At 40.2% G+C, this 288,358-nt stretch overlaps 1 protein-coding gene across 6 annotated transcripts; it reads right to left on the reverse strand.

Moving 5' to 3' along the window:
* Nucleotides 1-4,671: 4,671 nt before the first annotated feature.
* NTNG1 (netrin G1) lies at nucleotides 4,672-156,273 on the reverse strand (the record flags this gene model as incomplete). Of its 6 annotated transcripts, none has more annotated exons than XM_082002779.1 (7): nucleotides 4,672-4,900; nucleotides 31,929-32,066; nucleotides 37,634-37,801; nucleotides 54,852-54,878; nucleotides 65,222-65,394; nucleotides 95,650-96,290; nucleotides 156,028-156,273. In XM_082002779.1, 7 exons carry the CDS (start codon nucleotides 156,271-156,273, stop codon nucleotides 4,674-4,676), a joined length of 1,620 nt encoding a protein of 539 aa, XP_081858905.1. In that variant the 3' UTR covers nucleotides 4,672-4,673. The 6 variants fall into 6 exon arrangements, with proteins under 6 accessions (XP_081858905.1, XP_081858906.1, XP_081858908.1 ...); XM_082002780.1 differs by lacking the exon at nucleotides 37,634-37,801 and adding an exon at nucleotides 44,938-45,003; XM_082002782.1 differs by lacking the exons at nucleotides 31,929-32,066; nucleotides 37,634-37,801 and adding exons at nucleotides 42,947-43,006; nucleotides 44,938-45,003.
* Between the last annotated feature and the right edge of the window lie 132,085 nt (nucleotides 156,274-288,358).

Genomic DNA, 288,358 nt, shown 5'->3' on the forward strand with positions numbered 1-288,358 from the left:
ATGGGGGAGTGATGCCTGGGTACGTCCCAGGGTGAGATGTGGTTGCCCCCGCTGACAGATGCAGAACTAACACAGTCCTGTTGTGCTGTCTGTAACCAGGCTGTCGCTTTGGTTCTACTGACTGCCGTGAAACTCTGATTCAGCGTACTTCCGTGGTGTGGTCTCTATCCTGGTCCTTCTCAGAAATGAGTGTGAGCTAGCAATGTATGCAGGAATGCCTTTACAATCTCTTTAGTCCTCCAGATTGCATAACATTAGTCTTCCCCGTAAAATTTCTTGAGCTGTATTTCATCATATATTTGTTTGGGTCTGTATAGGTGATGGCCAGAAAAACAATGCAGGGAAACGTATGCTTTGTACTGGAATTTTATCTGTTGCATATTGTGGCAAAAATGGTGTCTTGGTGAACATACTGTACTGGTGATGAACTTTTCATTTCGTTAAATAGAATGCACTATATAGTGCAAAATGCTGCTGATCTGCTTGTTTGTGTCACATACACTTCTTACAGCCTCTGCTTTCTGATTCTGTATGATGATGGGAAAGGTATTACATTGGTTAATATAAAATTTCTGATTTATAATGCCAGATCTGCATCTTGGTGGATAAACATTTGCATCAATAAATAATTAAACTTACAGTTTTTCTTAGGAATGAATTGATTGACTGTGTCTTAATATTTACTTCAGTAACTTTGCATTTACAAGGGCAAACATGAAGGCTGGGCTGGAGGTTGGCTGAAAATTTGGTCTTGCATATTCTATGAAAAGTATTACTCAAATTTCTCACAGGTGAATAAACTGCATGCATGGATGAATCTAGTTAATTCAATGGTTTAATAAACCTAGAATCCCAATGAGGCTGTAACAAATCCCCCTGGCATCTTGGAGTTATGAGAAAGATGTATAAAATTATATGCAAGCAGAAGAGCTCTTTCTAAATTGGAGGAGTCTTTTGCACATTATTTTATCTTCTGTTCACTACATGAAATAGCTTCTTATCTGTGGCTCAGCCATGATAAAGTATTAGATCAATTATTGTTTGAGGGCAATATCTGGGGTCAATTTCTGTCTGACTACCTTTTTTTCCTTTGGATAATTTGTTTTTGAAACTGTTATGCAGCAGTAAGACAAATACCTCTCTCTTAATGTCCCTTTGAGAAATATGGCTAGCTTGAAGTGGAAATTTCTGCAGCTCCCTTGTCAGGGAGCAGCACTTTGTCATAAGCTGCCCCATTTCCAGATGTTAAACACATGCGGATCCTGGATCAGAACCAATTCTCCAGTTAGAAACACAGGAATTGCCAGCTGACTGGGACTGACTGATTTAGCAAAAAACCTGGAGCTAATATAACTGCATAAATTTAATTATGAATGCTAGGTTTAAGGTCACTGTACTCTGAACTATAATCTGGATGACTAAGCAATGTGAAGCATGGTCAGTTCTTGGATGCTAAACCTTCCAGGAAAGAAATAGCATATAGGAAATAATAATTTCACAGTAGGTTCCTTTTGCTGTGTTTTGATACAGAACCAAAACCATAGGTTATTGATTGTGGTGTTCTTGTTATTTTTTCAGTATCGTGTATGTGTTTGCTATTTTACAGGCGTTCACAGGGACAGGATACTCGCTTCAAGAAACCTAGAATAGGAAGGAGTATATGTTTTCAGGTGAAAAATAAAGCAGATACTGCAACTACATGTTATCATGGAAAGTTCCTACCATATCTTCAGGAAAAGGACTCTGTAGTTCTTTACAGCTTCTGAAATGGGGAATAGGTTCTGCCTTCATTTTCCACTGAATTAGAAAAAAAAAGCAGGTAAAGCAATGCTGAGTGATGTAAATCTCCTCCCCTCTCAAATATGCACACATAATTTTACAAATATACTTGGAATACAGTAGCAGAAACTTACATTCAGAATTTTCAATTAGTGAAGTTCTGTGGAGTTCAGAGGGAAAAATAATGAACCTGAAGAAAAGGATGATTGATAAGAAAACTTTCCACTGGATGTACTTCTGTATAAAATTGTTATTTTATTAATAGGTGAGGGAGGGTAAAATGCATGAAATGGTAGCTAAATACGTGGAAAGCCATATACTCTGCACTGGTTTAGAAGATCATAAGTATATGAAATTGGAATGCAGCTGCATTGATTGCAATCTGATATTCATTATATTTCATCACTGCTGGCAAAATCCCTTCTAACCAAACATGCGTAACATGCTTTCTTAGCACTTTCACAAAGCCTTGAGTTTATAATGACAATTAAAGTACATCTTTTCCAATAATTACACAATCTAAATTTGGTCTATGCTAATAAGCTTTAAGAAAAGTTAAATTCCACATTTTAATATCAGAAGTCCACTTACTTATAGGTATTCTTCGCCTCTGCATGTCACCTGTATTAGCATTTATATTCCTCATTGAGTCTGCAACACACTTTTCTGTTTGTTGTTGTGAACATCCTTCTAATATACACCTGCAATCTCATGTAGGCCATGGCTGGCAACCGGCCAAGCTCTTAATTTGTCTTTGCCTTACCTGATTTAGCCCACTGACAGAGTGGCAGTGTGAATAGCAAATGTTCTACATGAAGGGCCAAGGTGACAGCTTGAACAAGCACCAACTTGTTGTCTTCATCATCATCATCTTCATAGGATTCTTTTAGAAATGAAGACCTGATTTGCCAACCCGTTTCTGGAGGCTGGATACTGGCCTGTTAAACTTGCTTCCTCAGCAGAAACAGCTTATCCAAGAAGGCAGTGCCCTAAATTCTGCTCTGTTCACCGTTTGGAAGAGGCAGCCAGGTAGAATTTACTTCTCTCAGGAATTTTTCTTTTTCTGATTAATTGTTTTCGATACTAGGCTATTATGTTGGTAAAGTATTTACAGCCATTATGATGAAAATTGCCAGGAAATGAATTCACAGTCTTGCTACCTTTTGATTTCATGTTTTTTTTTTCCCCAGGTCTTTGAAACACTACTGTGGTTTTGGCTTGCCTCTCTATTCTTGCTATCCTTTTCTGTCACACTCAGTAATTGGCCTAATAAAAGGCAGAAACAAGAATTTATTACACCTTGGGCAGTACTTGAAACAAACTTTATTTGCTGGAGCAGCACTTTTTATCTACTTGCTGCTTTATATTTTGACATTCCTTCTAAATATTAAATTTGACTTTATTAAAAGTTAAATCTTGGCTTTTTTTGTGATTGCTGCTGTTTTTGCAGTTTCTTAGGCAGACTAGTACATATATAAACATATCATTTTAATGAAGCTTTTGGAGAAACAATATAAGCTGTGGCTGTATCTACTTCATTACTGACAGAATCCACAAAAATGGTATGAATTAAAGACTAGCTTCTGTAATACCTTGTAAATTAGTCTTGAAATAATTTTTGTGATGAATTGAGAGAACGAAATGAGAACTATTCAACTTTTCACACCTTTTCCAAGCTTGGGATTTGGGGAAATTTTCCTCAAACAAATGATACCCTTTATGTTTAAAATTGTTTGCAAAAAATAATGACAGTAGTAAAAATAAAACCAGGTTAGATTGTTGTGATGTAATTTCCACTGTTGAATCTGTTGTTCTTCCACATATTAGGTGGTAAAACAATCAAAATTTTTGTTTTCTAAAAAGGCCTTAAGAAATAGCAGTACATCATCCTGGAACTGTTTATGCAGGAATTTTTATTCTTTGAAATCTTCCAGTGTTAAAGCAACAAGAAAACATTTAGAATGTCCTTTGGTGGAATCTTATTACACTCGTTATATATGTAAACTGATATTCTTTGATGCCAGCACGTTGCCCATATGGAGAAATCTCTGCACAATTAAATGAAAGGAAAAAGAAAAGGATTAAATAAAAAGTAATATTTTTCTCTTATCTGATTAGAATTAAATACATTAACAAACTGTCTGGTAACACAAATAGGCAATAATACAAAAAATCTACATTGTACATTATTTCAAGAAAAATAACTTCATTTGAATACAAAAGGATAAATACACTTTTTGTCCTATAGCCACTCTTGTACAGTAGGTGAACACAGCATCTTACCGATGCAGTGCTGCTAAGGTATACAAGGATATGACTGGCTTGAGTTTATTGAGGGGGCTGTTACACATGTGCATCACTAACATCAGACAAAGAAATCTTTCAACCAACAAGGGTTACAGAGCAACGTTCACTAAAGCACAGGTCGGAAAGGATTCGGGGACCGAAGCAAGCCAATATGGCAGCTTTTACAGATTTCCTTATACCCACAATGCACTGACAGCAAAGAATGCCTTTATTTGGTCGGTCCACACACCGGGCGGAGGTCAGCAGCGCACCGTATAGGAGTAGCAAGTGTTTTTGAAATTCTCTTCCCATTCTGGGGGCTGTCAAGCCATTTCAGTCCCGTGTAAGCTTTGCAGCTAGCACTGATTTGGCAGAATAGGCAGCTGCCAACTTGTCTGGAGTCGGAGATGAACGGTCTTGGCTCGGAGCCCTGTCCGTAACTGATTAATATGGCTTAGTTCAGTTAGGCCTTCCTAGTTTGTATGTGGTTGTCTTTCTCTCTTTTTTTCCTTTTTAAATTTCGGTAGCAAATACTTGGATTCTGGTTTTTTTCGTGTGGCACGTTCATTTGCAGCAGTCTGAATGCGATGCCATCAACCACAGGGAGCCTAGCATGTGCCAAGCCCGGTTGCTCCTAGCAGAGCAGTCAGCAGTAATAGAGGCCCCTGTGATATTGGCCCCTGGCCGGAGTTTTGGCTGCAGCCTCCTGGATCCCTTTCACACTTCAGCTTCTCGCATAAAATGCCAGCGTAAGCCGGAGGGCACTGGCATCGCACGTTGTTGATGCATGTTCCTCCGTTCTGGCAATGCAGTAGTTCATTGTCACACACGTTCGCTGCAAGATAGCAGGGGAGGGAGGGAAAGAAAAGCAGAATAAATCTAAGTTCAGCTACAGGAGAAATTCTGCACTAAAACCAGAATGAAAATGCTACCTCCTCCCTCTTCCTGAGACACGTAAACAGAGGATGTGGGGTTTTTATACACTTCAAGTTTGGATTTTTTTATTTGATATTTTCTCATGCTTTTTTTTTGATTTTTTTTTTTTTTTTTTTTTAGGCTGTAGTCTTGGAGAACCGTATCATTCGCTTCAGACCACTGATTATGATAACATTAATTGGCAAATTAATATGAATAATGATTGATAATGAAATAATATGAATATTAATACTTGCCTTGGGCTAGTGTCTACATTCTTATAGTTACTACTGATCTGGAACTGTAGGTGGGTGTGTTATTTGAAAGGGGCAGCGTATCTAGAGCTTTTGGAAAGCATGAACAGCAGTTAAAAATGCAACACGGCTTTGCTGAAGTAAAAAGATCTGTATGAGAGAAGGCAGGGTTTTATAATCAAGAACTGTATGTACTAATGGTCGGTAAAAAATTATGCAAAAAAAAAATAAGGCAAGTACAGGCAGGAAATTCATCGTGCTATTTGATGGGGAATTATATGGTTATATACATACGGAAATAAAGGATAACGTGGTTACTTCCATTATAGATCAAATATTTCTTCTTAATTAGATTTGCTGCTTTGGTACAAGGGTAACTGGCATCTTGAAACTATTTTAGTTAGATATTGTAGCCCAATATCATAACTTCAGAAGTCAGATTTGACAAAAGAGTTAAGAGAAAATACAGGCAAAACTTTCAGAGCTGCATAATACTATTTGTATTTGAAACATCTATTTGAAAAATGACAGCTTTACTTAATATCAATTGACATATTTCACTGGGTAAACATGTAGAGATATGAGGAACATACTACTTAAATGTGTCAATCTGTTTTATTCCAGATGATATCACTAGTACAATATGTGCTAGATTACAGCTCTCTCTTCCACAGCAGTGGCGATTTCAGTGAAGACCTTGCACCTACTGTCTAGGCAGAATGTAAGAATTAGGGAAAAGATTATTTGGCTTAGAAGCAGACTCAACGTTATATGCTGCTTATGCATACCTTAGCCTGGAAATACCCTAAATAATTCAGAATAGGGAAAATATTATTAATTTTACTTTAAACATTGCTATTTATTGCTACTAAAAAGTATAGTTTTATAAATGTTAATTTACTTATTTTTAAAAGCAACTCAAGTATTATGAGAACTAAAATTGAAACAGTCCAAGTTCTTAGATGATGCAATTCTACATAAATCTCTACAATTTTGTGCAACAACAACCTTACCCGTAATCCTATCTGTCCTGGCTTGCTTTCAGAAAAATCATTTTCTCACTCTAGGAGGACTCTCTGACAACTGCTTTCTAATATTCTCCGTCCAAGTGGGTCTAATAATAATGCGGTGTGTTAGGAATTCATAGATGCAATGAGAGAGAAGGGTTAAATATTTTTTTTAGCAATTCCTCTAGCAATCAAAGTTTTTTATTAAGAGCTATGGATTTAATGTTGTTGTCCAGTTTCTGAATTGTAATGTCAAAATTTTAATATTAAGGTACAACAAACAACACATATTATTGATGACAGCCATATGTCTGAATTTTAATGTTCTGTATATACGTTACAAAAATAGTGTTTCTGTTCTGTAGAAGGAACAGTAAATCACCACCAAATAAATGTGATGAGATCAACACCACAGAAAAACATAATAACAGGCTGAAAAAATGAACTGTATTTTTAAAGTCAGTATTTGAGTTACATCTCTTATAGCTGAGGCTATGTATCTTTAAAGCTGACTTTATTATTCGTATTGTATATATTTAGCCATGTCGAGATGCAAAATCAAAATAGTTTATCTGATGGTAGAGCTACTGAATCTGCTTGTCCTAGACTACTCATTGCTGGGATGCTTCCTACAGTTCAGGCAATGAAAAATAGTGAAATATTTGTCCTATCGATACTGACCATTGTTTGCCTTGAATAACTGAGTGGAAATCAATAGGTAATTAAATAGCACTTCTTAAACAGCAGATGAGCTATTTCACTTTGTGTTTGGCTCTGAATATATTATCCAAATCTTTCCAAGTATTCAGTAAACCAAATTTATTTTCCAATAACTTTCCTATTTTTAAACTTCTTCTGACACCTATAACCTGTGTGTTTAAGAGGCCATCAGGTGAGCTTCTGATCTGTAGTTAGATTGCTGGATTTGTGCCACCAACCTTGCGTTTTGCTACATACTGGCTGTTCTGCCTGACACACTCATGCAGGCTGCTATCAAATGCCTCTAATCATTGCTGTCTACAAAATTCTCAATACAATGTTATAGATGCTGATTTTTAAATCAGACCATTTATTTCTCCTTAGAAAGCTTTTTAAATGTACTTAAAGAAGGGATGGATCAAAAGCTTCTCCTTCATTACTCTTGCATGCTTTTAAAATCTTGCCCACAGAAATGCATTAAAGTAAACCCAGGTAGATTTTAATGGTCTCAGCAAGCTATGATGTACATGAAAATTCTTTAATTGTTAAGCTTGTATTGTCACAGCTTTCTTTTCCTTAGTTTCATCCTTGTATCTGTTTCTCTTGCACACACATATATACACATATATGTATCATGTAGATAGCAATTGTGATTTGGAAGTTAAATGAAACAGTTGTGAAAATGTTACAAAATACCATTATTTATTTTTTGCCAGTTTTCTTTTATCTTTGTTCTGACCAACTCTAGTGCCATTTCCACCTTCCCAAAAGCATGGCCAGGATTCCTTTTAAAACGTTAATATTAACTAATTATATTTATTCAGTTTAGGAATTGGATTAGCTATAGATAATGAGTGTAGCACATCAGCAGCATAAAGAAAAGTACTTTCATTGGAATTTAAAACAAAATTTATGCCTTGAACAAAAGTAGTTGACATGCTGCCAAGAGCAAAGCAAGGCAAATACATTAATTGTTGTTATGAAAATTAACAAAGTTTCTAATGTTAACACAGTATTTTGCTAGGATACCTGTTCTAAAACATTTTATTTCAGAAGTGGCTCTAGGCCTTACTCGGAGAAGACAGTGACCTGGGAGCTGCTGAGCAGGACAGGAAAGGCCAGGACCGTGCAGACCTCTTGCTCTGTGTTGAAGCCCAAGGAGAGCTGCTGCAGCTGGTGCTGGTGGGTGCAGGTAGGGCTGGTGGAGCCCCAGCGTGTGCCTGGCCCTTGGCCCTTTCTCTTCGCCAAGCAGCAGGAGCCGTGAGCCTGGCAATACAGGGCTTTCCTGCCTGTTGTACCCCTCCCACCTTCTCCTGCCTACCATGGCCTTGCCCCTTCTGATAGCCCTAGCAGTGAAATGTTCCCTTCTTTGCTGAGAGGTGTTGAACCAGCTCTGCCTTATCTTCGTCGTTAAAAGGAACAATAATGAAAAATTAGTTGGAATTAATCTGAAAGGCATCAGATATCAAGTTCTGGTCAAAGAATGAAACATGGAGAAGTGATGCCAGTAAAAGAACTAGTTCTGAAGTAAACACACATGACTATTAGGACGTGTGTGGCTGAACGAGCTGTGGGTTTGCTGGCAGATCTTCATTAATTAGAAGGCAGGACATCAAACTGATCATTTAAGAAACAAACCAGAGGTATCTGATTTGCTCTGGAGAGCTTTGCAGGCCTTTTTGGGAGATATTTCTGAGCACAGTTTCCAGATCTGTGCTACTGTAGGAAGTGAAATGTTTTAAAATAAAATAAAGGAAAATTTTTAACGTTATTTTCATAATTCATCAATTTACAATCTAAGCTATGGTCCAATTATGGGATCCTTAAAACACTATACAAAGGAGACAAAAAAGCCACATGTAAATATGGATAGCTGTTTGAAGCTTTTCTGTTGTTGGAGCAATCCCCCTCCAAACTAACAAACCCCTGAAGTAAATGACATGTTTACATTTTGAATCAAAATGTAAACATCTTCTCAAAATTAATCATTAATAAAATATTAAAGCCTCTTTTTAAGGATAAGACCTCTATGAATGATGATCATAGAATCACAGAACAGTTTGGGCTGAAAGGGGCCTTTAAAGGCCACCTAGTCCAACCCCCCTGCAGTGAGCAGGGACATCTTCAACTAGACCAGGTTGCTCAGAGCCCCGTCCAACCTGACCATGTTTGCAGGGATGGGGCATCTACCACCTCTCTGGGCAACCCGGGCCAGCGTTTTACCACCCTCAGTGTGAAAATATTTCTTCCTTATATCTAGTTGAAATCTGCCCTCTCTTAGTTTAAAACCTTCACCCCTTGTCCTGTCGCTACAGGCCCTGCTAAAAAGTCTGTGCCCATCTTTCTTCTAGGCCCCCTTTAAGTACTGGCAGGCTGCAATAAGATCTCCCTGGAGCCTTCTCTTCTCCAGGCTGAACAACCCCAACTCTCTCAGCCTGTCCTCATAGGAGAGGTGTTCCACCCCTCTGATCATTTTTGTGGCCCTCTCCAACAGGTCTATGCCTTTCCTGTGCTGATGAAAGATGCCTTGCCGCAAGTCACAAAATATTATTGATTTGTAATTCCAATGTTATTACATTTGGAAGTTGAATAAAAAAGGAAAACAAAGGGAAAATATCCAGTCTTTCAACCAGCTCAAGCAGTTCAAGGGGTAAGTGATGTGCTAGTGTTTCATAGAATTTATACTGGGTATTTAATGAAATTTATTGAGAGTAGTAGCATAGTTGTTTGACAAATGTCGTCTTTCCTCTTAAACGTTCAAATCTGAATAATACATGAAAATTTCTGAATCTGTCCAAAACTCAACTTTAATACCTTTGCAGCTTCTTGAAAGAAGAGAGATAGACAACTGTGTCTGATTTTAGTTCTGAAGCGGCAATACAGACACAGTAACACAAATGCAAGTTTTGTTCTCTTAGATCTGGAGGGCCACCTCAGGCACAGCATTGTGCTGTTGGCTTATATTCTTTCTGGTTACTATTTCTGGGCAGCTTCAGAACAGGGCTTCTGGTCTGCCTGCTGCTCAGACAGAAAAACAATACACTATTGGACTTAAACACAATTTCTTTTAGTGTTCTGTCTTTCCTGAAGGCCATCCAAGAGGGGAGAAAAATATATTTTGTACCTTTCTTTGTGCTACTTCAATTTTTGCACAGCTTGCCCACAGCAGCACCTTATTCAGGTGGGTCAGCCACATGAATATAAGAAAGGAAAGACTATCGACTTAAAATAAAAGAAATCAATGTATTCAAAAGGTCACCTTTTTTTGATCTGGGATAGGTGATGTTCACTTTCTACATAAAAATTTGGGTTATTACAAAATTTCCATTGTTCGTGGGAACAGCATAAAGACCATTGACGATAAAGTTGCAGAAAGAAAACTTTTTATTAGCGGTCCTTGCTTCCTTTCTTGAATTCTGAAGTCTTTCATTTCAAGTAATGGTTTGTACAATCTCTCCCATCACTATTTTTCTACAGTGTGCTCTTTCTGTGGTATCATTTGTTACAGCCTTTTCTCCTTCTCCCTCTCTTTTTTAAAACCATCTCTTCACTTTTCTCTTTTTTGTCTCCCAGATCATGAGTATTATAGTCCCTGGACAGGTTGGTGGGTTGACAGCCCTGAATATATTACACAACATTTTGGTCTATTCTAAAGCACTGATGCAAGCTTTGACCCTACTTCTGCTGCAGGGAATTTTTCCATACTGTTTGTCAGTAGTTTGTGTGAATGGCACTGCTGAAATCATGAGAATTTTTTGACCTTGGATTCCACCCATTGTTCATAACTTTGAAAGCATGAAAGTCTAGTGGCTGAAGAAATTATTCTTGGCTGGTTTTTCTCTAATGCCTCTGTTTCCTAGGTACTTCTTATCCAGTAAAGAATGTCACCTGAATTCACTTATGAGGAAGTTTTCGGCATACATGCTGACAGAATATTCTGTCTCGGCGTAGTAACTGAGTAAAAAACCAAGCACAGTGAAACCCACATTTTCAATAATGATGTTCATAGGTAGCTTCAATATGTGCAGTGGTTGTCTATATATAGAGAGCTGTGAACAGCACATTGAAATGCCATGAAAAAATTAGGAGGTTTCATCTAACTACATAAATAAGTTCAATAAATTGAGGCCAAGCACCAGCAATTTCTTGTCAAATACAGAATTGGTTCCTATGAATACCATAAAGATTCTGTAACTAACAGGCATTATTCTCTAAAAATGTGATCATTTAATCAATAAATAGTAAAAACAATCACAGAATATAAAAGAAATTGCAACAAATGGAAGCTTGTGTGTATGCTTAATAAGAATACGGACATTTACGCATACATATAGCAAACATGGACAAGAAAACCTCTGCAGTCGTTAAGGTATTAGTAATATTTTTCCTACAATTTGTCAAATAGACATTAATGGAATTGGGGAATGCAAACCACTTAGTCTCATTCAAATGCAAAGGTTTAAAATTATTTCCAGTTGTATCAGAACATAAGTGACCACAATCAAAGTATTATCAAATTGCCAGAGTTAGCAACAACAAACTATTTCCATTATTTGGAAACAATCTTAAAAATACAGTATGTACCCATTATGTGTTAAAGATCTCTATGTGGAGCTCCACTGACTCATGAGATTTCACCCATATAAAGTAAATATTGGGAATGAGGATGTGAGGGTGGGAGGAAAACTTGTAACTAGTCAGGCTTCTTCTGAAACGTTACAACTATTGCTGTTACAATTAGTGTTCCACAGCACACGACAAAACCTTAAATTTTTATAACTTATGTATCTCATTCATTTGAATAACGAGTGGCTAATAACTGACTGGGAGGTTTCGTCACTGAGACTTCTGTCCTGCCTGTGTCCCAATTAGACCTACTGTTACATTATTATTAGAATTTAATGTATTGCTACCAGTTAGTTACTGCCAAATGCTTTTTAAATGTTTTGCTACCATGAATACACGTGTCAGTATTGATCAGACTTCCTCAGTGGTTTTAAACCACAGACATACCTAATATGAAAACTAGCTATTGCTCTTTTAAACAAGAGATTCATAACGATTTGTTTTTTTGAAGTGACACTAATTTGACATTTGCTGTAGTGGGATCAGTAAAACTATCTTAGGATCCTGTCAAATCAAGACAAGGTAGAAGCTTTGATAGCATGAAAAGAAAACTGGTTTGTGCTTATCTACCAAGGCACAGTCTGAAGTTAAGACAAAATAAATCAGTGCAGACAAGTACAAGCCTAAAGCATATCTTACCGTGTCAAAATTATGGTCATAAATTGACAAACCTTAATACAAAGATCTCCAGTGCAAAGTTGAACCAATGTTGTGATTAATTATATTGCCAACAATACAAGGAAATAAACATTGACCAAGTAAGGGAAGCTTCTGAAGGCAGACATCTCCATCTTGACTTGTCTTAGAAATGCCCGTTAGAGGCACAACTGAAATGACACTTGATTTTTTTATCAAACCAGTTTTATTAAGTTAGCAGAGAGTAAATGAATAGGTGGGTAATGCAGGTACTGTGTGTGCTGAAAATTTCTGGTAGAATTTTTAGATTGTTTCCCTACATGTAATTTCTGTTCTTTGGGCACAATTCTCACTTCAAAGCTAAGCCAGTTCTAATCAAATTGCAGGAAGAGTCTTCAGAGTTTCTGCAAGAAGATGCAGCTACTATTCAGAGCTCTCCCCAGTGCACAGCCACAGAATGGATGGTGATTCCTCTCTCCTGTGAGTAGGTACGAATTTATCCTGGCATCCACATGGATAAGCTTAGTTGATTATGTTTCACTACTGAAAGTGCAAAATCCTCTACAGAACAAATTTTACTTTAACCATCGTACAAGGACTGCAGAGGTAGAAAGTTACCCTGTTTCACAAGCTGTGTCTGTGCTTTCTCACTTTCCATCTCTATTCTTCATCTAAAATCCTTGGATTTAATTAATAAAAGATAATGAGAGGAAATAAATCAGATCTGTCAAAAGGACAAGGGGGAGAACTGAATGTTGGAATTGATACTCTTGCATGATAGAGAAGCTATAGTAGCTTTGGCAGAAATAACACAAGATTGCTGGTTAAAATGGCTGAAAGCAAATCCAGATTTAGTTATCTAAGAATTATGGTTGAGATAACACCTTCCAATCCTCATTTCAGGAAATGATTGATTAATCTTTCAGTTTTCTGATTTTGATGGTTCCAATTTTATACTTCTCCAGAAGAGGATGATTCCCAAAGTGGGGAAAAAAAAAATCGCCATTCTTTTTATTGCTTTGCTTATGGAGGATCACCACTGAATTGGTATGACCCTCATTGTATTTTAAGATAATCTCAGGAGAGCAATAAGCTACCTCATAGCTTTAGTTGCTCAAAAGGGAGCAACTACCCCTATCATTCATATTCCACTTACAAAGCTGTAAGCTGCGGTGCTATTATTTCTATCTTCCTGGAGATAAATGAACATTCTTACACGATCTGTCTTCTCTTTCCTTAACTAGGAAGAAAAGCAATTGAAACTACAGGGGCTTTTGTGTCTAGTGCCAACAGCAAGGTCAGGGTTTGGATGTACCCCTATCAATTAAAAACTGGCTAAGTGCAAAAACTCCTCAGATACAGAAGATGAACTGGTCATCAAAAGGCCCTGTGAATAGCTGGAGGGTGGGATTTGGTTCCCTAAATACAAGCAGCTACTGCACTTCGAGGTGTCAGAGGGCATTTCAGACATTTACACGGAGCTGGCATGTCATAAGACCTGTGAGAGGTTTGGGCTTGTGGGAGTGGTGGCAGGAGGCCTGCCAGGGACGTCTGCATGTCTCAGGTGGCTGTCGTGGCCCTGGGTGTGCTGGCAGGCTCTGGCTGACGCGACATCCTGCAGCCCTCCTGCCTGCAGCCTCTACTCCATGTGCTGCTTCCCTGCCTGCGCTCGATGTCTGCTCTGATCCAGCGGAGCTGTGCAGCCGACACCGGACACAGCTCTTGTGGAAACCCCCAAGTTGTGCGCAAGAGCTGTGAAAAGCCTCATTTGAGGCCTCCGCTCAAGCACCCTCTGCCCACCAGCCTGGGCGTGCATTTGAACTCAGGCCCTTGCCCGAGTGACCTGGTGGACTTGGCCCATCCTGGCCTTGCACGTTTGACCTCCTGGTGTGAGCCCCGAGCTGCTGTGCCACTAGAGGCTCCTCTGGCAGCCCGCAGGCTGTGACTGACCCCGCACCGCCCCCGGAGCTGCTCGGCTCGCCTGGCTTGGGTGCTCCGGAGGGACCCTGTGCTGGGGAGCTCCCTGCCCTGCCACCCCCTGGTCCTGGCGTGCTGTTTCCTTGTGGAACCGCCAACTGCCATTGCTCCTCAGGAGTGGCACTAGGCACCTATGGTCGGGCAGTCCAGTCCTATCCAAAAAGCTAGCAGGGTGGCTTTGCCTGAACGGCAGCATTTTCAGCTTCATGCATGAGAACAGTATTTTCTTAAAAGTTCCCATGAACTACCAAACAGAGCTGCAACAAGCATCGCTTTTATAGAGCACAAAAAGGCAGAAGAAAGCCTGGAGAGCAAACCAAAGCAGGAGCATGCAAAGGTCAGCAATTCAAACACGTGATTATGAATTATATAAAAGGCTGAATGTTCCTGCATCCTTAGCTGCTAGGGTGTTTGACTTGCAATAATGTTTTGGACACGAATGCAAGTAAGTTCTCTTTGTTTACAAAGACAAAAGTTTCTCTTCCTGCCATTCTTCCCAATGAATACTTCATTGAAGACTTTCAAAACCCATGAAATGCTCCCCCATGCTTATTACTTTAGTTGGCAGCAAAACAAGAGAAGCTAAACACAACTGAAGATACTTCCTAATGATTTAGGGGATTAGAATTATTCTAATAATTATTTTCCTAAATTTTTTTAGAGAAGGGGAGAGAGAGAATGTGTTGGTGGCCTCTACTAATAATGACATTACTCCCACAATAGTACTAACCTGAAGACAAATACTGGATGTATTGGTATTCCTCAAAACAACTGCATGGCCCTGGATCCTGAAATTCCTTGTAGACAAAGTTACTTCAGAAAGCTGCTGAGTGAGAACTTTAAGATTAAATTGTAATCTTATTTTATATAATGACAGTATTTTAAAAAATCATTCTCTCCTAATTTTTTGCTCCCAAATATATGATCCATTTGTGTGTACTCTCTGGCAATTTGAGCAAAAGTGTTCACAATGTGTTTGATAAAGAAGAGGAAACTAATAAGTTATTTAAAGTTTTTATTGCCCAAAGCAGCATAATTGTTGTAGCTTAATAACATAAGTCCTGTTTTTGGTGTTAAAAGTGAGCTAAATTTTTAATAATCAGTTTAGTATCACTCGGATGGAATAAGGTTGATTCTGCAAATTTTATTTTACAATACTTGTTGTGTATAGCAAACATTGTGTAGAAAAAGTCTTTGAATTCAAAGTAATAATTTTGCGTTGTAATGGCTAGTTTTTTAAAGCAGACTTTCTTTTAGGTTTTTTTTTTTAGACAGAAGATGTTATATTCATGTCAAGTTAAATTTTGGACAGTGCTATTCTAAAGTTATTTGTGATCTGAAATGGTTTGAATGTTGCAAACTTTCTTCTTGCTACTTTAAATTAAAGCCAATTGCATGGGGTGTTTTGAAAAGTTAGTAACAAAATCTACTGGAAATACATGTTATGATCAACTTCTAAACTCCATAAAATAGCGTTTGTAATCAAAACGTCAGGAATGTTTTATCAGAAATATCAAAGATATTAAAATGGAATTGGTATGTAACTAAAAAAAGGGAGTCACACTTACTTATGTGTGACATAATCACACTTACTTATAAGTGTGACATAATCAGCTATGTTACAGTGACCACAAGCAAAGGAAAAGTAAGGACATAAAAATATGAACTTGGCATATTCCTCTTGTGTGCATTTTCAACCCAGAGAACGATTTAAGGTAGCAAAACCTGCTATAGGAGACCAAAACACCAATGTGCAAAGTAAATGGCCTAGAATCTCTCACGAGATGAACATTCAGAGTTCATGTGAATATCAGTTACAAACCAAAGGTAAAGATAAAACATTTATATAGTTCCTACAAAACCTCTGAAATGTGAGGGATATTTTTTTGTTAAAGCAACAATGCTGGGAATCTGGAGATCTTCCTTCTGAATCTACATTGACTTATGGTTTTGAATGTGGATGAAATGCTTCAGAGTGCTTTTGTTGAGCTAGCTCTAGAATGGGGATAACAACGCTGCCCTGTAGGTCTCAAAGGTCCTCAGAGTAAGAGTTGTTATTGCCAGTGAATAATGGAGAAGCTGATGCCAAGGAAAGTCAAATGATCTGCCTATGCTAACAAAAGCAGGGAACGAACGCAGGTCCTGTGAATTCCAGTTCTATTTACTAGATTGCACTGTTTATTAGATAAATGCAACCACAGAGCTGATTACTGTTTCCAAGGGGGTTTGGAGACACTCAGCTATAAAAAGGCTTATAAAATATGAAGTTTAAATAAGGAATATGCAATCTTGTCCACTCAAGTGTCATATGCAATTGCATAAGACGGTTAAATATTCTGACAATTAGAAATACTGATGTCATGTATGTACCTCCTTCTAACCTCCCCAGTCAGAACTTTAGCAGCTTCTTATTCATATATCAGGAACACGGTAAAGATTTGCAAACTTTTTTTTTTTATCCTCCTCCTTTATCTTGGCCTTTAAAAATATTGTCTATTATTGTTTACTTTTTAATTATTGTAATAAATTAAAAAATGACACTCAACAGGCAGATTCTTATATCATAATTCCTTTCTGAGATATACTAGATGATAATATACTCTCCTGTAAGTGGGGTTTTACTTGGTGCAATGCTTTATTTTCCTACTCTTTTCATCAGAATATCAATAAGATGGCTCAAACAGCTGGCATGTAGCACTCAGCAAAAATGAGAACTAATAAATTAATGTATCAAATAATTAAAGCTATTAGCTGCTTCATGATAGTTTTCATCAACAATATTTATTGCTACACACAGACTTACTCTAGGTATCATTGTGCATTTATCTTCATGACAGAGCAGCCATTAGATAGGAAAACATAGATAACAGATGCTCATGTTCCAACACAAGCCTCTTCAGGCACACTAGTTTTTCTGCAGTGTGCTACGCAGGTGTAACCAACGTAATAAACCTGCCCAGTGTTTTAGCCAAAAACACTTTTTAATCTGACTTAAAATATCACACCATTCAGCAAAAATGTCCAAAAGATGCTCACACCAAAACACAAAATAACTGTCTTTTATCAACTTATATTGCCTTTTAATAAAATTTCAAAGGCTCTGATTATTTATTTGTCTTTTGAAAAGCAATGTTTTGGTAAGTACGCAGTTAGAATTCATAATTCATTATTACACATTGACCAATACAGATAAAGACTGCATACAGGCAACCTAAATATTTTTCACAGTATTATTACGCAGGTTACTACTAATAAGTTATTCCAATAGTAACAGGATTGCACTAACCTAATCTTATCAACTCTACAGTTTTGCTACAATGGAGAGAACATCTGAATAACAATAGAACTGGCTTAGACTTAGAAAGAGAGCACTAACGTGTTTGGGTTAACGTCTGAAAAGTTCTTTCTACACGCATATGAACTAAAGATAATGCCTCTAAACATGGATGTTGATATTGCTTACTATGACATTTCAGGATATTAAAAAGTCCAGAGTTAAAAGACACTCATGAGTAAGAACTGTTTCGCTCTGTGCTTTATGTGGTTCTTGCATTACTTTTGACATGCTGATTAACATATTTCTTTTTATCAATCCTGATGCACAAAGGTGTTAAAATTTAATTATTAGTGAAGACTGAAATAACCTGAGATCCTCAAGGAATAGATAACTGCAAAATATGATTTCACTTCAAAGTACTTGCTTTATTTTATTTAAAATAATTTTATCCAATTTTTAGTCATGCCAGAGTTGAAAAATAACAAAGACATCTCCATTAATCTAGCCAAAATAAATTCCTCTATAATCAGTGTGTTATATACTTCTAAAGCTATATTGTATCAACATCCTTAAACTTAGTGATGAAAAGAAATAACGGTGTTACTCAAAAAGTCTTCCGTTCGCTGAGACTGAAAAAGACTGAAAAGCCAAGACCTTGGTCATTTTCATATAACAATGTTACAAACTCATATACTCACCTTTGGTTTAGAGAAGGAAGTGTCACACAAGAAAGGCTCAAATTTTATGAAAATGTACTTCTAGAATGTTGTCTATTCTTTTAAAACATAATGTCTCAGTATATTTCTTTTGTAGAACTCTCAGAGAAAATGGAAACAGATTTCTGCTAAACAGAATTTGGATGGTGAAGCTGTATTTTCTAACAAGTTTATCTCTTTGGGTCCAATCCTGTCCACTGCTCCCAGCAATCCCCCCTTGCATACCCCCTTACTACCTTAAATAACCTGAACCCCCCCAGAGCCTGTCACACGCTTGTCCTTCTCTTTCAGCAGCCTTGGCAGTGATGGCAATGGAAAACCTGACTTCTCCGATCACAACCCCTCCAGAACTGCGTGTATTCCTTTACATTGCCTCCTATGGTGGGCGCAGTGTTTGCTGCATGCCTGTGCAGAGTGCCGGCTGATGGGTGCACGTGATATTGGAGGACGAGGAAAGGCTGTCACTCCAGGTAAGATGCCTTTTGGTAGGACTGGTCTATGCCTGGACCTGTGTGAGGGGTCAAGCATTGAGGCTAAACACCAAGCCTCCTCCTGCTCCATGAAGCCACATGGCAAGCATGGCTAGCCAGCATGTGAAGCCAACCTCTGCACAGATGTGCCATCTTGGGCAGCCAATATTCAAGCATCATTCCTGCTCAAGTTTGAAACGCAGGCCCAGTGAAGTGAGAGCATGAGAGGAGTGTGACATGCAAAGGTTTTATGCTGCCTGTGTGAGACAGCATTTCTTAAATGGTAACATGGCAGATCTGAGTGGGATGATGGTTTTCTGAAGACTGCAAGAAAGCTACCGAATGAGTAGCTGTTAAGCTAAAAGAAAGATGAGTGCTAAAGGGAAGTGGTTGGAACTGGAACGGAGGGCTTTGGGCCAAAACTAAGGCGGGTGGGAGGAGGTGAGGGAGGTGCTCAACACATCTTAGCTCGCTCAATGTTTTGTGTTTGCAAAACAGGCAAGGTCTTCTAACGGTGCAGAGCAGCGTGGGCTGCATCATCATTGCTAAGTTGTCATGTTGCCACTGAATAAAAGAGAATATATAACCAGAGTACACTTCTCTAAGCATCTTTTCAGTTGTGTTTTAAATTGGTGATGGTTTTGCATGAATTAGCAAGGCCCTCAGGTCACTGCAGAAAAATTATAGCAGTATATGGCTTTAGTTTGATAGGTGGTGTAAATCTTGACCCAAATTTTCAAACCTTTGCAGAAGTTATGCCGTGTATGTGCAGCCTTTCATGTTTCTCCCCAGTTGTGTACCGAATGGCAGGTGTGCGTATGTAATTTGAGGCATTTCAAAACACCTGGCTCAATTTTTGAGACATTTGTGTTGTAACACACTATTGTAATCTGTAAAGATATGCGGAATAGGATGCTTTTTCCGAGAACTGAAACCTCCTTGCAGAGAGCTGCACTTTGCTGCATGATGCCAACATAATGGGGCTGACTTAACGATGCTATGTTTGCCCTCACTAAGAATTTCCTGGCACTAACGGCACCAGTTTAAATCTAATTGTGGGATTCTCCTGTTCTTGAAATCAGTAGGAAGTAAGCCAGGTTTTTGAACCCTGTGAGAGTAACTTGTTCTCCTTGGATGCTAGTCAGTGCTTATTGCCTCACTATCAAAATGCCACTTCAGCTCTTTAAAGAGTGAGCTACATGTGGTGAAACCCTCTTTACTCTCCTTGGAAATGAAACTGTAAACTCTTCAAAGTAAGAGTCCTAGTTCAAGGATCTTCTGGCATAAAAGGGAAGTTCATTTCCCACAAAGTATGTGCAACATTCAGAGCTCAGTGATACAGCATCTCATTAGCAGAACACCCTGCTGAATTGTCTCCTATGGACAGCTATTTCTGTACTGAGGATACTGGAGGCATTTGTTCCTCCTGCACCTGTCAGCGTGTATGGGGACTGGTTAGTGTATGTGGGTAACAAAGCTGGTAGCTCTTTTGATTGTAGCCCATGTGTATCCCTGACCTATAGCTGCTTGGTGCTATTTCTTAAGGCTAACCTAAATAACCATTTAGGGGAGAAATCCTCCTCCAAAGAGATTATGGCTGAGCTCCTTATAATGTAGCAGTTTTGAAGTGTGAGAATAGATTCTTGGGTCCATTGGGGAAGCCTTCAAATTTAAGGAGGAAATAGAGTAAGAACAGGGGCTAGCACACAGGTGTCGTAGAAAGATAAAGGTGTCTGTCTTTGGCTGTTGAGAGATGCCCAATATACAGCTGGGCCACTGGCTCCCTAAGCTGGAGCAATATTTTGTTTTAGTTTAGTTTAGAAGGAGATGGATTTTGTTATGCTTTATTCTTTGTATATCTGGAAGATAGACAGGGTTTCATAAATGTCTGAAAAGTGTGAAAGATTTGGAAAGTTACTCCACTCAGTCTCTAGAAAGGGAATGAAGAGGGTAAACTGATCTGCAAACAGATCAGTCTAGAGACAAAATATTGTCTCTAGGTTCAGCCAGTGGCATCAGTGCAATTGTTATTACATGGTTTTCCATTTCCAGCTGAACAAAAAGACAGTCATTGGAAAAAAAAAATAGCATATAAAGAAGTACTTGTCTAAGCTGTAGTTATAAAAATACAAAATAGTTTGGGGCATAATCATTGTGGACCCCAGCTGTATATTGAAATCGGTGATGTTAATGAACACAGTTTATTTAATTATTTCAAGTCGATTTCAGTTATAAGTAATCTTCTATAGATATTAATTACCAACAACTGAATTACGATCAAACTCTTTCCCCTTCTCTGCAGAAATCTTCAAACTACCAGTACTGTCACATCTCTCTCTTCTCACCTGATGATTATACGTAGAAGTTTTATTAACCATTTAATTATTCTCTTTAGAAGCCAAGATAATTATAATGGACTTGACTTGGCTTCCATTAAAATCTTTTTTAATGATTTTGCCATTGACTGTAGTCCAATGTGAGAGAAAAACAGTTCATAATCAACAAAATCATATCTCAAAATTGTGCAGGGATGGAAGAAATTGAAAGAACAATACCATTAATATTTTACAGAACATCATGGTGCTTTTGTACAGGCTATCAGTCCTCTCTAAATATATATTGGCTGAATGCTGGAAAGCTGTATTCACTTTTATAGTTGTTATGAATAGCTTGACTGAAATTTGTGCTGTAAAGGGTAGTAGTCAAAGAACTGACAAAAAGACGGAGTGGCATTTGTAAGATCAAGCTTTTGTTGCTGATTTTACCATACCCATGTTCCTTGTCAAAATATTTACTGGCATGCTTAAGATGAATTTGAAGTTACTGGAAGGGCTGGTACATGTCTCAGGGATATGGATCTAGGGGAAGAGGAGATAGATGATCATGTAGGCACTTACTAGAAAGGAATGCAAGGAGAAGCTAAAGGGGCAGAATGCTTGCAGATGATTTGGTGAGCTGGTCATATTAGAGATGCAGAGTAGAGTGAGTATCAAAAAAAGACCACTATTTAAAAGAATTTTTATAAAAATTGCATTGTTAGCAGCAGAGTAAAAGAAAACTTTATAAAGAAATGAATTTACAAACAGTGAAGAAAAATGTTGAAGTTATGATGAAATGAAGGAAGAGTATAGACTCTCAGAATTTAGCTATAAGAAAATGCTAAAGTACCAAGGAAGCCCAGAAATGATTAAGCAATGTTCTAAAGTCATAAAAATTATTAATTATTTTTTTTTAAACACATCAGAAGCAGAAACTTTCTAGGAAGTCTCTAGGGCAAACGAATGGTGTGTAAGGTTATGAAGGGAAAAATCTACAAAGTATTAACTGTGGAACAAATTTAGGAGGTTAGCAGGCTACTGCCTATGTTGATGGGGGCCACGCTCTGGAGGTGTATCTCAAAGTTTATACAAACCATTCGTAAAAAATGGACGATAGTCTGTTGCACGAGATCACCAGAAACAAATAATATTGATTCAAGAATTTTGAAAAAAATGCAGAAACTAATTTCTGACTCTTACTTTTACTAATTTAATTGCTAAGTTGAGCTTGATTAACTGTAAGAAGGGACTATGGCAGAGGTGATTTTTATAAAGAGCTCCAAGTACATTGAGAGGAACTAAAGACTAGCAAATAAAACTTGTGCAGCAAGCAAGTCAATGGAAATTGTAATGAAGAGTAGAGTGAGCATGATGAGCACAGAAAGTGAAATAATGGGTGTACAAACCTCGCAGATTTTTTTTTTTAAAGGAATCAATAAACACATGGACAGAAACGATCAAGTTGATAATGTATCTGAAGCTCCAAAAGGTATTTCATGAGATCCCTCAGCAGTGTTTTTCAAAGAAACCAATGAAAGAGGGTTTTTGGTTGTTTTGGGTTTGTTTGTTTGTTTGTTTGTTTTGTGGTGTGTGTCCCCTGCCCGCCCCCCCCCCCCCCCCCCCCGAATAATCATGGACTGAATAGTAGGAAACAGGGTAAGAATAAATGTCAGAGACTACTACTAAGTCCTTTAAAAACTGTGTCAGGTCTTGCACATGCAGAATTGTGCTAGAAAAGTGTGTAAAGAGTAATGTAATAAAGTTTGCTCATATTAAAAACGTATTGTGGCTGTAAAGACCTTCAGAAGAATTTCTAAGATGCTGTGTGACAGCAGAAATTCAGTGTTCAAAAGTAATGTGCCCCTATCAGTACTTGGCTTTTACCATTTAGAAAAGGGACCTTAAGAGTAGTTCATGGTGGTTTACTGAAAATGTTGTCTTAATGCTCTTTATCAGTCAAAAAAGCAAATAGATTCTTGAATTTTTTTCTGACAGGAAAAAATGAAGCGCAAAACACCACAATGTCACCATATAACTTCATGATGCGTCCATCGTTTGAACGCTGCATGAAGTCCTACATACTGAAAAGGTATATAGTACTAGCAAATAAGGTAGAATGAAGAACAATCATAGATACAAGCAGTTCCTGTAAAAGGTGAGATTAAATAGATTAGGTTTCTTCAGCATAAGAAAGGGGAGATAGAGTGAAGGAAAATAAGACATCTACAAAATAACAAATGTTATGGAAAAGGTGAGTTGGAATTTATTATTAATTTCTTATTATTACCTCTTCCTCCCAAGAACTTGGAAGTACCAAATGACAGTGTCAGTCAGCCAGTTAAAACAAACACACAAACAAACAAACAATGATGATAATAATAATAATAATAGTGAACTTGTGCCCAGGACATTTGGATAACAAAAGTATGAATGTCTCAAGAAGTGATTAGGCAAATTAGTGGACGAAAGGCTCATTGGGACCCATCTAAATATGAAGACACTGATGAACTCCTTGGCAAAGAAAATAGGAAGCTGCCTATGCTGAATGAAATACCACTCAAGCCCACTACTGTCAAATAGAGGACACTAGGGATAGATCGATCAGTCTGAGTCTAATTTCTCTAACTCAGTGCAGGCTTTCTAATTTTCTGGTGTAAGATGTTTTACTGTCTATAAGCATGCAAGCACGAAGATAGTCACATGACTCACAGGATTGAAAGGTTTTGAAGACCAGGTCTGAAACGGGCTAGGTAAGATGATCAGAAAACAATAGGGTGAAGTGGGAACTGGGAAATGTAAAAAGGTGCTTTTGTTAAGTATTTTAGATAAGAGCTCAGATCTGGAAAGATCTTGATTATATTCAGAAATTCATTGCTGAAGTACTCAATCTGTTGATACTAAATAGTAACTCCTTTAGTTCAACTAAATGTCTTTACAACCCTCAGTCTCAGATTTTTTTTTTCACCTCTATAGATTACTCATAACAAATACTGTCAAAGAGTTAAGACATCTAAAATCTTTTGGAAAGTACCTCAAATAGTAGTAGTATTTAATTAAAAAGCCTGGAGTTCATTAGCTGTTAGATAGTACAATACTCAGCTCTGTAGAAATACAAACCTAAAGTTAGAAATGCTGATTACTTTAGGATTGCATCTTTTCAGCATGTTCAAATTCAGGGCAGCAACATACCTTGACATCAGGTGTGCCCTTGTACCTAGAATAACTCTGAAATGCATTAAAGATGGAAACTAGTCCTTTAAAATTTAAATTTACAGGTAGACTGAATCTTGGTATACTGACTTTCACGTTATCCATTTATTAATGCATAATATTAAAGGGCATTTTTAAACTTTTAATAACACTGGGGGAACTTCGCTTCTGTTAGGGGAGGCAGTCAGCACCCTGGCAAGTTAAAACCTATCAGCTCCTTCTAAACTAAACTTCGGTTTTCATATTGCCATCAATAAAGAACAAAAGGATCTCTTGGGAGAGCTGTATCTGCACACGTGTAAAGGAAGCTAAAACAATAACTACTGAAGTCTTAATAATCAGCATGTGCTGGTGTCAGCAATGCCATCCATTGCATCAACGTCAAGATATGAAGTGTCGACTATCTTTAATTGCCTCAAGTCAATAGTTTTTATCTGCAGTTAGGCAGGATGGAGATTACTTTACTTACTCCTAAATGATCCTTTTAAGGCCCTTCGATAAAACGTCCCATCGGGGCATGTCTGTGGTGCTACTGATCTCTTTATTTCTGATCCCATAAAAAGGCAGCGAGCAGGCAAATTACACAGAAGTTACGGCCACTGAGTAGGCTTAAAAGGAAAGCATGACAGATTTTTCAGAGGACAAGCAGTCCTTCGCATCACTGTTCAAAATAACATTTAATAATTCATAACAACTGAGTTATAACTTTCCCCTTCAATACATTTCCAAATGTGAACAGATTAAATGGTAATTGCTATCAACCTTTATGTTCTATTTCATGTACCTAATAAAAGTTTATCTAGTGGAGCTTACTTTGTATCTTTTTGATCTATTCCTAACAGACTGCAATATACTATATTAAAATATTTATCATTGTGCTATCAAATATTAACCGTTTTAAAATCATCTGACTAAAGAAAACAAATAATGTTATTTAACTTTTCATGAATTTCTTAATATTTAGTTGTTCAGAACTCTCCCATGATACAGCACCAAAAATACTGAAGACCCTAGAAATTATATTCACTCTTTTTAAATTGGGCTGTTTTGAAATAGGCTCTGCTCACATCTGTCACCATTGTTCATTTTGGGTCTGCAAGCAGAATCCTAGTTTTGCCATCGTTAAAAAGTTACGATTCTGCTTCAGTACAGAAGAATCTTAGAGAGTTGTTTGTTTTTCTGTAGGTTAGTGGGTTTTGTAACTCTTTTTGGGAGCTTACAGACACCCTCCCCCCCCCCTTTTTTTTAAGGAAAAAGTTTTTAGGAAGTTTCCCTAATTATCCATCTGCTCATCCATCTGAAATTATGTGGCTTTGTCTGGTATCTAAAAATACCAGCAATTGCTAGGCTATAACGTGCATGATCTAACTATGGAAAGAGGAGACAACTGATCCCAGGGATGTGCTACAGTTCACGGCAGCCTAGTCCAGCCTAACTGCCGGCTGCCAGGGACACACCACTCCCCCGCCGGGTGGGTTATGCTTGCCCAGGGTGCTCCTGCTTGCTCAACCCGTTGCTGATTCATATCACAGAGCTAACACAACAGAAAACTGTTCTTTTTTGGTTAGTGTCCTGCTGAGTTAGATCCGAAATGGTTCAATGCAAGGTCAAACAAGTGCCTGAGAGATTGCTAGGGGTGTGGGACCAAATAGCTGGGAATTGGGAGAAGAGGGATTGCAGCACTTGCAATTAGAACAGTTTAGACAGCCACGAAATAGCAGCTTTGAAGCTGACACCTGGGCAAGATCAAGATGAGAACAACCTCTTTGTGCCAATCCAATCCTTCACCTTGCTGGGGAAAAATTGTTATATTAAAGGTCAGGTGTATAAATGTTGCTACTGAACCATTTCTTTTCACTTTGGCGAAAGCAAGTCTGATCACGAGGTTATCAGAGTGCATCGCCTGAAGTGAAGAGCTGCAGTCTATTAAGAGCCTGGTGCCTCTCAATAAGATGTTAACTATGCTAACTAGCCCCCTTTTCTATGCCTCATTCTGTGGCTGATCTATGACCTGTTTATTTTTTTTGGCGGCTTCACACACAGGTGTTACCTAATTCACATCCCCATCCTGTTCATAGAAGCCCTCCTTCCAGCACAGAGGTGCCAAGATAATGTCCTTGAGCTCTCAGCAATGCCCCTCTAGCCTATTCCTTCTGCAGGTTATTCCATTTCCACGTGCTTTGTAGGCAGCAGTACTAAAACCAGCTTGAGACTTGATCCCCAACCTAGGCATGCTGCAGTAACTTGTATAGTAATTATATAGAGAAAGCATTCTATGTTTTCACCTTCTCCTCTGGGCTCTTCACAGAGGAAAGATGCTTCACTTCATCAGTTTTGTTAAATACTGTTTGTGTTCTGACATGTTTATTCTAGCTAAAATATCCTCTCCTCAGAGAGATATCAACCTTCGTTTTCTCCTTCTCATTAAAAAATAATTTTCTATGTATCCCTGTAACTGTATGGTTACATACAGTAATGAATGCCTTAATACGCACATTCACTTTGTCTTTTCTCAGGTTTAAAAGACCCAGGATATCAGTATGGCATCACACATGTAAGTGGTCAGCATGCCTCCCCCGAGGTGAGTGCAATCAGTGTTTTGCATCGTCTGAGAATCAGGCCTGGTAACGCTGCTGTTGTGTTTGTAATCTTGCCTTGCTTGTCTTACATCTGTAAGCCATACTTTGCCTTGAGTTGCAGCAGTGGGATTCTGGATTGATTTAAGGAGAATTATTCTGGATTTAAACTTGGAGCCATTTGAAGCAGAGTCTATTCCTCTTGCATCCAAACACCTGCATACACAATTTCCTTAGTCTGCATAACAATCATGTAAGATAGGTATTGTGAAATCAGTATTTAATGTATAAAGACCAGGGGCACGGTTGTTCCTGGGGGATAGCAATGTTCAGCCCCATCAGAACTTTATCCTTTTCAATAAATTCTTTCTACATTTTACTTCCCTCCAGCTCCAAGCGCGGCAGTGCACTTGCTAGCACCAGTCCTGGCACCAAAACACACCAGCACAGAAAATACATAGAGCACCTGTGCAGAGGGGAAATCCCACTGCAACCTGACCAGCTAAAAGCATTAAAATTACTGCTGGTATAAAGATGTAAAAAGATATAGATGGATTGTCTATGGCTCCCCACACAGGCAGTTGCAAATGTGAGCTGAAAGGCTGGGCATTCCGGTTCTAAATTTCTATTTCTTTTTACAGAGTATAGTTCCCCAGGCACAAGTTCAATGTGTAGGTATTGAAGGGCTCACAGGATACATCTGTGTACAAACAGGTATAAAAGATCACTAACCTTCAATGGGGAGACAATTACATTTATGTATTTAACCTGTCTAGAAAGAAATGCATGATATGTTTTTTCAAGAAAGAGTTTGGTTTTTTTTTCCTTTAAGAAATTGATGGTAATATATCTTTTCGTGCTGAATTGTAAACACAAACTTCCAAAAGCAAATGTTAATTTAAGTTTCAGGGCTACAATTTCAGGTTTGATATTCTTTGGCAATTCAATCTGCACAATGATTTTGATCAAATGCCTTGGCTTCTAACATTTGTAACACGTGACAAAATGCACACAAAAAAAGCTTGTATTTAAATAATCACATAATAAGTTGAATGCACACTGTGACAGAGTATGAATTATCTAACAGGCTGCAGAGTAATACAAGTTCAGTCTGGAATACAGATATAAGCACTTGAGCATTGAAGAAAAGTGTAAAGCTTTGCCTCCTTTAATAAAAACTATTTAAAATGAATGAAAAAGTGTAAAATAAAATAAACCAGAGTTTGACATAAGGCATTTGGCTGAAAACTCATTTGCTAATTGTTTAAGATTTACACCACTGAACCAGAATGATTTAAAACAGTGATTCACAATAATTAACGCACTGAATTTAACTCTGGTACAAGCTACCACTGGTAACTCTTGTACCGGGTCTAGTACTCCACTCTTTGTGGTTCAACCTCTTTATTTGTTCATTGACTATATGAAGGAGGATAGTGAATAACATTAATCATTGGACCTTCCTTCACCTTTTCTCTTGTGGGGTGATCACACCTAATCAAAATTTGAGCCATGCTGGTAAACTGAGATTGGCAAGAAAGTCACTTTTTCTCTGCCTGATTGGATAAATATGCAGCTGGTTTTGGAATCAATTCTTGTGTGCGTGAAATTAAAAGGTGTTATTTTTAAATGCTCTTGTGTGTATGCAACAGAATTTAGTCACCTGAAATGTCGTGGCCAAGAAATACAAAAGATGCAAGACTATAAGCAGTCAAATGAATGCTCCTGCTTAATATTTTGCCTTCATCCATTTTTATATAACTCGGGCAGTTCTGTGTGTGTTTACTTTTTGTTACAGGTTCCTCTTACCACAAAGCACCATGTTCAGTTTAAGACTGGCCCAAAACAGCTGTAATTGCTGGTTAAATTTCTTGCCAGGCTTGGAGCTTGTTGTTCTTTTTCTTTTTTTAATGTTTGTTTTTAAAGGAAATAATTTAATTTCTATAAAACAGAAAAATGAAATATAGCTATGTATTTGCTCATATTTCTGGAATTCTAAAAGGGTTTCAGGACCAGACCATTCTGTTCTTAATTAACTCCTTGCGCCTTGATCTACATGTGCATGCTGGTGAGAAAACCATTGTTGGTGTCTGGGAGGGAGGCGGAGAGCGAAACCCCAGCAGCTTCCCCGCACGCACGACGCCTGCGGCGGGGGTTCTGGGGGAGGGCTTAGAAGTAGCGGCAGGTACAGCCGCATCTATATTGTGCCTCTTCTTCTGAGGGCAGCAAACCTTCCTGTACCAACCAGACCCTGCTGACCGCTATGTCTATGCAGCATAAACCCTGAATTCAGTAAGGTAACGGCTGTTATCACGGTGCTTTTTATCTGTGAGGCCAAGTCTGAAATCACATCTGACCTCTGTGTTCACAGACCGGCAAGTGAGGAGCGCTCTGCCCAGATCCTCAAAGGTTTTAGCTGAAATCAGTAAAGGTGAGGTACCTACGTGAATACTTCTGAGGATAATAGCTTCTGTGTCTTTTGCCCATGTGTGGTATAAGGTAGACTACAAACAGTAATTTATCAAACGATACATTGGGAGCCTTAGAAAACACCACAAGACCTCAGCGTTGTTTTTGCCCAAAGAGGATTACTAATATATAAAAGTAAGCCACTCCGTTTACTAATACAATCATACAAGTAATTAAACTAGCCATGTTATAGATTTATATATTTAACGTATTTATAGGTCAAGCTTCTTGGGTCGCCCTGGGTCAATGGTTTTTAGCAACAAAGCTCTAAGAAAATATTTTCTTAATAATGCCAATAGGCTATGTATAACAAAGCAAACAAACGCATATTGGTCTGTTTGAGTGTGTGTGTGTATCCATCTTTGCATATAAACATTTCTGTACAGCACAAGCTCAGGGAAACAGATCACAATCACATGCTACATGTCCAGACAAATAATCTTTTTGAGCTTTGCTCAAATTGCCACACTGCAAAATTAAATGAATTGGAATTCTGTTCCTCCATGAGAAGACTTGAAATGAGATTTAAATCGGCGTGTGCTTGGTACAACATGGCAATTTGATGTCTGTTCCATAAAACTGACAACCGCATCTAGTTGTTTTTCTTCTGAATGATTAGGTAATTTGGTCAAACTTGGAGAATACCTAACAGTTACACAATCAGACAGATTTGTTCAGAAAATTACAACACAGTGAGGGAAACTTAATTAGGTTTGTCAGCAAATATAAAGGCACTAGCTTGCATTTCCAGAAACTGTCTAAAGCTTTTAAAAATACTCTGATTCAGCTAAAATCAGGCTAATTATATGTCGGGCTCAAAAAATCCTCATTAAAAGAACATTATTGGGGTTATGATGTCCAAAGCTGAAAAGATAGGAAATACTGCATTTAATAAGCAATTGGTTTGACAAGCTGGTATATATATTGTAATATTAATTACATGACTGTAAAATTTGCTCCACAGACCTCGAGAGCTGTTCAGTATCTCAGCTACTTAGTATCTTTTTTAGACCTACTGTGAGGACCTGGTGTTTAGTGTACTTTTATTCAAATTCTGCTGCAGAGAATCATACTGATTTTTCTCCCCCCCCGCCCTGTCATTCCTGTCACTGCAATATCTCCATGCTTCACAAATTCTAATGCTTATTTTGCCAGTACCGAGGGTAAGGTACGGGGGGGGGTGACCACCTCCTCCTACATAAGGAGTGCAAGGCAAAGGGAGATCCTATGATTTCTGAGTGCTTTTTTTGAGATACCTAAGATCTCATTTTTTCAAAATATTAATAATGGAGAACTCTGAGATTTGAAAAACTACTTCGCCTGCTTTCTGCTGCAGCTGTAAGTGCTCAATAATTTTGTGAATCAAAACTCCAGTGCAAGCATCCCGAAAATGAGAACACGGTTAACAACCACATGTGAAAAGTATGGTTTAAATAACCTGCTAAATATAAACAGGAGCTTTCTGTTGGAGCTGAGGAAGTTCAATTTTCTTGGGTAACATTTAACTGCATTGCCCATGCAAAATTTCTTTCTCTGCGTGTACTAGCTTTAATGCTAATTGGTTAATTATCACAATCTTTCCTGAAATTCTTTATTTATCGCTTTTCTTTCCAGATGTATTTGCTGAATTGTCACAAGCCCAGATTTTCTACTTCAGAGGTACTCATCACTTGGAGAGGCAGTGGTAATCTCTAGCCTTATTGTGTTGTGGTGTTTTTTTTTTAATTTATGATGCAAGATGTGCATTTATTTTAGAGCATCTGTAGCATTTGTATGGCTATATGGCCAATTTTATAATGTTTGGCTAATCAGTGTCAGTAATTACATTCTCTCTTGTTTTTCTCACTCTTAAAAATCAAAAGCAAGCTCTTGTAGAAATTTCTTTAATATGTGTGTGTAAGAATGCAGAGAGGCAGGGAGAAAAGGTGAAAGAAAAACATGAGAGGACTCTGCAGAATTTCTGGAAGTAGATGATCGAAACAGTTATAAAGAATAAGTCTCAAGAATTTACTACAAAAGAAATTTGCAATGTAAGTCTAATCCTGTATATACCGATGTGGTATTTCCACTCACTTGTTTACAAGACCTGTTAACCAGAAAAGAAGCTAAACATTCAACTAAGCATTAAAACAACATCTGCTCTAGCAATGTTTATGCAATTTCAGCTCTTATTTTTAAGGATGTTGAGTATACTCCCATTTTTTTTTTTTTAACCTTTAGCTTTTCTCTAGTTTTCACTAATTATATCAGGTAATGAGCCAGTGTTTTGCAGTTTTATTGTCCAGGGACATAGCTTTAAGGTATAAAAGCATAGTTAAGTTACTCAAGAAGCTGAAGGTTAGTACAGATAAAAGTGAACATGCAGAGAAATCACCTTTTGTCTTTTAGTAAGAATTTTAAATTTGGAGTTAATATGCTGATGCTTTAGTATACAAAACTTATTTCCCAATTGGCAAGACACGCACATTTACATTTTTCAGTGGGAGCTCCTCCAGACGTTAGCAAGAGGAAGAGGGAGGACGCTGAAAACATACTGAAATAAATGGACGGCACAGTCAATTTACTGTCCTCATCTGGCAGTCTCCGAAAAGGTTCAGGCAGTATGACATTCTTACAGCTTGTAGTGTTGTGCTCATTTTCTGCTCTTAAGCAGCTGCACGTGATAGCATGCAGACGCAGAGGCAGGAGAGGGGCGACTCTCAGAGTTACTTACGTTGACAGCCCAAGCTGTGCCAGATATATCCCGGCAGACATTTATCACATTTAGGCCCTGATGTTCCCTCCTTACACTCACAAAATCCTCTGTCATTACAGCGATCATGGACTGAACCAAAAGGGTTACAATAACAGTCTGCAGAAACAAGACAACACATATACACTGGATTCAGGTCTACATATGGTGATAATTCATTCAATACCAATAAAGGGTGCATTTCCAGTGCTAAAGGTAAAGGAAGACTGTCTATTAAGGGTATCTAGAGCAGTGAATATAACTACTATAGGCCCATTTATTTGTTTGCATATGTCATTTCAAGAAGAAACATTTTATGATGTGAAGAGAAAAAGTAAACAGAAAAGATATAAAGGCAGAAGATACAATGTTCTTTGAGGACAAGTGATTGTAACAGATTCTCTTTTGGTAAAGAAGTTTTTGACAATTTTTAATGTTCATTAGAAAAGTTTTGTATAGCGTGGATATATCGATGTGCTTTCAGGGTGAAATGTTTTGCATTATTAAAGTAAGCTTATCTCTATTACTCAGTATTTTCAGAAGTGCTGAATGTCTTTACAGGGCTATATAAATGCACTTTACCTATTTCCAAGATAGTCTTCCTTTATAGTTTTGAGCAGTATAGTAATTTATTTGGATACTTCCCATTACATTGATGAGATTGTATTTATCAGTGACGTTAATCAACCTTTTACATATTCCACAATGAAAAGCTTGAGGTGAGCAGTAATGTAATGCAAAACTTATCAGAACTGGCTTTACGCTGCCATTTTCATTTCTCTCACCTCCCAGTGGGCAGATGGAAAATGCAATGAGGCTCATTCCTCACTGTATATTTTCTACGTGTGTTCACTTAACTAAAGAATGACTAGGGTAACCCACTTCTTCCCACAACACTTACAGCGCTGTTCGTTCACAGCCCTTTTCTTTAACATGATTACAGTATCCGTGTTCAGCTTTCAGCTAGCTGAACAAAGACAACAAGACAGTAGCCAGCAGAGGTCATTTTTGGCACTCCTGTTCTTCAGTTTGTTTATTTTTTAAAATGAAGGGCTGTATCTTATTTGTATGTAGACCCATGTAGACCCAGAGTAACTCCACTGTCAACTGAGACCCCAGACGCATTTTGGCAGCATCTGATCTCTGCTGTTGTTGAAGGCAAAAGATACGCAAATCAATTCCTGAATCTGGGCAAACTGCTGGGACTCCGGCTTTATATGTCTGTGAATCAGTGCTACTTTGATGACTACCTTTGGCAATTGTTCCTTAGCATTAGGTTAAACCTCAGCAATACTGTAAATGACAAAATGGAGTTGAACTGGGAAGTAAAAAAAAAAAAAAATTCCAAAGGGAAAACTGCAACAGGAAAAAAAAAAAAAAGGAAAACATTTGTCATCTGTTGTCTCAGTGTTTATTAACTATAAATTACAGATGGCACTTTGAACATTTGGCATGCTGAAGAAGAATAGTTACCTTTGGCAAACGGAGTTCCACAATAATAATAGAGTCAATTAGCTAGCAACGTTCATTAATGAAGTTGAAAACTGCCATACCAAAAATACTGTGCAAGACTGAGCAGAATTACAGCACAGTGAGTGCCATTTGAAAAGCTGGCAATTCTGATGTTAATCAGATGTATGAATTGTTTATGGAAACAGGCACAGAACTGAGATATATATTGAATGCAGGAAGTAAAATTTGCTTGAATAGTGTTTACAGAAAACCTTGACAGACAAAAAGCTTGGAATTACACTGGAAACAGCGGGCTTGATTCTTGTACATTAGAAACAGGCTAATTGGACACAATGGAGTTACAGCAATTTAAACAAGTGTTTGTGAAAGAAATCTATGGCCTGTGATATTGAATGTTTAAAGACACATAATGTTGTATTTTCCAGAGAACAAGAACCTGACTCTGAATCAGTGAAAGCTTTCCTACTGAATTATATCATATAAATATGTAAGAAGTACCAGGCCCATATTGTGCAGTTTAAGGGAAAGTAGATAGTGGAAACAAAACTTTAAGCCAGGCCCTTTTACAAAAATAGTAGATCAAATCAGAACACCACACAGACCCAGTAACCTTTAGTAACAGAATCTAGCCTCCATCTTTCCCAATACACAATTGATACCATAGATACATAACCTACAGAGGTCCAACAAACATCCAAGCTCATTGTCCAACACAGTATCACAGGCTGTGGAACGCATCCCAAGACCTGCTAAATACTTAAGACATTAAGAAGCTCAAAAGCCACAATTCTGGGGAGACAGTCAGTATCTCCAATGCCCTTGCAACAGGGAATTAAGTAACATTAAATTAACATTCCTAGATCACCCTAATAAGCAGACTACACATCAGGTTCCAGGGTGGGGAAAAAACCCCTGCAGATCTGAACTGGGAAGGAATTTTCCTCCTAACCTCCAACTGGCGACTTTGAAGGATGGCAAGATGACAGTAGTAGTCATCTGTTCACTGAGATTCACTATATAAATGTGATGCTGCCAACAAAACACAATGAAAATAAGTAAAAAAGAAGGTCGAGAAAAAGGGCTGAAGCTTGCAGGCTTGCTGCTTGTCACTCCGGGTTGACAGTGGCTACAGGACAGCCCTCAGGGATCACTTAACCATATATCATTACAGTTTCTAATGGTCTCACAGGTGTTAACCGAAGCTTAAGCCTAAGTGACTGCAAGGTTGGCTTTCTTATAGGTGTGACAATAACTACCATTTTGATATTCGTGTTGTTAGGCAATGGAAGTGTTTTATTACTCTGGGTCTACTTGGTGGTTTCCATGCTATCCATGCTTGCCAGCGTGTGTATTCACTGAAATAAAGAGTTATCAGGACTTTATCAAGACCTTGTAAAAATAAAAAGCTCTTCACGTTGTTAAATTCTTTTTCACTGTAAGCATGTCAAGTAAATGATTTTTAACTTTAAAATATCTTGATTTATTTAGAAACTGTAGTTGCCCATATGAGGTAATTTTACAGTTAACTGAAAAATCCACAAATTTTTGATATTCCGTTTTAGGAAATAAAATTTATTTTCCTTGTAAAGAAATTAAGGGCATAATGAAATTAGATCTAAGCCCACTGTATAACGTGTTGCATTTGGTTCACTGGTAAAAACCTTCTCAGTGTTTAAATTCTTTGTAACTTGTCAGTTTTAAAAATGAAACATTTTACATTTTCTCTATTTAGTTAGCATCGGCTAAGATTCACAGATTTGTTATCCATGTACTTACCATATATATTTATTAAAACTATATAAGTAGTTTTGATAAATCAGAGCCAAAGCCCCGTTAGCTGACATTAAACTAGCTGACACAAACATTTTTTACTTTTCTACATATATGGCTGAAGAGGAAAGAATTAGCCTGCAAAAATAACTTTCATACGGGAATAAGATTTGCACATGTCACTAGAAATCTGCTTATTGAGATGTTCATGCCAACACTGCACTCATACTTAAAACCAAAAACACTGCTTTCAAACTCAGAGAAAATAGAAATGAGCATTTCCAATAGAGCAAGACTCTTTGTGCTTGACCTAGAAGGATGGTGAATCCATCAACTCTCTGAGAGGTGAAAATACTCTACACTTTGCAGGATTAAATCTTAGGAGCCCCAGTTCCTAAGCACTTTAAGTATAAACTTCTCTGTTTTCTGAAAAGCGCTTGGGTATCTGCTTCACTTTGCTGACTTCAAACAAAAAGTAGTATGAAAGTTGTCTTAAGTTGGCAAATCAGCTAGGATACATACATTTTGTATGCAGTATGACCCTGAAAACTGTCTTAGTCCAACAAGAATATTATTTATTAAAAACAAATTACTTAATATGTAGCAAACCAGGGTTTGAACCTATAGTCATCTCACATGGTACAATTCTCATGGGAGCCCAAGAGAATTCTGCTGGCATCAGGCAGGAAAGTCAGCAAATGCATCACAGTGCCTTTCTTAATTTTTTTTAAAACTCTGGTTAAATGAAAGTTTTAAAAATTTTATTTCTGCAGAGTCTGGGCAATTTCAGAGTGAACAGTTGTTTTACTAAGACATTCCAAATACACTTGCAAATTAATTTAAAATTTACTTATTTTTGACTCCTTGCTTTATTAACTTCCTTGTCTTACGTAGCTATAGCTGCTGTCCTAGCATTTCAGTGTACATGGGAAAGCAATTTACTGAATGAGATGATGAAGAATCCCAAACAGAGTAATTTAGTGTCATATTCATTAGGCCTATTTAGGCAGCTGTAGTTATATAGCCCTGATGTCATACCAATGATGTCCGGCATCTACATCAAACAAATATGAGGGCCAGTGCGTTTTTTCCAAGAACATTTGATTGGGTTAATCCCCTCAGCAGAGTCATACAAAATCATGACTTGCCTACTACAGTTCGTATTAGCTCAGACTAATTAACGTCCAAGGAGCTCATGCATTTTCTGAATGTGTTGCCAAGCAAAGTTAAAAGAAGGACACATGAAATGCAGTGTGTGGATGGATCTGGGTGTTTATCACGAAATAAAATGTGTAACTATCAAGCTGCAGACTAAAACAAATAATTGGAACCTAAATAGTTTCTGGCTTGCATCTCAGCCATGGACTATAAAGAATATTAAAACATAATTTATACACCCATAGTCTATTTTGGCATGAAAAAAAAAAATCCTATAACTACCCTTTCTTTTTGTTTCCTGGAAAATGGAAAGAAAAAAAATCACAATGAAAATCCAGAACAGGTTTTACTGATGTTTATGTCTACAAGAAACATTATATAATAATTTCTCCACCTCTGTTTGTTATTAGAACAGTGCCTTTTGTGGCTATCTGTTAACTACTGGCCATTGTATGAGGCTTCTTTTATTAACTATGTTCAATGTTCACCTAAAGTGTTCTAACTTCTGCTATATATTGTTTGTGGTGACATGAGAACAATGCATGTTCTTCTAGTGTGCTAAAGATCTTATATTTTTTCCCAATATGCTTTTATTATGTTCTGACACTTTCTTTAATTCTGCACTTTGGATATTTATAGCAGATGCTAGGTCTAAAGCACTGTTTCCACCTAGGAATCCCTTTTCTAAATAGCCATCATGTCAAATTGATTTGACAAATTCTGCTCCTAACCACATGGGCATAATTTCAGTTTCTCCTCTAAGGAGAGAGGTGGTAACGCTGCGTTTACAGCCCTGGCAGCAGAATTAGCTGCAACATGTTTTTATGAAATTTCATGAATAAAAGGGGTTAATATATACTCCCCATGTCCTACTGATGCAGCTGGCAACTTTTGTAGTTCTCCAGGATAGTATTCAAGTCTCTGTACTAATAATCCTGAAAGTTAGACTGGGACCAGGTATTTATTACTTGACCCTTCAGTTTTCACGTGTGAACCTCCAGCATGGCTCCCTCCTGCAGAAGGACAGCACCATCAGTTTCTCAGGGGCTTCCTGGGAAAGTCTTCCCAGGACCCTTAGCCAGGGAGGTTCATAGTCATATACTGATTCAAAATACCTTCCTGGGGCTACAGGGGCAACGGAAAGGAGGTGAAAAGTCTACACAGATGTTCTTATCCATTGAAAAAGCTCATTCTGGCTCAACTGGCAAGTAAGCAGCAGTGGTCCCTAGCAGCTGCCAGTAGCTGAAAAGGCACAGAAGAAAAGCCGCAGTTATCCCGGGACTGACCTATGCACACATTTTCATCGTCCAGCTCTGCAGAAGCATTTCTGAAGTAGCCCAGCCTGCATAACTCACAGTGCTGACCTCTAGTGTTGTGCTTACAGCTCACGCAAATGACCGTATTGAGCAGCTCGATGTAACTGCACCGGTTGGAGTGCCCGAAGCATTCACAGTCTTTCAAGGAAGAACAGAAATGTATACAAAGTGTATACAGCAGTAGAGTAATAGCACATTACATGCTTAGTAAAAATGAACCATGAATAGAAGTATGAATGAATGGCACATACATGTTAATCAATGTAACATGGACAACAGCAGATGCTTATCTGCAATGAAAGTGAAGTTTGTTTCAGGCAGGTTAGCGTGACCCGACGACCATGGCATGACGTCGAAGGCTGGCTGTTGTTGGCAGACCTGATGGAACTGAAGCATTTGCAGTTGTAAACCTTTCAGGGGTACGGGAGGCTCTGTTTCCGCTGATAGAAATGCATATCTTTTTGCACATTTGAGATGAGTATAAATCAAGACAAGGGAATAACTTCCTCATATTAAAAATATTGAATACAGTGGACAAAATTATCAAACTTTATCATGCTTAAATCCACAACTGTCAGTAAAATAAAAGCTTTCTTCTGACATAGAAATACTACTGAACTTGGGGTACTGTAACTGGTAGACACCTTGGCAACCAGACAGCTTTATTCCAAGACCAAGCAAATCTCTAGTTTGACAGTTTTGGCCAGAACCTCCTAAAACAATTAACAGACAAGAAAAGGAAAGAAGAGAGGTGTTATTTAAGAGCTACTTCTACTGTACTTCTGAGGTAAGCATTAACCCACTTTTATATTCTGAGATGAGAAACAATTGGGCCAGAAAAGATCATGAAAATTCTGAAATGTGTACTGAATAGAAAGCATGCTTACTGCAGCCATCTGAAATGCAGCTGGCATGACAGCCGCTTTTTAAAAACCCCTTCATTAAACATAGATGCTAGTGCTTTTTAGTCTTTAATGACAAGCAATGCTTGGTTTTATGCGGAAAGAAGTAGAAATTAGAAATGTATCAATATCATTATAGAAGGCTCAGCTATGCTTTGTAAGTCTGATGTAGTTTGTAAGTAGAAAGCTTGTGTAAGTCTGATCACTCAACTCTGAGATTATGAGCCCAGAATGAAGGCAAGAAAGGTTGTTAGGATGATCAGAGAAGTAGACAGCCTGTTTAAAAGCAAAGACTATGGAAATTTGGCTTGTTTAGCCTAGGAAACTGAAGACGGGATGTCACTGGGCTATTAGTACATCAAGGAGACAGCCTTCTGCCATCCTAAGCGAATGTCTGTGCTAATGGACAACACTGGCACAGGAACAAATGGGTATTAACTGGCCATTGAGAAATTTCAACTGGAAATTAGGAGATGGTATCTAGCCATTAGGGCACTGAGGTTCTCGAACACTCTTCCAATTTGTAGCAAAAAAATGATGCTTTAGAGATGTAGTTTATTAACTGGTGAAAGAAATTACGGTATGTTTCCTGCAGTAATGGAGTACTGGATGCAGTGACTTGGAAGGGCTTCAAGGTCTTGGAAGTTAACTTAGCCTTTAATTAGATAATGCTGTAGCAGAGGGTGTAAAATGCTTCTCTACATGACAGGGGCCAAGTCCCCTGCGCTGCCCTGCCTACGATATGCTGCTGCTGATGCTGGGGCACCTAATGAGCCCACTGATTGTTGGCACAGGTCAGATACAGTATTTGTGCCTGTCTGCATTTTTATAAAGAAATAGCAATGTCCATGTTTATGAGTATGTTATGTACACTTAATACATAGATATTTCTTTGGCTGCTGTCTGATGTAGTAGACTTGTAAATAGATTACATCTTTTCTTATACTGTACAATGCTTAGCACAACATACGTTTCAATCTTGAGAGCTGCCTTTCTGCTGCTGGGAAACATTAATTCAATTTACATATACACATTTAGTTAACATCTATGCATTCTTGTTCTCTTCAATATTATACTGCTAAAGCAATGTTTCATGGTTCACACCAACCTGATAATTTTGATGCCTAAAACCGCTGGAGTACAACAAAACATTTGGTGTATCAGCCTCAGTATGATGAATTGACGTTATTGAGGGGGGAGGAAAAAAGTGTTAATGTTTTGTCTTTTGCAGCTGGTCGGTGCGATTCAGCATCTCTGCCAGCTGCCCAGCAGCATTTCTCCCCTAGTATATCCATCTTGCTCGAGTAAAAACTGCCTGTGAGGGGCAGAGGCAACAGATCTAAAAGTGGAAACTAGCACTAGCAAACGAGAATCACCGGAAAAATTTCACAATTGTAAGGTTTTATGCGTTCAATTTTTAAAATAAGACAGACTAGTTAGCGATAAGTGTTCTGATCCTTCTGAATCTCAAATTCAGCAGCGGTGCTTGTCTTAGTCTCTCTCAGGAGAGAGACAAAGGACTTGTCTTCTGCTATCATTAGACTATTTGTTTTGGTGAGATGATACTGTACTGGTATGTTTGTCAGACTTGTGGCTAAACATAATCATACTGTAGGTGAATTTAGAGGAAATAATTTACCTTGTGTTTTGCATCAGTAACAGGCAGCAGAATACTACATTTTTATGTTTCAAAAATACGTGGACTATAAAAAAGTGCCAGTAAATCAGACCATGCTACATCATCTTTTGTGTTTAAAGTAGCAGAAATAAATTCAGAGTATTTTGTGAATGAATGACTGCGCTAATTCCACTCTGATATGACCTTCAATAATATTACTACATATAATTAGCCATTACAAAAGCACAAGAAACAAAGCTGCACATAAAGTAATTAATTCTGTAACAAGGCTTGCTCCAAGTTATGATTTGGATTGAGAAAACATCCAGTAATTACAAAGGACTTAGTTTGATGTACACACATGCTCCTAAACATATGTAGAAGGACTACCCAAGTTCAGACGTGGCTCATCAATATTAAAGCTGAACAATGAGACCAGTTCTTATACTTGGTTGCATTCCTATAGGTACTGCTCTTTTGTAACAACTGTGCTGTGTGAAAGAAAGCCTTTGTCTCAAAGTTAACTTATACTAAGCTACAGGAAAGCTCTCGGAATCTAGACTGATCATCAGAGTGATAAATGCTACATGGTATAGAAAAAAACCCAGTTAACTCAAAACCAGTCTAACATCCGATCACAGATTAGCAATGGTGCAAAGGAAAAAAAAGGCATGGCAAGTAACAACTAAATCAATTTTCTGCTAATTTTTGCTTCCCCCCATTTTGCTATACTGCTGTTGGCCTGATCAGTGAATCCTCTGATTTTACATCCTCTGGTTTATAAAAAAAGCTGTGTAGAAGGTCCTCATAGGATTGAAATGGAATTATTTTCTCCACTGGCTACATGAGGTGCTACCTAAACCAGTCAAACATAATGTGTAGAACTGCATTCCACACCGTGCCAGCTGGGAAGCTAAAACCTGTCAGCGCTGTATGGCCTTCCTAGCTTATCGCGTGGTTCACCTTAACCAGCGCACCAAGGCCAAAACGTAGCTTGCTTATTAGAATTGTCAGAAGCGCAGCTTAAGGTTTTTAGGGACGTGTCTCTGGCTGGCAGCCTAACCGCTTTCATGCACTGGCAAAGCCATGCAATCACTGAAAGAGATGGGGAAAAAGTATCAAAATCGGGCTACAAATGGTTTACCAACAACAAAACGACATGAGCTTACAGTGCTAGAATATGCTGCTTTCCATTCCCAGTACCACGTGTCAGGAAAGACACAGATGAACTGGAGACAGTTTAAAGCTGAATAACAATAAGGAGTAAATGGTTTGGAAAATAAAACTTCAGAGGAAAGTTAAAGATAGCGAGATAGGTTTAATGTGAAGGAAAAAGGGAGAAGTAGCAGCCATGTTAGATTTCATAACTGTCTTTGGATGATTCAGGAATTGTCAAACCCCTTGACAACTCACAGAAGGACTGACTGTATGAGCCTTTAAAGACTATTTCCAACGTAATGATTCGATTGCAACAATCCTGATCCTGTTGTAGAAAGCATGACAAAATTACCCACTGAATGAGGCTCAAAAAGAGGTTGATCATTTAATTGTTTTGTTTCTATAAATTGAATACTTCCCCCCCATTATAATACTATGCATTTACAACTTTGAGATGACATACTATTGTGCCGTGGGGACGAGGTTCAGCTGAATTTTCATCTGCGACCAATAAAACATGAAATGTCACTACATAAAACAATGGTAAACACACATGGAAGGGAAGCATAATTTTTAAACTAAGGTAATGCACGAGACAGCTAGCAGTGGCATTTTCTAATTAAAAGCACAAAACGTATTTCAAGAAAAGTGCATTAAAATATTTTTTCTTTTTCATTTTCCAGTAACATTGTGTTCCTCCTCTATACCCCATCAAAAGGCAAACAAAGGAGATTTCATTGTAACCTTAGAGATGACCTCCTTCTTAACAAACAATATGGCTCGTTATCATGATCTCATCAAATGGGTCAAACTAAGTTCAAACATTTGTTAATATCCCTATTCCTTGCTAATATGAATTTCATGAATAATGAGATATTCACAATAGCTACAGAAAAAGAAAACATCTTTATGCATACTCGTTACAGATAAATTGATGAGGAAAAACAATGAGAAGATCTCAGGGTTCAGACTGTGAATGACAGATATGCAAATGAAACAGGTTACTTGTAAGTCAGAGCGAACGTTGGCATTCTTCCTTATGCCCATATAATTCCATTATTTTGATACAATACTTAACCATCAGTTCAAATGTAATGCCTACGCTCTGAATTTGCACACTGTTACAATAAAATGAAGATGTAAGGCACACTTACAATGCATTGAAAGACATAACTATGCATTACAGTCCATGGTGTTTACAGATACTTTTTAAGGATATGGACAATTGACATTTTATATATAGTTTGCCCTCAACTAATCTGCTTATGTACCCTCTTTTACAATTTCTGCATATCAGCGAGGAAAACAAGACTCCAGCCAACACTTGCTTTCTAGGCAACAATCTGAATGGTCATATTCATATATTTAATTCCTTTAAAATCAAATGCCATGTCACTTTATACGCCAGCAATGACTAAGACGCACGTTTATTATTTTCTTTGTATGGCTTATGTTTATGCGACTTAATGCTTCTGTTGTTGTCAATGAAGATGTCTCACCAGTAAGCTGACGGGTACACTTCACAGATATTCCAGATTCATACAGTGCAATGTTTTCACAACACAGAGCACTATGGAATCACTGTATGAATCCAAGAATTCCTACCTCTCTTGTGGTTTGCAACTTGAACAGAAGAAACAGTTGACATAGCTAATTTGGGAGGAACTGGATAGGTAATAAAATGAACAGTAAATTAGAAAACGTATCATATAGGAGCAAATCAGAAGATTAATATAAACTTCTTTAGCGTCTAACTTTTAAATAGACTTTAACAACAGTTATTGTTTTGTAGGAAAGGGTGAAAGTTAGGGAAAATGAGTTTTATACTATTAACTACTGAATCATTTCAGCTGTGATATCCAAGATATAGAGAATGTAAGTCACATCTATGCATTTTAACAGTTTCGTGTTAGAGGCTATTTGATGATTTCTCCCAATCCATGACCAATGACTATATGGTAACCAGAGTGGTCTGCAAAAGGGTTTTATTAAATCTACATGCATATTTATTCTGGCCTAATAGCATAAACAATGAAAACACAATAAAATAATAATAGGTATAGGCAGGCTTCTATAATTAGTCTCTTCATCCACTATCCCTGACTGAAGTATTTAATCTACAATAAATGTTAAACACTGTAACAGTATGCTGCAAACACATAATCTGACTAGAAATGCTTTTACGTTTTTGTGTTTTGTGCTCCCTAACAAAACATCAAAACTAAATTTACTAAAACTCTTATTTTGGGGAAGAGTAATTTTGAATGAATAATTTTGTGCTGTTCAAGATGTATTTTGCAATGAAGTTAAGCCTTAGATCACAAGCAGTATAATTAAGTGATGAAATCCATTAGAAATGCTAAATATCATTTCACTGGGAATGTTTTGATTTAAAATTCCTGTGAATAATGTAGGTTAATACTTACAGAGAGCACAGATCAATCTGGGTTTTATTTGTTTGTTTAAGGAACATATGCAAAAGCTTGAAAAATGTAACATGGGCTAAATGAAGTTATTGGAACGCTAAGTATCGCTTGATCAGGGATATATATTTTAAAATAAATGTGAATAATGCAAACTAAAGTACATTGCTAATCTTTATAGAAAGCACAGATTATTGTTTTCTATTTGGCTGGGCACATAGAAACCTGTACATATAACATGGTAGATTTTATATGTATATGTGCATATGTTTTGATTTAGTCATTGTGATCAATGGATTTAACTACAGCCCTTCCACTGTAATTCCCCAAGAGATTCCCAATACATCTTGTTCAGTTTGGTAGCTACTTTCTAGATCACCTTTTCATTAATTTTATTCTCCATCTCTATGTGTTATAGCACAGAAAGGACACACTTTGAACAGTCAAAGAAAGCCATAGGCCAGATTTCTGCAGGGATTTCTTTGGGAGCGAAGGGCGGTAAATAAGAACAAAAGGACTTTATTTTTTATAATGAACAATCATTTTCAAATGTGAAGTATAGCTGAATACAACTTCAAGTAACAAAGAATCTTTATTTTATTAGTCATCTTAAAAAGTCATTCTGTCTCTTTCAATGCTAATCACCATGCCACAGTCTGTGAGTGGTGGTTTTTTTTTTGTTTGTTTTTTGTGGCACTCAAATTGCAGAAAGCTATGAGTTTATCCTGCAGCAAACTTGCTTGCATTGAGGATGGCACGCAAGTGGAGGATGCCTCTCAGCAAACTTAGAAACACAAAGTGGAAACAAGACATTAAAAATGGGTTTGATGTAGACAAAGATAATCTTTCTGATTCAAGAATATTGAAACTTACTCAAGGTACAGACTGCTGTTGAAACAAGTCCAACGTTATCTAGGGCTTTCTGTATATCCGTACTTATAACCTGTACGTCTACTTTTCCAGACTTTTTGCAGTGATGATGTGCATAATCTGAGTGTTGGAAGACTTTTCAGGTAAGGTTTGTTTTATGGTTATTTGCTCACAGAATCGCATTACTTAGCAGTGTAAGAAAAATGAGTTGGATTATCATTGATACTACTTTTGCCACCATGTGAGACTCCTTGAAAGCAATTTCAGTAATTTTAGACCACTAGGAATTTCACAGCATCCTACCTTGGTTTGGTTTAGAAACCTCAAGGGAAGAAATATTCGGCCATATCCTATCAAACTTTGGAGGATCTGCATGCATCAGGAAAAATCAGGTTTTGTTATTTGCATCTGTGATATTGATCTAAGCAGGCAAGCATGTGGACAAAGACATAGATGACAAACACTCATTACTGGACTAGTCTAGTTGCACTTGAACAGTACATGACTCCACAGTGAACAAGAAAACAAGCAATTGATGATTCCCAAAACACCACATGGACATAAAATACTGTGCGTAACAATTTATCTTCCATGGTTTAAAATATAATTTTTTTGATGACAAGATATCCTAGACCAATATACATGATTCTAACACTAGGAACAAAACAGAAACATATTCTGTTAAATCTGCTCTGTAGAGATACAATGACAGTATCAGACAAATATGGATTTCTTACCAAAGACACATATCTTACCGTAACATCCTGGTTTAGGGCCTTTTGTGTGATTTATAGTTCTGTTATCAGAAGAAATATATTTACCAGTAGAGCGAGCCTTTTCTTTTGCTCTCACACTTTTGTGTGTTGTATCTATTTCCTATCACCTCTACTGATATATTTTACAGCTTGATTTTTTGGTAAGAGCATTAAGTATCTACATTTCTTTAAGGCCCTACGTAACGTGTTACCTACATGTAGAAGCATTTTGTCTCTCAGTGAAAGAATTAGCTATGTCTCTTTAGAGCTTCGTCTCTTTAGAGCTTCATCTCCTTTGGCCAGTGTGCTTTGGGGCTGCGGTAGTGGGGAGTGATAATCCTTAGCAGAATGGTGCTTGGTGTTGCAGCTGAAAGTAAAGGGGATAGAGTTGTGGGAGGAGGAAAGAAAGCTTTTCTTTGGTCCCTAATCTGGGAAATGGTATTTATACTCTCCTTATTTTTCTGTTATAATCTTTTCTCTGTTTTTATCTGCCTAGGTTTGAATATCAGATTTGGATCACATTTTTACCATCTTCTGTGAGCACTGCAGTGGTTGTGTCCTTTCTGAGCCGATCAGTATTTTCCTTAATGGTCACATCAGCCTACACAGCAGTGATTATCAGTGGGGGGAGAGCTATTTCTTCATTTCTACCTACAAGGAACTCAAATGAGCGGTGAGTAGATTGCAGTTGTCACAACTCGGTTGTCACTAAGGGTCTAGCCTTACAGGTCTTTTCGAAGGCGGCGTGTGTCACTGTTATGCCAACCTTAGCGGAAGACCTGCAGGGATGCTATGACAAGAAGACTGGAGCTTCAAACATATGATGTGGAAGAAGGACATGATTTTTTTCCATAGTATCTTCTGACCCATTTGTTAAGGGTGAAGACAAATTGGCTGGCTGGGGTTGGCTGTCCCCACAGTCCTCCCACACAGAGAACAATTCAAGGAAAGGATGATGACCTGCACTTTACCATTCACTGTTAGGTAGTCTTCTGCAATTGAATCAGTCAAGTTGTGATATAATCACAGCATTACATCATATTCTTGCATTTTTGGGCTTTTTCCTTATCAATCAAGAACACAGAAGAAAGAAAAACTGAGTCAATTTGGCAGATTCTCAAACAGTCTATTGATCAAAATAACCCGTCTCTACTGGTCAGATCCACCAATTCACACACATAAGAAGTGCAAACACAATAGTCAGAGTGTATGACAAAAGGCATCTTAAAAGCTATACTTACTGAGGTGGCACGATAACCCTAGCCCACTGAAGACTGTAATTCCATGCACCTGAGACACCACCTTCCTCCTCCTGAAACACTGACTGACTGGTTATGTTAAAGAAGTTTCAAGCACACACAGACAAATTACTTGCACATTGTTAATTAAATTAATTAATTTAAAAAACTTGTTAAAGTTTTGATAGTTTTGGGAACATTTAGGCTTGACCTAAAGATTCTAAAGGAACTGGACATTAGAGAATACATATGAAAAGCAGGAGCTAAAAAAGGAAAAGGAAGCGTTATTGACCACATTGTCCTGCTGTCCCCTGATTCTTTTTTTCTTTTAGCCATTGTGCAGCTGAGACCTGAAGGTATTACCAGAAGTAAAAGTGATAGTGGCAAAAGCTTTGTAATGCTTAGGACTACCCCTCTGGCAGATCTGCCATTTAATAAACTGTCAATCCTACATAGGAAAAACAGATATTTTATAAAATCTGATTAATATAATTCATAATATTTCATATATACTCTTATTCTGATGATGATTTCCCCAAACAATGTCTTGTCCGTATAAAATCATTACTTGTGTGACAGAAAAATCAGTGTTACATATTTCTTAGTAATCCTATAAATGCTATAGATCTGTGCTTATTTTAGCAAACTTACTTAAAATGGAGGTTGTGACTTTCTGCAAAATAATTAAAAATTCCTTGACCCTTTAAATTAGAGTACATTGAGCTGAGTTTCTTAATGGACATTCAAAACAATGAAGAGCATATCTACAGTGCCTGAAGATTACCAATTAAGTGATTATTACTAGTTGTTAGTGATAATTATAACCATCTTAGAAGGGACTTCTGGAGATCATTTGTTTCCACCCTTCGCTCATAGTAGGGTCAACTTCAAGGTTTGATGAGGTTGTTCAGGGTCATATCCAGCTGAGACCAGCTGCTGTCTTCAGTGTCTCTGAGCTGCTTGGTAATGCAGTCAATGCTCACGGAGACTTAATGCTTCTATTATGTGCTTTTTTTTTTTTTTTAAATATCTTTGGTAAAGAGAATTTTTTTTTCTTGTAACTTTATTCATGGAATGTATCATCACCAAGATTACAGGTTTCTTGATAAAGGCCTGCCTTCTTTCCTTTTTTTTTTTTTTAAAATGGAGATGACTTTAAATGCTTTATCTAAAAAGGTATGTGAGCTATCCACGTCAAAGAATGTTGACTGTTATTCCCACAAGTATATTGAAACAGATAAGTCATCCTTCAAACAGGCACTGGGAAGATTCATTTAGCAGATAGTTATTCTTTTATAGCAACTTGTGAAAATACTTCTAGTCCTCAGTGATTACCACTAAGGGTTTTATTTATAGAGAAGTTGACTAGATAAACCAAGCTCTTCCACAACAGTTCCACGTACAGACACTGTGTTCTGTAATTAAAGTAATTATTTGCCAGAAAAATTAATGAATTTTGGTGTAGGTATTCTAGAAGATACGTAATATCAACCTACTATAATATATTCTATGGCAATTATTCTAGGCAAACAAGACTACAGAAATGTGAAAAGGGGTTTCTAAAAATACGTTTTAGTGTTATTATTTAAAAGTTAAGCTACTGTAGGCACCTTTAAGAGTAGAGGTGTGTGAGCTATATGACTGAGCAGAAAATCAGATATGACATTTTAAATTTGCATTGGAAATTTCTGAATTTTTAGTTATTACTGTTCCAAAGCCAGATATAAGCAGACAATAACTATTGGGAAAAAAAAAATATCTTACTTTCACAAACTGAGGAGAAACTGGTTGCATGGTATTTATTAGGTGTATGATCATTTCCTTTGTTTTTTTCTCCCAATCCTTTTTTTGGATCTACAGTATCGGAATTACCTATGATATGAAATGAAATGAAGAAAATCTGTCTCAAGTATTCACTGGAACTGCAGTCTGCACTGTGGGCTACACCATGGTTTCAGACTGGGGAAATAATGGACATGAATGGGTAGTTTCAGCCTGATTCTAACCAGACAGCTGCACATGAAAAAAAACCTGTCATGATACTGGCAGAAATTAATCAGCACTTTGATGGTTTCTCACTCCAACCAAGTACTGAGCTGGCAGTAAAATTAAAAAGCATTCCCACTGAGAGGGGCTATCCTTCCTCAGGGATGAAGAGCGCAGGTGATGGAGCGCATGAAGACTATGCTGCTGCCTGGACATCTGTGCTCTACAGCAGACTAGCGTATTTTCATCTCCTAAACTGTTTCTGCTGATCCAGTCCACAAACAATGCATGCTGAAAATTACTAATAATAAATCAGTAAATCTTAAATAATGCTTACTCTAATGGCAATCAGGGAGCACTTGTGTGGACAACTATCATCGCTTATTTAATTTATAATAACAACAAAGAATCCTAGTTAGAGACTATGTTTTTTAACTTTCCTTCAATTTCTATTTAAAATCCAAAAAAGCATTAAAAAAATTGTCAGTGTAAGTTTAATGATTCCAGTAGAAGTCCATGTTTCTAGCCATAGAAAACTGGCCTTGCCACTGCCTGTTTTAAACAATGAGTAGTTGAGAGTAAATATCTATTCTAAAATATAGATGTCTGCTGAGCACAGTGGAGTTATGTGTATGATGGCAGTTTTAGATGTTAATATTAGGAAAAATACTATGAATAATAAAAAATAATGCTCACTTAAATCAATGGTAGATTTAGTAACTTCTGGAATAATTGGGTGTGTCTATATCAGATCATATTCCATCACTTCTTGCAAAGATCACACTATCATTATTACAGCATTTTTATTTCTTTAGGTCTGTTTGAAGTCATGATAACCTACCTCACATAAAATTTGCCTTTCAGCACTTTCGTAACACTGCAAAATCTAACTCATCGAAAGAGAAGAAATGCTGAAAATTTTTTTTTAAAAAATCACCCCTTTATTTTACTACGGTTAAAAAAAAAAAAAAAAAACACTTGGCCAATGTTAGGCAATCTTTTTTGGAGCAATGTAGGAAGTTTCATACCTGTTCCTTTGAAGAAAGGAGAATTCTGCATAAATGGGAAGATGTGGTTGTTTTATGGCAGCTCCTCAGCCATAACAGCTTTTATAACTGTTGGAAGAATTTAAATGCAATTAGTCCTTTATGTGTCCACTTGCCATCTTAGAGTAAAAGAAAGTGACCTTTTTAGAGTTTTTTTTTTAAAAAAAAACCAAACAACAAAACCAAACCAAATGATCCAGCTTTGGAAACTTTTAGATACCAGAAGAAAAATTCACTGATTTTAACAAATGTGTTGGCTAATTCTCAAAGGAATGAGATCTGAGGATGTATTCTTCAGTTGTAAGTATTTCCACTAAAATATTTGCAAAAGGGCACCATGAATTCAAGTATTTTTGGAGGGAAATATTTAGGTACTTTCTCATGACAAAAGAAGTAAATTATTCTGTTGATAGTTTGTGGGGGTTGTCTCTTTTTATTTTGATTGATTCTGGTTTTTCCTACAAAGATGCTGAAATTGGCTGGTTGACTAGGATTATTGTACAGTGATGCACAACTGATGAAGAACAGTAAATCAAGATTTTTTTGAAAGAATGCTGATTTGAAAACCTCATTCTTCTCTTATATTCTATGAAATAAACTGATTACATGTCTAATGGACAGAAAGAAAAAGAGAAGATGGTAAAATATAAAAGTGCATTTTTTTTCCTAGTAATTTCTCCCCAAGCTTTATAGATAATTAGATTTTTAAATATCTTCGTGGGTCATGTCTGCTTTCTATAAACTTTCCTGAGTAACTGTACCTAAACTTGCATATTGCAAGAGCAATGTGTTTTGCCTAGGTACCATGGTACATATTGAAATGTTGATATCTTATGTCCTTATTTTTATTTTTCAAGTGTTCTATCACTTGATTGTTTATTAATGGCTAAAACAAAGATAACAGTGAACGAAGTCATTTCCCTTATGTTACAGGGGGAAAAAACAAAAAAGCACTGAAAAGACAATTTGATACACTGTCTTTAACTAACCCAAGATGATGAAGGTAAACTGGGATGAAGAATGAGAAACAATACTAAACTGTAAATGGCCACTTCTACTAGACTAGATAAGAGAATGGGTCTTCTTATCTGTTCAAATTGGTGGATCTGGCAAAACAAAACCAAAAAGGCTCCCCCAAATCCCACCCCAACAACCTGTCAGTGCTCCCTGAAGCAGCATCAGTAGTTTCTGACCCTGCACTAGAAATCACTCCGCAAAGAGACGGTTTCTGCTCGGCCCTGGGGTCAGCGCAGGCGCTCTGCTTGCTGAACTTCAAGGGTGAAATCCTAGTTGCACAGAAGAAAACCGGCTTTGTTATGAATCCTACCAGGTAAATAAACGGCTCGCAATGTCTTTTACTTGGAATGTTGAATTTCTTTCAGATCCAGTGTTCAAATGAGTGCATTATACCATATGGTCTGTCACTATTTTCTTTCAGCCCAGTATTGTTTTAATATAATGGAAAATCTAATTTTTAAAGTGAAAAATTCTGAGTGCTTCAAACTATTAAAGTAAAGGAGGGAAAAAAAATACTGTTACTGGCTTGGCATTATAATCAGTTACTTAGATAAGATGATTGCCTTACACTAGGAGCCTGATTAACTGTATTATTGATTAAGAAGTCAGATTTGGATAAAATTGAATTCAAATGAGAACATTTTGCCAGTATGTCCAAAATAATATATATTGTCTGAAGACATTATTTAAATGTTCTAAGGAGATAAACATCTTAATGGTCTCTCAATCGTACAGCTCTTTCTGTAAAACCTGACCTCAAATAATAATACAAAAGTAATGTACAACCTAGTTATGCATGTTTATACCCTACTGACATATGTGGGTGTTGTGTATATACTCTAGTCCAGAGCTTGGCATTGTAATGGCTTTGATACCATGACTGTAAACTTAATGAAAGAACTTCTCGGCTACCGCAAGAGGGCAAAATACTTTGTGTTGTTATGAAAAGAAAAAAAACCAATCCGCTAGTATTTGCTCTCACAACCTTTTAAGATATATATTTACCACATTAAAATTTCATAACAAATATGTAAAAACAAATAAAGCTACACTCATCCTGACACTATTTTAGTTCCAGAAAAACACATACTAGATCTTTCAAGGTTAAGAAAACAATAAAATAAGAATGCCTATTCAGTCTTTTTTTTTCTTGTCTTGCATTCATTATCATTAAAAAAAAAAGTTCTCTTAATTTGAAATTGGCTATAAAGAAGAAGAAAAACAAAGAGAACAAAGCAGAAAATACCATTTGATTATCGTGACTGCATCTTGCACTTGGGTGCAAGGTCTGTCTCTAAACTCTGACTCATCTGCCACCAGCAGGCTTTAAGGTGATAATCACCCACACAGAGCTATTTGCACATCATGTCTATCCTATCCTGTATCTAATTATACCCTTTATAACAAACAGTTTAGCATAATTAGCGGAGTTATGCTTTACAGGCATAGAGATAGAAGCTATAGTTTAGAAGATTCAGCTTTTTGAAGGCATACATGTACAGATTAGTTACTTTGTTATTTGGTCACAATAATGAACCTTCTGATGCATTGGTCTATGTAGAATTGTACAATCATTATTTTAGCAAGTAAAATAATATAGTTTTCTGAATATTTGCATACTGTATATAAAAATTACTTAAAATTATGAAATGGTTTTGGGACTCATTAATTGCTAACACTTCCACCAGTATTTTTCCAGACATGGCTGAAAATGCTGAACGGGCCAGCACTGGAATCAAGAATGCTGGAAATGACCAGAGAACCTATTATTCAAGTGATAGACAAAAGCAGGTACAAATGACCTTAATGGGAAAGCTCTGATTTTTGTTTTTTTTTTCTTTCTAGATGATCAGAAAGGATGTTTACTTAATGACCGTTCGTTCTTTGTGTTCAGTGATGAGCTGCTTTAATACAAGATCCTTTAAGGTAAAAAAGGAATAAAGAATGATAAATATATGGGCACACAAGTGAATTTTTTTTTTTGGCTTGCTTTCATTGCAGTCTTAAAAGTGTTAAATGAACATCACTTGCAGCGGCATTTTCTTTGCATGCTGGCAGTTTAGACTTCATAACCCCCTGCCCCAACCCCATCCTCCTTACATACTAGGAAGAGCTTGAAGCACACAAAAGCCAATACCCCCCTGTTAGTGTTTGCTGCCAAGCAAAATAAACTCCAAACTGTGTCTCCTGAGAGTAACTTCCTGTCCCCAGATGGGGAAAAACTCTGCTGATATGAACACAAACATTGTAGTAGCATAAACAAAAGAGGAAATCTTGCAGAATCCATTAAAGCAGCCATAACTAATTAATCTTGTTTGTTTTTATGTGTTAATCATACTTCTGTTAAATTCTCTTAGAGACCAGGATAAATTTATGGGTCCTATCCTTGTTGAACGATAATTCTGCTATTTCTATTTTATAGGAAAGATGTTCAGAACATTGTGCAAGTAGAACTATTTTCCCCCTGAGCTATTTAAGAAAAAACACATGAAAAAAACAAGCAGAGTATCAGTATTTACTTGTGCTCGTGAAGAGATGCTCATGCTTCATCCTTTCCAGGTAGGCAAAGAAATTTGTTGGATTCTACCACACATTATTCCAAGGTATTTACAGCAGATTAAAGATAAAGCACAGACTTGCAGAAACTCTTGTATCTCCTAGGGAATGTTAAACAGAATTTTCTCCATTTGTAATAGATAAACTGTACTAATCACCCCAGTGTGAAATACAAAGAGGTCAACAATGCATCCTTTCAGGTCACCGTTGTTTAAAACGTATTTGAGTTTCCCTATTAAGTTTTCAAAGGCCAACATCTGCTGATGCTCAGAAATGGTGGATGTGGTGACAAAGGCTGTATGGAGTGTGACGTGAAAACACAACCATATAGTCCATGCAACACAGTACTAAGAAACTATAGCATAACCAAACTCCAAAGAGCTATTTTCCCATTCATCCCATTTCTGTTAACGGATGGCAGGAGTATTCCTGAGAACAGTGACATAAACTTGTCTTTCATTTAGTTCATTTTTTTGGTTATAAAATACATGTATAAACACAAGGTTTTGAAAATAGCATATTGCTATGCATTTGCAGTCATTCAGCTGTTAAGGCTGCTCTCGTTTGCAAGGAAGCTAGTTTTGATGGCATTTAACTTGCTGTCTGGAACTTAACAAATCAGCACCATTCATGACCTTAAAACTGAGAAACCTGACCCCACATCATAAGAAGCGAGGCAGTTTTACCCAAATTATTAGCAGCTTTTCAGTTGGATACCAGGTATGGCAAATTGCATTTTACTACTGTGATATTTTATCATTGTGATAGTCCTGCATCACCCAAATTGTGTCTACAGCCTCCGCAAAGCTGAGGCTGTGGGGAATATTCTTTCAGTCAGCCACAGCAGGTTCCCATTGCTACCTCCCTGCTTTATTTGTAATCAGCTAACGTGTCGTGACTGTGTGTGCTTCTCAGCTATGGAACTTAGCTAGGCTCACAGCTCAGCTACTGTACACTTAGTCCCTTCAAGTGCTTTATTTAATTAATCATCTACTTCATTGATATATTAGTTCTTTACATAAAGGTGTTATGGTTTTGTTGTAGTTGTAAGTAAAGCAGGTTTTTGTGAAGGAATGCAATTCTATTTATTTTGTGGAGTAAAACCCAGTTCAAAGGCTGCTGGAGTTAATGCAAAGATTCCAGCAGATACACTGGATTTTCTAAGCTACGTCATAAAAATGAAAACTCTTCCATTTGCTCTTCGAATTAACACACATATGACCCGCATGAAAATTAATAGTCCTATACTTCTCTGTTTTTAGCAAACACTTCTTTTTTTCTTTTTTTTTTTTTTTTGAAAAGATGCTCAACAAATATTTTCTGTGGAACAGACTGTTATTCTCTGTATAACGCTCAATTTTATAGCACTCAGTTTTCAACTGTTGATCAGAACGGATCAGAAAATCTATGGTTGAAAGCAGATGTGTTGTCAGGAGGGGCATTCTCTCTGGCCACGTAATACGGTTACATGTTAATGCAACAGAGGAAGGCCGATACATAGCCCCTGCACTATAGACCACATTTTCAGAGAAAAGTTATCTACAACAGAAAGGGATGTTGGGAAATTAGATCCAAGAAGCTGAATGACGATGCAAAACAATACTGGTTTTATTACTTACTACCAATACTGGAAATACTGGGTATACCTGTAGAAAAAGAAAACACAAAAATGTATAGTTAGCTGTTCGCTGTAGTTGGCTGAGCTTTTACATCTAAGATGCTGAAAACAATTTTCTCCTGATTTTCAGAATATTATATCAATACGTAGTTAAGCCTAAGCAACTGCCTATCTGTACCCAGCCCTTTCTAAATGCAGAGTCTTTAGATTTTCCAGTAGGAGGCTGCAGGGACCACTAAAATGTATTGACAGATGGGTATTTCTGGGACCTACACCAGCTCTCTGAACTTCATGAATTTGTTCAGAACAGTTTTGTATTTCAACTAACCAGCCATTAGGTTTAATGCTGTAGATAAAAATATCAGTCATGCATGTATTATGCAGCTCTAGGAGAATAATTTAACCGAGGGATAGATGCACTGCTAACTGTTTTGGCCTGCTGCTTAAATCAGTTGATACCTTCTGTTGCATTAACTGTATATAGCTATTTTTTCCCTCTTTTACCTGATGGTTATCTAAATTAAGCTATGGAAAAGAAATGTAATTGAGCGAAACAATCTAATGCATTAGGTTGGTCATATTGACTAAGCTCTCATTGATTTTTTTTTTTTTTTTCTTTTTTAATTTATTCCCCCCCCGCCCCGCGCTTTCATTTCAATTCCTAAGATGAATTAATGCAAGGAAACCATTCCAGAGGCAGGTGAGATTTACCAGGTGTGGGGCTGCTGAGGAGTAAAACTCCCCTGCTGGCTTAGCAATGTGGGTTCTCACATTGCATGATGCAGTCCTAACATGTAGCTTGTTGTCAGGTCTGCCCTGAAAGGTGTGTAGCACAAAAATATGGACTTGAAAACTTCCCTGAAATGCCATTTTCTTCAGATTAAATGGTATTACTAATGGCACTATTGCTAGTCTCTTCAGTTAAAGTCATAAATTGCAGATCGGTATTTAAATCCTGGATATTTGCATCCTCTTAGTTAAATACAGTTTGCCTTTTGTAAGTTTTATTGACTTTCGATGGCATGCATTTTACTGCAGAAGTCTGTGTTTCTCCATTAAACATCTGCTATACTTCTTTCAACGTCTATCTTGAAGTTCTGTCTGAGATGGTACGGACCTCATTCTGCAATTAAGCAAACTGGAGCGAAGGAATGTCTTGGAGATAAATGATATTCACTGTAAGCAAAGTTGTAGAGTCAAGTTGGGAACATTTCTAACTTGTGGCACAGCTAAGACAAAGCTGAAGTAATTGCATTTGTACAATGAAGACCATAAACAGATCTTTTCTGTTTCACCACATCAGTCCTGGGGCGACACATCAGAATTGCAGCTCTCTGGTTTCATATCCTGTGGAAGCTGTGGTCTGACAGAGTGCTGGGCACCGCACTGGAGACAGCACCTGCTGCTTACTGAGCCATACTCAGATGTTGTTTGCACACTTAATTATTTCTACTTCTGCTGACGTTAACATGTATTTTCCAAAATTTTAGAATCGTGAGGTATTAAAAGCTAAATAAAAGTATCATCATAATAGAACAATGCCCTTACAGTTCTAAAAGTAACAAAAAGTGCTTTTTTCAGTCAGGATAATGTGAGAGAACTTATATCCCTTTGTCTTAAATCTAAAAGAGGCAATCAATTTCCAGATAATTTTCCCTGAAGTTTCAATAGCAGCTTGTTTACATTTTTGCAAGTCATTGTAGCAGTTTTAGATCAGGAGGATTATTTTTCCTTTATACGCTGGTGGAAATGGCACAAATATTAGATAAAATACAGATACTGTGTTCTCGCTCTCACACTTCCACTGTGAAATGCTATTTGTATTTCCTCTGGGTATACTTCCCCACCTCAAACCTCTCTCCCTCCTACACACACATACAAATATCCTTTCCTTTCTCTCCTGAACAGATTGTAGCAAAGGGAGAGCTTTTCCTGCGAGTCAGCTTTCCTCATTTTACTGTATTTCAAAATTTTCAATGAATTCATAGTGATAAATGCTTCCTGGGCAGAGAATAATGAAAGCAAGACACCTGCTAGCCTGGAGGGCTCTGTATTAACCTTGTGAAGTTGTCTTCGGGTCCTGTTTGAAAAACTCTTTTTCTGTTTCTGTACTGAGTTTCTGGGTTTGTGTGATCTTCTAACCAGCTTGATTTTTGTAATACCAGCTATCCCTGTGTGTGGTGACCGGCCTTGACAGTGCACTACTTTATGTCCTTTCTGCTGAAGAGAGTGAGAACGGCACATCTAAGTTTGTCTGGAAGAGAGCTGGTTATGTAGGGCCATGAAACAGGATCTACTAACACCGTGAAAACCACACATTTCCACATGTGGTGGGAAAATTATTCTCAGTAAGAGTGTTTTTGTGAGAAATGGAGTTACATATTGAGGCTAGCTCTTGCATTCCGCTGAGCTGTATTTGGTGCAAGTCCCTAGGCACAGGAGGTGTGCTTCTGCCTCTCCCTCCCTGTCGGCATGGAGGCACGCGGCGGCTGGACCGCACGGCTCCTCCTGTGGCACCACCGCCGGCGGCACCAACGGCCTGCAGGGAGTCGTCCCGCCGCTGCCGGCCCTTGCGATGGAAACCAGAACGTTACGTGATGTGGATCACGTCCAGTCAGCATTCTATTGAGATCTGTGAGTACTCTGCAGCAGTGAAATGATGTGAACAGGCTGTAGAGAGATGAAGAACCAGGCCCATTACTTCCCTTGATGCACAACTCTATTCAGCTAGATGTAAAGAGTAAACAAAACCAAGTGACTGCATTTATGTATATTCAGTTGTTAAACCAAAGCAATGTTTGGTCTAAATTATCTTCCAATTGGAATCACTGGGATGTTTATTAATGGGTGAGGAAACAGCAAGTGTGCAAAAAAAGTTCAGGGGTAGCTACTGCCCCTGAAATGGCAAACGTTGCAGAAGTCTCTAATACTATTTATTATTTTTGTCTTGACTTGAGGGTGGTGGTTTGGTATGTTACATGTTCACTGCAAGTGCATCTAAATATACATGCATTGCTGGTGAGAAAAAAATCCGGTGTTTTCCTTTCATATGATCTTCTGCATCTGCCCTGTAATTTTCTCATTCCCCTTTTTTCTAGAAATGGCTTGTTTTAGCTATTAGCTACCATGGAGCTGACTATTGAGAACAGAGAAAAAAGCAGATCAGATGCTAGCAAAGAAAGCAAGTTTTTGATTTCTTCTATCGTTTGTGTCAGTGTGAAATCCGTAACACAAAGGAACAGCATCAAGCTTCCGGTGAGAAGGGCCACGCTGCCGCTTCCAGTCTCAGGGCAGGTCATACCCTGCAGTCCCTCTTAGCACCTCCATCGTCAATGCCTGTCTGCCCTCCCCGTCAGCAGCGCTGTTAATGCAGCCAGGGCAGGCAGTACGTATCGGATGAGGGAATTATTCTGTCAGCTCGGCCTGGGCTACCATCTTTCCCACCGGCTTCTCTGCCTCTTCTCCATCACAAGTTGAACATGCACCTGCCGTATGACAAGGAGCCAGGGACAGGCTCCTCCTGCTACCGAAACACTACACGAAGCTCATAGCTCACTTACATTCAGGGAAAGAGTGTCACCAAAAGCTCAGTGAATTATCCAGGTGAGGCAAACACAGCCCAGAGACTGAGAATTAAGACAGCCTCCTATGAAGGCATGGCAGGATACGATAGTAAATAGTGCAGTTCAGGTTTGGATTCATGTTAATTGCTGATCAAAGCTGTGTGAGAGCTCTTCTGACAGAAGAGATGTCCTTATAATTGCACGCTACACCACATGTTTTAACTCTTAAACGGGAACAAAATACAGAGCTGTATTCCATAGCAAAGAGTCAGAGCAGCATTGTTAATGCCACATCTAATCTTTTGCTAGAATATCTGTGCTGCAACACGACAGCACTCCCTGCAGTGAGTCTTTTTTCCCTTTCATGAAGCCCTGAGAAGCTGGAGGACTCTAGCAGCTTGTAATCCCTCAAAGGGCATGATTGTTACAATCATAGGAGTAAATTTTTTGTATATTGCCAAACTTGTATTCGGCCGAAGGACCACACACAGTGAAAGACACAATTCTTGGGAAATTTCACATGTGTTTCATTGCAAGAGTCCTAGAATTTCTGCTACTGTTAATTTTGCAGTTGCTTGCTCTGCAAAGATGCAGAATTTTTCAATTCCCATAAAAAGAACTGCTTAGATGAAGTTTTTTAACCTCCACCTCTGCTTTCCCAAGCAGTATCACCACAAATAAATGGGACAGAGAAAATATTTAATTATTGGTTAACTGGGTAACACCTTTCAAAATTTGGACCTTTTCTCATGGTGTTTTAGTGATTCCGAACCAGTTTTGAAAACTCTGTATCCAGGAAACTCTCAGTGAGATCAAAAGAACTTTTTTCAAGTAATCATAATTTATTGATAGAATATTAGATATTAGAAACTTCAAAAAGCCTGAAACTCGGACCATTTCTAGAACTCTGAATGTCTTATAACAGACACTTTGCCTTCTCATACTGCTGCTTAAGGACTAGAACCCTCTTTCACTGCTCCTCTTCACTGTATATGGCAAAAATGGAGTTGGTTGTTTGAAACCAGTGATGGATGGAAGCAATTAATTTCCAGCAACAGGTGCCACCATAACCAGCGCAACCAACCAACTCAGCAGGGTCACACAAGAGGATGGAATGCTGAAGAATAATCTTTCAAGCCCCATTTAAAAAAAATACAGCACATGTTATTTACAGTGCATTGGTGTTTGGGTAGGTACCTGCAATGTTTTGCTGGCCTTTGCACTGGATACCTAGTTGGAGGGAAGTTAGTTCATCATTTGCAGGTTTTCCTGAAACTTCTGTCTTCCTGAATGCTCTTGATACACCACAGTTTTGCCCTGCCTCCCCCCGCCCCGCCTCGCCCAAAGTTTCCCAGCCTGGCACAGCTTTTATATGACATCTTCCTCTGGCTTTAAATCTTCTGTAAGCTTCACGAGCCAAAATTAATATGTAATATAAAACGGGAACAATAAGAAGCTTTGCTGTTTCGTAACTTGTTATTGCATTCATATCGTCACTCTTCTCTATGAAAGACATCAAAATCACAAAGGACCAACATTCTACCTCTTAAGCAGGAGCATCCCATTCCTTCAAACTGAGATCATGTGGGTTTACATCCTCTACCTCAGTCATGAAAGTAGGCATTGGAAAGTTCCTTCCAGTTGCTTGGGAGAATGGGGCCCTTAGAAAAAAGGACACTGTCTACTTTATGAGTCTGCTTTCACAGGACAGCAGGATGCGTGATCTTTTCAGTTACAGGAATACATGCTATTTAGATTCCTGAATAGAAGGCCTGCCATCACACAACCTCTTGGCCAACTTTATTTATCCTGGTCTTTCAAGATGGCTTTGTGTCAGGGAATGTTCATGGGGAAAACTGCAAACACAGATGTAGTCAGTGCAATACTTACTTGAAGTGCCATATTTTTTGCCAGAAACTGTTTCTGTGGCAGCTGTGCTGCCGTGATGCCTCATAAGTCTCTTGTCATTCACGGAGAATTAAGGCCGTGCTGCCAAGACAGAGGCTGTACTATCAGAGGGGGATCCATTGCTGGAAAAATTCAGTAAACCGATTGAGACGATCTGCCTAGCTATTGACTAAAAGAATCACCAGCATTCCCTGTGTTCTGGTCAATCCTTTGTTTCATGTTGAACTGCAAATTAGGGACGTCCTGTAACAGCTGGGAGGTGGTTTTCACCGAGTGTCAACCACTTCTGGTACAGGTTATTGGTTGTGGAGGGACTGACAAAAAGCGAGCAGGCTTTGATGGATGGGAGCTCAGCACAGTCTTAGACAGCTCTGTCTGATGGAGCAAAGAACATAAGTGCCAAAGATAATCTAAATAACAGGAGAAAGAAAAGGACTAGTGCTGTCAGACACACACGACTGCTGAGAAGAAAAGCTAACTTGTAATACCAAGTATAGAGAAATTCAGTATGTTCACTTCGAGTGTCAAAACATATTGCAGAACAAACTATCCATAGAATGTGGCAGCACAAGGGAATAAATGTAATCACAAAATAGTCAATAAGATAGAGTGAAAATATAAAACAAATGCTGTGCGGAAGACAAATGCGGAAATATTGTTAGTGCCAGTAAACAACGGAGTACTCCATGTCTTTCACAAGCAAAGCAGGGGAAAAACATTTTGCCTTCTCCTGAAAAACTCATGTTGACTTAAAATGAGAAGGATACGGAAAACAGCTTTATATCAAGGTTTAGGCTATGACTGGAGTATAAGCTCGAATGGTCTTGTACTTCATGAGCTGTAGCTTGAGAAAGTATAATAAAGTCTTTGGCCACAAAAAAAAGGCAAAAGAAGAAGGGCAAGATTTTGTAATGGACATTAGGCTTCTTGTTGAATCTCAGCAAATCTCCCAAATCCAGAGACTCTGAAGAAAAATTATATCTTTTTTTTCATTTTGTGAAAAAAATTTCTGAGTGTTTCATTTATACAACTATTTTTAGTTGTAACTTATTTAAACACCCTCAGATTAAAATCTTCAAATCTATTTGAAATTTAAAATATTTTGGTCTTGGAAAAGATGGACTCTGAAAATCGGAAGGAGGAAGACAATCAAAAGGACACTTTATTACTGGAGTACTGATTATACAAAGTATCCCCAGGGGATTCAAGTCGTACATCAAGGGAAGTTTAGGGTCAAACCAGATAAGTTATCAACATGTTCCAGCAACTATTTACAGAACTCACGGCTGACTAGGGAGAATATAATGCTAGGGCTGCATTACTGACCACATGATGGAGATGGTGACATAAATGCAACAGGGTAAGTGAAATTACATTGGCTATACAGAGAATGTACATAATAATGCAAAATTTTATATGCTCCAACACATGCTGCATTAAATCAGGGAGTGACAAAAGAAATGAAGCTTTTATGTACCATAAATGATTGCTGCTTGTAGCAAGAAATCAGACAACCCACAAGAAGAGAGGCTGATTTAGTTCTGAGTAGTACATAGGACCCAGTTCAAGAAGTAGTTATCAGAGAACCACTTCTGGACTGAAAGTCAACGTACTCGTTGCAAAGGAAAAGGACAACAAAAAAAATCCACTGTAGTAATATTTAACTTTCAAAGAATAAGCAGATTAAAATGAGGAAGTTAGTTTAAAAAAAAAGAAAAGAACAGCTAAAAAGTTTTAAAGCAAACAGCATGGAGGCAGGCTAGAGATAAAGTATATGAGAGACACAGAATAATCACATATAACCCACCATTTTTTTTTTTAATTATAAAAATCAACTATCTTAAACAAACAAACAAAACCTCAACACCCAAGCCAAAACAGCAGAATGAAGAAGATTTTGGAAAGACACTCTTCAAAAGTGTAAGTCTTCTCAATGGAGAAAGATAGGAGGAAAAAAACCCATAAAATCCATTAAGTTAAATATAAATTACAGTATTTTGAAAATCAACTTGCTATAGACATAAAAGTTAATAATTCTTTTTTGTTAATAACCACACTAGAAGCCTCCTGGAGAGATGATTGGGTAGGCAGGCAATTGAGGTATAAAAGTACTGAACGCTAAATTAATTGTTTTCACTGATGTCCACAACAAAGCAGGTTGGAGAGATTCTCACAATCTGAGGAAGTTTCTCAATGCCTACCATCATCTGAATGTGTTTTAAAAGATGTAAATAATATTGAACAATAAGAATTGCCTTAAGATGGTGTTCACCCAAAAAGTCTTAATTTTAAAGGAACTCAAATATGACATTTCTGAACTAACTATTGTAACATACAACCTGTCACTTATGTCAGCCTTGATACCAGAAGAAATGTAGTAACTGTGACACAGTCTTTAAAGAGGACTCAAGGGCTGATCCCTGTAATAACAAAGTATATAGCAGACGTATTTTTATGCCACTGTAACAGATCCGTGTTGTTCTCGTGTCTAGAATATCACATGTAGTTTTAGCCTCACCAAATAAAAAAATGACTTCATAGAACCAGAAGAAAGCAAGAAAGCACAGATGACCAGAGATGTGGCATAGTTTTATATATGATAAGATTAAATAGATTAGGATCTGTCATTTAGGAAATAGATTGGAGGAGTGGACATGTCAAGTCTATATAGTCATAAATGGTATGAGGGACGTAAATAGGGATGCATTATTCTCCGTTCTTCCTATCTAAGTAGGTACAGGCTTAACCAAATAAAAACATTTAAAGCAAACAAAAGGAAATACCTTTCACTCATTTTGTCATTAAAATGTGAAATGTACTGCTATAAGATGTCACCAAGATCAAGCTTATGACAGCTGTGTGCCTTTCTCCACTCAACAGCTAGCAACCACTGTGGGTATGATGGAGGGTGCAGCTCACAAAACCCGTTTATTGATGGCAACTGGGAAGGCAAAGAAGAAATCTTTCTACATTCACCATACTTTTTAGCCACCATACTATTTGCCATGAATTCCTGCTGCTGATCACTGCTGAAGTCAGGATTTGAGGGTAAGTGGAGAATTTGTGAGCTCAAACAAGATTACGTTTTCATGACGCTATCACAATAACAATAATAGTAGCAGTATTCTTATTATTAAACAATCAAAAAGACTGCCTATTATTTATAAAAGGTTTTGATTTTTGATGGAACTGTATATCTGATGGAATTCAATAATGTCAAAAGTTGTTTTAACGAGCTTCAGGCATCCTTTTGGTGGGTGTGAATTCCCGTGTTCCGGCTGGTGTGTGCTGAGCTGATTGGAAATGATGCAACTGATATAGCAAGCTGCATTTAGAAAGTTTTCATGTTCAAATGTATCTTGTCCCTAGTTTAGATGATTGCTGGGGTAGCAACTGCATTATATATAGACACATATATATATATATAAAAAATTTTATGTATACGCATACATATGTATGTATGTATGTGTGTATATGTATTTGTATAAAATATATAAATAAAACCAACCTGGTAAATCTCACCAATTTTTCTGAACATAGCTTTCAAGTATTAATTCTGTGAGCCACACTCACTTTTTATAACATGCAAAAAAATTAATACTCTTACAAAATGTTTTCCCCCCGCTTTTTGGAAGTTCCTTTTTTTCTGTTCAGTAAGAATTTTATCGTAATTTCATGCCCCCACACTTCACGGTTTGTTACTTGGTCTATAATGCTCAGATGTAACTTGATAAAGTCCTGCTTCCTATGATACTAATTTTTGAGTTTTGATTCTTCACAGCTGCTGCTTTGAAGTCTTAGATAACATTCTGAGCACTGCACATTGCTCCTGGTTTTAAACTTTTCATTCAACTGCTCTACGTAGCTCTGTTTATCCCAAATAACTTTTCAGTAATTTCTTGTATTCTAATATTCTAAAATTAATGTTTTGCTTTTAATTAGGGCAAAACTGTGGACTCTTTTCTTAAAGAAGCTAGTAACTTCTGTCAAAATGTTTGATGATTTATTCTCATCATCTTCAATCCTTTCTTCAAAGGATTTAAGTCTGTTACTCAGTTCAGGAAGATTCTGAATCATTGTCTATTTCATACATAAGCAAAAAGAAGAACTGATGCATGACCTGTCTTCATGCCCTCTCCTTCAGCACCGTGTTCTTTTTTGACCCAGTCCTGTCCAGGACCAGGAAATGCAGCTGTCAATAACTTCCTTCAGATAATATGAAAATACGCTGGAATAGTGAGTATGTGTGTTGTTGAATGGCTATTAGCTGGAAACAAGCAGATACAAAAACTCAGGTTTTGCCCTCGCTTACCCCCTTCAACACTTAAGAGTGATCTAAGAGGGTGCATGTGAATCTGGACTGCAGGTCAACATCAAGTACAAACTTCCTTTACCCACCTTTAGATCTTTAGTTATTATTTGCAAAAAATTGTCTGATATTTTTTAACTTTCTTAAATGGACAAAAAATGAGCAAGGACCTTATCTCACACATTGAACTGAGGTTGCTTTGAATCTCAAGGCAACAAGGATGTATGAATGGCGAGCTGAGGGCACCATGGCTGGAGCAGTACTGCAGATATTCCCACTGGTTTCTCTCCGCTGCGTATGCTTTTTATGTGAAGGGTGCTAATTTTTTCATCCCTTAGCCCCTTCTGTGCAGTGTCCAGGGATTCTTCCATGGATACAAACATGCAGTCCTCATGCAAGTTATTTCCAACCATGTGAGAGCACAGATGCTGTATACTTAAAATTAACACTTAGAATTTGACACCTGCTCAAATTATATGCACTGGGTCATAAAGAAATGACAAACTTTTGCCAGCATTACTTTTCCTTCAGAGTCACGATACAGGGACGAATTCTAGTAATGAAATATCCTTATTATACAGAACTACTTACAGATATTAGCAGTGCCCTTAGGTATAGGCAGATAAGAACCAGGGCTCCACGGTCGGCCCTGGTAATTCTTCTTGCATTTTCCACAGTCTGGGCCGGTTGTGTTATGCTCACATTCACAAAGTAGTCGTTTGTTTTCTTCTTTACAGCCAGTAGCATGAAGGTTGCACTTACATCTATTTTTAAAAGGCAAAAATAAAAAAAAAAAGTGGGATATTATTTAGAGATGAGTTTAAGTTCAGATTAAATCTTAGTAAAGCATGTCCCATGGCAATGGCTCTATTTCTGTGTGTTGTGCCTGTATTATTGTTTTAGCACGTTTTACAAAACAACACTCAAGTAGCATCTTGTAGTATCTTCAGCTCGCACAGGTCTAAAAGCAGTAACTTCACCAAGACTCCAAGACGCGAAATCTTTTCTTGTTTTCACTAATGCAGCTCCACTGAGATCAACTAAATGATTCATAATTTTCACTACAGACAGGTCTGTAATCTTGTGAAAATTCAAGAGTTACTCAATACTCACAGGAACAAAAAAGCCCTCTGCTTATGTCCTTTGAGAGTCTGTCCCAAATTAAGACCCAAATTAGGCCCTGGGAGTCTGAGAAAACAGACTTCAATTAAATATCCTCTGCAATGCTACACTTCAGTAGAAGGGAAGCTCAGTATAATGGTGTTTTGCTGTTCTTGTTCGGCAAGTACTATCTTGCTCAGAAAGGAAAATTTTTTGCCTGCTTTAATTTTATATAGTTGTAGGTCTATACAACTGAAGGTTACAGGAAATATCTTGGTAGGCACATTTAGTTTTACTTAGGAAAGAATACCTAATCAAACCTTGTGACAAAATCATTAGATAAACCAGATTCTGCATCTGGTCTAACAATTGTATTTTCCTTAAATTCCCCTCTTCCCCTGAAACTAGGACACTTACAGAATGGGAAGCTAGTTTCATAAACAGTAAGGTATTGTCACCTCTTTCTGTCTCTTTCCAATAGATGTCAAAATTAGCTAAAATCTGTTTCTGTTTGGGGCTGGAGAGAAAACTAGTATTTAACGACCCTGTCTGTTTTCCTAATAATTGTGCATCAAGTGATTTAAAGGGTTCTCATGTGGGCATTTGTCACCTGTTCCATACAGTCACCAATAATTAGAGCAAAACAACACATGGAATGGCCAAGTGCAAATTAACAGCTGTCAAGCTGACTTCCATTTGGAAGGAGTATGACCTGAAGCAACTGGCCACATCCATATATATCCCCAGGGTAAAAAAAACTTGCAGTTGTCATAAGCGGCTGCTACAGAAAATCCACAAGAATCTGTAGCGCAGTAGATGGTGGAGCAGCCTCCTCAATACTAGAAATGAGGCAGCTGAAACTGCTGTTATTTGAGCAATGCTCATTCTGAAGAAAAACAGGTTCAGCACCTTTTAAGTTGAAATTACCAAAATGTATCGAATATGCTAGACAAAAGAAAGTGTGATTCATTTTTATATGATTTCCAAAATATTGATGCTTAAAGACTACATCAATTTAAAGTAAATTTTCAATGACTAGATACTGCAGAATGAAAGACGCCTGTCTGGATGTCAGTGGATGAGATATGCCTGTTCATGTAGAGATTGAAGATTTTGGCAAATGGCACTGCTACTAAGAAAAGTAATGGGCGGTTTTACTGTCCACAGGAATATGTAAATGGAAGACTCCCAAACAGGAGAGGTACACAGTAATGACAAGACCAAAAGTTAGAGTCAGTCGGAGGAGAAAAAATAGGAGAGACTGTGGAGTCACTAGAATAAATGAGAGAGAGGAATTGATTGGATTTCTTTCAGGGGGAGATTTCTGTTTTGTTGGAGGGACTCATCAGTGTCAGAGGCAGCAAACTGGTCTAGGCAGGAAGAAAAAGCCAGCTGATTGTGAGGAAAAGCTGTAGTTCCTAGGGATCTGAAAGGGTGCTGCAGACTGGTAGGGGAACTGAGGCGGGGGAAAATAAATCTAGGTACATCTGCTAATTGGTGTCAATGTGCACAGCTCTTTTAATAAGCACCTGAAAGTAAAGAATGGTTGTGTAAGAAAACCTTGCGCAAAGTCTGTTTGCACTTCTTAGATGTTATACTTGGCATAAGTTCCCGAAGAGAGAGACTGATTGTTCCTCAAGTTTGTTTGCATGGTTAAAAGCCTTGGGCAGACTGGCCTTCTCCATCCCCCTCTGCTTTTATCCAGTCCTGTCCCATGCCTCTTCATATATATACACAAAAGATATGCATATTTATATATGTATGGATGTATACATGCATACACAAACAAATCCCATAAAGGAAATCAATATGCTTGAGAATTTATTTCCCACATTCCCTAACTGCACTGTGATCCAGCTCTTCATACGTTGCCTCCTCCTCTTCCTTATTTCCCAGGCAAGAGAGCATGGACAGCACAGAATAGCTCTGCTGCCTCTTCTGGTGCCCAGTGTTATAATTTCTTAGGGCCAGATTGCTGGAGAGGAAGGGCTTCTCAGCCCAGAGTTGTGGCATCGTGCCACGGTAGCTGTTCTGTGGTCCACACGGCAGGGCCCACGCAGTACAGCAATGGCAGAGTTTCTGCAGAAGGCATCTTCTGTGGTTTAGCCACCAAGCTCTAACAGACGAAGGAAAACTACAGATTTTGGAGGTCTACATTTGTACCAAATATGGGCAGGTTTTCAGAAAAACAGGGAAATGCATTTTCTTGTGGAAGTAGTTGGGGGCCTTCTGTCAAATTTTAAAACTCTATTAACTGAATTTTAAAACAACCAGCCCTCACACAGGCATTCAGAACAAACACACACAAAACAGATAATGTAGGGACATCTTAGCCACTTAGCTTCCTAAATGGAGGAATTGCTAAATGGCTCTTCCTGCCCTAAACCAGTAGAATAATCACAGATTCATTAAATCAATGCCTCTCTGCAAATTAACTTATTTGGATGTTTTATGTGTGTTTTTGAAACTCTTCCCAGCAGAATCCCCTAGAATGCTGCATCCTGCCTTAAAAGAAAATTCCAAATAATACCATATTTAAGAGAAAGGAGAGCAAACTTTCTACTCCCCCCAATTAAAAAAAAAAACACACACAAAAAAAACCCCAAACCAGCTTGCCCCTCCCAACAGCAACAAGGAGAGAGGTGTAGCCTTCTAGGAGTATGATTGAAAGTGAATGAGAGAAAACAACAAAGTTGATCACTTTAAAAAATAAAGGACTGATCTAAAACCTTTGTGGGCAGAGAATAGATAATCAAAACCTAACACTAGCAACAGAGCAAATAAAGAGCTGACAGTGCTTGAATAATCCTAAAAAAACTCAGAATAATTCAAACAGCCATGTACAATTTCCAAGGAGAAGAAAGTAAGGAACAAATGTGGTCACTGTGGTTTTCTACAAGACTAGCTAAAGATCAAAGATTAAGGTAAAAAAAATACATTTATATTAAAAATGTCAAATGTAGAGTTAATGAGAGCTAGTTAAAGTGGGCACAAAAAGAAATGTTTTCAAACCCCCCCAAAACCACAAAAGGTCAGACAGTGCATGGCAAAAAAGCATTACCTTTGCGACCTTAGTGTATAAGCAACATAAAAATTTGACTTAGTTTATGATTATTAGTGTTATACAAGTACCAAAAAAATCTGAAGAGATTAAACTGGAGTTCTTGTTGGCGGCAGTAACTATACATAGGGAGGAAAAGAGCAGAAGCGTAAGCAGAAAAAAGACATTCAGAGGATTGAAGCACGGAGGCTCTGATTCTCCTCTCACTTGCACCAAATTTTTGCTAAGGTCACTTCACAGATCTCTGAGAGATTAATCATGATTTCCACACCAAATCAAGGATGTAGCTGAACAATGAATGAGTGTAAAATGCAGACAGTGCTAAAACAAGCAAACTGGAAAGCAAACTGAACAGTTTGGAGGGTACCGTGTCTGGGGAAAAACAAGCCAATACTAAATTCTGTGCTGTATGTGGAGAGACATTTTTACTGAAACAGGGAAATAATATTTTGTATACTTCTGTTTTTTTAGGAAAGCTGCACTAGGAATTGGGCAGCCTGTCCCAGGGACCTCATCAGAGTGTATGTATGGACAATCTCAGAGACTTCTGCAAAGAAGATAAATGCCTGTTGTGCTTGAGGGACAGACTTCTCTGGATGAATGAGAGAGGTAAATGTGCATAGTGGGGCTGAGAGATGACTAGAGTACAATAAAAAGCTACTTCTATTTGCGGGATAAGCAGTAAGGAAAATTGCAATATTTAAGGTTACAGAAAGAAGGCTATCTAGGTAAAAGTACCATCCAGATGGACCACGAGAGAATCACCCTTGTGAAGAGATACACTGGATTGTGAGCAGCGTGAAAACAAACAGCAGATCCTGGACCACAGGCATTTCAGGTAACGGTGGATCAGCTGAGCACCACTGATCTGGTAAGCTGACTCGGGCTCCTATCAGATCACTGTCAGGATGTGGGTATCAGCTTCCTATGGAAGACTGCCCCAGTTCAGAGTCCTTCATCTGTCTCATCTCTTTTTTAAGGAAGATTGCCTTTCTTTTTTGCTCCAGAGGTAAGGAAGTATTTTGTTACCTTATGTGACTATCCACGACGATAAATTATTACTGAAAAATCCTAGGTACCATTTGTAATTTCATTCAACACTTGCTTTGAGAGGTTGTTCCTAGCTGTTACTGCTTTAAATCTGAGACAGTAACAAAAGGCTTAGTTAGATTCACATACAAAGCACATTAAACACAAAATTTCATATAGCTCTTGTAGATGCTTCCATTAGAAGAATGCGGTCACTTTGGCTGCATGTATAAGAATGGAGAAGTTCTGAAAACCTAAAAACCTGCTTCCACATCCTAGGTACTGAGTTCCAGATGACAGTATTTCACGCCTATATAGTTTCTTAAAGTCCGAAGAAAAAAGTCAAAGTGCTTTACGCGGCATTACATACACATGCCCAGAAATGCAATTACTGGGTAGCAGTGGGTGAGCTTGGCACGTCAAGTGGGTTTGCATGTGTACTGGGAAGGGATGATTGAGGGAGCTGTAGTAAGTGGAGCAGGTTTGAGAATACAGGTTAAGATATGGCAAACGTAAGAGGATGTATGCTGCAGCCTTTGCACTGCACGGGCAAACAGCCTAAGGGCAAAATCCCATGTAAGGATAAAGCAAACGTTAAGGGAAAAGTGCAGGTCTGAGGTACGGTATGTGCTCACCATAAACGGCACTACTGAGGTCTGACGCTTTGGATGTCTTTACAAAGAGCATCTGAAGCCTGTGATTATAAATAGGAACAACTCCATGAGCAATTAGGTTACATGTAGGGAGATGCAGGCCTTGAAACGGCTTTCTACCTGAAGGGAACAGTTGTTTGCCTGTTATATCCGGTGACAGTTTTTCCAGACTTTTTTTTATTGATCCTTGTGGGAGCGGCTCTGTCAGTGCTGAGCTTGTGGAAGTGAACGCCACACCCCCACAACACTTGTCTGCATTTGGAAACTTCCATCCTGTTATTTCCACGGCTCAGCTGATATCCATCTTTCCAGTTCAACCTGCAAGGACTCTTCCTGCTAAGCAGCCTGGCTACAGCACATGCAAGAACACACTTCCCTCCGACGTGCAAATTCAATTTTGAATCACTGGAGATTGATATTGCTGTCCAACGCTATAAGCTCTAATTGTGTGGGAGAACAAATTTGTTTTTCTGACCACTCATCTTTGACAGACTCATTATTTTGTCATAAAGCAACTGAAATGATATTTTTGGCAGTTACGTAAGGTGCAGGAAGCACTCTGGCGTGTTGAAGGAGCAGTGCTGTTGTAGTGGGAGCAGGAGCCCGGGGCACACTGCGTTCCTCACAGACTCTATTTATGTACAGACAACTGACATTAAAATGCTGTAAGTATCACTATGGTAATCACTAATATTCATCACACGTGATAGCGTGCTGATGCTCTTGCATGTGCGTGCCAACCAATAGACTGGGGGTCACATGAGGGGATCATTTATGTTGAATAGATCATTCATGAGAAAGACAGACAAGACAAGCTCTTTGATACATTTTTAACGACTAGCCGTATGTTCCTCACTTAGATACATCTTTGGATCATTCTAGGTCATTGCCAAAGTTTAGAAAATCATCATAAAACCAACTTGTAAGTCCTCTGCACGGACTCTTCACTTTTACATGCCACGAGTCAGCCCTCTGCTCCCAGGTAAGCAAAGGCTGAACTTGCGGAGGAGTTGGCACGTTTGATCTTCACGTTACTGCTCATACAACATGGTGCACACACAATGTAAAATACCATCTCGCACGGCATTCATTAGGCATTTTAAAACACTGTTAGCAATGTTAAGGAGCTTTAGTCAGCTCCCCAGTGCTAGCAACTACTTCCAGCACCTTGTTACAGTTGTCCTAGAGGACTTGTCTGTGTTTAGCATGACATCAAATGTGTTAAGGCTGTCATCTACATTATGCCTCTCAAGCTTACTAATGACCTTGAGGCAGCTTCACCAGTGAGATTTAGTTTTCTAACATAATGTAGACAAAGATGAAAATTCCATGTTGCAAATACATTTTAAGCGATACCTCAGCCATGAAGGAGGAAGAGATGTAGGTTGAGAAAGCAAAAGTTAAAATATAAGCGCCTTTAAAATATACCATGAAATCTTTGGGATAAAACTAGCTTTGCCTCTGAAGTGTTAATTTTTCAGGTTTTACTTTTTTTTAAATTTATTTTATTTTTGACACTGTATGAGACAAATTCATCATAACTTGAGAAACTGTCTGTACAGGTACATGACAAAACTCTTGCACTATTGAATATACAAGGTAAATATCATGAAAACACTTCGAAAAGTATTTTTCCTTTAAATTTCTCTAACAAGTGGAACATCTTTTCATAGAGGCTCACAGTCTCAGAAAAATCGCATCTGCTGAATATTATTATTCATTACATCATAGGATTTTGCCATGTCATGTCAAAAACCCCCAAAATATGCTGTTACTTATCCTAATTTCCAAAGCTTAGTAGATGTCTACACAGCTTTACTATTGAAGAAGATTTTGTGGGGATGAAAACAAGTGTAAAGGACACCCTTATGAAGAAATAAAATGATTGCTGGCAAATTTATTTCTGTGAGGATGGAACTGACAGTGAGAACACACACGTAAAAGAGGTAACAAGATAATTACTGCAATCAAGGCTACCAGTACTCCCTGCAGGGACTACCTGTCTGAAGAAGTTCTGAGCTAAAAGGGTCAAAAAAATAAGGACAGTTGGCAATCAGAATGGCATGGGTTGCTGGCTGCAGGTAGGTCTGCTGAACAGATGTTCCAGCTTACTTGAAGAAGAGTCAGTTCTGGTTTTTATTCAGTATTTTTTGAGTCATATCAATATCTCAGGTCCATGTTGCTGTATGGAATCCCAGTCCAAAAAAGGCACTACATCTTTTTGTGGAAATTATGAATAAGACCCCTGTGGTCTGCTGGTAAAATGTAGCCAGTGTAATGACAGTAATGAAATGTGATTCTTTTCTTTCATTTGTTTACTTCTGGATACGCATTTGGTCACCAGTCTTTTTCCCTGTCCCTTTCCCTCAATTTATCTAAAACACCATAATCTCCCACTGAGAAAAAGATTCCTTTGTGGAACTGGGCTACATCAATAATAAAGGATAAAAAAATTCAATAATAACAAATATAACTTTGTATAGGTAGATACATTATTTTTTTCATTTGCAAAGCAAGGACTAATGTTGGATCAGGTTTTTAAGCCTCTTAAATCTGTAAGTAGCTTTGTGGCTAGAAAAGAAGTTTAACCTGCGCTCAGTAATCCTGCTGCACCTTAGTACCTTAGAATCCAGAGATTTACAGAAGCCTCTTCAACTTTATTCTTTCCTGTTTAGTTTTCACTGCTAAATTTGGAAGGAAATTGAATTAGATTCCCACAGGCAGTATGAAAAATTGGGGAAAATAGCTTCTTATTCTCCCTCAGCTGAATATAATCTATCTAGTGGGGAGCAGCAAAACCCAGGCGCAGAGAGCATGTTTGCTTTGCTTTCTTAGTGGCCTACTTCCAAGCAGTTTGGAGAGCTTGAAATTAAAAAAGAAAATAAAGTTGAAAAGGGCAGCATAATTCCCTTTCCCACAGGAGCGAGGACTTTCCAAGACTCACAGAAAGCACGTAGGGCATGGAATTGCCCACTGCTTGCACTAAGCCAGCCCAAAAATAAGAGTACACAAGCGCTAAATTAAAATATTAACATGTTTATAAGATTTATTGTGTTCATACGGTAGTAAACTTTTCTATATATTCTGATTATTTAAATGGGAATTACTGCCAAGTTAAATGCTGCTCAATACGAATTAGAACTACAGGATCACTACTGATAGATCTGTATCTTGACCTGTATCTGATTAGTATGTTGTCTGATAGATGCATACTGTCCTCCTTTTGCTAGCGGGGCAGGTCCTTTTGGCTTTGCTGCTCCTTTCCCCCTGCTCCTTTCAGACAGAGGGCCACAAGCAACCTTACCTTGCTAAATAAACTGTAAATGTTTCTGAAATGCAGTAGTTTACTAAATTACATCCTTCCAAAGAAACAAAAGCAACTGAAGATGTTTACAGGCTAGATCAGCAACACTCAGAACATAGAAAGGAGGCAGTAACCTATTAAACCTCTTAAAAATACCTCAGTTTTTAAGCATTTGAAACTGTTCTGATTTCTTGGCTAGATAAAAAGCGTTACAGACCAACAGATCTGAAAATGTTCATACTTACTTCAGTCTCTTAGGTCCAAAGTCTAAAAATAATCCAGTGATGCTTATATCTAGTAAAACAGAACAGCTAATTCTGAGTCCGAGTTATTTCAGTTTACCACATTAAAAAATACCTATCCTTAATATGGAATACTTAGATACACCTAGCCAAGTGGAATGGCCAAATGCTTTTTCTAATTTTCATTTCACATTCTCTAAGTGTTAAAGCTGAAATAAATCTGTCTGAAAATATACCTGCTGTCAGCTGCTGTAGAGAACTAACTTCCATCCCCTTCCCAAGTAATCATTTTTGCCTTTTCTTCAAAAATATTACTTTTCATGGAAATGTGTCAATAAAGAGAGTGGCTATAAAACCTGCTAGAGTTTGCCAGCAGCATGTTCTGCGAATAATTTTGCCCATGAACACAGTTTGCCAGATTCTTAGCTGATGTAAATCCATCTGGCTCCACTAGAATCAATGAAATTATGTTAGTTCACGCTGTCTGAAATGTGGCCTAATTTGTTTCCAGCTTTCATTCATATTATCCCAGGCTTGGTGGCTGTATTTTTAGATAATGGCAGATAATCTTTTTATAATTTTAAATGGCAGGACCGAGATCTTGAACAAGCGTGGGATGGAAACTGGGCATCAGGGAAGGATAAGGAGCCCAGGTGTGATGTGCTTTTAGGGACACGACTGCTGAGAGGTAGGATGCTGATATTTTACATTGTTTGCGTGCATCTGTTTTGCTCTAATCTTCAACCTCAAAAAGGAAGCTCTTATTATCTACCTGAAGGATGCCAAAACTGGGGACCATGGCAGTCATGTCTCCCAGAGAGGAAGCAAAATATCTTGCTAAGATGAACAATGACGGTTTCGTGCAGTGCTACCAAATGATCATTTAACACCAGTGATTGCTTTGGTAGGTTCCCAGATTACCACTGAAGAATTGAGAAAAAGCAGCAGTTGTAAACTCTTAAGTATGTCAGTGTTACAATTAGTCCCTCTTTTCCCTTCTTTCCCACTAGAAATTTCCCTTTTTCTCACTGGAATCACTTGGTCTCACCTACTAAGCTGCTGTACTCCATGTTAACAATCCACCTCTTGCATACCCTGATGGGATGGGAGACTGGGAAGCACATGTGTTGCAGAGGTACTACTACACAGTTTAGGTGTTCTGAGCTGTCATGATGTATCACATGTGTTTTAATTGGTTTGTTCTAAATATCAAGAAAAACTAGGAGAGAGTAGAAACCGGAACGTCTCAGCTGCTTATGCTGTTATACATCAGAGAAAGAAAGGCTACTGGGACGAGAATGCAGCTCACTCTCTACCAGCTGGAATAATGCAATCTTGTTTGGCAGTACCTTGTCATTGTCTGTCTGATGGTGCAAAAAAGTTAAGGAGCCTGCTGGCTGAGATTTGGCTACTGCTCATTGCCATCAGGATATTAAGGAAGAAAAGGTTTTGTTATTTTGATTTTTTTTGCTGCTGTCCAATGTCCTGCTTAGTCAGCCTTAGTTTGCCATCCATCCATTGGGCAGTAAGTCATTATCAGCAAGTCAATACACACCAACAAATACCCTAGACACACCTATTCTAATCACTATAAGACCACCAGGCAGAATTTAACCCCTATATCACAGCAGTTGTAGAAGTCTGTATCACAACCTAGTGGTAGCTAGATCGTTAAGAATGTGACACACAAACCACAGACGAAAGGTGCAGCAATATGTCACTGCAAAGTTTCATAGCTTACAAATTTAAAAACAAAAGTTAAAAAGTCTTTAGGAGTCACTGTTTCTTCTCTCTTCTTTTTTCTCACAATACTAATGAATATTAGATTTCAAATTCCTGGCATTGTGTTAATGTGCATCATAACTTTTAAGTTTATTGAGAGACCAATATTTCTGGGTTTAATTTAATTAATAACAGTCTTACATCTGCTCAGCAGCAATCCCAAGAAAGCTGCTCTAAGATGCTAGCAATTACACCAAACTTCCTGTCTGTATTTGCAAGTAGTACTTCACAGTATCAGCTGCCAGCTGGTACCCTGAATTCTTTTTACCAGCACAACACTGAAAAGGAACAATTTGTTGTGTGGGAGGCCTAAAATTGTGGTCATTAAATTACCATCCAAGTGGACATGCTTACAATACCATTCAAAAATGTTACTTAACTCTCTGCAATGGGAAAAATGTTATTCTCGCAGGCAGCGATAGCCCAAGCGAGCGGTTACAAATTTGCGTCCATGATTAATGTTGGACAGACGTGGCTGAAGCAGAAATATCTTTACTTCAAGCTTAGAGAAAGACTCAGGATGTAGCACCTGTTGTGTCACAGCAGGGAATACAGTATTTTCATGAGCCATTGTCAGGGTAGCAACGTTTCTGCTCCAGGAGAAACAAGCAAGGTTAATTTCATACTGATTTCGATAACTTTTTGAGGACTGTAATAGAGAAAAGCAGCATAAAAATATCCATGGTACGCGCAGAATTTGACACCAGGGAAACCAGTTCTGTGAAGCGGTGCATCTGCTGCTCTTTTCAAAAGATTTTAAAGCATTTCTGTTTCAGAGATGGCCTATGGACTCATTTAAAGACTCAAATGCGCCTCTAGCAGTTACTGCTGCAGGGGCGTATCTGTGGAAGAGCAGGGTATGGGCTGTAATGGGTCGCCTCTGAGGGAGAGAAAATACACCTTGTGCTACTCCGCGCAGTACTCCTGGAGGAGCAGTCGGTGTAAGCCCTAACTCAGGGCAGAGGCACGCCACCGCCGCTGTCCTCGCTGGGCGTCCCTTTGCAGCCGGCGAGGGCTGGCCCCCCGTGCGGCTGCAGCGGCCGTCAGGGCAGGATCCCTGCGCACAGGCACTGAAGAGGTGCAGAATAGCTCACCCCACCTACATCTGCTCTTGGACCCCAGGTTTCACTTGAAACAAGTGAGACACCTCTGACAGCTTTAATGCAATGTATAGCTCGGTCCTGTTCCTGCTGCAGCCAGTAACAGCACAGGCCTTTCCATCCTGTGTATCAGGATTTAGTGAAGAACCTTCTCCCCTGCTCATTCTCTGGCAGGCATCTGCTGTGACCAGCTCTGCTTTTAAGCCTTCTTCTAAACTTCTTAAGTTTATGTCTGTAGGTGAGAGGATTTTACACATCAAATAAAGCCCTGAGGAGACTTCCACCTCCCTTCCAACCAAACGCAGAGGCCAGGGAAAGAGTTGCTTCCAAGAAGGAAATGAGTCATGATTCAGAGAAAAGCAAATGCAAAGCAGAACCAGGGTGGCTGGTTCAACTCAACTCGTGGTGGCTGCTGGCTGGGCAGGCTCCCGCAGCGGCCGAGCCATGCGGGACGTGCCAAGGGAAGCAGAGTCAGAGCAAGGGGTAGGAGACAGCAGGAAAGCTTTGGACTATTGATCAGGAGACCCCACTTACTTCTCTTTGAAAACTGCCAGAAAGAAGTCAGACTCTTCCTCAAAGAGGAAAGGAATACTGAACATATCCTTGGGGTTGTTTTGCCACGTATTTTGGCCACATTTTTCTCCAGGTGTACCCACATACACACAACCAGCAATAAAGCACACATAAGGAACAAAGGCTGAGTTCTCGTTCTAGTTAAGTTCCGTTAGTAAATATAGTTCCACACAACCTAACAGTCTCTGAAAAGCCTAGGACTTAAGTGCTTTAAAAAGACATGTACTTCAAAATCAGATTTCCTTTCTTTTATCTGTCTTGTTTTGTAGGAGATGTAGGGGGGAAGGTAAAGAACTGATGATAAAAGCACACTTTAATTTTCCATATCACCATGACATGTCTAGGCACTGACGGGACATTTAGGAAAACCACCTAAGGATAAGCGAGGGCATAGCAGAAATGTAACCAAGGCTGTTCTCTTTTGAGAATCTAGATGTGAAAACTTGTGGCGTATGATTTAGTGGCCTGTCCTCTTGGAAGATATTTTTAAATGATAAATAGGTAAAATATTTTTGAATTGTGAATACACGGCCCAGCCCAAAACTAACACTTGATTCTGAGAACTAGCTTAATACTCCTCTTTTCAGGCTTATACCTTGTTCCCCGTCTGCACAGAGGCCACTGCCCAAGAATCATCGCTGCAAGCGCTCTGAAGGGCACCGTTCTACACACGTAAGCTGTGCCCTGCTGTTCCCTCCAGTGTTTTGCTGTTCTGCTCGTTATTGCCAATACTCCTTCTAGGTGTTACCTGAGTTTAAGGCCTTTGAATCACCTCTCTCCCTCTGCAGCGCTGCCACCGTTACCAGAAAGAGAGGAGCACGGGCAGGCTGCTGCGAGCGCGGGCGTCCCAGCCACCGCTCTCTGCCGGGTCCTGGGCGCGCCTCGCGTTGGTGCTCCTCACAAAGGCTACGGGGAAGAACGCACTTGCTGCGAGGGCAGGTTAATTCATCTCTTTCTGAAAAATCACGTTGCTGAACTTCAACTTTAGGGATAATTATGAGGCAGGAGGCAGCTATATTCTTTTCTGGAGGCATTAATGAATAAACGATCAAAGTCAAGGGTGCATAACAAACTGTTCAGAGCAAATGAAGCTGACGAAATATTTCAAAAGCGATTCTGTTCTGGTGTCTTCTTGCATTTCGTTAGGGTTGATTTTCAAAATGCACAGACCTTATGGCTCCATCTAAAACAATTGGGAATTGGTGGCTTCCTACTACCAAAACAGACACTCCAAATCCACTTTGAAACACATGGATGGTTTTTTTTTTGGTTTCTCTTTTTTCCTTTTTCCCTTTTAGTTGTTCATGTCTATGGGAGGTCATAATTTGAAAGAGAAAAGTGAGAAAACCGAACGGAACATTTCTCAGTGTTTATCATACTAGCCTCAATTTTTTAACTTTTAAATTCCATACAATATAAGCTCCTTGTCACAGAACAATTCCCTCTAGAATTATGATGATAAGAATTATTTGCCAGTAGAGCTGTGCGAATAATTGATTTTTCAGTTCGCTGACTGAACTGAAAAAAAAACTGGGGGGGGAATCATTTGTGTCAAATGAAATGTGTAGGTTTTATTTTCAGGTTTTAAATCCCCCTTTAGAAATTATTTTTGACAACTTTTTGAACAAAAATGTTTCCAAAGGAAAAATCATGCCTTTTTCAAATTAAAAAAAAAATTAGTCAAAAGTATTTATTAATGTGGGTTGAATTCTGAAGATACTTTTAGCCATCCATGACAGAAATTTCTTCTGTGAATAATTTATACTTCAAAAATACTAATCCTTTCTCCTGCTGAAGAAAACTAGATGAAAAGTGAGCCATTTGTGTCTGTGCATAGTGTTTCAAGTATGCCAAAAGCAACTTAGCACCCTATAGCTAACTTAGATACTGAAAAAGAGCTGGTGGGTTATCTTATCTCTAGCCCTGTTGGTATAACAACACAGCACAATGAAATAATTCACTGGGACTAATTTTAAACAGTTCAGGAAATAAAGTTCTAACTGTATCTTTTCTTTTTAATTTGGGAAAACAATTCTTCTTTCACCTACTGTATTTCAGTTGCTGCTTTGCACAGAGAAAGCTTGTTTTAATTTTCAAATATGCCATGTAATTACTGTTTAATGGACATGACTTGTTATCTTGAAGCCATTAAATTGCCTAGATTCTGCAAACATTTTATTATGTTTTATGGAAGTCAGTGGAATTATACAAAGATAGGATAACTACAAATGCTCTTTAGCATTAGAAAGCTTGAGATAGATGATATCATGGGTCAAACTTACTGGATTTTTACCAAAGAAAAATCTGAATGTAGCAGTGACTCCTCATGGATGTACTGGTCTGCTCAGAGGCGGTGGCCAGAGCTAAGCAGTCCTATTCACTTATCAGATACAGCTGGAAAGGAGCTCAGATAGGGAAAGGGAGATGAAACCTGGCTTCTGGCATTGGCCTTGGAGCAGCGAGCAGGAGACATGTATGGACGTGCACGTACGCCTGCCTGTTCCAGGCACCACCAAAGCTGACTGGTTTTCCCCAAGTGCCAAAACAGGTCTGCCCACTGGGTTTAATGCTTGCCCTAGCCCCAAACTCATATGACATGGGACAACAGACTTTGTGTACATCTCTCTGGGTGAAATGGGGTTGATGATACTGCTTTGATATTGTTCCATAAGTTTAAGTGACAAAGGACTGGTAGTTTCAAAGCAAAGTCTTAAGATTATGACCTAAAGTCAGACTAGAATAAAATACCGATTGGTTTTGGCCTTCAAGTGCACTGAAACATTTATTATTCCTGTTTAACAAATACTGGGTAAATCAAAGAATGTTCAGACAGAGGCTAGAGCTAAGCTGGACTGTCCACTGAGGGGTCCGGAACATGTTTTTGTTGTCTATGAAGACATGCTGGGAGGACAAATTTGATCCAGTGACTATACTATTCCATGTACCAGAAGAACTAAACAACTTCATTTATATTTCAAATGTTTCAAATCAATACTTCCCTTCATATTCTGCGACCCCCCATCAGGAAACTCTTATAACTGAAAATTTAAAAAATAGATTGCAAATTATGAATAATGTAAGGCTGTCATAGGGGAAAGCAAATTGTGAAATACTGCTGACAAAAACAATCAGTATATATTTATACTGAAGAACCTTGCAATTCCATCTTGCATAACATAGCTTTTAAAATCCTATACAAACTTTCCAGTTTTCCCTGAAATGTCAAGCAGGCTTCCTCAGCCTCAAACTCCAATGGAAAATGTACAGGCTGTTTCTGTTCGCAAAGAATGTTTGAGCTAATCTGGAAGTAAAATGTATGCACATATATATATATAAAAAATGGATATAATACATGCTCTATGAATGATACTAGAGAACTGATAGATGCAGGTAAAGAAAGAACCTAGATTTGGGCAAAAAAAAGGTCATTAATACAGGGATGTCTGGCAGCATCTATTTTTCAAGCAGCAGAGTATTACAAGGAATAGATCTAGCAAGATTGGACAGGATCCCGTTTGGGGCATAGACAGTCCGATGGTGAACACAGCTTCCTTGTGTTAAAGCATTCTACAGGGCATAGACTTAAAGAGACCACTGTTCATAATGACTTGGTTTTTTTTTTTTGCACACTGACAGAGAGTTGCCATCCATTGAAAACAAGAAGAGGGATTTGTCCTGAAGACCTAACGAGTAGGAAGAGACAAGGTGCCCTAAGAGGAGCCTAACAAGAACTCTTGCATGACACAGAGCTTTATCCTTAATGAACTTGGGCATAATTATCAGAAACCTTCTGAATTATGCAAATAAAAAAAAACAAGAAGAAAAGGATAATGGTCACTTTATTAGAAAATATTTTCGTAAGCAGTACTTCTGGGGATGAGGGAGTTAGTGTTCGTTTCTAGTATCATAGAATCTTTGGGCTGAAAGGGACCTTTTAAGGCCATCTAGTCCAATCCTCCGCAATGAGCAGGGACATCTTCAACCAGACCAGGCTGCTCAGAGCCCTGTCCAACCTGACCTTGAACATTTCCCGGGATGGGGCATCTACCACCTCTCTGGGCCACCTCTGCCAGTGTTTCCCCACCCTCAGTGTGAAAAATTTCTTCCTTATATCTAGCCTAAACCTACCCTCTTTTAGTTTAAAACCTTTACGCCTTGTCCTATCACAACAGGGCCTGCTAAAAAGTCTGTGCCCGTCTTTCTTCTAAGCCCCTTTTAAGTACTGGAAGGCTGCAATAAGGTCTCCCAAGAGCCTTCTCTTCTCCAGGCTGAGCAACCCCAACTCTCTCAGCCTGTCCTCATAGGAGAGGTGTTCCATCCTCTGATCATTTTTGTGGCCCTCCTCTGGACCTTCTCCAACAGGTCCATGTCTTTCGTGTGCTGAGGGTCTCCAGAGCTGGATGCAGGACTCCAGGTGGGGTCTCACCAGAGGAGAGTAGAGGGGCAGAATCACCTCCCTCGACCTGCTGGCCATGCTTCTTTGGATGCAGACCAAGAAAATATGTTTTCGTGCTGTGTTCGCTCTCTCAGACACTCAGAGATTTGCAGGGGAGAGGAAGAAGACAGGACAGACATCTAGGATTTGGGATGGTGCCCACAGCAGTCATGAACTCCTGTCCCCAACATTACCGCTCACCGTCTTTCCTCATCTGTTCTCATGCCTGCTCAGTATCTCCTCCTGTTGACCTACACAAGCCAGGAGGTGAGCATTACACAGGACTCAGAAGTGCCCCCAGATGTTGTTACAGCTGTTCTCTGCTTTCATGTGGGGCAGAAAACTTCAGGAGAGGAAAAAGGCAGAACTTTGTGGATTTTCTGCTATACACAGATTTATCATGATATACAGCAAACTGACTGAACCAAATGACTTTGTGGCCATATAATCATAACACATAGGGAACAAGCTTCTGGCACCTGTCTAAGCTTCTTGGAACAGAAGTTGAATGTAGCTTTCAGAATACAATTCTTTTATTCTTTTTTTTTTCCTTATGCAAATCACTCCTGTGTTTCGTTTCAGTTTTACCCCTTCATGATAATCCCTGTGTTTTCAGGTGCTGACCTACCTCTGATGATAAAGAACTTGATAAAATAAGGAAAAAAAGTCTTAGTCTGCAACAGGCTTCTCTTGACATGCAGGCACTGCAGACTGGGAACTCTGACAACACGCGTGACAAAACAGCCGCCCCCCTGTCAGTGTTACTGGCACCCGCTCCCGCGGCTGCGAGGCAGGACAAGTGCCCTGGGCTGCTGCCTACAAGTCTCTTAGGATGAAGTCCCACCTACACCTCACGGCAATTCTTTCCCTTTCCTGTTTGTTTGTAGTTACAGCAGCTGAATTTTCAAACCTGGTTTCTTTCAAAATGTGCTAAATTTATGACGCTATAAAAAAGTGCACATTTTATGTGTTAGGAATTAGGGGGAAGCTCCTGTATACAGGGCATTGAGACTGGGCTTTATATTCTATTGATTGTCTTTGCATTGCAGCAATATTTGCACCACACTCAAAAAGGTCTCTCTCCTCTTACAGCATACACTCAGCCCATTTTAAATTGCAGAAATTTTTCTCTATGAGTAAGCCCTTCTTTGGTGGTCCTAATATGTGCAAGAGATTTTCCTAATGTCCTGGTATAACAAAACACAGTCAAAATTTACAAAATTCCTCATCTTTTCTAAGAGCCAGCACTAAACCACCTTTAGGTGGTTTCATTTTAAGTGCCAAATACCGCTGAAAATCTAACGTGATGCTCTTTGTACGAAGCCTTTAGACAGAGCATATGTCCCTCGTTTCCACAATTCACAGGCAGGCTGAATGTCAGCCACACACTAATTGTGCATTTGTTAGTCAAAAAACATGCAGTAAGGAAACCAATGAACTACGTTAAAAGTTTATACTTCACCTGATTTTGGAACCAAGGCACATAACGCCTTGTCATTCTGGTGATATCGCTCCCCTGCATCTGTCCTATTTCAAGTATGTGTATTTTATGAATCATTAACAGACAAACGTATAGACCACAAAATTCAAAGTCTGCATTAGGCTCCAACAGTAGCCATTGGAATGATGAAAAGAGATTTTAGAATTCAATCTCTCAATATAGTGACTCTGTACCTGTAAAAAACAAAGTCCAGGTGTATATTTTAACACATCATGTCTAAAACATGAGCTATTTGTACATGTCAGAACTGAGGCTGCTGCAATCATCCACCCGAAAGGACGAATCTTGGAAAGAATCACCATGCTGAGGATTACTTTTGCAGCGGCTAACTGACCTGCCTGCTGAGAAGGTGGAACAATGCAAGCTGGTTTGGGCGTATAAGGATTCTACAGTGCTGAAACTTTATTTTGAGGTATGCACAGTAGAGAAGAAATTAAAAGATATTTTACTTTTACCTATTCCCTTCATCCAACTGTTTCTTCAGTTCCCATTCACGATTCAAAAAAACCCAAAACAAATGGAAAAAAGGGATGAAACCGATTTTTTTCACGTCCAGCCTGTGGATTGGGTTAAACATTTTCAGTAGCAGAACATTAGCAGTTAATAACACTCATGATTGTTTGATCTTTATCTCATTAATACCTGCAACACACCATTCTGGAACCACAGTTTCCTATCTTTTAATTCTTCTCCTGTGTTGCAGAGACGATGGAGCTGCCCTCGCTGGCAGACCGCAATTCCTATGGGACACAAGTGATTAAAAATGTAACTGGCTCCTCGCTGTTCTGCTGTCCTGCTGGAAGAATTATTTCAGCGGCATTCAAAGGAAGGGAGGCATGGTTCCATAAGCATGGTATCTTTATCGAAGCTTGTTAAATGATAAGCAATTTTCTGCATTGACAAAGGATAATAGGTTTACTTTTTCATTGTAAATTGAGGTGTTCCTGCCAAAGGTTTCCACTCCTTCTTAGAGCCACATGGGCAGCAACTCCCCATGTGATACAACTGAAGGATTGATGATCACCGTTAGAGAAGCGAAGACAGTGAGAAATGAGCAGCTGGGGGTATGCATGGTGTGGGAGGAGGGAAAGAGGATTTCCCAAAGTGGGTCACTGGCAAAACAGACGCCTTCTCATATTGCAACTCTGTCCCCTGTCCCAACTGCCATCACTGCACCCTGTTCTTGCCGGCTCCACTCCCCCAGTGGTGCAGAAGGTGTCGGGACCTGCTGTGCACTAAATGGGGGGCAGGAATGGTAATTTAAAAAAAAGATAATTTTCAAGTCAATTCCTGGTTGTGCTTCCATGGCAAAATCAACACCCCTAGCTCCAAGTAAAGGAAGAAGCAGCCCACAGTTCAACAAATACAAAATGAGAAGATCTAGAGCCAATTAAAATGTGACGAGGCTATAAAAATGCAGCCAAGGTATGTAAGGTTAAAAAGCCCCAAACCTCTCAAATGACCCTCCCTCTCCCCCCAAAACAACAGATGGGAAGCATCCAATGACCAGGACATTTGTGTCACATTGAACACTAGCAGCATACATCAAATAAAACCTAAAGGATCAGCTACTGAGGGAATGAATTTCATGTTCCTGCACAAAAGGTTACCAGAGATTCCTGGACTCTGTTCATGTTCACGTGGCTTGGCCTGGCTTTTCTGAACAGGTCAAACAAAAGCACTACAGAAGCATCACCAAATCAAAGAAGTTAAAATTAATATGTTTATGACAACTTCAGTAAACACCATCCCAAAGCCTAGAGATTCTTAATGCATGAGAGAGTTAAATGGGAAAATAAGTAAAATCAGTTTTACCAAATATAAAAGTCAGAAACAATAAACGGTCCTGCAACCATTCTGTCTCTAGTAACGTGCATTAAAATATATATAAAGTGTTCTGGGAACTGAAGCAATGCTTCAGTTCAATAAAACTAATGCAATTAAAGAGAAAGAATCCTGTTTTTCCCCTGCTTGCAATTTCAAATGAGAGCTTCCTAAAACTTGTGACCGTTGCTGGAATCCAATTCAGGACTCTGCCTTATCAAATTCCCAGCTCTGGCACCATGCCTTTGAGGTATTATAAAGTGCTGCTCATCATACCAGCTCTGTCTATAAATGCTCCAGATAACTTTGAAGTTCAGACACCCCATTTTGAAACGGGCACGTGTTCACTGTGAATCAAAATGGAGTCACCAAATGTGCAGCCTTCAGCCAGCGCTTCTTTTCTTGCAAGGCAACAAAGGAAAATGTGTTAGCACAAAAACATGTCTCCCTGTAACATTTTTTTAAACTTGGAAAGCTTTGCAGGACAGCACACCTACACAAAGCTGCAGGTTTCTGAAACCCTGTAGAGCAAGCATCTTATTCTGTAACTCATCCTGGGGCTGAGAAACCACCAGGCTAATGAGCTCTCCTGCAGCGTCTTCCCCTGCAGGTGCTTCCCTGGAAGCATGATCTTAAACCAGACACCGCCATGCCAGATGTAACCCCCCAAACAAACAACAAAAAAAGCCATGGCAGCACTAGCATCTGACTTGGATGAAATCACAAACTTCTTTTCCATTCAGACAGTGGGAGCTGAATTAATTCCTCGTCGTCTTTAAAGCTGAGCGCCACATCTTGGGAATTCAGTACAGGAACATATTAATCTCTCTGATAGGCAATAATGCAATATATTACTGATGGGGAAGCCAGCACATCAGCACTGTGACAGTGACCCTGACCAGCAGATGACTGAATGGGTAAGGAGAGAAGGAGCTGCTCTAGCTTGAAGGCACAGCCTCAACTTTGGCAGGCAGTTCCTCACTCTTGTCCTGCTACTAATTTTCCAGTGCATTACTTTGTCACTTGGGTATCCAGAAATGCTCATTATGAAGGTATGTGGCAGCCCCTGATAATACATGTTTGTGGTAAAATAATTGATCCCTCTTTGCAGTAGCGATCTTTAACACTTACAGGGCATGGCAGGCTATTAGATGGCAGGCACCCTTTGATGGTCTCTAGCCCAATGTGGCATCTATCACTTACAAAATAATGTCATCCTTGGAAAAGGGCCTGGCAGCAGTGCCTAGGGGAAGAAGAGCATTTAATTATATTTGTGGACTAAAAGATGTCCCAAAAAAGTGAGCAGCCTGATTATTTATTGGCTGTTCAAAAGCACTCAACACAATCTAAGAAAAAGATCAGGCTCTGAGATACGGTGTTCACATTGCTGTTACAGACTTTAGCCTTGAAGTCAAGTTCATGCTGAAGAACAAAATTACCTCTTACAATATGTGGTTTACTTCTGAAAATGAAAAGGGTAAGAGATGTATTAGTAATGTTGGCATTAGTGGAGACAGCTGTTTTTAGATATTTGGTATTTCAAGGATGTGAGTTTAGCATCGTTATTAGAAGTACAGCTTACTATATTCCTCTGTTAACTTTCCAACAGTGAGCAGATGGTTACCCTATTACCAACCATTTGCATTTAACATATTGTAATGATTTATATACCACATGTCACCGAGCAAAGTGAAAACAGTTGATAGCAACTAATTAGTTGAGTGTGAAGACACATATCTCAATGTATATATCCTTATTGTAATCAAATTTTATCTTTTTGGTTGTTAATAGGTTTAATGTGCAGTGTAACAGAAATACTGATGGGAGTTAAACATCAACCACCATGTCTCTCTGTCATCAGGACAGCATTGCTATCATTAACGTTTGTACCAGTACTCCTGTTACATGCCTGTTTTATGAGTGATGGTGCAGGAAGGACAGATTCTAACAATCCATTGTGCTTCTCCAAAAGTCTTTCTTAAGTGTATTTCAAAGTACTTTATAAATCTTAATATATCAGATACTGGCTCATATTACAGGCCATCACACAGCTAGAGAGGGTGGAAGCGGGGATACTGCACGGCAGAGAGGAAAGACACTGCATAGCTCCCATGAAGACAGAAATGGATTTAAGGGTGAAAATGAAAAGAATCACAAGGTCGTCCAGGGAGTTTACAAGGAAGAAGCAGACAACTATTGACATTTGCACAAACATAAAAGTCAGAGGATAGACTCAAGGGTTCAAAGAAAGAGCATAACACTAGAAAACTTCCCTACAGCACTGGAATATGCGCACGTATATGTAGCATATGTATTGCATTATCCACAGTACGTCCCAAGGCCTGATCAACCTTAACCCACAGTATGAAACTATGGATTATGAGCCTCTTCCTGAAACATTTTTGTTTTATTTTAGGCTGATTTTAAAACAGTGGTCATCACCCCAGAAATGTCAACATAATCATCAGTTAAGTACAGCTACGTTACTCCAGAGTGTGGCAGCATTTCCAGCATAAAAGTCATACCAATCATTCCTCTTTATTAATTGCTACTTATTTAGAAGTCTGGATGAACTGCTATGTAAGCAACTAGATGCTGTTCATGGACAAACTCTAAGGCTCCAAGGACTCGGTGTACTGTAAAAATTAAAGGTAGTCTCATACAGGAGTGGTAGTATGTCAAGAAGTTCTCCAGATCCTGCTCCCTGCTAATGTCGTTAGGATGCCTCTTGCCATTCAGCATCCTTTCATTTCTACCATGTCCCACAAACCTAACCAGGACACAGCCTGTTGTCCGGCAAAGGGCTGCAGCTAACATTGTGCCTTCCTGAATACATCAGCAGCCAGACCTTCTCTTGGGAATGCTACCTGCAGCATAACCCTTTGTCTAATTTTCCCTGACCATATTGCTGCCTGCTAAATTCACAGCAGTGCCATTTCTTTCTGTAGCTCTTTTTTTACTTTTCCATAAACAATATTATATTCTATGAAACCAGAATTACAAGACTGTTGAAAACTTACCCTGTTGTTCAGCCCAGCTAACAAGATGTTTCACCTGTGTTTTACTGAAGATCTTTTGGGCTGATTCATTGGCACTACAGCCCTCTGCAGTCAAGCAGGGACCATGATGATCCCCTTTGTGCATGGGTCACTAGTACTGCTGAGGCCCACTAAACCCAGAGACGGACTCAAGAGTGAAGGAAAGAAAGGGTTCTCACAGCCCCCACATAATGAGACCATTTGACCTTGACCTTTACTAATCCACTTTCCAGTTTTCTGAACAGGTGTCTCCATGTGACTGTATTGCTTGACTTAGCAGAACTGTCCTGCTTTACCTTGGCCTTATTATAGGAAGATGAGAGAGGTTGAAAAGACCTGGAGGTGTGTTTTTTTTCCTAATTTCTTTTAAACAGAAGCTGGGACAGCCTCCTTACTTCTGTCCTCCCTCCTTTCTTTTTATCCTTCCTTCTACCCTCCCTTCCTCCCCATCACTTGTTTTCCTTCCTATGTGAACGCATTCCTCCTATGTGAACGCATTTGAAACTCATCAGTTTAATACAGGTAACTTCACTGAAATGCCATCTAATGCCATGATTTACAGGTTGGTATCTAAAACTAGTATCAGGTCTGGTCTCTTGATTCAATACTTAACTTCTCATAACATATAGGGAGTGATACACAGCATTTACTATAGCACTGTACTAGAGGGAAATAAGAGGAAAGGTGGCAAAGTTAACTCTCTTACTTTCAAGTATTTCTCTAGATCACAGCTGAACGATGGCTCATTTATTACAACTAACAAAAAAGATTAACAGAGAAAGAAATACCACCTGTGTCAAGAGAAAGCACATGGATATTCTGAGTTCAACTACTACCTTCTGAGGCAATTCACATGCTGAGGAGTATCCAGGAAAAATCGGCTCTTAGCACATGTAATTAGGTACCGAGGTGGACAAAACTAATGACAGGCAATCTCACCACACTGGTACCCGTGGAAGGGATCAGAACGTTAAATTAAAAAACAAAACAAATCCCTACAAATTGTTAGTTCCTGTTACTTCTGAAATAGTTGGAAATTTTTAAACTTTTAACATGATAGTATGTTGTACCACTCCAGCTTTAACTTCAACCTGAAGGACACCCCTGTGCCAGGAATCATTTGTATATGTGGTCCAGAAGATCCTTAAGCTTATTTCAGTGTTTGCATTAAATTGAACTCTTTTGAAATGAAAAGCTTAAAGAAAGTTTCTGCAAGATATTGGAATCACTGAATTTATTCAGAAAGGCTCTTTGGATAGCTTTTCAGCATACAAAGTAATACAGAAAGAAAAAAAAAATCTCATTTCTTTCATCAGGGGTTTCATCTCTACTCCTTTAATGTTCAATGGAAAAATGAATTATACTACAAAAAGGCTTGGTGCCTCTCCTCAAACACCCTGAGCCTGCACATGCACAATACTGAGCTTCCTTGAAAGACGGCTGAGGGAGATCAGTATGGAATACTTGACATCTTGCAAAATGGGCAAGAAAAGATGATCAAATGCTAATAAGCAAAGGTGGTGACTGAAACCTGGTGGTTTAAACCCACTAGTTTCAAAAGTGTATAGCACAATTAGAGATCGTCAGCTGTCCAGACTGTACAGCTGTGCTTCCCTTCCAGTCACTACAAGACTGAGACCACTCTGAGCCGATGGACAGGACTTGTGTCGCAAGGATGGAGGGTGGAAACCAGTATCATTTGAACATGGTCACGAGTATAGAATCCAACCTAAATTCCATTTAGGTTGGAAAAGACTCTTAAGATCATCAAGTCTAACTGTTAACCGAGCATTGCCAAGTCCATCACTAAACCATGTCCCCACGCGCCACATCTACACGTCTTTTAAGTAACCTCCAGGGATGGTGACTCCACCACTTCCCTGGATAAGCCTGTTCCAGTGCTTGACAACCCTTTCAGTGAAGAAGTATTTCCTAATATCCAATCTAAACCTCCTCTGGCACAACTTGAGGCTGCTTCCCCTTGTCCTATTGCTTGTTACTCAGTCTTCACTCACTACAGCCTCTTTTCAGGGAGTTGTGGAGAGCAATAAGGTCTCCCTGCAGCCTCCTTTTCTCCAGGCTAAACAACCCCAGTTCCCTCAGCCACTCCTTGTAAGACTTGTGCTCTAGACCCTTCACCAGCTTCACTGCCCTTCTCTGGACACACTCCAGCAGCTCAGCATCTTTCTTGTAGTGAAGGGCCCAAAACTGAACACAGTATTCGAGGTGCGGCGTCAGCAGTGCCGAGTACAGGGGGACGATCACTTCCCTTCTCCTGCTGGCCACACTATTTCTGATACAGGCCAGGAAGCTATTGACCGCCTTGGCCACCTGGGCTCACTGCTGGCTCATATTCAGCCAGCCATCGACCAGCACCCCCAGGTCCTTTTCTGCCGGGCAGCTCTCCAGCCACTCTTCTCCAAGAGTTGCATGGGGTTGTTGTGACCCATGTGCAGGATGAGGCACTGGGTGGTAAAACCCACCCAGGACACCTGTACTGAGTAAACCATTGCAGACTACTCATGTGTGAATAAACATAGTGACCATTTAATTATTTCAATACCTGATGATCCTAGGTTTGTTTACAGAAAATGAAGGACCGTTTTCCTTAGTGACATATTACAGTTGATATATTAAAAAAGCTAATTGCACTTGGGAGTTAAAGATAGATTGATATGCTCTTAAATACATAAGTTTCTTTTTCTTTCCTATTCTCTAATGAGTTCATAATTTAATTGGAGAAATTGCTAGATTCCCTCCAAATACTAGTAAAAATCTCAAAGGAGAACAGGCTGCTTATGCAAGTGTTCTCATAAAACGGGGAGTATTTAAGTATGGTAAATAAATACTAGATACAAGAATGGTATTCAGCTGTCTCCTTAAAAGCTTGAAGCCTACATATCTCCATATTGATGGTCTGGTTCTGAGCTGAACATTAATGAAAACATCTTCTATTATAAATAAAACTAAAGCACTACTATATATTACCACTTCCCTAGGGCAAAGTTCTGCTTTTGGGTAAATTACAGAGAGATATTATTACAGCGTTGTGAAGTAACATAGAGATTTAATCCAATTAATCCATCCATAGAATGGATCTGCAGAATAAACCGGAGGCTGAAACCTGGTACAGCCCGGCCTTCCCGGTGTGCCCGCCCGCTGAAGGCTGCAGTGCAAAATCCAGACTCCGGGGGGCAGATCCGCTCTTTTGGAGAGGAAGGGCACCCACCTACCCCAAACCCACCGCCGCAATGCGAGTGCTTCAGGGTCCCAGCTGGCAGGAACAGCGGGCTGACCGAACAGACAAAAAAGCCCCAGCCCCCTAAGTAGCAAATAGGCTTTCCTTCAGAGAATTTATTCAGATTCTGAGATGGATTTAAATTTAGGAGAGAGAATGTGAGAGCAAGAAACTGTTAAAACTGAGGATACTTTTCACTTGCGTACTGTGAGTTAGAGGTTTCTATTGCTGTTGGAACTGCAATTGTAGCTGAGACAGGGTCAGAAAACCCTGGGGCTTAAGTACAGAAGCTTCAAGGCGAGAAGAGTATAAAAATAAATTCCAAAGGGCTTAATAACATTGTACAGAGGCTGGATATTCTGGTGCCAGGAGGAAACTGGTGGCTCTTAGATCAAAACCTAATCACCCAAAAGCAGTAAGATCCTTTACTTTAGCCAGCTAGTCATTCTGTCACCCACTGGGGCAATGTTTTTTTACTAGCATCCCAAATTACAGTTAATTTACTGTGTATAAATGCACACATCATTGACAATATAACAGTTAAAGCAAAAATCCTTTGGAATGAACGTGGTTAAACCTTTAGCATCCTGATCTAAAATCTGCTAGGAACCTTCTGCTTGACTTCTAAAGAATTATTATCAGCATTTTAGTGAACTTCTCCTACAAAAAAAAAAGGTTAAAAGGGAGCTGTGCCTCACAGCTTACTGCCAGGCCTGTCCTTCACATGGAATCGAAGACAGGCAGAGCTTGCAGGCAGCCCAGGCCATTTCTGCAGGCAGCAAAGTTGGGAGAAACCCTCCCGAGGCCACCACACAGGACACCCTCTGATTCTCTGCAGCAAGGCCAGACGAGGGCAAAAATGTCTGCTCTTTCTTAGTTTCCCATCCCAGAAGACTTTATTTATGCATTACTCGACCTTTCTAGCCATTAGGACCATCTTGCTTCAGCAGTTAATTAACACAAGTGCCATAATTTAATACAGTTAATGCTACTTGATGCCCTTTAATGTACGTTCCATTAGTGATATTATTGTAGTATTACCCCATAAATTAAAATGAGATCAAGACTAAGAAAGGCTCTCTTTAATTAAGGTACTGGCACACTACATCGTCCATTATTCACTAGAAAAAATCACCCTGATTTAGTGAAGCAGACCGTCAGTAAGTTAGAATTAGTTCATGTGGATTATTAGGTTTCTTGAATAATGGGAGCACAATGGGGTTGCTGAAATTGCTAACAGCCATGTTTCCTTTTTTCATCATCTTAATAAATACACAATAGGAGTGGTAAATTGAAGATGAATAAACAGGTGGTAATAGAGGAGGTGAGGCATTCATCGAGAGTGCACAGGCTTTCATCTGTAATGCATGCAACATACATCAGGCTTATTTCACACCAAAATGCAAAGCAATAACAAAACACCACCTATAGTAAGTGGGCAAATCGCCTACCTATAATTTGTTGTGAAGTATTAACCGCTCCAGCATCTTGTATATTAAATATGGCAGCTTTAAGATAGATGCTTTTCACTGTCATCGATCCTTAAAATACACTGTGAAACAAATTACGTTTTATGCTGCCTTTACAAATATGCTATTATGAGCTTTGGTGATTTTAACTATCTTTAACCTACAGGTTACTTTTTTCAGTAAAAGGACTAGCTCTAAAATGCGCCTGCTAGCATCACATCCACCACATATCAAGCTCCTTGGTAAGGTGTCCCTTTGTGTCCCATCCTCATGGAACAATCTAGTCTAGCTTTACTAAATGTATACAAATAGCTAGGTCTCAAAGACCAGAATATGAAACATTGTAGCAAAAAAACAACCCCAAACCCACATTTAATTTCCAGTTAACATCCTGAGTCAGAAATAGCAGCACAAAACCCCTGGTAGCCCTTGCGCCCCTCCATGGCGTTCCCATGCTCAGGGCACATGACCACGGTGCTGATTTGAAGACTCTTGGCGGGGGGAGACCAGAACCACCTAAAACCAGGTGACAGTGCGCCTGCTGCAAGTTAGCTTTGGTGCGACTAAATAAGCAGGGACTGTGTACTGCAACCCCACAGCTACTTAGCAGTAAGCAAGCCCATAAATTGTCTAACGAGGAGGGCTCACTCCGTATTGAAGGAAAGGCCACCAAATCCCTAAAGAGCTGTTCTTCTTATTAGCAGAAGAGTGATAAGAATTCATGTGAATCTAATCTAGTGAGCTACTATTACACATCAGATACTTCTTTTAAAGCATATGCCCAATTACTGCAGCATGTAGACAACAAGCATCAGCATCAGATAAGTTCTCTGTACAGTCACACTTCATTTTTATAGATAATTTTTCACAAGATTGCTGTGCTCCACATGTGCTCGGAAGGTTTCTGTTTCTAATTTGCATGCAATGCACTCTTTTTTAATCCTTCAGATGCTTGCTTTGATAAAGTACTGATAGTCTAATTGAAGTCAGACTAAGCTCCAAATGGGTTTTCAGATGGGGAGCAGCTTTTCCTTAAAGCATAAGGACCTTCAAATCCTGAGCTTTGATATGGTCCCTCTGTAGAGGTAACCCATGTGGGGCCCAATGGAGAAACGATACACATTACATAGAACATATATGTTCTTTTTTATATACTGAGACTAACGTTAGTAAACTATTTCAAACAGTATCTTATGCTGTCTACGATCCACTTATCCCTCTCAAGAGACTTCTGAAAATTAATTTACAGTGTAACTAATAAGAGTTACAATAATTCTTAAAACACCAGTATTTATCTTAACTTTCACATGTTCAATTAGTGATTCTATATGTATGTGTATCTATCTAGTGTGGACACAGAAGACTGTAACTACATGCTAAATCTACGGTCCTAAAAAATGTATTTTGATATCATATAAAAATATACTTGCACTGCAAAGGCACTTACGCATTCAAATCTATATGTGGCATCAATTCTTCCTTTACATAAAGTTAGAGGAATATTTTTCAATAGAATACATCACTGTAATTTGACTCTATTTTGATTTTATGTATCGATTTTTGCAATATGGAAATGCTTATGAACATGAAAGGCTTGTATAATACAGGTAGAAAATGGCAAACTCACTACAGGAGTAATATAGTCACCGGTGTTTCCTATAATCACTGTCTGTTTTTTTTCACTCAGTCCTGTGTCTACAAAAAATGCCCTGGCCTTCCAAGATACTTTAGCTTTTCTGTTCGTTTTCATACTTAGCGTCTCTTCAAAAAAAAAAAAAGCACCTTTTTAAAAAGGAAGGTTTGAACTCTCTATAGAAGAAGCAGAGGAGAAGGAAAAGGTACATTAGAGAGGTGAGTGAATTGCTAATGGAGAAGGTCCGATTTATTTCTTCTGAACAAATTGGCATCCAAGACACATGTAAAGGATATCACCCTCCTTGCTTGAGGTCATCAGTCAATTGCTAGTTTGAGTTGGGAAGAAAATTTCCCGATAGGAATGTCATTGCACAGTTATTATTTTTGGGACTATGGCACCTGATACCAGTCACTGCTTGCCCCAGAGGGACCATTTGTCTTGAACCCAGCTGAGAAACCATGTTTGTTGTATTCAAATCCATCTCTCCAAAACACCGTTGTTTTTTTCTATTTTGCTTCAGCTTCACTGCATTTCAGAGCTAATTAAAGTACAAGGAATGGACTAATCTCTGCTACCTTCCTTGTTCAGGCAGTTCATAGCTAGACCTAGTGGAAAGGGTCCATGCAAGGGCTGCTGTATCAATCACAGCTTACATTAAAGGCCTGAAAAAGCAAAATGATAGAACAGAATCTTTCTTTTTAGTTAATTGCCATCTGGTGAGGCTCCAACTGTAAAAAAGCAGAAAATGTCCTTCTGCCAGGGTGACTTCCTGAGCCAATGTAAGAAACTGTTAATACTATCCTGCTTGTGAGACCTAGGGCTTCAGATCCCAGGCTAGTGACAGCAAACGCCTGGGACATCATACCACTGAGTCAGAAACTTCTAGTATGACTAGAAACAGACTTTTACTGAGCCAGATTTCCAATGAACATGTCTCAGCAGAAAATGTCATCATGTCTGGGGACATGAAAGGTTTTGAATAACTCTAAAATCAAACATACATGCCTGTTTCTAAAGGTATATATTCTCTTACCTTCCGTATACCCTTATGTCTGAAATTGCATAAAAGTAGCGTGCCAGGTGCTGCTCATCTACATATATTTCTCCGGTTGCTGGCCTAAGCAGTCTTATCCTCAGATCCGTGATGGTAAAGAAATCTCTTAACTTCTTGGTTGTGTCAAGCTGGCCATAAAGAGAAGCCATGTTGTGAAGCCGAGGTCCAGCAAAAAAAGCAAATCTGTCTTTGATTTCAAAGTGGATTATTTTACTATTTGTCATGTATCCAGTAGAGTATTCCTCTGTGCAAATGATTTCTAGGACTGTGTGCTGCGATAAATCCCTCACTGATTTTGGATCCATGTGGAAAGCATCTAAGCAGTCCGTGGCATAGTATTGGTAGGGCTGCCATGTTCGTCCATAGTCAAGCGATTTTTCCAGGATCATTTGGTCTGGACGGCCAGATTCAAAAGTAATAACTATGTTATCTGTCAGCTCAATGGTTTTGTTCCAGGAGAGCGTAATGTTAACATGAAGAGGCTTTGGATAATCCTTCCAAGTCGTGGATTGCCAAAATGTGGAGGGATGTCTTCCTTCAAGATCAAACATCAGTTCCGGAGGATGCGCCAGTTCTTGGGTACTTGCATCACATTCATTATTGCACATGTAGGGATTCCCCTGGAAAAGAGCAAAGCGGTGTTACAAGAGGCATGGTATATGTGGCTGTGACACATAAAGACGTTTCTTGTCTGGCATACGAGAACTGCTGGAATACCTTTATCTTAATGAAATGTAATCTGGCTATTTTACTTGTTGAAGTAAATGTACAAACACACACATATACAACACCCTTGCTTCTGTAAAATAAACATTCTTCTTAGTATGTTTTAGAGAAAGAAAAGAGTTTATTTACCCTGAATGACTCAGAACAGCAATTGAGTCACAAAAGACCAAGAACAGCAAGCAAGTCTCTAATAGCTCAGTAACTCTTACTCGTCCTAGAAAGATGCAGCAGCCAAAGAGAATTTACTTTTAAAACAAGTACGTCCCTCAAGAGCTCCATTCACAAAAGAAATAATTTTTAGGGCAAGTGTGTTGAGGTCAGCAGTGCAGCCCATATGTACTCAGTAAGAAGCAGTACTCAGTACACCTTCGAGTTTGCTTTCACCTGGTGTGAAATTTATCATGCTTAACTGTGCTCCCAGCTTAGCACCAGCTTGCCTTAAAACATTTACACTTGCCACCAAAAGCCATTAGAAAAGCAGTGCTCTGCCAGCCCTGGGGCTTGATTCAGACATCTGCCATCGTATTACAAGGTAGTGAAGTAAGTACTTCAGGAAAGACTTTTCATGAGGCACCAGCTCCAATTTATCAGGACAAGATAATCCAGCACTTGATTAGGTGGGAGATGTCAGCAGCTCCAGCTGGAATGCTGCCGAGGTGGCTGGAGCTCTGAACTGGGGGTTGAGTTAAAAACAGCAACAAAAAAAGCTTGCCAATAGTGCACATCTTTTACTGCTGCTTGTCCTCTGTAGCAAGGTGAAAGTGAATTATTCTCTTCCTGGCCTTTTGATGCATTAACTTGCACACTACAATCTTCTGCTTCTTCACAAAGGCTATTTTGTCTGCAGATTGGGGATATCTTGCAGCAGTTGCCAAGATATCAGAACCCGTAGGCTGCACCGAATCACGTCTATCTAATTTCAGCTTTCAACAGTACATTAATATTTTGCTACTTGTTCATTCTGCGTTTGCTCCAGAGAGCAACCACTGCTCTGTATCCTTCCCTCCGCCTTACATACGGATCATGGAAGAAACCATGCCTCTTTCCACTGATGGTCAGCACTGCTGGGGAAGAAGATGCACAAGCCTATACCTAGCAGTGCTTGATAGGGGCATAAGTGTAGCTGTTATTGTCATTAATCAGAGTTCCCCTCACCTACCCTGAAAACAGAACAAGCCCTGGTGTGATAATCATCCTTTTCTTCTCTTACAATTACAGTTATGCTTCTCTCAATCTCAAAGCCTCGAGGCAACTGAAGCGATTCAGTGCTGTCCAGTGCGGGAAATGTGAACATGAGGTTCCACCTTGGCCACTGCTCTGCTCCTTGACATACTCCCACAAAACACAAGCAAAAGGACTTCGCTCTCACTTTGACCTCCCTACTGGCAACTTCCTTTTACCTGGGCAGGGAAGTACTATTTTCTCTCTTTCTTTTTCCCATTAATACAGCTGAATGCTAAAACTGACAACGATTCACTGGGACTTCAAGTTAGGGAAAAAACTACAAGACAACAAAAAGGGTTATTTGAAAAGCAGCACACTGCTTGTTACACTGACAGCTTCAAAGCATGCAGCTGTAACTGAAAATTCTCTGTACAACATGTCTATAATAAGTCCCTGTTACAGCTCTGATTTCAAGCTCACGATTGCTATTTCTATGCCTTCCTTTTGAATAAAACAGTGAAAATCAAAAGCAAGTTTCAAGCAGAATAGAGAAGGCACCGATTTTTTTATTATTTAAGCTCCATTTAATATATCAGACACAAACACCAGGATTTGCTAACTTACTTAGGACTTTTCCTTACAGAAAACACACATATTGTGAAATCTGTAAGATTCCAGCCCATTTTCACTATATGTAAATAGCAGTTTTGCAGAAAATGCTCAGAGATGTGTAAATCACACCTTTCTGAGGTTTACTTGAAAAATCTGGTCACTTCTGTACCTGTGACCCTGAAGCTGCCTGCGCACCTATAGTATATGCTTCTGTCATCGCTTTAGTAAAAGCAGCTTCACTGGGAGGTCATGGGTATCGAAACACAGCAAATAAATGCTCCTGGGTAGCCAGACAGGTGCATTAAGCACTGTTGAGGGACGGCTTTGGTTTCCTGCTCCACAAGCAACCACTGAGTCTGTTGTGATTCTTCATGTTAAAAACTAAAGCTGCACTGATCCGCTAGTCCCTGGATGCTGGAGGAGGCTTTATCACTTCCAGCAGGTAACCCAGATTGTGTGGGATGTATTGTTTCTTTCTGTATATGAGAGTTGATTTTTTTTTGCTCCCTTTTTCTTTCACTTACTCTCTTTTAGCAAAAGCCAAGGTGCCAACATAATCAGAGAATGCCGGGAGACGAGGCTCTAAAAAAACACAAGCTAGCGTGAATGCAGTAAGATCATGAGAGCTGGTAGCAATAAGGTACCTAAAAGAATGGTGCAGTGAACGCTAAAAATCAGCCCTAGCTTGCTACTGAATGCTAGTCTACATCTCTGTGGGCACAAAGCTTTTTGGGAAAGGTGAGGCTCTTTCAATTAATGGCAGAGTATAGTGAGAAATGGGTCAGAATCACAGTGCTGTCCTTCATCTGAAACTCTTACCAGCGGCACAACCCGCCACTGAACCCTGGGGTAAGGACATCGCTGCAAATGAGAATCCTAATAGAAAGCTTCAGGCATATCGTCCCCAATAAACTGAATTATTCTTTTAATTTTATAGCATGCAATTCTCTTTTAAGAGGCAAATGATTTGATGACACCAAAATAACCTGAGTGGAGTTCAGTATTCTAGAGAGGAAATTAAGAGAAAAAAATCTGAGCTTATATAAGCTGGTAAAATAAATGTCCTGAATTGTAACACAGAGAGGAGGAGAGAAATGATGAGTTTAGGTAAGCTCCCCTCTGCCTACTGACATGGCAGTCACTGCTGTAATTCTGAAATATTTAACGTGATTATTGCTTCAGAGGCCTGGAGTCAGATTCCCATTTTCTCTACCAGCAACTCGGCTTTAAACTGCTTCTAATTAATCTTAAATGTAATTTGCATGTAAAGTCATACTTACATTACCAAAACAGTGTAAAGGGGTCTTACCCTACATGAACGTCCCTTAGTACATGTTAGTATGAAAACAATTAATTTAACTGGGATTAGTTACATATTTTAATGTCTCGATCTCTGTGATAATCCTCTTTAAGACCTCTATCTCAGTAAAATGAACACAACAAAGAGAAACTTTCCCCAACTTGTGAAAACTAAGCCCGTTCTGTGTTGGGGACATCTAGAGGACTGGAGCATTAGCAGCTGTAAGTAATTTTGTGACCAGCAGGCAGCCATAAATAGACCTTCATTTAAGCCTTCCAAGCAGAAGCTCTTCAGATGGACAAGGTGGAAAATATTTACAACTTTTCAAAAATATATTTAAGGCATTAGGAGATTTCTAAATAATTAAATACTAATAAATACTTCTAAGCACTTTACTGCCAATTAGCATAAAAGGTAGCTGAGGCTTTCCCAACACCATGACTATCTAAAAGAAACACACTATTTTCCTGTACAGTAATTGAAGTTTGATATTAAATAGCTCCTTGCTGGCAGGCAAATTAGGTTGCTATTTATTTTCTTTTAGGCTGCTCATGGAGTTCAAAATACTACCAAAACTACTGACATAGTCCAAAAATTTTGGCTTTAGGAAGAGGTATCTGTTTTGCAGGCACGGCAAGGGTAGGTGGCTGTACCACATGGTTTCATCATGCTTAGCCCTGGCTGGAAAAAGCAGAGTTACCTGAGAAGGGGCTGACTAGGACTGACTGGTCCCAGTAGGGTTTCCCCTCAATTAGCTGGATTTAGTTTGTTTTAGCACACAGTGATGTCTGTGCCAGCCAGCTTGAACTTTTATAGTGGTGTCTGAGGTGCTCTGTAAGTGTCCCTGCCTGGGATGGGGTGCTGGGGCTGGCCTTGCTCCCGCTGGGCAGGAGCGTGTCTTACCAAGTGCATCTTCAGAAACAACTCAGTGACGGATGGGACAGTGACCCTAGAGTGAGGATTTTGGTTAAAAACAGGGGTCTAGCAGTATGACCTTTGAACGTCAGCAGAGGAGCCAGCAGTGGTGCTGCAGCTGCCGTTTGAGGGTTAAAGTCCGAGCACTGCAGCTCAGGCGAAGGCTGCCCATCTCTCATCAGGGCTGCTCAGTGGCATCCACGCAGGCTTAGGGCTTGATTGAAGATGCTGCTTCTTTCAATCTGCTTCCTGTCCACACTAACACCTCATGGACTTTTTTACTCAGGAACAAAGACAGAGGGGCTTAACCTTTCTGCAGCGTGAATATTGGAAGCTGTATCACAGATTACGTGCTGTAATAGACACCTGGCTAAATCCCTACAGAGGATTATAACTTGCATTTTCAAACTGGTGAAGGCTGCTGAGGTCAAGCAGGCCAAGATTTTAGGAAGGAGCAAAATAAATTTTCAAGAAGCAAGTCACAGCAACTGATTTTTATACCAGTGCCTCAAGGTAGTTAGCTCAGATGCACAAGACAAGAAATAAATACAGCCTGACTCACATTTGCAGTGAGGTTTACTGCATTCAAATCACACTTTTGGAAACAGTAGAGTATTTCTGCTTTCCTTTCCAAGAGATCATTACAGGTAGTTCGCTTGGTACCATGCTGTACATTGTAGATGACTAATTAGACATTATAGCTCATAGCAGCAATTGCCTTAATGTTTACATTTTACATGTGGTTTCTAACCAGGAATTACTTGTTTACCATGACGGAGCCAGATTATGAAACCATTAATTGGGAGATACTACTCATTAGGTGTCGTCCTACTGAGGGCAAACAGTCGATGTGGAGGATTGGCAAGGCACAGAATCTGTCGCATGATAATTGATGCTAGCAAACTCACTACATCCATTAGCTGGTTTGAGAGCATCTTGGTCAATGTCTGCAGAATTATTGTTGTGATGAAGACAGGGATGGCTGTAGACAAGAACATTTTACCATCAATAGCCTTTCATCACTGCAGTGACAGCATTTTAAGTTAAAGTGATTTAAGTTAAGAAAGAAAAAGTGCTAAAATCTCAGTGGAAGACTTGATGCTCTCACAGAGCTCCCAAGTGAGAGGCATCTGGATGGCCAGACAAGCACTTTGAACTCTGAGCTGCAGGCTGAACAATACACATTCTCCAAAACCAGAAAAAGAAAAGAAAAGCATGTTTAAATCAATAACTTCTGGGGAGACTTAAAAAGATTAAACCAGGGAGGATCTGACTGGCCAAAAATAAATAATAATGCTTAACAACTTCGTGCACTTTTAAGCTTGAAAGTACATTGCAGATTATGGCAACAAACTCGGTTCAGTCAGGCCCTTAAAATTCAGATTTTGAACAGATATTTAAGCCTCTCAAGATCTGGCACTTTGCCTTGTGGAACAGAGACCTAGCTAATTAATCTTCATGACGACACCTCCATGAGGTATGGGATCCTATCCCAAATTCACATAAAGATGCAGAATTAGAGAGAAATGCATTTGCATGATGAACTCTGTAATCCCTCATTATATTGTACTGTTTCTTCCAAAGCCTTTTGGTAAAGGCATCCTTGGCACTCAGAGAAGCTCTCAGATTATTAGATCACTCCCCTTTCCAATATTATGAACTGAAAATGCACCATAGGAAAACATTTTAATATTTTCATCGTCACCAAATGCATTGGTGCATTTGTCAAAGGCACTTAATTCCTAGCAGAACACTCTTTCTTTTTAGTTATTTAGTTACTTTTTGGAAATGCTTTTCAATTTACTTTATTAGGCAAATGGTGTTTTACTTCCTCTGAAATATCTCTACACGCTTTTGAGGGGGGGAAAGCCTTCTTATTCCTAGTTGGTAATTTTGTGCTTCCAAGGCTATCTTTGACTTGGCAACCTTGCTGATGTTATTTTGACCACTTGATCGTTCCAGCATTAATGGTACCTTAAGGCAGATCTGCTGGCACTGGCCCAAGTTTTGTTATTTCAGAAGCTCAATATTGGTGTTTTCCTCTTCTATCAGCAGGTATTTGGCAATGCAATCACTCTTCTATTTATAGCTTATGCAACATCATGCCAGCATAATGCTGGCACCCCACCGTGCTGAGCTCTGGCTGAACAGTACAGCAAATATTCCAAGAAAACCCAGGTTTCGTTATACACCAGATGCATATTTGGGTTTGAGAAACTGAAATCCCAGGGGACACAGCACCCCCTTCTCTCAGCACATTGGCACTTGCTGTGGAGAAGGCAGTCCTCCATGAGAGTGCTCCCTGGACAAGGCAGCAGAGGGTATCGATCTCCATGGTTGTGTTCAGCTCGTGTCAGTGCATTTTTGTCCCACCTGCTTTTCCAGCCATCCTGCTGTCCTGCAGGAGCTCCAGCAAGGAAGTCGTGCGGGAGATACTGGGGGTCTCCTCAAGTGGGAATAGCTTCTACTGTCAACAACAACAATCTTGGAGGTCTCTATCGTACATTTTGTGGTCTGATACAGATCTCATCTTGCTCACTTTCTGATTATTTGGCACTATCCATGAATTTAAAATGGGAGCCATTGTGGGGGGTAGAAAGGAGATGTCTCAAACTGCAGTTGAAAAGTGTCATCTCTGGGCAAGGGAAAGCCAGCTTAAAGGCAGGTTGCTCTGTTACCACAGACAGTCAGTCTCAGTTATGGTGGAGATCACAGAGGGAACATGAGCGTCAAAAAACTTAGAAATCAAATCACCTTAGTGGTGACAGGGTGCTGGAAACACTAAAAAACCCTAAAACCCTTTTATCTTGATACTTTTTTTTTTTAATTTTGTGGTTGTAAATTACTGCGTTCAGAGTTTTGGTCCACAAAGGAAACCTGCAGACAGCAAAAAGCCTGAGAACGGTGTTGGGAGAGCAGGCAGGGCCCTGGCAGGCCTTAACAACCCCGACCAGCCCCGCGCGGGGCCCCGGCCTGGGCCCTGTTTAAGCTCAGGCTGGGGCCTCCCTCCAGCCTGTTCTCCTGGGCGGGCCTCAGGCCTGTGCTGCAGCCCTGCCTCCTGCTGCTCCTGCTGGGGCGCCCTCAGGGCCCTGCTCCACCGCTGCGCCGCGCCGCGCCGCGCCGGCGGCTGCCGGGGGACTGTCCGTGCCTCCCGGCTGTGCTGGGGCCATGTGGGATGGCGCCACTGGTGAAGGCAGAGCTGGTGCTGGGGTGGTCCTCTGCTCCCAAGGGTGCCCCTGTGCTGGGCGACGCTGTGCCTGCTGCTCCCTGGCACTTGCTGAGGGACGTGCCACGAGTGAGGAGACAGACATAACAGAAATGCAAAGCTCTGCAGCTTGCCCTGGGCAACAGCAGAGCAGATTTGTATTAGCCGAGTATGAAATCATATGATGGGATATCAAATCACGGGAGCATAGGAATTTTGTGTTGGGAGAAATTTTGGGAAGACTCATGGTGTGAGGAAACTGGAATGTTGCACTCTGGGTGGCTTCTGCAGCACAGTGCTGGGGGTGGACCATCAAACCCTTCCATGCAGGGCAGGGTGTCGATAACTGTGAGCTGTGCTTGGCTGGTGCTTCCTCTCAATGGGCGAGATGTGTGTTAGTGGCAGGAGCTTCTCTTCTGGTAGAAAATGTAACTGAATAAATAAGTAAATTTAACTAGTCTTACGTTTTTATTTCACACAGACAAACGGAAGAAATGAGCCTTGCAACAGTGATGGGGGCAGGTAGGATGTCACAGCCATGGCTTCTGCAGAAGGTTGCTCTGAGCTTTCTAACTGGTTCCCAAGGGAGAGCCATCTTCTGGCCCTGTGGCCCCTACTCCGGCGGTAAGGGCTTCCTTGTTCTTCTGGAGGACTGCTCTTGAGTAACATCTATGGGGGCTCATGCAAAGTATTGATGCTGTGAGTCCTGGCAATTGAGCACCTTCAGATACACGGCAAGAATTTCAATGTGATTTCTGTGTGAAAACGGAAAGTTTCAACTTTCAACTGAAGTGAGCAAAGAGGGTGCTGATGTGGTGTTTAACTGATGAGTTACCACAGTGTTCAGTGCAACCCTATCCTGTGCTAACTTCGGTTACCCAGGCAGCTCTTATGTAGACCATTCATCACCACCCTAAAAAAGTCATACACATGCTAACTCCCACCTGAGGTTAGAAATGAGCAGTGTAGAAACAATTAAAAATTCTTAAGTTACTGAAAAATGAACATACGGTTTTGTAAAGACTTAAATGAAAAATAGACGGATCTAGATCTCTGTTAAAGGAGATAATTATAATGACTTTTGTGCTTATAGTTTAAAGGGACTTACAGCGAAAACTGTTTCACTGAGCTCTTACTGGTTAGTTATATCTTATTATGGTAAGATTTTGGCTATAATAGGATGGTCTTACACTGCAGCTTAAAAATCTTCTGTCCTTAACACATCTGGACTAACACTTTCCATCATCAAATTGTCACTTAAATAGTTTAATGATAATGTTGTATGTATTATTTATTTATTGAAAGATGCACAAACCCCCTATTTTTTTTTTTCTTCTCTTTGCCATGGTATTTTTCAGCCTGGAAGGTTTTTAAAGCACTATGTAACTCATTAACATAGCTTCAAAAATTATTGGACTGTCCACCAAAGCAGACTGTCAGAAGCTTTTTAATAGCACACAGCTGTTCTATGGTGTCCAGTTATTTAGAGTGGAACTGAAGACTGCTGTACTTGAATATTATATATATTTTATATATATTATTTGAATATATTTGAAATACTTCAAAAGTATTTTACATAAGCACAATACAAAAATGCGTAGTGCAAAATAACAAATAATTCCTAAACAATAAAGGCTTTTTTGTCTACTCCTGCTTTATCTAAGTATAGAGTAATAAGAAAAGTCCACACTAGTACAGGCAGTTACTATAAAGCAAATACTATGAAGAAAAAACTTTTTAAAGTTACATCCACTTAATCTCCATATTACTGGCTTTTGTGCAGGATCAAACAATGTAGTGAAAGCCCTCTCCCTGCTTGCCTCCCCCTGCACTCTTGCTGGGGAGCTGATGGTCTCCGAGCTGGCAGCTTCTCTCTAAGGACAAATTTCCTGCAAGCTTGGGAGATCACACCTTTGTACCTAGCAATTATGCTGCTGTGTGATGCGCTGGATAAGAAGGGTGATGTGTCTGGAAAGCAAGTACTTTTTCCCCCAGTCTTGGTTTTCCACTGAATCAAGTCTCTGATCTCATGTACTGCTTGGCCAGAGTGCTGATACTGCCAGAAGGGATGCAACAGCTGGGGACAGAAAGGAAGTGGTGCAGATTGATTGACTGGCAACATGGAAATGCACCCTAAATTATGAACAAAGAGCTAAATTACGCCTGTGCTGTCATACTCATGCTTATCTGTTAAAAGGTCATTTACACATACAAATAGCTACTTGTATGTGCAAGTGTTATTTATGCTGTAAAAGACTATTCTGGGGGCGTAAATGTCTATTGGACTTGGGCACAAACAGTTCTGTCCCAACAAAATGACTTTCACTACATATGTCACCCCAAGGCATCATTATTATTTTATCCTTATAAAGGGCAGCAGGATTTAGGATAACAAATTCAGATTATTTCCTTCCCTACAGATGTAAACATAGTACCTGCAAGATGCTACTGGGGTCGGCACTTAGGGTATTTCTGTTACAGTCTCTACAATCTAAATTCAGGTATGAAGAATTCTTTTTTTTCCTGCAGGCAGTACTTTTCTTTTCTCTATATGTATTCATGTGTGTGAGCACGCTTCAGGTTTTTTCTTTGCTTCATCTGAAAATTTTATTCTTTCCTAAAAGTGACATAATTCTGGAACTGTAGAATATGCTATACCTGGGAAGTACAGGTGAGTTGGATGGAAAGTATGTTACATTATCTCATTGTGTCATGATGAAGATTGAGATACCAAAATGCACTGTATCAAGCTATTCTGATTGACACGAAGTTTATACATAATTATTCTGATGCACTGAAACACACAATTCCTGTACTAGGAGGCTAAAAGGGGAAATAACAAAACCAAACCTCAAACCTAACTGGCTTTGTAAAGACAGACTCCTTCTTTAAGCATTCACCCTCAGGAAACAGATCTTACCATTTATTTTCCGCATATATTTTCCAACAACTTAAAAGATGCTGTCTGCTTGCCTAAATGTGCAACTACAACAGACAGTCATTCTGCATAATCTGAGGGATACTGAGTATAAATTATGGCAAGACAATGAGCAGAAGGATACCAAATCCTTCACAGTATTCATTAATGGTTGTCTGTGACAAACCACTGTCATCTTTAATAGTTTTCCTGGGGTGATTCCTGCTTCCTCTGTGGGAGACTTTAAAAACCGCTATAGATGATTCCTAAGTAGTAGCAATAGTTAAGTAACTATTTATTGCCAAACGTTACGCAAAACATAGTTAGAAAAAAAGTATGTCAAATTTTGTTTTATTTCTTCCAAAAGAAAGTCATCTTCTTAGAAGAAATGGTCTAATCAAATACCTGCACAGGCTACACCAAGTACTGTGTATATTCATGAGAGCATTACCAAAATAAGAAGTTGATGTTTTACTAATCACCACAATGAGACAAACACTGAGTGCAATTTAATAAACAGTTAATTCCCCAAATCTGAACAATCTTTTGCTTTGTTATCATTGAAAGCAGACAGCTTTGCTAAGCCAGGGCAGGTTGTCTTCCCCAGCTATGATATTCTCTTATTTCACATACTATCACATCAGTTTCAATAGGCTACCCATGTAATAGGATGTAGTAATGTAGTGGACTTGCTATGAATAAGGATAGCAAAAATCTGTCACTTAAAGCTATAAGACAACTTTATCAATCCATGTTTATGTAATGTTTTGCATATTACTTTTTAGCCGGAAATCTCGAAATGACTTACAAGGAGCTATGTTCAGCTCCCCACAAAGTCACAGCTGTGGGAGATCCAGACAGAGAGGTGAAGTAATTAGTGCTCAGACAAGTGATGATTAAGCCAGGAATAGACCCTTTTCTTTTGTCCCACAGGCCTTTTTTTTCAAAGAGATTTTTTTTTTTTGTCTTTGCATTAATTCTATGGCTAATGCCATAGAGAAAAACTGCAGAGCCAGACAACAAATAAAAGGAGCTAAAGAGATAGAAGAAATTCTTTTCTTGTTGGGGATGTCTCAGCCATGCCTCTGGGACTGTCTGCATCTGTAGGCACTGTTCATCCCACTCCAGAGTGTTATTGATTCTGTGCTCATGGATTTAATGCAAAATTGTATTTCTACAATAACCATAATTTTATTTCTGATTCCTAATGTCAGTATTGTTTTTGACAACTTCTGTATTACCAATATGTCTACTGCCATTTTTAATAAGCTTTAGAGCTGGTGGATTAACACTGAATGTCAAACACCACAATTAGAATTGCTGATGCAATGCAGAAGCTCTGCTTTTTATATATATATATAAAAAAATCTTTCTTACTATTACCCTGAACTCATTTCTATTGTATTTGATCATTTTTTTGTTACAGAATTCCCAGGCTCAGAAGACCCTTGCATGTATGTGCATCACTTAAAGGAAGAATGAAATGAAACATAAACAAAAATGACAATTGTAAGTGAAATCCAATTTCATCTCATTTCTCTTAAAAAGTGGGCTACATTGTTTTCCTTTAATTTGTGTTTGTCACGATGATAAAATAAATATTTCTAATGAATCCCAGTGTATACCCACATAATGCGGAATTGTTATAGAAACAAATTTAAATGTTCGATTTTATTATACAGTGAAGGGATGTCTTATTAGTATTCACAATGAATTGTGTGATGTCTCTGCACATTCAGATTATAGCACATAGTACTTTGAAAGACACTCATCAAATCCACATTAGGATACTGCACCAATATAAGTAATTCAATCAAAAAAACATACAGTATCTTTTGAGGAAGGGTTGCAAACTTCAGTTCTGTGGTAGAGGTTGTCATGGAATTTCCTTTATTACATATATCCACAATAAAAAATAACTGCACAGCTCTGAAAAATATATAATCATTTCCTAAAATAATTTGTACTAAGACCATTACTGGCAAATTTACCATTTGGGTATGGTATGTGGTTGCACTGACTCATAACAACCTGTCATTTTCAAAACTTATTTCATCACAGCGTGTTGAAATTTGGAGAATCCCAACTGGTTGGATGGCAGGGATGGGGGGAAAGAAAGCAGCTGCGGCTCTGTCCCGTGCAGAGGGCAGGGGCATAATGCCTGCATGATCCCTGCTGCTGCCTCTTGGGCTGGGCTGCCTCAGGTGGGAGACTCGAAGCAATGTGAATTGGGGATAAAACCACTCCCCCAAAATATTTCATGGCCTCAGTTACTGTCTCAAGTGACACAGAGTACCTCACAATTCTCCATAAGAATCTTCTACCAGAAATAAAGCAAGAGCATCTCTAAGTGCAAGAAAGGCTTTTGATAACATATGCAATATTTTCACTTAACGCATCAGATGTGTAGCAAGCAAGGAACTCCCTTGAACTGAGCCAAACTTCTTGGTTACTGAATTGACTGTAAAGTAATTCAACTCTGGAGATGAAGAGGTTTCTTTCACCACAAAGCTGTGGTTAAGACTGCTGCAACATGAGGTTCCCCTTTGAACCTCTGCATGCTGCCACTGTAACAAGGAGGAGTCATTGGCACGTTAATTGGGTTAGCTCAAGAAACCGTTAGTGAGAACAGGGCAGCCTGGGCTGTGTAGTGGTGCTCGGCATTTTGATGCTGTTTGACTACATGAACATCGTGCTGCCAATTCTTTACCTGTGCTGTTAACCCTCTACCTAGATTAAGCCTGGGTGCCTACGCTGGGACAAGCCAATTGTAACTCATGAACATTGCAGAATTAATACACCCTAAAAAATACTTGACTTCTGGTAAGCATTTACGTGGGCAAGTTTCTCACAAGGAGAAACTGAATGGAATTTTCCTACAATGGGGAAAAAATAGACTTTCTACAATTGCCTGCTGGGATGCCTGAAGGAAACGTTTAAGGATAGGGTTTCCTTTTATCCTAATACATTTCAATTCATCACAGAGTAAGTTGATAAGAGAAGATCGAAGTATGCTCCTCTCCACTGCACTGCCCTGGGAAGTAATAAATTACAGCATAGTATGTTCCCTATCAGTTCTATCCATCACAGGCTTGTCTTACAGAAGACATGATAAAGAGAAACACCTTGGATAAAGTAATGCAATTAACTGCTGCCATTTAAAATCTGAAAAATTACATTTCCTTATCCCAGCCCGTCTAGCTGTTCAACCATTTTTGAGTAAAAATACTGTTTAATGACTTGCGAGTATACTGTAGGACTACTTTCCAACAGACTCTGCTTCCCGCAACGGTATAGGAAAGGTCAAAACCTTGCACCAGCTGTGCCAGTATGCAGGCTGCACAGCCCAGAGGTCAGGGATGCCCAGGGGCAGGGGTGTACCAGGACAGCCCAGCTCCATCTCCTGCAGCTGCCATGGTGAAGGGCACGACAGTGACATCCGCTCCCTAACACTCAGACATGCCTCTGATGTAAGATGCTCTTTTGGCTGGATAAGGCAGCACCCGGAGGCAGAAACGCATGAAGTTGCCTTGCCACAATGACAGAAATGCTTCCATTAATGACAGATATTCCTGCAACTACTCTGTAATTTAAACAATATAGTGCTGTTCAGTATTTACCTTTAAAGGGAGTTTTAGGTCCCAGTTTGTACTACAGGAGCTATAGGAAGTGCACTTATTAGAATGAAAAATAGCTGCCTATAAAATGAGTCACTGTTTGTAAGGGTGCAAAAATAAAAGCCCTCAGAGAAGGTGAGGTATTCTTTCCTCCATACAGAATTTAGGGCTGCACTATGCTACAAACCAAAGCTGTATGCCTCTTTCTTTAAAGATATGCAGCATTTACGTTTTTTATACAAAAACACTTTGCATATACCATCTGAGTTTTTTCAGGCCCTAATAAAATGTTTTAAGGACAAGAAGTGGCATAGCTCTACTTGTAACAATGTCTTTAGACAGCATACAAAATCACCCTGTTCAGCGTGGCCATCTGTGATATGTTAATGCAAAAATAAAAAAGAAAAGAAAAAGCAACTTCAAAAGATTTATGCCCTTAGATTTCTTCTTTTTCATTTCTCCTAATTTTTGATTGGACATTTACTGGAAGTGCTGCGGTGAAATCAATGGAAAATAACTCCACATTTTAGCTGATAACTGAAGTCAACAGAGGGCTCTAGATAACTTTAAATGGATTTGAGATTATTTTTGTGAATTTTGTTATATAGCATTTGAATACATTATTTTAATAAATAATACTTTATGTAGGCACTTGCCAATTCAAAAAGTTGGCCAACAATTAAAAGGCACATAAGAAGAAAGCAAGCCTGTTAAGTTATCTTCAATTTTAATAACTCAGTGACATACTGAGGTTATTTTAAATGATTTATTAGTGTAATTTATTCAACAAGCAAGCTGAGAGGTACTTGTCTTTGTCATTGAAGCTATTTAAAAAAATAATAATCTGCTGTTTATCTCATCTCCTCCTTGCAAATATTTGTGACTCTATCACCGTCTATATATCTACACGTATCTGTATGTATTTTGGAACACAGTGCTGACTAGCTTTAGATTATAAAATCAATTCCTCCATCTGACATGATGCCCAGTAAAGTTCCTTTCAAAACCTCTGACGTTTCTTAGACTGCTTTTCTAGACTTAATTTTCTAAACATTATTTTGCAGATGAAAAGTTGTAAACTTAGAGTTACAATAATAAATATTTAAGTTTGCAAACAGCTTTAAGTCTGATTTGGCATTTTCTTGTATTCCCCAAACCTGAAGAAACTGCCTGTATATGTGTGGATGACTGGAAACCTGGCTAATGCCAAAATTTTGGCTATCATGTTCAAAAACTGGAACTTCTGATTAATTTTTTTTGTATCTGCAAGCATGTAAGAAACCCATTTTAAACTGTATGTTGGATATATGAAGAGGTATTTAAATACTTATTATGTTATTAAAAGCCCTTATGCCACAGAAAATATTTTATTAGGACTTTATTGTTTTATTTAAATTCTCTGAAGTTCCTTTCAATGAGACAAATCCTATCCTGATATTTAATTGATTTGATTCCTAGTCAACAATTCACTGAAACCAACAAATGTTCTTACTGAATAAAACCTGAATAGCAATTGAACAAAAGCTCCAGGAAGTATCCCACTACTTCTAAGGTCCCGCATCATCCTGTCACTTCCCAGCAGCTTTTTGCTCTGAGTATTCTCTGAAGCTGGCCTGCTTTGCCTGACGTCAGTGGAGGAAAGTGACTTGCACTAGTTTTTGAGCAAGAAAAACTAAAAGTCACTGCTCTGCTCCTGGAGCTTGGAGATGGGGCAGGGATGAGGGTGAGGTCCCTGCGGCACCCCAGGGCTGTGAGGAGCCTGTGGGACCAAGCAGCAGCAGCCCCAGCCTCACCTGAAGGCAGATAAAAAGGCAGTAAAAAAAATGTATGACTTGAGTAATTGTGTTTCTCCCAGTGTAAGACAAGTGTGTTTCATAGCAGTGCTTGCCTTCTCTGGTATCACCTTTTGTTAATTAAAGAAATGCTTTGTAATAGAACAGCTGTCATAGATTATATAATTGCTATCACTTTGATATCTTAATTAAATTCCACTGCAGGCTGTAAGTCCTTCAGGACACCTTCATTTAAGATGCTTGATGTTTGTCAGTCACTATCATGAATGAGATTTTGTTTTTTTTTCAGTATTGCCTACAAATGCATGGCTTTATTAGCTGACTTTTAGCTGACCCTTTATTCACAGGGATAAATAGATTAAAAAGGCAGATTTGTGGATGTTCTGACTAGCTTGTCTACAATAACGAAGCTCATCATCCTGCAGAAGAATTTAGGGTAAGTTATGTAGTAATGGTGCTCAAATTCTGATTTTGTACTAGATAGCCCACATTTGCTGTTAGAAACCGTATTCTGTGCCAAAGATGAATTCTAAGCTCAGTGTTTTTCATCCCACTATTCACTCCTGTTTGCAGCTGAGAAGACCACTAGCCCATTTCCAGCTTACTTTGGAGTCCAGAAGACACAACTATGTTGAATACCACGGGTCCCTGTAAAATGCCTATAGTTCAGTTACATTAACAAGATTAATATAATGGTCTAAGGTAAACAGAGAAAGCAAAAAAAGCTTTCTGCTGGGCTGTTGAATTTTTTAATTATTCATAGTTGTTTACATGTTGGTATTGCAGTAGCATCTCACTGAGTGGGTCCAAGCCCATAGCCTGCTGAGGGACATTGCCCAAACAGGGATGAAGACAACCTCTGCTGTGAGGCATTCCCCATCTTGACAGCATTTTGATACACCTGATTGTCAGTTTTATTATTTTGTTGATGGCCAGCTGCTCTTCTGTCACTGTCATGATGACATGTGGTCATGCACCGGTCTTAGAAAACCTCAGGTGTTCACTTGTTGCTGTGCCTTGGAGAAGGGGATGCAGAACAGCCGCATCCTACACCCCTGACTAAATTGGGGTAGGAAAACTTCAGGAAGCAGTACAAGCAATAACAAGGTTAGGTCTTATGTATTTGGTGATGTTACTCTGGCATTGGGGATGGTCAGGTCCTTCACGTGTCCCTCTTAACTCTCACTAAAGACTGTAGCAATCTTTGCACAGATTTAAATTGAAGATAATTTGGTCCAAGACACTGAACTATATAAACAGCAGCAAGAGTCTATAAGATTAAATTCTCCCACAAGAAATAGTAGGAAAAAAATAATGAAGGGACACACTGTGTGTGGGGGATACTGTGAGTAAAATCAATCTCTTAATGATGAATAATTGTAAAGGTTAAAAGAATGACATTATTGCGATAAGTGATGTACCCCTCCAGTCATCTTAGATGACTTCTCTCCCACTGTGTTTTATTGTTTGGAATTATTTTATTACTGGACTTCACTTCATGTAAAATTAATTACTCCTTATTATATCTGCATTTAAAAAAAACCCACCAATTATGAAGTATGACATTTAAAATAATTCACCAAGTGAGTTTAATTAAATTACGAATAGACAGAATGTTCTGCAAATAGAACTGCTGCTTTGAGAGCAGGCTGCAGCATACTCCCTGCATGGTGGTAGCAGAACAGGCAGTAATGATGCATGCGTACACTAGCTTTGGAAACAAAACTTTTCTGGTGAAATACCAAGAAAAATAACTAAATATGAGAGTGGTCTTCTAAGAGAATATACAACTCATCCATAAACAAAGCACCCCAGACTCCAGTCATCTTAGCGGTTTCATGCTTTGTATTTTTAAAATATTTCTTTAAAGGGCGGCAGCAGCAGTATAAGTCAAGTCAACGGTGAGAAGGCTGCAGGAAGGATTTATTTTGGTGTTTGAATCTTTAGTAGAACAGGTGAGTAAGAAGGGCTGAGGAAGGCTTACTTAATTTTTGCAATGATCCAAGGTAAACCAAGTACTTGGAAGGACAATACAAATCCCTTCCTTCAGTACAGTTGCTTTTTCAGTTTTAGAGGAAACTCATGTTTTTTCCAGTCTTATATGACATAATGCAGAAGAAGTTACATACTAAGTAGATTCCGTGCTACATCTGTAAACTACTCCAGAGCTTGAGGGGAGATTATCTTTAGCCTCCTGCGTGGTATCAATAAATACCACTGAATAAAATACCTGGCTGAATAAAATGTCTGGAACAATATACCTTTAACTCTCTAGTACTGTGAAAATCTAGTTAAAATCTGGACTGTATTGCTTACATTCTCATCTTTAATGAAATGTTATGGGAAATCTGTGTATATCAGGATAAAGTGGAAGTAACTTTTGTGACTTCATTAAAGCTACAGTAGACCAAAAAATTAGGAAATTAAATCCTAAAACATGTATTAGGTTTTCCTGCACTGTCTTTAATTAGAATCAATTTTCTCTGAAAAATGCATTAAGACTTCAGAAGCTGAAGATTTTGATACTCAAATATATGTAAACTAAATTATGTTTTGATTCCCTGGCCAATCACAGCTGTTGGTGGTACCACCGTTGGGATTTTTACTTGTCAAAGTGCCAGAGAACGTTTAACTGCTTCAGAAGTGGAAAGTTCCAGGGACAGAGGAGCAGCACTCAGGCAACGCTTTTCACGGGAAGCGTTTACTGTTGCAGTAAACTGAAGCTGTTGCAAACCTGGCCAGAGAAAAAATGTGAATTCTTTATTCACAGCTGAGAGCCTTTTCTCCCCAAAGTAGTGTCCCTGAAGTCACTGTATCTGAGAGCTGATTGTGTGAACCACACGTGACGCTGTACCAATGGGATCAGTGATTGGAGCGTTGCACAAGTGCCTGCTTACAGGAGTTCAGCTCTAAGGTACTGCAGTCCTTACTCCTGCACTTCTACAGGTAGGCTTTGGGGTGTGTCCTTGTTCAAGAAAGTAATCTGAAAAGAAAGTCACTGGCGGAAAAAAAAAAAAGGAGTAAAGAGCACAACTAAATTTTGAAACAAGTTAGTGACAACTGTTGGCAACACCAGATAAAACTGAAATAGAGAGGTGATAATGGTATGAAACAGGAAAGGAGGAGTGTGAAGAACTGAGGTCATCAGAAAAAAAAAAAAGGCAAAAACCAACTGAAGTTTAAAAAAAGACAACTTCTTTTTGTTACTGTTTTCTTCCTTCTTAATCCTCAATTATTTCAGGTCATTCCCCTCAATATAAAAGCCAGTAAGCCACAGCCAGATCTTTCTTTCCTAAATGGCAAAGTGATACTGGGAGTCCTGCTGATTCCTCTTGAAAATTGACAATGGAGAAGGTATGCTGTTAACACAGTCCTACTTACTTGCTATGAGTATGCATAATTAGGCAGTTTGTTTATTCACTGGGCCAAGCCTTTTTCAGGCCAGGTTCTGGGTAAAAAGTACCTTTTTGCCCTCTCTTTCGGCCTTCTTCCTGGTTTTCTCAGGAGTTTGGCTACGGTTCCTTTCCTTTTCCTAGAAGATGATATTATAGCAAAAAGTACTTGTGCCAATCTCTCCTCATAACTCTGCTTCTGACCAATCATGCCCATAGTCACTATTTTAGTTATGGTCCAAATTTCTTTATTCCAGGAGCTAATGCCCCAGAAGGGCAACCATTATAATCAGCAACAAAATGCACAGCATTTCACCGATCCTTAGTCCTAGCACAGTGGATATGCTCACACGGGAAAATCAGGGAATAACTACAACACAAAAATGCCCATCTATGCCAGTGAGACTCTATCCTGTGTTGGTAACATTAGCACTGAAAGTGTAGGGTAATAGGATCATGCATTACTTGGAGTTCCTAGAGGTCTCGGCTCCTCATGCCTACCTTTTTTTAGTATGTGCTAACACAGTCCAAATAGCATAACTACATTCATGCACATAAAATCACACTTTCATTTTGCCATATATGAGGCAAAGAATTGGGTGTCCCACCTGAAGGCAGCAGCGTATCTACAATGAGGGATTTTGCTCACAAGAAGAAAAGCGTAAGAAAATAAAAGGTCACTGTCTTAAGACGGGTAAAGAAAATGGGATGGAGAAGTGCTAGATTACAAAGAAAGAAGTGAATTACCATTAAGTCATTTTCCCTGTTGCCTACTTTCCTCTCATTCCTCCATCTTTCTGGACATCATGCTAAATGACAAAACAAGTGGTAAAGATCAGGACAGGAACTTCTCATGAAGAACAGCCAGAAGTGCAACTTTGTAAGTCCTCTTTTTCCTCCCTTTTCCCCAAAAGTCTCAAGATTCTCTTATAAAGAATGTCTGTCTGTGAACCAGAAGTGGGCTCTTAATGGAATTTGACCATATTTTATTTTTATGGCTTGCAATATTAAGTAATTTTACTTAGCATACCATTTTTTAAACTAAATGCATGAGAATATGGAGAAGGAGAAGTATGAGATACAGGAAATGCACTAACAAAGATTTATACATTTCCACTGAAAAATAAACCGGTCGCCTGGTTCACTGATGCTGTATTCCTCCAGCGTTAGGCAACTCTAGCTGGTGAGTCTCCTACGGCGTTTGACAAATAGGTCTACCCGGTGCCTCTAAAATTTTTTTTTCAAATGAAGGAAAGATCTCACAGTTTAATATCAATTTACTTACTAGATGGACCAGTGTGTGGGCATGCACTAATCACTGCATTAAGACAGGTATCACTGCACAGAATTTTGTTTGCTGGATACAGAGATCCTTCTATTTGACAGTTTATCTCAGCCTAACTGCTAAAAAGAAAAGGGTCTGCATATACTCAGGAACTCTAAACCCCTTCTGACTGGAGCTGCTACTAGCTCCACTAGGAAAACTCATAGGAGACAAAGCTCCTGTTGGCGATACTACCATCTTGAGTGCTTGCTAAGATCTTTCATCAGGCTCTAGGGATTATTTTGAATTTTAAAGTAAACATTTGGGTTTTTTTCTGCTTTATTAACCCCCTGATAGAAGTAAAGAAAGAAAAGTGAATTATACTAATGAACAAAGACAAACTTCATATTTGGTACAAAATTATACATAGTCTTATACCTTACTCCTATTATTGTTTAAGCACTATATTGCAAGGCAATATTAAAAAAAAAATTAGAGCAACTATGATTACTGTGATTTATTTTGGGTTTTTTTGGTTGTCTTTTCAGTACATCATACTTTTGCTGTTGTAAACAGCTGTTTATGATCATGTGTTTGTTGTTTGGACCAAAAAGATTAAGAACAGGTCAGGAAATATGGACTGAGAGTCCCTCTGGTTAATTGATATATTTCAAGAGGGATACAGAAAATCTGACAGTTCACATTTGCCTTCATCCTTCACCAGGTCCAAGGATGTCCCCTAATCTGACTTATACTTGAATTTATTCTTAAATTCCTTTAAAACTAATGTGCCTAAAAATACTTATAAAATCTTCCAGATAATAACTGGAACATTGTGCTTTTTTTCCACAGGAAGCCTCATATTGCCACCTCAGCTTCAAACCAGGCAATTTCTAGGAGAAACATCAAGAAATTCATTGTGTTTGCCTGCAAAGCCTGGGTCACTCTATTGTCAAATGCTGAGATTCAAAGCATGGAAACTTGGTTTTTGCAAACTGCATGACAGGTACAGTAAGGATTCAGGTGGGCTCTTTTGTAAGTCATTTGCCTCAGCTGCACAAATCTGCCAACTGGCATTTTTCTGTATGCTTTTTAATTTCTTTTCCCTTACTGTAATTACGAGAGGTACATCAGTGCCTAAGGCTATGTCACTATCTCTAGACTCAGGCACTTTTAAAATAAATGTCTGTTTTATGCATCTTCTATTTTCTAGCTTGGTATTAATGCAGATGCATGTCGTGGCTTCTCGATGTGGCAGGTGTAGGTATCCTCACTTCTCAGTGGCCCTGCCTGGCCTCAGTATGTTTGCAAATGTTGAAGCCTAAAAGATGTTTTCCCCACAGGTACCACAAGGTAAATGTAACAAGTAATCAATCTTCTGAACAGCAATCAGGAAACCTCTTAATGAACATCCTACACAAACACAATAATTAATCTAAGCTATGACCTGGATAGCAATTAATATAATCAGCTTCAAATGGTGTGCCTACTGTACTCATTTTTTTGGTTGTCAGAGTTAGGATGTTATATGCAATATAAACATATTGGTTTGTTTTGAAGAATACTAATTTCAGGAGGGAAAGGTGACACAAATGTTTTATGCATATCAGGTTGGTTGTTTCTACGTGTTCAGACTAAAGCAAAACACAGTGTCAATGTCAAAGCAGAACAAAAAGGATATATACACTCAGAAACTCAGAAAAACCCAGGCACCCAAACCTAACACAAAACACCCAGCAAACCCAGTCCTCTAACCACAAAGCCTCCGACAAGTGATAGTGGTCTGTGAACACTAAGTGGCAGAGAAAGAGATGTGTCTGGGCACACGTTCAATTTAGGCAGTGTAAACTTAGCTCTCCTTTATTAATTAGGAGGACATGTCATTTTGAAAACCACAGGCTGATCCTCAGCCAGTGTAAGTCAGCCTAGTGCCATTTTACTCATTTAGTCCAGTTGAAGATAGGTAACACAATTTTTTTGAGACAATACATTTCCTTTTCGGAATTAGGAAGTAACACTTTAAAATTTTACAAAGTGAGTGGATTTTGAAAATCTCATTCACTTCGCATTCATGTTGGGCAATAAAAGCAGGCAGGAAGGTTTCACTCCCCAGCAGGCAGGCTGGAGGCAGCTGTGCACAGTAACGTTTATATGGCGGCACTGCAGAGGCGTTTTTAAGTAGGAGCAAAAGTGTTTTCCCTAAGGGTTGAAATAATGCACCTATCTTCCAGACACGCTTTTAACAATCTTTTCTTTTACACAGCTTTTCTTTTTACAAACCCTAACTATTAAAATTGATGTCAGAAATGCCTGAAGAAGTGTGGCCAAAAAGAAGCTCCTCCTTGGACTAACACAGGCGACTCTTACTGACTTTCAGTATCAGATATATTTGAGGAGAGCACTTACTTGATATCGTTTTTTTTATTTAGCTTGGCTGCAATTTCAAAATGATGTGAAGAAACCAAAAGGAATTCCTTGTCTTTTCCCTGGTGGTAGCTCAAACTAGTTGAGATTGGGTGGATGCTCCCTAGGGACTGTCAAGAAATGCTCATCATGACATTTTTCTCAAATGACACTGAAATTGTCTTGTGAATCATTAGATCCACCACTTAAATTTAACTAGGCATTATGCACATTATACCAAGTACACGAAAAGGCAGGGCTGGCCAAAGGATGGAAAAGTCTGACAGGTAACCATTGAACAGCTGCATGTCAGGAAGAAAATCTATTGTTAATAATAATCTCACTTGCTCACAAAGAAGGAGTATGAGAGACAATGCAAAAAGAAAGGAAAAAAAATCAGAAAATGAATAGGGGCTAGAGAGGAGTGGAATACAAGAACAGGAACATGCTAATGGTGGTTCAAAAAACACCCTAGCACAAGTAATAAAACAATATATATTTTACTGAAGATTCTTCCTCTTCCAATAATTATTTTCTGCTCTTCTCTGCAGTGTCTCCACAGACAGCTCTCATTTTCACTTTCTCTATCATGCTTCAAAACACATCTATGTTTTCCTTCTCCATATAGTGTGGAAGTAAAAAAATTATTTTCCTAATTTCTCAGCCATTGAAAGAGCACCTGTTGCAACTTCCACAGTGGCCTACACTTTCTTTCCCTTTGCCAGAGAAGGAATCAGCAACTCCCAAATTCAATTTTTTTTTGTCCTCAATTCCACAGAAAATGCAATTTTTAGAAAGCAAGCCTCCTCCTTCCCTCTGTCCTCCCCATTTCACAATGCCTGGCCATTTCCTTTGGATTTCTTTGTGGCTGCTCTTATCCATTACTACCAGCAAGAGCTCCTTCTGCCTCCTGACTCGCATGGGCACAGTTCACAGGCAAGTCCCGCTGTCCTGGGGAGCCGGGCGGTTGCACGGTCCTCAGGCAGCCTGTGGGATCTTCTCCTCCATGCTCAGAGGCGTAAGGCAGGCAGATGGGCTCTCAGATGGTGATGGGGACAGCGAGGCACAGCATGTGCCGAAGCGTCCCTTGCAGAGAGTGAATGGGAACAGACTGTGAAAGGGGGGTCAGGCAGCTTCCAGCCATGCTTTGAAGAGGACAGAAACTGTAGCTCGTGAAAGAGTTTGAGATTTCAAAGTCTGGGGTCTGAGCTGGACATCAAACTGAAAATGTTAAAATTTTAAAATTTTACTTGAAAGAAAATTTCCACTAACAATAATTTCTGCATCTAGCATATAACTTGTTAACAATGTTGACACAAAACACTTTGGGGGGAGATAAAGAGAAAAAAAAAGTGGGCTATACAGATGAGAGGAATGGCAGCGCTAGACAGACCACGACAGTGGTGGCAAAGTAGTGACCAGTTGTAGCAAAATCAACCTGACTTTTTATTTCATTAGATAACATCTTCCATTAAAAAACTCTCAAACAAACAGTTCTACAGACTATCTCTAACCAGTTCAGTTGCTGTGGTATAAATGGGAAGATTAAGTATGTTAAGGGTATACCTGATGAAATGTAAAATGCAAGCGCTGAGAAGCTAGTCAAGCCATATTAAAGCATAGCAGCTGGGCTGGGACAGGAAAGGAGGAAGGTCAGGAACTCTGAAAAGAACGAGGATCAATACAGAAGTCTTAAGAGGAATGAATCTGAGTCCTCCAGAGAAATAGAAAACTACCTTAGGTGAACCAACAGGAGCAGCTGCCTGTTCTAAAAATAATAGTGCTTGCTCTTTTGCTCAAGTTTCTTTTTCTTTCTCTGTTTTTTTTGCTTCTCATTTCCTTTCCTCCTCTGCTTTCCCTTGATTGATAACAGAAAAAAAAAATCTGGGTTTTTTTGCCTCTACATGCTATTGCAAAACTACTGAAATCTGGCAAGAGCAAAAAAGCTAGAAAAATAAAAGATTAAAAATGTTAAAGTATATTCAGCAGCCAGGAAGCTGACCCAAAACTTCAGGTAACAAGTCTATGCAGATGTCAACTTAAAGTTCAGATAGATCAACATTTCAAGTGAATTTTCTGCAGGGTTTTTTGAGAGAACGGTAAGAAATAAAGCAATAAAACTGGAAGAAAGCTTTCAAGCTCTGAAGCTCAGCTTAGCTGGAAGAGATATTCAAATAGTCTAGATTTTTTCTTTCTGCAACTTTCTCAATTAGAAATGGTTTATTAATTAAGGGCAATTAGTGAGAAACTCCACTAACTAATAGTCTTCCCTTCTGAAGAATGGCTTGCTTTCCCTTGACTTGGCATCAAGGGAGAGCTCCAGTACTGATCCTGGGCTAGACGCAAGGTGCAGAAGGAAGCAGAGGAAGCACAAAGCTCACCCCATCTCATTCCCTGTTCTCCCATCTCTCTGACCTTCCTGAAGCTCAAATTTTGTCTAAATGTTTCGATAGCCCTTACCATGGTGGAGCCTGGATCACTGGGACCATTAGGAGTTCCTGAAAAATACTAACGTTGATAAAGAAAATGAGAGCAAACCTGTACTAATTCTGCTAAAGCCACTGATGTTAGTATGGATTTAACTCGTGCAAATCAGAGCAGAGCGTGGACTTGAACAGCTGGAGAATAGTAATTACTGTACAAAAGGCGTCAGCATGTCAAACTAAGACCTATAGAGTCTCCTCATTCAAATCTTTAGCTCTAAGGAATCTTTGTATTTTCAACTTAGTTACAGCTATGATGTGCAATGAGATATTATGCATGCTAAAGATCTCAGCTATCAATTAGTAATAGGCAGGAATGAAAGATGAATATCTAATGTATGACTCCAGTGAGAATGGCTGGGTATTTTAAGTGCATGCCTGTGTTTCTGGGGAAGACACAGCGAATTGCTTGATGCCCACAGCAGTTGGCACTGAAGAGTCGGCAGCTTCTTCATCTCACTCTCAGGAAAGTGCACACTTCACACCAGGGTTTGGTTTCATGTTTAAATCTTGCACAGAACCTGCCATGGAGAATGACACTGATGGCTAGGGAAGAGACATTCAGCAAAGGCACCCATGTCAGATGTGGTGAGAAAGAAATGTTGCCTGTGTGGTTTAAGTGACTACTCAGAAAGGAATAGGTTAAACCCCCTGTGGTACGGTCACACGTGGATTTGGTGGGGCTTGGGGGGCTGTGCAAGCTCCCGCTCTGTGGCCCCACAGCCTGGCCCCAGCCTCGGCACAGGAGCGTGAGGTGGCAGGGGCACAGCGAGTGGGGCTGCTCTCTGCCCCCCGCTTTCTTACCAAGTACCTCTGTTCAGAGACGGTTATATCCTAAGGGGGCTTAGTGCTCTGAACATGTGAATTCAAGTGTGTATCATAGACCTGTTGATAATCTAAACCCTCAGGTATGTCGATATCCTTTTAAATGAATCGCTCGCATAATGTTTAGACACCTGAAATGAGGACCAGTGAAGCTTTTCTATTAGAGAAGTTTTTGATAAACACTTCATTTATGAAAAGCCAAAAGCCAGCGAGATTGTGTTCCTTCTATGCGTAACAGCAGCTAACACATGCAGTACAAATATATGTTATTTATTAGCTACCTAAAGCTCTATCAGCACCAGCGGCAAACCAGACTGAATCTTATCAGCAAAACTGCTTTGACACCAAGCTGCTTTCCTCGCAGATAAAGTTTTCCCAGATTCTGCCAGGCTCTGCAATGACAACTGGAGAATCATGCAGGACGGCGTACAAGCTCTCCACAAACAAGCACATGGAAGCAGCCCGTTCTCATCATTGGAGCTGCTGGCACACTCTTAACCTTCTCACCAACAGCTGTGAAAATATTCTTTTTTCAGATTTGAACAAAAAGAACCACAGCTTTATTTTATCCTCAGAAACTTCTAGAAGGAGTAGTATGACCTTTTGGGGAATGGATATAGAAAATGGGAGAGATAATGGGTCCTTTGAAACAATGAATCCATGGGGGGAACGGAAACAGAATTTGTCAGTGAAAAATTCTCTTACGTAATCCATCATCCTGATAAAATTTGCACTTGCTGCATTTGGGAATAAATTGGCTATCGTTCTGTGGTAGGAGAGTGCCAGTAGTGCATACTGCAGTCTTTAACGGGGACACACAACTTGGGATATTTTGAGCTCGGCAATTTACATAAGCAAAGAAAGAGCCTAATCCTGTGCGTGCAGGGCTCCAGAGCAATGGAGAAAACGGGGAAGCAAAAGAAGGAATCGCATAACTTCCACACATCCCCGTGGCTCCTGTCTGTAAAAGAAATGAATGGAAGATAAACTGGCTGTGCGTGCCACTGGCCAGGCGGCTGGCACGGCGGGCTTGCCGGGGCACTGCCACCTGGCTTTGCTTCTTGCTGGTCAAGTTAAAGGCTCTGATGGTCATGAAGAAGAAAACCTGCACTTGTTGTTCCTCTCTGACAGTCTAACACACCTTTTGAGAGATGTTTTGGAAACTGTGTATCACACAGTTGAGGGTTTTAAAGCACGGTTTGCAGAATTTGGTGGCAATTAACAGAAACACCAAAGGTAACCAGAGCTGGATTAACGTAGAGTGTCTTGGACTGCAGGTATTAGTCATATAGAAAAACCAGAACCTTAAGAGTTAAGCTTGTAAAGTACCTAAATATTACAGGTACATAGCATCAACAGCAAAAGTAAAAGCATTATTTGAGTGGTGGAACAGTCCGAGCCTCAACAACAGGGATGTAGCAAACGCGCATCTTGGTGGAGCATCAACTCCAAAACCATTGCTCTGCCTTTCCTTCCTGAGCAACCCAAGCTCAGGACAAGACGCCACCAGAGCCTGTCTTCACCCAGCAAAGCAACTGCAACCCCACCACCAGGTCTGACATCCTGGTTATGCTTGGGGCATAAATGGGCTATTCCTATCACCTTTTTGGTGTGGAGTTTATTTAGGAAAGAAGTTCTAGCAAGATGTAGGTGCATAATATATCAAAGGATTTGGTTAAAGTCCTTTGTCCTACACCTGGTGTGACTTATCCTCTTAATCTACTGATGAACACCATTGAAAGTATCCTATTTAATGTTCCACTGTACAGAAAACGAGATCCCCAGTCCCCCGGGAACCTTGCCTTTCATTTCAGCGTAGCCCCAACCACTGTTTTTCTCTCGAATGCTATTTCCATACAGCTAATCATGGTTACTCTTACTCACAATTTCTGGTTTTCTGCTGGGAAGTCTCAGTTGAGAGTGAAGCGTTATTATGTCAGACATTGTATAGATCCATTTAGCACTGCAGAGACAGAGCCATAAAGCAACCATGAAGAACCCACCACAAGCACTCATAATGGGGAGATGGGGAAATACTGTGCAGTTTACTGAAAGCAGTTTGCAATCTAGAAAGAACCAGAAAAAAAGAAATTTCCAGACACACAGTGATGCTGCAATTCAGTTGTGAGATTGAAATCAGAAGTCTTAGAAAATCTTAGCTTTGACTAATGAAAAGCAAGGTAGTACCTGAACCTATCATCTTGTGAATTGCTAACTTCTCTCTGTAAGGATTATATTCTACCTGGTGAGGTTTCTGTTATTTTTTTTTTGTCACAGCCATTCAATCACTCATAAGGAATAGAACACCTTAATTAGAAAATTCATATTCATTAGAAAATGCACAAAGCCAGAAAGTATGTTTCTGTTTTTGAAATGCATATATTTAATTTTTTATCTTGATTTGTCTAAGCAACCACAGTGTGATATTACTGTAATATCTGGTAGATAAGTAAGTCTAAATGGAAACCTCAGGAAGAATAACCAATAAGTAAATATGGGGAAAAGTATTTGATTTTGGAAAAGGGCTAGTTAGGTTTCAAATCTTTCCATACCATGCCTATTAAATATAGCTATATGTCCACATGAATCAAATAAAATGGAGAGCATTTGATTATTTTAACTAAGGTGGTGAGCACGGTGAATTAAATAAAGAACTAATACTCTCATCCAATCTCAAGATAAAAAGATGCATCTCCTAAAAATTAGTAGAGTCCACACTAATACAAAGTTGTCTGTACAGTCATAGCTGTCATCTTCCAGCAAAGCCAGCGTCCTTTGGGAATCAGAAATACTTTAAGCTTTTAAAATCTTTATGAATCCCCTAAGAAAAGAAATCATAGCACAGCAGTATGCTTAGGAAAAAAAAGTCTCAAAACTAGTTTTCTTTTCGACAAAATTTATAATTCATGGTAATAAAACTCAAATTCAGCACACTTTTTTTTTTGTCCTTATGGTGACATTATTAAATGAGTAAAACACCTCTTAGATTTATCTGTGCTTGGTTATTTGAGTGAGTTTTAGCCAATTACAGCTAAAGAGAAAAACCCCAAATTACTACCTGTATAAAATTAAAAGATTAAAGGTCTTTTTTCCTCTGTTTTCTCCCCGCTTCATCCTCTATACCTAGGGCAGTACTTTGGGTGTAGTTCATTTCACTGCTGCCAGTGCAGGTCTGCCCACCGGTTAGTCGGGCTGCTTCTCTTGCATGGAGTGTCAGAAACGAACACAAGAGAAATGAACAGAGAGAAAAAACCGCTTTAGAGTCAGAGTCATGGAAATTGCTGGGAGGATTAAGCAGGCACCATAGCTGAAATCATTTTTGACTTTTTAAAAAGATAATTATGTTTCAATTTGATATTGTCACTTCAAAACAAACAAAGGAAGCTAACATTTCCTTGAAGAAAACAGTAATTTCTTAAAAGACTAGTCTTAAAAGTTTATTTAGATGTTGCTTTTTCAGAACTGGAATAATTCATAGCAGAGAGATAACATGTTGAAAGGTGCGTGGTTTGTTAGCAGTAAATGGTGGTAAATACAATCCTGTTCTCCCCGCTCTGCCTTTTATGTAGAGAGGCTGGCTGGGCTGCCAGCTCTTCTGTCCAAGAATACATTAGCAATTCATCAAAAGAGCAAATGTCATTATACACAGGAAGCCCAGGGAATTATTCTGCATTTGATTTCCAGCTCTGATGGCATTATTATTGATTTAAATATTCTCCAGCATGACATGCGCTAGACACAAAAGATCATTGTATTTTTGAACTGCCAATCACAGTAATCCTGAGTTGCCCAAATACTGATGGCTTTAATAAAATTGAATATACAAACCCCTTAGGTCAGATTTCTAGCCTGTTAACTAATGAACTTCATCAGAAGCTCCCAGACTAAAGTGTGATTTCTGAAATAACTAAGAATGCAATCCTAAAATAGCTGCATCAGTATACTGTATACCAAAAAAGCCAGGAATCCTTTACTGCAAAATTCCATTTTACGTAAAAGAGTGAAAATAAGGAAGGAAACATTTCCTTGTGTTGCCTGTCTCAAGTAAATAATGGCACAGTGAGGTCAGCACAGAGAGGTCACGCACAATCACAGCTCAGCCTCCCTGAGGGAGTGAGACTGGGCCTCTGCGGGAGCACAAACCGCTACTGCCTCCATTAAAGCCTTCCATTTTATGAGGAAAAACAGGAGAAGACCAAGGAGGTAGAGAAGAAACATGATCATTTTGTCTTTAAGTGAAAAGGCTTTTTTACTGTATTCCTTAAAAATGCAAGTTTGTGCTTTATTTAAAGCGCAAAACTATCTGGCAGCAGTGCTGGGTGTACAACTTGAAGCTACCCAGGCGCTGGGGCTTCTGAGCCATAAGAAAGGTGTTCCTCTGAATGCCTCAGACCCCACCTGACACGACCTGTGGTGGAGGGTGCCCGTGGTACATGACCATAGCATCTTCAGGGACTGGCTGCTGTGGGTTCGGCGGTCTGGAGGCACACGAGTTATTGCCGATGCGAATGGTCCAGAAGAAGGAATAAACTGCAAGTGCACAAAATGGGCATACCAAGTTGCCTCAGGAAGCTTACAGTGCTGCAGAAAACAAGGACTTGTGCATTGCCTTTGGTCCTCTTGAAGAATAAACAACATAAGTCATTGCCTAAATGTGAAAGAGACTTGGCAGGAGACAAAACAATTTTGACAGTGGTTAGCAAGATGTCCAGAAGAAAGATGGGGAGATGTTTCTGCAGCTAGTGAGACACTATATTCAGCCATGGATGGGACAGGCAGGGCTACGGCTTGCAGCAATTTAAGGCTACGTACAGATTTAAATCAACACAGCTGCTGGAGGAACTGGGGAATGGAAACAAAACGATCTCATGGCTCCACGTGGGCGTATCTGACAGGTCCAGCTGGGATGTTCCCACAAGGCTTAGATAAAACAACGAGCGAGGGTGAGAACTTGGTATGAGAAAGCATAAGTTTACTCTTCCATGGTTAGCCTGTTTATAACTAGTATTGGATACAGAGGAGAACTGATGCTGAAGGAATTTGATCCCTCTCTCTGTAAAAGCCAAACAAGCAAACAAAAACAAACAGAGAAGGAGCTTTGTTTAGATAAATGCACCCATCCAAAACCAACAGACATGAAGTGCTGCTGGAGCCAGACACGATGACACTTCCAGCTCATGAAGGGCTTTGACATCTACTCCTCAGTGACTCCAGCTGGAAGATGTAAGCCACGGCCCCTCTCGGAGGTCAGAGACTCACAGCAGGATTGGCAGACTAGACTGGCTGCTTGCTTCAGTGCAAAATTCCTCAGCTTAGCTGACCACCCTGTCGGCTGCGTTTTAAGCTCAACCAGGAGACCTCAGGCTGAAGCAGTGGGGGAGTCCCCTCTGTAGCCTCTGCCAAGGGGAAACGGGCAATAACAGCAAGGATGGAGAGGTGGAGACAGCAGCAAAGGACATGCTACCTTGAACCATGTGGTGAAAAGATGGAGGTTTTAAAGAAACTTGAAACATCAGGTTCTGGGGAACTAGAAAACCTCCAGAGGTGGTGGCCAGTAGAGAGGACAACTGCAACAATTATTCTAAGATTACCACCTCTCTTCCAAATGCTTCACCAGATCAACTTCTGCTTTATTGAAATGTTTGTCTAGCTTCAGCCTCCATTCCTGGAAGTGATGGAGTCTATCTTGCCTTTATCAGCAACAAAGAAGGACTGTGGTCCCAAGAGAAAAGAAGATAGGACATCTACAGAAATGCAGACTACTGCTGTTTTCCAGTCCCTGCTGGCATAGCTCAGCTTTTCAAATTTTAGCCATAGACAGGTTACAATTATTTTCTGTTTTCTTTTATTCTCACTTAGCGAATTACAGTGGAAAAGTTTTGTTAATCAGAACTAACTTGTTTCTGCCACACTGGTAATTACATACATAGCTGCCTACATGCTATATAAAAATTCAGCGATCCCATACCTAGAAAAACACATGTATGTGGGCTAGGGAAAGAGTGGGCTGAGGACAGGTACAAATAGCATAATTTAATTAGCTTGTCTGAATGTTAAGATTCAGTGTGTTATTCTGAGATTCCTATTTATGTATTTATGGGTTTGGATTCTTACCATATAAAATATGTACAATTTTGTAAAATTAAAGCATCCTCTACTGAGAAAACATCAAAAATCTCACTCCAGATATCCAAGGATGACAGTGGATTTGCTCTGCTTGATTTATTTCTTGAAGCTTTATCCACCTACATCTTTCTCAGGTGCTACCATTCTGCTTCTAGTTTCACATTTTAAAGGCAGTGTTATTCTTCCAAAAAGGGGCATTCTTCAACTCCTATGTAATCTCAACACTAAACGGTTACTTCTAAAAACATAAGTCTAAAAATGCAGTGCACAAATATATTTTTTGTCATATAAAAACACAATACTGATGGAATGCTCCGTTTCTGAATAATTCTGAATAAGTGTGAGTATCACAGCATGCATTTATTTTTTTCAACTCGATTTTTGTAGTTTCACTTTTTTTGAGAGCCATGGTGCAAGCTTCTCCTCACTACGAACCCATCTTTCAGGAATGAGGTGATAATTAGGTGGGGATGATTCTTGTGTTTGAGACTCTCCATAAATTTACCCAATTAAGGTCAGCTACGGTGATTGTCTGTTAACTAAGAGCTTAAGTGAGCATGTCAAAGGTGGTCTCTGGGTGTTACTGTAGGTTTAGAAGGTTGTGATGGCTTCTGGTTATCTCTGAGCAAGGTGAGTTTGAAATGGTTTGAATAGCACTTGGGTGGTTTTTTACTCTTCTAGAATTTTGTGGATATTAACTTATGGATAGCCAGTGTATTTATTTCTAACCTTCTGGCTACCTGTAGAAATTGTTGTATGCTAACCTCTGCTCTGTGTGTTGGTATGTGCCCCTGCTGGAAGTGTTCTCAGCAAGTGGTGATGTGGGTGGCCAGAGGAGTAAGTTGGGAAGAGAGAAATTGCTTGTTTGATGTTGTATAGTTGCTGGAGCTGGTATTAATGCCATGGGTCTGTTCTGGGTGCCCTCAGTGGAATTGTTGTGGCTCAGTTACGCAGTAATGTTGATTCTCAAGCTCTCAAAGCTGAAGACTGTGAGGTTGTGTTCTGTGTCCCCTTAGCTCACCAGGGAAGGCTTGGGACACCAAATCAAAGAGCAAGCCTGGCATGTGGGTCAGCAGCAGTGCGCCCAAAATGCTAGAGTACTCACAATCAAAACTTCTCTTTTGCTAATCTAAAATTCGATATGAACCATGTAAGAAAAAGAACTTTTAACAATGTGGTTTTTAATAATTTTCTAAGGAGACACTTAAAAATAAGTTTAAGTAATAAAGGACTTTGTAGTAATCAAAAGTTACCCTACTCCATAAAGGACTAGTAAGAGACTGCACTTGACTTCAGATGCTCTAAAAGCACCTGGCTGCCATACCAACTGTTTTCCAAGATGTTACAAGCACACGACTCTTCCAGTAAGCGATGTCAAATATCAATTGCTAAAACTCTCTCAGAAAACCTTCTTCCTGAATAAAATTTGAGAACATCCCTATTGTATTTCACTTAAAACTAATTTCTAAGTATCTCTGCTTAAGCTTAGAGGAGTTCAGTGCCTACTAAACCCTTTTTGAAATACTTGCTGTGGTAAACCAAAGCCCTTAACAGTTAATAAAAGAACCACAGAGACAGCACAATTCTTATGGAGCAGAAACTTGGGGGGGGAGGGGGGGAATACAATATTAGGATGCAAAAAGCATAGAAACACTGGAAATGTTAAGATGCCACTCCATAAATCATTGTCATACCCCCTCTTAAAATATACTTTTGCTTACTTCACTTGTCATAGGACATAGCAGAAATAGAAAAGACTCAAAATCAGGTGATGAAAATGATTAGATGTCTGGGCTGACTGCTCTGGGAGGAAAAATGAGAACTTGGTATTGTTTAGGGAGAAATACAATGGCATAGTGTGACTTGCACAAAAGTAGTAAATGAAGTGCTCTATTTGCTGTTTTACATAATGAAATGAGACAAATCAGTGAAATGGAAAGGTAATATATTTAAAACGTATTACTGATGGAACTTACTCCTATGATGTTTAACTGAAAGCCTGGGCATTGCAAAAATGACAAATATGCAAAGTAGAAATGGAAGGGAGCAGCATTTAGGTCAAGGCAGATTCTGGATTTATGTTCGTGGTTGTAGAAGGCAGAATTTAGTACTGCAAAAGAGTATAAAACAGCTATTTAAAACTTAAAAAGAAAAAAAAAAGGAACAACTCTGTTTCAAAAACTATTTTCAACTCTCAAAGGTCAAATTCAGCCCCAGAACAGCAGGTACGAAGTACACACAAGCTGAATTTGGTTCTGGAAGTGTATGACTTTATCTTTCATCTCCAAGGTTTTACTGGGGTTTTTTTTAATTTATTTTTTTAAAGCTTGGAATGAGTTGTTATTCTCAGTACAGTCCCATATGCTTTAATGTGGCTATCATATTTTATTTGTGCGTTTTAGTCAAATGCATTAGTCATGTATGAGATGACCTTGCAAGGGATAACTTTGAGAGTAGGAGATTATTACAATATTATGTAGGGAAATTTGATTAAAATGATATAAAGTTAATAAAGATGGAGTATTAAGTAAAAACCAAGAAAAACGCATGCTCAGGGAGGGCACTAACTCTAAATGGAGGTGTGCAGTGAATACTGTAATTTTGACACAAACATTCTGAATTATTTTTGCTCTAAGTATGTCCATTGCTATGGGCATTTGAAACTGAATACAGTTAGCATATTCCACTGTCAAATACAGAGCAATCTATTTTACACTGACTGCTTTTATTACAATGTTTTTAAAAATTGCCCATTAAGAAATATTCAATCAATAGTGATTGCAAAATAACTGAAATGGGAAATAAGAAATTACTACTTTTACTAACTAAGAAAGCATGGTGGACTCGATTATGTATTCATCCAGTGCTACAGGACTGCAAGAGACATGTAAACCACTAAAATGCAGAAGAGCACAACTTGCTATAAAATGCAGGCTCTAGCCATTCTCTTGGACGTGGAGCGCAGCGTTCCATGGCTCTTCCGCGAGCCCTGCGTGAGCGGCAACGGCTGCTCGGTCCCGGGAGCACAACAGGCTCATCCTCTCCTCCCTACAAGCTGATATAACCAGGCTGGCCCTGCTCTCGGTACCAAAGATGTGCACTGCCACGTCTGAGCACAGAAAGCACCGTGGATGCTACGACCACCCGTTACTCCCCTAGCTACAGGGTTGTGTACGTACGATACGCAGCAGATACATGGAAGTTGTCCATATGGTACTGGAAGCCCAAAGAGAGGAGCGAAGAGACTCTTTACTTGCATCCACTGCCAGTGCAAGGAAGTAAAACATGCCAAATTCTGGCTCCTAACTCGCACTGAAAACTCGGAAAATGCCATCATTACAGCCTTATGTACAATATTGCCTGAGGATGCGAACACAGCAATTTGCACATCCTCCGGAAAACTAGTGATTATTTCAACATGGCCAGAAGACAAACTCCTGACAAAATAGAAACAGAATGAAAAAACCCTGTAACATAAACACCAACACATATGAATCTGATTAAATGCTGCCCTCGCTGAGGAGAACTGAGCTTTACATGCAGAAGCTGTGCCATGCCTTGAATAAACACTCGAGCTATTTAACCCACATATGGTTAAACTGAAAACTGCATTATCCCCTTTTTAGCCTAAATTATGGGCAGACCTTGGCATACAAAGCCTGGCTTTGGAAATGTGCCGACCGCATGTCACTGCCTCTTTGTAACAATGATGTGATTTCTGTTAGCGCATAGCGGTGCGAGGGGGGTACTGACTGTAAAGAGCAACCCCCTCACTTGACAATAGCTCTGTGATGAAATCTCTCACACAGATTAAAGAGGGAAGGGCGATAACTCATCAGAAAAAACTGAACTGTCTGCTTAATTACTTGAAAAATGTATCAGGTGCTACCTTTTATGACACCTGGTAGGTATAAACATGTCCACAGTTTTAATTAATTTTACCTCTTCTTTCATGGCACCTGTGTAGCCTGGAAAAATGGAATTCTACTGAAATTACAATCAAGCATTTCTACCAGAGTTTGAAACACACTTTGGCAGTAACCAGAAAATGAGATATTTCTACGGGTTTAATAAGGGAGAGACGGTGTACTTGGAAAAATACTTCCCTACAATTATAAATATTCCAAATCAAGCCACAGTGTAAGTACCTTCTCTTAATTCATGTAACGTTGCTTTTCAATGTCCATTTTAATTTAAAAAGACAATGGAGCAAGCTTTTCCCCAGGGCAAAGTGGAGTTATGGTGAAAATCCTTCTCTTGACATTTTCAAAGCAGCAACAGCATAAGTTTATACCTTTGACCTTGCAGTCCTGCAGCTCTCATTTAAAATTAATGAGTGAGACCCTTGAGTTTATTCTGCTGAAGACAACACTTTTTATAACGACATTTACAAACATACCACTAATTGTCCAGTATCCTAAAGTGCCAGCTCTGCAGAAAAATGGAGGGAGCAGAGGTCTTTCTGGCCTCCTCTTTTTGGGAGGGGGGGAAGCAAACAGGTTTGCTTGTGTTCTTTGGGGACACTGTAGTCTTAAACACAGCCTGAGTTTGTGCCGAAGCTTAAGAAAATGGTACCTTGCAGGTTCCCTCTTCTACATCACTCTAGGGAAAAGTCATGCTCATGCTGGGTTAAAGCAGATAAAGCGGAGATAAAACCCTAAATACAAATTTTCAATAGAAATGTAATGTTCTGTAATGCTCGCAATAGTCAATTGCTGCATGTAACCCTTCTACAGCCAAAGTATCTTTCACTCCTTTCTTATGTCAGTCTGTGAAGTTGTTGTGCATCTTGTAAAGAAAGCAAGTGCTTTAGCCGTTCAAATCCCTGTGGATGGAATTAGGAGAAATTAAGGAAGCGGGGTAAACATTGGGCAAAACAGAATCCAAAATGTGTATTTATAGTGCAGTCACAGCAATGTAGTATCAAGATTTCTATCAAACTTCAAGCTCCATAGCTTGGGAGTTTGCGTTGGTATAGGACCAGCACCCAGGCACCAGCCAGTACCTTTGGTGTTCCACAGCACTGCTGATGAATACAGCGCAGACCTCTGGCTTGGCTAATGCTGACCAGAACATTTTCCATGAGCACCAGCTGTAAAAACTAAATTTTACTCTTCTCTCAGTCATTAAATCTCTCATTCTGTGGACAGGTACTGTGTAGTCATTGTAGTGCTACTTTCTCATAAACTCATTGACTGTTAATGTTTAGCAAGTTTATACAGGCATATAGATAGGCCTTACTTTATGCAATCAAGCACATTACACTTGTAATTTTTTTGCTTCAAAGGCTTAACATCTGTAAGCTACAGAATTAACAACTTGCTGAAAATGTCATCCCAAGTATAAAAAATATTTTAAAGATAATATTGTAACCTGGCCATTCAGAAAAAAAATATAATGATGGTAGTCAGATGCAAAGTACCACAGCAAGAATTTGAGAGGTTTTTGTCACCATGTTTAGGAGCGTTTTGGGTTCCATGTTTTCCCTATCCAGATTCCCTGTGTTTATCAATTAGCATCACTGGAAAGCTTTCAAACATTCTCATGCATGTAAAATTATTTATCATAAATATATTGAATGGTTTGGGCAGTTGATGGAAAGCCAGGAACCTGTACCAGTACAGCCTGGGACTGCCAAACAACTCCAAGAGAGGCATGTCTCAGAATGACTAGTGTATGCTTTGGAAAGTAGGTATCCGAAACCCTCGTATGTTTAATTGCTCTGAATAAAGCCATGGACAAATCTGCCATGCTGAGGCAAGACAAATCACAGCAGGCTTCTTGTCAGAAATACAGAAAAACAACGGACTCAAAAGATATGTCTATTCCTTTGAGTATGTCACTCCTCCCACTGCATGTCATTGCTGACCAGCCATTTTTTATCATGACAAAACACTATTCCCTGATGAGGTGGAAGACAAAATAGAGCTTGACCCTCAGTTTTAAACGTGAGGTACTGTGGGAAGAAAAAACCAGTTGCTGTAGGGCAGCTGATCAGCAATAGGAGGGAGGCTGTAAGTGACAGAAATTGAAAACTGTGAGTCAAAAGCAGGCCTGCAAGCAAGAAGGAAAACCAGAATTGCAGGAAACACTCTGCAAAGAGTGACTCAAAGTGGGCGGGATCTGCTGTACCTCCTGCCTGTCAGGTGGATTAATTTGGAAAGTCGTACTTAGGCTAAATACGTTTACACTGCATTTAGTTGCACAAAGCAGAGATCTGAGCTAGCTATAAATCTGTTGAGACGCTCCTGCGATTGGTTACAAACCTGATTGCTTGGGTAGCAGCAGCCTAGCTTGGCAGTGCAGTGCTCATCATGGGCTAATTGACCTTGCTGAGAGTGCGCTGGCTCTGCCAGATGATTTATGGCTTCCACGCTACATCACTACCATAACTCTATGATATGGTCTTTCCTATCCATCTTCCCAGTTAAACTCTCATCCAGGCTCTCACCATACCGTGTCTTGATTACAGCGACAACCTTTTCTCTGGCCTTGACAAATGCAATCTTGCCCTGTTGATAACCATCCAGAACGCTGCCGCAGAGATCATTTTTCTAGCTCATTGCTTCGGCAACCGCGTGCTCCCATCGCACTCCAGCACCAGCTCCCCCTTCTCCATCTCGTCAACCATTGGCTGCTTGCCCTCACTTTCAAAACCCTTCAAAGCGTATTCCTGCCCACTCATCTCCAGTTTGATATTAGGAAGCCAACTCTTCCTTGTATCACTGCCTGGTGACAAGAGCCTTCACTCCTTACCTGTTTGATTTTTTTATTTATTTATTGCCCAGGCACCCTCATACTTTCTCCTATGCTGCTTTTCACACCTGGGAGGAGTTCTCCATAAACATCAGTGAAATGGTATCATGAATCTCCTTCAGCTGATTTCCTTAAAAGTATCTATTTTAGTGATGACTAGTGGAAATCTGATACTAAATATTAATTGTGTGCTGTATTATGACTACTGTCTGTCATGCTAGTGTTGACCCTTTACTTCTTTGTGCTCTGCAACTTGTCCATACCTGTTGTCTCCTTAAAATGAGAGCTTGAGTTCAGGGTAAGGGATCATCCAGATGTTTGGACAGCACCTAGCTAGCACAAGGGGGGCTCATAAATACAAGTGCTCCTAATATGGTTGTATAAATAACCTTTAGAGCTGCACTAGAGAAACTGCTCTTTAGGGAATCAACCAGTTAAACCCCTGTCTTCACTAAGTTTATGGAAATGATGTATGGCTAAGTGCCGATGCAGAGTGTAACACTACCCTCTGCCTGACTTGCCTTGAGGAATCCTGCAACGTCTTAGACATTGTTACTGCCAGTTATTCTTGTGGTATTTTGATGTTCAGAGAACTCTGATTTCCTTCTGACAAAAGGAAGATGAGAGGCATGGAAAGACTTCTAGACAAAGAGAATCTGACAGGAATGGACTGCTTAGCTGAACAAGGAGATGTGTGAGAAATGATTAGAAACACAAAGACATGCAGGAAGTATATTAAGTTGTTCTAATAGCACCATCAACGTCTCTCTTTTTTTAAACTTATTGGAATGCCTGAGTTGTAACTGTAATCTTTTAAATTTAGCTGGCACGGCAAAGACAAAAGCTATTCCTTGAAAGCTACCACAGTGACGAATTCTGTACAAAAGCAGAAACTTTCATGCTCTGAGACGTTGAGTGTAGCCTCTAAAGCTCTAAAAAAATACACTGAATTCTTTTGAAGGAACCTAAAGTGAGCAGTGAGACAGTAAAGGAAATATGAATTATAGTTTCCCATAATTTTCTTATATTAATTTTCCTCTGTGAGAATCCTTAATCACAGTGTTCATTAGGAGCTTGCACACTAAAGCGTTTAGAAGCAATGCGGTACTGTGGGAAATCACCAGCTCATCTGTGGAACTGGTGTGAGATGAGGTGCAGGCATTTGCACATTGATCATTCCTGAAACTACAGGGATTGTCACAGGTGCTCCAGATGAACTGAAAGATCATGGTATAAATGACACTATTTGAGTCGGAGGTCTTCAAGTTTTAGAGAGTACCCTTATCATGCATTTAATCCTTTAATCCTTAAAAATAAGTGCAATGAAAGTCATCAGAGACTGCACATCTGCATTTCTGAGAAGCAGTCTTCCAACTTTGCTCTGTGCTTCAGCTCCCGGTAAGACACTGCAGCGTGATCAGCTACCACTGTACATCTTCATTTCTGCCCCTTGTAATTGAGATTAGTTCATGCATCTATAGGATTTCTGTCAGCCACCCCAGTTACATTTGAGTCACTGCTCTGGAGAAGGGACTGACTCCATGCACTTGCAGTTCTTCACATTTATCACAGCAAAACACCTAAGAATGCTTTGGTCTGCTTTGAAGGGCAAGAAGCAGCACTGATTTACATGCTATGAACTGAAAAGGAACACTAAGAAGGGAGTATTTTAAACTGAAGATAATGCTATTCTTAGCTGGCAAGATTTGTGGTTTTGATCCTTCTCAGATACATAGTCAACAGTGAGCTATCTGGCTGCACGAATCCCCCCTGCTTTTCTTCCCTTGGTTAAATCTGCAATTTGAATGCACGCTCCAGTAGTCAGGAACATTATGTGGATTTGCAAAACTTTCCGAAAGACTTCCTGTCCATTAGCCATTGGCTGCTTTACAAAAAGGCATAAAGATAGCATTTGCTTCTTGTAACAGATGTAATCTCCTTGCAGTGGTGTTCATACTGTTTGAAGGAAAGCAATATTCCTTTTCTCTTGGATTTGCTGAAAAAGTGGCATCTTTCAACATAAACTGAGAATATATTTGCAACTTAATTTGATTCAGCTTTCAGAATTTCACACATGAGGGATGAACACATGAGGATCGGCTTTCTGTAATTAGTGAGGCATGTTAGAAGGGCTGGATCCTGTAAGGTCATCTGTGCAGCAAATGACTGTGTTTTTGTAGTGACAAGAAGCACCTAAGGTCTGCTCTTGGCATGACCCACTAGACAGTTTTATTTCAGTTGTCATTCTTGAAGCTTATATGAAACAGCTTCACATTTTTAGTTTATGAATATATTGTAAAAATTGTTACCCACAGTGTGGAGTGAATTAATGTATTTTGGTTTCCAGTTTATGCTCATCACAAATGAATAGGGAGAAAAGTAGTCCTAAAAAGCATTTCATCCCGATTAAGACTTGGAACAACTCTAGGCATAATTCAGAGAATCTTAAAGGCTGCTCCAGCTCGTGTTGGTTACACAAGTCCCAGTGTACTGGCTGGACTGATTGTCTGGAAGGGTTTTTCTCAGGTCTGCTCCACATCCTCCAGCTGCTGGCACGATCTATCTCCTGAATGTCCTTCTGAAATAGGGAGAGGATCAAAGAGCAGATGGCCCTGACCTGGCTTTGCCAGTCCTCTGCCACTGGAGGAATTTTTCTGTGCCAGTAAAAGTCCTCTGCTCCATCCTCAAGCCTGCTTATTGGTTACTTTGCATGGCCAAGGCAGTATGGAGCATCCAAACCAGGGTCTAGGCACTTCCACAGTGACTTCAGTGGACTTGCTCCAAGCTGTCCCAGGTGCAGCTGAAAGTGCAGAGGAGCCCATGGCAGACAAAATAGGTGGTTTTTAATGAATGAGGCAGAGCTGTGCAGTAAATTCGTCAGGGATCCTGTGGCAAGCCCCAGAAGAGGCAGAGGTCTAATATCCATTGAAGAGTGAAGATAAAAATGAATGTTGCACAGCTGCTCTCCTCACTTTGCACTAGACAAGGACATTTTTAAGGGTAAATATTGTTTAGAATAACCCATTGTGCAAAAGCCTTTGGATTATCCACTGCTTCAGAACAGCTACCCTGAGTTGTATCGAACTGTATGTCCACAACCCTTTTCCTAAGAAAATAATTAGGAAACCCACTCTATATTTCAAAATTTGAACAAGGTACTTTAACAAATTTCACAGCGGAGTGGGAATAAGATGCTGGGTGAGTGGTGACAAGGTGTTTCATAACCGAGGATCTGCAAACCCTTGCTGACAGCAAGATCAGCACAGCGGGACCAGTGTTCAAGGAAAGATATTTTCAGTCTGGCAGAAATTTTATGGCTCTTCTAAAACCCGAATCATCACAGAATCAGTTAAGGCAATTTTTATTTGAAGGGCAGCATCTGGCCTACTTGGCACACTTAAAAATTTCAAATGTGTATTTTTCAAAGCAAAAAGCATAACAAAAGTATATAACTCAAACTGGCAGAACACTATACTTTGGATGACATTTTGTAGTTAATAACAATTTAACAGCGCATAAACTCCACTTCTGCTGTGCTTCAGCCTGATGCAACCTAGAAAAGCATCACACACAGTTTAGAAAATAAATGCTAGAAGATCTTTAAAAGCAGCGGCACTACCAGGGTCTGCAGCTCTTACAGGAACACTAGCTTCTGCAAGGTTACCAGTGACTGGTTTTAGTGTTTGATATTTATTGCCAATGGATGAGATTCTGAAATCTTAAGGGAACGTGATGGGTAACATCTTGGTCATGGCACTGCAAATTTACACTATAGTTTTGTCTGTTCCCAAAATAAGAAAATAAAAAGGCTGTACAAACTTTAGAAGACTTGTACCAAATTCACTGCAATTAGTGTGAGTTTGACCTGTGTCCCTACTCAGATGAAAAGCCCTCCCTTGGGCTGAACCTGACCCTGCCTCGTGCAGGACTGGCTCCTGCTTCATTCACCCCTTACCTCCCCCTCGCCCCGAGTTTGCATTCGGTGTCACTTACGCATTATTTTCCTTTCACAAACTGCCCAAACATGATCAGGGCACGTCTTTGAGAGCTAAGCTGTGCCTGAACAATGTGGCCAAGTGCCAGCTGCCTTTGTTTGTCCTCAAGTACAATGATGCTCCTCCACTCGGTACATTCTGGAAAAATCTGCATAGCCCCCCCACCGTGCCCGGGAATGGCCAGACCCCGGGACATGCATGCACACCACGGGCTGGAGGAAAGCCAGATTGGCTAATTCCTTATTTGTGTTGATGTATTTAAGCTTCTTCCTAACAATATTTTGACCTGGGTAGAGAAAAGGAGCCATATGGCATCTTCCGCCCCTGACAACAACTGCTGTTAGTGCAATCAGTGCATTACCTAGGTGATTTGTTTAGATTCAGCTGTGTCACTAACTTGTGGCAAACTCAATTATAATTAAGTTGCGTATTAGGCAGGGTCCTAGTATAAGCCTGTTTCATTTTCATATGCCATTTGCATTATATTTTCTGCCATAATGCTGCTTACAGATGAAGTGCCCTGACCAACTGCTGCTCAGGGCCATTGCCTTTCTCACCTTCTAATCGGAGCCCAATGTGAGTTTGTTTTAGCATTGCACCCCCAAGAAACCAGACAACAGCAACATCAGCCATAGAGCCATGCCATAAATGCAATAAAAAATAGAAATAATGCACAATCATCAGCCTCAGCACCTCATCATGCTAAAATCAGCCTTCAGATTGCCACTTCTTTATTATTTTTCACATTTGTTTCAATTATACTGTAAGCTATTTAAAACGGGGACAGTGGCTTCCCTTATTTTTGTACAAGATCCAGCGCAGTGAATCACCAAGCTTAACTGAGGGCTTTGAGAGTCCAAATAAGCCACCATTTGTTTTAGCCATTTGCTGTCCTAAGAGGTAGGTGATGGGCTGGGGAACAGCTCTGTGTTTCAGCAGTGTTTTCTAAGGTGTTTACCATGTAAATTCCCCCAAAAAGTATATATGAAATAATGATACCTGTTTATGTCTTCTGGAATTCCTAATTTCCCCACAGTTTCCTGTGTTTAATAACAGGATGAAAGAGCTTAATAGTGCCAACCTCCCCCCGCCCCCAAACCAAGCATCCCCCCTCAATGCATTGCGGAAAGAACAGTGATACCCCCTCCTTCTTACAGTGTAGGTTTCTGAATCAAATATTAATGCTAAGTGTAATGTAAAATGGTTCATAAAGCTTAGAAAAGAACGTAAGTGCTGAAAGTTATCTAGGGCTATTCTATTTCGCAACTTTACTGTGTTAACATGTTACTTAACAGAAAGCATACAGCTCTTAAAAGCTTACTGCTTAAGAATACTGAATGGCAAAAAAGAAATTGTAGATACTGTCAGATCAAACACAATCATTGCAGCTGCTTTACAAGCTTTTGCTTTTGAACCATAACCTCAGAGCAACAGGGAAAAGGATCATAATAATCTAATTACAAATAATGTCCAAGTATAGACTTATGGCTTTGATAAAAAAATACCTTTAAAATTGCAGTGATAAACACATTAGCACAGTTTTACTATGCAGTAAATAGCTATAGTTCATTATGAAAAGCACAAAAGAATGTAATTCCTGTAGGTATTTAAGATAAGTGTGGGACAAAATACGGAGGAGCAGACAATGGAGAGTTAATCCCAAATGAACACTATTAATACCATAAAAAATCAGCAATTCTCAGAATTCTCTACATCCTCTGCCTGGAAATGGAGACGACAAAATGAGATGCAAATCAGTGCCTTTATCTAATGAATAATGCAAATGAGTGTTCCTCTTATGGCGCGGCAGTCTGCAGGAATCCTCTCTGCCTCACCTCACATTTCTTGTGGATTTAAGCACCATGTGTCAGAAGAAATTAGAGAATGGAATTGCCAAGAAATGACAAAGCCTTGGAGCCCCAAGTCAGTGCAGACAGTAAGGTACATTAAGATGCACGGTACAGAGGAGGAGAGAGCAGACATCTCATTAAAATGACAATGTTGCTATTTTTCCTTCACTTAGTTAAGGGAGTTGTACGACATTGTAATCTGCAATTATTTGTGTGGCTACGAGTTAGAAACATCCTCTAAGATGATACCAAAGTGGGATATCAAAAACTTTATACAATCTTTCAGGTTTTTTTAATGCTGTTGCTATTCTTTCTCTCTGATATCAGTTAACTGCATCAGCATTTTTCCTGCAGCATCACAGAGCAAACTGCATCTTATCCATTAGTCACAAGCCGCGCTGTAACTTTCCCTTAGCGTCTAACATTACCCTCAAAAAATATTCTCAAGCAAACAAACCTGAAGGCATGCAAGCCCTGAAAATTAACTCCCCCCCGCCCCAATCATTATTTTGCATGAATGCATTTGTGATTCAGCATCCAGGACAGATTTCATCTGCTCCATTAAAACCTCTTAGCATGCGGGCAATGGCTGTGGCAGTGTGGCCGCTCAAGCCCTTCCTCTTTGTTATGGCATCAGGTCCCCAAACCAGGGATTTGTGAAAATTAATGCTTTTCTGACAGGTACTCCCTTAAAATACAGAGCAGGTAAACACACTCTTCCAAGCCATTTGCTCCTAAGACAACTTCTTAGTTATTGGAGGGATCTGTCGGGATGCCGGCAGGAGCTCCCTCATCACTGAGATGCACAGGGGATATGCAGGGACTACAGGTCGGAGCGTGCAATTTGGCCAGGCTGTGGTTCAGGCAAGCATGTTCTGGGGTGGAGGGAAATCACCTCTCACTTGAAAAGGGAAGGTCACGCCGAAGTCCTGAACTGTAAAGCTGAGAACTTAATGCAATCACTAAACATTGGGGTGCCAATCATCTATGACACAACCTTAGGGCCGTGTTCCTGTTGTTCACTGAGCTATGTTGTGAACCAGCAGGCAACAAATCAGTGTTTTGATTCAGTAACCCATCAAACAGATAAATCTATGTACTAAGCAAAAGAAGAGATTAGAGAGGTCTTACTCTGTAAGTCCTTACAGGAAATGTGGTGGGGGGGGAAAAACCAACCCCTTTTTCTCACAAGCTGACAAAGACATCATTGCTATTTATAGTTCCACTCCAGTTCATCAGTTGGAGGCACGCTGTAGAAGATGTTAAAGCACTAACGACATCGCTACTAAATTAAGAGCTTATAGTTTCTTTTTAATCATTGAAAGCAAAGTCATTTCTCTGTTGGTCAGCTTGTTGCAAACTTCACAACATTGCACAAAAAGAAAAAAAAGTATATTATTTTGGATGGATTTTCTCTCAGCTCAATCCCAGTGAATCAAGGGGGAACTGCCTGGGATGCAGGTCTATAAGGAATTTGTTGTGAACTCCATAAAAATGTGACTTGCAATCAATATAGCATTTTCACTCTCTTAAATTAGAGGGACATGGATAGGTTCACTGCTACTGCTCCTGTTAGCAGTTACCATGCCTGGAACATACAGAGAGTTTAGGTTTCTAATAGCAAGGGCAATGACAACTATAAAGAAAAAACTACTGTTAAAGCAAACTAAGCAGTTGATTTGAAGCAGGGAGACAATTAAAGCACAGCATTTCTGAAAGAGTAATAAAAGTGTCACCGCAAATGATGGATTGTTACAAGTCCTTGGCTTCTTCCTAGCACTGCAATAGAATATGGTGTTAAATCAGTTCCAAGAGATTATTAGTGGTATATGTTATTTTCACAAACTCAAGGAATTGAATATCATTTCATAAATCAACCCTGGGTTAAAATTAGATATTTTTTTTACAACTTTAGTTCTGTGACTTTCACATAGACAATTAACAAAAATAAAATTATAAAAACTAGTTGGATCCAGACTCAAACTGAGAAAAGCTCAAAACATTCCACTAAAAAACCAAACCAAGTCAGAAAGTAACTTTTTTCTATGGCTGCAGTCCTGCTCAACGCCTGTGACGTTCACTGACTGCAGAATAAGACGTTGAGCCACAGCTACTGTAGAAATGGACTCTCATTTCTCATTAGCTTAAGGCTCTGTAAATAACTTGTAAAGCATGTCCATATTTTGTGTTAATTGCTTTTCTGCATAAAGCATTAAGAAACCTAAGTCAGAAAACTATTAAATGATTAAAATGGACAAAAACTGAACCCAGCTATCTGGCATGTGGAGATCGACAAAGTGCAAGGCTTAAGTTACACATATGTGTTGTCAGATACTGCAGTATTGTAGGCTCTATAAGTTTCTCTGCTTCATGAGTTTATGGGCCAGATAATGTCTTCTAACAAAGTCTGTGTGACAAAACTATTGGAATCTCACAAGTATTTCTTACTTGGAGAAAAACTGATCTCTCCTGCTAACAAATTATCCAAGAACCTTCCAAGATCTGCACAGAAATATGAGGGATCTCCGTCTTCCTCCTCTGAGCTGCAACATTGCTACACGCTCCTCTCCATCCGCAAGGGCTGGTTAGGGGCTGCAACACCTCCTGGGACACTCGGGGCATGTGTAGGATCACAGGGCAGGGTCTGCTACCAAGACAGGCATTACCCTGTAGACTGCCAGTGCTCGCTCAAGCGAGGCCGTTTTTTGCCCTGTTCTTCAGCAGCACCCCTTTGCTATAGTTGCGCCACTGATGTTCACGGGTATTTACCAGGAAAACACTGTGGGTCTGATCCCTGGTAAAGAGGGATGTTTTTGAATTCCAAAGGTGTTTCCAATTTATGATTTATTTCATCATTGTAAAAGTAAATATGTTCTGCTCTTCCTGCAAGGCTTTATACAGCTCATAATTATAAACAAACCAATTACTAATCCAGAGTAAAGGCAGTGACAGCAAAGCTTGCTCAGCATTGCCTTACAGCTACTTTCTGAAGCCTTGGACATTGGCTAGGATGACAGCCAAAAAAGCCCAACTGTGACTGGCTTACATGACAGGAGTTTAGAGAAGCTCATGTAAGGTGGTGTCATTTAAAAAAGTGTTAAAATAGGTCATTATAGTTGCCATTCATCCCTGTAATTATTTTGTGAAAAACATTATTTGTTTTGTGGTCAGCTCCTGTAAATCTTCTTTTGGGGTATCAGAAGGAACTGGCCTGGCAGGAGGAGGATGCTGACAGTCTCAGTAGCATAGGTGCAATGACCTTGAGGATGGGAACTGGAAAAAAAAACCCACCCAAACCTGAGGCTAAGGTTAAAGTGGGGCCCTGCTGCTGTCTGATTTTTGTTTCTGATCTTATGCACAATTTTATCATTCCAAACCCATCACTTACCAGTATGAGGCCCTTGACAAGACACAATCACCAGAATGACATTTACTCCAAATTCTTAGTCAGATGATTATCAATTGGGAGAGTTGAATGCTGCCTGTAAAAAGGCTGTGCCTGCTTTCTCTGCACTCCTGCAATGTAGTTAGTCTCTTGGAGACTGCGCCTAGGAAAAGCAGCATGATGAGGGGGTCCTCATAAACCGATCCACATTTCAACACACACTTCTCCCATCCTACTGCTGAACTTCTTAACCTTAAGACTTGAAATTTCAAGATTTATAAAACACTTTCACCTGTACCCATCTAAGGTCCACAACTGAAGTCTGTATGGGTCTGTACCATTTTAAGAGAGACTGTTGCCCAAAAAAGGGTAGCAGAAGTTAAGTTGGAACAAACCCATCAGCTCTGGTGGCTTCTCAAGCCGCACAGCCCTTAAGGTGTGATGAGACTGGGATCCAGACAGGAGGAAGGCAGGCTCTTGTGTTCTTTGGAGCAACTCCCCATTTCTCTCTCCAGTCGTCTTTTTCTCCACCATTTTCAAGAGCCTCCATTTCATCAAGGCTGGAAGGGGCTGGCCCCAGGGAGGGGTGCAGGGAGGCACAAGTGGCAGATGTATGGGAGCCATCTTCTCCACGATGGATTCACGATCCCATTCAATGCACATACACCATTTTACACCAGCTGAGGACTTGTAGAAACAACTTGTAGAAGGAGGGGAAACAAATGTGTGTATGGCTTCAAAAAACAAACCCTCTGTGAATTTCAGACATCAACTATTTGTCCATTGCTTAACATTTAAAAACGACATGCTCTCTATTACAGCTTAAAAATTCACAAAACGTTATTCTGAAAACTCTGTCTTTTCCGAGTAACAAAAAAAGGGAGATGTTGAAATCTTGTTCGGAGACTTGCCTTTAAACTTGTAAAACCTGAAGTTCATAAATTATGATGCTTAGCTAATGTTGCATGCTGCAACTGATGATGGTGCAATTATGGAGAACTATGGGAAGATTATTCAGTAATAGTCTTCTGTCCTTTTTAATTATTTACAAATAAGCCATGAGATGCATAAAGCTAAAATAATATATTTTAATATGCAAACGCTGATAGTATTCTATATATGTATCCTAGCTGGCACTTTCCAGCTGGAAAGTCTGAAGTATGCTTTTGGTGCAATCCTGTGTGCCCCAAAATTGCCAAAACTGTACTCAAGAAAAAAAAGTATCCCATTAACCCAACCCTGTCCTGTCCTAAGAGGCTATCAGCCTTGCACTGAAGCTCACAGGGGTGAAGTAATCCAAAACCAAACACCAGTATAAAGAGTAAAGAAGATTTTATAACTGCAAAAGGTGGGAAATAAATGAACTTCAGTGAAATTGCTTCTGACCAGGATAAGATTAAAAGATAAAGGCACGCTGATAATTTTGCTTTTACTTAAGATGGTTTTAAAGTTTCCAGTTGAGAGCTTCAAACTGGTACAGAGGGTGACACACACTGCTAAGGAAGCAGTATTTGGGCATGATCCATTGCTCTCAAAAGTCCTTCTGTTGACTCAATACATTAATTTCAATGGAAGACCATATTTTAAGTCCTGTTTATAGAAAGTAAAAATCTGATTCTTAGGCATGAAATATACATCATGATTCACCTCTACCTGCTTTTTAGCTATTGAAGGAGAACTCCTTTTAAAAATGAAAGCCAGTGCTTCAGATAATAAAAGGCTTGTATGCTCTTAAATCTTTTATTTTCAAAAGTTTCTCTCACATTTCAGGAAAAAGGGGAATCCAGGTGCAAACTGCTGGCAAAAATTTACCCCAAAATTTTAGTGAGGAAAGCTACAATGCTTGAACCCGTTAAATCCACTCCTTAATGTTTTGGGAAGTCTGAGCAAGCTCTTGCAAAGCAAGACACCTTGCTAGGATATTTCTGCAGGCTATCCCTACAGTATTCATACTCCTTGGCAGATCCATATGGTCAAGGAAGCCAAGAGGCATGTCAGAGTTTGGAAGACTGTGATAAAAATACATGGGGAAAACGGCACATGTAGAAAGAGTTGTTTTAGCAGTCAGAAAATCACATCCTGTACTTTTTTCTATAGCTAGGCACACCGTTGTTTTTAAAAGATGAGGGCTTTTGTGCAGTTGTTTGCTACTCCCCCCACCCCAGTCATTTGTGAATGTCACCCACAAGCAGCTCTGTTTCTAGTTTTCACTGGAGGAGAGTGCCTTATGAGCAGGTGTAGACGGTAAAAATCAAATTGATGAGTTGAAATGATGGCTTCTGACAGCTTTACAGATAAAAATCTAAAATGCATCAGGATGCTGGAAAGACACAGTATGTACATGTAAGAAAATGCTCCTCTCATCATAATGGTGTCCTCTTTTAAAGGTTTTACAACTACTTAGCTATAAAAATTCTCTCTGGTCTGAAGCCTGATATAAAATATCTCTGGTATAGTACAATTTCTTGCTTGTAATAATTAGAATTCATTTGTGCCCTTTTCTTTCCTCTCCTTTTTTATTCCTCAATTCCATATAAACAATCTGCCTAAAGAACTAGGAGATAAGAAATAAAACCGTTTTACAGAAAATACAATACAGCAAACATCAAAGCTACATGAAATCACTTATGTGCCTTGCCAAGCCAGCTCAATGCCAAGGATTTTCATGTCCCTAGTTATATTTGTATCTGTAAATCAAGATGGTGTCACTGCAAGTGACCTGTGAAAACATAAAATTCCATACCTAAAATGTGTATCTACGGCCATTGTTTCTACAAGTAAATGGGGTACAGAACTACTTTCTCCTTTTCAGCTATTGAGATCAGCATCCCAGTGTATGCAGAGACGTGCATCTCGTCAATGTGTCTGGGATTATTTTTGACTTTTCAGATCCAGCTAGTACTTACAGGCCTTGAAAAAGGTAAAGAAATATTTGGTTTAACAGATCTGCTACCTGGTTTTAGCTACTCTTAAATAGGTATGTGGTGTTTTTTTATGTATCACAAATTGCAGCTTTGGCAAAACATTATCAGTACCATTTAAAAAAAAAAAAGGCAGCAGTGGTACTCATACTAAAATTCAGCAGCTCACACAAATTCAGCCCTTTCTGAGCTCTGTGGATAAAACCAGATGACAGGTGTTCATCCTTGTGTAAGGAGATGGGTAATTTCTATACTTTGTCAACAGGGACTGCTAATGCTTGTCTGGGTTTCTCCCCCTCTGCTCCACAGCATACAACAGAAGGGATGGGAGCCTGATTATCGTCTCAGACTGTATGTTAATGTTTTTCTTGAACGCTCTGGCAGAATACTGTGGGCTTAAATGTTTGCATAGGGTGACTTGGGCTGTACATAGGACTGGCTGCTATATAAGTAACATAAATGTCTAAGTGTTAAAAGTCATTATTTGGGAGTCAACTTACTGACTTCTGGCTTCTTGAAGGACTCCAGGGGAGCCTGCTAACCAGAACGGTCGTCCTGACGTACACAGGGTTTGCAGAACTCTCAGCTGAGTTCACTTGGCTTTGTTTCAACTAAGATGCTTACAAATGGAAATTTTAATATATGGAAGTGCCTCAGGAATCTGCATTTGGTGACTCTTAGCTGTTACAAAGTACAAGCCTTGCAAGAAAGAAACACAAAACTCTGGGGTTTAGAGACATACAGGTACTAAATGAAGAAGGAAAAATATGTTTGTCCAGATAATTTGGACAAACCTGCGCAGCATAAAACTAGCTCTGCTCAGTTACTGCCAAATAAATCCAAAATTCGCACTCTGAGACTTGTCCATCACAGCGGGAGGAAATAAAATATCACACTCCTTGTACACTGTCCTCAAAATGAGACAGCAGCCTGGAAAGCCTAATGCTGCACAGCTCACTTGGGACCGCGGGGCATCGTGCCCATAACCGAAACGTGCGAAAGCAAACCGGCTGCTCCCCGTGAGGGGGGCGATCCTGCACCACCACTCCTCCAGGCTGACGGCATGATGCCAGCGGGTTAGAAAGCAAAGGTCGCTCTGCTGAAAAGTGGATTTAACCCCCTGGGAAAAAAAAAAAATCTCAGTTTGGGGTTTCTAGCAGAGAAGGAGCGGGGTCACCGGCTGCCACAGGTGGTGGATGATGTGCTGTCCTACCCCAGATGAGGAGTGCCTCTCAGGGTGCTGCTTTACTGCATTGTCCCTCTGTAGCCCAGCAAATCCTGCGAGGAGTCTCCCTGCCGTGAGCCACAGGCTCGAGATCACCTCTGCTTCGCCAGAAGAGGTACAAGTTACAATATGTTGCTAGTAAAGATTTTATTTACAAAGTAGTATTGTTTTATTGCAGAAGGTGGAACTAAAGGTGCTGCTGAGGGGACATTTCAGGTCCAGCCACGCTGACAGCAAGCCATTCAGAGTCCCCTGTGGATGTCAGAGTATCCATTTTACAGTGGAAGCAATTTATTTCCTCATAAAATTGCTCTTGCTGTTTCCACACCCAAACAAGACCGAACGCCCAAGTTCCCGCAGAGACTTGGGCAGCTTCCCCCAGATATCCCTCTTGGCTGGTGGGGCGAGGTGCTTCAGGGGGCCTGGGGTACTGAGGGCGGCAGGGAGGATGCCAGCTCAGGCATTTGCGAGAACCTCATCCGCAAAGCCAAAATCACCCCCAGTGAGAGGGTGTGGATGCATCGGGGGGCAGAGGACAGCCCAGTGGCAGCGGGCAGCACGAGGATGCTGTGAGCCACCATGCTCCTACCAGCATGAACCTCCCAGCAGCAACTGCCTCGCTGGCCCTCTAGGAACTACCTGCTTGAAATTTTCTATGAAGAGGAGAAAAGTGTTTAAGAAAGAAGTTCTCCCCAACAGTTTAAAAAAACCCCCAAAACAAAACCAACCACCCCACCCCCCAAATCAATCTGAAATTAAAAGACGCTAAATTATTTTGGTCTTGCCATGGCCATCAATAATGTGCCAGTAAAAGGGATGTCTTCACAGCTGTGTTTTGTTCAAACATGTGCTGGCTCTTACCAAGTGACAGAAGCCCTAAAATAATTTCTATTACTGATGAAATTTTACATTACAATCCCTTGCTTTCTGAGATCAGTTATTATTACAATAATCATGTATTGATCATTGTGTTAGCTACAAACATCTAATATTTCCAGCTAACTTCACAGGAACAAACAAAATAGGAGAGCAAGTACCAAACAGAACAAAGGCAGTGTTAAAAGCAGCAGTTAAGCAGTTTCTATGAAGTGTACTTATAAAACATCCATCTTGTTAAAAGGAGGCATTTTTACACACAGTAGTGATATGTGCCTTAAAACTGCAACTGAAAATAAGCAGAAGCCCTTGACTTTGTTTAGGAACCCTGTTTTACTCCCAAATATTTTTAGCAACTTAAGTACTTTATGGGCGTGCTTTTACTTTGCTTAAGGTCTGAAGACATTACAGTACCCAAAGTGTAACTGAGGAGAAAAAAATATCAACTGCATAAGGCTTTGTTAATGATTTACTGGGAAATCTTGCTGTGTGATAATGAAGAAAATGCAAATCTGTTTTACTGGTAATCCTGTTTTGACTTATGAGAAATTATTAATTTTTAGATTTCTTCCAGCTGGAAGAAAACAGAGATTTTTCAGACCTTTTTTTTTATTCCTGCTGTCATTAAGTATATCATTTTTTTTTTCTCTTATGACACCAAGAACTCCTTGCTGAAGAGGTCTAAAGAAATTAAGTAGTTTCTCTTATGAAACCAAGAACTCCTGTTCCGAAGAGGAACACGGCGCCTTTGGAGTGTCCGCCGGCAGCCTGCTACCAAAGGCACAGGTAGGCTGTCGCCCCCGCGCTGCCCAGCGGGAGGGAGCCGGGCGGGATGGAAGGAGCAAAGGGCATGGTGTGTGCTTCTCGCTTGCCTCTTGTCCTGCGAGCTGCTCTGGTCTGAGGCTGGAACATAAGGACCACAGTGGAGCTTTGATGGGAACAGCCACATCAGTGGTGTGGCAGAGGTGTCCTGCCCTACACAGGGGAGAGGAGAAGGGACGAGGGGGCTTTATCTCACCATATAGGTCTTGTGGCACTAGAAGTAAAATGAAATATCACTTAATGAAATGAAATACAACTCAAGAGGAAACATCAAAATAAAAACTCTGCTCCTTGAAGGATAAGGTTCTTTCCAATGATGACAAAGCAACACTTGTATTAATTAAATGTGCTACAAAAGGGTTAAAAACAGATGAATGTGGGTATTGTAAATAAAGTCCACAATAACTTTGAGCAGTACATATTTTTAATGTATACAACTATGAAAACCCACATTAAACAAGACAGTTAACATCAGCTCTCTGATCCCATTCTACCTCATGCTACCTAGTAAGATTGCACAGATGGAACTAAAATGAAGAATTGTATGTCCTTATTCAGCCCATAAAAGAAAAAAGCTTTTTTCTTATCAGCATCTCTTAACAGTATTATTCTATGTTTTAAAATGTCTTATCCAAGAATGCATGCATGCATGACAAAATGCTGCAAAAAATACATTTTTATTTCACATTTTGATTCATATGTTACTCAGAAGAATATCTGTTCATTTAATTATTTCAGTAAACAGAATAATGCTATCACTAACTACACTACGGAGTATTTTCCCTTTTTTAAGGAATATGAGCCTACTTGTAATTAAAGGAATGCTATATTAATGATGCTGAAAGTCTCAGAGGGTGAAATTTAATGTCCACCTCATAATATTATGCCAGAATTACATGCACAGAAGACTTTTTAATAATCTTTGTTTCTTAATTTAGTTTTGATTGGCTATGAAATACAGAGTAGCACTCAAGGGCTCAAATTTCTACTGTCATCAGCATTTCTGCTTTATAAATTGTACAAACGCACAGGACTCCCGTCTGTAGGCTTCTTTTCAAGCTTCTGTCTAACCTATGAAGAAAATTTGCTGCAGGCAACAACAATTGCCGATAATTTCATCATTGCTTAGCCACTGGGATGTGGGATGGTGCTATGATAGCTAGGTCTAAACATAAGTAGAAAATTGTATTCCTATGTTGCCATTTCAGCTGCAAACACAAGTTGGTAATGTAAATTTGTCTCCAGTTTGCAAATTACAGCAATAGTCACTAGGAGTCTCCTGGTTAGGTTCGTGATGAATTTAGACACTAATCCTGGCTGAGGTTTGAATGCAAGACCCATGCTAAAGGCTGGATTTCAGCACAGGGGCCAACTGCTGTGAAGGGCAGGTGCGGCTCCGGGGCGAAGGGACCCCCGAGCCGTGAGCGGCATCGCGGGGGCTCCAGATGCTCATACTGGGGGCACAACCGGCAAACGTTTTAGAAACAAAGAAGTGCGAAGCCACCTGTGCACTGTTCTTGTGGTGCAAGAGATGGTGATAGTCATGAAAAGGCAGATTTGTTTCTTTTTATAACTGGACAGAGTTTTTTGTGAAATTGTAACAGGCGCTTACAAACAGGGAAGTAGAAGATTTCACCACTAGTTACTCCTGCAGATTTAAAGCAGATTGGTTTTGTAAACTGAAATGCTGCAGGACATGTGAACTAGCATCCACAGGTACTTCAACATTTACTTACAGTATCTCTGCAAAGTGAATCCTGCAGTTCTGAAAACATGAAGTTGATCTTTTCTCTTCTCTCCTCTTCCCCTTCCCTCTCCTCCCAGGCCAACTAAGCATAAGCATATGGTGCCAGACACACTCTTTCTTATCAATGCCAAATGCTCAAAGTTCGTGAATTGCAGACTGACAGGAACAGTCACGCTGGCTCAAATGCCGTGACTGTCCCATCCAACTCTGACGGACAAAGGACGGCCAAATTTCCTTGCAGGAATGCCATAGAAAGCAGATGTGCATCATCTGCCAGCATGCGTGCCTCACTCTAAGCAGATAGAGATTGCTTGAAAACGTACAGGAAAGCCAGAGGTGACCGGTCAGCCCCCTCTGCAGGGGGCTGGTTGTCCTGCAGGCAGGAGGAGTACTCCCTGTTGGGGAAGGATGCTGTCACATCCTCCTTACAGACACATGCAACTCCACAGCCAGAAACCGTGAGCGTTCACTGCTCTAAGCCATTCATTTGTTTACATTTTTCTTTCATGCATCTCTCCTCTCAAGCAAATTCCTTTCCCAAGCCTTAAAAATCTTGAGCGACTTTAAAAATGATGAGATTTTAAAGAAATAATGATTTGGAGGGCTATTTCTTTGGCTTCTGCTTTTTGAGGTTCTCAGTTTCATCTTCAAATTTTTCTCTGCAACCAGAAGGACTAAGAAAACAAAGATGTTTTAAATGAAAGCTGAGAATCTCACATAATCATAGGACTCCAGAGGCTTGAGGTTTCAGAACAATCTCATGAGTTGTCAATACTGAATGTCACCAGAAACTATAATGTTATTCTCAGAATAGATTACATAAAAGCAATTGTGGGGTAGTTTTCCTGCTGCATATTCCCTGTAATACCTACAGGTGCTGTCCTCGAGGGACAACCCCAAGGTACTTACAAGTGGTGGGCTGCCATGTGCTGGGTTTAGCTGCCAACTAGAGGAGTCTTGCATTTTGCAACAAATCTGCATGTGCAAAACCTCGTTTTTTGGTCTGTCATCTAAACAAGCTCATTGAGTAAAATTCCATGGGGAATATTCAGAAATTAGTAGGAGGCAAATTTTACCATTAACTGCCCGTCTCCCCTGTATTGCATATGCTTGCGTGCACTGCAATGCACGACTGCAGTGTGTGTTACTGCAGACTACTATCATCTCCCTCTCACAGGCTGCCTTAAATTTTACCATCAACTCCCAGCACAACTTGGGTGAACCTCTTAGTCCGGTTGTGTTTCAGGGGTATAATCTATACTGCACTGATAGCTGACACAGACTCAACAGCTAGTACCTGCGTCCTTATAGTCTGTGGTGAACAGAAAGTTACTAAGCCTGATCTGAGAACTGATAGGGAAGAAAACAGGAGGCCGCTTCAACCTCCTCCTCTTCCTGCAGAGCAGGTGCAGCTGTTTTGTACCCTTCCTTATCGTTAGGATATCTGAAAGGACCCTGATCTCCTCCAAGGAATTACCAAAAGGCAGTTTAGCATTAACCTGATTTCAGTAACAGAACACTGGTACATAGGTTTAGCATGCAAATATCCAACACTCACAATAAAACCAAGCATCTGTATAAGTCAGTTTGGCACTTCACTGTGCTGAAAGAAACCTTTGGTGAGAACGTGACTAACAGGAATGCACTCTTTTCCATTGCCCACCTTCTCCAAGTGTATCAGTGCTATCTTAACTCACTCTCTAAAACTAAAAATGAACACAAAAGTAAAAGATCTCATCGGGAAATGCCAAAGGCTCAGCCCTAAAAATATGTAAAACCTCATTTTGAAGGAAATGTGTACTTTCTACATGTAGCTATAGATACAGCTACAGATAGACGTGAAGCATTTCATGAAACATGAAGGATGAGAGTGCTCTGCTGCTGTGCGTCAAATGTTTCTGTCAGCTTCCCAACGTTTCAAGTCAAGCAATTACCAATGCGTATCGGAATATAGTGTACAATGTACATCTATACTGAAAGCAAATACAACAGTTTATCATGTAAGAGTAAGTCACTCTACACTCACGTCACTAAATACACTGCCTCATTGTGCATGCTCCCTCTCCTCAGTTCTTCCTCTTTCTCTAGTTCTTGTGTCAGGATTCTGGTGGCCTTCTGCATCTGAAGGGCTTAAGCAGCAGGTGAGCTACAGCTGTAACCTCAGGTCATTCCCAAGCAAATTTTCAGTCCCATTGCAGCATCAAGGACTTTGCTAGGTCAAACATTTTCATGGGGAGTTCTAGCACCATTTTTAATACTTAAGTTTAATCAAAATGTCTTGTTTGTTTTTTGTTTAAAATCATTATTGTAACTAGAAAGTGGGCTAATAACAAAGGCATTCAGAAACTTAAATTACTCTGACAGGAACTGCTGCAATGTTTAGCTGCACTAAAAGGAAGAAAAGTTTTGCTGAGCAGTTTCTTTTGCATTAAAAGAACAACTTTTCTAATTCACTACATGATGAGTTACTGAACGTCCCTGATGGAGGGGTAAATCACAGCTATTACTATTTTGCAGAGAAAATACTTTTGAAGATAAAGAAAAAAGAAAAAGACCGTATTACATGGGGCACGTTCTTTTGTTTGTTTTTGAACAGTGGCTGCTTTGAAGCTGCTTGGTGGTTTAGAGTGACAAAGCCATGTCAGAAGAGATGGATTAGTGGGCAGCGAGCAAGTGATGCAGTCAGAGGTTCACAGTGAATGTAATTTATTGACGTAGCTCCACAATTTATCACGTGGCTATTACCATAATGTATGTGGGAAGCAGCTGCATGTGTGCATATAATGCCCTAAATGTAATGTATGTGTGGTTGGACCTGAACTCCTTACAGAACAGTAGTGGATGAAAATGATACCATAAGGCATTTAAAAGCAAATTTCCTTCCTGTGGGGATGCTGTCATACAGCAATGATGATTTGTACATAGGCAAATAAATATCTTGTAGACTTTCTCAGTTATGATAACCTCACTTACCAGAATTCATTGGCTTTTCAAATCCAAATTGTGTAGGTAATGTGATGTATGTTTCCAGTGCTTTATTAATAGAGGTAAGTACATATGTTTTGCATCTTAAACTCACATTTTCTAGTCAAGGAATAGTATATTTTCCACTCAATATTTAACATAAATATTCAGTGGCAAAGAAAATGAATTCTCCATGTTTGTGAGGAGAAACAAGTTCCCTACGAGTTGAAAATTTCCTTTAACTCGAACGACCTCTTACAGCACGATCTATCAAACTCTTAGGAGCAGCACAGATGTAAAAAGTTGATATATATAGTGTCTGCCTGGTTTCTCATACCTGTACAATTATTTACCAAGCCCAACATTTCTAAAACTAGTCTCTAATTTTAGGAGCACCTAAATTAAGGAGCTTGATTTTGGTCTCTTTCAGTTGGCTTGAATGCCTACAGTTTCAGTTAAAGAAGAAAGCTGTCAGTAGTTGGTAGAGGTGGCCCCAACCTGAAGGTGTTCCTTGCCGCGCTGTCCATACACGCAGGTATGGACCTGCTGGTATGCACCTGCTGTGTGCGGTAGCAAGGCTCCAGAAATGTTGCCCGCAGCTGTGTGGGTTTGCTGCAAACTCCACCAGCCCAGCTCCCACCACCACGTTTTAAGCATCAGCAGTTTTAGTTTCTAACAACCGTCTCATGTTTGGAAATTATGCTGAATTACACCACGCAATGATGCTTTCAGGCGACCATATTGGAGCCAATTCACTCCAGTCCTTTGTGATCCAGGCAAATGCACCCCAGCTATGGGTTAGCGCACTAGGAGTTTATGCTGCTTTCTTTTAAGTCATCAAAAGCTGACCTAGAGAGACACTGAATTCAGACAAAGTCAAGTTAGGTCCCCATAAGAACATCTCATTGCCCAGCTTAAGTACTGCTCAGCATTTTGTTTGGCAGAACCTTTCACATTTGGAATATGATGCAGATTTTCTTGGATAATTACATGTGCACTATAGGGCTTCCATTTTGAAGCCATCTATCCCAAATATATACCTATTAATTATGCAAAATTAAAAGCTTGCCTTACCATTGCACAGAAAGTCTCAGGAGGATCTCCACATGTTATGTCTGGGGGATCCAGAGTCACTTTGACATATTTGATCATGTCTCTGGCTTCTGGTTGGCAGGCCATGTAATCCCATACTTTTCCTTCTTCTGTGTAAATCTGAGTCTTACATACGTCATAGTGTCCCCACACGGAAGGGTAGTGCTGCATCACGGAGGATACGGTAACCCAGAGGGCGTGAAGTGACAGGAATCTTGACAAATACATTTCTAATTCCTTTTATGTCACCTTTGTAAAGATGCTCAGTAATGGCGTATGTGCAGTCTATAGATTATACATATATGTACATATACATGTATATATTTTATAAAATAGGTTCCAACTCAAACGTGAAGCGTTAGGATTGGGTGTTTGTTTCACTAAGTTGAAGACTTTGGTAGAAGCCACCCAGACCCCGATGACAGCCTTTCACAGCAATGTAGTGCTTGTCCTTTGTCTTATAACTGATCTGTCAGGGCTTCTCATAAAAGATGTCCAATAGCAGATAATAATTTGTGAAGTTGCGGGTCTTCAGCTACACTGTCGATAAACCTGAGTGATCTTCTGTGTTCGGGGCTCGCAGGGGATGCCCAGACGCACTGATAAATCGGTATCCGAAGAAAAAGGATGAGTGTCTACAGGCTGGTGTCTGTTTCCCATCAATCTTTTCTTTTCCTCTGGCACCAGCACCCTTTTAGAAACAATAAGAGTTAGAGTTATTGTCCAAGAATCAATTCATTACAAAATATATGATATGTTGACATTTTGGAGGTTTGATGCAATATAAAGCAAATTGGTATAATATGGATAACCTTTACTGCGGGTGCTGTGCTGGAATGAACAAGCTACCAAAATTATTCATAGTGAAAAGTATTTTGACATGAAGGATTTAACTCTTCTCTAACAAAGACAGATTTGTAACGTTCCAGGGGAGTTACAGGTTTCTGCTTCCAAAACTGTATTTTCAGCTTAGCAAAACTGGCGAGCAAACTACCGAACGCAACCATTGCCCAGATCGTGCAGGCAGGCAGGGGAGCAGGCAGCAGCAGGAAGGCTCTTTTATTAAAGTGACACAGAGATGGGTATCAGGGCTACCAAGTGCTGAGTCTGGCAAGAGGACCTCAGCAAACTCCAAAAGCCTCATGCATTTCTTAGATTTGATTTTTTTTTTTTCAAAGGGTAACAAAGATATTGCAAGCACATATCCATTGCCTTGAAATTTCTCATTAGCATTGGAAGAGCTTGGCACCTTTTTTTTTCCCTTTGAACTATGATTTACTGATCACACTGATGAAGACAATGGTTCATTTGTAACTTACTATAAGGATGCTTTCCCCCTCTGTTATGGCAGTCCAGGTTTGGGTATGGGTGCACCTGTGTGTTCAGCGTTTATCTCATAGCAGATAGATCCCCTCTCCTCTCTTCAGAAAGCAACCAGAAATTCCCTTGGTTTGTATCACCTCAATCATATTATTGCAGGTATGAAATCCTACAATATTATTACAATGACTTAAAATATACATTTACTAAAAAACACAGGTAAAAATACAAATTATGTATGAGGGAAACTGCAAAGACGGAGTAAGTTCCCTAAACACAGACAGGGAAAACCAAGGCTAGGAATTCCAGCTCCTTTCTCTCAGCCTGTGCCTGGCATCAGCCCGTGCCAGCCGAGGACAGGGACCCTGGGTGCTGGGCTCTCCTGCAGGAGGAGGGTGCCAGCCAGCCGCCGCAGCACCTCTGCACTCTTTTTGTCTGGATGCTAAAATCTAAGCAAACTCGTCAGACAGATGTTAAGAAACAACCGTAAGTCACCGTTTTCTGCAGCCTGCTTTGCTTGTTCCCAGTTTTAAATTATGCCCAGTGTCATGAACCCTCCTATGCCCCAAAACCACGGGAAGTGGTACGTGACTTGGTGGGCTCCTTAGCACGTCACTTTGGTAATACGCATTTTCAAAACTTATCTTCAAAGCTATTCGCCAACAGCCTCCCTATATTTAAATAATGCTTCATTTGAAACTGAGCTAAACTACAGACACGATGAAATGCCAACAGATGGTTGAATTGTGTTTCCATAGCAAAGTAATTTACAATAATTGCCGTATGGACGTAAATGCAATTTTCCATTATATTCGTTTTATCAACTGTTACCATACAACTCTCATATTTTATCAGAATATGCAGAGAATATCTGAATTTTCATGCAATAACAATTCTCAATTAGTTCAAATATATTTAAGCTTCAAATCTGAATTTGACACAAAAGCAGAAATATCTAAGACCAAATTAAAATTAAATCCTTAAACACTGCTTTTTAGGTGACCTTACATCCTCTTTTGTTTTGAGTCAGAATGTTTACTTATTATCTTGGAATTCAGTAATTCAGAGAACACTTTCCATGTCATTCTAAAGACACCTCATGCTCTTTCCCTCTAGTCCTTTCCAACATATTTTACTATTTTGTAGGGGAAAAACACCCCCCATAGCTTAGAACAGTCATTATACAAAAGGGAAACAACTGCTCTGCTAAAAAAGGAGCCAATTTATTTTAAATTTGTGACAAATCAAAACATACTCTGTACTGGAGAAGGCTTGGTCACAGCTGGAATAAACAGTAGGTGAATATCACGTTTCTGTGTAGAAGTAAGTTGTTATTCAGTTTAATTGTCCTTAGACTACAAGCCTGTATATTCAGGCAAAAATAGATTTGTTTGCTTTAATATTTTCCTTGCTAGCTCTTCAGTTACCCGTAACCTTTTATAACTGCTGAGACTCAGATCTACTAATAAACAGGACTAGACAGGACTAAAATAATGTGAAGCAAGCCACTACCTTAACACATTGTGCTAAAATACTTCCATATAACGAATTCTCATTAAAGCAAGCCACAGTCATAATGACGGTCGTTACACAGAATTATAGACTATAACATCGATCGAATTTAGTGCAGTGACAAGGAAAAAGTGCAGAGGAGTGCAAGACATCCGAGCATTAGGCAGCTGTAGCAGTGTACGACAGACATTCCTGACAAGAAGCAGCCAATTATAGCTTAAATTTCTGGCATATAACCAGTTCTGATTAATAGTTTTCCATTACATTACAGACATATTATTAATGTATTAAAAATGTCAAGCTTTGGCAAGAACTAATACGGCATGGCTCAGTTAGTCTGCAATATCTTCTTTTAATGAGCTTCCATTGATACAGAGAAAGATATTGACCAAAGCACATTAAGGACCATGTGCGGAGCGCTGCCGGGGTTTTTCTGATGGAGCTGTATGATTTGTCTTGCTTATATTTATTCCTGCAGAGTCACTCACAATATGCATTCTACATTTCAGTGCTCTATTGCTAAGGACATATCTACTTGAATTATTCTGTAAAAAAATGTTTAGAATAACATTTCTGAAGTTTACAGCAGTACCAGTCGCATCGCACTAAGCCTCTACCTGTGGGCAACACAAAGCAATGTTTTTTTGTCCCCAAATGCCTGTGCATTTGACCTTACAAAAGAGCACTCAAAGAAATCGGGAATAACTGATGTCTGGTGCCCTGATCCCCTGCACCCCGCGGTGCTCTGCCAGTCGCACACCCTGCGTGCTGGGGCCCGTGGGGGTGGCAAAGAGGGAGCAGAGCCCTTACGGACTGAGGGCGAGGGAACGGCGACCTGCTGAAAGGACATCGGCTAATGTATGCAAAGCCTCCAGAGCACGCCGCTCCTCGAGGTCTCCTTTGTGGGGCGACAGCAGTATGAGCTGCAGGACGTTTTGGGCCTTGAACGTTCCCATGTGCCACAGCCTCTGCAATACGGAAAACACCTTGAGGCACCCGGGAGGCAATGGTGCTGAAGGCCACTTCTGCCGTCTCTGCCTTCCCCCAGAGCACCGCTCCGTCTGCAAAGCGCTGGGCGTTCAGGCCACGGCGAGTACGCCGCAGCCGTTTGAGGAGAACGGCACGCAGCTGACCCCCAGACTAAAGCCAGCTGCGAAGGCGGCTCTGAGCACTCGCATCCCTTTCCAGGTGGGCAAGTCACACCTCACACGGCATTTTAATTCCGCAGCCTGAGCAGATAACCCCGTCACAAACCTGCTAAAATGCTTCTCGGCAGAACCGGTGCCAATGCAGAACTTCCGATCTTGTCAGGGGTTGTTAGCAAACACTCCTCCTCCGCCTCCTTCCATCACCGTGAAAATCCACGCCCTTCCCCAAATACCTCCCTCTGCACGAACCGCGTCGGCTGGACGCCCTGCACCAGCTCCCTGCAGGGAAGTCGCTCTGCAAACCGTACGGGTGGGCTCGGGGCCTCCCTCTTTGGCAAACAGCAGGCCCACGAAGGAGGTAATAAAACAACAAGCGATCGCCCCTCGCTCAGACCGTGCATTTGATGAAGTGTACGCTGCCGCCGCGCACCAGTAGGAGCGAGAGCCAAACCCAGTTGTTACAATGCACGGCAGCCTGAGGGGAACCGGCTAAAATCATTAAGCAAGGCAAGGAGTGCTGACCGTCACCCCCCAGCACCGGCACCTGCAGAACAGTTTTTTTCCAAACAAAATATGTTTTAAGTTTGTATCCCTAACAGCTTCAGCAGATGAATGTATCTAATCGAGCCCAGGTAAAAAGATCCTCTGTGTCCACTCCAGTTATTAATTGCTTAAAGACAATTTAGAGCGCATGAAATAATGTGTATTACAAAACAGAACTAATCCTCCCACCTGCAACTTACATTTAATAAAACTCAAGTGTTTTATACCTTACTACACCTAGACAACTTGAGAACCTGGTACATATAAAGCTCCGATATCTAAAAAAAGCCAACCACCCAACCCCTTTTATAAATGCAAAATTATTCATCTATGCAAAAAGAAGGGAACCTGTATTTAACGATTTAATACACACTCTCTATCAATACTTGTATGAAATACAGTATATTCCAAACAACTGCTGTGGTGCCTTTGGCCTCAAATGCTGCTCCAAACAAAGTTTAGGTTCTATTTTTATCCAGCTTATTTAACTATTTAGCAGAAAAAAAAATTTCTTTGCCTCAGGAGAAATTTAAAATGTCAATACTTAATGGCTGAAGAAAATAAAACACAGCATTCTGCTACCAAAAAACTGGGATTCAGCACTATACTTAAAATATTTATAGTTTTCCCACATCATTCTTTGCTGAGTGACACCCCGCTCTACTGCTGCCATTACTTGCTGGGTATCATCGGTTGTCAGCATATGGAGTAAAAGCACTTCAGCTATTTAAATTTTAGAGCCTTCGTAGGTAGCTGCTTTAAGTTCTTCCTCTAGAATCTTTATGATTGTGGCCTATTGCTTTAAATATCTCTGCACCTAGCATCAATCTGTTCTGCACGTTTTTCCTCTCAGAATTTAAGTTAGTATCTGGGGAGGTTGCAGGGGTTTTGGTCATTTTTTTTCTCCCTCAGTAAGGTAATGCATGCCCCTCAGGCAGTTAGCTGGGGTACAGGTGTAAGCTGATGGCTTTCTAACTCCAAGTTCTCAGCCTCAAAACTGAATGAAAATGAATGCCTACTGGACCTCGAATTTGTTCTGTGCTATCACCAGATTTTACATACGTAGCTAGAAAGTTGGTGCCACTTCTTATCAGTGTCACAGGGCTGAGGGTTGATGGCAAAGTCCACGACTCCATGAGAATATCGCCACTAACTGCTGGAGACTCTCTGGTAAACATCCTTTAAAGCTCCAAACATACGCCAGAAATCAACATTTTTCTTTTTCCAAATAAAAACAAATGAACAAACCAACCAAAAACCCCACGCACAGAAAAAAAAAAACAAGCCAGGGAAAGTTCTACTGTGGTTTTCTTCACTTCGATGGGCTGCCCAGGCCACAGCTTCTCATCCTCAACCGCATTGTCCTTAGGCAAGACAGTGATTTATTCCCTCTTTAAAAGCATCTCCACCGTTTGTTTCACTCACTGTCTCTGCAAACATCTCCGCAGAACTGAGGCTGGCTCCTAGCACATCGGATCCGGAATATCGTGAAGTTGATTGCAGAACAATAGAAGCGTACTCAGCAGGGGCCGAAAACGCACCAACTTTGAGAGTACACAAGCATCTGTTCTATCGGGTTTAGCGGATCCGCGCGGCTCACCCCGCGCGGGGTTTCCGTGGGGATTCTGTGTGTGTGCCCGCGGACCTTTAGAGAAGCCGCCCGCAATTCCCGACGCAAGGGAGGGAACGGTTTCCAGGCTGGGGACCGGGGACCCGCCCGCCGCGCCCCGGCCCGCGGTGCTTTCCCTCCCGCCCCCTGCCCGGCTGGACTCTTCATCTTCCTCGCCCCCCGCGCGCGGGAAAACCCGCGCTGAGGGGCGGGAGCCGGCGCGAGGCACGGGCCCCTCCCTCAGGGCTCCCCTCAGGGCTCTCCCTCCGCCTGCGCGCCGCGGCCGCGCCCCTCCGAGGCCCGGCCCGAGCTCCGCGGAAGAGGCAGCGCCGCGCAGGTACCGCCCTGGCCCCGGCCCCGCTCCGCGCGGGCGGCAGGGGGCGCGCGGCCCGCGCCGATCCGCCCTCGGTCCGCGGCCCGAGCCTCCGCGGCGGGGGGGGGGACGGGGACGGGGGACACGGCACACACACAGCGGCACACGCACAGGCACCCTCCGCACCGCGCAGCCCCTCCGTCCCCGTCCCACCCCGCCCTGTGGTGCGCGGAGTTGCGGGGCGGGCGGGCGGTACTCACCGCGCGGGCTCGGGCTGGCCCTCGCCTCACCGCGGGGCGGCGCGGAGCCGCCGCGGCGCCGGGACGCGCTGGGGCTCCCTCGGCGGCGGCATGAGGGGCCGCGGGGCGGGCGTGGGGTGCTTCCTCCGGGAAAGTTGCCGGCGGGGCGCGGGCGGGGGCCGCCGCTGGCCCTAGGCACTTGTCGGCGTCGAAGTTTGGCGGTGCGCGGGCGGCGGGCGGCGCGCGGCGGCGCGAGCGGGCGGCCGGGCGGGCGGGGTGCCGTTCTCCTCCGGCGCGCGGCGGGGCGGCGGGCGGCGCGCGGGCGCGCAGATCATCGCCGCGGAGGCGGGCGCCGCGTGGGTGCTGCGCACCGGGGCTCCCGGGCCGCCGCTCAGGGCGGGGGCGTTCCCGCGCGGGGCGGCCGCGGCATGAAGCGCGGAGCGCGCCCCGGGCCGGGGCTGCGGCGGGGGGGGGGGGTCTCCGGCGTGCGGCCAAAGTTCGGGCGGCGACGGCGCCTCCACACGTCGGAGCGACTTCCGCGCGACTGCCGGCGCGCGGGGCGGCGGCAGCTACCCCACCTCCGGGCCCGCGCCGCGCGCGGCCCTAGCGCCGCCGCCGCGCCCGCCCCCCCGCCGCCGCGCTCCCCGCCCCGCCGCCCCCGCCGAGCGGACCGCCGCGGCGAAGGGCGGGGGGGAAGGTACCGCTGGCGCCGCCTGCCCCCGGGGGACTCCCGCCGTCGTCCCGGCCGCAGCCCCGGCGGGGACGGGAGCCGCCCAGCCCCGCAGCGCCGGGTCGGGCGGGGTTGCGGCGGCTCCCTGCCCGCCGGTGCAGCCGCCTTCTTCCTTTTGTATTTCGGCTTCAGCCTGGCAACGCGTAGCTCGCCGGTACTGCTGCCGCTGCCCGAGCCCCGAGCCCGGGCGGGGACCCGAGCGCCCCGCCGCAGCGGCGCTTGGGCGCGGGGATAGGGCGGCAGCGTCCCGCCCGCCTCGCCGGAGGGTCCCTCCGCGGATCCCTCCTCTGCCCGCAGCACCAAAGTGCCACCGAAACAGGGAGAACGCGTGATTTGTCCTGCTGCGGTGCTGCTGTGACCGCCCTCCCCGTACCAGTCCTCCCGGGCTCCGGAAAGATGCGAAAACTCCGTCCGCACGTTCTGCTCCGCCTGCCCGGCTCCCTCCTGCACCCGCTCCCCTTCTGCCCTTTAAATGAGGCGCACACGGTTCTCCCCTTCTGACTTCTCCTGGCTATAAAACAGTATCTAAAACTACCAGCGATTACCGAGTCCCGTGTAGGAATGGCAACTGGCGACTACCTGGTTGCTGAATTTGACCGACCCCAGGTGCCAGCTCTGGGCAGTCAGACACTGGCTGTACTGTGAACGCTCAGGAGCTGTGTCTGTCGTTTGTTTGCGTGTTTTGCATGCTAAGAGCCGTTAAATGTGTTTATGTAGGCAACAGTGACATTGTATTCAGTTGACAAGATTTGGCGTTTTGCAATGCCAGGATGTAACCAGACGAAATGAGGCAGTGGGTTTCTGGTAAAGAGACTTGTTCTCCATTCAGGCTTTGGAATCTGGTAGGTTGTGTAAATAACTGGCAGGAGCCATTGAGAAGGACGTTTTACTTCTTCCTCTCATGGACAGGTAAACCAGCAAAGTCAAAAAGGTGCCTTCTAGTTCCTCCCAGGTGTTGTTTCCCTGTGTGGGCAGTGGTGTAACTTCTCACTTTCCATTCCTTCTCTGGCATCTCTGTGGCTGTGTCAGTGCTGGTGCCACGCATGTGCACAAACTTTGCGTGGGAAAGCCGGGAGTGCTCAAAGGGGTGGGCAAGTTCAGCTTCGGGGTTTTTCAGCCCCCCAAGCAGTTCTTACTCTGTTGGCAGCCTCCTGGTGCAGGAAAATTTTCCCTGAGCTGGCACAAAAGGATAGAAGATTAAAATGAGTAATTTTCTTTTACTGCTTGAACTGGAAGTGTGTCAGGCATTGAGGCACCACAGGGCCTTTTGTAAAGGAGAGGGGCAAAATTTCACTGCAGTTGGAAGAAATCGGTTGCTTCCCTAATTACAAGACAGACAGATGGCCGTACAGCAAAGCGCAAGACACCGTACACACTGAGCCCAGTCCCCGCAGCGGCACGTGCGGGCAGACCAGCCCTGCTGCCCTGACAGCTCCTGGGCACCTCTGCCTCCGGAGCCACCCAGGCGTGGTGGCTCTGGATCAGCTGTTTGCAGATGCTGCGGGGTGCATGGCTTGGGAGCGCTCGAGGAGGGCTCTCTTGCTTTAGACTTGAATTGGGAGAGGAAGCCTCCTTTCCCGGTGCGCAGAGCACAGCTCTTCACGTTACGGTAGCGCCAGCGGCAGTGGTGTACTTGGTGGAGAACAGAGCTGAGCGTGCCGTACGTATCTGCTCTGCACCTTGTGCTGCTCGGGTAATGTGCCCTAAACCTCACCTACGGGGCCGCGTTGGAAGTTTTCCGTCCTCCGCACCGAGTCTTTGGCCTGTCTGCTGAGACCATCGCTTGGCAGGTGGACTGGCTGGCCACAAAGATTAAGGACAGGACCAAGTCATTTGATGTGTCAAACATCATTAAGTTCTTCTGCTAATGATATTAGCCTCTTCTGTACCTAAGCTGGAGCAGCTGGTTCGAGTGCAGCGTCACCAAGTCTGAGATTAGTTGTGCCATACTGGCAAAAATGATGGCCAAAATTCAAATCCAGTCTGAGACGTGGCCAAACTTCAAACCCAAATTTTAAGCTCATCAGAAAGAAGGCATCTGATTTAAATTCTTTGTCAAAGGCTGTTGCAAGGGTGGAAAAGCAGATGGAATTCAGCAGGAGTCTTGCCTGTGTTGCTGTTGTGCCTGCTAGAGTCATAAGATGGAGTAAAACATGGAAAGGACAATGCCTTTCTAATCAAACTGAAAACATTGCGCGAATGCCTGTATTGAATTTCTGACAGCCCCCTTAGTAGTGAGTAACGATTGTTCACATGTAAATGGACTGGGGAACACGCTGCCGCAGCATCTTGAGACTGGACTTTAGCAAGATTCCTAAAGCAGATTTGATATTTCAGTAGAAAATAAAATTAACCAAAGTTTGAATGGAATATTTAAAAATGTACAGACTACTGCAGGTCCCACTACCTGCTTTACTGTGTTGGAAATTGGCTAAAATGAAGATTTAGCCACTCATTAAATACTAAAGGATGAAAAGTCACAACACTGGGAACATGTTATCCTGAAAGTGCCTCCAGCAGTATTTCTTACATCTTCTCAGTAATAGCTGGTATTGGCACCTAATGGAATCAGGGAAAGGGATTAATTTTTGATTACTGGCCTGAGCATGGGAGCACTTATGTCTGTTAGGATGCTCCTTGTTACAGGGCATAATTTCTGTTGGAAGCAGCATAAATTGCTGGTACAGAAGTGGTACTGCTGATTGCAAACTTTTCTGTAAAACAACAGCTGAACTGCGAGTTTTTAAACAAGTCCTAAACCTAATCAAGCTTTGCATGATTTCAAGCTGCGGTTTGGATATTTAGTGCATCCCCTCAAGTGCCATTGTGAATCTTTTATTACCTGCTCTAGTCCGAGTTGACCTCTAACGATATAGCAGGATTATTTTATTAATGCACTTTCCGCAGCAGAGGACCGCTGCGCTCGGCGGGAGCAGAGTCCCTGGCTTTGCCTGAAGTAGCAGGTATCCCTGGACGCGGGGAGCTTCCCAGCCTGACACCCAGCATTTCGGCGCGTCCGTATCTGAGTCCTGAAGTGAAATACACAGATGTGACGTGATGCAGCGGCTGAGGCCTGACCTCAAAACAAAGAGGCTGATCTGGCTGGTTGCTGCCCCACGGGGAGGCCAGTGCCCCGGCAGGGCAGCGGGGAGCAGGCAGCGGGGAGCAGGCAGCGGGGAGCAGGCAGCGGGTGCCGCCGCTCGGGGCTGAGCGGCAGCAGGGAAGGTCCCGCTGTGCGTGAGAGCAGCTCGGTGACGCTGTGCACCTCTGCGCTGCGGAGCCGCTGCGCGCGCCACGTGCCGCTCTGCTCCTCCGGCACGCTGCGTGCACGTTTCTGGCCTCTTTTTCCACCAGCTGAAGGAGGTTTTGCGAAGCAGCAGGCAAAGGGTGTGGGAGGCAAGAGCAGGAGGAGCGCTAATTTGCCCGCGCCTCCCCGTGCTGAGCTGAGACGGGGCAGAAATAACCAAGAAACAGCCAACTCTCCCAGAGGCAGAGCTCCTCTGTCCGCTTTATTGCTGCTTTGCCCACAGTAGTCTAACCTCCTGTAAAGTCAATTGGTTGGCAAGGATTTGAATGTTGGTCTGGGCTTGCACCTTTAGTGCCTCCAGCAGCATCATTTCCAGCAGAATGATTGGAAAACTGCATTGAGATAAATGACAAAATCAAAAGGTTTCTGCATTTGTGCAGGCAGGGGGACAAATCCTGACTCCGTTCAGCGAAGCAGCAAAAATAGAGACATCCCCAAAGAGCGTTTTGCGACTGCTTGAGCTCCGACACAGCTCAAGGGCAGGGGACAGGGAGGCTACTAAAAAAATGTCGCCCCTTGCTCCGAAACCTCCATCACAGTACAGCTTGCAAGAGGTTTTCTCTGAGAGAGATGGATGGCAGAACAGAAGAGTGCCGGCAGCCTTGTCTAGACCAGGGCTTCCATCATAGCGCTCTGCCCAGAGGGGACCGGCTCGCAGCGCTGGGCAGTTTTAATGGAAGAGGCTGGTGGAGGCATGCAGCACTCTCAAAAGGCCTCCAGCCCCCGAGTAAGGTAATCCAGGCAGCCAGCTGGGAGTATGATGTTGCACTGATGCACACTACATAAAGAGATATGCGAGTCTGACATCCGACTCCTGCCTCCATTTCCATATGGCTTGATAATGACTTTTTCTTCTTAGACGGTAAGCAAATCTTTCCCAATTATGTTTCAGGGCAGGGAGCTTCTCCCAACAGGACATCTTGGTCTGAAATCTTGAAATTGGGTATGTATGAAATCTGGGAGAGAGGCTACTTCATCAGCAGGGTTTTCATTTGACTGGGATTGTTTCCTGCTGGCGGGGTGTGGGACCCCGTTACTCATTCCTTGGGTCTAGGCTAGAAAACGAACCATTTCAGGTCTCCTGGGAGAAGCATTTTTGTAATTCCTGTGCAATTCCCCAAGGAATGTGGGCAAAGGAGTACCACGAGGTGTGCCCTCAATGAGAAGGCGAAGTCAGTTATTTGATATATAAAGGGTTATTCTTAAGTATCTGACTCGTTGATTCAGAGATGCACGTAAATTACAGCCTGGATTTCCACTCGCAGGATGAAAAATGTTTTGTTCTAATAATAAATACTGAATCTCTGGTGTTTCCATTTACATAACACACATGACACAATGTGTAAATCCTTGACAATATTTTTTCAGAATTTAGCAGCTTGTTTTTCTGCAAACATAAACATTTATTTTTGGTGTTAATAATTAATAATATGCCACATGCCCATAATTAATGCAAAATCTAATCTTGTATAGACATAAATGTGTCTGCCAAAGTGGTCTTTCTGTGCTGTAAATGACTTTCACAAAGTGGTAGCATACATTCTATTTTCCATCACTGGTGATTTGATTTGTGAACAGATATGTCATTGAACTAAATGATTTCCTTTGAAAGTAACAAATACTTCACAGATTGTTTTTTTTTTTCCAAAAGAAAAATAGTCGATAAGTATTAAAAAAGGGGGGGTGGCCAATACAAAAATAGTTGCAGCTGTATCCAAAGCAAAATATAGACAGGAATGTTGAAAATCCCAGCAACAGAGGGAAGGGAAGATGAGGTATGAGAGCATCAGTCCTCACCTCTGCAGTGGAAAGAAGGAAATGTCCTCCTCGGGATCAAAGTCGCTCCTGCAGTTGGACAGAGAATGACTCTATCTGGTGCAAAACAAGATACCGAAGTGGTGCAGGGTAGCAGATATAGGTACACCCTTCCCTCACCTATTGACTCCTCCCTTCAGAGCCCAGTATTTTTAGGTTTCATCACTTCCTAGAAACCAGCAGTAGCTGAGAAACCTTCCTGACAAAGCCTTTGGGTTGTATTGCTCTTAATGCTGTCCCACCTGGCGGCCGGCAGTGCGGCGGCTCTCGGTTACGGCGTGACTGCTCTTCCTTACGGCATTAGCCGCTGGGCTCAAAGCTGTAGCTGTGCTCATGAACCCCGCTTAACAAATTGGATCCTATTTTAACACTGATTTCTAGTACAACATGGAATGTAGTTTGTCTCATCTTCATTGGAGCCACATGTAACTGTGGTTCGCTAAACTGCACTGGAAATAGCTGACTTTCCAGAGGAAGGCTGAGCCAACTTTTGGGGAAAGGTAGTGATACGCTAACACCAGAGGAATTACAAAACATGAGATGTTTTATTAGTCTTTTGTAAAGACTTCATAGTTTCTATACTTGTTCTGCTTTTATTTATACTATTGCAACCAACTGATGAAAGATGTAGATAACTCTCATCTTTGTTGAAGGTTTAACTATTGAGTTCATTGGTTGTGGTTAGCAGTGTGGATGACGTGAGGGTCCTCAGAAATTGGTCAAACCTTCTAGAAAAGGTAAACCTTAATATTCCAGGGTGAAATAAGAGAGGAGATGAAAGAGATTTATCCGAAGGAGTTTCACACTATCATTATGCAGTCCATAGAAGACAAAGCTCATAAAAGTGCAATTGCTATTCAACAGTTATTAATGACATTAAAATGGAGTGCCCTAATAAGGGTGCGTTCAGAGTAACTGGGCTGGGCTGAGTCAGCCATTTCTACAGTGACAGACTCCCTGAATGGTATTGCCCAAGGTGCTTTTCAAATTTCCCTGTTTTCTGAAGTTCTCTCCACTCAGTTCACCTTTTGCTTGGGTGCTCTTCCTGCTGGAAACCCACAGGCACATAGAGCATCATGTAGGCTCATGTCGGTGTAACCGAGCCAAGTCCTGGGGGAGCCTACGCACCTGCATGGGTGACCACAGGGTACAGCTGTCAATACGGTCAATCAAAACTGTGCACAGCAAAGGTGCTTTTTGCATTTGCAAAAAGGCTTTTAAGAATGAAAAGTTCTGTAGAAATGGCCAGCAGCAATGCGAGCTTCAGCCATTGTTCAAACATAACAGTAAGCATAATATATTATAAAAAGGAATAGATTATTTGTCCAAAAACATTGAACCTCTTTTTGAAATAGAGGTTCCATCTTGTAACTCTATATTTTGAAAATATTTCATGTGCTTGTTTTATTTAGCGGATAGACTTCTCAAGTCTTGGAGTCAGGGACTGCTTCTTACGTTTGCGTACGGAACCTAACGCTGCTCTCAGGTGAGTTATGCATCTAAGGTTGGTCTTGATACATATAATACAAACAGTAATTAACAGTAATTCATCATCATCAGATGATATCATCAGATATCATCAGATATCTTCTAGCTGTTAATACTATCCTAAACATCTTTCCTTTTCAAAAATAGCTTTTTAAACATGTGTAGCGCTCACAGTGATTATGTGATAACTAGCTGAAACAACCAGCCACACTCCAAATTCAGTTCCTAAAAGGAGCCTAATGTTTGGGTACAATGATGATTACATTTGCTGTGTAAAAGAACCAGCTGTGTTCTGTTTCCTCAGCAGGGCAAAAGGCATGTACTGAGAAGTACTGGTTATTTGCCTAATCCCACATGCGTTCCTGCACAAATACGGACATTGCTTAGTACCAATTTTAATCAGCCCAATATTTTAATATTGAATAGAAACACTCCAGGGATGATTTTCGTTGTTCTATTGTTGATGAATTTCTTTCAAGGAGGAAAAGCATAATTTAAAATTCAGGAGTGAATTACAGTAGTGCTCTGACACAGGATAAAACCACGAGAACAATAGGCAGAAGATAGTATTTGAAATTATCTTATCCCTCTCAGTGAGAAGAAGAAATAAGTATATAAAAACATTTGCTTCTTGAAAACATGGATTATGAAGAGGCATTTCTGGCTGGTTCATTTGATAGGAGTGTGAAACTGCTGGAGAGAGAAGTAGGGAAAACTCAGGTTCATATGGCTGAACCACGCTGTGTCAGGTAACCATTAGTTTTGATTTGTGGTATACCATTACGAACCAGTGAAGGGCAGCACTAACCAACTGTTTTAGGTAACTGGAAAGATCACTAATTATGTTTTGGGGTTTCAGATTATGTAAACGTTAATTGTGTGACTAGATTTGCTATGAAGTTGGTTGCATTGTTGTATTACTGCAAAACAGTAACTTCAAGAGCATTCTGTAATCGTCAGCAGAATTCTGCAGCTACAAATCAGCAACTTACTTTTAATGGATTTTAAGAAAGGGCATTTCATTTCTTGAAAAGCTGAATCACTTGCTCAGAGTATGGTCAGTTCAGTTGCTTTATTAGATTATAGCATGGGATCTACACATCAAAACAGATTTTAGCAGATTGAGTTATGGTTTGTATCAGACATATGTAAACGATAATACAGATATTTTTGTAGTTCAAAACACAGGCAGTATGCTTTTCTACACAAGTTGGTACATTAGATTAGTTCATTTCTTTCTGAAGTTTCCTCCAGTTTTTTTAGTAGGAAATAATGATTTGTATGTCTGATAAGCTCATATTTGTACTCAGTATAACAGGATATTGGAAAGAACTTTCACTGGCAATTTTATTTTTTTCCTCATGTCTGAAAATTTAGCTGTAAACTTGTACAAACTCTTTCAACATACTATCTTATTTACTGTGGTGTTTGAGAGGGAATAAATGAAAAGGTGCTCTACTATTTAGTATAATTTTAAATGTCCTATGCCCATGTGCACATTTAAAAATTACTTTAGCAACCTATTCTTCCCCCCAAAAAATAGTATCTTGATTTTCCATAGGAAGCTATGTTATACTGTAAGTACCTGCCAACAATAGTTCATCTATTTACTTGTAAAAACAAAGCTATACATCATTCTGAATTTGAAGAATTTCTCATGGCTGTGAAAAACAGAAGAATCAGTCCTGTTAGATGATTAACTGAGTACTCTGTAAATAAAGATCCTCACTGTGATTTTATAGTCGAGAAAGGTCTCTCCATGTATATTCAAATAGCTACCAACAATATGAATTTGCACGTTGTTCCTTTTCGTAGAGAAATTCATTATTCTAATACCAGGAGTATTTTAGTGCTAAAGAGAACATGTCTTGACTCAGCTCATAAATGCAAGCGTGCCCGCATTCAGCCTTACTGTCTCCTCCTCATCCACGCCGCCCGCCGTAGCCTCTGGCCGCCCAGCCAGCCTGCCATGGGGTCACGCAGAGCCCGGGCGGTCCCCAGGGCTGAAGAGAGGTGGAGGAATGTGTCTGGGGTCTCCAGGAGCAGTGCCGAGAGGAGTGACTCCCGATGACCCTTTGGGCGCTATGCTGCCGATTAGCTTTTTAGACACATGATAAAGATTAGTGTAAAGCCCAGCTGTTGGGAAAGCCCTTGCCTATTAATCCAAAGGTGTCTACTTTAACCTCAGAAGTTTTGGGGTGTGATATAGAGAGAGAGATATATGTGTGTGTATATATATGAGTAATCATTGCATATGCCTCCACTGCAAGCAAAAAGCAAGTTTGTGAGAAAAGTTTTGAACAGTTGCTAGAGTTAACAGAAGTTCTTGCTTTATCTGGAGTTATTTTTGTGGCTTGATCTGCTCTGAACATTTGAAGTACTAACATGAATTCAGATCATGCCACTTATTGTGTACTTGCAATGTTTTGCATGATGTGAATGTTTTAGGTTTTTTTTAAATATGTCCTTACGGAAGTCTTTCTGGCATACAGCTGGCCAAAAAAAGGTCCAGGTGGTGGAGAACAGAGTAGGAATGGCATCCGTGCCACTTCAGGCACAGAAAAGTAGGTGTTTGGTCTAAGCAAGTTACCTTGGCTCCCCAGCGTGAGGGGATGAGATGGGCAAGGCTTCATCCCATGTAAGAGATCTAAGTTAGGGAGGAGTAATTACGGAGGGGACCCAACTGGGAGTCTTAAGGCTTAGGGGTAGGCTCCAGCGGAGCGATCCCCTGGGCACCGTCTCTGCAGCCCAGGGATGGCTCTGCCGAACCGCTTTTGAGAGAGGTGCTGGTTTTATTTCCTCGCCCGCTCTGTCACACAGACGTGTGCTTCCTTCAGCCTCGCGGTAGTGGAGGCAGGTCGTCAGGGCCAGATGGCTCTAGTTGTTTTCTTTCTCTGGCAGACTTGTATACTAACTAAACGTAGATATCAGGATTTTCACATTCCTATAGTCAACAACGTTTATTTATATTTAAATTTCACCTGCATTGCAAGACACTTATTACTATATTTAATATGAAAGACTGTCCAATTAATTCAGGAAAAATTCCCCTTCTCCTTTTAAGGGATTAAAATAATATTTTATGGGATGCGTCTGGGACGCTGGTTGCAAATTAAAATGGGGACATTTGCTGCAATAATGGTTTTTATGTTGGAGAACCAGACAAATAGATCAGTTTATAGAAAAGACGAATGAATCAACAAATTAATTAAATGATTAAAAGCTTAAGCTGGCACTGAAGTTTTTATGAAGTTTAAAACATCTATCGATCTGAAGTTTGATCAGTAATATTTATAAATTTATTCTCGTATACATATTATGATATGATATGTGTCATATATTACTGATACTCATATCAGTAATATTTATAAATTTATTCTCATATTTATTCTCATATATATGTATATTCTTGTATACATATATACATGTATAATTTATTCTCTCATTCTCAGTACACCATTATTACCGTTTTCTCTTGTATTACAAGTGTGCTAGGTTACCCGAGCAGGCCGCCGGCACTTCAGCCTGAACGCTGCCTACCCGAGCTGCTGCCGTTGCTCGGACACCTTGAGGAGCTCAGCCGTCCATGCACTGGTAGGGCCTCCTTCTGAAAAAAAAAATAAGAGCAGGAGGGAAAATGTTTCCCCCAGGTGAAATTATACCACGTAGGCGCATCGGTTGGCTAGCGGCGCGTGCTGGGTGCGAGAGCCGGCCGAGGAGAGCTGGCGTGGCCGTCCCCGGCTGCCGTACGGGCGGCGCTGCCGTGTGCCAGAAGGCTGTGGCTGGAGAGGGAGGGAGAGCGGTCCGGGGGTCTCGGCCAGTGCCTCCTCCCTCGGGACAGGATTGCCTTTCTGAGCAAGAACGGTGGAGCGGAGAAGGCCGAGGAGCAAAGACTGTGTGAATTTGGCCGTTGGCAAAAAACAAGAGCTGGAGGAGAGGGGAGGCAAGAGGAGGTCAGACTCGTGTAAAACAGACCCGCGTTGGGCTCGTGATCTCGGGCAGCAGGGTAGTGCACCGCTGGAGATTTCTTTTGTTTGTTTTTGGAGGTCTGTGTTTCTCCAGGGCTTTGAAGAGTAAGGTTTCTGTGGGCAAGTGTTTCTTTTCCTAATCTCTTGTTCCTTGTTTTCTTGACACATCCTCTGAAAAGGCATTATATCAGACATCACACACAGTTGTGACCTTGATGCCACTGGGGAAGCGTGCATGCGAGTCCTCCCCTTCTCTGAGTTCGGACCTTTTGAGGGGTCCAAGGACTGATTTTAGGACTTGAGAGGATGGGCACTCGCTGTACCATGCTCCAAAAAGGCATGTACAGAGAATAAAAGATGTGAACCTGGAGGTTTCTCTTATACAATAGAGCTTGAAAAGGACTGCATACAATAGACAAGTAATTCCAGAAATGCAAAAATGGATCAAGCTGAACCTGGGCTTTGCTAAGAGCGGAAAGCTGGGCAAGGACATGGCTTACTGGTGAAACAGAAAGTACGAAGGATCTCCAAAGGCAAATAGTTTAACAGAATTATTTTTTTTCAGGCTTATGCACAAACACAGAAAAAAGATTAGAAAGAAAAGTTTCTGAGATCAGAAGTTAAATGCTACAGGGATGCATTTGCCATCCACCTGTGGTTCATGCTAAAGCTATTACTGCTTTCAACAGGTGCAGAGCCCAGATTTGGCCCTTTCAAAGACACCCGTAATTTGTCCTTTGGGCCTTCTACCCTCTTCACCTCTGATTTCAGCAGCTTTGTTTGCAGATCTGGGGCTGGGTTTACAGGGACCGAGAACTGAGAGAGCATGTTTTGACATTAGCATCTGCCACACCGGGGAGCCTGGCCACTGGCTTCCAGTCCTGCCCAGCATTTCACGCAGGTCAGAATTGACATCAGCTAGAGCTGTAATTTGAGTATTGGCCATGTGTATCCTTCTGATTTTTTGCAGTGGCCCTCTATATTTTTTCCTAAACAGAAAAATGGTAATTAAAATTATGTGAGGAATATACAATTGGGTGTTGAAGCAGTAGAGCACAGAGAGCATAGCCAACATATGTAAGAACATAAACTAAAATACTTGTTCTCATTTTTCATATTCTTCTCCTGATGGTTGAAATCAGAGATTATATCCAGAATGAGAAACATTGTGCGCTTGACTAATATATATTGCAACATTTAAAAAATGTATTGTTTATAGAAAGTCATAAAAATATTATTTTACATTTGTAGATATTTAGTGGCATGGATCTAAATGATATTTTACAGGAAATAAAAACATGCTGCTCTGATTGGAATCTGAAGTGACTCTGCTGGAACAAGCCATAACGGGCATCACCAGCAGGCAAAACGGGGCAGGGGAGCCAGTGGGAAGATGCTAAATACTCCTATGAGAGTCAAGGCAGTACAGCTTATAACTGCAGATGCTGAAGCTTGTAGGTAACTCTACTTAGGGGAATAATTTCATATTAGTTCTTAGGGGTTCTTTTGTCTTTGTAATTGCATTCTCATGTAAATAAATATGCAGGATATCTTACCAAACAGAAAACAGAAAGTCTCTTGCAATAGGGAATTGCAATATTTAGAGTCATGTCATGTCACAAGTTGTTGCCTGAACACCCATTTACTTCTGAGAAACTTGGTCCGGCTGCCCTGAAATAGCTGCTTACGCCATTCAGATTCTTATAAAAAAATTTTCTATTAAAATTGGGGTCTGAATTAGTCTTTTGGGTTTTTTTTAAAGGCCTTGTTTTGCTCAGCCCAGCAATCTGAGACTTCAAAGGATAAGCATTTCTCAACATGAACAGCCTGAAATGTATTTTACAAGAAAGCCATTAGAAACATTATTTTCTAATACATTTCATAGTTTATTGATGCTGAGTATTGCAAAAAATTATGAAGAAATACATCTAGAGTAATTTTGTCACTGGACCATCATAGAAAGTGTGATTAGTCTCATAATGAATAATAAACAATGTACAGCTGTAACTGCAGAGGAGAAGCACGTGAATGACTGCAATAGCAGTCTCATGGGCTAATTGTGGGTGTTAAGGTCCTCTGCTCTTCCCCAAATGCAGAAGTGAGCATCTAGCGGCACGAACAATTGCTGTCCCATCATCTTGCATACGCATGCTGCTAAAAGAGTATGGAAAGTGAATTGAGATGTGTGTCAAAAATGACATTAACGTGGAAAGTCTATTCCCTTGCCATGGTGCTCTGTAGGATAACTTGTGCGTGGCCGTCTTACTGCAGCTGTGGTCCTATCATTATCACCATGAGATGCCCCTGCTTACTTATTTCTGCATCCTTTGATTCACAGCAAATGAAAACAAGAAGGTCCATTTCAGCTGTATGCATGTTCTCCAGTTGATCTAGCAACTTCATCTGTTTTCTCCTGCAGGTAGGCTTCTTCACTCCCATCTGCCATGTAATCTCTAAATTGTTGTGGGAATTGCATCAAGCAATGTTGGTGTATCAGATAAGAGAGAGGCATTTACTGTGGAACAGATAAACAACTTCTTCCTTTTTTACAGTTTTGAATCAATTAGTTAATAGAGGGTTAGTTGTTCATGTAGCTTGATGGGTCCTTGACAGCATCCTGAGAAGGCGGGAATCCGTGGATAGTGTTATTGCACCAGAGTGACGTAATATATGTGACATCATCCTCTACCACAGTGGTTGTTAGCAGGACTATGGAGTTAATCCAGCACCCTGGGGATTTCTGTAGAAGCTATTCTAGTTTTATCCTGGCAGATACTAAAAAGAATAAGGGTACCAGTATGTTCTTTTTAAAGCCATCTTTGCTCCACCCTCAGTATGTTCTTTTTAAAGCCATCTTTGCTCCACCCTCTGTGTTATATTAACCATACCTCAGTCATCCATCTATATCTGCACTTCTCAATCCTATTACCAATTACTGGAACTAGCCACTCTCCATATGTATTTTAGAAATTAGTCTCTGATTATTAAATCATGACTGCATGTTAACACCCATTATTTTTATAAACCCACTGCAGACTCCCATGCATTATAAATAAATTGTATTAACTCCAGTTCATATGAAATATTTATAAATATTATGGAAAGGGCTCACTTTCTGTGCATAGTTATTAGACATTTTAGATTATAGAAGATTGCAAATGGTCAATTACGTAAAAATATGAGAATACAGACTTAAAACTAGGCTCATAATCCTATGACAAGAGAGACACACAAACCCAAGATTCCAACTGGGTTCAAGAAGAGTGACATGCTTTATGTTTCTTAATTATCTTTATTTCCCAGTGGTATTGCTATTGCCAGAGCTCAATTTACTATGTGCCAATGAAAGAGTAATAAGTTGCAGAGACACTCCTATATCAGATGAGAGAGTTTCACTCTCCTGTGTTGTCAGAAAATAAACCCATAGAGGACAAGTGGTTTTAGCTATGCTGTGTTTGACTTAGAGCAATTCTGGAGTTTGGGCAAAATTTAGTTGTGAAGTAAATGGTTCTCTTCTTACCAAAAACCCTGCTGGAGATGGGCAATGAGGCTGTTAATGGCACTGAATGTTCAGCAGCTAATAGGAATTAAAAATCTAATTTTTTTTTTTGCAAATCTAGGTCATAACTCCTAACTGAGTCTTTGAAAATATCCCCCAGTGTGGTAATAAAAACCAGAAGCCAGACCAGGAGTACTGAGGCTGCTAGTTCATAGTATTCTTGTTTATAGAGTAGGAAAGGACATGGCTGAGTGACAGGAAGACATCTGTTTTTTTTTTTAAATATCCATCCAAGTTGCACTGAATCCAATGGAAAGCATCTTTGCTTCTCTGGGAGAACCTGGGGGGACCAGTGGCAAATATCTCCAGAACTTGCAGCCTGGTGGTCCAAGCTGGCCTATCATGCAGCTGCCCGTTAGTTTGCCTACCAGGGATGAGAAGCTTTTGAGAAGTTTTACCTTTTTGTTTTGGTAAGGAAGCTCTTCTAAGAGCACTCGTTATGGTCTTTTACATAAACATGATAAACCTGTTTATCTAACCTCCTCTCATCCACAGCTTCTTCTAACTAAATCTAGGTTATGTCCCTAGTTAGAAAATTTAATTAATAAATAAGTTAAATGTTTGTACAGCACCTTGAAGCTGTAAAGTGCTGTCTAAATCCCGAGAACTAGCAAGTCTCTCAATTATGATACCGCATGTTTATACAAATATATTTGATGTCCTCAGAACATTTGGACGAAGTGGAGCATACTTCCTGTTGAGAATAGATTTTGCTGGTTGGAAACCATTTCATGACTGTATGAAATGCAGACTGCTGTCATGGCATCCAGTTCAGGAAAATAATAACATAAAGGAACCTAATTTGCAGCATTAAAACTGCATTTTCTAAATATTTGGAAGCAAGAGTAAAAGATTTCAAAGAATCCCCTCTTCCTTGTTTAATCTGAACTGTGTTGGTTTGCTGATTATGAGAGCACCTGCAAGTTTTATTACAGTGGTATTGCATTTGGCTGTAGTTAATGGTCTGACTGTTTTCATTATGTATTTTTATGAGTTTATCATTTGGACATTTTAAAATGGAAACATAATGAAAATCGTAATAGAATTAGGAAGATTTTCTCTAGAAGAACAATCTTCTCCATAGCCTGTGCCTACCAATACCATTTTTCTCATCACAGTTAAGCAGAGGAGGGTGCCAACTTTGGGAGCACCAGGACTTGCTGTGAACTCCAGGACTGCAGTCAGGGAGAAGGCTTGCTCTAAACCAGGCTTGCTGTCACTGTGGTTGCAGGAGAGATGTAATAACATGCATGATAAGACTAAGAGAAAATGTAGTCTGAGTCCTCTTCTATTTTCATGCTTAAGACAATGACTTCTCCCTGTATATATCAGGCTGCACTTTATTACCATAAACTTTCTTTGACTTAAAATACCTTTAGCATTCTGATTCTCGAGTGTTGAAGCTGTCAGGCAGTGCCTCAGCAAGCAGAATCTATTTTTTCCAGGGAAATATTTCACATCATTACAATGCTTTTCAACCCCAACTAAGGATAGTTTATGAACTGCAATGTCACCCCTAAAGCCAGTAAAGAGGTTACATTTTGCTGTGATGGAGAAGAAAAATTGTGCCTAGGGACACCAGAGAATGCACGTACATTTTGGGTAAAGAGCTGTTAGACTTCTAACAGCCATGTCAGAATTCATATGCTTGTAATTGAAAACTGATGCTGGATAATTAAGCCATGCCAACAGATAGCCTCAAAGATATGCTACCAAGGATACAGCATGCTATTCATGGCATTGAAAAAGCTTTAAGGTAGAAAACTCTGAATTGCTCACCATTAGGCTGGCTCTGCTGCCACTGAAGTAAAAAGTAGAGCTCTTGTCAGCCTCCGCAGGAACCACGCTGCACTACTGACAGCGCGTCAGATAATTTCATCATTAATTGCATGACCAAATATCTTAATTGTAAATCTGACTCAGCCTTACTCATCAGTAACATAATAAAAGTATAGATGGGTGAAGGGCAACTGTTCTCGCGATGACTATCAAGCCTTCAGTATTACGGGTCTTTTTGCCAGATGAAATTAAAGTTGAGAGGAGATAGAGAAAACCGCATTCGGAATAGGGGTCTGATAAGAAATAGCTGCTTACGCGGTGATTAGGAGGTCACCTAAGTGATGGTTAAGAGAATAATTCCACGAACTTGAGCACTAGCCTGCTTATGCGTTGCTTTCCCTCCGCTCCCTGGGAGCCGCTGTGCTCCGGCAGAAGTAACAAGTCACGGCAGGTAGGGCTGCCAAGGGCTGCCCGGGTCCCCGGCCTGCGCCCTCCCTCCCGCGGGGTCCCTGGGTGCCCCGCTCCGTCATGCCTCGCTGCTGCCGGGCTGGGGGCAGCGCCCACGCTGCACAACTGCTTTCACTGGCAAAAACTAGCCGGCCTAAAACTCTCCTTTCGCAGCTTCATGACCCTTGGTCATGATGCTTTCTGAGACCATGGTTAATCCCCACCTTTTACGTCAGCTGTTACCCTGAAAGGCATTTCTGAATGGTGCTCAGGTCCCGGGGAGCTTCTCCCTTCCAGGCTAGGGCCATTTGCTTCTTGCAGTTGCTCTTCATAAGTCAAAGGCAAGTTTTTTCTGCTGTTCTTGCTTTAAACTCTATTTTCTCTGATATTTTCTATCCTAGGGAAATCAGATGACAGGCAGAACTACATGTGGAATTAAACTGAGTAATCCTCAAATTCATTATTCCAGGCTTCTACCTATGTTTTGCATTTCTGAAAGCTGGTAATGATTTTTCTGTGCATAATTTATCATTGGTGCAACCATTTCTTGTCTCACCTTTTTCCCTATCGTATGAACCGAGACCAAGCCCATAGAACAGAAACACCCTCCACTTCTCTGCCTGACACAGTACTGAGACCTGCTGATTTCTCTGCCTGTGATCCCACACTTGCAGCACTGCTCTGCGTTGTCGGACTTTCCTTAACTATCTCATGGTTTTTGTATTAGATACATGAGATGATATCGCAGAGAAATTGAGCTGTCTTCAGCATAGGCTTTTCGCTCCCTTAACACAGTGGCCATGGGAATGGGTGGCTCTACTTTAGCCTGCTCCTACTAATTTGGACACCCAGTTCTCTGCCATAGCTTCACCAACACACAGGACTGCTGTTTAGCCAAACACGTGTTCATCTCATACCTGCTTAATTGCCTAAATCTCTGATTTCCTGTTTACTTTAAATCTTGTTTTGCAGATGAATTTTTTGATGTGTCATTTGGGTGTAGAAGCTTCTCTTCTTTTCCTGTGGGTATCTTTCAGTTCAGGTAGCCCATCAGCACAGTCTCCTTGGTCCTGTGTGACCTCAAAGGACTTCTTGTCCACAGGAACTTCAAATCACTATTTAAGCTGATTAGTAAAGAGCATTTACTATAGATATTAAAATCCCAAACACTTAAGAGATCTTCACACTGCATAAGCTATTATGAAGCATCTACAGAGGACACCAAGCTGGGCGGGAGTGTTGATCTGCTGGAGGGCAGGAGGGCTCTGCAGAGGGATCTGGACAGGCTGGATCAATGGGCAGAGGTCAACTCTATGAGGTTTAATAAGGCCAAGTGCCGGGTCCTGCACTTGGGTCACAACAACCCCATGCAACGCTACAGGCTTGGGGAGGAGTGGCTGGAGAGCTGCCTGACAGAACCTGGGGGTGCTGGTTGACAGCCGGCTGAACATGGGCCAGCAGTGTGCCCAGGTGGCCAAGAAGGCCAACAGCATGCTGGCCTGTATCAGCACTAATGTGGCCAGCAGGACTAGGAAAGTGATCGTGCCCCTGTACTTGGCACTGGTGAGGCTGCACCTTGAATTCTGTGTTCAGTTTTGTGCCCCTCACTACAAGAAGGACATTGAGTTGCTGGAGTGTGTCCAGATAAGGGCAACAGAGTTGATGAGGGGTCTGGAGAACAAGTCTCATGAGGAGCAGCTGAGGGAACTGGGGTTATTTAGTCTGGAGAAGAGGAGGCTGAGGGGAGACATCATCGCTCTCTCTACAACTAACTGAAAGGGGGTTGTGGTGAAGTGGGTGTTGGTCTCTTCTCCCAAGTAACCAGCAATAGAATGAGAGGAAATGGCCTCAAGTTGCGCCAGGGGAGGTTTAGACTAGGTATTAGGAAAAATGTCTTTACTGAGAGAGTGGTCAAACATTGGAAGAGGCTGCCCAGGGAGGTGGTGGAGTCACCATCACTGGGAGTGTTCAAAAAACGTGTGGATGTGGCACTTCAGGACATGGCTTAGTGGGCATAATGGTGTTGTGTTGATGGTTGAACTTGATGATCTTAAAGGTCTTTTCCAACCTTAATGATTCTGTGATTCTGTGATATCACTGTTTGTCTTTTTTTTTGAGATAGTCACATAAGTCTTAAATTTCAGTTCTCACCATAAGCAATTTCCAGTGTTGGTCAAATGTTTTCTGGTGGTTCCTGTTGGTTCTTGGCTGTCACCTGGGGTAGCGACCTGAGCTGTATTTTTGGTGTATGCCATTTCATTCTTGGGAATGATCAGGAAACCTAATACAGAGTTGGGAGATTGCTGTGTTTTATTTCCAAGCACTGAGCTTCTTCACCCACCATATTGTCCAACTGGGAAAAGTTGCAGCTAGTGTCTAAAGTATGTGTTGTATTTGTTGGGGAAGTGATGGATGATCACAGTGTGGATCCTTTCCTTGTTTGTTCAGTGAATATTAAGACTTTTTCATGCTTTACTGGGTGAAATCCTATATTCATTTATACAAATATAATAGTACTAATTTCCACTGGATTATATCGTTAAAACTGAACAGAATTTTATTTATTACATTTTGTTTAGTTGAATGCAATTTCTAATTAAAAAGTAGTCGTTCCTATGATACTTTTTGCATTCTTTGTAGCACGTGTGCATGTTAAAGAAATGTATAGTATATATTGAGATCATACTAACTGGTATGAGGGCTTCTAGAGCAATTGCTTTAACTGAAATCTACAGTAAATAGAAGAATAAAACCCAATGTAAATATGGAATTTATAGCTTCCCATAGCACTACATGGAGTGCTACAGGAAAGCAGTTAATTTCTATACAGGCTTTATTTTTCAGCTCTGGTTTTCCAGCAGATATAGCAATCTGGAGCTGAAAATGCACAAAAATAGTTGCTTTCAAATAAGCAAAACGCTTTCTCCAGCACTCTTGTCCAAGCGCCTGATCAAGAAATGGCCAGTGAGACGTGTAAGAGATCCCCAAGCTACAGCTCTGTTAGCCTGGCTGAGATGAGGACACCTTGACACATTTGTGTGACGCTGTGCGGTATGATACCCCTGCCCGTCCCGGTCAAGGTGGTGTGTCCACAGCGCGAGGTGGGCCGGATCCCCGTGGGATGCGGAGGGAGCAAAGGGGTGCATCTCAGCCTCTTCCAGAGGTGAACACAGCCTCTCTTCTTGCCCCTTTGAGTTGTCCCATCTAATGAATCTTTAAAACCTTTCTTCGTCTGGTTCCAGTTCTAGCTCTCCAGCTTCGTTCTTCAGTTAGTGTGAAATGTATATAGACATAGAATATTCCCCAACAAAGTATATGAAGACAATTCTGCTTCCCAGTACTTATTAACATGTTATCTGGATGTGACTTCATTGGGAGTTATACTACAAACGTGCATTAAAATACATGCATGATTTAGCTGTTGAAATATTCTTAATTAACAAAATTAACAATATCACTTTCACCGAGCAGTGGAAGAAATGAATCAAGCATGGATGAGTGGAGTTGTTTTATTTTGAGGAGAAGTATGAATTGCACTTTCTTAAACCAGAATGCTTCCCAGTTCCCCACGCCACTCTGAAATGTGGAGTGCAGGGCCAGAAGGAGCTTGGGATCAGCCAGTCAAACCTGCTCTTGCTGTTAGACCATTCAGTTTCTCCCTGCTTGCTATCAGGCGCAATAACTTACTGAATTAATAATTAAAAATATGTTCTTAATTTTTAGTTTTAATTAATCTGCCTTCAGCTTTCAGCCCTTGCTTCTTGTTACACTTTTTTCTGCTAGATTAAAGATCCCTTTAGTGCCTGGTATTTTTTCCCCACAAGGTGCTTATCTGTTGTAATCAACTCACCACTCAGTCTTCTTCTTGATAAGATAAACAGATTGAGCTGTTCAGGTATCTCACTGTAAGGTATTTCCTTCAGCCTAAAATAAGGTATGTGAGCCTCTTCTGCACATTCTTCAATTTTTTTTTTTAACATCCTCTGCCTTACATGGCTTCTCATATCTAAAAAGAGCAATCTACCACAAAAATTGCTTTTTTTTTTTTCCCCCTAAGGAACAATCATCATACAGTGACCCTATGCAAGCCTCAAAATAACAAGAACTGGATTTCTTTTGACAGCACTCATTTATTAGGCAGCGAGGCCAGCTGAATGTATGTGAATCTTACTGCTTCGCTTTCGCCTGAACCAGATTGCCGCAAAATCCTCCGATTCCTCGTGGGGGAGGCGAACGGTGGCGCCTGTCCCCAGGAGGGGCCACTTAGCCGTGTCACAGCTGCTGGCGTCTTGGGCTGAAACCCGGAGGCTTTGTGCAGGGCGTAGGACTTGCGCCCAGCACCAGGACGAAGCGAGGGATCGTGCCGTGGCCAGCCCTGCTGTGCCAAGCCTGGGAGCGTGCTAATACCGTAGCGATTTGGGGATGTTAAACACAGCCGACATCAAGCGGTAGCAAACGTAGCGTGGGTGCGGAGCGCTCGGGGGAGACAGGCGGGTCCGATGAGTGCCGCTGGTGCTGCAGCCTTCGCCGGGGGGCAGAGGGGAGGTTCACCCTGGCTGTGCGGGGGGGCTGAGGGCAGGAAGAAGCTGCTTCCCCACGGGCAAATGTCACGCAGACCCCTTGTTTACTACTCTTGTGGTACTCACTGGTATTGTTGGTAGCGATGTGGTCCAGGAACCAAATGGCATCAGCCATTGTAAGTTTAAAAAAATTGTGATTTGCCCAAATTTGGTAACTACGTCACTTTAAAATACAGAGTAAGTTGTACATAATTAAAAAGGCAGTTTTAGGGCTAGTAAAAAGAGTAGAAGAATAAGAGACATACTAATTAAATTTCTCTCTAATCTATATACCTGGTGGCATCAAATTGCCTTTTAGAAGTCAAAGCGAGTTACAGGCGAGCTGCTCCTGATGCTGTCTTACAGAACCTGGCTTTTCTGCTGTCCGTACCCACAAACCTCCACATGAGTGCAGGGGAACAGCCCACAGAGACTTTGCTGCGTGGCCGGGGTCTAAATAGTCAAAAATGCCTGCCCTCTTACACAGGAATGCTATATACGGTGAAACACGTGGCATTCGTGCTTTCAGCTGCTGAAGGACTGCGGAGATGATGTGCTGGGATTTCAATAGTCGTCTATGACTGAACAATCATGGTTCAATAGTTTTTCCATGCTGTTTAAAAAAAGCTGTTTAAGAAATTGCTAATACCTCATTTAAAACCTTGATCCTTTTGATGTGATGACAGGGGGTCAAGCTTGGAGGTGGTGTCATAAACAGAAAGATATGAATGTTCAGCATATAGAAGTATTCATTAATGACTCATAAGCAAGTATGCCTGGGTACTAATTGGAGATTTTTGTGCAGAACGATTGTATTTATGGGCTCCAAACAATCCAACTTATTTTCATTCTGCTGCTTGCGAGGCTATCTTTTTGGCAGGGAGAACTCATTAATCAAAATCCTTCCTTTTGTAAATGACAGGGTATTGGGAGGTGGGGAGAGAGGAGGGCAGGTAGAACATGCATCTGAAATGCCAGAGAGACGCTGCACTGATACAGCTCATACCACCAGATACTGAAAGGGATGTCAGAAAAGAGGAAAGCCTCTATTCTAGTGCTCCTTATGTCAGTGCATCGTTGATGAAACCCAGCTCGACTTCTGCATGTGAAATCTGAAGTTACACTTTTATGATCCTTTTATATCTGTTAATTTTTTTAAAGCAACACAGCTAAAATCCGGTCTGCTTACATCAAAATATTTGAATTAACACGTTACGTTCTTGGCTGATGCGATTTTCTCATTGTCTCAGGGTTCTTGTTGGAGTGAGAGTTTGTTGTGGGGTTTGGGCAGGGAGCCCAGGTATGGGGTACCCCCTTTCTGCTCATGTGCCGGTTGCTCTCCAGCCGCCTGAGGCAGCACAGCCTGGAGGGCGGGCTGCGCGGAACAGCGGCGGAGTGCACGGGGTACCTAGAAATAGAGAACCGCTACCTATGTGCTTAACAATGTGCAAGGGAAGGCTGCAAACGTTTCCTTGGCTTGCTTCCCTCGAGCTAAGGCCTCTGCTGTTTTGACCTTTTATTGTTCTTGAGCAAGAAACAGATATAATTTAAACAGATAAAAAAAGGTATCTCCACCCTTTTAAAGGACTGAATTATGCATTCTCTGAAACAATTTTCTTGGCACAGAAAACTTGGTATTTAAGCTCTTTTTGCTTACTCTGTATCATAGGCTAACAGATAGGGATTTTGCATGTTTCTGCTGGCAGAACCACCTTTTATCCTGTTCTAGCAAGGCCAGATTGATCTATTTTTGAAGATAATAAATATGTCATTGACCCTGTCTGCTACCACACTTTACGAATTCATTAACACTTTCCTGTGTTGTATTATTTACGGTCCTATACAGCTATGCAAAGAGAGCTCCAGCCATTGTACTGTAAATCACCGATACACCGACTGAAAGCAGCTGCTGTTAATGAGATAGCTCACCTACCACTCGCATGTCAGAGGTGTTATTAAAAGCAGTATGATGTGCACAACTTTGGTGGAGACTGAATTTGTGTCTGTAATAAATGGAGGAAAAATAGACAAGATGGTTGACCACTCCTGAGCAGAGCGTCCATGATGCTGACACTTTGCAAAGAACATTAGAGAAATTAACTCCTATGTCCTTCTGATAAACCAGCTTTTCAAAGTCTAGCATAAGCTCTTTACTCTTTGGAAGGAAATACTTCCAAGGAGGATAGAGAATTGTTTCTACTGGAGGTAATCTTCTAATAAATTGCTTCTGACCAAGGGGAGACTTGGAGGGGCAAGGTAATCCCAGAGTAAAGTTGATTTAACTTCTCCATTATCCTCAGAAAGGCTCTGGGATTGGAGCTTTGAAGAGCGGTATGTGACGTTTTTAAAAGGTTTCAGCAGAGGCTTACACTCCTATAATGTTAAATATGTTTTCTGAAGTGATGAGATTCTTACCAGGGGCGAGACATGAGCAACATTTTTGTGTGTGCACTAAAGCAGATGACATTGTCTTTTTGACAAGGTTACAAGATGCAAAAATACTTTTTTGTTTTCTTCTGAGTACAGTCTTATTACTTTCCCAATTAGCAACAAGCAGTTGTTTTACATTTTTTTCTCTGGAATTCAGCAACGTGCGTGTAGGGAGCTTGTGCTTTTGGTTTGATTCCTTGTGGACACGACTGTACGTCAAAGCTGCGCCTGATGCAACCTTTGCCCACGCGCTCTAGGTCTGGTGTGAAGCGCGTTGGCAGGAGACGTTGCCAAGGCTCACAGTGTAGCTAGCTGCCCTCACTGGCCTGTGCCTAAAGAGAGTATGAGTCTGCAAGTCTGGAGAACTGGCACCTTTTCCATTCGGGTACAAGAAGGAAACCTGAAATTGTCATTTTTCAACAGGACGTACTGATTTGCATTGCAAGGCTGAGAAGAAAACATGCATTTCAGCCGCTTTGACAGCTGGCCTTCTGAATTACACTTATCAGCCATATTAGCCCAGCGGCCTTTGGCAGAAGAGGGGCAGGGGTTGGTCGTGTTGTTCGTGCCGATCAGGGACAATGCATGGCTCTGGACTTCTGCATTCTCTTCAGCACTTCGGTGGCATTTATAAATGTGACAGCTGCGAATTAGCTCAGCCGTTTACAGGCTGGATTGCACATGGCTCGCTGACAGGGAAGGTGCAATAGATTTTTTTTCTTCCCTTCACTTAGTGTCTGATATCCACCAGGAAAGCTGCGGCAGCTGAATATAATAGCGGTCACAAGCCTTGATAACTCTGCTGATCTATTTGCCTTGCTAATTTCTCTAGACAGTTATGTTTGCATCTGCGGTCAGTCTCGGCAGGAGGATCTTCCTTTTACAACTCCGTGCGGTCGTGTTACGGGATAATGAAGATGAAGGAGGCGGCGCACCCAAATCCCTGCCCTCGCAGAGGACTGTGCCTCACCCTTGTCAGTTGTTGTTGGGGTGCTAATGGTGCTTCTACCTTGCAGACGGCCTGTTAGATCGGTGTTCCCAGCTGGATGGGGCTCTGTAATGAACAGTAAGGCATGGTGAGAAGTTCACGTAGCCCCTGCACCAGTACTTTGTCTTCCTTAGTGGGAATAAGGGAAGGAAATGCCACAACCACTCAGCTTTTATTTTCAGAAATTTCTCTCTGTATTCTACTTAGCTTAAAAGTTTAAATTTTTTTCTGAATTCCTCTGCTGTGGTAGACAGAAGTGAGCTTTTCCTTAGACTGTACTGGTACGTCTGTATACGAGGGTGTGCAGAAAGCGCCCGGTGGGGTGGGAAAAGAGGGGAAGGGAGCTCAGCTGGAGAGGCAGGGGGGCAGAGAGCAGCCCCAACCTCACATCTGCCCAGGCTGGGGGGGAGAGGAAACTCCCAAAGCCATGTTTTGCCTCTCCTGGCAGGGTTGAGGCCAGGCATCCATCCAGACTGGGCCACTCTATGGGTGGCCAGCAGGCGCTTGCCTGCATCCCCTTCCCTTGGCGACAGTTCCTGCAAGCCACCAAGGGGTTAAACAGGGGAGACACATTCCTTCCTCCAGACACTAAAAAGTCTCACTGCTGCCTTCTATATCAGCCACGAAAAGCTCCATGTCCTTACTGATGCTGGTGAGGTTCCCCGGTGCGTCGCAAACAGTTTCTAAGGGTGTTAAAACAGGGAGATGCTTTACCCCCTCAGCTCCGGGGGAAACCTGGACTTCCCTCGCCAAACCTCACCTCAGCAGCACCTCCACAACACCTTGTTGTATATATAGGCTTAATCATACTGCTCTCCTGTGTTATATACCATGGGTTTGTGGCACAGAGTAGAGGATTGGTGTGGAAAACTATTTTCTCTCTTATAAGAGTTATTTCTGTGATAAACGCATGTTTACACACACACGCTCCTTCAGACTGTTAGGGAGTGATCTCTTTTAATCTCTTCAATACCTCCCATACAATTCTGCACAGTCACCACCAAAATCAGTATCGTGGAAAATCCTTCCCCTTCGGCCCCCTCACATTGCTAAAATCCAATTTTAACCTGGGAAAAAATGATTTAAAGGATTCATATGGGCAGGGCAAATTTTGTGACAGACTGGTCCAGAGCTCTGTCCTGGAAGCAGTCCTGCCTCTCAGCTGAGCCACTGCAGTATTTGGAATTTTTATGTATTAGTGATCTGGCACCTTTCTCTGGCATCTTATGCCATACAAAATTAGCCCAGCATATGGGTAGTGTAAATTGGAGGACATAAGTTTGAGTACTGAACAAACAGTGACTATGCTAATTGGCTTCATGGGCACGGAGTTTGGTGTCTGCAGAGTAGAATCACCTCAGGTATTTTACAATAAATAAATAATAAAAATTAAAGTCCCTGATTTGGGGATTTTTTTTTTGTTTGGCAATGGTAAATATTTCCAGCCTCCTACTTACTGTATTAGAGTTTGTGTGCAGCCCAATTCTCTGCATATTATAATGAATGGCTCTTACAAACAGGTGAGCCAGCATCTTTTTCCTTTGAGTTTTTAATGTAGCTGCGGCTGATAATAAAGATCGACGCATCCAAAGGTATTCATCAAGTTCTAACATCAAAACAGTAAGGAAAGCAGGAATCACTGTGCTCATAAGAGCTGTAAATAGCTCATAAGACTGAACATCAATTTTCAAAAAATAAAGCTTGGTGTAAAAAGAAAACCCCAGAAAGATATATTTTACAATGACATTTATTTTACGAATTTCTACTGACTACAGCGGTTTCCAAGCTTGCCAGACTGAGTTTTTTTTTATTTTTTTAGCTGCAAGTGTTTTAATGACCCTCATTCTTCCTCTGCCTGATCCTAATTCTGCAGCCCATGGTCACTGCTGGCTTCTGCGCCAGAGTGACCTACTGCACCGACAAACGCTGAGTCAGCAGCAGCACCGACTGCCTTGCCCAGCCCTGCTCCTAAATCCCGCCTGGCAGAAGCACCCGACTGCCGCAGCGCCGAGCGTCTTCTCTGTCCTTCCAGGAGCCGTGGGCCCTGCCGGGTGGGGAAGGCGGGTCTGGCACGGAGAGGGGAGCTGGGACGCGTTGGGGGAGTCGTTTGCTGCCTTTAGGTCCCTGCTCTCAGTGCAGTTCTTGCTAAACACTAGCCTTGGGGTTTAGTGCTTTTACTCTTTGTTACTTAATGCAGGGTGAACTTGTGCGAAGTGAGCGCAAGCCATTTCGGTTATCCTCTCACAATAAGAAAAAGGGCGGGGGAGAGGGAAAAGGCGAGAAGAAGGTGACATGGCGGTGCTAAAGCCTGTGAGCAGGTATGCTTTTTCCTTAATGCCGTACAAACACACCTCAGTCCTCACATTAAATTTTACCATCTGTGTTTTGGGGAACATAGAAAGTGATCTTCCACATGGGGTATTTTGGCTTTTGGCTGTGGCTTTTTGGGGTTATGGAGGTATTCAGAAATTGAGAAGTGGGATCTAAGTGCCATCTACAGAGGACTTCTTAAGCTGCCTTCATTCCTTGGGCTGCTTTGGAACACGAAGTAGGTGCTGTTCCTGTAGAATAAATGAAGGAATTTGATACTTTTATCTGTCCTGGATGAGAGATAGCTGCTGTAGCTCTAACTTAAACATTATCCCCGGCTTAAATCATAATTCATAAAAATAGAACATTATTCATGGTAAATGAGTAGAGAAGGTTCTCCTTCCTGTCATGCCCCTCCTTGATAACGTGATGATCATTACTATGCTAAAAACATTAAGAGATATCCTAAACAATCTGCTTATCAATACAAGCCTTTATAACGGAGATATGTGTATATGTATATATAAGACCCTAACAGTACTGTTATTGTAGTGCTGATGTTCTAAGGATTTAAATGGTCAAGGCATTTTAGAAGGATAATGCCTTTCATTAGATGAGCAGTTTTAGTTGGAAAACACTGGTAAATTTTGGTCTCGGTTCTCTGTCAGCCTTGCGAAAATGCTGCCTCTTCATTGCAGTGCTCACACTTTCTTTGCCTGTTGTTATTTATGCTGCAGCTTGGGTTCCCTCTCTAATCATGAACAATTAAAAGCACATTTTTGTTGCTTTGGATTGCACCTCTGTGTAAGTATCTGTGGGAATAACATCCTAATGGTGGCCCCTCTAGCCAGAGGCATGCTAACAGTATATGTTGCTTAGAGATTTCCTGTTTATGGCTCTCCACAATTCTCCTCGGTTATTTTTCAGGTATACTACTTTTTTCTTAAAATTGGATTGCAGAGTACTCCTCATCTCACAAGTCATGCAATAGGACAGCAACAAACGCTGTAACTCCTAGCCAGTGTTTTATATCACCAGCTGATCTGCTCTTTGTTAGGGGAGTCCGTTTGCTACGGTCCATGTACCTCCATTGGTGAGCAATGGCTTCATCTGCTGGCAATGCAAGTAACCTAATTTTGAGTGATTTTTAGAAGAATCATGTCTACAATCTCCTGTTGGCTTTGCTATCTGCAAGATTTTATGAAGTAAAGGAGCTACGACTGCTCCACCGCCCATATGCTAACTTCTGTCTTGATAACAATCTGAGGATTATGAGAAGAATCAGATGGGTGATGCCATAGTAATGAAAAGTTTATCTAAACATGAGCACAGACTTTAAAAGCAAAAAATCACAATCTACACTTGTGTTGGCTCTCACATAGTTTTCATGAATTCTTATGCACACACAACAATAACATGTTCTTGATACTCTGATAGATGACTATGAGAATAGTCACTCATCCTGAAACCTGAGCATCAAACGCTTTCACCCTTTCTAGTACATAATTTTTAATTCTTTCCAAACAAAGCAGCGTAAGTCAGGCAGTGCAAAGCTTGGCAGATCGCAAGATGATGAAGACTGAACAACTTAATTGTGTTCTAGGTAGAAAGTGCCAAAAGGAATCAATGATACAGGAGCCAATAAGAAGCACAGCTCGGGCTGTCACACTCTCTCTTGCTTTCCATCAGAGGATAGGGTGGTTTGTGATTTAGTATTCCTGCATCATATAGTTTTTATTCCATAGAGGTGTTCATAGGAGAAATTCGCAAACCTTTACAAATACTTAAATTTTCAGGATCCCTTTATTATTATTCTGTTTGTATAGCTATATCAAGCACGTTTGTTATTTTTTTAGATGGTCAGACTTTGGTCCAATGCATAAAATATATCTGAAATGCCTCATTCAATTTAATAGCTGCCCATATATCCTAAAAGAATATCACAAGTAAAACAAACTAAGTGTGTTTTGCAGGTCACAAGCAGAAGCTTGGTGAAAAGAGTTTTCCAATTCTAATGTTTTTGCCTGCTTTGTTTTGCAGAGAGAAATTAAACAGACACATTATAAGTGTGTTTAATAACATAATATCTAGTGATTTCATGTGGACAGTAAAGCAGCAGCTTACCATCTTTTAAGATAAATAGAAGCATACCCTTTAGTTTACCTGCTCGATGTGATCCATTGAACACCAAGGGTTACAGTGGCAAATCTACAAGAGAAGAAATAATAATGAAGGCAAAAATCTTCAACAAGAGAGATACAAGTTTCCAGCTGGAGAATAACCTCTCTGTGGCTCCTTTTAGAATATAATGGATATATTCATCCCAGAGCTGAGCTGATGGTCACCCCCGCACAAGTACCGTTAGAAATAGTCGAGTATACCATAACAGCACTTCAGTCTTAACACAGTATTTCTTTAATTGTATATAGAGTAGAGTGAATAGGTATCCTATCACTACTTCGAGATTTCAATTTTAGTGGTGCTGTGAGTTAAAAAAAAAAAAAAGAGACTGAAAAGACACTTTTCATCCTGAGGCAGGATTCATTTCACCTGCTTCTGGTCTGGGCCACAGCAGCTCGGAAATACCACAGAACAATTTGTCAGAGAAAGAAAAAATAATTCTGCATCTGACTGTAAATCCACCAGTGATTTAGTTTATTCAAATTGAAATTTCTCCCAGACACCGTTATGTTTAACACTCCCGCACGTGCAGGAAATGCTGCGGGCTCTTCAGCAGCCGCTGTCCCCGGGACCTTGGCCTGTCATTCCCCCGGCGCTGGGCTGCCTGGCGGCGCGGCCGCCCCCGCGCGTGGGCTCTGGGATCGCTCCCGGGGGGCTGTGCTGGGCCTCTGACTCTTCCTCTCGCAGACTTTTTTGCTGGGAGAGAGTAGCAGGAGCATCCCTGCCGGAGCTGAAACATCTTGACGTGGCTTTTGTTCGTGGCGTTACCGTCCTCAGACGCGCCAGCCACGGTCCCCGCCTGGGAGCGGGCCGGGAGCTGGGGGCCGAGGGGCCGGGGCAGCCGCCCTGCCGGCACGGATGCCCCCGTCGGCTCCTGCCCGTCGCCTGCCCCGTTGGCAGCTCTGCTTTTATAAACGCTACGCTGCTCTCTGGGCAGGTGATACGCCTACGCCTCAGCCCTTGGAGGGCCCCGTTTGACCGGTACCTCCGTCCCTCTTCCCGCGTCTTTCTGAAGCCTGGCGAGAAGGCTGGAGCGCGGCAGGGTGCCAGCTGCCCACCTCGTCCCTCCTCCTCGGGGCTCGCGCTCTGCTCCTGGCGAAGCAGCTCGGCGGCAGATCCTGTTACTGGAAGAAGCTGCCTTTCCTGGTGGCTCGGTGGCACAGTTTTCGGGAGCTGTTTACACAGTCTCCCCTCTGCCCTGTGACCCAGCGAACGGCAGCGAGCGTCGAGCGTGGCTTGCCAGCACTTGTGATGCAAGATGGAAACCTGTGCCTTTAAACGCTGAGTATAAAACCTGCATTAACCCGAAACTGGAATAAACTGTGTCCATAATTCTCATTAAAAAAGGCAGTCTGCTCAGGTAAAACACGCAGAGGAGTATATATGGCAGTAAAAAGCAAAAAATCAGAAAGGCACGAGCAGTTCCTGTGCTTATTCATGGCAGCAATTTACTGTTCCCTCCCTGCTCCCACCCCGTGTCTGAAACCGAATTATCCTTTCATGGGAGAATAGTTACGGTTTGGTACTACGTCAGGTTCTAATTAGACTGAAAGTTGATATTTTCAACAGTTCTGCAAGAGAAAAAAATTCCAAAAAGTTTTAGATCAGAAATGCCAAAGCGGGAAGTGCTGACTGATCCATCAGTCAGAAGCAATTTCACATGTTAAAATCAAATTTCCCATTTAGAATCAGCACGCAAAAATAAAAACCGTTGTTTCAAATTTTTATTTAAAATAAGAGCGATTTTGAAATGTTAATTTGAACCAATTGCTCTTCAGTTGTCCTGGCTGGAAGATAAAGACCGTTAAACAAAATTGAGTTATTCCTGCGGAGAAATACTATATTGACAATACTGTATGCTCCAAAATTGAGTTATGCCTGCAGAGAAATACTGTGTTGACAATACTGTATTTTCCAAAGGAAGGATCTTTCAGCCAAAAAGATGTGAAACTGGAACAAGAACTAAAGTTACGTTGTTAGGCCATGTTAAAATACACGCGGGCGTGCCAGCGTACGACAGCTGAAGCGGCAGCCCGCCCGCTCTTTCTGAAAACGCGACGTAGCGGCGGCAGAGCACAACCAGCAGTGTGGGCTCTGGCGCAGGCAGAGGGTTGGTGCGGTGCGGGGGCAAGACGCAATGGTCTTCCTCCAGGTGACCTTGGCCCCAGCCGGTGCATAGGTCCCCTGGTGGCACCCATCCTGGAGTCCCCCGAAACTGAGGCAGCAGCTCCAGCTTGCTCAGCCCCCACCTCTCTTGCAGGTGGCCCAGGTTCCAAGGGCTCTGCCCTCAGATGCCAGCCTGCTGCTCGGCGTGCCCTGCCCTGGGTTCGGGCTTCCCAGGGGGGAGAATCAATGTGACCTGGGAAAACCTGGGTTTCTTTAATTGCCAAACTGTGTTGGTTGACACATTTTACATGCTTCCTATTAGTTTACCGACGAATCATGGTGGGGAAAACCTTTTGCAAAGCTGCAGAGTGCACTGACTGACATTGCTATGCTTTGGCGCGCTAGAAGCAGCACCGACTAGCTTGCTTACAATAAAAAATCTGAATTACATCTTAGCAAGTGGTAGGGCTCCCTTGGGCAAAAATCTCAGCTGAGGAGTCTAAAGGGACAGGAAGATGGCAGCTCCCCTGGGTAATCATCCAAGGAGCTAAATTCAAAACAGTTGTAATTTAGCAAAAAAGGATAGATTCATTGTGACAGTTTATTGTTTGGAGTTTATAAAATGGGGAGAGGAGGAGGCCAAGAGAACGACTAGGGGAAGGACAGGAGCAGCTTTTATAGTACGTACCGGCAAATTATTTCACCCAGTATACACTTATGCTGTGACTGTAATTTCATCTTCAAGTTTTGGTGACATAAACCAAAGTCTTGAGCATCACTGCCAGGGTTGCTGTTCTCACCAGAATCCCAAGCAGGAGTTAGAAACCTGTGCAGGAATGAATACATTCCTCCTTGTGTCCTCTCAACTCTTACAGGAGTCTGGATTAAATGCAAACTTAACATTTCCGTATATTAATAGAATGCATTAAAAAATGAATTTATGTTGCCGCCTATGTTGTTTGCATTGCACTGTTCCAGTAAAGGCGCCTATATCAGGAATATACATAACTGGACGCACTTCCGTGATGTGGTTATTACGATAGGTATAGGCCCACACAGGCTGAAAGAAGAAGTGTTTCTTCAAAATATAGTGACTGATCCTACATTTTAATGCTTCCTACTATATATACACTTGGTTTTATTACAGCATAAAGTACTTTTCCATGGTACAATAAATAGAAATACAGCATATGCATGTGTATTTATCACATTTGCGGCTGATATGCTTCTGGTGAAAATTAGGAACAGAAGTAGGACTATGAATAGTAGGTCAATGTGACAATTAAATTTAGAACAAGATAGCAACCTGCTATCTGGGACCAAACTTTGTACAAGGATTTTCTTCATAAGGATAAATCTGAAACACGTCCACAGAATTTATTAAGGTGAAAAACAAATATAAAATTAAGGCAAATAAAGCCCTAACCCTGGGCCCTCTCCAGTTTGGAGGAGAATTTTGGAGACTGCAATTTAGGCCTAATTCTCATCGGAATGTATGTTCAGATATAACTGTTTATAGCTGAAGTCCAGGCCCAGGAATAAAAACAGTGTGTGGCCTGATTTTATATGAATTCATTAATTATATCTGTAATTATAAAAAAATTGGAAATAGTCTAAATTTTGAGGAAAACAACCATTATTCAAATCCCACTTTAATGTAATCCTTGCCAGTTTGCCTTCCATAACAGATGTTACATCTCTTGACAGTTTATTGAGGCCAAACCATTTATTTCTAGCCAGAAAATTGATGATAAAAGCCAAAAGGGAGGAAGATGCTTGTTTTTGTCAGCACAAAGACTTACTTTTCCCGCAAGATGATGTTGGTTGCACGGGAGGTTGTGTTGTCCCGTGTGCACTTGCAGACATGCAGACGCATTGGCCTTGTTCTTCACGTGCGCTCATTAGCTGAGGACACGCTTGTTTACATTTTTGCTCTTCTAGCTTATTTCTTTTTTCGTCTCCTCAAAAGTGTGTTTTCTCCCTGTCCTTTCTGTCCTGCTCCAGGGGAATCCTCTTAACCAGTTTGGAACATTTTGTCTGTGTTTGATCCAATGGCCCCTTCTGTCCTCCTGCATCCAAGGGCAACTTTACATCTCAGTTCTCAGCCCTTCTATATGCTGTCCAGCTTCTTTCCTAGATTGAAGGGTACACCCTGCCTATAAGGCAAAGCGCTTTGAAACCTGAAATCCTACTTTTGGAAGATAATTGTCAGACTCTTCCACTCAACATCAAAACACCTTTAATAAGATCTTGCTACTCAACCAGCATTGTAGCCTGCTGAAGGTACCGTTGTTTGTAAGAGATGGAAAATTATAATTACATAATGATTTACTAATTTATGTTTTTCCCGCTCAGAACTTCTAAGCAGGTAATTACACTGCTTCATTTGTGACAGCAGCAAGAATTTTATCATGATACAATACTTGGTGGAAGTAAGGAAAATTGCCACATAATACTGCATTTTATTAGGGTATAGAGTTATCACAGCCAACCACAGAGATAAGCACGCATTTAGAGGTGATAAAGCCTAAAGGAATGTTCCTGAGGGAGTCCTACTGCCACACCAGTGTGCCCAAATTTCCCTCTGCTGTTGAAAGGACAACTGGTCCAGATGTATTTCATTCTTAAGTCAGGAAAAGGATCCAAGACCTTTGAGTACAGACTGTCCTCAGCTTACCTTCTCTGAGCCAATAGTCTGTCTGTCTTTCAGTCTTCTCCAATATCCTTTTCACAGGTTTAACAGCCACACGCATACAAGAAGCATGCGGAGGCTGAAAGCATCTTGGCCACAGTTGCACAACAAGACCTAAGATTTCAGCAGAAATGCCAAGGAGTGAGATATTTTTCCAGAAACCACTGGGAGATGGGTATGACGAGAGGAAAAGCATTTTGCAGAGGTAAAGGTAAAAGGAAATCTCAGATCTCACGTTCACAGAGAGGATGTGACTTTCACCACTACGATTTCTTCATCTGCGCTGAGCCGCCAGGATGCTTCTGCGCGGGCTCTGCACGTGCGGCCACAGTCGAGCTCTGGGGCTGAGCGCTGCCTTGAGCGTCTGAGAACAGGATGCTGCCAAGGGTTTGCAAGAGTGACTGGGAACTCTTCTGGATGAAATAACCTGCGTAAAAATAAGATGTTATTCTTACTAGTACTACTTTCCATATTCCCTTTGTTACAGTTACTTTCACAACATGACTGAGGAGACATGCTGCTAAGAATAAACTTGATGCTTGCACTGCATTATAATAAAATTGAAGATGATTTTCCATAGGAAGAGGGAGTGAAAAGAAAGATTTTTTTCTTTACTGATGGCATAGCAAACTACCAGCTGTTCAGCCTGCCACCAGCTCTACGCTGCTGCGTTACATGGGAAGGAGGCAAAGGTTTCATCCACTTTGAAACCTTTGATTTCTCGAAGAAGCCCATTTTGCATTATTTGTAATTTTACACATTTCATGGCTTGTCACAACCTTAACTGCATTCAAATGCAGTTTCTGTGTGTGTTAAATATAGCCTTTTTAAATAACTGACATTTCCCATATTTTATGCAGTGACAAATTGCAATTGTCAAAGTAAGGATCTTAAAAATATTAAATGATGTGCATGGTAGGCTGGTGAAAACAGGTGTCTTGGTCTTTCACCTCTTCTAAGGGGTTCAAACAATACGTAGGCCATATGCAAGGTGTCAGCAAAGACACTACAGGATGTCATGTAATGGGCATAATGGGCATCGTTGTGTTACTCCTCTTTGTGCCAGTTCCTAAAAGTTGTAGTCATGACTTGGGTTCAGTGTGTCTTGGGTACTGTGTGAGAAGACAGTCTTTGCCCCAGAGGGTTTTTCATCAAAGCCAATCTTACTCTGACTTTTAATTTTATTTTTTTCTGGAATATTATAGATAAGAACAAATTCTACTGCCAATGGTGCAAATAGTTTCTCTTGATTTCACTGGATAAGCATTGAGCAAAGAAAGTGAACTATTTTTTATCAGATTTTGGAAGCATTTAACCCTACATTGTCTTATTCTGTCCGACAGCTATGCATACAAGGAACCAGCAAGAACTGCAGTATCCTTACAATATTGTAATTTAGGAACTGCTGAACCGAGTTTTTCCCTCAGTGAGCCAAGGCAACAGATTTCACTTTCTGTGGCATGGGAAAGATCAAGGGAAAACTTTGAAATTTGCTAGTAAAAAATCACTGACCAACACTAACGTCATAAGTAGGCGTGTGCCTGTGTTAAATGAAAAAAAACAACCCAGACTTGCACACAATTAAGCTCAAAGATGATTCTGAGTAGCATAGCACGTCTCTGTTGCATATTGCCTTATCTCGTTAATGTCAGCCTGAAAGCGTTCCAGGCAAATCTGTTCAGAAAAAGAGCACAGTATGTACGAATCTCTCTAATCTAAACAAGATAGGATGCTTCCTACAGGTATGCAGTTTACAAGGCATGGAACATATGCTGAATGAGAAAAACAAAAGAAATCGTGATCATGTAGCAGTCAACCATCTGAATAAACAAGGATGCTGTGGACAAAAGTCTTTCATCATTTAAATGACCACAAAGAGTGCAAATTAAGCCTGCACTTTCAAAAGGCTTTATTAATGTATTTTGGTGACTTTTTTACCTCTAATGCCATTGTTTTATATTCAGTAGATGTACTGTTTAGGGGGACACGAGACAGTCAGTGTAGCTCATGCAGACAACAGGCAAAAATCGTAATGAAGTAATAAAAAAGTCTTAATAGACTGTGCTTATAACAAAGTATCTTGATCAAAAAAAACCCAACGCCCCTAACCCCCCAAGTGCAACTTGATTGTGACAGTACATTTGCCAACTGTTCACATGGGAATGCGCCAGGATTCATCATTTAAAGTAATACCTAATTAATGATGTTTTGCAACAGATGTCAAGCTTTTTTTCTAGTCTCATGTGCATATAACTTTTATCTTGTATTAAACATATCCTCTGAATCCCATTTTTGACCTCTGTTTTGGTGCAGCCCAACCAGAACTTGCCGTAAAGGAACAGCTGAGGATTGCCCTGATGTTCAGAGGCACAAGGGTCAGAGCAGACAGCGGCATACCGGGGACCAGAGCTGAGCCCCAGGGCTGCACGGGGTATGTAATACGCGGTCCGGGTCACAGCCGGTCGCTTGCTTCTGCTGCACTAATTCAGCTCCGTGGCCTCCTGGGGTCTTAGGACAGCAGGAGACCAAGGGCATAAGACTGGGATGGTTCTTTTTCCTTGGTTTTGGTGGTGTATGGGCCAGTCAGTTCTGCCTGTATACTGCCATGGCTTTTATGCCACTTGTGTTCCTGATACGTGCCTGTAGAGAGGCTGTTTGGGACAAGCCTGTGTTTAGCCAGGCAAAGCAAAGTGAGTCAGCCGTAGCCTGCATGGCAGCGCTCAGCTGTGTCTCAGCAGAGCTAGTGACGTGTCCCAGGCCTCCCGCTGCAGGTAATTTTGTTCTGCAGTCAAGAGAATTTTCTACAGTTCGCCCACTCCCCAGTAATCTCCCTCTGCTGCCCCGGCTCCCTGCGCCGCGCGGCCGCGCGGGCTGCCCGGGACCGGCGCTCGCAGCGCGCTCACCACAGCTTCGGGGCTTGGTTTGTGCTGTTACGTTGCCGGCACGGTCATGCCATCGTGCGCCTTCTTCCAAAGCCACATTTATACCATGTGCCTGGGGAACTACTCATATGGGCGTCTGAGGAATTTTACAGAGAAGTCCCATTTTACAGACTCAGACAGAAACAAAACCCAACCAACCCAACCATGAGATAAATGACAAGGAACATGAAGGAGACGGAAACTGGAGAGGCAGCGGGGAGTGCAGTGGTAAGGGAGGCAGCTCTGAAATGCTGCATGGTTTTGTTTTCTCTGTCTTCTCATCTGCTGTGTAACCTGCAGCGCTTCCAAAAAGAAACAGCACACAGCTTAGCTTGCGGAATTAAGATGAGCAAGTTTTGAGGTGGATATGGCCCTATACATCTTACTTTGCATAGGGCCCCAAAAATCCCGGGATTACCGTGTAAGCCACAGGGGTGACAGAGTGGTATGAAACACAGAGACAGGCAACAAGGGATGCTCAGCAGGGCAGGCTGTAACAAAAGGCATGTGTGCCTGTGGCTGTATGCACATACCTGAACCTATCCAAAATAAAATTCCAAACAAAATTTTACCAGTGTGGCCATAGATTTAAAAGCTCAAGGAAAAACTCATACTTTCCTTCTCCAGACCTTATGCTGCTTCTGTTTTCACCTGTGAAAGGGAGGTGAAACAAAAGTGGAGTCAACCCATCTTGTAGCAGGAGCAAGATGATGCTTCTACAGCCTGACAGCACTGGCTAAGACCAATATTAATGAACTGTTTTTTTTTTTTACTGCTGCTTTTAAATATCCTAGGGGCAGAGACTAAAGTATTTGTAACTGGCAGATGACATGGAGAAAACAAACTTTGGGGTGTATAATCTATATGGGTATTTTAAAAGCCTAATTTCTGGACTCTAAAGTCTCTCCAATTCAGGTGTTAAAAAAATGCTTTGGCCAAGAAAGACTATTATTCTTTATTTTGAGCTTCCCAGCTTTTGTTGGCTTGTAACGTACACAAGTGTAATAAAAAACTGTTTGGGACGTACTAAACCTCTTTAAAATTTGACATAAATATACAAAGTATTTACCCTTTTGAAATAACTTACTTGTTTTTAGGACCTCTCCCTTCCCTCCTCCCCCAATTTATATGGATGCATGGGAAAAATTTAAAAAATGAAATCTTTATAATGGTGGGATGGCTTGCTTGACATACCTCAACAAAAACTGACTTCTTGGTTTCAGGCTATTTTTCTAGCTTGAATGAATTTTTATGGTTACATCATAAACCCTTGAAAATCATAGTTTGTAGGGAAAAGGGTGACACAACCTTAGTTATGATGTATCATGAGCTGCCATGCTAAAAAAACCTGTTAACTCCTTCTGGGAACTTGCGAATATATTATGATGTTCATGCACCATCTGTTTGATTATATTCCAAAAAACGCGATGGTGAAACATGTATAGTCTAAGTGTCGGTCTAGATTAACTTATCAGCTCCATAAAGTACAAACACAGACACATACCTACGCAGCTAAGCAACCTATACTTCGTTTGTCAGTACAGTGTATTTCATTTGGAAGGTAGAGGACAAACGCCTATGTTTAAGGTAGTTAACTCTTGAATGAGAAGGCTTTTCCAGGGATATGTTTTCCCTGGGCTTCTGCTTTGGTGACAAAATTTGAAATTGGTGACTCAAACTCTCAGGAATCCTGATGTTGGCTTAGAAATCATGACTTTTCAAATGTAAAGACTTGGAAAACTTTTTAATTGGCCCCTAGACTTTGTGAATTTGTGTCTCAAAAGCAAAATAAAACAAAGAAAACCACCCCTTAAAAACACAGCTGTGATTTTCACAAATTAGTAGACATCCAGGGGCTGGGACTTTGAACAAGTTCTAACAATTAGCGATTACTTGGGCAAGCAAACATTTTCAGTGGTTAGATAAGCAGGGCCTGCGTGCCCTCCAGCATCGCCAGCGTGTGTCAGATACCAGCTGGAGCTGCGGCATCGAACTCTCAGCCGTCTTTCACTACTGCACCTCCACTGCGCGCACACTGAGCACTTGTGGGGCGCAAAGCTGACAAGACTGCAGATACAGGGAAATTTTATTGTTTTAGTACGGCTATCAAAAGTTATTGATCAAAGAAATCTCAGCAGCTGAGGATGGATCTGTTAGTAGAACTGCTGGCTGAAAGAAGCAAAAAGCACCTCCCTCCCCCAGCTCTGCAGACGAGGAATGAGTGAGGCACAGGAATTTCAGTTAAAGTTAATGCCGTGTTGGCTGACGCACAGGCAGCTTCAATTCTCTTTAATTAGTTCAGAGTTAAGTGACAAAGTATTTAATCAGCGAGCTAACAAGTGCAGCAGCTGATTGCTCTGTGTGTGTGTATGCTTGTGTGTGGGCATGACTGAAAAAAGTAAATAAAATTACTTTCCTTGCTTTAAATTAAAGGGGATCCCTAATTTTATTACATCTGCAATTGGTTTAGGGTCAAGATAGAGCAATAAAAATTGATTCTATCCTGTTTTATTCCTTTAACAAAGTATTTCAGTTGAGAAGATAATACTGTAATTTAACTGTTTGGCTTCTCAAGGTATGAATTTAGGCTTTATTTCCACAGTGTCTCTGTGAAGGGAATGATCCAGCAGGCTTATCTTGATGTTGTACTGTTGTATTTAAAGCACACCTATTTCTGTTTGCCACTGATCAGATTGAAGATTGAGCCCCCTTTTCTTAGAAAGGTCTAGAAATCATGATCCATGTACATAAGCTTATTAACTTTCAGTATTGGAATTCATTACATCAAGGTCTTAAGATAAATACTGTGAAAACCCTCTAACTGCTGCAAGCCACTTACCAGCTTAGTAATGCAGATTACCATCAACACAGCACCTTGCGCTACGCTGTCTGCCTGGGTTCCCGTTGAGTAAGGTCCCGTTCGTGATTTCTGTCTTAGATCCAAAGCCCTCTGCGTAGAGCCTGCAGTTGCCTGCGAGATTGTCACCCTAATGCACTGAACCGAGAACACGTCAACTGGCAGAGGATGGCGTATATAGTCCTTTATTGGCACTGAGCTCGTGGATCTCACACGGGAGCTGGAAATGGCCCACGGACCTGTTCGCTTTCAGAGTTATTAGTTCCAAACCGAATTATTGCTGTACCTGGAGCTTCAGGCACAGAGGGGACCCCATGTGTTAGGTACGCACGGGGCAGAAATGCAAACCCTGTCCTAAGTGATTTCTGAAACTACATTGGACAGGAGGCAATGGAGTTAGGTGGAGGAGCTCAGAGAAATACCGAGGCTGTATCAGTTAGTGTGGGCAGCAGTCTGGGGACAGTAGTAACTCAAATGGGCTTTGCTACTTTAGTAGTAACTAACTACTTTACCCAATCAAGAACTTCCCTTTATAAGTCTCTACAGAAGGAAAGAAGAGACTTTTCAATTAATTGGAAAAAAATATGACTCACAAAGTGACCCTTCCTAGCTGAGTGGCAAAAATCCTGAAAATTCATTGAGATTTTTGTCATTGGTTTCAAACAGACCACAATTTCAGCCATAATCGATAATTTATAGTAGGGGCCATCCCAGAAACACAGTTTGAGATAAGCAACGGGGGCTGAAATGACTCAGGTGTCAGAGCTGAAATAGCTCAGATGTGAAGGGCTGGTTTATGGAGGGGAGCGGTGCAGAGCGAACCACCGTACAGCCTGGGGAGTGGGGGGGGGCACATCCCCACAGCTCTTCCTAACTGCCCACCTAAGTTCACGCCTGAGGCAGTGGAAGTCATCAAAAGAGTGTTGTCTCTGCTCTTGAGCAACAGCCACACTCCTGGGAACTTTGTTTTTTAATTTACGGTGAAGTGCTGAGAGAGGTTAGCTTGAGAAGACAGACATGGAAAACAGACCCTTGAATATGAAGCTGACAGGTTTTATTTAGAAAGCCAGCATATGCACTGGCTGCATTCGTATCTGCAGTGTTCTCCAGCTTGACAGGCAATCTAGAGTGTGGTGTATATTAAAGAGAAGTAGTTTTGGATTCAGATTTTGGTTCCCTTCATACAATTCCTGTAGCACTGAACATTTTTAGATAAGTACTGGTTTTGTTTTTCAATAAAGACTACAGATTCAGTTTCTCTCAGAGCTTTTTATTTAACAGCTCACTGAAAAAAAGTGTGTTTTAGCATAAGCCTGGCTGCCTAGTTAGGCAAGTTTACTGGCATTTTTTTCTGTGCAAGCAAAATACCATCAGAGTTGATCATAAAGCCCTGCCTTGAAGAGACTATACGAATGCATGACAGAGTTTCTTATGGTTTTAATTTAATCTCAGAAATAATATCCAGCAAGTAGAATGCTCTACATAGCTACATAAACAATATTCTCGTATTCAGAATTCCTTTGAATTTCTCCGTGACCTTATGAGGATGAGTTGATACTGCAAATTTTCTCAGGCTAATGGCAATCCTCTGAGATGACAAAGTAAACTGCCTGTTCACGGGAGCTAATGTCGAGTTATGTCATCTCAGACACAAAGAAATATAGGTATAAGAAAGATACAACTGAAAACCATGTGCTATGGACCCCAGTTCAAGTCCTGACTCAAGGAAATATCCGTAGAAGTGCACTTAAACACAATGGATGTGTTTACATGCTTCCCTGAGAGGAGGTGGGCTGCAGAACATGTGCGAGTTCTTTCTTGAGCTAAGATCGAAGACACTGTACATGGTACTGTTTGTAAATCTTCCTAGAACTGGAAAAATTAGGAAACCTAAAAAAAAAAAGCCAGACATAATTGTTGTAGTGTAGTGGACCAGAGTCAAGGTGTTGCTAGATTTGTGTAATAAATAGTAGCAGCTAAGGAGTAAGACCATGAAAGTGGGGAACTGATTTAACTTGTCTTGAATCGACGTTCTGTGAAAGGTATAGGTAAAGCACTCTGTTTACAGAATCTTTCTCTAAAGATAAGAACAGCCATAAATGTTGTGCTTTAAAAAACTCCTTTCAGTTATTGATGAGATGGTTCCCACACAAGTCTTCTCTCTTGTGTTACTGAAGACCTCTATGAGATCATTTCCTGACCTGCTGCATAAATACACATGCAAAATCTGATTGCACACAGAGCACACCAACACCGACGTGGTGCTCCTTCATGATCCTGCAGCCAGGTGACCAGCTACTTCTGCCCTTCTCTGCCTCTGCTTCAGTGGCGGTAACCTGCGCTAGCTGCCCTTGCACAGGGGACTGGGACAGATGCTGGGAAAGCAGCTGAGCCGCTCTGTACATTCATTAAATTGGTCCCAATGGTTAAACGTTATTAACTATTTTAGAGTTACTATGAGATGACTTTTGCAAAGTATCAGAGAAGCCTTCTGCAACTTTAAACTTAAACCAAACTCAGAGGTGGCTAAAAATCAAATAAAGAGAAGTTAAAAATGTATTATACAAGCTACATCAATTTAGATTTCCTGTTAGACTCTGTAATATTTTCTTTTTTTGACTCGTACAGATTTATCGATGTATCCCATGATTTTTACAGCGCTCTTACAGATCTTCATTATATTCATTCAGTCAGTGCAAGTGTGAAAAGAACAGAGAATAAGAATATGGCAAAAATGAACTATTAGCATTTCCCCCAAAGTAGGGGCTTAATGTCTGTAAGTACTCTGTCAGGGAAATAGTCCCAGTAGGTGAAGGCTCTTTGGTCGATGAGATGAGAGGGTGAGACCCAAAGTCTGGCAGCTGGTTGACTCACCTGATCCTTATCAATCTGCAGATGGGGGTGGTTTTGCTGTGGCCAATGGGGCCATTTCCTAAGGGAATTGTTGCCGAGGAAGAGATTCTAAGAACAGGCTTTAGAAAGCAAAGTATTTGAAATACTAGTGGGGTTATGTAGTTTCTGGGGATGGGAGCTGTTTTAACTTCTGTATGTAGCTATGAGGCCTGAGTGGCTGGAGGAGTTACACAAAGGTGATTGTTTACTGACTGGTAAGTGACATGAACTTGTGATTTTAATCCAAGCACCACAAGTGGGTGTTTGCATAATCAATCCTGCAGCTATTACTACTTGTGTTTTGGTACTCTTAAAAGAAAGTTCCCTAGAACTGTAGTTTAGGACTGAGGCTGGAGTACAGAGAATAGGGGTCAATAATCACACTGAAGGTTTTGGCTTTCATGTGTACAGTAGGTGCTGTTTGTAGCTAAAGATTGCTCCTAATAAGACAAAAGGATTGTTTTTCTGTGGAGGAGCGTGCTACTGTGTGGCCTGAAAGGTCTTGTTTAAACGAGTATCTTTGGCACATGAAGAGTTACTCTATGGCAGGAGAGCAGAGCTTCTGGAGAACCCTGGACTAGGAGAGGACATGTTAACAGTGCTTTGCCTTGCCACAGTGTGAATGCTGTGTCTGTTTTGTGTAGACTGACTGGTTTCTGGCTGGACTACCCTGCGGGTGTGTGGTACCTTAGTGATTTCATGACACTGCCTGCTGTGCGAGTCCTGGCGCTGGTTTCCATTGAAACCTGGATACAGCAACACAGTGAACATAGATACAAATAGAATTGAGATGTACAAATGGGAATGATAATTTTTGAGTGATCCTTCCGTAGATTTTTAAGGCTGTTACTGTACTGTATTGGAATACCACTGGTATGTAAGAAGTACTTTTAATATGTACTTGGTTTTCCTTGGTTAAAATAAAATTTTTAACATAGCCCGTTAATCTGGGTACGTGGACAAAAGGGAGTAAACAGAAGGGGACAAGGACAGGGAAAGGGGAGAAAAGAGAATCTCTGAGGAAGCTGAGGAGCTTTCCAAAGAACAAATAGTATCATCTACTTTGTGGCTAAACTGATTAGCTCTCTTATAATCACATCTCAGCTGATGAACTTTGTGATCTTCCTCTGTAAGAGCCCTCTATGGCTGTTCTATTTCATTCTTTAAGAAGATTAAATGGGTAATCCTGAAGCTCCACGAAACCACCTGTTGTTTGGGCCCCCGTGTAATACGGCTTTTGAGGCAATCCTTTGGCGGTTCAGGGGTAGGATTGAGCATAGGCTCACTTGCTTGTGCCCCCGCTGGTTTCCAGCCTGCGTGCGCTGCGTGGCACAGTGTGCTGGGCTTCGAGCAGTCTGACCCCTAGGAAAAGGGGGCCTGGTCAACCCATCCTCCCTCCTGCTTTCCCCTCCCAAGGGACAGTTTCTGCCTTTCGTTGCTGTGATGGCATTTGCAGAGAGACTGTCTCTTCGCCATCTGGCTGTTCTGGGGTTTAAAATGCACCAGGTGTTGGTGGATACATCCACTTCATCAGGAAGGGTCCCTTGCAGCATACTTGGAACAGAAATTCCTGTTTAAAAAAAAAGACAAAAAAGATAAATGCATTGGAAAGGGAAAGAGAAAGAGGTAAAAGCAAGGAAGTCAGCTGCAGATTGAGCTTTAAACAACAGTCATGCTAGAACTAGGTCAAAATCCTCGTTCTACATAATCTGCTGGGACACAATGGCAGCAGTTCAGGCTGGGGCATATTCCTGTAAACCACACTGTCAAACGTCGCTCACGACAAGTGAAATTCCTAAATTTAAACCCACAACCTTCACTCCAGAGGAATGTAGGAACTCTTGCTTTTTTTTTCTTTTATTTTTTTCTTTTTTTTTCTCCTTTTTTTCTGAACAGTTCAGAATCCTGCAATGATAGAAGATATTTGTAAAATAAGAGGTAAATATTCTGGATTTCCTGCTTCTCTGATTTGCCGATGTTAAGACTACAATCCAACAATATGTTAAGTCTGTGCTTAATTCTAAGCATCTTAATGATCTGATGGTAGCAGCCAGTAATGTGTCTGTTTGCCTGCTTTGATTTAAAGACTTCCTTAAATGCATTGCTGACTTTGGCCTTCTCTACCACAGGTTAATACATTATGATTAAAAATGAATAAGTTCAGTTGTATAGTCATCCACAAAACTGTCTCTGTCAATCCCTTAATATAGGGTTCTCACCGGTATGTTTATTCTTTTCCATTTCCCTCTTAATGAAGTCTGGGCGGGGGGAATAATTTTCAAGTTATAAATCTTATTATAAATGGTGGAGGTATTTCAGTCAAAGGTTTTCTATTGAGAATGTCTTGCACTTCGTGACTTTTCCTATGAAAATATAGGCCAGACATTGATGCTTTTAAAGTAGTTCTCTGTCTTGCTTACACACCTACCTACTCTGAGTCCAGCAACCCTAAATCGGCGTGTTTCAGTCAGAAGGTTTTCCAGCACTGGGGGAATACATTCTGGGACTAATAGTTGCACGCTGCTCATGTCGTCCCTTTGAGCTGTGGTGACAGGTAGAGCTACAGCTATTTGCTGCAGTTTGATTACAAACGCAAGATTTTGTGTGGTGCCGAGAAAATCACGCATCAACCTGCCAGGGCTTTTCTGACTCTGGAAATCTGATTGCTTAACAAAAAAAAAAAAATGGTAAACATATGGCCATTGTGTTTGATTAATCTGTTCCTTCACATTCCCTGACAAGGAATGAAGGGGTCACCAGACTTGAGCATAGATAAGTCACTTCTGGTTGCCCTTCAATGTGGTCTCTAGTAATCACTATTAATGTTGCGTGCAGCTTAATTGAATGTTTCATATTGCAAAATGGATCAGTATGATTAACACTTATCATGCTAGAAATGGCTCAGTAGAAAAAGAGTAATTTGAAAAATGTTTTTGTCTGGGTGTCTTAAGTGGCAGAGTGAGGGACTAAAACAAAAGATAACTGTTGTGAGAATTGATTTGATCAGTGGTGCTGAGGGTGGATAGAAAATGGATTAATCAGCCCATTCCTGACACTGCAGTGCAGATAGGGTTAATAACAGGAGTATTCTTTCACAGTGCTCTTCTGGCTAGGAAGCCCAGGGTAACCAAATGTAGGGATATACTTTGATTGGCAGTTTATTCATCAAGGCATTGATTGTTTCCTGCCATTTAGCTTGAAGATAGATTGTTGAGTAAAGGAGAAGTGTCTAATTAAAATTCCTTTGTGGTGTGATTTCCCCCAGAAAAGCATGAAAACAACAGCTGAGATAGCAGGAGAGTTTAAAAATTCTGTTTTCCAGGATTTCAAAGTACCTGTTTTGCATGGTGAGTTTAGAATTCTGGGGTTTGTCCTTCAATGTAGCTACCTATGTGTAGCTGCCCTGTGAAGCTTCAGGGCAGGCACATGCCACTGATTTCTTTCTGGCTTTTGGCTAATGGCTCTGTATTTTCTAATGACAGCTTGCCAGGGGAGAGTGGTGACAAACCTGACTTTCTCTCAACATAAAGAGTAAACAAACCAGGGAGCTTACTCTGGTTTTGGTTGAGGAGGTGAATTTGAATTGTTGATGGCTCCTTTTCTTCCCCAGAAATTCACCCGTAAACTTCGAGTGGAAGGGAGCTTAGCTGTCATAGCTGTCTGAAGGGTGCAGGCTGTGATATAGGAAGACAGCTATTTCTCATGTAGCAGTTGTATGAACAGCAGCATTTGTGAAATGTTAATAAACACCGAAAACTCTCTCACTCCAAGTCAGCATGCTATAGCTCAGCCTTGTTGTGGCTGCTCCCATTGTGCCCTGGACTGCTAGTAATTTTGTGTCCAATATTCTCTGTAAGGCCAGTATTCTTGATATTGTGGATGTCTCTTCCCATGTTACTCAAAAAAGAATTCAAGTAACTGTTTCCCAACCTTCCGATCTCCCAAAATAAGCGTTATACTAACTAGGCTGTCACAAGGGTAGAAAAAACCCAAATGCTTTTTTTATGAAGGGGGCTTTTAAAGCATACATTAATGTTGAGCAAGCACGACTTTATCCTCTATTACTCTGTATTGTTCATCTTGTAATCTCCTGTAATTCAGTAAATAAAACCTCTTCCTAGTATGAACTCCGAATTGTGTCTTGAAGAATTGCACAACAGTTGACTGGTGTTATATTCCAAAGTACTGAGATACAGCTACGACACCCTCACAGGAGCGAGAAAGAGCTGTTGCATATATAAAGAGCACTAAAGAAAAGTTGACTCTTTCCCCATTAATTACTAGTTCCTATTCTTTAGCTGGCAATGGCCATATTTTTCATTGCAACGAAATATAGGGATGCAGATCCCTGAGAGCAAAAGTGATTGTAACTATATTTAATACAGGCATTTGCATATTCCAGATGATAAAAGGATCAAATGAGACTTCTTTTAGATCAGTATAAAAGGATTTTTCAATATTGTGGTCATTAATTCTGCATTTTACATAAAATACTCAGAAGTCAAGCAATTTTTCTTCATGTTTAGGTATTTCTAGAAGTTGGCTGCAGCTTCATTGAAGTGTTTATTGGAAATGAGGGGGAAATAAAAGCTGTATGGCTTGAGACAGCGAGAGAAGTCTAAAAGTCGCCTCTTACAGAAACAAAGCCTGGGCAGATGAAGAAAGTAAGTTACTGGTTTATTTCTCATTGAAGTATTTGGCTGTGGAGAATCTGTACCCTTTAGCAGGATCACTTCTGAATTTTTGTTGTAATATTTTCATGAGGATGAAAGTTGACCACAAACAGCAATCCTTCTAGCTGTACAGGGGCTCTGGTACAAAGCAGCAGATACAGCCACCTTCACTGGCAAGCAGCACTGCACACACGCCTGCTGTTAAGTCATCTTTTACCGAACGAAGTTGTAGAAATCCTCCCTTGGAGGGTAAGTGAGATAGAGCAGAACAAGTCACAGAAAGATCTGGAGTTATCAGAGTACCTAGAACTACTTTCTTTTAACTTACTATTAATGGAAGACGGACTTCAGTCACAAACGTGGCAAACAAATCATTTCTTGACATTTGGGAACAATGTGAATAATTCTGTGGTGTGATTTATTATGTGCCATTGAAAGCAATTTTGTTTAATCAGAAGTCGTAGTAAATATGTAATTAAAAAGTTCTCAAAATGTATGGGTTAAAAATGTCAAATAGTATTGGTTGGTAACAGCTTCATTTGTCTGCTTCTGTACTTGGAGTTATATGGCAGGGCACAATCATATGTACAGCTCGGTGATTTATAGAACTGCGAGCAGACACTAATGAGGAAAAGCTTTTAAAATAAAGATTTCTACTATATCATTTATGTAGGTATGCCCATAAAGGTCAAAAAAAACAGACTGTACAGATAGTTTCTAGGCCTGAACTTGGAAGTGTCCAAGCTTATACCCTTACGGACGTAAGAATTATAGAAGGAAAGAGTTGATGATAAATTTTGAGGAAAGCTCTCTCTTGCTAAGTGGCACTTCAAAACTGGTAGTAATTCTAAAAGCTAATGTCAAACTTTTCTCCCTTCCTCAACTAATGAGGAGTTTGGGCTTCAGTTAGTTTTTGGGCTCTTTTGGGTTTTAGTTGAACAAATACACTTGCATGCGCTATAGAGGCGTTGGTCAGGGAGAAATGTATGCTATTTAATGCAATACAGGAGGCAAAGTTTTTAATAAATAATTTATTTAAAGTATTTTGTGGTAGTGAAGGCAATGCCCAGCTCTGGCAGTACAAACTGGTGCAGCAATGTTGCGTTGAAAGGACGGGGCTGACTTGCATCTGCTGCAGAGGTAATGCAGCCCATCTGAGCTGTAGCGTCGGCTGTCACTCCTGTTGTAGCTGGGTGGAAAAGAGGTGTAATAACACGGGCGCTGGCAAGCTGGTACCCAGCTCTGCACACAGGTGGGGGACAACTGCGAGGGAATACTGCTGCCTGCTTGTCCTGAGTTATGTGGACCTTCTGCCACGTCGGTCTGCTGGGTGTGAACCTTACCAGGTGTCTCTGCTGCCATCGGCAGCTCTGTGTCTGTCAAAAAGTCCTGCTTATGCTTTTGAGCTGGAAAAGGTTTTGCTAATGACAAAAAGAAAAGTGAAGAAGCAAAAAAATTATAAATAACTCTTCTAGTAGACAACTTCTGCAGCAGGCAGAATCTTACAGGAGAATCGGGTGACCTACTGTCCAGGTACAAATAGACACCCAATTCTTAATTTACCAAGGCATGTAATGCTATGTATGTTTTTTTGCTGACTGACATCTAGTAACTGACTCGGTAATTCTGTGCTGTTACCAGATAACTGTTCCTAAGAGTATTACGGGGCACACTATGCATTTAATATGTTTTCCATAAGTAATGCTGCAAACATTACATTGCGCTGCCAACCTCTAGCTTAAAGCAGAGCGGACTTGGGGTCCCTCTCCAAGGTGGACATGAATGATGGTAGGTAAATATCTATGTATAACAAAAACTAAATCAGCTTCTACCATACTTTTATTCCAAATTCTACAAAAAGAAACCAAAAAAGAACCTTGTTCAGACATCCAAAGATATAGTGAGTTTTATTTTGGCACTGTATTTCTGAGGCAGGTAGTTAGGAAGGACGGTCAGATAGCCTTGCGCAGCTATCATGTGAGGAGGAGCTATGGCATTCCCAAGCATAACCTCTAACTTTTCTGAACCTCAGGAGCTACTTCAGCCATGGGGACTATTTTGTGTGGCATAAAGCCCAGCGTGATTCCTTTCTATAATGTACAATGGGTGGTCTTTTACAAGGATTATTTGTAGAAATAGTGATATTAATATACCTATTAATTCACACACAATGAATGCAAGTTATGCTAATTATAAAGCAATTTATCTTCCTTATTTAGAAATTCTCATTCCAAAGCAATAGTGAGTCTTAGAGCAAGCTACCAGGAGACTTCTTTCCTTTCAGCTAATTAATAAAAAATGCAGTGTTTCCAGAATGTATGTTCTTTGCTTGGCTTTTGTTAGACTAATAATTTAGCAAATACAGTTGAGTGTGTTTAATGCAATTTTCTTCTCTTTAACTTTAAAATGTTGTTCTGGTATGTAAAAGAAAAATCACTTTTATTCATGTTTTAATGAAATGGCTCCAATTCCCCCCCGCTCCCACCCCACACTTCAGGATGATCTAATGCTGCAGCAAAATTGGGGGCGGGAGGCTTGAGCAGCTAGGCTATTCAAGCATAACTGTCATGTTCGAATGGCCAACACAGATTACTTGCTTTTCATAGCTTACATCTTTGTAAGTACTTAGCATATCACCATAGCCTTTAACTGAAGAAAACTTGGCGGCAGTGCTGTGGAAGAATGGGCAGTAGGTAGATCTGGATGGGCTTGCTCTGGAAGTAATGGTGGGACATGGGGACAGCTGGGGAAGCAGAGCCTGGTCGTGCTTTGCCTGTCCCTGCAGAGACACAGCAGAACTACAGTGTTTGGTGGGCTGGGATCTGCTCCTTCACCGCTGTGTGTACAGCGTGGGGTCGGGGTGGTTCCGGGTATCAGTGCACTGACTGGTAGAGGCATCTGTGGCTCTTGCTGAATTCTCCTGGCCTGCTGCCCTTGCCCTCCTCCCGAGCGGTGCCCCTTCGCTGCCCGCTGATGCTGTGAGCGGCACGAGAGGGAGAGTCCATAGCTGCTCTAGCCGCTGCCGCAGAGGCTAGGACGAGTCGATACGTGCCGTTGTGGCTGCCGGCAGGTGACCTTCCCTGATGGGCTCCAGAGCAGATCATGTCACTAAAGACAAGGAAGGAAGGATGTGGCGGTCCAGCCTCTGGGCTGAATTAAATGCTGCGTAAAGTGGGTCTACTGCTTTCTGCTGGGATTAGAAACAAACAGCAAACAAGCAAGCAACGTGGTGGCTACTTCTAGTGTTAGCAGCGGTTTGTAGCAGAGGATGCTTTTCTTCTTCCCTAGAGACCGTCCAGCACATGATCTGCTGCTGCGGGCTGTATGCTCAGCAGCTGAAAATTGCCACTTGGGGAACAGGTATTAAGTATTTTCCCCTAATCTTCTGGAAGTCCTATTGGAAACTAGACCAGGAATTACACTGCCTGGTATGTAAATTATATGTTAGGCATTATATATCAAATGTTCAGTCCAAAAATAAAAACCCTCACCCTTTCACAAGTGGAATACAGAGCAGAATATTCAGGTAAAAATAATTTATGATAGTAATTATGGTATAAACCAACTTGTCAGCAACTTGTTGTTTAAATTCCTTCTTCCCCACTCCAGGCTTCTCAAACCTGTAGGGAAATCACTGTAAGAAATACCCCTTCTGCCTGCTATATTCATCAGAAATAGGATGCTGTATGTGAACACTTAACTGTGTAATGAAAAAAGGATCTCATTTGCAATGATCTGGAGTTTCAAGAGGTCAACCGGTGTTCTGATAACTAAGCTTAATCTTTACTGGCAACATCTAATATTAATTGCTACCGCTCACACCTTTCACCATTAAAATCTGAACATTTATGCACATAATTATGAGTCATCTAATGGCTTTAATTTTTTTTCACTGCATGCATTTCATTTTGTTTAACTATGAGAGAACTGGACTTCTATTTATTATGGGCAACGGTGAGTCAGAATAAATCCTGACAGTTTGAGTTACTCCTGAGCTTTTGCATTTCATGGAAACACTGTGTGAAAACCCTTCCTGTGCCCCGTGTGGGAAGGGGGGATCTGACATAGGAGAGCCGATACCACCACTAGTGGAAGCGGTGGCATGGCGGGGTGGGACAGGCATGTGTTGCTTAGCTCTCTCTGCATACAGAACCCGTCACCAGCAGCGAAATACCAGTACCCTCACAGCGCACCCTTATTTTAAGTACAGCTCTGGCCTGGCTGCCTTACTACAGATAGACGAAGAGCAGCTCCAATGGGCAATACCAGCTGTTCTGATAAGCATGTAAGTTTGCTGATACTGCTGGCTTTACACCGGGGGTTTCTGCAGACAAGGTATACTCAACGGATGATCAGACATCCCTTCCCCCACCCGTCTGTTGGTATCTCCAGGCAAGCTGAAGTCTGTATGGTAGATGCAGATGCCACATTTGGAAAACAAATGTGGTTTGGTTGAGGTCTTCCTCATTGCCACAACGACCTCCCAGAGCAGCCTGAGGTCTGGTGCTTGCTGGACTTCAGATGAAATGCTCAGTCTGGTGGGACAAGCACAGATGCCAGCTGGGATAATGGATTTATTGCTGGAAAACCGTAAAATGGTCACAAACTCATTTCACATAGGCTACTGGACAGACACTAACTGGGTAGAATGGCATGAACTTGGTTTGGGATTTAAGACCAAAAAAAAAAGCAGTTTGTAGCCATTGAGAAACAAACCATAAATGAAATGCTGGCCACTGAAGGAGTGTAGTAGAGGCCAGTGTAAGCCCCCAAGGGAATTCCCCATAGAAGAACAGTTATTGCAGCAGAGCTGGGAGATGCTCAGCAACAGGGAGAGGGTGGGAAGTATAGACAAACAGTCCTTGATAAGGTTGTGACTATTAAATAGCAACTGCTGCCATTGCTTGCTTGTCTGCCTTGCTTTTTCACTTTGACTCAGCGTGAACAGTAGCTTAACTCCTTGCGTATAGGTAGTCCCCTGAAGCTGGAGTACTATCAGGCTGGAGGAGTTGGGAGAAGTTCTGGACTCCCGAATGCAGAGATGGCTCTATCCTCAGGCAATGAAGCTTGGTCCCTGCCCCTCTGTAGCCACTCGCTCCTGCTCTCAATGCCAAGGGGAAGATTTCTCCTCATCAGTTCTCTGACACTTTTCAGTCTTCAGAGATAGTTTTGTAGAACACTGATGTTACAAGAGAGTCATATCTAAGCTGTCTGGAGCTCAGGCTCGTGTGCAAGGAGACTGCTTGACAGGGGCACAGAGTCTTTGTAGTCCTTACTCCTGCAATAGCGTAAGATAGTGAGCGGGAAATGTTCTGATAGTTAAAGCAGATGGTTTCACAGCAAAAGCCTTCTGTGGCTTGTATTCTCCGTAATTTTTTTAGTGAGGCAAACCAGCTTTCCTGATATGACAGCTTCATTGCTGTGCCTTGTGGTAACATGCTGCCACTTATACTAATTTTACCTTGTAAGAACGTAAGTATGAGAGCACACTGGTAAAGCAAAAAAGTCAACATTGTTACGCTTTGAGACATGCTTTTTTTTTTTTTTTGGACCTAAATGGTTGCCAATAGAGGGAAGTAATTTATAAAAGCTATGCAGAGAATAACAACAACATTAAAATAAAGATAGATACGTTCCTGCTACTCCTAATTTTTACATATGCACACCATGAACCAATGCGGTTGCTGAAGGAGTACTCCCCAAAAGGGCTGTTCGACGATCTACACGGTTTGTAAATGAGAACAGCGAGGTGAAAAACAGAAGACAAACATTCCAGAAGACTGCCCTAACAGGGTTTGGAGTCTGAAAACAGGGTGCAGGGAAGTGAATGCAGAGACTGCTGCTAGCAGGGGGCTGTGGGGCTGGGACCTGTACGAGTGGGCTGGTCATACTGGGGGGAGCAATGAGGTGGCGACACATCTGACCTTGGTCTGTGCAGCCCAGGGGAAAGAGGGACGCTTCTGGCTTCGATGCTCTCCTCTGAGGGCAGTACAAGGCAGGAGCATACTGAGTCACACTGTCTTCTCATCTAACTAGTGTATCGCAACTCTCTGTAAATCAGAGATGAAAATATGATAATGGTTTCTTTTAGGCTACACAGACTTCTGTGGAATATATCCAAAGGTTTCAGTGAACATTGAGGTCTGTCTTCCTACAGTGCCATCAACAATGCCTTCCTACAGTGCCAAACAGTGCCTGTTTTTGCTGGGAAGGGTTCACGATGGTACCTGATTAGATTCATGTTTTGTCCTTAGAGTTCTCCTTTTGGAGTGATTTGAGGTCCCTGAAGGTCAAAGTACAGGAACATAATAATCCATGTTCATTCAGGAAAAAATCCCTAGAAATGGATTTGGTAATTATCTGCCTTCACCATTTTCATTTTTGGGGTAGAATAAGAATTCTGAAATGATTGTGTATCCGTCATTCACGTTTAAACTCTAAGTGACTGAACTCATTCATTTTAATTGCATGTTTGCATGGCCCTTTATTTTGGGTGAAATCTAATCCTTTCTATTGAGGATATATAGAATCCAAAGATAATGCAGTTAATGGGGTCAACTCTCTTTCCCTTTTAAGACTGCATATTTGAAATCAATTCAACAATTTCAATGGTGGCAAACAAATTCAACTGGAGCTGTGTGGTTCTTTTCTCCACAATGTCAGTTAACCCTGCATTCAGTATAACCATGCCTACAAGCTGAACATTGGCTTTTCTGTGCAGAGAACTGACTGAGAAGGGGCTGAATTGTGATTTGGAGTTTCAGACGACTCAAATTTTTTCCAATGCCACCACACTGGCCATAAAAGCAACTAATCTGGTCCAGTGCCTGAATCTGTTTCTGTTGCAGGTGCAGAGTAAGAAAGGATAACTAAATGAAATGCTATAGTTCATCTCCAAGTTAAGCAGAGTCTTGTAGCCATACCTACTTATAAAAGAAGCCGTGGGGTTTAATTGTTAGAGGCCAGGATAAGACCTGTGGGCACTCGTATTCTAACAAGAACGTTTGTCACGTATATTTTTATGACCCTCTAAAAAGGAAGAATAATGATGTTGAGCTGTTTGTGTCTCAGAGCTGTTAATATATAATTGGATAACATTTGGAAGGCCAAAGACAATCTGCATATAGCAATAATCAATCTAGTATTATTTTGAGTATTACAACTGGGAAGGAAAGCAAAATATTCTGATCTTGAAGATCAATGCATGATTTTTATAGGACTGTGCTAATAGCTGTAGTGTGTCAGTTACCTTAAGTAATTTTTCTGTCTTAAATATACTCAAACACCTGACTGTAGGCATCTCTTCTGGATCAGTGAATCTGTTGGAATGGTTCTTCAGCATAATTTGTTTCATATTATCTCTGTCAGCCCACAGTTTCATTATTGACCTTTCCATATTGTTAGTTACTCTTTTTTCTTATTAGCAATCTTTGTCAAATTATATTTGATTTCGAATAGCCTCCAAGAATTTTGGGGCCAGAAGAGCTCCTTGGGAGGAATGTGGCTCTTCTGAGATTGAGAACCTCAGGGTGAGGTCTTGCCAACACTAACCTGCCTGTAGGACTCAATGAAAGTAGATGTTCCTGTCCTGCCGCAGGCCCCTTCCCTGTCTGAAGGTTCAGCAGGAACATAAGGAGCCTTATTAACACATCCTTCCCCCAGTGTGTGTGGGGAAGAAAGTCATTGTCTGCTGCTTTGGGGTCAGGGTCGCCGCTTCTCTGTGCAGCAGGTGGGGCTGGCAGCACAATGTCACCTGCTCTCACTCGCATCTCACCTGGAGCAAGCCCTGACCCTTCTGAGTAGAATCAATTGTCTCTCTTGCACCCAGGGTCTGTCCTTGCCCAGCAGTCAGAGAGAGTCACATCCTCCCCTCTGCCTGCTCACACTGAGGTTTTTTAGGCAGAACAGTACTTGCACGTGCTGTTGACATGACAATGAGCTAGATAATGTCCACCACAAAGGGACGGAGCTTTTTAGAAGGGGGAAAAAACACGATGTGGAGTGAATGCTGAGGGGTCAAATATTTCCTCAGACTTTTTCCAAATCAAAAGCCTATAAGGACATTTGTAACCCCACTGGACCACTCTGAATAAAGAGGTAGGAAAAAGTGAACTGGTCCTGATTTAAAGGTAAACAGTGTATTCAAGAACATTAATGCAGAGAGGCTGAAAATGGGCATTTGAAATATGTCTCTATAGCATCCATATAAAAGCATATACCTCTGAGGAATTCCTTGTGCCTTTCCTAACTTTTTTTTGTTCACCATTTAAACAAAATAAACCTCCCACACAATTCTGAAAGCAATAATTTTTATCGAGGCACACTGCGGTTCAGTTTCTCAAGGTGCTTTGTTCTGTTACTTGACCCTGCAGTAGGGCTCTAATAACAAATTGATGACATCATAATAATTTTTCTGATGTAATATATGGTGGAGCTATTAACACAGGACTGTATGACTTAACTGCAGACCAAAGCAAATGAACAGCTGGCTTCTCAAAGAAACCATTATTATACATATATCTTCAATAATAGCAGAGGGAATACAGAAAATTACTGTCAAAGTAAATTGCATTTTGCAGGAATACCATCTCCTTTTGAGTTTGCCCCAGCATGATAATCCTTCTTTATTTAGCGGTGTTGCCCTTTTCTCTTTAGAGACCTTTAGTGAAGTTGTCTTTTATACTTCATGTATCATTAAAGTGACTAAAATGATCAGGGATGTGGTAGGCCTGACATTTATTTTTAATTATTAGCATAAATGAAGAGTCATCTATATTCCACACCTGCTGCAATTATAAAAATATATTGTCTTCATTTATAAAACAAATTATGTGCTTTGGGGAGTCAGCCAGAGCGGTGAGAGGCAGTTCTTTCTGGTAATCTCTATATTCTCAATGTTTATTAGATCTGACCTTAAAGGCCCAACAACGTGGTTTTGATGCCACTGAACTCATGTTTTCTGTGCAGTTTCTGGGAAGGGTATCTGCATAGTATTGAAAACAGAGTTGTGGAAGAAAAACGCTTCAGAAGTGTTTTATCACATCCTCGTATCTACACCGCTGGTCAGCGCAGCCTCAGACATTGTGTCTCTTCTGAAAAGAGCAGTTTGAGAAATGCTGTATTGGTCACCAAAAAGTTAAGCTAGAACAAACAGAAAAAAAGCCCCTTCAGCCATTTAGACACCATCTAGTAAAACACTTCAGTTTAAACTTTTGATCACTTTAAAGATGGAAAGTTTCATATGAATTCAAAAAGCTGAGCTTCACTTGCTGAGCATTGCTTTCAGTTTTTCATTGCAGTTGCGTAAGTCAGCATTACTTATAAAATGTATACATGATTACATTTTTAAAAATACAATGATTGCAATTAATCTAATCTGAAACATCATTTGTCAAAGTGCTTTGCTTTCGCAGTTTATACTCCTTTCTCATGCAGGCTGTCCTTTTCCTTATCAAAAAAATCTGTCATGAAATAGTAATGGTATTTTAACATTCTTGGCAAGACTGGCTACAGCACAACAGTGGAATCAACCGGTTACAACTAAATAATTCCTCTTTAAGATATAGTGCAGTTGGTTAGCCAGTCTCATCTAACAAGGTTGAGAGAAGCTTTTTGTCCTTTTTGTGTTTGGTGGAAGACAGAAACTACCTAGTGTAATATAAAGGAGGCTATTTCCGAAGCTCTTCCACCTGTTCAGCAGTTAGCTGACAGCAATGAATTGTGCTATACAGTAGAGCAAGTGAGGGTAATGACTTTCTTTTGGAGATTTTGTATCTGGGGATTTCTTGTGATCCCCTGAGATGTAAGGGAGCTAAACTTTAAGTGGTCCCTGAGGCTCTTTGTCTCTGCTGAGGCTTCTCTATCCTGCAGCATGCCACCGCTCTTCAGACTTGCAAAGGTTTTTATGGTACTGGCTGTCTAATTTGACTTATTTGCCTCTCATGACACACCTAGATTGTCTCTAGCATTCAGCAGTATACAAGATACTAGCTGAATACCTATTAATAAAAAAAGATATGTTGGTAATTTGGTAATTTAGTGTAAATTCATAAAATTGTTGTTTAAAAGCTTAAGTAATTAGTTAAAAGCTTTTTGATTAATGGTGGCTAACAGCTTGTATGTATGAATATTATAGTGCTGAGTGGCTGAATTCCAGGTGAAATGATTGATTGTGTTCTGGGGGTGTACATATGTTCCTGGGTGCATATACATTATTGTTAGTCACGCAGTTTCAATAATGGGATTATTTTCGGTGATATCTCTTTCATTTTAATGTCTTCACTCTTCAGTCTGATTCTAGACATCCAAGACTGCCCTGTCTTGCATCACTCCCTTTGTAGATATTCCCGTGTTCCCTTTCATGTCACTGTCATACTTCAGGGGCAATGACAACAAGAATGAAAAGAAAATATATTTTGATGAAAATAGCAATTTAAACAAACAAAAAAAACCCCTTTACATTTTAGGCAAGTAAAAGGTCTACTTCGACTTTGTTGTGACAAGGCAATTTGGCTTTTAAGAGGATGTTTTCACAAATGCTCAACAGCCTCATAGGTAAAACTATTTAGATGTCTGTCTTCCATTTGCTTCAACTGGAGAGAGGAGTCCAGACTATATAGCAAAAGAAACTGGTCTCTAAACTGTTCACGCAATTTGTTCCACAGGATGTAGACCTCTATATCACTTGACATTCCGTGAAACTTGTGTTCTTTTGTTACAAAAGTGTTTCTTGAAATTTTATTTGAAGGCAACCAACGTAACTGCATGATCTGAGTTCACCAAGTGTGGTACAGCTGCTCTGGCTGTTTTGCTAGCACAGGTAGCCCCCCGGGCATCTCTGGCTCATACCGAGAGACCTGTGTGAACATGAAGCTTCTAGGACATGGCCAGAGCCAAAGAGTTTGACTGAGCCTTTGCTGCACGGTGTTAGATATTGCCTTGACTCACTGGGGGATTTGACATTTAAGTAAAATGAAACAAACTAATGAGAGAAGCAACTTAACAGCAAGCCAGCACCGGACAAAGGGAACGCAAAGGTGGCATCGGTTCGGTTTTGGCCCCAACCTCTGACTTAAACAATAGCTCTTTGGCTGCAACCATATATAAAAAGCTATATAACATTGTCCTGAAAAACAATCCCAATGTGCTAGACTGACAGCAGTTGCTGTGGAATGCTCAATTGCTTCAATGATGCAACCAAAAAGGCAGCAACCAGCCATGTCTTCCACCGTTCCCTACGCCCGTGAACCTCACTTGGGATTTGCCAAAGCCACATTTACCTCTAAAAATGGCCTCATGTCCTTGCAGGATTTGGCCTCTGTGCTCAGCCTGTTGTCTGGAATTTTGTGGGGAGCATGCCTGTCTCCCACAGCCCAGCCTGGGACCAGCCACTCGTATCCACAGCAGAGCTGTCGGATAGTAACTGCTTTCATTCGCCAGCCCTCTCCCTCTGTTATTTGCACAGTACTGTCATTTCTGCCTCTCTTCTCATGTGCAGCATATCAGCTTCTAGATGTTCAGAGCAGTTTCTGCATGCAGATCTGGAGTAGGTTTGCTATCAGAAATCAATATTTTAAATGATGTTTTCCCCAGAAGATTATTATCATTGTAAAATCAAAATATTTTGCAATTCTTGAAAGCTCAAAGACTATTCTGTGTATGAGCTGACAAGAAACCATAATCAAATTGTCAAGCAATTGCTCCTACTGTGGCAAAGTGAGAATGTTGGATTACATGTGTCAGCATGTGAAGATAAAGACTGCATAGTGAACAGCACACTGAAGGCTTGATAGGAGATGGGAAGTTTATCGCTGTACGCTGTAACCTATTGTAGACAGTTCTGCTACCTCAGCGGTCCTCAGTTTGCATGAAAAACATTTATGATCAATAAAATGCCTCAGTTTTGTCGTTTGGAAAAGACATTTTACATTTTCTACCGACTTTATTTGGTCAATTAAACTGAAGACTAATTGCTATTCCAAAGGGTTAAGTAATAAAAGATGTGGAATACTAATATACGTACACTAGTTGTTTACTGACTCTAATACTATTATCACTGCTCTAATCTCTTCAAACAGGCACCCAAATGCATGCTGCTGTGATTATTTGAGTAAGAAAAATGGCTCATTTATTCAACATATGCATTGGCTGCTGGTCTGGGTTTTTAGATGTTTAAAGATTTATGTTCAAATTATTTTTCTCCAGTTTTCCTGTCCTTTTACCTATTCTTCTGTAAACTCTTCAATCTTCCTGTTCCTATGGCTGCTCTGCACAGTGGATCTTCACTGAAAACATCTCACCAAATTGTTTGGTTCTGAGCTTGGGGGCTGTAACTGGAAACCTGCTGAGAACCTGAACTCTCATTAAATTCAGTCAGAATTAATGACTCATCACCTTGCAAGATGAGGCTTGTGGGGCATGTTCTCAAGCAGCCCAATCATTCCTGTAGCTCTTTCTCTTTTAGAGGTGGGATCAGGAAAGGTATTTGCAGGAGTGAAACTTAAAAGGCTTTTAACTCTGATAACCAGATTGTCATTCAGGTTGGTTATTTAAGTGCACCACAGAACAGGCACCTAATGTCACTTAAATTCAATCTTTTTAGAAAAGTACAGTATTTAGCCATGTAACTAGCACAGCCTTCTTCGTCCAACCCTGAAATAGCTTGCAATTCCCTGACAAATTTTGAAAGGAAAAAAATAGTGACATGCAATGTGAAGACGAAATAAATAGTATGCAATCAGAATTAGGTCACCAATGGCAGAAAAATGGGTATCATGCAGTGATAAGGTGACTGACAAAGGGAATGCACTATATCTCATAATTTTGGTTAGCAGGAAAATATTTGGAAGGGTACTCTTTAAAAGTATATGGAGGGAAATACAATGGAGAATCACAAATACATGAGGAGTGGAAACATCATACATGTTTAATGTCAAGAAAAGAAAAAAATGCATAAATTGTGAATGTTTAGGCTGTGGTTTAGAAATAGGTTTCTAATCTTCATGGACTAAGGGCCTGGAGCGTCCTTCCAGCAAGGCTAGTAAGTGGGAAATGCAGCCATGTGGCTGCAGGTGAAAGCAGAGAGGGGCTGAATATGGAGGCAAGATCTTTCCTCTGACTTCCACTAGAAAGGGCAAAGCTGCCTCTGCTTTCCTGTTAGTGGATGCAGCGGGTGGACTGTCACCTTCATACCAAAAAGGGAGGTAGATTTACTTGTAGGCTGGAAATTAGTCAGCTAGTGAGATAATCGTATAACGTGGGGCCAGGACTACACTGGGTGTACAGTGAGTCAGTTCCAGTTCTTTAATTTTACATACTTTACCCTAAAGAACACATTATTTCTCAGAACGATTATATGTCTGTCAAGTGCATTTAGTTGCACTTTGAAGGGCAAACTCCATGCTTCAGTAATCAGTATAGCTCCTCTGCTGCATTAGAGGGCATCGTTCGGAGAATGCGTGCTGTGGAGCAGTTGGGTCTAGGGTTGTACATTTATTTAGTACCTACCAGGTGAACTGTCTAACTCTGGATCTGATTTCATTTGCTGTTTATGGGGATCACATGCATTTATAACTGAGTCCTATCCCCATTAAAGCAATAGGAAGACTACAGGTGAATGATAGTAACCTCTTGATCTGGAGAAAATACTCTTTTTCAGGATCTTGAAGGCTTATCGGATGTTAGAGACTGAGACTCAGGAACAGAAAGACTGAAGCTGTGACTGGTCCAAGATCTGAGCGCAGTGCTAGAAGAAAAAATAAAAATCACTTCTACTCCAAGCTACTAGTTCTTGTAACTGAGCATTTCAGTGTTTCCTCTCTTTCATCCCCTCGCCACGAAAACACTCTTTTCCTACAGTCAGCTGCAAGGTATATCTCCTCAATATAAGCAATTTGAGAATGTTGAAATGAAACCTTTTCCAACAACATATATAAAAATGATCATATAGGCACAGTATTCTAGAAGAAGGTTGAAGTTTTAAGTACAAAATGAAAGTTAAAAAAACCTTGTGGGCTGAAAGCTTGTTGTTGATTCAAGTCCAGTACACACTAGTGCTAGTGGTCTGAAGTTTTTATTTACCAGCAACCTGTGGGTCTTTCCTTTAGTCAATTAGTATTCATTGACAATCACTGTCTCCACATCCAAAAGGCTTATCAACTCTGTTCCACTAAGGAAATGCATCCCTTCAGTGAGAATTTGTTGATCATCTTAATTGACAACTACCCAGCTGATCACTTTTGTGTGTCACCTGTGCCTAAGCAATGAATCTGCACTGGCAACTTCCTTTGTGCTACCACAACAGGAGCTGCAAATGAGTAGGAATTAAGTAATAATTACTGTTGCTTTAACTCTAGGGTTGAAACTGCTTACTTGTGGTTTATTTTTGCACAGCTCTCCAAACTGCTTAGCTAAAAAGGCATTTAAAATGTTTGTTGTATTGCTGGGAAGGATAGACTGCCAAGGGCTATTATGATAAAATAAATGACAGTGACTGTACTTTGCCAACAGGATATTGGACCATAACCTTTTCCTTCAGCAATTTCCACAGTCACTATCTGAATGGAAGATGGGGATAGTGTTGGGGTGAAGTGCCTTAAATTCAGCACTCTCCCTTGACTTGCTGTCCTCCTTTCTTAGGGGACTTTAAGCATGCATATTCCTGAAATGAATCTTACATAGGATCCTCCATCTTCCTACCTCCTTCAATTTTTTAGTAATGAGCAGAATTTTAGCATTAGAAGAATGTCTCTGTAGTATCATTCAGGGAGGAGTCTTTGTTGTCATGCAGCTTAATAATTTATCATGCTTTTGATAAGAATTCTAAAAGATCAGTAGATAAGACTAACAGGCTCAGGGAGACAGCCCTTTGATGCCTATGTTGTTAATTTTGCAGCAACTGAATTGGTTTTCTGTCATTACAGCTTAAGACACATAATTGCAAGATCATCATTTTGGGGAAGCTACTACTGCCAAGTATTTTACAAAATGACTGTGTAATTAATGAAGCAGTTTGGAACAGAAACTACACCCTTCCTTACTAACAGAGAAGGGAAGAAAAACCTGTAGTGTGGAGACCTTAAAACATTTCTAAATGAGGAGAAGAGTGAGTTGTAATCTCCCTTTCTAAAATTAGAAGGGGTTTTTTTGGAATATAACCAAGCCATTAGATATGGGCAGACTAGTTCAGATAAAAATAGAATTAAACTGAACCTATAGTTAATATTAAAAAAATACTGAAGGCTTGAGAAACTAGTAATCGCTTTTGCACATCTCTCTATCTCCTGGTGTTAGTAGGGACTAGAAAACATGGAAATGTGTCATAAATAAGGTAATTCTGGAGAGGGACATGGTTTAGTGATCTAAGCGTAGGGAAAGACATTTGGGAGTCTCTGACTTTTTTTTTTTGGTGGTCTTGGGTGCTTCTTGTCCCCTCTGTTTGCTTCTGCATGGGTAGTTTGGATACTCAGGAGTGTGTATGGGGGGGTGTTTGTGGGAATTCTGTTTTTTGGGGGAAAAAAAAATAGGTAAAAATTGTGGGTTGAGACAAAGACAGTTTAATAGGACAGCAAAGGAGGAGAAAATAATACTAATGATAAAAGAATATACAAAATAAGTGATGCACAATACAATCGCTCACCACCTGCTGACTGATGCCCAGCCAGTTCCCGAGCCACAGTCACCACCCCTCGGCTCAGCTCATATGCTGAGCATGATGTTATATGGCATGGTACTGGCCACTTTGGGCTGGCTGTGCCCCCTCCCAGCTTCTTGTGCACCTCCCCACTGGCAGAGCATGGGAAGCTGAAAAGTCCTTGACTTAGTATAAGCACTACAACTACTTAGGAACAACTAAAACATCAATGTGTTATCAGTGTTATTCTCATACTAAATCCAAAACACAGCACTATATGAGCTACTAGGAGGAAAATTAACTCTATCCCAGCTGAAATCAGGACAAATGAGAACAGCAAAAATGTCTGCTGGGTGTTAATTGGTGTCTACATCTCCCATACTGGCATACTTTTCTTAGTTACTACAGATTTCTTGCCACTGGCTAAAAATCCATTTGGGGGAGAGCAGACGACTGTAGCTGGGGAGGTAAAACTACAGCGTTACAGAATATTTCAGGGAATTTGAAGAAATGAAACCAAAATCCCCAGGATCAATGCTTTGAGAAGTTTAACACTTTTGGAGCATAATGAAAGGCAGATAGCGTAAAAGGGAGTTGATGGATTTATTTATTTATTCCTGTGAGAGATGGCTAGAGGTTAGATTCTGGTCTAAGATGCCGTGGTAGAAGCCAGGAATCACTTTGTAAAAATGAATGGTGTTACAGAAGTATAACTAACCTTGTGCTTGTGGTTACTTGAGTTCAGCTTGTGGAGTTATACTTACTCTTAAAACAATATGTGTTCAAGTATTTGCCTCATTATTTCTCTGAACAGGCTCTGCTTCTACATGTAGATACATATCTAGGTACAGCCAGGTGTGTCTTGATGAATTTTGACTAGACCCCCTACTCAGGCCAGCTTCCGGCCCAAAGACAGGAGAAGCCTTGCCCATAAATCTGCTTCTCTGTGCCTTTGTAATCCAGTCCCTGATTGCCTGCTAACGTTTCTGGTAGAGGACAGCGATAAAGACAGCTATTACAGAGGAAATGGAACCAAGCACAGTTAAGAAAAAAGCTAATTAAAAATGAAGGGGATGAGGAGCCTGAAAGATGTAACGGTCCTGGAAAACACTTTGGTCCTAGTACAGAGGGTATCTTCTGAAAGGTTTTCTTAAAAGCATTGTCAATGTAAGTTCCTTCTGTTCTGTAGAGACCTCCTGTTTTGGGTATCTGTCACAAAACTGCTGGTCACTGTGTAATTGTTGCCAATTGTCCATCTGGATGTTTTCTCTTCTCCAAAGTGATTCTATTTGTTTCAGTAACGTAGATGTGCTATGGATCTCCTTTGTTGCATTCTTTAAGAACCCTTCCCCAGTGTTGAAGATATCCATTATAAAGTAAACACAATGTAGCTTCATAAAAGGCATTATCCGAGAGGCAGTTTGCATGATTTCAAGTACCCACTTTACTAACATGTGACTATTCTCAAGAGTAATATGGGCTGCATTTGATTTCCAATACCACAATGAACAATTCAAGGGCCAGGGTCTAGACTCAGTTGCACTAGGATAAATGTAGAGGAGCACCACAGAAGTTAGTTGTTGTTACAGCCTTGTATGGGGGAATGGCGATCAAAATGTTTTTCTCTGTATTATGAATAGGACTCTCCCAGACCCAATACATGGATTATATTTGTTATGCACTTACTTATTTCTTCTATTTGGTGGTAAGGTACTTAACAGCCTTATAGAAATGAGTGGGATTTAGTAATTTTTTAAGATATTCATGTTCTTTGATGATTTCCAATTGCTTGTTTGTCCTTTTTCTGTAACACTATTGCTTGCAGCCTCCCATTTCATTGGGGGGGGTGAGGGGAAGATGAAAAAGCCGAGTAAAATCTTATATCACTTTTATGGTATCAGTTATGTTAATTTTAGAAAATTGTCACGCCAGTCAATGTGTTAAGGTAATTTGAAAACATTACAACAAGATGGGGGGGGGGGGAAATCTTTTATACTAATCATGGCTGATTTACCAGCAGTGGAAGCCTGGATTTTCATTACTGTTACTGTAACGAGCCTGTTGTTACACCCACCACACTACTTCACAAATAAAACATGACAGGCTCTTTGAAAGAAGACTGAGAAACAGGGAATATAGCTCAGTATAACTCCTGGTTTTGGGACATTCCCAACTGACCCCCCACTGCCGAGACCAGAGCCTGACCTGTCTTGAGCTGCACAGCAATGTGCTATATTATTTTATTGAAGAGGACTAAAGGTTAAGGATATTTTGTCAAAAATCATGCAGGAGTCTGTGCCAGAGTTTGAAATGTGCTTTTTGTCCTTGGAGAGCCGGGGATATGGTGTGATGCTGCTGCGGCGCGTTTCTGGTGAGCGCCCTGGGCGACGCAGTGTCCCCCGCCATTTTGTGCCCTGCTCCTCCCAGCTTCCCAGGGCCTGGCCCTCCTCACCTCTCAGTCTGTCTGTGGGGGCAGGAAGATATGGTTCCTTTGAGCTGAAAAGAAAGAAGAAAATGTCACTTCCACCTTCAGTGTTTTAGTGACTCTAATGAGCATAGGAAGTATAGGAAAAGGGCTGGAGTTGTCTGACGCAGGGAGGGTGCTCTGGGTTCACCCTGGGATGTGACACGTGGCACGTGGGGCTGTGGCCTCAGCCAGGAGCTTTGCTGAGGAAGAACAAGGCCCTCCCTCATCCCAGTCCTGTTCCTTGTCCAGGAAACAAGGAGACCTCATCACCACAGGAGTCACTGAACCATGAAGGCTGATCAGCACAGATGTGCTTTCAGCCCAGGTGACTTCCCTCAAGGGCGGTTTGTGGAGCCATCTTTGCCGCCATTTTCCAAGAAGGGCGTGACAGAGGAGACCATGCAGCAGGGAGACAAGAAAGGGGCCATTGGCCAAGAAATCCAGGTAAGGCCTTTGGGGATGTGCAGGGGATTTCCACAGGGAAGTGAGCTGCTCCTGAGCTGAAGCTTCCTTACTGAGGTGAGGACTAACTGCTCCTCCCTTGTGAACACCTGCCTCTGTGTTGGTGCCAGTGTCTTTGTGCCAGTAGGATTTAATCCAGTCAACAGGTCCAAGATCCCAACCCACGGTTGTCTCTTGAAGGACAAAGGGGTTGGTTTTGCCCATCCCATTTAGTAGGCTGAATGCAGAAGCCCTTGAAGGAGGCTGGCACCTGGGGTGCCATCTGCCCATGAGGGAGCGGATGTCCGCAAGAACCTTTTCACACCTACACAGGGAGCAGCAGGGAAAGAGAAACAGGAGTCAAAGTTAAAGCATCCTTAACAGGAGAGTGGGAGTGAATACTGTTTAATCTCTGAGTTTTACCACTCTCTCAGGAGAGATGAGTGGAGGAGTGCGGAAAGTACATCATGACATACCCTGTTACATGGCAGAAAAATGTATTCTCTTTTTTTACTGCAGCATTGCTGAGGAGCACCAGTTATTGACTTGCACTCTGTCGTAGCCAGGTGCTGTACAAACACAGCAAAAACCCTGTAAAGCCTGTGGGGTGGGGGCTGTCTTTGTAAGCTGGGGAGTGCAGATCTGTTCTTTTGTGCTCTGACAAGCTGGCTTTCCCACAAGTCCAACAATGATGTTTCCATAAAAATCAGAAACAGGTGCCGGTTTCAAATGTTTTGCAAGTAGTACCTGTCTTGCCCTGTCCTCTTTAAATGTGTATACCACATGTGTGCCCAGGGGCCTCAGCATCTTTTTCCATGGTGATTTACCCATTGGGCTTATCAGAGGTTTCTGTGGATTTACAGCAAATAACTGAGCAAAGCATTCTCTTGAGAATCGGAGAAATTTTTGTAACTTGTTACAGAAGATTTATGCACAGTTATTAAAAAATATGAAGGTTCTTGATGGAGAAAACATTAGTATATACCTTTCTGTTTGTTCTTATAATACAGTGATAACAATTCATTGCTGCCTTTCCCATAGCTTCTGGTCCAAAGAAGAAGTGAACATAAGGTCTAGTTCACCTAATCTTTGCTCTGAATGCCATTTTAGGTGTGTCTACACCATGAAGAATAACACAATGTACAATTCCCTGTGCCATTTGAAGTGTAAAGAGCCATCCACACTGGGCAGGGCATCATCATGTAGAAATGGTTTCTTAGGTCTCAAAAGTAATGTTGTCCCCTTAGTACTGTGCAGCTGTTAGCTTCCAGTTTTGGTAATGATGTAATTGTCTGAGTTGTTCCCTGCTGTGTGGTGTTGATTTGTCCTATGGGGCTTCCATGAAAGACGTTTGTTGGGGATTTTGTGAAGATCCAGCAAATATGTTTGAGTTGGTGTCGATAGGGCTTATGAGCTTAGAGCAGAACACGCATGCTGAATTAGTGGTTATAGGACATGTTTCCTAGTGGAGTTTGGTAACTGATAACAGCTTCTTTGACATCCCATTTTCTATATGTGAGGGATTTGGTGGATACCATCTCACAACACCTATTAGGAAATGACCCAACAAAAATATCAGCTCTTGAAACATCCTTATATTTAGAAGCTGGAAATACCTACTTGATAAGGTGCTTATCATTGTATTGGCTAATCAGGAATTTCAGTGTCTTACAGTATTTTTTTTTTTTTATGTCTCCAAGTAGCAAATATAACTTTGTGTAGTTGCAAACATAACGTCTCTTACTATCTGGAAACTTCTGAAGGCTGAGAGAGCTGGGGTTGTTAATCCTGGAGAAGAGAAGGCTCCAGGCTCCTTACTGCAGTCTTCTAGTACTTGAAGGGGGCTTATAAGAAAGATGGGGACAGACTTTTTAGCAGGGCCTGTTGTGATAGGACAAGGGGTAATGGTTTTAAACTAAAAGAGGGTAGATTTTGACTAGGTATAAGGAAGAAATTTTTCACACTGAGGGTGGTGAAACACTGGCACAGGTTGCCCAGAGAGGTGGTAGCTGCCCCATCCCTGGAAACATTCCAGGTCAGGTTGGACGGGGCTCTGAGCAACCTGGTCTAGTTGAAGATGTCCCTGCTCACTGCAGGGGGGTTAGACTAGACGACCTTAAAAGATCCCTTCCAATCCAAACTGTTCTATGATCCTGAAGGATGAAAGTGTATGAATTATATTCCTGAACTATAGGTAAACCAACACCTCTCAAAGTCTCTTTTTAAGCCTTGAAACTTTTCAGGGAACATGTACAAAGCACAAAATAAGCATTACAATCCATTCCTTCTCCCACACTGTATGTAGAATTTTCCTTAGTATCAGTACAGGTGTGTGCTTGTTCCTCAGGATACAGCAGATCTGTCAACACAGTCATTTTCAAACCAAGGTCCATGCAGTCTGCTCCCCTGCAAGTGGAGATGCAAGAGGGCTGTTTATGCTGTGAGTCAAGTGGAAGCCATGCATTTGTGCTACCTGAAGCCATATCTGTTGTCTTAACTCAAACCAGATGCTGCTGTGACTGCACACATGCCTTGCCACCCCGCCCCCCCAGCCCTGGGCTTCTGCTGATTTCAGAGTGCAGGCAGAGCATAGTACATTGTGAGAGTGTGGAAATTTTTCGCATAGTGTCACTGCTATATTGTGACACAGATTTGGAGTGACCTGGAAGGCACAAGAAAACTCTGTCTCAGCTGGGGTGCTCAGCTGAGATAATGTTGCTTTGGTTCCCTTTGCCTTGCTTGAATAGTGGTGAAATTTTGGGCAAGATGTTGTACCTCCCTGTTTACATTTAACCCTTTAAGGCCCTTGTCATAACAAGAGCCTTAACTCTTTGAGGGAACAGTCTGCCTCTTGGTGACCAAACAGTGACTGTACCTTAAGTGCCTCAGCCTTTGTCCTGCCACAGCCCCGTGCGCTGCTGCAGCCTGCCTTGTCTCTGCAGCTCTGCGACCTCTCCCTGAGCTGTTGTAGCAGTGTTTGCCCCTTGTTCTTATGCTGCCTTTCTCCTGACTGTGCACTTGCAAACACCGTACTGGGGACTGACACTTCTCATGGGAAGGGATCACTACCAGCAAGAGGCTTGTCTCTCCCTCACCACCCCACTGCACTTTTCCTGACAGTTGGCTATAGCTCTTGGTTTACTGCAGGGGACCCAATGATATACACGTGCAAAAATTACTGTTGTGCTACGCATGCTCCGGCTACGGCAAGCAGCAGCATCAGCAGGAGCAACCTGTTGGGAGTTTGATCAGGTCCTGATGAAAATAATACAGTTATGTGGGAGATGTATTGGGAGGTAGGCAACCTGCTGCACTGGCAAGGATGCCTGGGGTAGGATGCTCATGTCCCCCCAGCTGGCCCCTGGAGAGAGATTCAGTTTCCCTTTTCTCTTTGTCCTTTTGCTATACTTTTTTCACCAAAGTCACTTTAACCATTAGACTCAATGTATGCCATTAGCTATGAACTCTGCTAATAAATCTTTGTTCGTGTGAGCCTGTCTCAACATCCTTTGTGCTACAATTGGTATGTTAGGACCCAATATCAGTTGGAGTCTTTGGTTGTGGTAGTAATGCAGTAATACAATATCACAGAGCTTATTTGTAAAGGCTGCCAGGTGTTACTGTAGTGCTACATAACCTCTTCTAGAAGGATGTGAGACCTGAGAATTTTATAAATAAACTGAAGAGGAAAAAAATACAACTTGTGTTCATTTATAGTTAGGATGCTTGGCCAGTACACTCTTTAGAGCAATAAGCTTTCAGCTTCCATGTAGCTATGCACAGCAGGTCACCTGGCTGGTCTGTCTGGATTTAGATGAAAAAGGAGATTCTTGTCAGTAATCCAAAGAATGCTCTATGGACCAGATTTTTAAAAGAAAAGTCATTATCCACAGTATGAACCAGGCTTCCTTCAAAAGCTCATCCCCAGTTTAGGCACCAAAACAAAGTGACTGTATTCAACCAAAGAGCTCAGTGGTGTGTGAGTCCGTGCACAGAGTCCTGATCTCTGTGGTGCTGCCGGGGCAACACAGGGGGAGCCGCTTCTGTGGATCTAGTGATCATGAAAGTGTCTAAATATGACCTTGGCATATTGAAAATCTGTCTGCAACTGAGGGGGCCGAGCCCTTGAAAATAACCCCCTGGGCTCTTATGAAAGCTTGGTCCTGCATCTGTTCGATTGGGAAGTGCTGGGAGTGAGCTCTTGCTATGCAGATTTGCATTCCTTGTTGAATTAATTTAGAATTGGTTATCACATTTTGTAATTATGCTGTGTATTTTGTTATAAGCATAAATACATTTAGGGGAGTGAGAAAATTATTATTAATCTGTTAACACACTATTACAAATCTCTTTGTATTTTGCATCATTCTCTGTTTTGTTTGAAGCATGTATCTTTCTCACAATAAATAATAGTTTAGTTGATTAAATGTTAGGAGAAACATTGCTCCCTGCCAGTGGAGCAGTTTTTACAACACCACAGTGGTTGTTCTACACTTTTCCCTTTGTCTAACTTCAGAGAAGTAAGTTTAAGAAATAATTAGTTAGAATTAGATTGCACTTGAGAGCATTTTAATTTATTTTTTTCCCCAGTCCTTGGCTTTACTTCCTGGTGATGTTGATAAGAACTCTGTTCAAAACTTCCTTCCAGCTTCAGCAGGTTGGGAGGTCTCCACAGGCCCAAGGATTCTCTGTGGCAGACTGTGGTCTGCCTTGACCCAGTTTATTATATTTAACTTACTTTGTTACTTCCTTTGTAACAACACAAAAATTCTAGGATACGGTGAGGAGCTCCTAAGAGCACAAGCCTGCACTGGGGAGAATGCAGGAAACTAATAGCTTAGCTGATGTCATGCACAAAAGTCATTGGTACGATGGAGAATGAGGATGAGCCTTGCAATCGATTATTCCTTCAATGTTTTCCAGAATGAAAGACCACTTATGCAGGCAGTGGGTTTGTGCCATGAATACAGACAGTAATACACTCAGTGACCCTCTGGCTGAAAGAGTTCAACCCGTGTATGGAACTGTGGGTATTATTAATGATACACTTTACCCACTGTTATGAATAATTTGTGGTTTTGCTAAAACGGTGCTTTGACTCATTGCAAACCGTAACGCACTTTTGATATGTACTTTAAAGACTCCAGCTGTGATCTTTTCAAAACTTTTAATTTGGTTCTGTAGAGTCTTATAATTATGTTGATAAACAACTTAGATGTAAACTGTCACATACAGCTTAGATGGTGTGTGTTACCTGTCTGTTTCTATTGCATTGTTGAATAATTTGCCTGACTACAGCCAGTAAGTATTGAGCAGAACTTTCTGCTATGCTATCCTCTGATTTGCAGTGAGATAAACACTGTGGTGCAGATTCTCTTCTGGCACAGCTTTGACCGCACTGAATTTATCATAATGGAAAATATCATCCTCTCTATGCAGAAGTACATTAAAATGATCACATTTTTTATCTGTGGATATTCATTAACCTAAAGGAATGTCCTAAACTTGTCCTATGGTGAACCTTTTAATACTTGGCGAAACAGAAGGAGTATCGAGAGAGTGACATCTGACTTATAAATAATTACTCATTCCTCTTGATGCCTGGACTTCAAATATTAGGTCACTCAGCTTAACCAGTGATAACCTGCCATCCATTAAATCCAACGGCTTTTTCTTTTTGAGACCACTTTCACTCGTAACCTGTATCTTCGTATAATACACACCACTGATCTCTAACTTCTGCACATCCCATGGATAGCCTATGTTCTCTGGAAATTATGTATAGTGTTTCCTGTTTCGTTAATTGGTTTTGTAGAGAATAGAAATAACGTTGCTCCCCATTTCTGTAGCTTCTTATTGAAGAGAGAAGACTGGCTGTGGAATACTGTAAGGTCTCATCTCCCCCTTTAAATAAGGATGTGCAGTAAAAGGTGGGTGGCTTGGTTACTTAGCAGCGTACCTGGTCCTGTCTGGCACTTGGAGAGGGCTTTTCCCCTCAAACTCAGGCCCTTTACAAACACTGGTCAGTGTCATTAACTGTATTTCACAGTTATAACTTTTTTTAAAAAGTAACTTCTGATGTTTGGATGCCTCGGTTTTGCTGTAAGTGGTTGAAAAATGACCTCTTCCAGGAAATCCCATGGAGTTTTATGCTCTTGTATGCATCTTCTGGATTTCTAGGTCTTGGACTAATCTTTCTAAGTAGATCAGTATTTGAAAGTTTGGGTTTGGTTTTTTTAATAGGCTATTATTACTGGGTAGTACTTGCAAAAATCCCATTCTTGTGGCTTTTGTAGAAGAATGTTAAGGAGAAACTTCATCTTAGTTTTCAGGCAGTAAAATGTGAAGAACAAAAAATAAAAATAATAGTTTGGATTTGGTGTTACACAAAGATAAGAGATTCATGTCATATTGTGGGTTTAATGTTGACATAACCCAGGGTCTCTTGTAGAAGGCAGTGAAACTCCTGGAGTGCAGTGTGGATTCAGGCTTTCACTGACAGCATAGAATAATTAATAAGTCCGTGTGGTGTGTCATTTCAAAAAGAGAAAACAAGAAATTAAGGAAACCAAAATACCAATCAAAACAGAAACAAAAGTGTTTTTGACAGGCAAGAAACAAACCCATGATTTCATTCATAATCAGCCTTGGAAATGAGAGGATCTAATCCCAAGGCCTGCCTTGCTTGTTATGGTGTTTGATTTCAACTGCACAATGTAGGTTTTCTCTGCCACTGCCTTTACATATGATTTTGACATTTGCTGTCAAAATGTTACTAGAAGCTGTCAAAATGTTACTGTAATACTTTATCATTCTTTGTGCAGTAATTCTGGGTATCTTTTCAAAGGATACCACCATGGAAACTTTGTTTTACTCTTGCATCCCACAGCATTCACAATCTTTTTTTCCTAAGTGGTTACAATTGGTTGGGAAAAATACCTGCTATGAATTTTAGAGCATGTTTTGTTTGACTTATAGCATTCTTACGATATTATTTTAGTTAGCTAAAAGTAAAATAGCCATTGCTGTTACTACATACAAATCTTGCGACAAGTTTCCACTTAACAATTTCAGAAAACACTGACAAAGTCTTGGTGCAAGTGTGTCCTTTTGCTTTTACTGTTGGCAAAAAAGGAGGGGAAAAAATGCTATCTGTAGCTATTCTCTTCCTGGGGAGCAGACTTGAGGGATGAGGAGTTCTATGAACACCTGCAGCAACACTCAGTGTTTCTCATGTACTCGATGTTAGCAGCCACACAAAGTCCTTTTGCATAGGAGACACATCCTCAAGTGAACTAAGCAAGAACTATAGATATCCTCAAATAATGATGGATGGGGTATAGCTCCACAAGTGATTTACAGTGCAACATACATTGTTTATAGGTATGAATCCTTGTCACATCTGCACACATGGTTCTGTGCAGCATGCTAATGAGTACCAAGTGGCTTGTGAAATGGTCTCTCTCAAACTGGTTCCTCAAGTGCTCCAGCATCATGAAGGCTCTTGAACTTCTGTCTTCCATTTAGGCACTTCCATGTTGGAGACGTGACTGTATGGATAGAACTCATTTGTAGAAAATCTTTTTAAATGTATATTCAGTATTTCCAAATCTTTATAAATATATATTCAGTATTTCCCTATAGTAATTTCAGGAACCAGGGCTGACTAGTTCACACATAATCTATTAAGTAAAGAAAGCATTTATTTTTTTAAATAGTCAAGATTTAGAAGCTTTTTTAAGCTTCTTTTAAAGTACCACTTTAAAATAGGCAAAATAGATCCTATGGGTGCATTCCTAGTGTTAAACAGCATTTAACAAGGCATCTTCTATTAAATCACAGGTTGCTGTCTAGAAAAAAAAAGAGCAGTAAGAGTGTAATGGAAAACAAAATAAATCAAACAAACATAAACTGAATCTTAGCTATGAATCTGGCCTTAGGCAATTTGGCACCAGTTTGCACCCTTGGAGAGCAGCTGCATTGCAGAGGAGCTGCTCTCTGATGGGAGAGTGGCTTTACAAGCCTGCTCAAGGCTTTACTGCAGCACTCTGCCAAATGAGTTTCTTCTGCCCAGGGACAGGTGCTGAATGATGTCTCACTTGGTCAAACAGGAGCCATCTGCTTCTGAACCAGCACTGTCCTTTCCTGATGGACATGTTGCCTTCTCTGCAATGGAGAGGCTGCAGGATAGTTGTGACTCTGCACCTAAGAAGAGGGATCAATGACTGGGCAATAAGTCTAATCTTGTATTCTAAGTAACTTAATTTTTTCTGCGAGCACATGAAGTTGTCACTCCTTTCACTAACTAGCTCAAATGAGAAGATGATTTTGGAGCTACTGGCACGATATCTAAATCTTTTGTGGAACAACTTATTTTTAACCAGGATCCTGAGGTTGTATAAACTTAGGAATTTGAGGAATAAGCAGTGGGTTGGGAACAACAAACAGGATGATAAAGTCAGGCTTATAATGAAGGAGGAGAAATCCCACTTGCCTGGGAGTCTGGGTTGTTCCTACAGCTCCCAAAAAGGGGTGAAGCAGCTCATATTAATTTCTCAGTGGTAATGAAGTGCAGTAAGCCAGCAAAAGGCAGGTCCTGTGTGGCTTCGTGTTTAGTGGCATTGTCTGAAACGGTCCTGCTTTAGTTCCTTCTTAATGATCTAAATATGACTTGTACTTGGATACTTTTGTGACTGAAGTTTTAAACTAATGCTATAATTCTGCAGAAAAGGGGTGTTTGGGGAAGGTGGTTGACTGTGGCCTAAAATAAATGCCTGGTCCCAGACTCCCCAGAGCAGCTTGCTTTCCTTGGACAGAGCAGGATGGCAGCATACTAAGTTTCAATACTGACAAATGTTTTTGAAGTGCTACTAACTGTATTAAAACTGCAAATTCTTACAGTAGCCCCATTTTAGCCACTTACCTGCAATTTTCCTGTAGTCATCATTTGTTCCTGTTATTTTCCTGTAGCTCAGCAATTCTCTGCCGCGAAAATGATACACAGAAATAATATTGGCCAAAAAAGGGAGGATAGATTAAAAATATATAGATGTAAACATTTATGCATCCCACATTAGCTATTACCATAGAACATGCCAATTAGACTAATCTGCATTGATAACTGCTACACAATTACTTGAAAATATTGCAAAACAGCAACTAAATCTGTAAAAGAAGAACTGAAGAACAAATGCAGGAAAAGATTCTGGTACAGGAAAGTACATGTTTACTTTTAAGCATGTTTAAGCCACCTCACCACATGTCTTGGGACTTGCATACCCATTTTAAATGCTTTACTAAATTGCGACCTAAAGCTCTCCAGCTACCTGGAGATAAGAGTAAAAAGAAGTGTATTTAAAAACAGAAATATTTTGTTGTTTTTATTCTTTTAAAATGTTGATGCTGGATGTGTTCCTGGGATTAGTGAAAGGCTACTGGCCTCATCCATCCAGCCATTAATCCATAATCCAAGAGGAATTCCATGAACTTTGGTTGTTGCCTACCTCTTCCAGATGAAGAGTAAACCTGTGTTTCTTAATGGTGTGTGGAGTTGTTAGATACCTCCCTTTGCCTTTTATAAGGACAGATGTGTTCTTCCACTGTGGGAAACAACAGGTTGGATCCTTAGCTGCTTAAGACCAGCCTAAATTTTACATTTTGCTAACCTGAACAAGGACTGATAACTGTCCTGGGCTGTTAATAATAAATAATTCTTCTGTTTCTTAAAAAGATGCTATTCTTATTTATTGTAAAACAGTTGTTCTGGTTTCAGTTGGGATAGAGTTAGTTTTCTTCACAGAAGCTAGTGTGAGGTTATGTTTTGGCGTTGGGATAGAAAAACATCAATAATGTGCTGATGTTTTCAGTTGTTGCTAAGCAGTCAAGGACTGGCTTTTCATGCTGGCCTGCCAGTGAGAAGGTTGGGGGTGCACGGGAAGCTGGGAGGGGACACAGCCAGGACAGCTGACCCCAACTGGCCAAAGAAATATTCCAGACCATGGGGTGGCAGACTCGGGATATAAAGCTGGGATGAAGAAGAAGGTAGGGGAGAGGGGATGTTCAGAGTTATGGCATCTGTCTACCCAAGTAACGGTTACATGTGATGGAGCCCTGCTTGCCTGGAGATGGCTGAACCCCTGCCTGCCAAGGGGAAGTGGTGAATGAATTCCTTGTTTTGCTTTGCTTGTGTGCGCAACTCTTGCTCTACCTATTAAACTGTCTTTATCTCAACCCATGAGTTTCCTCATTTTTACTCCTATGATTCTGTCCCCCATCCCACCGGGGGGGAGTGAGCGAGAGGCTGTGTGGGGCTTAGTTGCTGGCTGAGGTTTAAACTATGACAACAGTTTTCTACATTTTATGTAGAAATAAAATTTGTGTTTGAAAAGCAATTAATTCTTACTGACAGGAGTGAAACAAAGTAAGTTGTTCTTAGTTAACTCATTTCTAGATGCTAGGAAAATGTTTTGGAAAAGTCTTTAAAAACAAGCCTCATACCAGAATACTAACCTCCCAAAAATACTTTTTTCCCTAGGAAACATTCAATAGCAAGAAAATTCTGGCTGAAATCAGCACAAAAAAAAAAAAAAATTAGATTGTTATCAACTAGAGCAGAGTGCCTGCCAGAAATATTTAAAGCAGATATTGATTGAGATATCATCTTACAGTCTTGCCAGCTAGATGACTTTTACATTGAACAGGGAAAGCCAAAAGGCTAAATCCTCCGAAGAGGAGGGTGTTCAAAAACCTGCCCAGGCTTATGACCCAAGAGCAGTCTCTTCAGAGTACTTCTGAGTGAAATAGTCTATTATTGATTCAACAGGCTTTCTTGCTTTCCTTGTCTTTAGTTTACTCAGTTGTCCTTCAGATCAGTCATTTGGGATTTTTCTCTCAAAGAGGAAGTATCTGATCTCTTGCTTTGTAATTTCTATTATTCCCAGACAAAATACCTTGTTAAAGTATTAAGAAGTTTGAGAACACAGGAGTAATTTAAGGATGAAGAGCATTAAAAGAATATTGTATAATATTGTATACGTATTTTGTATATATAGCATATGATTTTGTGTATTTTTATACATGCATTTGTATATTTTTATATATATATAAAACCCTGAAATATTCTCACAAAGTTTAAAACACTGTCAAATGCACTGTCAAGGCTGAATGTCAATGAAACCAGAGAATTCTGAGTGACGGAAGTGCATGGTTAAGGTCACTCCAGCCAACTTCTATGATGTTCTTGTTAGTAGGGCTACAAACAGCCCTTTGTGTAGTTTAGGGGATTAAACTGAGAGGAGGAGCACTTGTAATCTGCAAGAATACTGTCATCCTATAAGGAGTTCATAGCAAGTTTGCCCAAAGCATAAAGCTAGGTTTTTTTCAGCTAAGGCAAACTGATCTCTTTCCTTTTGAAAGCAGTGGGCCGTGCCACTTGTGTTAACTGAGTAATCCAAGTCAATTTTTATGAAGAAATAACAGATTAATATGGCTGTTGCTGGCCCATGGCCAATGGAGTCTTAGTTGGGGTGGGTTTTTTGTTGTTAGTTTTGTTGTTTGTTTGTTTGGTTTTTTTTTTGGCATGGGGAGGGGGAGTGTGTGTGGCTTTTTTTGTTGTTGGTTTGGTTTGGTTTTTTTTAAGAGCAGTTCTATTCATTGACTTTATTCACTGAGGTCATTCAGAGCTGTAGCTCCTGCTCAGCTTTTTAAGAACATGTCATTTGATGTGTACAAACACCTTTTTTGGAATCAAGGGAAAAATTAGGCAAATCAGTTGCTGAAAGGCTTTTTTTTATAATCCGTGATTAATACTTACTTATTCTGAAGGACTGAGTTACCAAATAGCAAGCACAGAATACACATGGAAAAAGAAATGGAGAGGAGCATTGGAGAAGTTTGGAAGAAGGGGGTGGGGAAGGAATACAGTTGAGTTTATAAGTCTCCCTGGTTATGATCAAATTTGTTATCAGTTCAGTCACTTAAGAGTATACAGTTTATATTTACTTCTTAGCATTGGGTTCAGGAGAGAAGATATAATATTTTATTCAGTATTTGAGAGCCATTAATTTCATTCTTGGCACCTTTCCATTCCCATTGGAAGACTTCTATTTTTAATACAAGTTTCTGGAGCAGGTATATGTAACCTTTTAAATGTAAGTTTCAGTTTAAATTGACCCTACAAAACAAAGAAGTTGAAGACTTGCATTAAAACTGGTTGGATACATCTAAGCTTCCATCTGTAACAGTACATCTTCGCCCAGTGCAGGTTATCTTCTGAACAGCTGAGGTCAAGGCACAAATGGTTTTACAAGGGCCTGGCTTGGAGCAACTCAGCCTAGGACTTCTCCAAGTTGCCATCCCCATTCTCTCTAGATCTCAGTACTTTTTAGCCCCACTTCTTTTTAGACAACTATTATTCTTCACTACAAGATATGAAATATGTTTTAGCATTTTTAACACTTCTGGCTGTTAAGGGTTGATACCGAGTGGGCACACAGGACAGAACAGGACCCTCTCTTTCCAGCCGACAGTTAACACTATGTCCCTTGGACTGTTAAGTTTCTGACTGAGTGGGTGGCAAAAGTCTAAACACTATGACTCCACCACGATAGGCTAGCTAATGAACCTCCTTTTTTTTACCATTTAAGTACAAATCTCTATACTGGGGTATAATTTATAGAATTATAGGTCTATTTAATTTATAATTTTTATCAATAACTGGCCCTACCTGCTTGACTGTAGCATGCTTAATGATGTGGTCCATGGACAGAAGATCTTACAATGTAAGATAAATAATATGCTTGGGCTCAATCCTTAGAGATAAAAGGCTCAGTGGATTTACTACGGCTGATCTTCCTTAAATTCCTGTCACTTACTAAATTCCTTAGAATTGAGATTTTGCATGCTATGTAGGAAAGTCTTTAGAATTATTTCCTGAATGTAATGTAACAAGTCAATTATATAAATTCCTTTCTTTTTTGGTGATTTGCTACTGGCTGGTTATTGATCTCTGATGAAAAACTATTATGAAAAGAAATTTATGTGCCCATAAACTTGATGGTAATAGTGATAAACAGGATTTGCATGCAGATATAGCTACTGCTTACGTTCCCAGCAGAAAAATTATATTGCTTCATTCCAGATGATTGGAAGTGAGAAATAGTGCTCCACGTTTTAGATTCATGAAACTGGGAGGGTGTGTGTGTCTGTACATGTGTGCATGCATGGAATATACTCATCATATGGTATATTAGAGATGTTTAGCTTTCATGCACATTTAGTGACCATAATGCATATCTTGGGTAGATCAGGGCTTGTTCAGCCTGGAGAAGAAAAGGCTCCAGGAAGACCTTATTGCAGCCTTTCAGTACTTGAAGGGGGCTTATAAGAAAGATGAGGGCAGACTTTTAGCAGGGCCTGTTGCAATAGGACAAGGGGTAATGGTTTTAAACTAAAAGAGAGATTTAGACTAGATATAAGGAAGACATTTTTTACAGTAAGGGTGGTGAATCACTGCCACAGGTTGCCCAGAGAGGTGGTAGATGCCCCATCCCTGGAAACATTCCAGGTCAGGTTGGACAGGGCTCTGAGCAACCTGGTCTAGTTGAGGATGTCCCTGCTCATTGCAGGGGGGTTGGACTAGATGGCCTTTAAAGGTCCCTTCCAACCCAAACTGTTCTATGAAGGTCTTTTCCAGCCTAAACTATTAGATGATTCTATGATCAGGCCTGACAGTTCAGACTCATGCTACTGAAACACTTTCCATACAGAAAGTACATCCCTGTTTGTCAGACTTCTCATATCAATTCTGCTGGGGCAATACTTCCAGTGGGCTACATCCTTTCTCAGTTTTTCAAAGGTGGAGAGCTGGTTCATACCTCTATAGTTCATTCTTGGGTTGGAGGTATCATAAATTGAATTTTGATTGAGGCTATTACTTCTGAGTATTTGGATCAGTACTGCTGACAACTAAGTACTAGCTGCTGGACATGAATGTAGTAGTGCATGCTACTTTGAGAGCTCCCCACAAGTATGGAGGACAGGCAGTAGTCAGACCTTTCTGCAGAAACCTCTGGTGAAAGGACTATAAGGGCTCAGCCAAATACAGCATGGTATCAAGCAGGGGCTACCATTTGTTGAGTTTCATGGTTTAAAGTAGAAGTCATATTAAAATTAGTGACTTAATAATCTTGTGATCCATCCTCAAGGTGTTAATCATCCTCACAGTACATTAAACAGTCAGTTTTATCTGTGCATCAATCTTCCACAAAATGATGGGAAAAACAATATCATAGTAAGACAGCCCAACATAATAATTAATATGCAGTATTAAATCTCTCATAAGCAGACAGCAAGGAAAAGAAAGCTCAGTCATTACATTGGATTTAATTTGCTGAGGGAAACAGCCTTCACACCTGAGCCACAGTCACAGCTTGGTTTTCTCTCAATTAAATCCATGCTTGTCTAAAGCAATGAGGGTTTGGAGGACAAGATCAGGGCACGTGCTAATGAAATTCTCTGCAGTACAAGGGCATTACACAGAAACTATTACAAGGCAGAGACCACATAATCTGTATTTAAAATTCTCTCTAAAGCAATGAATGTAAGAGCTTGGTGAACATTAGATGTAGACTGTGTTATTAATAATCAAAGTTGTTTCGTCAAAGTAAAAATTCTAAAAGTATAAAAGTACATTTGTGACATGTTTAAGGACTGAAAAATTGGGAATGTTTATATTTAAAAATATTTTCTCATAAAATAAGGGTATTTTCAAGTTATAGCTTTAAGATAGAGATTTTTCTGCATGATACTGCTAGTCAAGAATACTCATCACAAGTTATATATTTTTACACCTACACTTTTGACATCTAATGGAATAACAAAATGTTGCTGCTTGCTTCTACCTGGATCCATTTTGAATTTTTCCTTTCATATGCTATGTTGTTGGCCAAATCAAACTATAGCACTATGAACTACTGCAATACTGCTCTACTAATTAGATTTTCTTGCCAGACTGTTAGAATTTCTGGCACTATCACATAACTCCCAGAGATTCTCTACGTTGGGGCATCTAGAAAGTTGCTGGTAGTTACTATTACTGATTGCTTATCTTTGCTGAAAACCACACCTTGGAAGCATGATGAGCAATTGCATTCAAAAAGACTCTGAGGTATGCCTATGCAACTGCAGAATGTTCTTCAATTTTTTTTTCTCAACTAGAAAAAAAGTTTTATGGGAACTTTTTCAAGGTTCTTCAGCTATATACACTTATAAGCAAGTACCTCTGTTAAATAGTTCTCCGCCAAACGTGTGTATATTTGTGCATTCCTTCCCTGTATCTTCCTTCAATGAGTAGAATTTGAACTGTTTCAAGTCATTCCTAACTGATCAGTTTCTCCCATGCTGTAGTGCATTATTTGTTCCCTGTCTGTAGCTCTAACCTTGAGACCTTCATGAAAGAAATCTTGAGTAGCTGAAGAAATTGTTAAAGCTAATGGGAATGTTTTAATTTGCCTGCAAAATATTAATTCTGAGGTTTTAAATTTTTTTTTTTTTTTTTTTTTGAGCCAAAGTCATGAATCTTGAAATTTGGCATGAGGGAAAAATACAGCATTACAAATTCACAACTCTAGGAATCCCATCCTGATTCTGACTGGCTTTATACCAGCTTCACTCAAAGTAGTTCATTTCTACAGAAATACAGTACAGCCAAATAACTATAACTGATTGGAAATAGGACACCCATTTTCAGAATTTACTTCTGTGGAAAATACTTAATGAAAACTATTAGAGATTAAAAGAGAGGGTGTAAAAAGTCAATCGATTTATCTTTTCCCTCCCCTACTATCTCTAGGTTTCTCTTGAGTCTGTCTAGTTGACCTATTTCCATTTATCTCAAGACATTTTGCCAAGTATTCAGCTATTTTTATCATATTCTAATTTGATCCAGCTTGTACTTGTGTCATATGTCACAATTATGTCATTGCCATTTTTTGTCTAGTCTTGGTGTTTAGACATATGACAAAAAACTTCCTAGCTGAGCCTAGTCACTGGGTTCCTATCTGTAAACAACATTTCAAAATAATGAACTGGGTTTGAAACAGGAAACAAAACCCTTAAAAAAGCTAAAAAAAACCCCACCAAAACAAAAAAACCCAAACAAACAAAAAATAAAAAAACCCAACAAAACCAACACCACCATATGTTGATAGACACAGCTTTTGAACATGCTAATGTAATTCTGCCATGACCAGTGTTTAACTAGGCTGTTTACAGATTTGCTATTTAATAATTTAAGAAAAACTCCCAACTAGTAGTTTAGACTTTGGTGTGGTTTTGGTTTTGGGTGTGTTTTTTTTTGTTTTTAACACTTTCTTGAGGACTTTCTGGGTTAGTGGGTTTTGGTTTGTTGTATTTTGTTTGGGTTTTTTTTTTTCTTTCTGGCCTTGTCTGGTTTGTGTAGTCTGACTAGCCATCAAGAAATGGAGTATCAGCTCTGTGCTTGTGGTATGTTATTTGCATATCAAGCCTGAAGCAGCAATGGTCTCCTCATAGAATATCATGTATTGTAAGGGACCCATGAGGATCATCGAGTCCAGCTCCTGACTCTACACAGGGCAACCTGTTAAACCATGTATCTAAGAGCATTGTCTAGATACTACTTGAGCACAGATAGGCTTGGGGCCAAAACCGCTTCCCAGAAGAGCTTGTTCCAGTGCTTGATCACCCTTTCAGTGAAGAAATGTTTCCTGATATCCAGTCTGAACTTCCCCTGACACAGCTTTAATCCATTCCCTTGTATCCTATCACCGGATGCCAGAGAAGAGATCAGCACCTCCCTCTCTGTGGGCAGCATTGAGGTCACCCCTCAGTCTCCTCTTATCTAAGCTGGACAAACCTAGTATCCTCAGCTGCTCTTTATAAGTCATGCCCTCTAGTCCTTTCATCATCTTTGTTGCCTTTCTTTGGACACACACTAATATTTTTATATCCTTTTATTGTGGAACTCAAAACTGCACATGATATATGCTGTATCCTATCAAAAATGAAGTCCTACTGTTTTTTTCCCTCATTTTTCTCCTGTGTGACTCTTTGGCACTACTACTTCTCACATTTCTCTTGCATTGATTGTTTTGGATTCTTCCAAAAGTATATGGTCCACCACTTTTTTTTTAAAGGCCCTATCTTAACCCAACCATTAAAAACTCATGCTGGCAGAGGAAAATTGAGAATCATAAATTCTTCAGACTGTGAAATGTATACAAGTCAGTCTCAGAATATTTATATAGCCAACCCTATCTCTGGGATACCATGTTTATGCTGCTTTCATAGAGTTGTCTTGAATCTCCTAGCACTATTGATGATAATCCTCAGTAAGACCTGAAAACAAACTTGGGTGGAATAAATAACTAACACACTCAGGGGCCTTGGGAATTCTGAGATTGATGGGTATGGCAATAGCCAATACATGACTCTGCGGATTTAAATATGCAAAGATAAACAGAGTAAGAGATGTGAGAAAATTGGCAAAAATAGAGAAATTTACAAAAAAAAGTCTCAAATGATGGAGCACTTGTAGTGTAAATGGATTTAATGATTACAATTAAAAAGCAAGAAATGAATTAATTCCTCTCCACCCCAAACTACAAAATAAGACTCAGAGCTAAAGTCTCTCTAAATCAGAAGATGAAAAACTAAAAAAGGACGTCTCTGTAAAGGATTTTGCTGTTGTGTACAAATCCAAAAAAACCCCACCCCTCCATCAGGCCATAAATCTTATCCTAGAAATAGTATCACATTATTACTATCCTTCTAAGGCAAACTAGCAGTATGACTAGAAGTCTAACCTGTATTAGTGGTCACAACAAAAGTATTGAAAAAAGGAGAGCAACAGATCAGTGCAAAATGTTTCCATGTTAAAATTTGACATGAAATAGTTGGAATGTTTTTGTGGTATTCTGTTTTTCCTTTCTGATCCATAAATTCTGTGATAATACAAACCATTACTCATTAATTCACTCTGATAGGAATTACCCCTAAGGGGATTTAAAAGAAGGAAATGGTGCCTTATACCCACTCAGATTCATGTTTCATTAACAGCACCTAACCATGACAGACACCCTAAATGGTGCTGGGAGTAAAGAGTAAGTAAGAAATGGTACTCTGGGTGCATAAATGAGGGAAGCAAGCTGTGAGTGTGCTGAAGCAATGGGAGCTTTAATGGATTAAGGGTCTGAAAGGGAGTGTGGTAATGATCTATATGAATATAACTTAAGATTTTAAAAATTTTCCTAGATATATTAAGAAAGGAGATGAGAACTTGGTGGAAATTAAATTATTTTAAGGTGCCCAGTTAATAAAAGGTGTCATCTGTCTTGTTTTTTAATTTCCTAAAATTTAAAGCGTGACTGACTAATATTTTTTACTAATGGAGTAAATAAAATATATGGGACATTTGAAGGTGTTTTTTCATATTATGCCAAATAAAGTTTGTATCTTGGGTAGTGGAAAAAATAAAACTAAAGTTAAGAGTAACTAAACTTTAGTTTCCGAAAAATGAACCAAGAGATTGCTTTTTTTTTTTTTTCCTCGTGGGATTGCAAGGACAACTGTCTTCCAACCTTTCTCCTTCTGTAAAAGAAATCCAAGAGGGTATGTAAGCTGGTAATTAAGCCTGCTTCACACTGTGTGGTTCAAAATGCAAAGCTAAAGCAAAACAGAGAGAAGATCCCTCTGCTGCACCTATTGAGCTGCAGAGAATTAAATTCTTTTTGAGCATCCTCTTATCTCAAAGGAAGGGCTGCTTCACAGAAAAACCCTAATAAAATCCCAGTAATTACAAATGCTCAGTGGTTTATAAACAAGTTCTTATAGTGGGACTAAGGCATGCTCAAAACACCTTACAGTTTAGGGATAGAAAGCAGTCCTTGTGCTCACTACCATGATATTTGTAACATTTGTGACAGGCACTTAAAGGAAAGTTCAAGGTCAATTCACTCCCCTGTGACTGGCCCTGTTTTCCCATTATTATCAAATGAAACCTTGAAGTATTAAATGCAGTGTTGAAAAGTATTAGCCTAAAGAGTAAAAACCAAACATAACTTCCTCCAAAACAGCTCTCTCTCCAAAACCAAAAAAGCCCCCAAAGCAGATACCAAAGTTGCCATACATGAGTAATGGCAGTTTAGATATTACGCATTATGAAGGGAATTAAGCCCTTAAACTTTTTCTGTTGTGGCTGCTAAATATCATGGAGCAAATTCATGTAACTAAAAATCTCTTAGGGGCTATTAAATCTGGACTAATAGACGTGCCCAGGATCAGACATTTGTGGTTTTGCTGCATGTCTGCATGAACAAGGTATTGCAGAACAAGGGTATATGGGTGTGGGGATGTTCAAATATATGACAACGTCCATGAACAGAAACTGGAAGTGGAATGTACTTTAAATTGTGGCTGTTGTAATTATTATTAAGAAAGGGCTGATCAAGATGATAACCAACAGAAAAGCATACCGTAGGTATTACAGTAGATGTAGTTTATTTATTTATATTTTTATATATATATATATATATAAAAAAAGATGAGCTTTATGTCACAGATACTGGTGCTAGGCTGTTGGATGAGTCTGCTATGTAAACTGTGTTTTCTTTTTTGAGCTACTGATTGCCATATTGCTGAATAGCCATGGGCCCCTATCAAATGACAGTTTAAAAATTATGCATTATGAAGGGTATTAAGCCCTTGAACCCCTTCTATTGTGGGTGCTAAATACAATGGAGCAAATTCACATAACTAAAATTCTCCTAAGGATTATTAAACCTGGAGGTATCCCTTAGAGCCCAGGCTGGTGAGATTGGCCAGGGGGTGACCAGCCAACCCTGGTAAGGGCGAGCTAGGTCCTGTTGCAGAAGAGACAAAGCCCCAAAAGAAGCAGAAATGCCCAACTGTTGTGTCTGGGATGACAGATGGAGGATGGAGGGGGAGAAATGTATTTTTGCAGGATTAGGTACCAGCTACTTAGATCTTGCTGGGTTATATACAAATTCATATTATATGGCACTTAGAGCTCAGGCACTAAATGAATGACATAATCTTGCCAGATACGTTGTTTTCAAATAAATTTCTGAATAGAGAGATAGTTGTTACTGTGCAAGGAACAACAGGTACAGTACCAGACATGGAATTATTTTCACAGGAGCATTTTGTCTGGGTGGAAGTAGGATGCAAGCCCCAGAAAAAGGCTGTCAGAGTAATTGGAAACTGAGAGGACCAAACTCTGTCCAAAAATGATTGGGGACTATGGTGATTCTAGAGAGAGGGTTGCTCTCAGTTAAAGGGTAGTGGTTCCCACAGAACTTCAAGTTTGCTGAAATAATTTTGGTATTATATCTCAATAGTGGTATGCAGTGGTGACATAACAAAACAGAGATTTAAGAGAACAAAGAAATCTCTACCATATATCAAGTTGTAATATGTCATAACAATATGGGAGCTTAATTTCCATTGTTTGTTTTTGTTGATTATGATGTTGTTGTTTTTCCACTACTTATGCATTCCAGAGTTGTCTGTTGTTGTAGCTGCTCAGTGGGAATTTCCCACAGGAGCTTCATCTGACAGTTAGGACTTGGTTAAGATTTTAGTGATTAAGAATTTAGTTTGCCTTTTGTACTACAGACCCCTTATATACACAGCTTTGAATTATCGATATCAGGACAATAGCTAAACTAGTGCTTGTGGTCAAACTAGCAAGAATAAGGGCTGAATACAAAAAGAGATTCATGGAACCACCACAGAAATTTGGAGACAAATAGAGATGAGATTGTGAAGGAGTAAATAGAGACAGGAGAGAATCCTGGGAGGCAGGAAGAAGGGAAACCACAATATGATAGCATTTCAGATTTTAAGTTGTTGGGTTGGAGCTAACAGATGACTAGGTGACGTAATAAAGAGAATGCAAATAGAGTAAGATCTGTGATGTGTGTGATCTTTATAGACTTTTGTCTTGGAAAGGTAGGTTTTCAAGAAAAAATGGACAAAGCAAAAAATTTTCATACTTTCATGTGTAGATATCTGAATATCAAGACGTGTCCATTTTCAGTGTAAAATGTGTATATTGCTTTGCTGGGATATAAAGAAAAGCCTTTAAAATTATAATGGTCTTTCCCCTTTCAGATAAACCGACTGATACTAGTAACTCTTGTATTAAGAAAGGTCCTGTTTCCAGGCATTTGGAGCAGAAATCAGGCAGACCTCAGAGACTTCACATCAAAAATTTTGAAAAGCTTGGCCTTCATACATTCTAGACAGGAGTAAATATCAGGTTGATTGTCAAGTATATGTTAGTTACTGAACAGGGCTAAAGCACTGCTATATCTAGTCATTTGGCCCAAATCCAATAAAACCTTATTTTATTCAGATTTTTACTATACAGTTGCTAAATTAATCTCTGTGAAAGCCACCAACTGGAAGGAGCAGTAGAAGCGGTACATGGGGGAGGTATGCTACAGCATATGCTCTGGTTCTGCCCTTGAATAGGACAGTTCTGAAAACAAATTATATAATGTGTTGACAGAAAACTATAATCCCTGAGGTAAATTTGGCTTCAGAAAATGTTCTCTAAGAATGATTTGACAGGTCTTTTGAGAACAAGGATACAGTAAGAGTGGTATCTGATACACTGTTAGCAGATTTGAATCTATTCAATCTTTTTTAAAAGACCTGAAATATGCATGATTTATAGTGGGTATAGGGCAGATACTATAATATTTGCTTAATTTTGATGTGAAAGGGAGAAAGCTTTTCAACCTACCAGGGTTATGTTCTAACATATTTGTTCTTGATCCTACATCTATCATAAAGGATCCAATTCTGCTAAGAGTCCTGCTGAGAATTTGGTCAAATTTAGCTCTCAGCTGAACTGCTAGAAATCCAGAATAACCGCTTCAGTCAGCGAAGTCTACATGGACTTGCACAAAAATTACTGACAGAAAGACCAGACTGTCAAGTATTACCGAGTGGTGTGTGTTTTATAAATGACTGGTATCAAATTTAGTTTCCTCACTGATGTGAGCTGGAAAGATAATAGGCGTGGAGGAGAGCGTGTGGTGCTGGGGGATGGCTTATGCTTCAACGGACCGTTTTCAGAGGTTCTTATGTGAGACTGTTTTAAAGCAAGTGCAGTTTCAACAAGGAAGGTTTAATACTGTTATTTTGGTATTAGCTGGATTCCAGTGCAATGAAAACTGTATAACCCTTCTTATGTTTTAAAACCCTTGTTAGACATAGGAAGAGTATTACATACTACTGTATTTACAATGCACACCATTTAACTGCTATTTGATACATGAGCCTAGGATTGGGAAGCTCGTTTGCTTGAGATCATTATCACAACAAAGTCACTGGCATGGCTGATCTGTGTCAGGGCTGGTCGCATGTGCACATGTTCTACAGCTGACGAAATATGATTGCCATGTTAAATTTCACATGAAATATAGGAATTCATGTAATGGGTGGTTTTGAGTATTCCCTTTGTATGAAGAGGCATTAAACCTCCCAAAGAGTTTGTGTGGGATTTGGGAATAGGCATTAGCGGTCTGCAGAGGAGGGGAGACAGTTCCCTCTGAACAAGCCCAGAGGGTAGGTGGCAAGCCATAACACAGTGGAGGAAAGCCCAGTCCCCTTTCTGCAGGTGTTAACGCATGTGGAGGGAACTGGATGTGGATAAGCAAAGGCCTGTGGTGTTGAAAAGTGGGAAGTGTACTCAGACATAGAGAATATTGGGAGAAGTAAAAGTTCAGTGCAAATTGCTTGTTTAAATACTGTAGCCGGAATGTCTACATTTGTTAGTCTCCTCCATTTTCTTATTAAGCCATCTCACGTTATAAAATAAAAAGAGATTTTTCCTTATGGTTATCCCTGTAATCTCAGTCCAGAAATGGAAAGTCTAAGGAAATACTTTCTGGGTCCTATATAATTACAAGTAGTCTTGATTTGGTGTTGATCCAGTTCAATTAGGTCCAGATTAAATTGATATTATGTGGGTTGAATAAAAGCATTAAGCATGTGACTTTTAATATGCACACAGGTTCTGCTTTAGCAAAATATGCTGATACATGCTTAACTTGTAGAATTTAGTTGCTGTGCTTACGCTTGCTCCTAGAAACATGTGTGATTTGCTGAAGATGAGCTTGAAGTTATTAATGTTTTTCATGCTACTTTGTGTTTGTGCCTTGAAACATAAGCAGCGTACACATAAAGGTCAGAAGTTGTATTTCACTGGTGGAAGCCATTTAAAAATGAAAAGGCTCTTCAAAAGCGTTGTGGAAAAAATCAATATATTACAGCAGATGGGTTTTTGCTATTTCATTGTATGTGTTCCTCTTATTTTTTCATATTTGACTGCATGATAGCACTGTTTGGTCTTTGATCATTCCGGTGGATTAAATGGCAATTAAATATCACTGAGAAGCCTTTCTTTTAGGTAAAAGAGTGAAATATCATGGTTTATATTCAAGTTCTTGCATTCTTGAAATAAAGGAAGATCTCACCAGTCTTTGGGCCCCCATTTTAGTTTATCCGTACTTATAAACTCTGTATTTGATGTATTGTGGAGAATTTGATTTATTTATTCTGAGTAGCTGAACCTTTGTTGTTACTAGACATTTATTTACCTCGCTGGAATCAGCTATGACACCTCAAACATAGCCCAGCTTTGAAAGGAGTGCAAAATGACAAAGATCCTTTTACAAACCTCACATATATCATATCAGAAATGTTAAAGTACCAAGGAAAACTGTTCCTTCTTGCATAGTCCATTAGGAGAGATATTACTATTATTTCTATCACAATTATTATTTCACTAAAATATACCTTTTAGTGAAGGGGGAGTGGAACATTAGAGTGCAGCAAAATAGTGCTGGCTGTAGCCTATTTTACAGAATAAACAAGATGAAATTATTAACTTTGTTCCATGTGTAATACTAAAAGGATTAAATTGATCCTTTCTGCCAGTTTTAACAGGAAACTATTATTACTGGTGACGGTTCATATTTGCAAATTGTTTTTTGCTGCCTATATATTCTCTTGTGGCATGGAGAGCTATCCACGTTGACAGTCTGGGGCCTCATAAAGTAGTAAGAGGTCTTTTTTTTTTTCTGCCTCATTTTTGTTTGATGTAAGTATTTTTAATTTTTTATATTTCTGTTTTGTGCTCTTTTAGTTTTATTCCAGTAGTAAGAGATTTTGCCCCAGTGGTACCCTGCCATCTTCCAGCAAAGAGAGCAGAAGTTCCCGTTCTTGGTGCTGCGTGCAGGCTGGACGTCCGGAATTGTGTTAGGAGCTATGAAATTGTCACACTTCCTCAATTGTAACCAAGTATATATGACACTATCCCAGATACAACAACTCTATTCTCCCAGGGTGTGGAAGGCTTGAGGTGGTACTTTTGCCCTGGTATTGTGACTACATCCAGCTGCCCTGTTGAGACAGCAAGATTGTCACAGCATAAAAATATCTTTTGCTTTAAGAAGTGGATTCTATGTTTTTGTGTTAAGTACTGGAACTTTTTTTGAAAGTTCTTTTACTTTCTTTCAGTATTCTGTTTTTGCTTACAAAATCTTTCCACGCTGCATTTGTGAGGTCTTTTATGACATTCATTTGGTCCTTGAAGGGGAATCTTTTTACCTGTACAAACTCAAAGCAAGTCAAAGGCCACCTTGAGGAGACCATGGTGGATGAAGTTGCAGTATAACAGTATCATGCTCAGAATAATGATCCCTCTTCTAGTTTCAATAGAAATCAGAGGTACTTCTCTGCAATGTAGAATTTTCATTCTGCTCACATTCTTTATTGATTTCCAGTGCTTGAATCCTGTTTTATTGAAGTATCCTCCCTACCAACTGCAAAATGTCAACACAGTTTACAAAATATTTCATCTTTTCTACTGCCAAATTCTAGTCAATTAAATGTATAGCATCAGCAAACATTAAAAATCCAGAGCTTTCTGGAGAAAATAATGAAGTATATTTTTTACTGTCCAAGGTCTTAATTCAAATGAGGTAGAGTAAGACAACTGTCATTGACAGTCAGCTTTTTCACCAGCTGAAAATAACTGTGGAGTGGCTGAGTATCATTCGTATTTTAGACCAAGTCACTCTTAGATAATTATTTAGCCAAATTATATGACCTGACAATTTATGTGACTTCCAAGGAGCAGAGTAGCTGTCAACGGCATAGTACTTAACCACTGTGTATGCTGGGATTGATTTTTGGTCTGGTGTTTTTTGCAAGTACCTTGACTAAGACCTAAATTCTGCTGCTTTACCAATGTTAAAGAGTACTGATAACATGAATTCAACAGTGTTTGCTTAAAGAATAAGACATTCATTACTTGGTGTGAAAAAAGATTCTAGAGTCATGCTGTATAATATGAGCCAATTTCATCTGCATACCAGAGAAAATCAGGATGTCATTAAAAAGAAAAGAAAAAGGCATATTTTAATTTTTTGCTGTGTTGGGAATATTCAGCAAGGAGCCAACTGATCCTTGGCAACGTATTTGTAAACCCAGGTAAGCTTCAAAGGTGTGTTAAGATGAGCAGACAGTGGCAAACTCACACTGTTCAGGTGTCTTTCTCCAACAGCCCAGGGTACCTGGGGCAAGGATGTTTGTGTGTTTGTTGGCACATAGTGAAACTCTGCTTGCTCCAGCTCAGTGGGTATGAAATGAAAGATTGTTCTGCTGAACCCCAGTCTTCGGATGACATTTTTATTTTCTTTTTTAAGGGCCAGATGTATTTAAGCCTCATCTCTAAAACTGTTCCTCCTCTCTGCCTTAGTGGACAGCCAAGTTCAAGTCATGCAACAATAAACCAGGTACCTAGAAGAGAATAAACAGGGAAGCCGAGTCAGAGCTCTTCTCTTGCAGCAGACATAGATTTTGGTGGCTGCAGGCAAACATCAGACCCACATGCATTCCCTCCTGAGTACATCGTAGAAGGGATGCCCCTTTCTGCCCGAGAAGAAGCCTCCCTGGTGAAGGCGAGAATAGAAACACAATCTGCAGAGTTCAGAGCCCCAGTTTCTAGCTTTCTGTAGCACTTTCAATGAAGATGGGCCTGTAATATAGATTTAAAAGGATTGCATAGGCAGTGACATAGACTTGTTGATTTAGGCTCAGCCCACAAAAACTTGAGTGCATCAGATATACTTCTTCTGGCCCATTTGAAAAGACCAGATTCAAAAGGAAGATGACTGAAATATGGCAAGTGAGAGGGGGGAAAAAAGAAAAAGAGCTAAGAGTCTGACCTATACTAAAGCACTTTTTCAGTGCTTTTTAACTTAAATCAGTTCACTTTACACAACAGGTCAAAGGAGTTGTGTAATCTTCCCAAGAAGAACTTGAATTTTAGCCTTTTCTCCCTAACCTGACACGAGCCATGAGCTTTCCTTCGTACCTTGCTCACTTAATTCTAATGCCAAACAGGACGTCCATTTTTTACTTAATTACTCCATATCTGGGGCCTAATCCCTCAGTCAGATTTTTATGACCAACTTAGACAAACAACACATAGTAATTTTCTTTTATTAGCACGGTGATCGATTTTTTTATTACTCTGAGCTTGATAATGATGATAAAAACAAGAGTGCATAAATTTTGAATTGAATTTTGGAAAGGTGTCAGTCACTCATACAGGTGATACATTTCCAAGCAACAGCAGGAGTCTGATTCTCTTACTTGACTTTGAAGAGAGGATCACCCCATTGGAACTCTCAGTTGCAGGTAAAAAAAAAAGGGCTGGTCATTTTTTTATATGGTCTCTTTAGAGTCTTCAAAATGATGAGAACTTGTGTGAATAGTGTAGACAGACAGCTATTAATTATGTCAGGTTAGGTGAGACGAATCCCAGGTTGTATGTTTTGCAGGCTTTGTTTATCTTGATACATCCTGAAATGATATTTGTGGTGTTACTTGTCTCCCCTTTGGTTTGTGAACTTCCAGCAGCTCTTCCCTGCAATACCGTTCCCTGGGCAGGCACTTGGATTCTTGCAGCTCATCTTTCCTGCCCACATGCAGCAACTTGTATTTTGTCACTTTGGAATTTTGTTGTCTTTTTAAGATGATATCCTCTGTCAAGATTATTTCAAACTCTAATCCTGCTTTGTCAATGTTACCTGCAGTCCCTCTTGACTGTGTCAGTTATCTGCTTAATTTTGCATCCATCCAGCAGTAATTTCACTTGCATCATATTTCTAAAGCTTCCCTATGACAATGCCATGAAAAACTATGTCAAAAGCTTTAGTAAAACCAAGGTATATGACACCTACTCCTCCTTTTCTGTTCCTGCAGTCTGTCCTGAAAAGAAACTGGACTGATTTGACGTTTGTTCTTGACAAACACTCTGGCTGCTGTTAACTTCCTTGTTACTGGCCTAGTGCTTACAAATACTTTTTAATGAAAGTTCCAGATTTTTTTCTGTACATTGACGTTAAGCCAATGAATCTAAAATTGTCAGTCCCTCTGTTTTCCTCTCTGAACCCACAAAGAAAGGGGGTCACTATACCAATGTATGATTTATGACATAATAGACCAGAAGTTTGGAGTAGTGATGGCTTTTGTCTTGGTAAAATTCTATTAACCAGAGTTCAGATTTCTGAAAGAAAACTGTTCAGAGGCCGGCTTTTGTTTTAGTCAAAATCTTTCAATTTTGGTGAAAGAAATTACTGAATAATTTGAATCTGAGGGCATTCGTACAAACTTTTTTAAGCAATACTGTCTTTTCTAAAGTTTGGTTAGGAAGAAAAGGTAATTTTCTTTAGAAAGAGCTATGTGATTTAGCACAAGACCACCACAAAACATACGCAAGATTTATAAAATGCTTGAAAAGTAACAGTTAAGATATTGTATTTGTTTAGCCCAGAAAAGAGAAGCTGCAGGGAGAAGTTTCAATAGTTTCTAAGAATTAAAAGGCTATGAAAAAGGGAGTAATTACCTTAATTTTAAGAAAAGCTGATTTAGATTAAGTAAAAATGTGTTAATTATATGGGTATTTAAGAATCAAAAAAGGCTACATGTGGAGGCTGTAAAATGCCCTTTACTGTTGAATTTTAATTATAGGTTAGACAAATACCTTGCACGGGCAGCGTAGTTATACTTGACCTTGTATCATGTTTTGGGGCATAAATGCCATGACTTCTTAAAGTTCCTGTCAGCTCTTTTATTATTTTTGTAATAAATATCAAAGTGGTCACATGTAAATTAAAAATTTTGGAAAAGGTGAAGTGATGTAGATCTGATATCTTCATGCATCAGTTGATTACAGAACCAAATCTCACAATGCACTGTAGAATAGAAACTAATTTTTGACAAAGCCTAGTTAGGATTTAGAGAAAATTTCAGCGAAGGTTGTATCTGTTTGTGACAGAATTTATTAAGATTGATCAGTAAAATATACCTGTTTTCAAAAGAGCTAAGTTTAGGTCACATATGACTCCTTCTGATCTTACTGCAGCTCTGTAGCAGCACTGCTGAACCCCACTGAATCAGAGCTGCTGCTAATTCTCACCATGTGAAAGTGTTTTGATCTAGTTTCTGTTTTCTTTTTCTCATCCTCCTTTTTGCTGTTACGGAAACCCTGTTTATCATACCAAGACCTTATCAGATTATGAAAGAAAAATGTATGTATATCCATACTGTAGACAATCTGAGTTATACTTTAACATTATATCATCCAACTGACTGAAGGAAGAATAGCTATTGACAGATACTGGGAAAGGAAATTTTGAGCATGCAAAATGACATGAATATAGGAGTATAATATGTAGCAATGTAAAAGGACCTTTAGATTCTCAAATGGATTAGTGTCTTTTTACATCAGGCCATGCAATCCATATTGCTTTTTGTCTATTATTTAACACCATAGTTTAGGCTTCTAAAAGTGATTAAAAGCATTCTTCCCATACATATATCTTGAACTAATTGGCTTTCTCTGATAGAATTTACCTAACCAAAACTGCATGATTTCATCTGTTCGGGGACACATCATTGCATCTGGGATGAGGAGATGAATCATGCCTTCCACCAAAGAAAATGAATATGATGCATTATTATCTCTTGTTTGTATGGCACCAAGAATGACCCAGGTGCTATCAAGGTAGGTAATAAAACAAGGGGGAATGAGCTCCAAACATAAATGATCCTGTTCTGCACAAAAGTGAAACCAGGCATAAGAAGGGAATGAGCTGAAAGAAAAGCAGTAAGTAGTTTTTAGCCTGAAGACTCAGCAATTATTATGTGGAACCCATTAGTGCTGTGATGTACCAGGGTGCAGGGTGACATTACAGGGCTGACCCTCCAAATCATTACAGAGGTGATGACATTTCTGCAAAACTGAGCATGTCTTTTCTGGAAGCAGTAGTTATTCTACCTGAAGGCGGACCAACACCCCTCTCCCCAAATGTATAAAAGGAGAGAATTCGTGGGATCATGCACTCAGCATGCGTATGCATAGACTTGTTTTGAATACAACTATCGTGACTTTAATAGTCAGTGATAACAAAGAAATTATGAAACCCGAACCCATGCTTTATGACTGCTGAAGCAGCATACAGCCAATATAAAATGTTAGGAATAAAAATGCAAAATTGTTGTCAACTGTAATTTCAGAAACTTTGCAATTGACAGTATCTGCTTAAAAAAAAAAAGCATCCTCATTAATGATCTCTGCTGTGAAAATTCATCTGCATATAAGGTATAATTTTGAGAATTTACATTTCTCATATAAGGAGAGGGTTCCAGTGGCTTTAACAAGCGGTATCATTGGTTTATCCTTGTATCTGGGGGAATGCAAAAATGTTCCATAGTTTTGGTAGCTGAAACTTTAGGTGCTGTGACACTTGGGAACCTATGTTCTGTACAGGTTGTAAAATGAAAGCTGACAGAGGCAGTCCAGCAGGTGTGGCAGACCTGGGCGGCAGGAGTTACTCTACTCTCCAGTGAAAGGAACATCCCTGCAAGTACATGCTCTCCTCGCAGATACATCATAACATTTATTATGATTGAAAGGTCCTCTTTTTTTCCCTTTTGGAAGAAAATAGGGACATGATTGGATCTTGTTTGTTTCTGATCAAAGTAACAAGTATTTGTGACTCACATTACAACACATTATTATTATAGTACTAGGGAGAGTGTGCAAAAGTATCACATGAGCTTATGTTTGAAGCAGTCAAACCTGAATAATAGAGAAGAGAGGAGGACAGGAAAGAAACTGCAAACAACTTGTGTTTTTACTGCTTTTAATCTGCTTTTTGGAATGCAGCTGGGTGAGCTAGAAATGAGGCAGAAAATTATGCAGGGAAAATGTAGGTACATTAAAAAATTAATAAGGACCTCAAAATTGAGCCCATAACTTACAGGATGTTTAAGAAACTTCCTGTTCTTTCTAATGCAGTTTTTGAGCTTTTTAGGGGATGTACTTTCAGTTTCTCTCTGCAGTTATGAGGATTTTTCCTTTTTCCTGTAAACTAAAATTTGACCTTCTCACAAAATAACCGGATTCTAGCATTTAAAACTTTGCTCAGAGTTATGAAATACTGAATGTTGTAAAACTGAGAGGCTGGGCAATATTAGCTGGAAATCCATAGGAATTAAAGGCAAATTATCCAAAGCAGAAAGCGGGAATTGAAGCCAGGGGAAAAGAAAGTGACAGATTCAGAAATGAAAGGTGTAATCTGCCCCATCTAATAGTTTGCTTCAGATATGTTGTTGGCCACAAGAAACAGGTGTCTTCTACCTAAGAACCAGCAGAAAATTCTTCCTGAATGTCACCTTTTTGTTTAAGCACTGCTTTAATTTGTTTTCCTAGGTTCCTCCATTTAGTGATTTGCAGAGCTTTCAGGTGTTTCTTTTCTAAGCTGCAGTGTGATTCTCTGTATGTGGGCTCTTCAGTTCTCCCTGCCTGAGAAGAGCCCTCACCTCCTTCCTTTGCAGTGTCCTTTTCTTGTGAATTTTGGGGCTTGTGCCAGAGTGCATCATGTACCGAAAGATGACTGGCTCTGTTGGGGACACCACAGCTGCCATTGGAAGCACTGGGGACACGCTGTGTTTTTAAGATAGAAGAGGTGAAACGGTGGAACAGGCTGGTGACAGGAAGTCAAGTACCCTGCTGCGTTGTTGTAGTAGGAAATCAAGGAAGTTAGTTGTCTGTGAAACTTCAAAAGAATGACAGCTTCCCAGTTTTCTTCTATTCTTCTAGATTCTGCTGTGTGCCTCTAATACAGAATACCAAGTAGCACAATACCAGCTGTGATGGTGCTGAAAAATTATCTCTGTTTGTACATATGATTCACACAGTGTCTTTCACAGGTAGAGCGAGATGAAAAGAAATTAATAGTTTTACCAGATAAACGATTTTTCTACTTGGGAGCATCACCTGTCTAAATGGGCTTTTAAGACAGGGAAATAGCGATCATACTTTTCATCATTAGTGATGGTACCAGAATAATGTAAAAAAGACCCAATTTCATAAACCAGCCTGAGGTCATGGAATACAGACAAAGTGGGTGATAGATATGTGGATATAAATGAGTTACTTCCTTGATAATTTAAAGGACTAAAAATTATTGAGGCTATATCCTCAGCTGGTGAAAATTATGTTGGCTTAATTGGCTTACGTAAGCAGTGTTGGTTTACTCTCATTTTCATCATCAGATTTAGTGGTTGTAGCTCTTAATCAAAGCAGGAAAAGAAGCAGAAAACTAATGTGGTCTCTTTGCGCTCTGTAGCCATCACTAATAAGGGTGGTTTTGTTTGTTTGTGAAATAACCCATTTACTATTTTTTAATATGATTACCTAAAAAAAAAAAAAAGAAATCACATAAAAGTATGATAGTGGTCTTGTTCTCTCCTGGTTGCCAAGCAATTATAATTCCATAAGAAACAGAATTTTAAAACTTCTCAAGTTGATTTTTGCGCAGCACAGAGACCCTGATGTGAGGATGAGGGCTCTGAGCTGTGGCTGGGCTTTCAGGGGCCCTGGGAGGCACTCCTGCCAGCCAGCCTTGGTAGCCAGGGCCAGGCAGAGCCTGTCCAGGGGGCTTCATGGGGGGCCTGGTGCCTTCACTCTTCAACCTCATGCATAAGTAATGTCTCTATCGGCCCCAGGCTAGCTTTCTATGTGAGGAAAAAGCAATATATAAGGTAATGCTGATCCTATGAAAAAAATCTCAAACTTGAATGGAAATAGAAGTGCAGAGAAACCTCTGCCTGCTTTTCCATTCACCCTGCCTGTGTGCATACTTTCAGCGTTATTTACTACAAAATTATTGTTGTTTTTTGCATCTGCACCTTCATTTTAAATGCTGCTTGTTTTGCTGTATTTTTGCATATACTGTGGGTTCTCTCCTACAGCATTAATGGACTTAGAAATATAGTAGAAAATTTTGTGTGGCAGAAGCTAAATTTAAATAAGCTGTGGCTCTTCGAAATTTTCTTTGATTCAAGTCAATGAAAGACAAGAATTTTACTTTAAAGTTTTTTTTCCTGTTGCAAGATTTGGAGGCTGACGCATAAACTTATTTTGATGTTTTTGAGATCTGGAAATATGTGTGGGGGTGGTACTCCTGTCTTGAACGTCACAATTTCTGAAAAGAAGAGGAGTTTCTGCTTGCAATCTTTTAAAATGGGGTTTTCTCTGTCCATGAGTTTCTATTAAAAGTCTGACTTCAATCTTGGCTCCATCTGTGGAGTCTCTGAACTAGGTGAAAGTATTGCTTCAACCAATTAACATAATTATTTCATTATGATCTTTCCTTAAAAAAGCCCAACAAAAGTAATGGGAGAAGAATTTGAGCACAGAGCTTATCATATATACCTTCACAGGCATTGTGGAAGTATAATGTAGTAGGAGGTAAACTCACTTACGGTGTACAGAATCAACATTTTTGTCCTATCTACTTAATGTCAGTAAATCTTTTCATATGCCTTATATATGAGCACTGCATTTTTTTTTTAGTCAACAAACCAATATCTAGCAAATCTCTATACATACATTTTGCAAAATATTTCCTGAATAAAAAAAAATTCTTCTGCTGTTTTTGGCAAGAAAGGTATTTAATGAATTTGAAAATGAATACTATAAACCTCATATTCTTACAGTGATTATGTAAATGCAGAAGTGATGTAAATAATATCATGCTAGTGTAACTTTTAATGGAATCCTGTAACACGTGAGACTAGGGGCTTGCGACCACTGAGTTCCTTCTACTTTTCTCTCATTTCTGTGTGTTACTGCATTTTTCTTTCATTCATATGTCAGGTGTGATAAAGCAGAAAGAAGTAGCAGATGGCAAATAACCAGGTAAAGTGATAGTGCTTCGTCTTAAACCCTTATTTTTGTTTGCTCTTCTGCTGGAGCACCATCCCTTGGTTCAGCTCAGAAATTACACCAATGTTAATGAGCTTCCTTACTTCAGATAAACTAGGATCTATGGGGGGAGGATGATAAGAATCTGTAAGTAAGTGGGATTGCCCCTGGACCAGGACTAAAAATTAGAAGTTTTATATTTTTCATAACAAGCTCAAAGAGGAGACAGAATGATAGTGAGTCAGTCTTCAGATCAACTTTGATGTCTTTGTTAGACCTACAGAAAGTAGAGAATATTTGGTTTTATGGAGTAGTTTGCGTGACAGGTATAGTAGTAGATGAGGAGCTTATTCAACGAAGATAAAACTTGCAGAAAAAAGAGAGGCCTGCGAGGAAAGAGGCATTGCTCTCTGTGTATCAAATATGCGTATGTCTGCTCTAAGGCAGAGATCACTGAGGACAAAAAAACCTGTGAAAGTGATCTTTGGGTGACAGCTAAAGAGAAGAGCAATGTGAACACTGTTGGGGTGGTAGTTCACTATGAAATCCAAATTGGGAAGATCAGGGGGAAGATTTTGGTGAGCAGTGGACAGAGTAACCCAAGGCACGTGATGGTGTGATAAGGGGGATGTTTAACTGACTGAGCTGGGAAAGGAGTATAGTAGTGTACAAACCAATCGGATTCTGTAAATCAGATGGTGTCTCCTCTTTTACTTGATAAAAGAGAAGAAAGATATAGAGAGAGATACTTTTGTAGACTTGATTGTACCTGCTAGATCAGTTCTGGCTGATACATATTAAAGTTGGAGGTAGTTTGAATAAGGACAGACAAGAAATGATAGAGTCTTTGATTTCTGGGATGGTTCTTACCTTTCAGAGCAGAAACAACTTGGTCCTCCCAAGCAAAAAACTCCAAAATTTGCATTAAAGGAACCAAGATATTTTGCAAAGATAGTTTTCAGCTGCCACAGAGAACTCCTAAATGACTTTTTCTGAAAGGCTGGTCCAATTGAAAAAGCAGTTACAAAGATGTAGCAGATCTTTTAAGGAAAATAAGTTCAGGATAATCTAGGGAAGCACAGTGTAGATGAAGTTACTACAGACAGGTGCAAAACTGGTTGGAAATCTATATCCAGAGAGTCACTTGGTGATCCAGTCAAAATGGAAGGCAGTGTTGAACAGGGCTGTTCAGTTCTTTGTCTTGGGGCTGATTCTTTTCTATTTAGCTTTTAATGAATGAGCTAGAAAACAGACTGGTGTGCCAGCTTTTGGATGTGTTGGAGGATGGAAATGGAATCCAAAAATTATCTTGAAAAACTGGATAAATACTGTGAAGAAGATGGATGAAGTCAGATGGTTATGCTCTGTGGGAGTGAAAGCAGGAATGGCTGGCTACCAAGAAGTTCTGCAGGAAGCTGTCATGGGCTTCCAGTGATTCATGAGCTGAACATGGCTCTAGTTTGTCTAAAAAGGCAAACTTGCTACTTTTGCTGTGGCTGGAAAGAATTGTCATAAGCTGTCTAGGGAAACGTGATCCAGAGAAGGCTGTGAAACTGGTATAAGCAGGAACACACCCTGCCAGACGTATGAGGTAATCTTTCTGAGTTACTAAGCAAGCCTCAGCTGCAGCGCGGTTGTTTGCACACTGCAGTTCAAGATAGATACAGAGAAAAAGGGAGATACTACAGGAGAGAAAAGAGAACTAGTGGGTATATAGAAATACAAGCTTTACAAAGAAAAATAGAATGAGTTGGAGAAGAGAAGACTGAAGAGGGACATCTCTTCAAAGATAAAAAAATGCTGCTGCGAAGTGGAAGGGAGTGATCCATTCTCCATGCCCACAGTGAACAGGACAGGAAATAATCATCTTGCATTATAGCAAGAAAGACTGATATTAGGCATGGGGATGAATCCTGTTAGTGTCAAAACTAGGCAGTTTTGATGTCGGTAATGATTGCCTTTGTAATTTGTGGAATTTCAGTGGTGAAGAGTTTCAGAACAGAAACCTGTCAGGACTCATGGTGGTGCCCAGCAGTACAGTAGATGACTACTTGAGGTGTCTTCCAGGCTCCTTTTTTAAACATTCCTTTATGTTTTTATAATTCTATAAAAGAAAGCACAAAAAATCAAAATGAAGAGGTTTTGCAAGGCCCAAACTATCCTATTTCATTGTTTCTGTGTTCCAGTCTGTTAGGTGCTAAGTTATCTAGTAGTCTGATTTTACTGAGTTGGTGCTGTAGCTGTTAGTGATGGAAATGGAAGCTCATAAATTGTTTTCATTCACATTTGACCTAAGAGTCAGCTTCCCTATAATGACTACTTTTCTTTACGCAAGGAAACTTGGATTCAGAAACTTTGAATTTATTTTACAGTGTTTTTATACTTGTTTTATACATAGATTCAGGAGTAGAATAAGCAGAACTTGCCACATTCAATTTGGGATATTAACCATTATGCAGCTTAAGTGTCTGGGATTTATATATATATCTACTTGGGGTTTTCAATGTTTGGAGTTTCTAAAAGTCACTTATATTCTCCCATCTCTGGTCCAATTCTAGCTTAGCAACTGTTTTTTTAATTGAGCATTATGATAGAAGGCTGTGGAAAAGACTGATCATTTGCGCTGATTAAATGATTATATGAATCTGATATATTTGCTAATCAATTTCAGTTGAAGAATACATCATTGGACAATGTCTGTCAAATGAATTCAGAAGCTTGACAAAATCTTTTTATACAAACAAGTGATGTTAAATGCACAGCTCTTATCTGGTATGGAGGCACTGATGAAATCTATGTCTTGCAGAACAGTAAATCTACATTTTTATGGAAGGATTATTTCATAAAAGCAGCAGGTCTTGATCTTTATTACATTTTATTCTTCCATGCTTTTCAAATCAACGTTTAATTTGAATTTGCTAAATATTGTTTAGTATTTTCATCCATTCACAACATGCATGATTCTATGTTCTCATGGAGGCAGAAATGCATTCATCGTAAATGATATGCATTCAGCATATTTTAACAGAAGTATCCACACTATACAGTCATTTAAAAACAAATTTGCAAAAAAATTGTTTTGCAATCAAAATGAAATGCAAATGTTGGGTACAGACACAATATTTCAAATATCACAGATTACACTTTCCATTCTCAGTTGCTAACATTACTGATATGAGTTGTCACGTGTGGCTGAACTCTCAGCAATTCTGAATCCTTGCCGCGGAACATACAATTTCTGCAACGTGCTTCTGCATTTAGAGAAGTTGAATAACGCAGAGTTGAGAGTTGGTTTCTTGATTCCTTTTATGTTCTTTAAATACTGGAAGTGATCAGAAGTTGATTAAATTTAGGGTTTGCTCTAGTCAGTAGATCTGGAGCAGGGTGAACTATAAAATTAAGAGGAGGGAATACATGTCCAGAGAGACAGAGTTCAAAACACAGAAAAGCTTCAGTTTCTGTGGAAAACACTTAGAGAGGGAGGAACGGGAGGGTTTCCCCCACGAATCCTGAGTCTAGTTTGCTGCTGGAGGCTTATCCATACCCTCATATCTCAGGTATTCGTTACCAGCAATTAGCAAGGTTTTATTTCATTTTCTAAAGCAGGCAAGAGCAATTTGGAATAAAGCTGGGACTTGCCCTCCTGGAGCCAGTCACAGTTTTAGCTCATGAAGTGCAAACACTGATTTACTCCGTGTGCCTTTTAGGGTCAGGTGAGTGCAGCTCTACCAGTTGCTGACCACAGACAGCACTTTTAAAACCAAAGTACTGACAACCAAATTTAAGTTAGAGCAACTATTACAAAAACATTTCTAGGTTTGCAGAGATGTTTCTGGGAGTCTCAACACAATGCAATGATACTTTGCTTTTGTGCACATGAGGTTGTTTGATGGGTCTTTTGGGGTTCTGTTCTTCATATTTTTTTCCAATGTTACTGATCAGATAATAAGTTTGACTGTGTCGGGCTTTCATCTGCTATAATCTTACCCACATTTAAGACAACTAGGCCTAGTTTCCATTGCTATAAGTAGAGAGATGATCAGATCTAGTTTGTTTATATTTATTCTTGAAAGTGAATTCATCTTTTAAAGCAATTGCACAATTGGGATTAATTTAAAGGACCAGTGGATGTTGCTGTTGCCTCTGCCAAAGACAGGAGCAGGCATATTTCTCTGGCTGTTTAAATAAAGGCAACTGCAGGTCCAGAAATTCTTAATAGGGCCATTTTGGAAGCTTGCCTTATGTCTCTATTCCCCAAAAGTTTTATTTTGATTTTAGTATCCATAAGCAGCCATTGTTTTGTTTTGTTTTTTTTTTAAACCTGATTTTCTCCCTGATCTATTTAATATCAAACCAGATCTGCCATCCATCTACAAATCACCCTGGCTTTACAAGCCAGCTCTGCCATCGTCTACAAATCACAATGACTTTAGTCACGAAATAAGACGCAGACTTAATCTTGGGGGAAAAGTAAAAATTTCTTAAACCACTTCAGCCCTCTCTCATGACTCAGCTTGTGACTGTTGCATTTCCTGGCTCATGGACTTTATCAAGGTGTAACATACAGCATATTGTAGCTGACTCAAATTCTGGCAATTGGAATGGTTGTGTATGTTTTTTTCCTTTTAAGGAAAAAGAATCTTGATTTATTTTTTTAATAATTCTAGAAATATGCATTTTAATGACAAGGCAAAGAGAATTAAAATCTATTGTATTAGAAGTAGGAAGCATCTACTATAACAACAGTATCTCTTTATCAAAGAACTTAAACTGTTTAAAATTAATTGCTACTAATTAATTATGGTGATTATGCCCTGAATTTCTTTGATATGATAAACTCCATCATAAAAACATTTTTTTTCATAAAAGTAACTCCCAGAATATATTTCCAGAAGTAAAATTGAAGTCTTAGTAAGAATGAAAATTTAAAGTTCAATCGTCTTAATTTCCAACAGATTTTAGAGATGATTCAATACGTCATGATTTTTCCTGTTAAGCTTATGCCAAAGGCATGGTTCCCCATGTGTTCCAGCTATAGAAGGATAGTTCTTCACCTTTGGCTGCTGCTGTGAGCAGAAATGTATGGAAATTAATATTTGGGAACTTACATTGTGCCATAGAATTCAACAACAATGCCCGTATTTGAAACACTCTATTAGTTTTGATAAATGTTTAAGATCAGCACACTACAATTATTTTTTTATTATTCTATGTGTAATATTATATATTTAATGTATTAATAACTATAATATATATAATCTCATGAGCTTGTACTTCAGTTTCATATGACAATATATTTTTATGCTACTTTAGGGGTGGTAAGACCAGAGAACTATTTTTAGAAGAGGTAGGTATGCACCCAGCTGGATTTTCTAAAGCATCTGAAAAAGAGCAAAGTCTTACCTTTAGACTGTGCCAGACTTTCTTGATTTTGGAACTCTTCTAGGGGATATCTTCATATGTTTTAAATCACATAGGATAATATGTTCTAAGGGACAGATTCTGTTTGTTGTGTTATTGCTGAAGGGGCACCTTCCTCTAGAAATAGCTCATTGGTACCTTACTCAGCACGACACTCTGCAGTGTTCACCTGCTGAATTCAATAGGTATAACTCCCAAGAACTTCACAGAGCTACAGGTTGTCAGAAGAGAATTATCTTGAAACTCTGCACACAGATTAAAGTATAGTAGACTAAATTGTAAACTTTTTAGCTCATTATAAAGAAAAGACTAAATAAAAACTGTGTCTGAGACATTAAGGGTCAAGAAAGATACCACTTGAAAAGAGATAAGACTTATTGAGCAAACACCAGACCTATACACCTGGAGTACCTGAGCATCAATACTAGGAATTACATGGTAGTGTCTTTCTGTGGTGCAAATCAGCTGTAGCAGGCAGCTTTTTTCTTTGGGCTGTTGTCCTTTCAATGTTTTTCCTGAGTGACCAAATATTCTCATTACTTATTTTAGAGATCATTGCATATATTCAAGAAGATAATTTCTTGCTTGTACATATAACATACTTGTATACTGCTTATAAACTAACCTAAATATGTCCTCTGTATGTATTTACAAAGATGAGTTGTATGTTTGACAGATTCCTTGCAATGTATCATTTATAGCAGAAGGAGAATTAATCTAATAGAAAAAGAAACCTGATGCTCTACAAAGTGTGCTTTGCTGCCAAAAACTTCATGCATATGGACTGGCTCTGTGTTTTGACAGTGTGTGAGGGGAATACTAGATGTCAACTAATTAATGTATACAGAAGCCCCAAGAACACATATTTACCAGGAAGAAGTTACCCATTTTTTTTCTGTGAGCTGCTGGCATGAGCTATTCAACAGCTACATTTGTTTGGTTGTGACTGGGACTGTATCTTGAACTGAAGGGAAAAGGTACTACTGGAGGCAGAAGTTTTCCCTCTTCTCAATGGGAATAGAAAGTCTCGGGGAATTTGATAAGGATGTTGAAAATGCAATCAAGTGAAGGTTTAAAATGTTATTATAAATCACTACATAAAAAGTCAGTCATGTACAACACCTCAGGATTTATAGATCAGAAGTATAAATTTTAAGACAGTTAAAACTTCACTATAGAAGTAACAGAATGGTGGACTTCAAATCAGTTGGCTCTACAGAGAAAAGGTTGAAGACTTTAAGTATTTAGCAAGATGTATCTTTTAACCTCGCTCCCCCTGGGAAACAGTCTAAACTCTACCCAAATCATTAAATTAATCCTCAGTGGCGTCTGTAAAATCAAAATGTAATTTCTTTAGCATGCAAATGATACTATTAATGTTTGAAAATATACAGCACAAAAAAATCACCCACCTGTCTAGTTTGGTCTGCTCTGAAATCTTCAGCATAGTTACATTATAGACACATAATATAAAAAGTAATTTAAAATTTAGTATTGCAATTAGATTACAATGACTAGCTTTACTCCAATGATAAAAAGATTAGTCTTTTTCTGGAAAGCATATGTGGATGCACTGTATACTGAATGATACAAGGGACAAAAAGTAAATTCCTATGAAAGATTTTAGTATCACTTTGATTCTGCAGTAAATTTTGGGACTGAGTCTTTTAATACAGTTCAGGTGGGTCAGCTTTAGATCAGTACTGCTGAGTGCTTCCCTCTCTTAAAGGACTTGGTGCAAGTCCTCTTGTTGAAGGACAAGGGAGACCTGATGATCACCTCGACTTGAGCTCAGGTACCCTGGTTCACCTCCCCAGCTTCTTCCTTGGGTTTTCAGTGGCAGCAGCTTGGTGGGACGGTTCCAGAAGCTACACACACACACTATGAGAGGAAAGCACCTAGTATTCCACAGCTGTTTTAAACTACCTTTTTTAAGCTGTCTGTGAGTGGCTGCAAGGAGTGACTGATACACCAGGAGGCTGTGCTGCCATTCAACCGGATCTGGACAGACTGGAGAGTTGGGCGGAGGGGAACCTCATGAAATTTAACAAGGACAAGTGTAGAGTTCTGCACCTGGAGACGAACAACCCGATGCACCAGTACAGGTTAGGGCATGACCTGCTGGAAAGCAGCTCCATGGAGAAGGACCTTGGAGTCCTGGTAGACAGTAAGTTATCCATGGGACAGCAATGTGCCCTGGTGGCCAAGAGGGCCAATGGTATCTTGGGGTGCATTAAGAAGAGTGTGACCACCAGGTCGAGAGAGGTTATCTTCTTCCTCTACTCTGTGCTGGTGAGGCCTCATCCGGAGTATTGTCTCCAGTTCTGGGCTCCCCAGTTCAAGAGAGACAGGGAACTTTTGGAGCGAATCCAACGGAGGGCTAAAAGGATGATTAAGGGACTGGAACATCTCTTGTATGAGGAAAGGCTGAGAGACCTGGGGCTGTTTAGTCTGGAGAAGAGAAGGCTGAGAGGGGACTTTATCAATGGCTATAAATATCTGAAGGGTGGCTGTCAGGAGGATGGGGCCAGTCTCTTTTCAGTAGTGCCCAGTGATAGGACGAGGGACAATGGGCACAAACTGCAGCACAGGAAGTTCCACCTCAACATGAGGAAAAACTTCTTTACTGTGAGGGTGACGGAGCACGGGAACAGGCTGCCCGGAGAGGTTGTGGAGTCTCTTCTCTGGCGACCTTCAAAATCTGCCTGGACACATTCCTGTGCAACCTGCCCTAGGTGATCATGCCTTGGCAGGGGGTTGGACCAGATGATCTTCAGAGGTCCCTTCCAACTCCTACCATTCTGTGATTCTGTGAGTGCATCTCAGTGAGGTGCCCCATGCCGCAGGACCTGATGTCTGTGCACAGGGAGCCTGCTTGGCTGGTGCTGCAGCACCCCGTTGTCCCGGTGTACCCCATGGCCTGGGTGCTCCTGCTGCCTTGCTCATGCTCCCTACCCATCCTGCAGCGCTGGGGCTCACCTGCACACCTTGCAGGACTGGTTACTGAAAGGGTATGAGACTTCACGAAGGGTGGCACTGGGGTGTCCACCACCTTCCTGTCCAAGCACGGCTGGCCACCTGAGGCTGAGCCTGGAGCACTAGCAAATTCCGCAGCCAGAAACACATAGGTCTGGGCCAGTGGCATGACCTAGGAAGGGGAGCTGAGCAGTCCTTGCAGCTGATCTTTCTCCTTTGGGTGCCAAATCAACAGGCAAATGCACATCATTGCGTTATGCATTTTCTTCCTGGCTGTTGCCTTTGTTTCAGGAGGCACGGGTGGCTGAGGGATGGCCTTGGCCAGGGGAAGCTTTCAGCCCACAATTATAATCATGGAGATGGCAGCAAGGAGTTGAGAACTTGCAGCTTCTGTGAGGACATGCTGAGGGTCCATGCAGTCTGCCGTAATGGGGGAGAGCACCTAGAACCAGCACAGAATCATGAAACTGGTGGACAGAGCTGTTCACAAACCCCTTCCACTTCTATTCTGCATGGTCCCTGGTCACTTTGGCCTTTCTCTATTCAGTCCAGTCCAGCTACTTTGGCTTTTCTTTATATAAAAATATATTTTATAAGAAACATCTTGCTATTCTGTATATTTGCTGTAAAGGCAGAAATCCAGGTAGGTCTAATTGAAACCTTGGGCCAAGCTGGGTTCCTGTCACAACCTGTCAGGTCCTTAAGCTTTCACGTGGTCAAAATGAGCTGATGTGAGTCATTGAAGGATGTGTAGGGGAGGCTAGTGCTAAGTAACCTGAACGACATCTCTGATTAAATGGGTTTATGTTCTGGTTTTGAAACAGCCCCCATGTTTTGGGAAGTTTTGGTTCAAATGTAGACAGCCTGTGATTAGTCTTTTGCTGCTTAATGAACCACAAAAGGCCTAATGGAGTTACTGTTAAACTAAATCAAAAGACTGTAATTGCTTCGAGAGGACTTGGAGTTTAAATATTTCAATACTGTATGATTTTAGGGAAGTACCATTTAGTTTAGAATCAGATAACTTTGTGCTGTGTTTTTGCATGCTAAGTTTCCTTCACATATTTACAATATTTTGCAAGATACGGTGAATCAGAGTATTGACAAAAATAAACAAGAACATCCAAACAACTAATGCTTGTTACAGTTGATTGCTGTTTTTGTTCCATTTTATATGAGCAACATTTTAGCAACTTACAAAATACTAATACTTCAAAATACTTAGCTCAATAACAAAATCTGTTACTATTTCTTCATTTATATGTGTTGATAACAATATTTTTTCTTCTTTTATGTCACAAAAGTAGCATGGTGAGCTGAGAAGGAATGGTTGGAGAAGAAAGGGTTCTGGTGCTCTCCAGCCTATACCCAGGTCCTTACAGACCACAACTATGAGGTCCTAGCTGATATAATTGTGAATGTGTTTGTGATGGCTCTCTCACTTTCTACACTGAGATGATCTCAACACTGGGGAGAATTTTTTACTAAGCGGTTACTTGCATAATAATATTTTTAGAGCAAATTGTAGAAAGTTATATTGGCAGCTGCGTGGAAATGATTTGCTTATTCTTTTACCACATAAATCCTTTATAAAGACCTGAGAAAAATGTTCTTCATTCTGTTCCCCAACAAAGTGTTGTTAAATAAAAGATAGTTATAGCGGCTTTGGTCTCAAACTTGCATGCACAGGTAAGCTGAATATTGCTTTGGTAAGCATATCTGTGAAAGAATATACAGATCTGAAAAATATGTAATTGCCAGAGCTAAGCAACCTAAATTGTAAAAGTACTTTCCTGTTGGAAAGTAGACACTTCTTGCTAATGAAAATCATTGGCATTATATTTCTGATTTATTGACAAATTAAGAAAAGCAAACATATATGTAGTCACACTGTCTTTCTAAAATAGCGTTATTTTACTTGTACCCATGGATCAATGAAAGCTACAGGAAAAAAATACAGCTATTGTACTTGCAGCAGAGAGGTTTTCCAAGCTCATCCTTTCCAGAAAGAAAGCAGGCAACATGTTTCTTACATTTGTTGTGGCTATGAAATAATCTTTAAAATATGATATGTGGTAATATGCCAGCGAGTCATGTTACATGTTAATGCAAGACTTTGAAAACTGTATACTATTTAGATGTGAGGAAGAAAGACTGATTTAGTTTAAAGATTTACACAAAGTAATCCTCCTTGTTGGCGTCTGATCACAGATTTAACTGTGTTATTGAGATACCATTCAAAATCTATGCTTGTCTGGTATTCCTAAATATCCAGGATAAAAGAAGAGAGGCCCACTCTTACACCAAAAATCTGGGGATTATGGTTTTTTCCCTATAAGATTGCATTAGACTCCTTGCTTACTTTTTTTCTGATGATGTAATGCTGTTTGACAAATTTTGCAACTTTCTGAACAATCACACCAAGCTTTTCAGGGCTTTTTCTTTGTTCTTAGGCTGATTAGTGACTGCAGACAGCTAAGCAACTGCTGAGAGAAGACGTGGTGATAGTTGCCCTATGAATGTCTACATTTCTGGCCTTATGCTGACATTCATTTACATTTTGACTAAATTTCAAGATAAATTATTTGGGGAGGAGGGGAACCAACACGACCCTGCAATGACTTTGGAAAGTGTTCCTTGATTCAGCTTTTAATAAATGAGCATGTGTAAGAGGCAGTTAAATTTTGCTTATGGTAAGCAGAGTTGCTTTATTCAAACACAACTTCCGTCAGATATGGCCAGGCCAACAGCAGCACCAGGTCTCTGTGGGAATAAAAATCCACTTTGAGATGGGTAGCATGCTGCTTCTCTGCTGTGGATTGGACAGATACAAAAGAGAATAGAGAGTATATAGATTGCATATAATGTAATGGAGGAAGTGAGAAGATGACCATCAGCATACTAAGAGGTTCCAGGCAGAAGTTTAAGGTTCTTGTTTGTGCTTTTCCCCTGTCTTGGGGAAAATCTTTCAATGGGGAGAAGGGATTTAAGAAGATCCAATGAAAGCAAAAGAAATTCACCCTCTGTGATATCACATGGTTCCCACTAAATGATTTTCCTTGAAGTTACAATTGTTCATTGGGAAGAACTAATTCTGGGAATCCTAAAGCTATAATTAGGGGAGCAGATGAAAAGAAAAAATTATCTTAATTTTTATACAGCTAGTACAGAGATAGAGCATACAACTCTCTGATTAAATTTAAAGTGTTGAACTGGTTTAATATGAACCCAGTTTATAATTTCAACAGTATTTCCATAGTTGATAAGCAAATAGGAAATTCAAGCTAATTTGAAAAGAATGTCAGCATTCTGCTGTGGAAATAAATGGAAACATTTTTATGTTAATTCCAATTTTCTGTCTGTGGAAGAATTTTTAAAATTTCTAAAAAGAGAGACAAGATGGTAGTTTATAAAGAAAAAAAAATAAATGGAGAAAAATTTTGTGATGAGAATTTTAAACATTAAGGAGAAATCTTCACATTCAAGATCTCATTCTATAGTGTTTATTTTACTATGGTTTATTGAAGCATAGAGCAACGTATGTCCCTAAGCTTCATACTCTTAAATATCTAGAGCAATCATCCTCCCACCTACTGCCTAACAGTTTGCCAGAGCTATGATGCTTTATGTGAATATATAGTAACAGATCTTACTGTGTACGTGAAGAGGGTCAGAATGTTATTTTCTAGCCTTGATAGATAGCCCGTACTAATAACCCTACTAAATACATTGTGGTTGCAGTTGCTATCCATGTGACTAACTTTTGTATAACTTGGCCTTTTTCTAATGCTTTTACAGTTAGCATGGAATATGTCAGAGTACCAGGAGGTCATATTAGTATTTTTGAAAGACATTATTGTAACTATTAATTCATACTAACCCATTACTCCATCATATGTGTTTCTGTAATGCCTCTTGTAAGGATAAGTGAAAACTTGAAGAGATTTTACAAAGGCCAAGTAGGTGAAGCCTCACAACCTGGTCTGTGGTACGTAGTGTTATTGTTTGTACTTTATAGATAAGGGAACATCTGGACATATGTGGAAAAGTTATATTCTGCCAGCAAGCAGAAATGAGCTCTGTGTGACTTGCCCGAAGTCGCAGATGAATCTCTGGCAGAGCTGGGAAGGGAACCTAAACCTCTTGGTGCCTTCTAGTGACCTGGGGAGCGGATGGCTGCAGCAATGCTCAATACCTGCCTCTGGATGTGTGAAGGTTACTGGGTGCAGACTGATGGGAAAATGAGGGCATTTTGATTTCCTCTTGCTTTATTGCAAAGGGTTAAATGGGATTAAAGAGTCATAACTTGTAGATTTTTTTTTTTCTGCTGAACTAATACCTAACAGATCACCATCAATGCCTGTTTACTAGTACTATAAGTCAGATAGCCACTAGACAATCTAAGTCACTTTCAATTGTGCATCTGTCTGTGTGTTATGAAGATGAACACATGACAGGGATCAACTTTTGGGTTTGGGTCCTGTGTCAGACACTTTTTTTTGAAGGTTATTTTCTAAAGAAACAAAATGGACCTTGTACATTGAAGATCATCATTAGTGAAATTGTTTGCATATTTATCTGAATCTAAAAGTTTTAGTACTATAGTCAATGATTATATGTGAGTTACAGAAGTATAGGAATACTAAGTTGGATTATCCACAAATGTACTAAGAGGAGGGTATAGAATGGGTAGATGTCGGTACAACAACAAGACAGTCTTATGAGTTCTAAATATCTTGAAATTGAAGTCTTAAATTAAAAATATATTCTCTTTTATATTTCCCTGACAATAATTGTCATAGGAAGCACAATGACAAGTGTTTTCATAAGAATAATATTAATGATTTAAGAGCCTGATTACTTACTCGACCCTCCAATCATTCTTTCTAGTTTACACAGTCTATTACTCTAGAGGGTGAAATCCAAAATTCTACACTCAATATTTATGCAGTCTCAATTGAAATAAAATTCCCAGCAGTTTCAGTAGGACTTTTACCTAAATCAATTTCTGAATAAGCACATCAGAATCTGGACCCTAGTGGAAATATGTAATCTGAATTTAAAAAGAATTGCTCTGAGTATACAGAAAGCTGTAACATTCAGCAGCTGAAGAAGAGAATTCACAGCATCCTAGGTTTTAAATTATTAATTCCTATGAATTTGTTATCTTTTACTTTCCTTCAAAACTTTTCACTATGAAAGAAATTGTCCTTGCTGATATTGGGTTGCTGTCAGTCAGACTTGCAGTGCTCTCTCTCCAGCTAAGGGAAGCAGTGTACTCTAGTTACTCTTTGCTAACCAGTCCTCTTCGTATGCTATACAACCTCACTGGACCCCAGGTCAGCTATGGTAGATGAATTTGTTATGGTAGATGAAGCAATCATCCAGGAATAAGGCTTCGTTATTGTGAATTAACACATAGCCAGGACTCTTATGCTTACCCCAGGTGCAGATTGTGTTTTGACTACATCCAGACTTCAAATGAGCTACCTGAATAGTTAAAGTGATGATAAATATTATTGGGCCATATGATAATGCCTCTATATTTGTTGTCAGCTGCAATATTTCACATTTATTTAAAGGTAGTGTTTAATATTTGATCTTAAATAAGGCTAAGCAAGCAGAGAATTGTGTAATAAATATATATGTGCACTTTGTCACCATTCTTTGACCTTCTGTGTCTTCCATGTTTTCAAGTAGTGCTGATTTGAATTTGCCTAGAAGAATGTTCCTTTGTGTGAATTAATTTTTTTCCACAGTAATGTAACATAAGACCAGGTTAGCGTAGAATTTCCTGACTTTTTTTGAGTTTCTTTGGCTGTGACAGCATTCACTATGGGCAGTACAGCTCTGCCCCAACTAGGTGACAGACCACATTTATGTAAGAGCCCTATCTGGGTCACCAAATTAGAGACTTGATCAAATGATGATATTCAAAGGATATCTACTCTTTCCCTGCTGCCTTACTGAAACATGAGGGTCCAGCCTTTCTCCAAACTTGGGGAAGAGAAATGTTACTAAGACAAATCAAGTTTGCAAACATCACTGTTTGATGACTGACATAGTATGTTGTTTTTACTCTCTGAAAGTTTCTAGATATTTCAGTGTTGGAATAAGAGAGTAATTCAGAGTATATTAAGTGATTAAAAAAATCAAAATGATCACAGAAAATTTTATTTAATCAAATATTGTTCAAGAAAAACTACTGAATATGGTAATGCTCTCATCTTCCATTGTATATCCTTTGTTCAGATTGTACAATACCTTGAGTACTGAATTTTATTTTAATACGGAATGGAAAAATGGGTGATAAAGTGCATGTCGTGAATATTATCAATAGTTGGCATTTAGAAACCAAAATATTTTTATTAAGCAAAGAGGTCACATGATATATTCCTGTTTCCCACTTCTATGAGCATAACTCAGTGTATTCTTTTTTCATCTAAACTCATTCTCACAAATTCGGAATCCCAAGTCCTAAAAACCTGGGGTTTAATTTGTTCAGATTTTTGTTTAGAGGAATAAGTCTTTGTCCTGGTTTCAGCCAGGGTAGAGTTAATTTTCTTCATAGAAGCTAGCGTGAGGCTATGTTTTGGATTTGGGATGAGAAAATGTTGATAAGGTGCTGATGTTTTGAGTTGTTGCTAAGTAGTCAAGGACAGTCCAGCTTCTCATGCTGGCCTGCAGTGAGCAGGCTGGGGGTGCACGGGAAGCTGGGAGGGGACACAGCTGGGACAGCTGACCCAGGCTGGCCAAAGAGATATTCCATACCATATGACGTCATGCTCAGTATATAAAGCTGGGACAAAGAAGAAGGAAGGGGTGGAGAGACGTTCGGAGTTATGACGTCTGTCTTCCCAAGAAAGCGTTACGTGTGACGGAGCCCTGCTTCCCTGGAGATGGCTGAACACCTGCCTGCCCATGGGGAGTGGTGAACAAATTCCTTGTTTTGCTTTGCTTGTGTGCGCGGCTTTTGCTTTACTTATTAAACTGTCTTTATCTCAAACCATGAGTTTCCTCACTTTTACTCTTCCGATGCTCTCCCCCGTGCCACCGTGGGGGAGTGAGCGAGCGGCTGCGTGGTGTGTAGTTGCTGGCTGGGGCTAAACCACGACAGTCTTGCAAAAACTTGCCTTACAAAGAGCCCAGTGGGAAAATAGTTGAGAAAATGGACACAATGGTAGAATGAGCACAGCCTACACATATTTGTTTAAGAATTTGGGTCTAAATGTGTTGCTGAAAATAATGAACTTAAAAGTGAATGTGCTGTATTATTCAGGGAACCATATGGTGCTAACACCCTTATTGCTTGGATCAGTCTACCACTCAGGTTGACTAACAAGTTAGGAAATGGAGCCTGATCATTTGAAATCAGTGAAAGGTCTGCCACTGAGTTCGATCAGAAAAAATAGGACCTTTGCTCCCTGCCTGGTACTTTCCACAAAACTTCTGTATTTTGAAAGGTGCCATGCTGAGACTTGACATCTTTGAAAATTTATATATACTTAGATAAGTAAAAAACTATGAACATGTGAGAGAAAAGAAAAAATGCACAAAACTAGCATAGTCTCTAAGGGTGTGAGGGAAAATGCCTTTATAGCCAATGATTGCAGTTTATCTTTTGGGGCTCTTAGTAGTTCTTTCAATCCCCCTGGTCTTAAGTGGTATCAGTAGTACAATATATTATCATCCCATACACATTAGGAACTGCCTTTTCTATGCTTTTTCTAATAAACTTAAATTAAAAGTGTTCTACATTCCCAAGTACAAATAAAATAGAGGAACATACATTTTTAAAAGAAAGTAATTTTTCAAAATTAGTTGTTAAATTGAATTTCCTTTTTCCTACAGTTAGACTAATCTGGTTTTTTTCAGCTATGTAGATTTCTCTTTTGGCAGCAGAGGGAATCCTCCACAGTGACCTAAGCAGTTAACGAGCAGTCACAGTCTCTTGTGACATGAGGTTGTTCCTTCCTCAGACCCATCTTGTCTTGTACTGAAGCCAATTAACAAAACCTTTAAAGGATAAAAGTGAAGCACAAGGATTGGAACATGACTGGTCATTTTTCATTAGCTACTTCTCTGCAGTATGAAACAACATCATGTAATGACCAAAAACTGCCTCAAGCCTCTCATGTAGGCAATGTAGATGCTACAGAATCAAAGAAATTATTATACTGAGGGAGAATTTGATCCAAAAGGGGGAGAGAGAGAATGAATTCTTAAAATCATACTTTTCCATTGTTTTCTATAGATGTCCTGGCATATTTTCGAATACTTCCCACCAACCTGCCAGATCACAGTACGGGGCTACTCAGCATCTCCTTTCCATTAAATGTTTTGCCACATGCAAACTTTCATCGTATCCCTCAGTGTGCTTTTGTGTTGTTCTATGCTTACTTTCAAAGGTGTAGACATTTTGCTAACATATTAAACTACAAGGAAACTTAATCATGTAAGTAACAAAGTTCAGAGTCACAGGTAATCCTCTGTCTAGTGGCACACTTCTTACCAGTGTATGGTTTGATGATGATAATATGATGATATCATATTATACCCTGCAAATTCAGAGCAGTGAAAACTAACTTGTATAGGTTGTAATTAAAATGGAATTTTTTCTCCTCATTGTCTATGGATTAGAGCCAGATTGAATTATAATGTGTCTCTGATTTCTGTTCTGTGCATTAGGAATGGAGGAAGGTCAAATGTATCCAATAATGTTTTCTCTGTGGAAAGAAGGTACCACAGAGTGAATTGCAGATGCAAATGAGTGACACCAAAAGCCTTTTCATCCGGACTCATAGCTCCAGTGTTATAAATATAAATAAAGGAGCTGTTATCCTTGGACTAGTACTTTACAGTTAGTGTCAAAATGACCTGACATGTTGCTGGCAGTATGAAGTATGATCAGCTGATAATGAAGATTACTGCTTGTCTACAAGTTCTAATTGTTTCTTGTTTTCTTTTTTAGTTTCTTGTTTTAACTGTATTAATAATTCCTTTGAATGAAAATTATTTTTTCAGAGGCAAACAGCTTGAGTATAGCTGTTTAATGGGACGTAGAAGGAGATGTGACTGTTTCAGTGCACTAGAGTATCCATTTCAGAACTTTCTTGATTAGTTTGATTACTTTGAAATCCCAGTTGATCAAATTAATTCCAAACTAATTGTAATTATTGGGAGTATTTCTGCTAATTTCAATAATCTCACCAAGAAGTATTTAAAAAAAAACACCAAACCACCCCAAAACCTGCACAAAGAGACAGTGTTGTTTGAAAAGACTTAAAAGGAAACCTCAATACTTATTAAATAAAAATTATGGTAAGGTATTTCATCATTGTTCTCTTTTCTTGGTTCAATATTTATTTCATAAATTTTCTGGTAAAAGACTCAAACTTAAAATTTCCTTACTATTTAATACCTGGTTAAATATTACTTAATACTGGTGACATTTTTCTTTTATTCAAATCTTATTCTTATATTCTATCAGAGAAATATAAAACATTGCCACATGCTTTCATTAGGCTAAAGTATTTCCTGGGAGTTACACCAGTTCAGATTGGATTGATATATTTTAGTTCGGTTTCCATAGTATTACAGAAACGCTCCTTAATCCTTCTTCCCTGTACCCTACAACCTTCTCAGATGAAACCTCTCTTTGACAAAGACACAGGATTTTGAAATAGAATTTAAATGAATTATAGAAAATATTAAATATGACTTCAGATTTTTCCCCATTAGTTTGCATTAGATAAATAAAAGAGGCCTTGTATCTTGTATCAAGCCAAACCTATCTTTATGATTCCTATACTTTCATCTCATCCCACAGCAAAGGAAAATGGCACATGCTGAGCAACTTTTTATGCTCGTGGTAATCTCACTGTGACAGATTTACTTTAATCTGTCAATGATTCATGTTTGACACAGACTTGAATTAATGTTAAGAGAATTAAAAGAATAGGCAAATCTTTTCTCTTTAAACTCAGGATGCAAAACAGGCAGGGAGTTGAATACCTCTAGCCAAGACAATTAATATATCACAGAATGTTACTTTGGCTAGACCCAAAGATCAGGTTCTCTTACCATGAGGGAGAGGAAATTATCTGGGGGAAAAAAAAAAAAATAAAACCAGGAAAACTAAACTAAAAATGATCCTTTCCCCTTTCCCGCAAGAATGGGAGCTGCAGTAAAAGATGACTAGGTTTACATACAAGGGACATAACCAGACTGAGTCATGATGGATGAATGCATAGGCAATTTCTGTAGCAATAATTCAACACATCAAAGAAGCTAGTCAAACACAACAGAGGTGTGTCTTTTTTCATAAAGAGTCTGTAAACAGCAGCTTGGTGCCTGGCAAAGGGTCAAAAGAAAAAGGGACCAGATGAAGAGAGAGGATGCTTTCTTTAAGTCTAAGATTTTGGCTTCCACTCAGTGTCTTTCTGTGTAATTGATCCAGTGTCTATTGAAGTAAGCGCAAAAACCCCCATTGACTTGAATGCCGCTGATGCAGTAATGGTCTGGCCAAATTTGTGACATCCCCCTCTCTAAGGGATAATGTAGACACCTTTGTTTGTTTCAGATCTACTCCATCTGAAACCAGTTAGTCACTCTAAGGGTCTGTGTTCAATGCCACCAATGTTTAGCTAGTTATTCTTGCTTCCAGGTCCAGGAGACCGCAACTGTGCAGTATTTGTAGGAGAGAGGAGGATTGACATATGTGTCTCCCAGCCAGGGAACTCACTTTCAGATTAGTAATGTATTAATTTTTCCTTTTAACTAGGTAGAACCAGGAACATGATGATAATCTTATAAGCACAGTTATAAATGTTGTGCTCCATAAACCTGTCACATGAAACTGGTCTGCCTGGTCATCCGGAAGCTCTTGCACAGATGGATGTTCACCGAGCTAAATCCTAAAGAATGCTGGTGAAGTTGTACTTGGACAATCTCCAAATTAAGCTGGGACATATTTCCCTTGAAAACCACTTACGAATTTAGTCTGTTTTGCTTCGGAGAAATACTGATTTGGCAATATTTATACAAGGGCTATTTTGAGATTTCATTAAAATTTGACACACAAGCAATGCCTGTCCCACATGTTTTTACTAGGAAAAAAGAAGAGCTATAATTTACTGAAGCAAAATATTGTATTAACTCTTTTGTTTACCTATTTTCATTGTCAAGGTTAAAAGAATAGAGCACACTGGAGTTAGGAAACCTCAGTGTCAGCATGAGGTAAAGTACACCAGCATTACATTTCTGCACAAATCGCAACTAATAAGTTCAAAAACGCAGCAGCTAAGGTTATTGTACCCTTGACTTGAACTGTAAAGGGTAATGCAGAAACAATCACTTAACACTGTTAAACCTCTTCCTTGTCAAATCACATATCACTAATAAGTTTTTGACTGCAAGTTTGGCTATGTAAATTGTCATATTTCTTCTGTGTTCATACAGTCTGAACAGGTATTGGGGTAAAAATACCGATGTTATGGTAACTTCTGTGCTTTAGATTAAATAAATGCATATAATTTTCATTTTTACTAAAAAATAACTGCTAGTAAATCAAAAAAGAAAACACAAGCAAACAGAAGATGGAATATTTGAACTAGTACATGCAAAATAATTATTCATCACTGCAGACTAATCTTTCACAAAGCTTTAAATAATATATGCAGAGAGATTAGAAATCCCTGGCAAGGAGGTTTTGAGTTTTGTCCTATGTGCCCCTCCCCAATATTTTCTTTGAAGCTTGCTCAAATTTATAGCATGGTATATCTTTTAGTCTAATTATAAATGGGATTTTTGCAGCAAAACCTGTAGTCAAGCCAATACTTTTCCTTAAAGTGGTTGTTCAAAGCGGGGGGGGGAGAAGTTTAAAATTGTTTTTTAAAAACATTATGCTTCATGTTAGTCAAGGTGCAAGACTTCTGTTTTTTTTTCTTTAAAACAACCAAACAAAACAACAGCAGCCTAAAATGTGTACAATGAGAAATTTTAAATTACCCTTTTGTGAAGTAGTTTTGAAAATAAACATCTGTCCTCATATTTTTTAAAAAGATAGCAGTATCTCTGTATTTATTCTGTTGTTACATTCAGTGAAAACATTTTTTGCTCTATATAAATAATAAAAGAAAAAGATATTTTTCTTCAGGAAATGGATGACTACCCACTAATTAAAAACCCAGCGATTCTTAATTGGAAAGTACTAGTGAATGGCACAAACTTTTTGTTACAGAACTCTTTAGGTGAATTACAAAATATGTGAAGGAAAGTGCAGAATGAGCAGGGGTTAGAAAGAAAACTAGAAAACAAAGATATAAAGACATACTATATTAAGCCCTGAGGCAGTGCACCTTATTTATAAAACAGAGAATGTCTACAGAATAAGCAACCAGCACAACAGAGGTATGACTAATAGATAGGTATGAATCAGTAGCTTTGTATTCTTCTCACATATCCCTCTTCCCAAAAGCAGAGAAAATGAAAGAAACCCCCTCCTGAGCTCTCTCACCCATTCATCCTTTTCAAATCTGATGCTCACAGTTACGATAGTTAAATTTTAGCTTTAGGCAACCCAGGGTACTAATCTTAAATGACCTCTTCCAAACTAAATCGTGCCCTCATGACTCATGTACTTTTTCTCTCTTTTTTTTTCCTCTTGGAGGAAACTGTATCCAAGGTCTCTCTCTATCAAAATAGTAATAATAGCCAAAATAAAGATCTAGAACCTCAATCTTCTTCCTGTGTAAACATAAAGAGTTAGAGCATAGGTCTCCATGTCATGACATCTGGATTATTTCTAGCTCACAGTCTTCTTGCTTCAATTCAGGTGCATGGAAGGACATTTTCTAATTATTGTGTTTGTAGATACCCCTGAGTGCCAATAAATCAGTATCTAATTGTAGTGCTGTTAAAATCAATTGACTAATTTGTCTTTAAGGTTTTCATAGGGAGGCAACTACAAAAAATGGAAAGCACCATCTCTGCCATGATAAAACACCCCCAACAAAACAGTTTTACAGAAGCTCAGGTATTTTATCACTAATATTCAATATAAGTTCAGATCTTCTAGCTTTTTCACAAGCATAGTGCTTGAGGATTGCTTGGAGGTATGTATATGGGTTCAAGTTTTTCACCATTTAAAAAAAAACCCTGAACATTTATATTTCTGGTGCTGAAATATATATTGTTTTAACCAGTTTGTGCATCTATGGCCTTAAACGTTCTTTTCTGTGCAGCTGGGGTTTGAGAAGGACTCCAGTGATTCGTAGGCTTTGTCCTGGATCTTGTACAAGAGCACATTAACCTTGGTGAAATATGTTAAAAGAACAGGGTTTTGACCTTGCAAAAGTTACTGCGTGTGTCAAGCATCCCCTGCGGGACTCCCTGCATCTCCCTTGGATACTACCTGAAGCCATATATGGGAGTACTGATTCTGCAGAGGGACTAATATTAGGATACAAATCATATTCTGATAATTATTTTGCCTTTTCAATGTAATACAAAAATGCTGCAATCTGCTTTCAGCTGTGATTGGAGTTAAAAGATGAATACAGTAGGCTTGTATAAAGTATTGTTGCTTTCACCCAACCTCACTCTGTTTAAATATTCTTATTTTGCCTCTGTAATTAACGGCAATGTGTTTTTCTCATGTTTCATATCTACAGTTGGGCAATGACAGAAACTAATGCCATATCTGATGAACCCGAAAGTGAAAGTAGGTGGGAGCAAATTTGCGAGGAGTCTTATTCCAGTTGACAGGTCTGCCTCTTGTGACATTAATAACGCTAATAATCAAGAGTGTTGATACAGCCAGAAGCAAGTCTTAGACAGGATGGGGAACCATTGGCTCTGCTGTTTTAGTATCCCCAGAGCTGATAGTAAGACTGCAGCTTTCAGCTGTAAATACCTTCTTCCTTATCCTGAAAACTTGTACAACAATCATGTTTCATGTCTGCCTGTACATAATGAATCATATCAGGCATCCCCAGGGCTAAATCAACAAACTTGATTGGAAGTTCGATCCAAAATCCTGTGTTTTTTTTAAAAAAGTCTTTTAATTGACTTTGGTGGGCTCAATCTCAGTGTGTCACTGGCATGCACTTCCCTGGCTACTTTAATGTCTTGGGAGGTCCACATTTCCAGAGCACTTTGAAATCAAAATATCAGCTTGATCCTCCAGCCCTTATATATGAAAGCACCTATTAAGCTTCAACAAAGATGATCGTAGCTGAGAATCCTACAGAGTTTATGTACAACTTAAGTTGGTTAGAGGCCTTATGCTGCTTCTGCAAGCAAGAGTGACTATTAGCTCCTCTGGGTCCTGCAGAGCCTCCCTCTTGTCTTTTGTCATTGGTGAAGCGCTCAATCTAAGAGATTAGTAAAGAACAGGGCCGTCTCCAAGCTGCATAGTGGAGAGGGATGAGACTGGGACAAAGTGCTTGCAGTCCTGTGCTAAAGTCCCTGCCTAATGATGAGGTGCCTTTTGGAACTGAAGGGTGTTTCCTTTCCTGTATGTAGCATTCTGTTCCCAAAATACGTGTGTTAATACCTGCAGCTGCTGATTCTGCTTTTCTGATGTCCCATGGTTAAGATGGGAAACACCAGAGGATAATGTTCTGGCAGGAGCTACTCTGCCTGCACTTTTTCCTTCATGAAAGATGTGTGAAGGTCAAAAGATTTCAAGGGAGGTTTTGTGGACAAGAGAGCTGCTATATTGCTGTAGTGCAAGATGAATGCCACAGTAGCATATGAGAAATTGGCATTGTTTCATTTCTTGTGCGTGTTCTTGCAGAGGCCTTGTTTTCCACTATTGGGGGGGTTCTCTGCAGGCAGAGAAAGTTTTGTAACTCTAGAGCCATTTGTCCCTCTGAAACAGCAGTCAAACTCTGGTCCCTTAACCTTCTGCCCAGCCCCTCTCTCTCCACTGCTTCTCTTTCTCACTGGTCTCAGTCTCTTTCCTCACTTAAGCCTCCTTATAAAGGGCTCTTCCTTCCTTTTCTCCCTTTCCTGACAACTTTTACTCCTAGAAGCTGTGTATAAACTGTTGCCTGACACCTGCATCAGCCCTTTCTTTGCCTTGGTAAATGTATAGGCTCCATTACAGCAGCATATAGTTCTCTAAGCAAAGGCATAATCTCTTCAATTAACAGTGAAATTTGCTATAAATTCTAGAGGAGTAATTCCCTCTTTGATGTACTTGATGTCAGCATCAGTAAGATCTGTCTACCAAAGAGGGATGTTGCTCCAAATCTGATCACCAAAGAAGCTAAATGGATGGAAAGAATGCTCTCTAGACCTTGAACTTCTCAGGAAACCCTCGTTTACTTCCATCAGGGTATTAGGAAAAAGAAATTAAATGGCTTAACATCTGCACTCTACTGAACTGTAGTTGCTGAGTTTAATGCAGTATTTATGCCTAACAGAATAAATCAACTGTGCAGCATGTTGAGCTTCTGATTATAATAAGATAGGACAATAACCAATACAACATGAAGCCAGATCTCCAACAATGTGATAGGACTGAGGTAGGAAAAAATAAACCCCCCCCCTCTATTCTTGAGGAAAATGGACCTTGTGGAGACCTTGAAAATCCATTTGGCCATTCAACAGTATGGCAAGAGGAACAACTCTTACTGTATCTTTCTGGACAAGGTTTCTGATCACAACTATTTACAGCAATGCTGAAACTCCATGGCAGGGAAACTTCTTTCCGCATCTGTGTCTGCCTTGATGGTAAACATTTGAAATATTGCCCTCAAAACACTTCCTTGGATTGTACACTTCAGTACATTTTTCTGACATTAATAGACTTAAACTTTATGTTTTTCAGATGTGGGCAAGTTTCTCCTGCATTCTTGGATTCCAACCAAGTTCCCTTCAATCTTGCTTTACCTTCATCAGGTCCTTCTGTTTCCAGGGAATAAACTATGCCAGTTTGAAAAGGGTTTAACCTCATTTGAAGTTCTCTATCAAACTATGCCTTCCTCTGTTCCCCTAACAGTTGCTTTCCCCCTCATTTGAAATGAAAGAAGAATTTGTGACTTATTATCACACATATTAATTTTCTTTACTGTTAAATTGTCTTTTTCATACAGGCTATTTTTGAATATTTTATATTATTAATTTCCTTTTTTTTTTAAAATGTAAATAAATCCCCCACAACAATGTCAGATGATGGATTCTCTTCATTTATATAACCTTGCCTTTACCAAGTGCATTTATCCCAGAAAGGCCTGGCAAGCCCCAGGGTTCTCATTTTTCTTGTAATCTCCTTTCATTGGCATCTAAAGTGGCATTAAGCACACAGACATTTTGACCTTGAAGTCTTCTTGACAGAACAGAAAAGCAAGACCCCTTAAATAATAAAAGAGGCAGTCCATAGTTTTATGATTATAAAATAAGATCCCATTTCTTTTAAAATGCTGTGGTAATTTTTCAGTGTCTGCATTTGCTGTCTCTTTGGAGAGTTACAAGTTTGTTTCTTTCATCTCATGAAAACACAACTAAAGTCTAGAAGGCATCTTCTTTTTAAAAAAATACACCCTATTTTAATTTCTGCTAGTTGTCTTTCCCTGTCTTTACCGGTCCCTTCTTCCAATATTAAACACTCCTCTTTTTCTGTTACTTTTTTTCCTTTTTCTTGACAAAATGCTTTGCGTTTTATCCTATCATGCTGCCCTTTGACTAAAGATCCTGTAGCGTTTTGGATATTCAGTATTAGCCCTTAACTGTTCAGCGCACAGACTTTATAAATACTATATTAGCTTTCTCTTTAACAAAAAGAACCAAAATGTCCTATTCTTATTAAGGATACAGTGATGAAAACTCATGTAATTTACTTTTGGTACAGTCTCTCGTTAAGAGAAATGGAAAGCTGATTTTATAGTCTGAATCTGTACCTTGATAATATAATAGCATAAGTCTCATTTGACAGAACACAATAAAATATATTTCATTGATACAACACCCCAGTTTCATTTTTAATAAGTAAAGAGTTCACAGTATTCCAGACAATTCGTTCTGTGAGCAAAGTGTTGGCAGAGACTTTAAAAAAACCTTGCCTGCTGGACATATTCTCCTACATTTCTCTATGGAACATAAAGCATTTAGGACTAATTACTGCTGTTGCCTTTAGAAACCATGGCTTGGAAAACTGGAAAGAGAACAATTCAGATCCCAAGCATTGTAGTTATGTGGCAATGACTTCTCTAGGGCTAGGGAGCAGTAGCGTGTCTGCAGCTCTTCAAGTTATGGAGCATATCTTTGAGGAGAATGACCCCAGCATGGCATGGGAGAAACCTCACCATGAGTTCATGAGCCTCAGCTCACAAAGCAGCAAGCTTAGCATCTCAGGTGCCTCTTCTGGGGAGGGCTGCAAATTGGGAAGAACTGGTTGCCTTGGAAAAGGACTGTAATCTCCAGTTTATTCATGCATACCAGATTGCATACACTTGACAAGAGGATACAGAAGGATGGAGTGGAGGGGGTTGCAGAGCCTGCAAAATTGTATTGTAGATATTATTTACAGCTTGAGCTTGTGACCTATTGTTTCAATGTAGTAAACTTTTCTTGAGTGAACCTTTTCCTGAAGCAAGCACTATGCCAGGTTATCAATGTGTGAGTAT

This window comes from Phaethon aethereus, assembly GCF_964289735.1.
Source record: "Phaethon aethereus genome assembly, chromosome: 8".
NCBI classification, from domain to species: Eukaryota; Metazoa; Chordata; class Aves; order Phaethontiformes; family Phaethontidae; genus Phaethon; species Phaethon aethereus.